The sequence below is a fragment of the Mustelus asterias genome, chromosome 25 (genome assembly GCF_964213995.1).
Source record: "Mustelus asterias chromosome 25, sMusAst1.hap1.1, whole genome shotgun sequence".
Taxonomy (NCBI): Eukaryota; Metazoa; Chordata; class Chondrichthyes; order Carcharhiniformes; family Triakidae; genus Mustelus; species Mustelus asterias.
In genome coordinates, this window is record NC_135825.1 from 49,117,544 (window position 1) to 49,405,901 (window position 288,358).

The following is a 288,358-nucleotide window of genomic DNA, read 5'->3' on the forward strand; positions in this document are numbered from 1 at the left end:
GAGAGTATACAGGGCAGTGTATCTGAGACCAAAGGTAAGGTCCGAGGAGCACTTATTAAAACTGTAAGAATTTAGTCAAATCAGCTTGTAATGGAAAGAGAGAAAGGTTGATATAGAGATGGTTTACCTAATCATGGTTAGCACTACTGCCTCAACACCAGGGACCTGGGTTCGATTCCAGCTTTGAGTGATTGTGTGGAGTTTGCACATTCTCCCAGTGTTTGCGTGGATTTCCTCCGAGTGCTCTGGTTTCCTCCCACAAAGAACAAAGAAAAGTACCGCACAGAAACAGGCTCTTCGACCCTCCAAGCCTGCGCCAATCATGATGTCTGCCTAAACTAAAACCGTATGCACTTACGGAGTCCGTATCCTTCCATTCCCATCCTATTCATGTATTCATCTAGTTTCCCCTTGATGCGCGATAAATCACACGGGAGGCAGGATGTACCCGGGAAATAAAGGCTTTTATTGCCAACAATAACGGAGCTACTATATACAATATACAATCCCAGACTAAAGGGTCACCAGGCAGAGCAGTGACCTAAATACCTCTCTCAGGAGGCGGAGCCAACTGGGGTGTACCATAGGACTATATTAACAGGTAGAACAGCCCAACCCTAACCCCAACAGTAACATATCTACAGACTCATAGTACTGGCCAGACCATGGCTCAGCACTCCTGGTGGTAACCAACAATGGTTCACCACACCCCTTAAATGCCGCTATCGTACCTGCTCCCGCCACCTCCCTGAGCAGTACGTTCCAGACATTCACCACCCTCTGTGTAAAAAAACTTGCCTCACACATCTCCTCTAAACTTTTCCCCACGCACCTTAAACCTATGTCCCCTGGTACTTAACTTTTTTACCCTAGGAAAGAGCATCTGACTATCCACTCTGTCCATGCCATTCATAATCTTGTAAACCTCTATCAGGTCACCCCTCAAACTCCGTCGTTCCAATGAAAACAAACTGAGTTTATCCAACTTCTCCTCATAGCTAATACCCTCCAGACCAGGCAACATCCTGGTAAACCTCTTCTGTACCCTCTCCAAAGCATCTACATCCTTTTGGTAGTGTGGCGACCAGAATTGTACACAATATTCTAAATGAAGCCTAACTTAAGGTTCTGTACAGCTGCAGCATGACCTGCAAATTTTTATACTCAGTGCCCTGATCGATGAAGAAAACCATGCCATATGCCTTCTTGACTACCTTATCCACCTGTGTTGCCACTTTCAGTTATCGGTGGACCTCTATCAGGTCCTCACCCAGATCCAGGTCCTCACCCAGGTCCTCACCCAGACACCCAGATATCTCTGCTTCTCAATACTCCTAAGGGTTACCATTTACTGTACAATTCCTACATGCATTGGACCTTCCAAAATGAATTATCTCACACTTGTCCGGATTAAACTCCATCTGCCATTTCTGCAACCGGTCTATATCTTGCTGTATCTTCTGACAATCCTCTTCACTATTCGCAATTCCACCAATTTTGGTGTCGTTTGCAAACTTACTAATCAGACCAACTACATTTTCCTCCAAATCATTTATATATACTACAAACAACAAAGGTCCCAGAACTGATCCCTGTGGAACACCGCTAGTCACAGCCTTCCATTCAGAAAAGCCCCCTCTCTACTGCTACCCTCTGTCTCCTATGGCCAAGCCAGTTCTGTATCCATCTTGCCAGCTCTCCTCTGATCCTGTGTGACTTCACCTTTCGTACCAGTCTACCATGAGGTACCTTGTCAAAGGCTTTACTGAAGTCCATGTGTACAACATCCACTGCCTTTTCCTCATCTATCTTCGTCACTTCCTTGAAAAACTCAATCAAGTTAGTGAGGCATGACCTCCTGTTCACAAAACCATGCTGTCTATCACTAATAAGTCCAACTGTTTCCAAATATGAGTAAATCTTGTCCCTAAGAATCTTTTCCAATAATTTCCCTACCACTGACGTAAGGCTCACCAACCTATAATTTCCAGGATTATCCCTGCTGTCCTACTTAAACAATGGAACAACATTGGCTATCCTCCAGTCCTCTGGAACTTCACCTGTAGCCAATGAGGATACAAAGATTTTTGTCAAGGCCCCAGCAAATTCTGTCCTTGCCTCCCTCAGTATTCTGAGGTAGATCCCATCAGGCCCTGGGGACTTATCTACTTTAATGCTTTTTAAGAGGCCCAATACTTCCTCCTTTTTGATATCGACATGACCAGAATATCTACACACCCTACCCTATGCTCCTCATCCATCAAGTCCCTCTCTTTGGTGAAAATTGAGGCAAAGTATTCATTTAGTATCTCACCCATTTCCTCTGGTTCCATGCATAGATTCGCTCCACTATCCTTGAGTGAACCAACCCTTTCCCTGGCTACCCTCCTGCTCTTTACATATGTATTAAGTGCCTTAGGATTTTCCTTAATCCTGTTTGCCAAGAACTTTTCATGACCTCTTTTAGCCCCCCTAAGTCCTTCCTTAATTTCCTTCCTACGTTCTTTATAGTCTCAAGGGCTTCATTTGTCCTAAGCCTCTTAGAACTTACGAATGCTTCCTTTTTCTTTTTGACAAGGCTTATAATATCCCTCATATCCAGGGTTCCCGATACTTGCCACATTTATTCTTCATCCTCATAGGTACATTCCAATTAACTGACATTTGAAAGACTCCCACATGTCGGATGTTGATTTACCCTCAAACAGCCTCCCCAATCTACTCTCTTCAGATCCTGCCTAATGTTGTTGTTGTTCGTCTTCCCTCAATTTAACACATTGTCCCGAGGACCACTCTTGTCCTTATCCAGAAGCACCTTTAAACTTACGGAATTACGATCACTGTTCCAAAAATGCTCTCCTACTGAAACTTCGATCATCTCACCGGGCTCATTCCCCAATACCAGATCTAATATGGCTCCTTCCCGAGTTGGGCTATTTACATTCTGTTTCAAGAAAGCCTCCTGGATGCTCCTTACAAATTCTGCCCTATCCAAGCCCCTAGCAGTAAGTAAGCCCCAGTCAATATCAGGAAAGTAAAAATCACCCACCACAACAACCTTGTTGTTTGTGCATCTCTCAAATCTGTCTGCATATCTACTCCCCTACATCCCACTGGCTGTTGAGAGGCCTGTAATAAACCCCCAACATTATGGCTGCACCCTTCCTATTCCTGAGCTCTACCCATATTGCCTCATTGTCTGAACCTTCCCTCAGTACAGCTGTAATATTCTCCTTAACCACCCCTTTTACATCCCCCTCTATCCTGCCTGAAGCATCTAAATTCTGGATTGTTTAGTTGCCAATCCTGTCCCTCTTTCAACCAAGTCTCTGTAATAGCAACAACATCATAGTTCCAAGTACTAATCCAAGCTCTAAGTTCATTCGTCTTACCTGTTATACTCCTTGCGTTGAAACAAATGCACTTCAAATCACCAGTCCCACTGTGTTCACCAGCTGCCTGCTTTTTCTCTTAATCTTACTGGCCTTAGTCTGTAGCTCTCCCTTAGTTATTTCTCCTCTCGACCTATTGCTCTGGTTCCCATCCCCCTGCCATACTCATTTAAACCCTTCCGAGTGACTCTGCCTACCAGGATATTGGTGCCCCTCCAGTTTAGGTGTAACCCACCCTTCTTACAGGTCCCACCTCTCCTGGAAGAGATCCCAATGATCAATATATCTGAACCGCTTCCTCCTATACCAGTTCTTTAGCCATGTGTTTAGTTGCACTATCTTCTTATTTCTAGCCTCACTGGCACATGGCACAGGAAGTAATCCTGAGATTACAACCCTAGAGGTCCTCTTTTTTAATTTGCTGTCTAACTCCCCGAGCTCCCCTTGCGGGACTTTGTCACTCTTCCTGCCTATGTCGTTGGCACCAATGTGTACCACAACCTCTGGCTGTTCGCCCTCCCCTTTCAGAATGTCCCATGCCCATTCAGAGACGTCCTTGGCCCTGGCACCAGGGAGGCAACATGCTATCCTGGAGTCTCTTTCCCAGCCACAGAAATGCCTGTCTGCGCCCTTGACTATTGAGTCCCCTATAACTATTGCTCTTCTGTGCCTTGACCCTCTGTTGCTGAACAACAGAGCCAGTTGTGGTGCCACTGGCTGCTGCTGTTTTCCCGATAGGCCATTCCCCTCCCCAACAGTATCCAAACCGGTGTACCTGTTCAAGAGGGGGATAGCCACAGGGGATTCCTGCACTGACTGCCTGCCATTTCTAGCAGTCACCCATCTATCTGTTTGCACCTTGGGTGTGACCACATCTCTAAAGCTCCTATCAATGATGCTTTCCACCACCTTCATGCTCCTAAGTGCATCCAACTGCTGCTCCAATCTATCCATGCGGTCTGTGAGGAGCTGCAATTGGGTGCACTTTCTGCAGATGTAGTTGTCCGGAATGCTTGAAGCCTTATGGATATCCCACGTCTCACTGATGAAGCACTTTACCCCACTGACTGACATTTGTATCACTAATGAATTTATTTACAAATAAAACACTTAAAAATTTAGGTTATAATAGGTTATAAAAAGATGTGCAGATTAGGTGGATTGGCCATGGTAAATTGCCCCTTAGTGTTCAAAGATTAGTGGAGTTGGGATAGGACGGGGGGTGGGTCTGAGTAAGATGCTTTGTCGGAGAATCAGTGCAGACCTGATGGGCTGAATGGCCTCCTTCTGCCCTGTTGGGATTCTATGAATTGACTACAAGCTTTTGTCTAAAACAAAAAGAGAAAAACCAGGCATGTCTGAACCACAGGCCAATCACCATCTGTGGAGAGAATGGAAAAGTTAGTATGTAAGCACAGATAAAGTTTCACAAGGAAAATAAGAAATGGACATGCACATTCATTCAGTCAGAAGAAAGGAAGAGAAAAATAAACTCAAACTTCCCAGCAAGAATGGTGTTCAAACCTTGCAATGTCTTTGCCTTATAAGAAGTTAACAGTTGAAATAAAAGAATATTCCGCACAAAATAGGGCACCGAGGCCCTTAATAAGAACATAAATAATAGAAGCAGGAGTCAACCAATGAGCCCTGACACGACCACCCAGTACAAGCATGCTGATCATCAGCCTCAACTCCACTTTCCTGCCCATTTCCCCATATCTCTTGATTCCCCGAGAGACCAAAATATTAGCCCATCTCAGTCATTAGCAATGGAGCAGGCACAGCATTCTGGGGTAGACAATTCCAAGGATTCCCCAGTTAGAGTAAACAATCTCTTCGGGTGGAATTTTCCAGCCCCGCTGTAGTGAGTTTTCCCGCGGCGGAGGCGGCTCACATTAGCTGCCAGCAAAATCTTCCATTCCCGCTGAAGCCTAAGGCGTTTTGCATGGCTCACCCGTCCTGCCACCAGAAATCCTGCGCAGGGATGGGGAGGGGAGGGGAGGGGGGGGATGGGGGAGGAGGGGTGGGGGGGAGGGGAGATGGGTGGAGAGGGGAGGGGGGATGGGGGAGGGGCAGGGGGATGGGGGGAGGGGAGGGGGGATGGGGGGGAGGGGAGGGGGGATGGGGGGGAGGGGAGGGGGGATGGGGGGGAGGGGAGGGGGGATGGGGGGAGGGGAGGGGGGGTGGGGGGAGAGGCGGGGGAGAGGCGGGGGAGGGGGGAGGCTGACTTTGGACTCTAGCTTTTCTCACTGTGAGCGTCATTATTTCTTTTATGATTTTTTTCTTGGATTTAGCAACTAATAAACTTACTCTTTCTTTGATTCAAGGAAACCTGGTATGATCGGCACCTCATTAAAAAGCAAGGACATCTGGATTGGAAAACACATTTATGGGGAAAAAACAAATTTAAAAAAACCTTTGCTGTGACCAATCAAGGAGGCTGAATAAAGAGGAGCCAGTTCACTCCTCCTGTCCCATCTGTGTGATACTGAAATGTCTGGACAAATGGAAAGGAAGATGATGCCCTGCTGGTTTGAAGTGGCAACTACAGCTGATATCTGCACAACAGACCCAGCATCCAACAAGTGCAGAGAAGTTAGCTGAATTGACTTGTGCAATGGTTACTTTTTGCAGTGTCGCCACTCACTATTCTTCATCAAAATAGTGTCATGGCATTTTTTCATTCACCTGCAAAGGTAGATGGAGCCTCAATATAACATTTCACCCGAAAGGCATTACATCTGACAGTGCAGCATTCCTTCACTGGGATTGGAACCCATAACTTTCTGAATCAGGTTCAGGAGATGCAGATGCAGAGCCAACAGTGAGACACCGCTGCAATTAGCTTTGTTGTCTCTGGCTTGCGGAAACCATCAGTGAGTGCTCCTGCTCCTACTGACCATTCTGTGACCCGACTGAGTGAATACTGAATTATCAAAGGTATTGTCCTTCGGAGAACGAAGTTTAGCCTTGATTTGGTAGCATATTGGTTCTGTTACTGGACTGGTAATCCAGAGGTGTGGACTAATGAATCAGCCATTAATTAAATATGAAATAAAAGTATCAGTAATGGTGACCATGAAGCTACTGGATTATCATCCATCTGGCTCTCTTAAGGCAGGAAATTTAAGGCAGGAAATCTGCCATCCTTATCTGATCTGGCCTGTGACTGCATACCCACAGCAATGTGCTTGGGCCCTAACTTCTAGGCTTCCCAGTGTTGGATTTGGAAGGTTACCCCAAAGATGCGCTGGAGAATCCCTCTCAGAAATTCCCAGGTAAGAGTTTACATGGTAATTGCCCAGGAATGCTAACCAGATCTGAGCCAACAACCTCCGACCCCCCCACCCATCCTAACCCACTCCCCTATTCCCCTAACCCCTCTCACCCCCAGCCCCCCCCCCCCCCCAAACCTCTCACCTTCCAATGCCATCACTGGGGCCTTTAAGCTTACCTAGTGCTGTATAAAAGGGGGCTTGGCCTTCTTGAATCCACCGGAGCTGGACTGCACAGGTGCCTGCAGCATTCTTTCGATGCTGCAGCATTCCCCTGAAATAGATTAGCAAGCAACTCAGTTGTATTTAGGAAAAAAAAACTGAGACTGAGTCTGGTAGTTTAGTGGGATGTTAAAGATTCCATGGTGATGCTCAGATAAGACTTGGTAAAACAGTCTTTCCAGCTGTTAGCTTTACTGAATCCCAATCAACTACATGAGATCCAGGTGGCAGGGGGCAGCACCCCTATTAGTGAAAGTACCTAGTACTGCCAGCTCCTGGCACATGAGTCTCATACAGCTGCCAAGTAAATCTGCCAGGTTCACCAGGACTGACTGTCAGGGGTTCAAAAAGCAAATTGCAAAACAGAACATGATCAGATTTCATTTACCCAATATTACCCAAACAGCACTGAGACAAATCAGCAGTCTGTCTATTGTTTGACACTGTTGATTGAGTGAATATTATTGGCCATGCATGGCGAAAGGGTGTGGAGGGGTGGGGGGGGGGGGGGGGGGGGTGAAATCAAGGCTTCAGTTCCAATTTTCTGTTTTATTGCTGATTAAATATTTTAAAATCTGCAATAATCTCAATATCTAAAACATCTACGTCACAAGAAAAGAAGTGTATAGAATGGACTTGTGTTTAAAACAGACTTTTCAGCATAATATTTCAAACGGGTCAAAACTGGAGGTGGGACTGAGCAAATAGAGCATCTACTGCTTCATAATACACCATCCCCATTTTCATTTTGATGGTACTTTCATTTACAAGGCCTGTTTTAAATACAAGTCCATTCTTTCCACTCCTTGTCTTCTGATGTGCAGATAACTCAGCATTAACTTGGTATATGTGGCTCATTGCAAACTCTTGCAGGGCAGAGAATTAGGTGCTTCAGGATTTGCGCATTGGACAGCAGCTTCATCCCTTGAGTTTCCCAATTTATTCAGCGCCTCAAAGGTTCTGGAAGGAGTTCATTACAAAAGGTGATGCACAGAATTTGCTACAGGAAATGCAGGAGAGAAGAAGGTTGTTCAGCATAGAGCAGTGTGGGCCCCAGGAGAGCGGTCCAATGAGAAGGCAAGAGATGGCTGCAATGCAAATGCCATGATGGCCATGTTGCACACCGGGTCAGACAAGGTAAGGAAACGTACTATTACCTCCCATTAAGTCAGTGTAAAAACATTCAGCACACTCCCAATTGCTTTTCCATCAGGCCCCTTTGGAGAGCTTTTAATGCTGACCTGACTGGTTATTACGTTGTAGGATTTACTTATTATCACAAGGAGGATAAAGCACTTTTATTTTCCAGCACAAATCTGCCCAGTTCTAATGGATATTCTATATTATATCTCAGACTTTTGTTCCTCCATGGTGCACCTCTCTCTCTCTCCCTCCCTCCACCTCATTTAGACACAAATGTCAGAGGTACAAATAAAAGTAACTCTTCTGCTGCTGAATCATTTCATTTAGCTGATCACACAAAATTCAAACCCCTTCATTGCAAATTGGGTCTTTTTTCTCAGCAAATCAAAGGTTGTAGGTATTAAATAATCTATCTTTAAAATATTTCCTTGTTTCCTAAATGTTTAAAGTTACTTAATACTTAGGACAAAATTAATACAAATGATCATAATGGAATTCCTGAAGACCAGAAAGCAAACAGTAAGGATAAACTGCATTTTCCAGTTGTCAGGCTGTAACTGGTAGAATGTCACAATGACCATTGCTTAGACCTTAGCTACTTACAATCTACAAAGAGACAGAAAGTAATGTATCTAACATTGTAACTGATGTGCGTTATCATACACGAGGCTTGATGCTCAGGAAATAAAGGCTTTTATTTGCTGTAACAAAGCAGCTAACAATTATATACACGATCCCAGACTGAGGGGTCCCAGCCAGAGCAGGGACCTTTGTACCTCTCCCAGGAGGCGGAGCCCGACTGGGATGTACCACAACACTACAATACAAAGGTGTAACAACCTCACCCTAACCCCAACAGCAACAAGTAGCACAACCCATCCCTAACCCAACAGCAACATATGTACATACTTGTAGTACTGGCCAGACCCTGGCTCAGTACTATCCAGTGGGAACCAACGATGGTTCACCACAGTAACTGATACAAAGCTAGGTAGGAATGCAGGCTCTGAGGAGGACACAAGTAGGCTGCAAAGAGAACGGGACTGGTTAAATGACTGAGCAACAAGACGAAGTATACTGTGGGGAAGTGTGAGGTTATTTAATTTGGTCGTAAAAAAAGTCGAATATTTTTTTAAAGGTGTGAAATTTGTAAATGTTGATCTTCACAGGGACTTGGGTGTCCGGAAGACAAAATGTTAGCACGCAGATAGAACAAGCAATTAGGAAGGCAAATGACATGTTGGCCTTTATTGCAAGAGGACTCTAATACAAGAACAAGAACAATTATACAGGCCTTTGTGAGACTACACCCACTGTACAGTTTTCCATAGCTTTGGTCTCCACATTTAACATAGAACATAGAACATTACAGCGCAGTACAGGCCCTTCGGCCCTCGATGTTGCACCGACCAGTGGTACCAATCTAAAGCCCCTCTAATCTACACTATTCCAATATCATCCATATGTTTATCCAATAACCATTTGAATGCTCTTAATGTTGACGAGTCCACCACTGCTGCAGGCAGGGCATTCCACGCCCATACTACTCTCTGAGTAAAGAACCTACCTCTAACATCTGTCCTATATCTCTCACCCCTCAATTTAAAGCTATGTCCCCTCGTGCTAGCCATCACCATCCAAGGAAAAAGGCTCTCACTATCCACCCTATCTAATCCTCTGATCATCTTGTATGCCTCTATTAAGTCACCTCTTAACCTTCTTCTCTCTAACGAAAACAACCTCAAGCCCCTCAGCCTTTCCTCATACGATTTTCCCACCATATCAGGCAACATCCTGGTAAATCTCCTCTGCACCCTTTCCAACACTTCCACATCTTTCCTACAATACGGCGACCAGAACTGTACGCAATACTCCAAATGCGGCCGCACCAGAGTTTTGTACAGTTGCAGCATGACCTCCTGGCTCCGAAACTCAATCCCTCTACCAATAAAAGCTAACACATCGTACGCCTTCTTAACAACCCTATCAACCTGGGTGCCAACTTTCAGGGATCTATGCACGTGGACACCCAGATCCCTCTGTTCATCCACACTACCAAGTATCTTACCATTAGCCCAGTACTCTGTATTCCTGTTACTCCTTCCAAAGTGAATCACCTCACACTTTTCTGCATTAAACTCCATTTGCCACCTCTCAGCCCAGCTCTGCAGCTTATCTATGTCCCTCTGTAACCTGCCACTTCCCTCCGCACTGTCTACAACTCCACCGACTTTAGTGTCATCCGCAAATTCACTAATCCATCCTTCCACGCCCTCATCCAGGTCATTAATAAAAATGACAAACAACAGTGGCCACAAAACAGATCCTTGCGGTACACCACTAGTAACATTTAAGGAAGGATATACTTCCTTGGATGCAGTCCAGTAAAGGTTCTCCAGATCGGTTCGTGGGATAAGAGTAAATTTGGCCTCTGCTCCCTGGAGTTTAGAAGAATTAGAGGTCACCTCACTGAAACACAAGATTCTGAAGGGACTTCACAGTGTAGACACCAAAGGGTTGTTCTCTTGGTTGTGCAGTCTAGAAAAATGTCACAATATCAGGATAAGAGGTCAATCATTTAGGAGCAAGATCAGGAGAGGATTCTTCACTCAGGTAGTTGTGAATCTTTGGAATAGTCTACACTGGCACTGTGGATACTCCATCATTGATTGTATTCAAAGCTGAAATAGACAGATTTTTAATCTCCTTGGAAACAAGGGATATGGGGAATGAGTGGGAAAGGGGAGCTTGAGATAGGAGATGAGCCAGGATTGTATTGTATGGCGGAGCCGGCTTGAGGGCTTGTATGGCATACTGCTGCTCCTATGTCTTATTCACTTTGTTCTTATGATATTAAAGAGCCTTTTGTTTACATACTATACATGGGACATTTTATATAGACGTCCTTTACTTCTATTGAGTCCTTCAAAGAGGTCTTCAATTTAATTTTTTCTATGCAATTCATGTTGTTACTTTCCTTCTCAGATAGATGAAGGAGATCAATAACTCAGAGCACATTATAAAATAAACAAGAGATGTTAGCTTCCCCAACCTTCCCTTGTAACTGCTCTTTCATTCTTATGTTGCGTACATTCAGCTCACAGTAATCATCCCAGGCTATTTTTGCCACAATATATCATATCTAGTGTGTGCTGCATACCAAAAATATATCGTGACAATTATCAGACTCACTTGTTTGAATCTGGTTTTCAACAAAGGTAGCTTACATTCACAGATAGATATCACATGTAGTAACAGGATGGCTACGGTAAGGTAGTGGTTACATTACTGGACTAATAATCTAAAGACAATGAGTTCACTTCCCACCATGGGAGTTTGAGAAGTTGAATTCCATTTATAAAAGAATAGCCGATATAGGTAAGGTGATAGTGGCTGTCTAGATAAGTCTTAAACGTTCCCAGTGTGCCCGCCTCCACCACCTTGCCTGGCAGCGCATTCCAGGCCCCCACCACCCTCTGTGTAAAATATGTCCTTCTGATATCCGTGTTAAGGAAAGAGTCTGCTTCCTCAAAAAACAGCTTTTTTCCATATCAGCCGATGAGTTAGTATTCTGAGATTCAGTGTGCGGCCTATACCAGATTGGCATTACCTTACTGCCGGCACCCTTGGATGTTTGCACAGGCACCTAGCTAGGGAGAAGGAGGTAAAGCCTGCAGATGGTCCATCTGAGAGGGAGATGGAGAGGGAGGTCATGCCTCACTAACCTGGTGGAGTGTTTTGAAGAAGTGACTAGAATGGTTGACGAGGGAAGGGCCGTGGATGTCGCCTATATGGACTTTAGTAAAGCGTTTGACAAAGTACCTCATGGTAGGTTGGTGCAAAAGGTTGGATTTCATGGGATAAAGGGGGAGGTGGCTAGATGGGTGGAGAACTGGCTTGGTCACAGAAGACAGAGGGTGGTAGTGGAAGGGTCTTTTTCCGGCTGGAGGCCTGTGACTAGTGGTGTTCCGCAGGGCTCTGTATTGGGACCTCTGTTGTTTGTGATTTATATAAACGATCTGGAAGAAGGTGTAACTGGTGTGATCAGTAAGTTTGCAGACGATACGAAATTGGCTGGACTTGCAGATAGTGAGGAACATTGTCAGAGACTACAGATGGATATAGATAGGCTGGAAATTTGGGCAAAGAAATGGCAGATGGAGTTCAATCCAGATAAATGCGAAGTGATGCATTTTGGTAGAGCTAATGTAGGGGGGAGCTATACAATAAATGGCAGAACCATAAAGGGTGTAGATATGCAGAGGGACCTGGGTGTGCAAGTCCACAGATCCTTGAAGGTGACGTCACAGGTGGAGAAAGTGGTGAAGAAGGCATATGGCATGCTTGCCTTTATAGGACGGGGCATAGAGTATAAAAGTTGGGGTCTGATGTTGCAGATGTATAGAACGTTGGTTCGGCCCCATTTGGAATACTGCGTCCAGTTCTGGTCGCCACACTACCAGAAGGACGTGGAGGCCTTAGAGAGAGTGCAGTGGAGGTTTACCAGGATGTTGCCTGGTATGGAGGGGCTTAGTTATGAGGAGACATTGGGTAAACTGGGGTTGTTCTCACTGGAAAGACGGAGGATGAGGGGAGACCTAATAGAGGTATATAAAATTATGAAAGGCATAGATAGGGTGAACGGTGGGAAGCTTTTCCCCAGGTCGGTGGTGACGTTCACGAGGGGTCATAGGTTCAAGGTGAAGGGGGGGGGGAGGTTTAACATGGATATCAGAAGGACATATTTTACACAGAGGGTGGTGGGGGCCTGGAATGCGCTGCCAGGCAAGGTGGTGGAGGCGGGCACACTGGGAACTTTTAAGACTTATCTAGATAGCCACATGAACGGAGTGGGAATGGAGGGATACAAAAGAATGGACCAGGGAGCGGCGTGGGCTTGGAGGGCCGAAGGGCCTGTTCCTGTGCTGTATTGTTCTTTGTTCTGAGAAACCACATCCCAGAGATGAAGCTAGCTCAATTTCAAGAGACGCTTCTAGATGTACAGAGAGAGTCAACTCATGAACTTCTGTCCTGACATTGATGAAGTATCCGATTAGGTCTGAGTGCACATAAGGCAGTTAAAACATGCAGGGTTATAATTCAGTTGGTGTCACTGCAGGTGGACGTTGCGCATAATGTTCTATCAAGGAAACTCTGATCTAGAACACTATAATCTGAAGCTACCTATCTTTTGCAAACCATTGGCCATTGTGATGACTGTCATTTCTCAAGGGCTATTTATTCCATGTAGTACAATAATGATCTACTTGGTTGCTTCACAGAAAACAATTTCAGGAAACTGAAATTTGAAATCACAGTTGGAGAAAAATTGTAAATGTGCATTTTTTGTATATCTGCACATTTGGCTATTTGTGTATATCTGCTGAATTATTATTTTAAATTACTCCAGCCATATAAGACTTATTCACATGATAGTCCAGACGAGTGATATCGCACAGCTTATTCAATCCTACCTTTCATTACAGAACATGTCTGAACTGGTGGAGATATAAACAGGAATCGCTGGAATCATTCAGCTGGCCAGTACGAGAATTGATCACATACTGATGGTGTTATTCTATTGCACACTCTAGCCATCTGGCTAACTAACCCCAGAACTTTCATTAGAACTAGAAAATGTTATGGATAGAGCAGATTTTAAGCAAGAGAGGCAAGAGATGGTAACTGAGGAAAGAACAAAGGGGAAGGTGATGCAAAACTCACAAGTGAGCATGAGCAGATATTAATGGCAGGCACAGGTGTGGCAAGTCCCCATCATGAACCAAGGTCCTCAGCAGGTTCTGTTCAGCTACATACAGATGCTGATCATCAAGGGCTATCATTGAACAAAGAACAAAGAACAATACAGCACAGGAACAGGCCCTCCGGCCCTCCAAACCCGTGCCGCTCCCTGGTCCAAACTAGACCATTCTTTTGTATCCCTCCATTCCCACTCCGTTCATGTGGCTATCTAGATAAGTATTAAACGTTCCCAGTGTGTCCACCTCCACCACCTTGCCTGGCAGCACGTTCCAGGCTCCCACCACCCTCTGTGTAAAATATGTCCTTCTGATATCTGTGTTAAACCTCCACCCCCCTTCACCATGAACCTATGACCCCTCGTGAACGTCACCACCGACCTGGAGAAAAGCTTCCCACCGTTCACCCTATCTATGCCTTTCATAATTTTATACACCTCTATTAAGTCTCCCCTCATCCTCCGTCTTTCCAGGGAGAACAACCCCAGTTTACCCAATCTCTCCTCATAACTAAGCCCCTCCATACCAGGCAACATCCTGGTAAACCTCCTCTGTACTCTCTCCAAAGCGTCCACGTCCTTCTGGTAGTGTGGCAACCAGAACTGGACGCAGTATTCCAAATGCGGCCGAACCAACGTTCTGTACATCTGCAACAGCAGACCCCAACTTTTATACTCTATGCCCCGTCCTATAAAGGCAAGCATGCCATATGCCTTCTTCACCACCTTCTCCACCTGTGACGTCACCTTCAAGGATCTGTGGACTTGCACACCCAGGTCCCTCTGCGTATCGACACCCTTTATGGTTCTGCCATTTATCGTATAGCTCCTCCCTACGTTAGTTCTACCAAAATGCATCACTTCGCATTTATCAGGATTGAACTCCATCTGCCATTGAGAAGGAGAGCGATAGAGGTGCATAGTTCAGGTACTGACAGACAGGCCATACACACTCCCCACAATAATGGAGAGATGGGGGATGTCAGATTCAATCACGAGTGGATTGGTGATGCAGGGAATTGTGAGAATACCTGTGTTGGACAGAGTGGCTGCTCCCAGGGCGATTCAAACACAGTTGTCAATGGAGTCCAGGCATGCAGATTTTGGATACCAACATGTCTGTCACATTTAGCAGGCTAACAGATATTGGGGGCGATTTTCCCAGCCTGCTGCGCTGTTTTTGTAGCGCAGCGAGCCAGGAGACTTAAGCGGAGGCCGTTTCGCGGGCTTCCTGCTGGGCGCCTCAGCATCTGCGAGTCTCCTGCAGCCAGATTTCCGGCGCCATAGATCCGTGCCAGAGATCAGTGCAAAGCTGCAAAGTTTATGCAAATTCTCATTTTAATGTATTTTATATCTGATTAGCAGACCCGGGACTAAAGTCTCTGAGCCCGCTAGAATCTCTCCTCCCGGCCAGGAGTGTTTTACTCCAGTGGGGTTTAAAATAGCTCCCCACTTGAGGGAAACTGGTGGCCCAACCCCACTGGAGTGAAGGGGGACCATCGAGGCCCCCCAGAGGGTTGGGGATAAGGGCATACCCCCTGGGAATTGCCAACTTGGCAGTGCCAAAGGGGAAGGGCATGATGGGGGGCAGGGTCTCTGAGTGGGAGATCAGTGGGGGGGGAGGGAGTCCCACTGTGCTCGGGCTGAGTGACAGAGGCATGGAGGCCGGGTGGGGGTGGGGTCAGAATCAGGAGAAAGTGCTGCTGGGGTATGTGGGATGAGTGGGGAGATTGAGGTTGGCTGAACGTGTTCGGGGGTGGGGGGGGCAGGTGTGGGCCAGCGATCAGGCCCTGGGGGAGTCAGAGTGCCAGCGATGAGGGGTCGCGGGGCTGGCCAGCAATCGAGCTGGCCAGTGATCGGGAGGCCGGCAGTGTGGGGCTACTGCGCCTGCACCGATCTCCACTATGACAGATCGACACATGCGCAGTGGCTCGCTCAGCACTGTGCTGCCGGCCTCTCCAGCGGGAATAGGCCCTGCTCGCAGCTTTTTACACGAGTGCACTCTGCAGTGCACAGAGTGTGGGAGATTCATTTTGAAAATCCCGCTGAAAAAAACCAGCGCGATCTTCTCCAGTTTTTATGCGAATTCGACACTTAGAATTCTTTTGGGAGAATCTCCCCCATTATGTTGTTAATTTTCTGTTTTTTATAAAAGCACAGAAAATGTATTGATTCGCACCATTTCCATGTCTTGCTCATTATTGTGTTCCGAGTGTAAACTCACACTTTCATCTGATTGTGAATGCTATGACTTGCGTTGAGGTGAATGTGCTGTGGGTGGGTGAATGCTCTGCCTCCTTTATGTTCTCCTCACACAATGATGAGGGCTGTCATCCTCTTCCACCACTCTGCTGCTCAACATTCTGGTCTCTTGCTCTACAACATACCTGGTGGTAATGTGGCTCTCACTATCGTGCTTCTGTGCCTCATTAGTGAGGTTCCTCATGAGCTAAGTTTGAAGTGGGAATTCCTTATATCTTGAGTCAATGTTTAAGTCTGTTTCTGAAAGGTTTGGGATATTGCACTGCCAAAGTATGATGGCAATATGACAGTCCCCAATGAGACTGTCCCACACCTGCAGGAATCCCTTCCTGGGGGTGCAGATTTGTTGGGCACTAATGGATGAATATCCTTTGCAGTTTGCAAACATTCTGAGATGTTGTGGTAGTGCTTGAATTCCCACCTGCGTTTCGCTAATGACACAGTGTACCCGGGGGAGTCCAGCCAGACAGCTAAATCCAAATATCTGCTCGTTCTGTTAATTGTCATCACTGGGAAAATGTTCATTATTATCAGCTTTGGCTGTGCATGTGCTGACCTCACCACAACAGGTCATCACTGTCCCGACTAGTGAGGATCTTCCTCCTCTGATTCACTGTCAAAACACATCCAAAGTTCCTTCCATCCTGAATGAGTCAATTTGAAAGACTTTAAGATTGGGAAAAGCTGCATCCACACAAGAACTCTCCGCTAAACATTGCTGAGGGGAACTGAGACATCAGCTGTAATAAGTGAGATTTTATTCAGATGGGACAAAGACAAGTTTAAATCTCCACATGAGCAGTTGCTCAAACTCACCTCCCTTTCTCGGTTCAGTTTCCGAGCCCTAGAAAACAAGTGCCGTTCAAGTTAAATTTGGAGTCGGTGGAATGCAATTAAAAGATTAAGACCTCCTCAGGGTGTTTTATGTGTCAATAGGTACCTGCCTGCATGCAATTATGAAATTCCTGACTTTCGTGTTTCTTGTCAGCATCCAAACACACCTCTTCCAAAGCTGGGAATGGCTGCATTCAGAATCGAGTTGCACTCCCACTCAAAATGACAAATCTTAGCTCCTACCAGCTCACATATCTCTCGTTGTTAGGGGGTTAAAATTCTCCAACACACACATTCTTAGCCTGTAAACAGTTGAAGCCCATCAACAATAACCCTTTGAAAATGCTCCAAGCACACGTAAAATTCAGCTTACCTTGAAAATACCAGCTATATATTATCCAACAGATGCAACAATTGGCATAATTATGAAAAAAAGAGACCTTAAACCGCCTCCAATCCAACACCCTGAATGTACAGTCAGCCTTTAATGCTACTGCAAGAACATTGGAGGACATTTCCAACTTGACTTTCTGATCCTACGATCCCCATAACTTGTAAAAAGATATTTGAATATCCAGTGACTAACTGGAAGCATCACACAAAACAAGATTCTCCTCATATCTGGGTTTCCTCCGGGTGCTCCGGTTTCTTCCCACAGTCCAAAGATGTGCAGGTTAGGTGGATTAACCAGGCTAAACTGTCCCTTAGTGTCCAAAGATGTGCAGGGGGATTAGCCATGGTGAATGTGTGGGGTTACAGAGATAGGGTGGGGAGAGGGCTTGGGTAAGACACTCAGTCAGAGAGTCAGTGCAGATCCGATGGGCTGAATGGCCTCCTTCTGCACTATAGGGATTCTATGATGGGGTGCTATATAATTACAAATTGTTTACCTTTCCCAATGACTAATTTTGCAATGTCAGGTGTAGTGACTGTGAAGTAGGGTTACCCATCAAACCTCCCTACCACAGTTGTTGAAAAGTTTGGGGAAACCACAGAAGAGGCTGGAAAATGTAGCAAGATGTGTAGAGAGGCCTGATTACATAATTGGCAAGCTCTGAAAGAAAGGAATAAGAAGAGAAAGAAAAGACAGGAGAAATATCTCTCAATTTCCTCAGAGTCCATAGAAATCATAGAAGAAATCATAGAAACCCTACAGTACAGAAAGAGGCCATTCAGCCCATCGAGTCTGCACCGACCACAATCCCACCCAGGCCCCACCCCCATGTCCCTACACATTTTACCCACTAATCCCTCTAATCTACGCATCCCAGGACACTAAGGGGCAATTTTAGCATGGCCAATCAACCTAACCCACACATCTTTGGACTGTGGGAGGAAACCAGAGCACCCGGAGGAAACCCACGCAGACACGAGGAGAATGTGCAAAACTCCACACAGACAGTGACCCAAGCCGGGAATCGAACCCAGGTCCCTGGAGCTGTGAAGCAGCAGTGCTAACCACTGTGCTACCGTGCCGCCCCAAGTCCAAAGAGCTATAAATCTGTCTGTAATTGGGAGAAGTGGCAAATGCCAGCAGTGATGAGTTTTCTTGGGAGAAAAACTTTCTTACGGGTGGGATTATTTTTTTACAGTGGAATGGTGGGGGAAGGGGGACAGCAGGTGCAGGAGAGAGAGAGTGTGCTAGGGGATGGGGGAGATGGGGACATGAGTGCGGGGGTGGGAAGGGTCTGAGGGTGATAGTGCTGGGGGTGGGGTGCAGTGGGGAATAGGGATAAGGGTGTGTGTTTGCAGGAGTGAGTGATTGTGTGTTTGTGGGCGTGAGAAAGCGAGGGTGTGTGGCAAATGGAAATGTGGCCCACCAAGCAACGTTTACTGTCAAACTCTATCAGAATTTTATACATTTCAGTGAAATTCTTCTGAATGGTGGGGAGTGTAGGCCCATTCTACACAATCTGTCCTTAAAGGACAACCCTCTAATCCCAGGAATCATTCCAATTAACCTTTAAGGCAAGTATATCCTTCCTTAAGTATGGAGACCAATATTATTCCAGGTGTGGTTCCATCAAAGCCCTGTTCAATTGCAGCAAGAGTTCCTTGGCCTTGCATTCCACTCTTGCAATAAAGTGTAACACAATTTGTCTTCCTAATTGCTTGGTGTACCCGTATTTTAGCTTTCTGTATTTTATATATAATGACACTCAGATTCCTCTGAATATCAGCATTTAATAGCTTCTCACCATTTAAAAAACGTTGTTTTTCCATTCTCCTGAGAAAATTGCACAACCTCAAATTTCTTCTGTTTTCTTGCCCACTCACTGAACTGATTTATAGCCCTTTGCAGATTCTGCGTCCTCCTTATAGAGTACTTTTCCACCAAGCTTTTTAGATATGCCAATTCAGTCCCTTCATCTAAGCTACTAATATAGGTTGTAAATAGCTGATGCCCAAATGCTGATCCTTGTGGTATCCCACTCAGCAAAAACCTGCCAACCAGAAAATAACCCATTTATTCCTACTCTGTATTGGGTCCATTAACCAATCCTCTATCCATGATAATATATTCCCCCAAACACACAAGGCCAACATAATAAGGAAGTTGTGCTAAACCCAAGCCGGGCGGCACGGTAACGCAGTGGTTAGCACTGGTGCTTCACAGCGCCAGGGACCCGGGGTTGATTCCCGGCTTGGGTCACTGTGTGGAGTTTGCACGTTCTCCCCGTGTCTGTGTGGGTTTCCTCCGGGTGCTCCAGTTTCCTCCCACATTCTGAAAGACGTGCTGGTTGGGTGCATTGACCCGAATAGGGGCTGGACTGTGGCAACTAGAGGAATTTCACAGTAACTTCATTGCAGTGTTAATGCAAGCCTCATTTGTGACTAATAAATAAACTTTAACTTTAAACTTTTATAAATAACTTGGGGGAGGATATTGAGGTGATTTACTAGATTAATATTAAGGATGAGGGAATTCAGTTGTGTGGAGGGCCAGAGAAGTTGGCATTTTCTCCTTAGAAAAAAAAGGTTAAGGGTATATTTATCACAAGTGTTCAAAAATATGAAGGCTTTGATCGAATAAATAATGAAAAGTGTTTCTACCGATAGAAGGGACATTAACCAGGACACAAAATTAAGATCATTGCAAAATAAGTCACAGGGAGAGATGAAGAAACTTATTTTTATTCAGCAAGTTGTTATGATCTTTAATGCACTGCCTGAAAGTGTGGTAGAAGGAGTTTCAACAGAACCTTTCCCGGGGCATGCTCATAGCTAGGAATAGATTGTGTTTGGGCAGTAAAACCTATTGTAGTTTCATTGTAGTGAGAAGCCTGGTACGTGTCTCGAACGGAAATGACCATAAAGTAGAAAATTTCACTCATCCAAGAAAATAATTATCTATCTGTGTTTGTTGTATTTCTCAACTCATTTTTCTCCTACATAAAAAAATAGGAGCAGGAATAGGCCATTTGGCCTTTTGAGCCTGCTCCGCCATTCATTATGATCATGGCTGATTATCAAATTCAATATCCTGATCCTGCCTTCCCTCCATATCCCTTGATCCCTTTAGCCCCAAGAGTTACATCTAATTCATTCTTGAAATCACACAATTGTTGTGGGAAAATCACCACGTGGAGTCAGACTTAAAGATTCAACATGCAAGTTTTATCAGACAAAGCTTTGGGAGAAGTGCTGGGCTCTCCGCAGTGCGCGCAGCCACCTTCTCAACTTTACAGTGGCAGTTGAGTATCTTTATACACTTTCAAATAATGGTCAAGTACGGGCATCAGCAGTTATTACATCGTTATACATTGAGTAGACAAGTACGGACATCGGCAGTTACACATCGTTATACATAGACAAGGACGGACATTGGCAGTTATCACATCGTTATACATAGAGTAGATACATTTATACATTTATGTCCCCCATCAACGACTGATCTCGTTACTGAAACTCATTGTTTTGGTTCTGCTTTATCTCAAGCAGCTAAGGTGCCTCAAGGTCTGATCTGTTTCCTGCAGCAATTTAAACACTAACAGGTTTTAACTTGCTGTGCAATGTCTGTGCCCAAGTCAGCACATCTTAATGTCTTTTCCCAGAGTCCATTTTGTGCCAGGTAACCATTTTGTATCCTTTGATTTTGATTTTACTCCAACACAATGGTTTGGCTTCAGCTACTTTCTGTGGCAGTGAATTCCACAGACTCACCACTGTCTGGGTGAAGAAATTTCTCCTCACCACAGTTCTGAAAGATTTACCCCTTATCCTCAAACTACAACCCCTAGTTCTGGACACCCCATCATCAGGAACATTCCTTCTGAATCTACCCTGTTTAATCCTGAGTTTTGATGAGATCCCTTCTCACTCTTCTAAACTCCAATGAATATAATCTTAACCGACTTAGTCTCTCCTCATATGACAGTCCTGCAATCATAGAAATCACATTGTGTGTGCTAATATCTTTCCTCAATATCGTATCAATAAATTATTTAATCAAGAATGCAACTCCACACCTTTTCCATTCTGTCTGTCCTGCCCAGACACTGAATAACTTTCAATGTTTAGTTTCCATCCTTGGTCACCTTGGAGCCATGTCTCCATAATCCCAGTTATATCATACCCCTTTACATCTATCTACACAACTCATTTATCCATGTTATTTTAACTGCTATGAGTGTTCAGGTACAAATCCTTAAAGCTAGTCCTCTTAACACTCCTTGACCAGTTTTTCCTATATTTTACTGTGTCCTTATCTGATTCTGGCCTTTGATTTCTCTGCTTATCGTTTTTCTTATTCTCCTTGCTGTCTTTTTCTCTTGTCCTTGATTCGCCCTCTTCTGAATCATTACCTCAGTTCCCATTCCTCTGCCATATTAGTTTAAACCCTCCCTAACCACTGTAGCAAGTACCCCCCTTCCCCCCACCCCTCCCAAAAGGACATCAGGCCTGCCCAAGTGTAACCCATCCAGTTTGTGCAGGTCCCACCTCCCCCAGAACCAGTCCCAATGCCTCAGGAATCTGAAACCCTCCCCTTCGCACCATTTTTTCAGCCATGTATTCATCCTATATATCCTGCTGTTTCTACTCTGACTAGCATATGGCACAGGTCTTAATCCTGAGATAACTATCTTTGAGGTTCTACCTTTCAACTTGCTTTCTAGCTCCCGATATTATGCTTTATGGACCTCATCCTTTTTATTTACCTATGTCGTTTGTACCAATGTGTACCATGACAACTAGCTGTTCACCCTCCCCCTTCAAACTGTCCTACAACCACTCTGAGACATCCTTGACCCTTGCACCAAGGAGGCAACATACCATATTGGAGTCTCTTGTGCGGCCGGGGAAATGTCTATCTCTTCCCCTCACAATTGAAGCTTAAAGCTTCTTGCACATCTTTGGCTATCTTATTCAACTGGCCAATCCTCATTTGCGAACACAGACAGTTAATGTCAGCTGACTGCCTGCTTGTACAAGGCATCAAAGCCAAGTACAATCCTGTAGTTATGCAACGTCTGCTTTCCAGTAGGGGATGGCAAACAGGAGTGCGCTTTTTATTTTTAGTATTCCCAGATGAGGGACACTGAAACCAGTGGAAGTACCCCTCACAGCATTCCAGTTAAGATCAGCTAAATCAGCACAGGCTATTCAACTTTTAAATCTCTTGAATTTCAAAATGCACTAGTTTGGAGGGAAATCAGGAAGAAGTTCTTCTGTCAAAATGTGACTAGAAATATGTAACTCCCTCCATAAAAGGCTGTGGATGCTGCAAGTCAGTTGGAGCTTTTAAGTTTGAAATAAGAACGTTTTTGTTAGTAAGTGTATCAAAAGATATGGCGCTAAGGCAACTGAGATACAGATCAGGCCTAATCTAACTGAATGGCAGAACAGGCTCAAGGGACAGAATGGCCTAATCCAGTTCCCATATTCCTAGGGCACAGCATCTCATTGACACTCAATGAGTCATCAGTGGTCTGAAACTTGTGTTACATGAGCAAATTTTCATGGAACTGCATGAACAATAGAATCTATCACCACTTCAACTTTGATTTAATTCGTTTCCTTTGTTTTCTTATTTATGATTTTCTTTTCATTCATCCTTATGCAGTTTTATTTCTTGTTTTTTCTATCCAGTCCCGTTCTTATTCTTATTCAGCTCCACTATCTGCTTCATGCCCACCATCACCTCATCCATCTTTTTAATTTCCTTTGAACACCTCATTATTCAACCTACTTCAAATGTCTTTTCTGCAGTACAGCCCTTCCTCCCACTCTATCAGTACATTTATGTGCTTTGTATTTCAGCTCCTTTATCTATTTTCCTCCCATAGGTTCTTCCTGAAGGCTTTGCGTTACTGTGAAGCTATTAGATCCTAATTTATTATTTATCCCTGCCTTGCTACTAAATGTTTTAGAAGATGGAGAAATAGACAATTGTAAGTGCACACTTTATTTGCTGATAGTATTAACACAGATAGAAAACCAGACAACCAAATTTATCCCACTGAATTCTAGGCCTCCCAGCTTCCATCCCTGATCCCTGTACTAGCTGACAATGATGTGGAGATGCCGGCGTTGGACTGGGGTAAACACAGTAAGAAGTCTCACAACACCAATAAACCTGTTGGACTTTAACCTGGTGTTGTGAGACTTCTTACTAGCTGACAATACCATGGTAGATATTGCTATCATCTGGGTCCAACCATTTCCAATATTTCAATTCCCACTAATTCTGTACTCCTACAACTGTGATAGATAGGGTTCAATCTAGTGTGATCCTTCCACCTAACCTCTCCTTTCCTCTACACTTTGTTTTCCATCTCTATCACCTGTTCTCCTTTCCCCTACACCTTCCATGCAAACACAGGAGAAGAAACATCTCCTTCACTTCTCTCCACATCATTTTACAGGATCCCAAACACTGCTTCTGGTCAAAAAAAATTTTCTCCACGTACATCGTCTGATCTAGTATATTACCCAAATGTGTTCATTGCTGATTCTAGCATTTCGACATTGGGGAGACCAAATGCTGATTGAGTTACTAGTTTGCCAAACACCTCTACTATAGAGGGCCAGAGAAGGAAAACTGTGTAGCCTGCAAATTATTCTACAATATTACACCCAATTTCTGCCACCCAGATTTCTAGAGCATGCATGGAATAGCGGCAAGGGAAGGTGTAGCAACACAAGAAGAAACTTGTGTCCATAAACACGACCCAAACTCCCTGCCACTCGCATCCTAATTTCCTTTTGTTTCTCATCTTTGGTCTTTTATTTGGTTAGAGTAAAACTCAACACAAGTTCGAGAAACATCTTGTTTCTCTGTTACATGCATGGCATCCTTCCTTAATATTGACTTCAATTACATCAGACTATAGCTATTTTTCAGCTGTCTTAACTCTCACTTGCCACCTCAGATATTCCCATGTTCTCAGCTTTAGTTTTTTTCATTATGCTTTTCCCTGTCATTTGATAGTAATATCCCTTCAGGCGTTTAACCATTTTAAAGTAAAGTTTAAAGTTTATTATTAATCGCAAGTAAGGCTTACATTAATACTGCAATGAAGTTACTGTGAAATTCCCCTAGTTGCCACACTCTGGAGCCTGTTCGGGTCAATGCATCTAACCAGCACGTTTTTCAGACTGTGGGAGGAAACCAGAGCACCTGGAGGAAACCCACGCAGACACGGGGAGAATGTGCAAACTCCACACTGACAGTGACCCACTGTCCATAGGCTGGGAATCGAACCCGGGTCCCTGGCGCTGTGAGGCAGCAGTGCTAACCACTTTGCCACCGTGCCGCCTGTTTCCTGTTGTCCATTGAAGCATTTTACATATCATTCTACTTGTGTGTGTGTTTAGTTTTTATTTTCCCCTCTTCCTTCCTTGCTAAATGCTTTCACCTGTAATTTATTCCAGTTTTGTGCTCTCCATAGATTTTGGCTAATATGTTGTCTCTTTTCTAGCACGTTCTGTTTTTAATTTGTTCTTTTCCAAGTATCAGCTAGCTGCCTAATACCATCACAAGTGATGACAATACCACTTTGCCTTTCATTGGAACAATTTATTCTAGTCACGGGCCTGCAAATATCGTACTGCCCGTACAAAGAGCCATCACCGCCACTTCGTTTTAGTCTCCGCAATCTTCTTCTGTCATTGACAGAGACAAAAAATAATCAAAAAGGCCAATGGAATGCTGTTGTTTATATTGGGAGGACTTGAATACAAGGAGGCAGAAGACATGCTTTGGTTATATAATGTCATTGTTAGACCACAGCTGATACTGCGAGCAGTTCCGGGTACTACTACACCTTGGGAAGGAAATAAAAACATAAAATGCTGGACATGTGCAGCAGGTCAGGAAGCATCAGTGGAAAGAGAAACAGAGTTCGCCTTTCAGGTTGATGACCTTTCATCAATCCGAACATTGCAACAAAATTTGGTTGTGTGTTCAGCACCCACAGATACCATTTCAGCATCAGTACGGTGTCCATGGAGCCTGCACACTTCTGCTGTGTGCTGTGCTGGACATCATTTTAGGTAGGGTGTTAGTCTTATTCATTCTTTGCTTACAAATGACAGAGGAATAAATGGAGATAAAAAGAGGAATAGAGACAGAGGAATAGGAACAAACAGGGTGGCAGAGTGGTTGGCACTGCTCCGTCACAGTGTCAAGGACCCGGGTTCAATTCTGGCCTAGGGATTCTATGATATGGTAAGCCGCACTTATGGTTGGGAAATTTTGTATCTTCAATTTTTTTCATAATGTAGAAGCTGCACTTGGATTATCTTTGTCCTTCAATTGGCCACACTGATGCATGTACAGGTTTTAAACACTGTTTGGACTATCCTGATGCAGGTGAAGTTGGAAATTGGCTATAAATAACAAATTATATGAACATGGGTATCTAGCATTTATTACTGGCAAACTAGTCAAACATGAGGACTGAACCGTATGCTAATTACTAAGAATAAGTGGTTAATATTCTCTAGTTACCATTAATCTCCTGTGATGTTGCTCATGGTCAAAAATGAAATAAAAATTATGGAGTAGAGTATTTGCAAGAAGTCTTCTGATCTTCCCTTACATTAGGCGTAATATTGACAGAAAAGTCTTCAGGGAACAAATTATAAACGCCTCACTTCTCAGGACCTTCCACCAAAGTTATTTGAGATCAGGAGAATCTCCATAGAAACTCCACATATGCGTTTATCTTCCTGTTACTGTGATTCATGCATTCTTTGTTTGTTTCTGTACCTCTCTCAGACTTTTTGTTTATTTCCCACTCTCCTATTTTGCTGTGATACTATCACACCACCTCTCATTGCAGTTTCAATTCACCTGATTATAGGGGATAGGAGAATGGACATTGAACAAGAGTTGGATGAAGAATGATACAAGGTGGCTGAAGAAATAGTCTGGGTAGTAGGTTCTGAGAAAGTCTTTGAAGACAAAAGCAGAAAAGAAGAGGGGGTTTATGAAGCAAATTCAGAATTCAGGGAGGAGATGACAGAAGAGTTTAGCACCAAAGTTGAAACAGAGTTGGGAGGGGGATGGGTGGAACTTTTATAATAAACTAGATTTCAAAAGAATGGCAGGTGCTACCAATAACATACAGTTGGAGGAGACCACAGAGATGGAGTGGGAAAAAAACCATGTGAATAAGGATGAGGATTTTGAAATCAATATACTGGCAAATAGATAGTGGAAAGAGGTGTGTGAGATAGTACAAGATAGGATATTAGCTGCAGGACTCCAGATAATTGGAGTTTGTCTGGAATAGAGATCGAGAGGTCACTGGAGAGGTTAAGCCCTCAAGTAATTACAAGTGATAAGTTTCAGTGATGCTGGAACAGAGGGAGATGATAGTGGAAAGGTGGTATTGTAATCTTCTACAAAAACAGTGCATCTTTCTGAAAATCCCTCCAACTCATCTCCTCCCTTTCAAAAGTCACGTAAGGAATTTTCTCCTTAGTTCTTTCATCCTGCTGCACTACCTCCCCCACCCCACCTGCTCTTCCCTGATGTCCATTTCCTTCTCAGCCCTTATAAATCATTCTTTTTGAACTGAGGAACACCATTAAAATGCAGGCCGTTGTGGAGGCTGTGTCTGCTTTTGATCATAGAGATAAAACAGAAATACAAGCCCAGGAGGTGGTGCACAGAAAAGCAACACGCAGTCCCAAGTGTTGGAGGTTGATTGTGAGGAACTGTTGAAAGATTCTAGGTATTTTAATCTTGAATGGATAATTAGGGATGCCACAGAGGGATGAGACAATAAACAAGTGAATCCAGAACACTACTTCAAGTTAAATAATTGCAGGCAAATTTAAGACTGCTGAGGGCGATACTACCTTTGAGGAGTGCAACTAGAGCCAGGTCCATGGCACCACGGATGGCTCAGGTGAATAAGGAGGGAGGAGGAAGACTGGGAAAGCAAGTGATTGAGGATTCAACAGTGTGGGAAAGTGACAGGCATTTCTGCAGCCACAGACACTCTGAGGGGATGGAGAACAGCCAGATGTCATGGTACATATTGGTACCAACAATGTAAATAGGAAGAGGGTCGAGGTCCTACAGGCAGATTTTAGGGAGCTTGGAAACAGACTAGCAAGCAGGGCTTCAGAAAGTAGTGGATTACTCCCTGTGTCACACAAAATAGAAGGATTCTGCAGATGAATGCTTGACAGGAGAGATGGTGCAAGAGGAAGGCCTTTAGATTCTTGGGACATTGAGACAGGTTCAAAGTGAGGTGGGATCTGTATAGGTATGATGAATTGTACCTCAACTGTGATGATACTGTGCTATTGATATAATCTATGTTTCTGTAGAATGTTTTAAGATTCAATGTTTTCTTTTAACAGTCAGTCAGTATGTCTGGAAAAGCTGCAGCTCAGATGCCGGACAGCAGGATAATTGCTCATGTTAGCCATCTCATGTTAGCTAATGGGCTGCTGTTTATAAATGGAGATTGAAAGGAATGGAAGGTTTTGTTTTGGCAAAATGGGTCATGTGAAGTGATTAATGGGAGAGCTAGGTTGCTAGTAGGAAAACAGCTGCTAGAGAGGACTTTTTAAAGATAGATGCTTGCAAACTGCCCTCTCTCTCTCTCTCTGACAAGTCTCTTTGGGACTTTCACAGCTATTATCACAATTTAAAGCAAGTATGCCTGGGTTTGCTAACTATATTTAAAGTGGGGTTAAGTCTATGGGAAGACTGTTGCTTATTTGGAACTGAAGTAGTAATAAATTAGAAATTAGAATAGTTTTTCCACATTTAAAGATTGTTCAACTGTAAAGAATTACGCTGTTTCATTTTGTTTGAGCTATATGTAAACTGTTCTGAATAAAACTTGCTTTGATAAAGAACCTTAACTTGTCAGTAGAATGACACCTGGAGTGAAGCATCCTATCCTTACATTTATGCCAAAAATAAAAAACATTGTTGGAATCTAATCTGACTTCATAAGATACCTTGGGATTAATGTCAGGATTCTAAAACAGAGCCAGGATGAATGTCCTTGTGGAAATGGAGGGGCTTTAAAGTAGCTTAGCAAAGGAACATGAACTAGGATGTAGCATTAGAAAGGAGAACTAAGGACCCAAGTTCAATTCCAGCCTGTCTGCATGAAATTTGCACATTTTTCCCGTGTCTGCATGGATTTCCTCTTGGTGCTCTGGTTTTCTCCCACAGTCCAAAAATGTGTGGGTTAGGTTGATTGCCGTGCCAAATTGCTCCTTAGTGTAAGGGAGATTAGCAGGTGAATACGTGGGGTTACAGGATAGGGCCTGGATGGGATTGTTGTTGGTGCAGGCTCAATGAGCTGAATGGCCTCCTTCAGCATTGTAGGGATTCTATGTGAAGTGTGGTGCACAAAGGAGAGCCAGTTAGCACTAAAGTAAGAGATAGTACAGTAATAGGTTAGATCAGACTAACAGGTAATGCGATGAGAGATAAATTATCTTCTATACAGCTGTAGTTTAGAGTGCAATCCTTTTTGGTTGTGCCCCCTGGGGCTGGTATCTGAGGAAGGCAGACTCTTCAAAGGTACAGAGATTATTGAACTAGGCAGTAAAGGGATTTGATGAGCAGATCTTTCTCGATGAAATCTGCTCTTGAAGAATTTTGATGAAAGCAAGGTGTGCCATGAACAATAAGAATCACCTCTTATCTCAGTATTACTGTTGGACACGTTCAGGGAAAAAATGCAGGACAAATCAGTTCATGAACTCATTTGTGTCCCTCCCATAAGAACTTTTAACAATAATTTGATGTATGGAGGATATGCATGCAGGATGGGACTTACTGATGAATTATTTTAATGTATTGGAATAGTTTTTAATATTTATTTAATCAAAGTTAGATCTCTTTGATGGGGTAATTTTATTTTTTATTATCATTTACATACTTTTTAATGAATGAACAATGTATCTGAAATGAATTTCCATGTGGATAATAAGTGAAAATGATTTGATTATGTTTAAAGTGCTTGTTTGTAAACACTAAAATGTAGTGAATAAGATTGGGTAAACTTCAGGCACTGTTACAAGTCAGGTCAGATACTTCAAGGTGTTCTATGAAGCTCGCCTGACCTGTAACGTTTTACGTTGAATTTGGCTTGGATGAGCATGGGAGGTTTCACTTCAGGTGTGATTCAAGGAGGAGCTTTTATCAAAAAAACAAAGTTTAATTAAGAATATTGTTGACGTGTATAAGACAATTAGCAAGAACTTTTAACAATTACAAACAAGAAACACAACCACGATAATGTATATCTCTGAAGGAAATATCTCTAATGTGTTCCAACCAAAGCAAACATCCAATACACAAAACCCTCCAAATAAACACAATACAGCATAGGTTAATGCCCACTCATTACAGGTATCCAGTCTCTTGGACTGAATGCTGAAACTGCCTTGTCAAGAAACTCAGAAGAGGTTGTGGTTAAATCTGTTTTGCAAAACACAGCTTTTTAAAGAGAAGAACAGGGAGAGGGAGAGAGACTGCTGCTTAGCTTGCTGCTAAACTGCTTCCCAAAACGAAACTGAAAGCCCAAAGGGAAAAAACCCTATCACCTGACTGCCACAAACAAGACTGAAAGCCCTATCACCTGACTGCCACAGCTTATCTCCACCCCCAATGACATCTCTGAAGCTGTAAGCTGCATGATTTTTACAAAAAAATCTTTCTTAAAGGTACACTCACATGACAGCACAAATAACCACATGGGGAAGTGATACTGCGGTGATAATGGAGATGTGGCTGAAAAAGGTTCAAGACCTGATCCTAAATGTTCCTGTATATCTCTAAGATGTTCAGGAAAGAAAGGGAATGAAAGAAAGGAGCAATGGCTATTTTTATTAAGAAGGATAATATAATGCTGCAGAGAGAGGATGTCCTAAAGGGATCAAGGAAAGAATCTATTTGGTTAGAGTTAAAGTGGTGTAGCGCCAAATTCTGAGGTGCAAGAACTCTAAGAAAATATGTTGGCCATAACATTTTTAAATCGACTATTACTTTGCTTGTCGCATCTCCATTATTCAAACCCCTCTGCGCCAATCATGTTTTGGATTTTCAGCTAATTTTGTTTCAAATACTCATTTGAGTTCCCAAAAATCATAACTATGCTTTTAAAATGAAAAGCATTAGTGCCAGTAGGTGGTAGGCATTTTAATTTGAACCATGTGTTATTTTGAATCATTAGTCTTTAGTGTAGTTAAAATTTCATTTTGCAACATTTTGCAAGTCACATATCCATTATTCAAAATCCTCGGGGCCGATCATGTTTCAGATCATTTTGGTTTTTAGATGCTGTATACAGGACGAGGCCTACTTACATTACAATAGCCTAAGCCTATGCTAGCTATGATTTAAACTGAATATGGTGGCTAGAAAAGTAAGATGTATCACTGAATAATAAATATGAGGTATCCTTAATAAGTTCCCACCCAATCTTTGATTCTGCTTGTAGGAGAGTGCCACATGCCGATGCACGTGATCTGCTGGGGGGGGGCATTCTTCAATAATTCTTCCAACTTAATCAACGTTAGTTTTTGTTTCATAGATTTGTCTTTTATACTATTGATTGACATTATTTCTTGCTCACTTATAAATGCACTTTGCTCGAGTGCATCTATCAATTTGGCACATCTTAATAATTTCGTCAATGGACACTTTCTCTACCGGATATACAACGCCATTCTCTTTATCATTGTTCGTATCATTTGCACTTCAGTGACCAAAGGTTGCCTTGGTCCATTAGCTGAATTAATGACATTATGATTGCGGGGGGCTGGGGGAGGTAAACAGTGAAAACATTGTTCTTCACCAAGAGTTTGGCAAGGGGATGTGGTTAACAATTGTCCAGGATCAGGAGCAACACAATTTTACAATTTTCTTCAAGTTCAGCTACTCGACAATGAGCACATACCTTTGTTACAAAGTCAGAAAACATGTCGCTGGTTCCCTTCTTGTCTTAATAGTGAACAGGTAGTGTCTGAATACCCTTGAAACTGCTGGGATATTTGCTCTTCCCAATTACAGCCAATTTACTTGTATGTGCCAACCGCACTGGCACAGCTAAGGACAGTAGCTATGACTGTAACACTACATTCTATACCCTCTCCTTTCTTTTTCTATGAACGGTATGCTTTGTATGTCTCGTGTGCAAGAAACAATACTTTTTACTGTGACAATAATAAATCAAATCCAATTCACAGCACCTTCATCACAAGTTGGTGCTTCTCCTCAGCCACCGCTAGCATTTTCCTATGGGTGTGCTGCCGCAACAGATCCGTTCCGTCAGTATTGTAAATTTATTCATCTGAAATTAGCATGGCAAACGCATCAGTAGATTCTCCTCAGCTGCTTCATCACCATAAACTTTTAAAAACTTGAGACCATGGTGCTTCTTGAATTTTGGCAACCCAAAGCTTTACAGTAATTTCCACAACAGGTCCAGTTCCACTTTTTGCTAGAGGGGAAGACTAGTCTTGTCCTCGAGTCCTCTGCTGATTGCAGCCAGATTGCGACATATGGTTCAACGCAAATGAATGCGGATGCTGGAATCAGAAACAACAGCAGAAAATGCTGGAAAATCTCAGCAGATCTGACAGTATCTGTGGAGAGAGATTGGATCCAGACTCTCTCCAAAAATGTTGTCAGACCTGCTGAGATTTATTAGCATTTTCTGTTTTGCTTGTGACATATGGTGTTGGATCTCAATGCATCAAGGTGCGCGGGGGTGGCGGGGGGTTGGGGGGGGGGGGGGGGCGGTGTTGGTGGTGGTGGTGGAGGAGGGGGCTCCCGGTAGTCTGATAAACATGAGTGTTGATACCCAGTTTATGAGAATTCATGAGTGTGTTAGCGTTTTCATTAAGTTCATTTGACTGAATCCTTGCTCACATTCTGCAGCGCTGCTTGGAATTTCGTGTGTGCAATTAAGCAATGGTTGTAAATCTTGGGGAATGCATTGTCCAGCTTCCTCCATATAATCCTTGAATGCACTGATTACAGAAATAGATGACAATTTAAAACACTTGCAGAGAGAAGATATTGCCGATTCTCCATAACCTAGTGAAGAAAGGTCATCTAGATTCGAAACGTTGGCTCTATTCTCTCCCCATAGATGCTGTCAGACCTGGGGAGATTTTCCAGCATTTTCTGTTTTTGTCACTGGTGACATTTTAGTTGGCCAATAGTTCCCTAAAGGCTTTTGGGCTTGGAAACTGTTGAGATTGTCCAGACTGAGGCCTTTCCCCCTTCAGACTGGTGGTGAATACTGAGTAGACCAGTGTATTTTAGGCTGTTTTATTCTATAAGCTGTTAACCTGTTACTTCAAGGCATCAAGAGCCTGGGAAAATAGATAAAATACGTAGACACTAAATCGGCATCAACTGGCGTGCAACGTGGCAGTGCAATGGTTTCAATCAGGCCATTGAGATTGGCCTATTGGAGTATGAACTCCCTGATTAAGGATCCAATTGATGGGTCAGTCAGGGATTCTTTTGCCTTGTACATAACCAGGAGTGTCAGTTCCTCTGACACCCCTGTAGATAGACTGCTGTTTGCTAGCACTCTGTGTACTGCTGTTAAGAGTTTGTAAATAAAGGGATTTTGGTGAAGGGACTTCTGCCTCTGAAGACTTATTACAGGCAGAGCCAGAAATGAAAAGTAATTTTGGAGCATTGTTCATCTCCAGGGTTTCACTCTGTGATTCCTCTAGATCACCACGCACTCAAGCTTCACTTTCCCAGCATACTTTCAACACCACTGCTCCACAGACCCACAGTAAGGAGTCACCAACCTTTGGCTGTCTCCTTGGATCTTCATGGCTTCTTTCAAGCCCACTTTGCTACAAGTCTCTTCCCTGCAGTTCTTTCCTTAACCTGGAGCCTTTTCTCTGCTCCTGTCATTTATTTTGACTCAATATCATCTATCTGATCCCTATCTTTGTCCCTTACCTGGGACTTCACTTCTGGGATTTTTCTCCTGTCCTCTTCGTGTCCTGCTCCATGGGACCCTTCTTTGTCTGTAATGGTACTCCAGTTCAAGTTACCTGATCTGTACTTACACTCTGTTTGGGTTCATTAAACCATTTGCTTTTGCACATGACTCCTTTCCCGTCTTTTGTGTGTGTAAGATAAACTAACCCTCTTATTTTACCTTATTTGAAATTTTCTGTGGGGTTATTAACAGAGGATTGGACCACTCCAAAACTTAAGGATTGGAAAATATACGCTTCATTTATAAATGGGGAAATTAAAAATCAAAAGCACCTTTCTGTTTATGGACCTGTGGTGAGAGAAGAAGTCAGGGCTGTTTAAAATTAAAATTTGTTTTATTGGCAGTTCTACAGGCAGATCAAAGGGGCAGCACAGTGGCACAGTGGTTTGCGCTGCTGCCTCACAGCGATAGGGACCACGGTTCGATTCCGGCCTCTGGTGACTGTCTGTGTGAAGTTTGCATGTTCCCCCTGTGTCTGCATGGGTTTCCACCCACAGTTCAAAGATATGCAAGTTAAGTGCATTGGCCATGCTAAATTGCCCCTCAGTGCCAGGGTGACTGGCAAGAGTGAATAGGGATTATGGGCATAGGGCCTGAGGGAGGTTGTGGTTGGTGCAGACAAAAAGGGCCGAATGGTCTCCTTCTGCACTTTGGAAAATTCTATGATTTGCAATTCTCCAGTCCTTTGGCACTATTCCCATATCAATGGAGAATTGGAAAATTATGGCTAGTGCCTTGGCAATGCTTCACAACAAGATTAATTCCACCGACAAATTAGGGATCTTTCATAGTAAAAACATACTTTATTTAAGAATAACTTTAACAAAATGAAGCAGCTTAACTTTTAACAGTTAAACAATGGTTAAAAATGAAAGGAAACAACTTTATTTTCTAACTTGGCACTATTTCAGTTCCAAATATGCAACATTCTCTTACAGATTAAAATTCCCTTTTAAATACACTTAGCAACTATAAATATGCTTGCTATAAGAGGTGTAATCAATCTTGAAGCTTTCAGAAAGATTTTGAGTTTCAGAGCAGCTTGAAGACCTGTCTTTAAACAAACCCCAGCCAGAACTGAAAGCTGTTTTTCTCTGTAAACAGATCTAAAGCTCCTCCCATTACATTATCACATGACCCTGTTAATCAACCTAATCAAAAATCTCAGGGGAAATCATCAATAAACAAAAATCCATCGGCTCTCTCTGAAGTAAACACTACAGCGGCGATCTTATCGGCATGGCGATTGATAAATGTAGCCAGCTGGTAGGATTGTGAAAGAGATGAAAAGCCAGGTTCGCGCCAGGTTTCTCACCTCTTGTGATCTTACTGGCCCTGGATCACCAGTGTGATCAGGCTTGTGCTTGGGAAGGGTGCATTTCAATAATATTAGTGTGCCCAAAACGGAATTGTCCGGCCTCACTTGCTTTAACGGATCCCAGCAATGGGGACCTGATGTGATGGCCTCACCGGTGGGACCGGAAGCCATCGAGGTCCCTGGTGGTTGGGGGCAGGGGGCAATGCCACTGGGGCAGTGCCGTCTAGGCGCTGCCAGCATGGGACCTTGGCATTGCCAGTCTGAAACCCTGGCAGTGCCCCAGGCACTGGGCAGTGCCAAGGGGCCAGGTCTAATGGGAGGGGGTAGGGCCATAGTAAGGGGCAGGGCAATGATGGGGAGGTAGGGGCACTCTGTAACAGGGATCGGCTGGGGCTGAGATTGGCCAGGGGTATCAGGGTGCCAATCAGTTGGGGGGGGGGGATGTATTGGAGCAGCAATCCTCCAGGGAGACCAGCGATTGGGAGCGGGGGGTGCAACGTCTTGGGGGGGGGGGGGGGGGAGTGTGGGGGGAGTGACAGATCTCTCAGAGTACTATGTACACAGAACACTGAGAAATCAAGGTGAATGCTCAATAGCATGCCTCGCAATCAGCAGCTGGTTTCCTGGTGAGAATAGACTCCATCCACTCCCCCTACTGGCATGAATCACACTTTGCCTCTTTTTTTTGTACTAAGTGCTGTAAGATTGCATCTGAGAGCTCGCCCAAAAAGTGGCTGCGATTCTCTCCCGTCATCATGCTCATTCGGCACTTCGAATTTTTTTTTAGTAAGCTCTCCCCCTACATGGCTAAAATGAGTAATTATCCTGCCCTTCCAGCATCTGAGCTGCATTCCCTCCAGATATACCAACTGCCTGTAGAAAAAAACTGAATTTTAAAATATTCCTCTTAAATATAAAATATAGCAACCACTATCATCACATTGATGACATGGCAATGGAGCATTTCAAGCAGCTGGACCATGCCATACCACCTGCCCCTCATGGAAAAGCTAATGCAGAACAACACCTTTGACCACAAGTCCATCAGACAGTGGTTTGTATGTAATGTCCTTGAGGCCCTGTGGGAAAGGGAAATGAATCCTGTTGAATGGGTCCCTGAACAGACTGCCAAAGTAATTTGGCAAAGTGCTTCATCACCAAGCATGAAGATGATAGTAAGATATACTTTCCCCATCAGATCCTTCATGCACATCCAGAATCTCAGCGCCACACCACCCTGCCCTCAAGGCAGCCATGGTGGAGGACAAACCATTGCCCAACTCATTCTGGAATGTGCCTTTTTAAAGCAGATCTGGAAAAAGATGCAGAGATTTTTTCATGGTTCACCCGTAGCATAATGTATGACTGTGCTCTGCAGGCTGTTCCCAGGGGAGCACTAAGATAAACATCAACTGCTGCTGACAGACCGTCAACTTGGTGAATGACGCTCTTTTGATCTGCCAGACACTTGTTGGTCTTACAGTGCAAAGAGCTGTTGATGACCAAGTGTTAAAAACCGGCGCACACCCAACCTCACGATTATGTACTGAGTGACACACTAAAGCTGGGAATAGCCGCCGCAAAGGCCCAATTGAGAAAGGCCTCTGTTTAAGGCCTTCCCACTGAGTAGTTGAAAATTGCATAAAACCCTTAGGGCTCTATACTGGACATGAAATGCATAGTGTAAATATAATTGTCATTGTTGGTGACACCCTCAGCATGTTAAATAATTCATTGAAATAAATTAACCTGTTTTTTGTCACCTTACTGTTAACTTTCAACTGTTATGCAGTGGACTTACAGAAATTTAATAAGATACAATTAAAAAACAGTTGCAGAATGTGGTTCTGGGAAATGAGATTGGAAAGGGTGGATCAAGTGTCGGTGGGGGAACATTTAGGGTAAACACAGTAAGAAGTCTAACAACACCAGGTTAAAGTCCAACCTTTGGTGTTTGGTTGGATTTTAACCTGGTGTTGTTAGACTTCTTATTGTGTTTACCCCAGTCCAACGCCGGCATCTCCACATCATGACTACCATGAACATTTAGGAAACAGTGATCATAATATCATAAGGGTTAAGATAGTTGTGGAAAAGGATAAGGAGCAATCTAGAATCAAAATACTTAGGCCAGAATTTTTCGGGCCAGTCCAGCCGATGAGATCTTCAGTACGGGCAACTGCAAACTCCACTGCAGGAAACCCCGAGACCAGTAGATCGCGCCGCTGGTCAATGGCGAGTCGCCTGCGCTGCCACGATGCACACTGCAGGGGTGCAGAAAATCCCACCCTTAATTGGAGGAGGGAAAATTTTGGTGGGGGGGAGAATAGTTCTGTCACAGGTAAATTGAAATCAGACATTGGCAGGCAAAACTGTGACAGAACAATTGGCTGCCTTTAAAGAGGATGTTACGTGGATACAGTCATGGTATATTCCTATAAGGGGGCAAGGTATAACCCCACCAAAACCAGAACCCCCTTGATGACAAAAGAAATAGTGAGTAAAATGACAGACGTCAGGTTCATAATACAAGTGAGAACCAACCTGAATATGGGAAATTAAAAAGGAAGTAAGATAGGCAAAGAAAGAATATGGAAAGAAATGGACAGCCAACATAAAAGGGAATACAAAAGTATTTGATAGACATATAAACAAAATAAGGTGGGAAAAGGAAGGCTGGGGCTAGTCAGTTACCACAAAGGGGATTTACACAGAGACAGTAGGCATGGCTGAGATACTAAATGAATACTTTACGTCTGTTTTCTTTTGCCTAGGAAGAAGGTGCTACTGAAGTCAGTGAAACAGGATGTTATTGAAACACTGGTTGGGTTAAAAACTGATAAAGAGAAGGTAAGAGAAGCTGATGTAGTGAAAGTGATAAGTTATCAGGTTCAGATGGAATGCATTCGAGAACACTAAGGGAAGGGTGGAAATTGCCGCGTCACTAGCCATAATTTTCCAATTCTCCATTGATATGGGAATCATGCCAAAGGACTGGAGAATTGCAAATCATAGAATTTCCTACAGTGCAGAAGGAGGCCTTTTGGCCCTTCAAGTCTGCACCAACCATAAACTCTCACAGGCCCTATGCCCTAATCCCTATTTACCCTTGCCAGTCCCCCTGGCACTAAGGGGCAATTTAGCAAGACTAATCCATCTAACTTGCATATCTTTGGAGTGTGGGAGGAAACCGGAGCACCCGGAGGAAACCAATGCAGACATGAGGAGAACATGCAAACTCCACATGGACAGTCGCCAGAGGCTGGAATCGAACCCAGGTCCCTGCCGCTGTAAGGCAGCAGTACTAACCACTGTGTCACCCCTTTAATCTGCCTGTAAAACTGCCAGTAGAACTAATTTTAATTTTAAACAACTCTTGATTTCTCCTCTCACCATAGGTCCATAAACAGAAAGGAGTTTTTGAGCTTAGTGACCCCGGTGAAACCCAAACTGGGCATCACTGAGCAGGTTATGGCTGAGCAGATATTGCTTGATAGCACTGTTGATGACCCCTTCCATCACTTTACTGATGATCAAGAGTAGACTGATTGGCGGTAATTGGCCGGGTTGGACTTGTCCTACTTTTTGTGTACAGGACATACCTGGGCAATTTTCCACATTGTTGGGTAGATGCCAGTGTTATAACTGTACTGGAAGAGCTTGGCTAGGGGTGTGGCAAGTTCTGGAGCACAGGCCACCAGCCTTCCTCATTATCTGCTGAACCTGGTGCAAGTTTCGTGCACATGTACCCCTCAAGTCCCTTTGTGTTGCTGCTTTCTGCAGTTTTTCTCCATTTAAGTAATACTGTTCTTTTGTTCTCCCTCCCAAAATGAACAGGTTCACATTTCGCTACATGCCAACTTTTTGCCCACTTTACGTAATCTATCACTATCTCTCTGTAAACCATTTGTATCCCTCTCACAAATTGCCTTTCCACCTATTTTTGTGTCATCTGCAAATTTGGCCACAATACACTTGCTTCCTTCCTCCAAATCATTAACATATATTGTAAACATTTGCAGTCCCAGAACTGATCCTTGTGGAACCCCACTGGTTACAGGTTGCCAACCTGAAAAAGAATCCCCTATCCTCACTCACTGTTTCCTGCCCATTGGCCAGTTCTCCATCTGTGCCAATGTACACCTCCAGCACCATGTGCTCTTATCTTATGATTTAAGCATTTGTGAGGTACCTTGTTGAATGTCTTCCAGAAGTCCAAGTGCAACATATCTACTGGTTCCCCTCTATCCACTCTGGTTGACACTTACTCAAAAAACTCTAATAAATTAGTCAGACATGATTTCCTTTTCATGAAGCCATGCTGACTCCGTTTATTTAGATTTAGATTTTCCAAGTGTGCTGCTTTTATCTCCTTAATAATTGATTCCTATATTTTTCAACAATTAATGTTAGGCTAATCAGCCTGTAGTTACCCAGTTTTTGCCTCCCTTCCTTTTTGCATAGGGTACTTCTCCAGAAGTACCAAATCCTCTGGTACTTCTCCAGAATCCAAGGATTTTCAGAAAATTACAACCAATGCATCCACTATCTCAGTAGCTACTTCTTTTAGGATCCTAGGATGCAAGCCATCAGGGCCAGGGGATGTATCTGTCTTTAGCCCCAGGTTTTTCACTCTCAAACTGAATGTTAATTTTTACCATACTTTGATTATTACTTCCTTGGGGGTCTTCTACTCTGAGGTCATTTATTAAGCCTGCCTCATTACCAGATCTGGGATAGCCTATTACCTTGTTGGCTCCATGACATATTGTTCTAGGAAACTATCCCTAATACACTGTTATGAATTTGTTGTCACGGCTACCCTTTCCAACTTGATTAACCCAATCAACATGAAGGTTAAAATCACTGATAATTATTGCTCTATTCTCTTCACATGTATCTATTATTTGTTGATCTATACCCTTTCCTACAATGTGGCTACTGTTTGGGATCTATTCACTACTCCGACCAATGTCATCTTTCCTTTGCCCTTTTTTTGCCTCCACTCAAATAGACTCTACATCATCCGAGCATAGATCATCTCTCACCACTGACCTAATTTCTTTGCTTATTAACATTGCTAAACCGCCACCATTTCCTTCCCTCCTGTCTTTCCAAAATGTCAAATATCCCTGAATATTAAGTTCTCAGCTTTGATCTGCATTTAACCATGTCTCTGTAATGCCTATGAGATCATATCCATTTATCTTGATTTGCACTATCAGTTCGTCTACCTTATTCTGAGTGCTTCATGCATTAAGATACAAAGCCTTTCGGCTTACCTTTTTGCCATTTTTAATCATCCTAACTTTTCTTTGTACTGTGGTCCTATTTGCTTTTCGCCCTTGATTTACCATCTACCATTTTTACTTCTTACTTTTAGCCCTGTGGACTGGAAATGTTCCTGGCTTCCCACATGGAGCACGAGGAACATACCACAGCTTTGAGCTCAACTGCTATGATTTAGCTCTTTAAATTAAACCTTTGGAAGATGCTCAATATCAAATAATATCAGTATGCTATTTCAATGTCGAGAGATTGAAGAACTTGATAGCACAGAGAGACCTGGGTGTCTCGGTACACAAATCACAAAAATATAGCATGCAGGAACAGCAGGTGATTAGGAAGGCAAATGGCAGGTTGGTGTTTGCTGCAAGAGGAATGTAATATAAAACTAGAGAAGTTTTACTGCAGCTGTACAGGTGTTGGTGAAATCACATCTGGAATACCGTGTACAGTTTTGGTCTCCTTATTTGAAGAAATTGCATTAAAAGCAGTTCAGAGTAGGTTCACAACTCATTCTTGGCATGAGGGCCATATCTTATGAACAAAGGGTTGGGTTAAAGCCAATGGAGTTTATAAAACTTGAGAGGCGGTCTTATTGAAACATATAAGATTCTGAGGGGATTTGATAGGGTAGATACTGGGGGGATGTTTTCACTTGTGGGAGAGACTAGAACTAGGGGACACAGTTTAAGGTGAAGACGAGGAGAAATCTTTTCCTCTCGGAAGGTTGTTAGTATGTAGAATTCTATTCCCCAGAAAGCACTGAAGGCTTGGTCACTGAATTTATTCAGAGCAGAATTTGATAGATTTTTGATAGGCAAGTGAGTCAAGAGTTATGGGGGGGGGGGGGGGGGGGAGGGGGGGGGGCAGACGGCAAAGTGGAGTTGAGACTACAATGATCTTGTTGAATGGTGGAGTAGGCCTGAAGGACTACTCCTAGTCCTATAAGAGGACATAGACTGAAGGAATGGGCAGACATGTGGCAGATGAAATTTAACATAGATAAATGTGCAGTGGTAATTTTTATAGGAAAAATGAGGCGCTGCAATATGAAATAAAGGATACAAATCTAAAGGAGGTACAGGAGCAGAGGGATGTGGAGGTACAAATTGTGCATATGATTGAAGGTCGCAGGACAGGTTAATAAATTGGTTAAAAAGGTAAAGGGGTCCTGGACTTTATGAATAAAGGCAGATTCCAAAAAGCAAGGATGTTATGATGAATCTAAAACACTAACTGGGCCTCTAGTGGAGTATTCTGTCCAATTCTGGGCACGAAGAATATAAAAGCTTTCACTGAGTTACAGTAAAGGTTTACAAGAACAATCTTAATTATGAAGGACTTTAGTTGAATAGATGGATTAGAGAAGCTGGGGTTGTTCTCTTTTGAGAAGATGGAGAGGAGATTTTATCGAGCTATCTAAAATCATGAGGGCTCTAAACAGTAGGTTGAGAGGTTGTTCCCATTGGTGGAAGAATAAACAACCAGAGGACACTGAGTTAAGGCTAACGAATAGATTGCAACATGAGCAAAATCTTTTTCATGCAGGGAGCAATTAGGATCTAAATAGACTGCCTGAGAGTGAAGTGGATGTTGATTCTGTTGTGGATTTCAAAATGGAATTTAATAAGCACCTGAAGTGAAAATGTTGCAGGGCTGGAGGGGAAGGATGGGGGAATGAGGCTAGGTAAATTGTCTTGCACAGATCCAACAGTGACATGAAGGGCCAAAAGGCCTCCTTCTGTGCTTTAAACATTCTATGATCCTCAGATGCCATTTGTTTTTCAAATAGAGTGACTAAGATATTAGGACAGACTTCTAGACTGTACGGGTGAAATTCCTGGAGAAATTGAAAGCGCAGCTGGATATTTATTGTTGGGAAGGGATGTGCAGTCTTCATCTCGTTATCAATGATGGGCTGAATGACCTTCCTCATATGTATCTACCTTGTGATTTGTGATCTTATGAAGCAATGGCAACTCCTGGTGGTGAGTAACTGCAATGTTATAAGTTAGACGCCACTGTTGTATTTAGTTTAGGTTTCCAAGACACAAAAGGAAACTGGAGCAAACATTGGAGGCGTAAAAATCTCAAGTTATATTTACCACCATCCTTCTTTTTCCTTGAGGGAAATATTTGGTGTAGAGTCCAGAATGACATTTCTATTAATAAGAAGGGTAGCTGATAAATATCAGCAGGAGGGATTTTCACAGACCGTTATCCACAAGTCTGCATTGATTTTAATATTAGACTTTTTTCTCACCGAGTGTTCATGTCCCATCTTTTCTTCTTAAACATTAGCTCTGAATAATTCTTCTCACAACAAATACTCAGCAGGGACTTGATCAAAGCAAAAATAAAGTGCATGATTGCAGATCGTAATAGTGGTTTGCAAACATCACTTGGAAGAATAATCCAGCCTGACATTAGTGAAGAATATCTGCCGAATTTCTGGTTCGACAAAAGGTTATCCTGGTGTCTTTACGAGGTCTGCTACAACTTTCTTAAAGAGAGCAAATGTTTGTAACACATATTGCTATGGGACACAATGCAGATGGGGGAGGATGACAAGTGATGAACAATAAATTTTGGATGCCCATATTCCAAGAATAAATTAAAAAATAACAGCCTATATAACATGCCAAACATTGGAATAACACAGGATTGAAAATCATAGAAGGAAAGGTGCAGAAAGTAGAAATGTCACATCGACACAGAGGATGGTGCAGTTCTGAGGGTAGGGTAAAGACTCACTGCTTTGGCATCAAAGAAGGAATTTTATTATATACGTGAGCTGAAGTATGTCTGACTTGGGAGTGCTTTGATGCTCAATGTGTTCAAGACAGAAACATTTCATGCAATACCAAAAATGCACTCACACACACACACACGAGCATAGTAAATTCCAATATCTATTGCATATCTGTCTCACATATTGCGATGAAAAAAATTCACAGCTACTTAAAAATGTTGGTAAAGTGTGTGCAACGATCACATAATTAAGTTGTAACATCTGGTAATTTATCTCAGTGTGTTAAGTAACATTGCATCATATGTACTTAACTCTTGGCCTTGTCTGCAAGCATCAATTTGCTACAATAGATTAGGATTTTGAATGAGTAATTAAAGAATATATTTTTATTTACTGCTTATGGGACACTAAGTAACTCCAATTTATTCTTTCTCAGCAAGTTCAAGATTATAATACTCTTACCTCCTCAATCTCCTCAGCCTCGTGTAATTAACAAGCTTTTGAAAGCCAAGCTGGGTATATGAGTTCCTAATAAACTCCATTTTGTCTCTTACTCAATTCAACCTTGTCATTTCACTTCAGTTTCTCAATACACACACCCTAATATCAGCTTGGCTCAGTTGATGGCATTGTTAGTATTGATACTTTGATTTATAATTGCAGTTGGGTAGAACATCTCTGAGTGGATCTTCTGCCTTCTCAGCTTCCCCAAGGGCAAATACTTAGGAGGAGTTCCCAAGCTACCCTGTATATGCTTCTACCACTACCTCCTAATAGTAGTGATATTTTCCACTGCAAGATGCTGTTGTTAGTGCAAATAACTGAGCAATATAATTTATGAATTTCAGTACTAGTACAACGTCGAGTATGTAAACTGCACGTCCTGGTGATTAGCTGATTGAAACAAACATCATGTTCCTTTCATTGTTTTAATAAGGCAGAGTATAGACTTAACCAGCCAGTGCTTGCAAAATACAAAATAAAATGTCTATCTTTAGATATGATTCCACAATTGGGCAGCACTTGCTGAACAATCCTGAGCGTGACTACATTGACAACCAAGTCAAGCTTATAATATGGCTGAATTGTACTTGCAAAAAATACATACATTCATGCACAGTGACCCATTCTCTATAAAAGGAGTATACTCAAGCCTTGCATATTTTTTGAATTACCCAGGAGCTAGGGGAACCTCTTGCTTAATCCATGGCAATACTTCAACCAATTAGAGTTGACTTGCCAACGAATCAGCATTATTTTCTCCTGTAGGAAAAATTGTGAATATTTGAAATTTGGCATTCTTGCATTTGTCTTGATGAGTGCAAGATGAAAAGATTCAGCAACATGACTGGCTTAAGAAATAATTAAGTTCTGTACTACCAAGCGACTGTTTCTATCTATATCCCTTTGCAGACTCTTTGTATCTTCTTCACAACTTGCTTTCCTACCGGGCTTCATGTCACCAAGCACATTTGGCTACAGTCCCTTCATCCTAGTCATTAAGATTAAAATAGTTGAGGCCCCAGCACTGATCTCTGTGGCATTCCCCTCATTATAATTTGCCAACCTGAACCTTAACTCTCCCTTTTTTTAACTTTCAGTTTTCCAGTGATAAGCCAGCCATCTATCCATAATGATATATTGCCAATACATTGAGCCCGTGTGTGTGTGGCACCTCCTTGAATGCCTTTTGGAAATCCATATGCCTAATTGTTCTTCTTTATTCACCTCCTGTTATCATCCTCAAGTAAATTTGTCAAACACAATTTCTCTTTCATAATAAAACCATGTTACAACTACTTGATTGCATGATTTTCTAAATGTCCTGTCACTATTTCCTTAATAATGGATTCCAGTGTATTCCCAGTGACCGATGTTTGACTAATTGGCTTGCGAATTTCCTGCCTTATGTCTCTCTCTCTACTTTCTTGAAAAGAAAATTACATTTGCCATTTCCAATCTGATGGGATCTTTGCAGAATCTAGGGAATTTTGGAAAATTACAACCAATGTATCTTCCATCTTTTCAGCATTTTTTTCTTATACCAGAGGTTATAGGCCATCAGGTCCCGGGGTCATGGCAGCCTGTAGTCCCATATACTTGCCTCATGTTTATCTTGTTAATGATTGCTTTTAGTTCCACCCTCCCTTTAACCCTCAATATTCTATTATTACTGGCATGCTTTTTGTGTCTTCTACTGTGAAGAAAGAATGGGTTGCCTGGGCCACCTATTGCTGAGAAGGTACAGGCCCTTCAGGGATGTTTTTAACAGGAACTTTTACACACCTGTGGAAATGTTTGGATTACAGATAAAGAAAGAAATTGACTTTTGTCAGCAAATAAATTTATTTGCTCTTGGAATTAAATCCAATCAAACGAGCAATATTTACTCAAAATTTCTGTCATTCTTCATTTGGGTACACAGAAAAGGATTTAGGTGGTACGCATTGAATGCAGCTACTTTCACAAATGAAGATATTTTTCACTGTCGTAATTTAATTAGGAAATGCCAGTTTTGCTATTGAATTTCAATCCTCTGTGACCTATCTTCCCCTAAGGCACTCCTCACCAACTTGCACTTGATAGCCAGTTTCACCTTTGTAAAGTGCTCTGGAGACATTTGTAATGTTAAAACGTTATACATATGCAAGCTGTTGTTACTTTGGATAGTATATCTGAATTTTCCGTGAATCCCAAGTTGGTTTTCAGACTTTTCTTGGAATTACAGGAGTTAGAATAATAAAGCAATTCTTGAGCTTAGTTTTCACACACCTTGGAATTGTTGCATTATCACCTAACTTGTCTAACTTAAACTTTATGATCAAAATACAAGTCTTCTATTTTGAAGTGTGGAGAAGCAAAACATAAGAGCAAAGCCAAACCTCTTGCTATTTGCATCTGTGTAAACCATAAAAAGGCATTAAATGCCTGAGAACACATAAACAATAGTACGAAAGATGAAGATGTTAGCTTGTCAGCCTTTGAAAGCAAATGGGTAGGCAACTTTTCTGAAGTAGCATCTTCGTTAAAACATCATAATTAAATAGTAACATTTGTCTAAAGGCACAACTAACCATTACTGCATGTAGATGTTTCTAGTTACAGAAAAATAGAGCAGATACTGGAGATATGAAATAAAACAGAAATTTCTGGGGGAAAAAACTCAGAAGATTTAGAATCAATGAAGAAAGGCAAAATACTGTGGATGCTGGAATCTGGAACAAAGCAAAAAATGCTGGAAAATCTCAGCAGGTCTGACAGCATCTGTGAAGAAAGAATAGAGTCAACGTTGAGTCTGGATGACCCTTCGTCAGAGCTCTGGGCAGCACTGTGGCACAATGGTTAGCATGGTACCTCACAGTGCTAGGAACCCAGGTTCAATTCTGGCTACGTTTGCACGTTCTCCCTGTGTCTGCATGGGTTTCCTCCCACAGTCCAAAGATGTGTGGGTTCAGTTGATTGTCTCTACTAAATTGCCCCTTAATGTCACAGCGATGAGCAGAGTAAATACATGTGGTTATGGGGATAGGACCTGGGTGGGATTGTTGTTGAACATAAGAAATAGGAGCAGGAGTAGGCCATCCAGTCCCTCAAGCCTGCTCCGCCATTCAATAAGATCATGGCTGAGCTGATAGTGGGCTCAGTTCCACTTACCTGCCCGCTCCCCATAACCCTTAATTCCCTTAATGGTTAAAAATCTATCTAACTGTGACTTAAACACATTTAACGAGGTAGCCTCTACTGCTTCATTGGGCAGGGAATTCCAAAGATTCACTACCCTCTGGGAGAATAAGTTCCTCCTCAACTCTGTTCTAAAGTGACTCCCCTGTATTTTGAGGCTATGCCCCCTAGTTCTTGTTTCCATTGTAAGTGGAAATAACCTCGCTGCTTCTACCCTGTCTAGCCCCTTCATTATCTTATATGTCTCTATAAGATCTCCCCTCAACCTTCTAAACTCCAATGAGTACAGGCCCAGTCTACTCAATCTTTCCTCATAAGCTAACCCCCTCATCTCCGGAATCAACCTGGTGAACCCTCCAAAGCTAATATATCCTTTCTTAAATAAGGGGACCAAAATTGTACACAGTACTCTAGGTGTGGCCTCACCAGTACCCTGTACAGTTGCAGCATGACCTCCCTGCTTTTATACTCCATTCCTCTCACGATAAAGGCCAACATTCCATTTGCCTTCTTGATTACCTGCTGCACCTGCAAACTGAGTTTTTGTGATTCATGCACAAGGACCCCCAGGTCCCTTTGCACAGTGGCATGTTGTAATTTTTCACCATTTAAATAATAGTCCATTTTACTATTATGCCTTTCAAAGTGGATAACCTCACACTTACCAACGTTATACTCCATCTGCCAGATCCTTGCCCACTTACTATCCAAATCTCTCTGCAGACTCTCTGTGTCCTTCACGCAATTTGCTTTTTGCAATTTGGTGCAGACTCGATGGGCCAAATGGCCTCCTTCTGCACTGTAGGGATTCTATGATTCTCTCTCTACAGATGCTGTCAGACATGCCGAGTTTCTCCAGCATTTTCTCATTTTATGTTAGAATCAATGCAGATTGAAGTGAAAAATCAGACTTACTGTTAACTGTTTCTCTCTCCACAGATGCTGCCAGACCTGCTGATTTTTCGAGCATTTGTTCAACATTTGCCTTTGCTCGTATTGAGATATTAAAGAGTTAATGTCCACTGCAGAGGACAAGGTGAACTATTGGGCTTGCAAGAACGGCAGAGAAACAGCTCATAGGAGCAAACTGACAAAACAGGTTAACCACAGTCTCCAGCTTGCTGAGCCCGGCTGGGGTGCGAGTCTAGCTGAGTACGTGATAATGTTCTCTTTTGCGCTAACAAATGGCGTATCCTAAAGACATTATGCTTATGTTCTGATGGGTGAGGGTTGTAAGTAGTAAATGTGTATTTTAATAGGATGTTCTTTCTTATGCAGCAATTCCTGTAACTACTCGTCTTTGATTGAATCGGGTGATGTGTGCTTAAGTCTAGACATTTTTGATTGAATCAGATGATGTGTTTAAGTCTTGTTTGAAATCACATCTACCTGATGGGATTGTAAACTGTATAAAAGGGGTCAGCCTTGTTGCTTCGTGTGCTTTTTACTAACTGACTTCCAGCACTGAGTGGAGGTTAAGTAGTAAAAGTTAGCCAGCCTACATATGTAGGACAAATAAAGAACTTTGATTCTGACAACGGTTCGTGTTTGCCTTTGTATCAAGGATGGAAGAGTCTTGCGAAAAACGAACTTAACAGTATAATTGGATTTTATTCCAGGAACAAATAAATTGCTTTGCCCTCTTTTTAGGTCAAACCAAATAAACAAACTCAGATTAAGTCAGGACAAAGTAAAAGGGGCAGCTCCCCAAAAAGGAGGGGGAACAGCCCGAACAGAAATCAAAGTACAAAGGAAACTTAAAAACATCAAATTAAAATGTGATTATTAGGGTCGATAACGCACCCCAACCCCTGCGGTGCCCAATGGGCGCGGAAGGCGTCAACCGCGCCCGTGGACACTGCATGCTCCCTCTCCAGGGACACCCGGCCGCGAACGTAGCCGCGGTAGAGGGGAAGACAGTCAGGATGGACGGCCCCCTCGATCGCCCGCTGCCTGGACCGGTAAATGGCGCGTTTCGCCAGGCCCAGGAGCAGGTTCACGAGGAGGTCGCCATCCCGACCCTCCCCTCTCCGCACCGGGTGTCCGTAGATCAGGAGCGTGGGGCTGAAGTGCAAACAAAACATCAATAAAAGGTTCTTTAGGAAAACATAAAGGGAGTGCAGCCTAAACAGGAGGCAATTTTTTAAGTTTCTTTATCTGTAATCCAAACATTTCCTCAGGTGTGTAAAAGTTGCTGTTAAAAACATAATTGAAGGGTTTATAACTGTTCAGCAACTGATGGCCCAGGCAGCCAATTTTGTCTTTTAAAAAGCATTTAGACAGTTACATGGGTAAGATGGGTGTAGAGGGATATGGGCCAAATGCAGGCAATTGGGACCAGTTTAGGGGGTTAAAAAAAAGGACAGCATGGACAAGTTGGGCCGAAGGGCCTGTTTCCATGCTGTAAACCTCTATGACTATTGGCAGCCCATTCCATCTTCACAGTGTTGTCTGTTCTTCATTATAGCCCATTTCCAACTACTGCTTGGATTTCATTATGATGTGTAAAATTTAATGTATCATCTGAATGTTAAACAGAGTATGCTGTGAACTACCTTTCACTTCAGAACCCAACTGCCTGATTGTCCTGCCTGAGGGGGAGGTGGGGGGAAGCGGGAGACTCAGCGCTGCAACCACGTGATCCCCATCCCGCACCTGCCCGCCATTTGCAGCCGCGCGTCGGTGACGCGCACGCACTGTCGACGTGCCATGCGTCCTGACTTTCCGGCCCCGCCCACCCAGGCGGGCCAATCGGGAATGGGCGAGGTCGGCCAATTGGGAGTAGGCTTGCATTCCAGCAGCAGGAGCCGGGCGAGAGGCCGGCCAATCAGAAGTAGGCTTGCATCCGGCAACAGGACTCTTGGCAAGCGTCGGCCAATCAGTAATAGGCTTACATCCGGCGGTCAGACGAGGCCGGCCAATCAGTAATAGGCCTACATCCGGCGGTCAGCCGAATTCGGCCAATCCGTAATAGGCTTACATCCGGCGGCCAACCGAGATCGACCAATCAGTAATAAGTTTACATCCGGCGGCAGGCAAGGTTGTCCAATCAGTAATAGACTTACATCCAGAGGCAGGAGGCGGGCCAATAGGAGGCAGGAGGCGGGCCAATAGGAAGCAGGCTTATATCGGGCGGCAGGAGACGGGCGAGGCCGGCCAATAGGCGCCGCTGTTTAACACGGCGCTCAGTGTCGGCGAAGCTCGAGAGGTTTTTGAATGTGAGCATGCGCGGAGCGAGAGAGGGAGAGGGAGAGGGGAGGAGGAAAGATGGCGGAAAACAAAGGTGGAAATAACGTCGAGGCGAACGGCGTTAGCGAGGAGAAGAGCAGTCTACCCGATAAGGATGAGGAGAGTCGGGAGAAACCGGAGGCGGAGGTTAGCGCGACACCGGCAACGATGGCGGTGACAGGATCATCATCAACATCATCATCAACAACACCGCCGGCGGCGCCACCACCGCCGCCGCCACCGCCACTACCAACGGCCGCGGCGACCGAGGGAGCGGGTCCGAATCCAGGCCTGAGTCCGGGAGTGGGCCCCGGCCCGAGTCCAGGGCCGAGTCCAGGCCCAGGGCCGAGTCCGGCGCCGGGACCCAGTCCAGGAGTGGGTCCGGACAAAGTGGCGGCAGCGGCGGTGGTGGTGGTGGCTGCCCCGGCCCCGGCTGCGGCCCCCGCCGAGGTGAACCTGAACCTACTGGACGAGTGTGCCGTCTGCCGCGACACGCTGCAGGGGAAGGAGCCCAAGCTGCTGCCCTGCCTCCACTCCTTCTGCAAACGCTGCCTGCCGGAGCCCGAGCGGCAGCTCAGCATCCCCATCCCCGCTGGAGGCAACAACGCCGCAGGAAATAACGGGGATTCGCCAACCATCCAGCAGGGTAAGTACCGCCTGGCAGTCTGCCTACAGAGCAGGGGGGGATCCACCCGGCCACTGCCGACCTCATTCCCAACTTCTTTAATGTTTTCCCTCCCCTATTGACATGATCAGACCACCCTGATCAGATTGTCTGAAGTTATCGCGCAATGAACTCCTGATCTGACTTGCGTGTGGCAAATACGTGGTCCAATCTCCAACTGTAATGAACTTAAAACTCTGTTCACACAGAGTAAGTGTTGCAAAGGGATGCAGCGGAATCCTAGTTCTATGCTGAGCGTTGTCAGAGCTTGATAGGTTTTCAGGTAAATTCCAAAAATAAAGCCTGCACGGTTTTTGCACCCTACGATTTTTGTTTTTAAGCGATCATGGCGACTCTTGTACAGATCATTTGGCAACGGTCAAGAGTTCACCTTGGAAATAATGTAGGACCGTTTTTCATGGGAAATAATCAGGAGTCCAAATTCGAGAGCACTTTTAGATTTGAGGCGTCTGGGCAGACCTTTTCTAAGTATGCTTTGTATGGCATTCGTAATTCAGGGTATTTTCGTAATCGCTTAAGTAGACACTTACAAATCTGGAAGCTGCGTTTTTAATTGTGCATGATTGTCACTTATCAAGTATGTTATTTGATTATACTGAATTTATGTCTGTCCGTCTTTGAATTGGTGGAATATCAAATAGGCCAGAGTAATATTTGTTTATGACCAAATCAGTTTGCAAATACTTGTTTTCCCTCAATGAGCACCTATTTTAAATTAGTTGAGCCAAGTTATATAAAATTACTAATTGCTTACCTATTTAGGAACTTCACTGGAGGTGTTGAAAGTATCGTTTGAAAATAAGTTTCAAAGTTGCCAAAATATCCTATTGTTGCGATTTGAATCATAGTATGCACTGGCAAGTCTGAATTTAGAAAGCCTATCCTATCTCGGTCTTGCAATTTAAAATAAACTGTTGCAAGATTTAGTTCTGATCCATCAATTCAAGAAGGTTACCCACCGCTACCTTCTTGGGTGTACCCGGGGATGGGCTGTATTTATGGCCATGCCAGCATCCTCTGTACCCCAGCAACAAACTGATCGTATTCAGGATTTTTCAAAGTTGTTAATATTTACTTTATCCCTAATTTTAATTTTCCTTCGTAAATCCCTTGGCCACTCTACTCCACTTTCCTCTTATAAGACACTCTAGACAATACCCCTGATCAGGTTTTTGGTCACCTACTCAAACCCAGCTCCTTCTGTAGCTCAGTGTCCTATTTTGTTTTATAATGACTCAAAGAAGTGGCTTGAGCCATTTTATTGTATTTAAAGCACTATGTATGTAAACATTTTTACAGATGTGCTATTAGTTGAGTTACCACATCAATGCTCATGGGCAGAAACTGGTTTGGAAACCTTTGATAATATCAATTAGATAATTGTGTAATTGGAGACTGAGAGCAGCTGTAAGCTTTGCATGTCAAAATATATATTTTTAATGCTGATTAAATCCCTGTGGTTTTGGTGGTTGAAAAGATAAACAAATTAATTAGTTTATTCACTCCCCCCAAATATGGTGGTGGAGTTGGGTGAAGTTATCTAATAATTGCTCAGTTTTAGTTTGATAGTGATGCCTCTCTTTGCCCCCACCACACTCCAAAGAATTACACAAGTAAGTTAACTTATTATTGGTCTGATTTTCCAATAAATTGGAGATGAGCTTTGAAACGTTCGCCACCTTTGAGCTTTGGGACTCCGAGGAAGTTCTGATGTGCGCAGGTCTGATACTTGGGTGTAAAATTTAAACTTCCAGATGTAAGCTGCTCGCAACCTTGCGTGGATGCTCCTTGACATTGACACATACTTATTAAACAAAAACTTGGATAAATTCAAAAGCAATATCAAATTTAAAAATGGTTAAATGCTTAACGATTTTACAAAAATCTTGCCATAACTGGTGGTTATCGGGCATTTCATCCACTGCTCCTCTCAAAGGGGACGTGGTCTTGCTGTTGCTTGTGCTTCACCACGACATCTGATAGTTCCCTTTGGTGGTCGCGTCCTTCAGCCTGTACAGGAAATCCCTAAAGCTTTCATGCAAAATGGTAAGTGCCAAAGCCAGAAGATCTGAGTCTATTTTTCCAGCAACTGCCCCATTCACCAGATGTTGGGTCTTTGAAATAATGAAGTAAATGTAACAGTGGAAGTAATTTTTGGTGGCAAAACCTTAGGAATGGCGCAATCCCTACAATGAGTCTGACTGCTGCAAAGCAATCTTTGTGAACCTACCTACTTTTAAAATAAGAAATGGCAAATGTAATATTTTAATTTTAAAAAGCACAAATTGATTTATTGTAAATTTTCTGGTAGTGAAAAGGCTTCGTAGAAATTATCATTAATTCACTTCTGACCTGACAGATGACAAAAATGGTCATGTGGTTCGGGATCAGTCATGTGGTAAGCTTGGACCTATTCTAATTCCATTATGATCCACCAGTATGGTAATTTTACTGGTAAGATTTCAATATTTCAGCAAGCAGTTACTTTCTATTGGTTTATACCATTGTCAATTAAATTATTTTCAAGATAATGTAACCTTTTTTAGTGCTGCAATTGGTTGATGAAACAAAACTAGAAGAGACCATTTCCAAGTGTGCAATACTTAATTCTGTTCAAACATGCAACTTCCTGTATCAAAATTCAAACACAGTTTATTTCAAGTCCTGTCAGCATATGTGCTGCCTTTTGTTATTTTCAGTTCCCAAAGAAACTTAAAGATAAAAGCAAAATACTACAGATGCCAGAATCTGAAAGAATGGAAAATGCTGGAAAATCTCAGCAGGTCTGACAGCATCTGTGGAGTGAGAATAGAGCCAACGTTTCAAGTCTAGATGACCCTTCATAAGAGGTTCTGATGAAGGGTCATCCAGACTTGAAACGTTGGTTCTATTCTCTCTCCACAGATGCTGTCAGACCTGATGAGATTTTCCAGCATTTTCTGTTTTTTGTTAACTTAAATCAAGATGTAATTCGCAGGGTGATGATGCTCCCAATCTCTGCTATGCCCATTGGTCGTGGAAGGCCTGAAGTTTACTGGTCGACCGCATGCTCCCTCTCCAAGGTGGCCTGGCTGTGAATGTAGCCACACGAAAGGGCAGACGGTTGGGTCGGATGACCCCCTGCACTTAACGTGTTGGGAAGTGCATATGTAATTGCGTTGATAAAAGCAAATTACTGCGGCTGTTGGATACTGAAACAACAGAAAATTCCGGAAAATCTCAGCCAGCCTGACCAGCATCTGTGAAGAGAGAATAGAGCTAATGTTTCATCAGAGCGAAGGTTCATCCAGACTCGATGTTCTCTCTGCCACGGTATGGCTTGATCTTACTCCCTTGAACCTGTGGCACTAAGGGCAGATATGGTGTCCTAAAAACCCGCAACTAAGATGTACCTGAGGTCGGGTTTGTGATGAGATTGCATATCACCAGTATGAAGCAATGCTTTTCTCACTGGTTATCTCTGAACTTTGGTCTGTCTGTTTTTCTTAGGGGGAGAAGGGAAGATGGAGGCTAAAATTCTAATTCCATTATGGTCCACCAGCATGGCAATTTTACTGATAAGACTTCAATATTTCAGCAAACAGTTGCTTTCTATTGGTTTATACCACTGTCAATTAAATTATTTTCAAGATAATGTAACCTTTTTTTATTCTTTCACAGGACATGGGCTGCACTGGCGAGGCCAGCATTTATTGCCCACCCATAATTGCCCTTGACATGGTAGTGAGCCGCTTTCTTGAACTGCTGCACTCCATGTATTGCTGAGTATCCATATGTTTAAAAAAGCAATTGATGTGTGCAAATCAAATTATTATTGAAAAAACATTTATAATTGTCAGAACTGCGCAGCTTTTTATGCCATTTTTGGTCAGGTTAAACATCAATAATTGTTATTCTTTTCTAACCAATGTTGAAGCAGTGGTTGCCTGGGCTGTCGGGTCAACCTGCTGAGTCAGGGTTGGAGAGAAAGTGTTGGTGAATTATAGCCTTGCCATGATGGCTTCTCCTTTTCCAAAAAGTATTGAAATTGGATTAAAGTAAGGATTGCTTGAAGTATTTCCATTTTTTACATAAATGAGCGCTCAACCATGGTTTATCTGGTAAACTTTGGAATTCTTGAGTTGCAAGTGCTCCCGTAATCTGGGAGAAGAAATCCTGCACGGTGTCCATGAATACCTCTCCTTGCTTTAATAAGACAAATAGGGTTGGTGCTAATGTTTTCCCAAGGGTGAGTGAATTTATTTTTGTAGGAGACGTGTGGAAAAGAATAATTTCATTTCATTGTGTAATTAGAGTATAAACCTGTGACTGTGCTGCCACAGTGAATGATTTGAATTATATATTACTGTAACCATATAGAATAATGATTCTATGGTTACTATATGGTTCATGGACAACTAACACATAGATTTATTGGATTTCAACTTAGATCTATTAGATCTATTTACTAGCCCGTTGATCACTGGTAATTTTGGAAAGGATGTTATGATTCTTTGAACAAATCTCAGGTTGGAATGCCTGTGAAAGTATTCCCGAAGTACCTGTTTGCTAGTTTAAATGTGTGTTTGTAAAGAAATAATATCTGTAATAAAATATATTGCAATCCTGAATTGAGAATGCTCAAACAAGGATTGATAACCAAACAGAAACTGAAGTTTGCTTTCTGGATCATAGAATCCTACAGTGCAGAAGGAGGCCATTCAGGCCATCGAGTTTGCACCGATAATCCCATCCAGGCCTATCCCTGTAACCCCACATATTTACACCGCTACTGCTTCTAACCTATGTGTCCCAGGACACTAAGGGACAATTTAGCATGGCCAATCCCCGCACATCTTTGGACAGTGGGAGGAAACCCACACAGACATGGATGGATCGAGTACGGATCTTTCTGCTGTATTTGTGTTTGCCTTATTTAGAAAGAAATGATGCTTTGAGCTGCACTGGTAGGATTTACTGAAAGGTTGCTGATAGTTTGAAAATGTAACAGATGCTAACATCCGTCACATTTTCAGTGGAGTGTTTTGGTATTTTTTGGGCATGAACTTCCACAAACTGGCAATCTGAGTTGGATTGCCACTCTGCTGCCATTTTCTTATCTGGAAATGCTTTTGATTCTATCTCGCCCAACCTTCCATCTATGGCCAGACAAGATCTGGGCAGTGAAGTGCGTTCCTGAAGCCTAATGTCGAGGGCCGATCAGTTGGATGTAAGGAGGTCATATCACCTCTAGTGTTGGATCTGTATTGGGGGCGGGGATGAGGTGCGAATTCCTTGAGGGTGGGGAAATCCAATGGAGGAGGTGCGGGGGAGACCCCCGCAGGTGTGGGTGTTGGAGGAGTCTTGGGAGGGGCAGTGGGAGTATGCAGTAATGCCACAATCCCTAACTGAGAGTGTCCACCCCACAGTTACATTGCCCTGGAACTTGGAGGTTACAGCCCAATGAATAAGGCCTTCACTATGACTAAGAAAGAGAACTGTAAGTCTTGTAAGTTTTGTTTAAATGCGTATTTAGTTCTGAAATCCAACACCTTTGTAACAATACTGGCCATAATCTCTAAATTTGTAAAATTATTTTGTATTGAGGTGAGTTTGGTTTATAATACAAAGTGTAGTACAGATTGGTGTCAGCTGCAATCTATTGAGGCAATGCAGCTCAGTCTGTAAATAATTCAACAGTATGTAACTAGGATGCAGCAAGTGGGGGTGGTGCTGAATGCCATTGCACTTCATAGGGCATGAAATAAGTGGTGCACTGGAGCACAGCAGAGCTCTGTTCAAGAAGACATTTTGTGAAAATGGTTGTCAAAATTGTGGTCCGCTGTGCTAATTTAATTGAAATTCCTGCTGTGATTACAGACTTTTTGAAAGTGCTTTGGGAGGTGTGTAGCATAAATTTCAGCATAAGCTGTTTTGTCGGCAGTAAATATCTTTTTATACGACAAATTACTTGTATCCTGGTTCTGTAGATCACAATGTAATTTTTGCCAGCAGCAGTATTAAACTTGTATGGCCATGGAGGCCTCAAGACTGATTAAATGGCCTGACAGAAACACCAATGGCACCTATGAGTCATTCAAGCAGTGTGTTGCATGCACTTTGTTGCAGTGATACCATGAAGATGGAATTCCCTTGTGCACTGAACAAACAATGGGTAACCTTGTCACGGAATATCTTCCCATATGTAATGCTAATATATAGAATGACCTTCAGCTTTCAATGTTTTGTAAAACTGAAGCTTTACAACAAACAGAGAATATGACTGGGCACAATGTCAGATACCTGTACATTGTGTCAGATACCTGTACATTGTTTATCAGATCATTGAAATGTTTTCCCATCCAGCACAGGCATGGATGCCTTTCTTCAGTACTGATTATTACTGTCTATTTCACACCAAAGCTCCCTTTAGTCATGCACCGTGGCACAGTTATGTGGATAATCAATTTCTACAAAATGCATATTAAAATGTTGCTGCAATGAGTACTTGATGTGCTAGAGAATGGCTACTTTTTACTGCATTATGCCTCTTTTTTTATCCTTCTGGATACGTTGCTCTATCAAATCTCTACCTGCAATCTGTCAGTATTCTGACTCGCCTGCTGCATTCCCATACTTGACTCTTCCTTGCATAATCTTGTAGCTTTCCTTTGTACCCCTCTTGACAATTTCCATTCTCTCTCTCTCCTCACCCGCCTTTCTCAACCACATGAGATTAGTTTTGCTAATCCTCTTAATTCTTCTCCCCTCTGACCAGTCCTGACTCTGGGTCCTTCAGATCAGCTACAACATCCTCTTTGTGTATTCCCTCAGTATCCCAATTCACTAATGAAGATGGCGCATGCCAACCATGAGTTTATTGTGGACTAATGCATCAACTTCATGACCTTGATGGAAACCTGACTGAACGGTGAGGATGTATTTCTTCTAAATGGAGCCTCCCTGCCGCCTTATACCTTTGACCACTTGCCTTGCCCAGAGCACTGTAGAGGCTGTGGTTCTTCTCTCTGCCTCTGAACAGAGCAACTTCTTATCCTCAGTACTTTCAACCTCTTCCTGGTTTTCCTTACTCTTCCAGATAAGTTCCCAATCTGTTTATTGGGCACCCCCTGACTGTGTCACCTTGCATAGCTTTCCTATTCCAGTTAAGCCCCCGCCCCCCTTTAAATTAATTGTTAGAAAATTCAAAGACCAAGAGCTGAAAGAATGCCACAACAAGATTTCCTGACTTTTACTGTAAGTATCAGGCTGAAAGCACAACTGACTAAATGCTGTTGTAGGTCTCGCGACAACATTTTACTCTAGTCCCAAAATGCAATAATCTTGTAAACCTGAATTGTAACAATTGCTTTTTCACCCTGGCCTTTATCCCTTGAAAGGCCCTCATCTTGAACAGATAGGCAGGCAATTGGCTTATGCCTGCCTGTAGATTTGGTTAGACCTTGCAGAGCACGATTGGGTTCTGCTGTCTTCTGTCAAAATTGTCCAGTATTTTGGGATCATCATGGAATGTAAAGGTAATCCCTGACCTGAAAGTCATCTTGTCTCCTCCAATAAGAATAGTAGTCTCCTTTTGTCAGTAAAATTATTCAATCAGCTGCCTCTGATGCTTTCCTTCCTTCCACTAAGCCTTCAGGTCAAACATCCATTTCCTCTTCTTTGATGTCCTAGTTCTAAACTTGAATGTTGCTTAAATATCTCCTATCGCCCCTCTTTCTCTCCAAGCTTATATTGTCCAAGCTGCTGCTCCCTCTGTTATTCCCACTTAACTGCTAACTACCCAACTTCCCTTCCTGACTTCTGTGTTAACTGATAACCATTTTCTGCTGCTGACATTGTCCCATCTTTCTTCAACTCTGCTGTCTTTATCCCATCTGTCTCCTTTCCCAAATATTTTAATGTGCTGTGCTTTTAATTCCCAAGTTCATGCGCACCTTTCTCAAAACTGCAAGTTTGAAATCCCTAATTCAGGCTTTTGCTCAAGCCGCAGTAGCAAAACTGTTAATGGCAAAACTCCTAAACTTGTGTGTGACAAACACACATTATCTTTCCTTTTCCTCTTGTCTGCCTGCAGCATTTGACACCATTTACCATGCTGCCATCTTCCAGTGCATCTCTACTTTCATCTGGCTGAGTGGTACTGCACTTGCCTGGTTCCAATCAGTTTAATACTCAGAACCACTTGCAGTTGCTTCTCTTCCTGCTCCTGCACTGTTGCCTTCCTCCTCCTGGGAACTATCATTGCCCTCTTTCCCCTTTGCTCACCCAGATTTATAAAAATCTGTATGCTATCTCTTGGCATCATCAGGAAACATGGCATCAGTTTCCCCATTACCCTGACAGCACCCAGCTCTACCTCTCCACCTCTTTTGGCCCCTCCGGTGTGTCTCATTTGTCAGATTGTTTCATGTATGGGATGAGGAACAATCTCCCCCAAACAAATGCCTGGAAGACTGAAACCATTGTTTTCATTCCTGACCATTGACTTGAACCCTTTTGCTGGCAACTATCTGAGGCTGAATCAGACGTTGCAACCTCGATGTCATATTTAACCTCTGAGCTTCAGACCACCTGTTTACACAGTCAGAGACTGGCTGTTTCCACGTCCGTAACATCACCTATTTTAGCCTCTGTATCGGCTTCAGTACTGAAACTTTCTATGCTTTTGGTATATCTAAACTTGACTATTGTAATGCACTCATTTATGACTTTTCATGTTCCATTTGTACAGTTCAAGTCATCAAAAAATCTGCTGCCAACAACTGAACACCCACCAAGTAATGGGAGGGGATAGCATTGTCACTGAACTAGTGGTGTGGTGTTGTCACTGAACTAGTGGTGTGGTGTTGTCACTGAACTAGTGGTGTGGTGTTGTCACTGAACTAGTGGTGTGGTGTTGTCACTGAACTAGTGGTGTGGTGTGGTGTTGTCACTGAACTAGTGGTGTGGTGTGGTGTTGTCACTGAACTAGTGGTGTGGTGTGGTGTTGTCACTGAACTAGAGGTGTAAAGACCCAGAATACTGTTCTGGGGGACCTGTGTTCGAATTTCACCGTGGTGAAATTTTAATTCAATTTTAGAAATGTGGAATTAGGGGTCTCATGATGACCATGATACCATTGTTGATTGTCGTAAAAACCCATCTGGTTCATTAATGCCCTTGTGGGAATTGCCATCCTTACCTGGTCTGCCCTATGTGATTTCAGACTCACAACAATGTGACTGACACTGAACTGCCACTCAGTTCATGGGCAATTAGAGGCAGGCACTGCTAACTTCACCCTTCTGTAATATTAAATAGATCAGTGTACTTGAAACCTGATTGCATTGGGAACAATTGTGTCTACTTCTAATCCATTGGGTAAACAAACATTTAAAAAATCAATGCACTCTCAGAACTAATGCATTTTACTATTTTGTTTGAAGTACTTTTGATTTAATACAAGAACGTTTGCAAAAGGTTATCAAATTCAAAAACAATTAAATGTTGGAAGATTTAAAATAGTTTATAAAAATGCTTCGCGTAAACCTTCACCAAAACACTGCAAAGCTATATCTTATGAAGCGTTTCTTGCACTGCTGATTTCAAAGCGGAAATGCCTCGGTGCTCTTGCAGCTTTCCACCACCCCTTGTCGTTCCCTTACACTGGTACCTGCAATCAGAGACAGGAAATCCCCTGTCTAAAGGTAAAGTCAGTAAGAAGTCTCACAACACCAGGTTAAAGTCCAACAGGTTTATTTGGTAGCAAATACCATAAGCTTTCGGAGCACTGCTCCTTCATCAGATGGAGTGGATATCTGCTCTCAAACAGTGCAAACAGACAAAATCAAGTTGCAGAATACTGATTAGAATGCGAATCCTACAGCCAGCCAGGTCCTAAAGGTACAGACAATGTACAGATTTAGGTAAAGTCACAGTTTTGATACTGTTCTGTGGCAAAGATCCTGGCCTTGCTACTGACCAGAAATCTGGCCCATCGTCTTTTAAATGGAGAGTTTTGGTAAAGTGTAATTGTTGTCATGGAATTAATTAAAGAACTCAAATCATTATTTTGAAATTCTGCATCACTATTCCATTAATTCACATATATAGTTTTATTTCAGACTATTTGGGGTTTGTCTGAAGTGACACAGACTGGAATTGTTGGAATTCCGTCTTCGTTCAGGCTTCCTTGCTTTCTTATTGCTTCTGGTGGGTAGCTGATTTTCATTTTAACAGACTTTCTAATAGTGTGTACGATAGTTTATTTTAAAATTAAAACTGTTGGATCCACCTATAGACCAGGTTTTAACATGATAAGATTCTGATTGTATTCTGATTGTGTCTTGAATGTTAGAAATCTGTACATTGTAAACTTCTTCCATTATCTGTTGGCTGATTCACAATATTTATGCAACGTATCCCAACCTCTAGTTTACGAGTACATTATTGCTCCCTGATTGTTAGAATTACACAGCAGCCTCAGACATAATATCCGATATAAATGATGAAGCCATGACAAGGTGGGCAAAAAAAAAAATGGCCTGTGGGAAAATGGTGTTAAATGGATGGAGTTATATGGATAAGGAGACATGGGTTAATAGCCTACTTTTTCAAAACATATTCTGTTGACTCGGAATAAAACTACAGATTTGCACATCTGAAATCCAAACAGTACTGTATGCAAATAGCAAATGATCCGGGGGGGAAAAAATCATCTAGGGATATAATAGGATGTATAAAATGAACACTTGGCAATAGTCATTCCACCTGATTAAATCTTTCTCCTTCCATCTTTTGCTCCATTCTCCAACATGCTATTCAGCAGCCTGCTCACATTCTCTAAGATAGCCAATGAGAAAGCTCACCTACAAATTTTGACCCATTTGGAAACATCTTGCCCTCAAAGAAAATTCAGGCCTTTGTGTACATTAAGTAGCCGAAGTCTTTATCTGGGGTCCAGTGAAAGATATTTGACTCCCAAACTGACAAGCAACTTTTACCATAAAATGACACAGCGTTGTCTGTAAAAATGTAATAACAGTAAGAAGTCTAACAACACCAGGTTAAAGTCCAACCGGTTTATTTGGTAGAAAAAGCCACTAGCTTTCGGAACAGGCTGTCTCTTCGTCAGGTGGGTGGGAGTTCTGATCACAAACAGTGCACAAAGACACAAACTCAATTTACATGAATAATGATTGGAATGTGAGTCTTTACAGCTAATCAAGTCCTAAAGGTACAGACAATGTAAGTGGAGGGAGCATTAAGCACAGGTTAAAGAGATGTGTATTGTCTTCAGACAGGAGACTGGACAATGTGGATTGCTCCCGGAGCGCTGCTCCTTCGTCAGATGGAGTGGAAATCTGCTCTCAAACAGGGCACAAAGACACAAAATCAAGTTACAGAATACTGATTAGAATGCGAATCTCTACAGCCAACCAGGTCTTAAAGATACAGACAATGTGAGTGGAGGGAGCATTAAGCACAGGTTAAAGAGACTCTTTAACCTGTGCTTAATACTCCCTCCACTCACGTTGCTTAGGTTTCATCCGAAAGCTAATGGCATTTGCTACCAAATAAACCTGTTGGACTTCAACCTGGTGTTGTTAAAACTCTTACTGTGTTTACCCCAGTCCAACACCGGCATCTCCACATCTTGATGCTCCCTCCACTCACATTGTCTGTACCTTTAAGACTTGATTTAGCTGTAAAGACTCACATTCCAATCATTATTCATGTAAATTGAGTTTGTGTCTTTGTGCCCTGTTTGTAATCAAAACTCCCACCCACCTGACGAAGGAACAGCCTGTTCCGAAAGCTAGTGGCTTTTGCTACCAAATAAACCTGTTGGACTTTAACCTGGTGTTGTTGGATTTCTTACTGTGTTTACCCCAGTCCAACGCTGGCATCTCCACATCTTGTAAAAATGTAAAACAAATTCCAGAGTAGCCATTGACACTATACTAATGAGCTGGAGGTAGCGTTGGATTTGAGAGAACTTGTGATATCCATTTTAAAGCAAACCAGGTCTAATTAATCAGCACTGTTTTTAAAACAAGGGGTCACCACAGTAAACAGAACTTGTACTAAAACCACAGTAACATCTCCCAATAAATATAGGGTGACATCCCTAGCCCTTCGTTGCTTAGGTTTCATCGGTAACTTAATGAACAATGAACCTCTCAAGTCACTTGGAATGCACCCTTTAGTATATATTTGATCACAAATTATTTTAAATTCTGTTTCTCCAATCCATGCCTGGAGTTTTTCCTGTACTCATCAATTTCAAATCGTTCTTTACCTTTGATATGATGCTTGATCCTTTATTTGCCTCTATCTTGAGGAATCGCTTGATTTGGATCATTGTACAATTCACTTATATATTGTCCATCTTTTTGCTTCTGCATTCCTTTCAACCAGCTTTGTCTCTTATGCACCCACTTTCAATTGTTATCCTTTTTCCTTCCTATCAAAAGTTTCACCTTCTGGTGTATAACTCTCATTGTGATTTCTTTCCAGCTGTAATGCTTCATCACATGTCTGATACTATTTTTCTTTAGCCTGCCTACACGCATCCCTTTATTTTCATTTAGGTTTAATCATCCTCGTGTATGTTTCCTTTTTTCCTCTATCACCATTGCCAGTATCTCATCAGGCATCCATTTGTTGTCTCCTTTTGTATTTTCTTCTTATTTCCTTTGCAGCATGTTGGATACTCATGTTTTTCCATTGACTTGTTTCTTTCATACTTGTTTTACTTGAGTGAAAGCCTCTTTAATGTTCTCATCCTTGAGTGTGTCTAAGTTTGTGGTCATGCATCTTTTTCTAATTTGGCATTTTCAGTTTCAACTTAATTTTTGCCACAAGGAGACAATATTTTGAATTTTATACCTGCACTGGTATATGTATGAATGTTCTTCGCACTTTTCTTTTTAAACATTTCACCATCACAATTGATTTGACTTCCTTGCATATTGCCTGGACTTATCGGTTGCTTAAAGAATGTGTTTGCTACTATAACATCACTTTCTTGGCAAATTGTATCAGTCTCTCTTTTCCCTCACTTCTCGATCCAAGGCCATATTGGCCAAGATGTGTTCCTGATCCTTCACTGATTTTTAGTGTTTAAGTCACCTATTACAATTATCACATCAGTTAATTTAACTTGATTGTAAGACTTCAGGTTTTCACCATAAAACAACTTTATTTCCTGCTCACTGTGATCTTGTGTCAGGCAAGTACTTGCATAACCAATCAAAAAGCTTTCCTTCGATCTTAATCTTTCTGAGATTGGCTAGTAACCTTGAACTGATCTCTTACATCTTGTGTTTACTACGATGCTTACTTCCTGAGAACTAAAGCGCACAATTCTTTTCTATCTGATTGGATTCTAGCCATCTTACTACTGCAAGTCCTAGTAAGTCTGTACAGTGGACTAACTGCGGATGCTGGATTCTGAAGCCAAAAGAGAAAATGCTGGAAAATCTCAGCAGGTCTGGCAGAATCTGTAAGGAGAGAAAAGAGCTGATGTTGAGTCCAGATGACCCTTTGTCAAGCTGGTCAGTACAGTGTCTAGTTATCAAGATTTCCAGCCCAATTCTTATATTTCATGTTCCTATTTTCAAGAAGTTACCTCGGAGTGTGATGGGTTCAGAAGCTGACCTCTCTTGTGAATTTAGCTCATTGGGCAATGTCACTATTTCCCCTTTCTATTTGCCACAGAATTGGTTGCAGAGAACCCAACCTCCTCTTTATCACCTATTCTTTAACTATGACTTGCCATGGGGCTTGTCCTGTGTGAGGTCGCAGACTCTTCATGGGTGACAGGACATATTGCCTTACTGTACTTTTGGGTGAGTCTCTCAACTTGCTGGTTTCCACCTTTTGAGTCATTGTCCTATTAACTTGTTCGGACCTTCTGCCTCTTTCACCATCCATAGTCTTCATGCACATTAGAAAGGTAACGTCTCACCACACCAGCTGAAGCTTATGAAGGGGTTAAAATCATGAGTGCAGCAAGGTTCCCCTGGAAAGTTTCTGAAGATCCCACAACTGCAGACTTTAAAAAAAAAAATCCAATTCAATCAAATCAAGTCCAATCCAGAGTCTCAACAAGTGAGACATCCAAGCTGACAAGACAGGGCTCTCACCTCCTGTCTTGGGCTTGATCTACATGATCCAAGCTGATTGGAGTAGGCATTGCACCTCCTCCAAGGCTTGATCTCATTTGCATCTTAGCCAAAAGGCCGAGATGCCGCTTTTAAAAATTGCTTCAAATGAAGCTAAAATGTAACCTAATGACTTCAACCAAGTACAGCATGTCGATACTACACTTGATCTTGGCCAAAAGGCCGAGAATTCCACAACTGCAGATTGTTCATCTTGTTTGTACAGCCAATGGACAGAGAGGATGGGAACTTTGATAAACCACAAGGAGGTAACAAGCCAGGCTCAAGTCAAGGTCAGACTTGTGGATAATTGGAAATGTGTAGTCATATCGATGTGCTTGGTTAGTAATTCGGGTTTCCTCCGGGTGCTCCGGTTTCCTCCCACAGTCCAAAGATGTGCGGGTTAGGTTGATTGGCCAGGTTAAAAATTGCCCCTTAGTGTCCTGGGATGTGTAGGTTAGAGGGATTAGCGGGTAAATATGTGGGGGTAGGGCCTGGGTGGGATTGTGGTCGGTGCAGACTCGATGGGCCGAATGGCCTCCTTCTGCACTGTAGGGTTTCTATGATTTCTATGATAATTGGATAAATTAGGCAAGTATGTAGAGGCTGTAATTGGTTAATTAGATTCACCTGACAAATGATGTAACCAGAACTATTAGCTGCAATTGGATATTGATGACTTCAGGACAAATGTACACTTGTGATTGGTATATGCAAATTACTTAAGATAATCAATGGTATAATTACTGATGCAGTACATCGTTCGGTTAATCTGTGTGCAGACAGACTTGCCTGCTATAGCCTAAATAGTGGCCAATTTAAAACAGTTTTGTCTGGTCTCGAGGGAAACGTGGTATCTGGATAGCTGTGAAGTTTCCTAACAGATCCCTCAACTGCTGAGTCGAGTTTGCTGAATAAGACCACCCGTGTGCAGAATCAGCTAATTGGTGCAATGTGGAGTTGGAGAGTTGTGAAACACCAATCTCCCCTAACCACACCCCCTTATAGTAGGTATGAGATTTGGCAGGGATTAAGGGTTTTAGCCCTCATGAATATCTCCGAAAAAACCCAACTAAATGCTGAGTGGCCTACTCCTGTTTATATTCCTCTAGCTTATTTTGTAATTCCTATCTGTACATCTAAGGTAGAATGGAGTGCAGCTTCAGTATTTCATTCCAAGGTTTTCTTTTTAATCAAATATTGCAATTCTTAAAGGTATGGATCTGGAATTGCTGTATAATAGCCAGATTAAGTTATCATTTAACTGAGCACAATCAAACGAAATGTGCAGGAGTCTTCAGGATTTTAAATTTAAATTGATTTTCATCCGTAAACACTTTGTGCTGGATTATTGACCATTTTTTTACATTGTTTGAGTAATCCCATTAATTGATGCAATCTGCATCCACCAAACTGGCAACAACCCCAAGTCTGAATGAGTTCATGCTGATTGTCCCTGTTCAGGTTTGTTATGTTGTGAGAAAATTTGCGGGCATCTGCTGCATGAATCTGATGCTAATCACCTGACTAATTGAAGTCAATTAAAAAGTAAGATCAGGAGCATTAAATCTGACAATTGATCTCCTGTGAAGGTAAGTTTTGCAAACAACTTAATTTCTTGACAATCCCATGTCTCTTTTGGATGCTGGAGGATTCTTTGTTCCAGTTGTGAATAGATTACTCTGATTCACTCGGACTTATTAATTTATGCCTGACTTCAGTATAACTTCATCACAGCAACCGTGAACAGTATTACCAGTGTATTCTGGGTGCATTTTGCCACTTCGGCCACATTTAAACTAGCTTGTCTTACTGAACCAAGACCTTGCACTTTAAATGTTGATCTTTTTTAAGTTGAATTTGTTTTTGCTGAAGATCCTACCTTGGATCAGCCTCAGTTTTGTTAAGATAAGTTGCTAAGCCCAGAGTCACCCCCTTGGTATCTCTTCCCCAACCACTCTGGTTGAGCTAAACTGTTGGCTACCATGATATCCTATTCATAACATAAGAAATAGGATCAGGAGAGACCATACAGCCCCACTGTATGCTCTGCCATTCAATCTGATTTTGGCTGATCTTGGCGCTTCAACTCCACTTTTCTGTCCATTCTCCATATCCCTCAATAACCTGAGACCAAAAATCTGTCAGTCTTAGCCTTAAATATATTCAGTGATGGAATATCCACAACTCACTGTTGCAAAGGATTCCAAAGATTTACAACCCTTTGAGTGAAAATATTTTTCCTAGTTTCAGTCCTAAATGGTTGCCCATTTTTCCTGAGACCATGCCCCTATGTTCTAGATTTCTCAGCCAGGGAAAACAACCTGTCTGTCTGCCCTGTCAGCTGAACCTCATGAAATCCTTTACTTTCCATCACAAATTTTACCCCAGTAAAATTGCATTATTGTCACCTACAATGCTGACCTATGTTGGCTCCTGATCATCCAGATGTTAAGTTCTTATTATTTGTGTTTTGTAGCATAGTAGTTTGCTATCTGTTTGCAAATCTTGGATTAAAAATCTTGGAGCCCCTCTGCACCTTCCACACTAAGACAAAATTAGCCTCCTTTTGAGTCTGTTTTTAAATACTTGGATCTCAGTTGTTTTACGCTGCAAGGTAAACTATGCTTGAGTCCTTAACTTTAAGGATTAATCTACAGCTGTTTTCTTCAGCCTGTAACAGAGCTCTCTGAAGTTACTTGTCCTCTGGCCCCATGTGCATCCTGTAGTGTTTTTTCCAATCTGTTTTTTATTTCCATATTAATACAAAACTAGATGATTCACTTCAATTTCTGGCTTTGTGCTTGGGCCTTCAGTATCGTGACCACTATCACCATCTCAGTAAGGAATGCATGCTTAGTCCTGTGACACGCACACTTGACGTACGTAGATCCACTGTGCTGCCATGTTTCTTGGTCTTTGAGCCAATCTCAGCAGGACTTTGGGGTCTAACAGCCCGAATTCTGTGGCGTCTTCCAGGGCTCTGCTAACCTTTTTGGTGTACAGGAACACGGTGCGGTTATTGGGAGTGCAAGATAATTTTGGTGTTTTAGGACAACTTGTTAGATGCTGAACTGTCTTTTAAAGCTGCACCTGGCCTCTGTACTCAACTACCTAATTGCCACACTAGAATTTCCTCCCTTATGCCCCTCTCCTTTATGATCCTCAAAAAACACTTCAACCAAACCTCTGGCCACACCCACAGATGCCTGCTTTGGCTTCTCTTTCACTATTCCCATGTGTCTCAAGTTCATTGGGACGTTTAGTTCTACAATAAAAACATTCCAGAAATGCAAGTTGTTCTTCCAAGGTTACAGATTAGTGGTAATCAGTTACATTCATACTGTGTCCAAATAACATGTGTGCCGTAACTGTGTGTATTGATCATTAACTCAACTGAGAAGCATTTGCACCAGGCCCTCCGATGTCTGCCAACCGCATGTTTAACCTTGCTCTCATCCAAACACATGAAGCCAGTGTAGCCCCATCAAAGACTCAGCTGAGATCAGCTATACCAGGGCTTTAAAATTTGCTCCATTATAGCCTCCACCAAGATCTGTTAACTGCACACATTAGGGATCAACTTGCTTGCTATCTGGAAACCTGAGTGCACCATTAGCAGTATCCCACCAGTTGCATGAGAGCCTTAACGGTGAGCATTGAAAGACTGCTGCCTATGGCTGCGATTGATTTTGATTATCTCGCTACTTCTGCCTGAAGTGAAGTTACTGATGGGGATGAACTTGTGTTATATTCTCTCCATATCTGGGGATATTAAGGCCAATTCTCTTCCTCTGACTCTTCCCTCTGCATTAACAAATGATAGAATCCAAGGTGGATTTACTATTATAACTCAATTACATTTAGCATATCTTTTTATTCTTTCATAGCAAGACTAGCATTTGTTGCCCATCCCTAATTTCCCTTGAGGGACTTGCTCGGCCATTTCAGAGGGCATTTAAGAGTCAACCACATTGCTATGCGTCCAGGGTAACATGTAGGTCAGACCAGGTAAGGATAGCAGATTCCTTCCCTAAAGTACATTGGTGAACCGGATGGGTTATCACATCACAGACACTTTAGAGACTAGCTTTATACAGATTTATTAATTGACTCGTGTCCCCAGAGCATTGGCCTGAACCTTTGGATTACTAGTTCAATGATATTACCACTACACCACTGCCTTCCCTTAACAAATAAATGCATTAATCTATTTTTAAGTGATATTATTCATTTTGAAGATTCTCTGTCTTTAAAAAATGCCTTGTACCAAATCTATATAGATTATTCTTCGGATTGGAAGAAGTGATTTGTGAAGTTGCCTATTGTAGTGATCACTTGGAAGATGTTTAAGTCAGCATTGACATAAGAAATGCTTTGATATGCATTAACCTTTTAAAACAAAATACTGACTTGTTTTTGATTTTACTTCTTTGGCAGACTTGTTGGATCACCACGTATAGGTGATTTTAAAATTTGTTAAAGACCTCATAATTTTCAGGAGTTTTGAGCATAAAATATAATTTAAGTTCTTCTAATTTCAGACACCTTGGGGTCACCTTTAGCACAACCAAATGCACAAAGTTCACCCTCCCCCTAAAAAAAAGTACCTCAGCAGCAACCAAACAACACCTTAACCACTAGCCTGTGCATCAGCCATCTCCATCATTCATGTATCCTTGCTAAAGTGTACACTATCTTCAAATTGCAAAATTGCAGCTCACCCATAACTCATCAGCAATGCTTCACAACCCTGTGTTCTTCATCACTTACAAGGACAAAGACAACAGAACGCTATCACTTCCAAGTCTCTCTCCATCCTTGGACATTGTTGTTTTGCTGGGCCAAAATCCTGTAATTCCTTAACTAGCAACATTTGAGAGCACCTTCATTACATGGACTTCAGTAATTCACAAAGATCCATCTATTGGCAATGTAGGTTCGGCAAAAAAATGTTGGCCTTGCCAGAATACTAAGAATAAATAAATGAAAACATTCTACTGCTCCAGCTTAGTTTTATTTTTCATTTCCCATATACACCGCCTCCCTCAGGTTGTTGATTGGTGTTGAATTAAGAGACATTTTGTGTTGTAGGCTCAGGCCCAACAGCCTCTGGACTGAGACTTCCAACCTTATTTCCCATCGGTTTCGAAAGGACAAATGTCGGTAGACAGATCAATCTTTTGTATTTTATGTTTCCTTTGGGGGGGGGGGGGGGTTCTCTTTTCCATTGTTGTTGCTCTATTAACTTGCAATTACATTTCCACTGAGTCTATTTTCCACTGCTACTCCGTTTCTATTTGCTAGTATTTCTTTGTGCTCAATTTTCTCCACTCTTCAATACATATCTCTTTAATTTGCTTTCTTTCCATTCAAGTTCCCTTGTTCTTGAATTATCCTATTCTTTTGTTATGCTGAAGTTGATCATGTTGTCACTTTAGCAGATATTTCCTTACTTTTAGGCGTTCTACCTATTCCATATCCAGCTTGCTGCAATCTACTGCCTAAAACAGTCTTGGACACTGCAAAAACATCCACTTGATTTCACTCTGTTTTTGGTCAACTCTCAATGCAACCTTCGCTAATTTATTTTATAAAATTGCCCTCATCCTGTAATTTCATCCCTCTTCCAATGTCCTTGTTGGGCAGTTTATAGTACATCTCCAATATTACAACCAACCGTTTACTATTCCTTACCTCAATCTTTTTGGAATCCTCCATTTTAAGTTCTTGTGTTCTAGTGTTATGATTGTCTCCAGTTAATGTACTATCCTCCTTCACTCACTCATTTCTTCAGGTTTTATTCTTAGAATATAATTGACAATAGTGACCCAGCTAAAATCCAGTTTTAATGCTAAATCTATTTCAATCAATGACATTCGTTCCCCAATTTGTGAGCTACGTTGTACATTAATTTACACCCTATTCCCTATGTTTTCTTATTTCTATTTTCTGATTTGGTTTTTACAATTTTGCCCTTTTTAATCCCTCATAACCTCTATCTGTGCATTTGGCATTTTCTGTCTGCGGTGTTTACTCCACTTGCGTCACTCCCTCTCCCTACTAGTTAGCTTAAACACCATTCTTCAGCTTTAACTAACATTGCTTAAGGGTACTGATTTCAGCTCCAATCAGTTATGGGTGCATTCATGCAGCTGCAGGGTTTAACCTGGCTGTGACAGGAATATGAACCTTTTTCTTTTATGCCATGTTTTCCTGCTCCTTAACCTACCTCCTGTGATTTTTGCCTCTACATTTAAATTCAAATTTTGGATACTGAATTTAAGTTGAGTGAACACATCAAATTTCTTTTTTATTTGGTATGTGGGTCACTCAGACTAGATTTCGACTCCAGATTTTTATTAATTGAACCAGTTGCCAAAGTGGGATCTGAACTCTTGCCCTCAGAACATTAGCCGAGGCTTCTGGATTGCTAGCCCAGTGACATTACCATATGTCCACGTTGTATTTTGGGATTTGTATCTTTTATTTTGGGCAAACTAATTTGCCGATCTTTTGCAGAATCCTAACAATTCCAGTAGGCGATTTTAAATTGTCCTGACAGTGAACTGAGTTTCCAATTGCTTGGAGGATTCCAAACTGGCCTTTGATCATCTATGTAAATGTTTTAGTGATCCTCCAGTTTTAGGTTGCACTGAAAAAGCTAATTGCATTATTAAAAATCCCTTTTCAGTGTTGTTTCTGGAATTGAGTTTATGCTGGTTTCATCCCAGTACACGCTTGATCTAAAGTAGTTATCTGGGTCTGAGATCTATTCTTTGAGGCTTGTGCAGCTTTTGCAATTATAACTATTTTATTTCACCAAATAAATTGGTCTTAAAGTGGACAACATAAATGCTTCTCTTGTATTTTGGATTTACTATGTTTCATTTTTATCAGGTGATTTTGCATGTAATGTGGAGTACAGCAATAACATAGTGAGAACCGGCTAACAGCAGTATGATTGCATTATATAATCAATATTTCTGTAGCACCATTGCAATAATTTTTTAAAAGTTGGTCAGATGTCACTTGATATCTATTCAAGGATGGACACAAGACATTAGAGCCCCCCTAAAAGTGATTAGTCTTGAAAAGCTAATATTGTTCCCTGAGAGCAGAACAGGTGAATGGAAAATTCATTAGACGTTCAAAATTATGAAGCGTTTTGATTAAGTGGATAGGGAGAAAATAATTTCCAGTGGCAAGAGACAGTAACTTGTCATTGGCGTTCTTCCATCTGCATAAGAGATGGACATGCAGCAAATTAAATCTGTTGGAGATTGAGTAGCTTCATATGGTGCACTTTTGCTGATAGCTGAAGAGGTGAAACCATGAGAAGCAAGTTCAGCCTTAAGTATCGCAGGTGAAGTTGTTAAAAGGTGTTGGTGCCTGTTGCCAAGCTACTGTGGCCACTGATTGTCAGGAGTGTTGCACATTGGCTCACGGGTGATGTCGCCATTTTCCTCTGTCATCAGCTAGTGTCTCCCAGCTGAGAGAATTGACGTTTAGGATATCCGTGTCATGCTTACAAGCATCCTTGAAGCAAAACTTTGGGCACTCTGAAGGTCGTCTGGCTATGGCTACATCAGCATACAGAAAATCCCACGCCTGACCAAGACCAACATAATTAGGAGCTGTGTTTTGAGGAGACTGCTGTATTTGTTCTTCCATGAGATGCCCAGAATGCACTACAAATAGCAAAGCTGAAAGTTGTCGAGCTTCCTTTCTTGATGGCTATAAGCCTCGTAGGCTATTGTCTTGGTCCCAAGGTTTAGCTTGATGTTCTTCCTTGCACGTTTTTGAGTCGGACAAAAGTAGTAGCTGCTTTCCCTATGCGTATATAGAATTATGCATCGAGGCAAGTTGTCTGTCACCATCGATAGCAGAATTTTCTAACTACTACCAGCAGGAAGTTTATTGTGATCAAAGACGGAGAAGTGACAACCATTCCCATAACTACTGTTTTCTTGATGATTCTAATAAAAGAGAACAAGTTTTATAGGCAGGGGAGAGGTAATCCATGAGTCTCTGTAGCTGAGTTTCTGTGTGAGTGACTAGTGCGGCATTCAGTGTATAAGAGTTCCCTGATCATGGTGTGGCTGTACTTTTGTCTACCCTTTCAGTTGGGACAAATTGTGGGGTTTGTTGTCTGACCTACTATGCAAGTAAACCCATTCCATATCTACGGGGAAGGCTAAGGTTAGGAATATGGAGGAGAAGAAGGTACCAAACAAAATACAGGACTGTTTTGCTTCATTCTCAACTTGAAACTGTTGGAAGTGGTGGCGGCAGTGAATTTTCTGCAAAATCTTGCAGAGTCTACCCCCCACTGATGGTGTTGAATGCTTTAATGAATCTATAAAAGTGAGGTAAAATCTGTTCCTTGCACCTTGGAGCTGACATAAGACAACATCGTACCCACTATGGATCTGCCAACACAGAAATCACTATGCTTCTGGATACATTTAATCTGCAAACAGATGGAGATCTATTTCAGCAAATATCCAAGTGTCATGTATGATGGGACCTAGCGGTGCTTGATCCTATCAACAAAGTTGTCCCACTGAAGCTGGCAGATGGTGAAGTACTCACTGACCAGAACGGGCACATTTCCCACGGGGTTGAACACTACTCACTTGAGCTGGACCTCTTCCTGTGTGTTTGACATAATCTCCCATAGCTTTTCTGTCATGGTTGAGTGACTATTGCTCGGCAAGGAAAAAGGCCCCTGATATGAGCAGAGTTTCAGTCAAACCATTCCAAGCATGGAAAGTCTTATCATCTGCCACACCTTCACAACTTCCTCTTCTGGAAGGTAGGATCTGTTCCGCAGAACATGCGCAATGCAAAAATCATTGCGTTATACAGAAACAAAGGCAACTGAGGAGAGTCCAACAACTGCAGAGGCATTGTACTCCTTCGTGTCACTGAAAAGGCCTTAGTGAGGGTTATGTTGAAAAGAATGCATTCCTTGAGACAGTAACCATGGGATGTTGATGTAAGTAACTCGAGGCGGGGTGGAAGTGAAATTGTTTTAAGAGTTGTTACGATCTGAACACGGATTCAGTAGTAACTTTCTATGAAAAGAGGAAATTTAAAGGGCTATGGAGTGGAGTACACGACAGTAGAAAGGAACCAATTGGATAAGAGCTGGCACAAGCGTGCTGGCCAGGCATTCACCTTTTTAAGGTTGTGGGCATCACTGACGAGGCTACTATTTATTCCCCAAGCCTAATGTCCTTGAGAAGGTGGTTCAGAAGTACTGTTAGGTAAGGAGTTTCAGAATTTTGATCAATACCCAGGAAGAATTGATATGATTACAAGTCGGAGTGGTGCGTGACTTAAGATAACTTGTAGGTGGTGATCTTCCTGCGTGCTTGCTACCTTTGTTTTTCCAGGTATTAATTCTTGCAAGTTTTGGAGATGATGCTGAAGAAGCAAAGTGAGTTCTACAGTGCATCTTGTAGGTGTTACACACTGTACCAATGGTGGAATGAGTGCAGGCTTAAAGTGGTGGGGTGCTGTGCCCATCAAGCCAGCTGCTTTGTCTGGATGGTGGCGAGTTTCTTGAAAGACATTGGAGCTGTACACATCCAGACAAGTGGACAGTATTGCATCACACCCAGCTTGTACCTTGTAGGTGCTGGGCAGGTTTTGGGGAATTAGAAATTGAGTTACTCCATACCCAGCCTGTTATAGTCACCAAATTTATGTGGCAGTTCCTATTAGGTTTCTGGTCATTGCCAAGTACCCCACTACCAACGTTCTGAGAGTTAACAGTGATAATGTATTTGAATTTGAAGGGACAGTGGTGAAATTCGTTGCCTGGGTGGGATATGTTACTTGCCACTTATCAGCTTAAGCTTGAATGTTGTTGGGGTCTTGTTGCCTGTTGGTATGGACTGCTTCAGTGTCTTTGAGTATCGAATGGAACTGGCAATCGCCATTGTCAATAAACATTTCCTCTTCAACCTATGATGGAGGCAAGAGCATTAATGAAGCAGTTGAAGATGGCTGGGTCTAGGACAGTGTCCTGTGGAACTCCGGATGTGATGTTCTAGGGCTGAGCTGATTGGCTTTCAACAACCCCAACCAATTTCCTTTTGTGTTGGGTATGACTGCAGTGTTCTTCCTGATTCCCACTCACTTCAATTTAAAACATTTCCTTGATGACATCTTTGACTAAAGGCTACCTTGATTTACTCTTGCCTTATTTCTGCAATTCAGCCGATGAACAGTGGGTGTAATGAGGTCCAGGGCTTTGTGGTCTTGGAGATTAGATAGTTGAGAGGTCTGGATTTAATGATCCTGAGACATGAGTTAAAATTGCACCACAGCTGGAGAATTTAAATTGAGTGAATTAATAAATCTGAAATTAAGAAACTGGTATCAATGCTGTGACACTGAAACTGCTGGATTGTTGTAAAAAAGCTACCTGGTTCACTATGGTCTTTAAGGAAGGAAATGTGTCCTTGCCCAGTCAGGTCTTGATAACCAGACCCACTGCGATGTGGTTGCCTCTTAATGCTGTCTGAAATTGCCTAGCCAGCCACTCTGTTGTACTGAAACAATATGAAAAAGTGTAATGAGAATAAAACTAGATTGATCACTCACCTTTGACCTTGACATTAGATAATGTACAATTCTATGAAGAAGCTTTGTCAAGTCTGTGTATGTAATATGGTCACACATTTGATATATGGCAAACTGTAACCAATATAATTGTTCTGCTTGTTGGAGTTCAAACTTGTACAAACTTCTAATCTTATCAGACCGTTTTGGATTATTTCATATTTGCACCATGGTTCCAATTAAAGACAAGTCCCTCCCCACCTCAGATTATCAAGGGACAGCTTGCTTACGTACCTTTTGAGGTAATGAGGCTGTGCTGTTGAATGGTAGGACTCGGCTTTCCATACCCATAGCTTGAACCATATTGGTCGTGCCTACAGAGGCAAATTGTGAAACAGCTTTTAGCTTAAAATAGATTTTCTGTTTAAGGGAGAATCATTAACTGTGCTCTGCTTTTTTTTTTGCAGCAGCTACTGTTTGATATTTAAATACTAGTACTGAATTCAGTTAACTTGCAAACTTGTCTGGTTGGTTTGGCATTGGTAACCTTTGAACGTTTGTGCCAACTCATTAGCCCCACTGGGAGGGCGGTAGGAAAAATTATTGCAATATTCAGGAATTGCACTAGTTTGATTTATTTTGTTAAGAATATAGTAAATGTTCAACTTGGTATAGAAAACCTATAACCTCTCTAACTTTTCTCAGATATGATTAAAGGTCATCAACATGATGTATTAACTCTGTTTCTCTCCACAGATGCCGCCTGACCTGCACATTTCTAGTATTTGTTTTTGTTCAGATTTCCAACATCAGTATTCTGCTTTCTGATGTATATTAATTTGATATAAACTTCCAGCTAATTAGTTAGAAACATAGAATCCCTATGGTGCAGAAGGAAGCCATTTGGCACATGGAGTCTGCACCGATGCTCCAACAGAGCACCCCGCCCAGGCCCTATTACTGTAACCCCACATATTTAATCCTCCTGACCTGTGTTTCTTGAGACACTAAGGGGCAATTTAGTATGGCCAGTGCACCTAACCTGCATGGCACAGTGGTTAGCACTGCTGCCTCACAGCGCCAAGGACCCGGGTTCGATCCCTGACTTGGGTGACTGTGTGGAGTTTGCATATTCTCCTGTGTCTGCGTGGGTTTCTTCCAGTTTCCTCCCACAGTCCAAAGAATTGCGGGTTAGGTGGATTGGCCATGCTAAATTGCCCTTGGTGTCAGGGAAGCTAGGGTAAATGCATGGGGTTATGGGGATGGGGCCTGGGTGGGATTGTGGTTGGTGCAGACTCGATGGGCCAGATGGTCGTCTCCCGCACTGTAGGATTCTATGGTTCGAACTTGCACACTTTGGACTGTGGGAGGAAACCCACAAAGACATGGGGAAAAATGCAAAATCCACACGAGGCTGGAATTGAACCTAGGTCCCTGGTGCTGTGAGGAAGCAATGTTAACCATTGTGCCGTCCCAACAAAAAGCAGGTCCATTTTCTGCTCTCATCCAACCTGAATATATAGCCCTACCATCTGTATTTAACCAGGTACTGTGGCTCCTTTTGTAGATTTGCCATAAATCCAAATAGTTCATCAGTGTCGCGTGTCTTGACAGTGACTGCTTCAAGATTGACACTTGTCGAGTAGGATCTCTGGTTATATGGGAATTTTTGCTTTAAGTTTTGTGACAGAATACTGTCATTGGGTATGCAAAATATTATCCATGGCAGAAGCACAGAGGGTTAAACGACCACCGCCTGTGCTGGTTTTGTCATAGCAGAATGTCATTTCATGTATGGACAGATTTAGGGAGCTTGGTTATGTATGGCATCTTGCAGTCTGTCACAGTATACAGTGCCAGGTCAACTTTGGCATTAGATGCATCACTCTTCCCAGCAATGAGACAGCTAAGGGAAGTAAGCTTGGTTGAACAGGAATATATTATTGTAAATGTTTAAATATTAATTGAGTTTGTGATGTTGAAATTGAAATAAATTTCTTTTTGCAGCTGTCTCCATTCCTTCTGTTGTGTTGTTTTCTCCCCCACCATTCTTTCTGTCTCTTGCTTTTTCTCTATCTCTACAATGTTTGTCTCACTCTTCCCACTCTAGTAAATGTAATTGTACCAGTAATGAGCCTTTTCAGATTACAATGAAATATGTATGAGTATGTACTGTCTTGCAGTTATATCACACTTGTGGATACATCTATTTATGATGTTACATTGATGTATAATTCCTCACATTTGGATGACATTGACCATAGCAGGGCCATCAGCTTGCATAGAGCAGGTGGTGGAATCATATTTACTGAGTTAGGTTTATATATTTTACCACCTTAAAAGCTTGGAAACCAAGATGTCAGCAATTGCATCGAATTTGCAATTAATATTGAAATTTATTGAAGATGGAACTGGATTATTATTTGAAAAGAATGAATGAACCGGATTACAGAGATAAAGTGGTGGAATGGCACAAGGTGAATTGCTCATTTCACTGGCTGAGCCAGTGCGGACACGATGGCCTGAACGCCCTCCTTTATTATGATTCTGTGAACTATTTGAGGTGGGCGGGCTTGGAAGATGCTGCTTGGGAGCTGTTGCAAAAGACAGCAATTTGGTTAATGCATGCACGCTGCTTTACAGAAATTAACAGATTGTTCCCTTTTATCCGAAAGACAATACATCTGATCATTTATCCTGTGTTTGAGCCTAAAACATCAGAAGAACTGGATGTGTAGTTTGAAATAAAAACAGTGGTTAGAAGAAAATGCAGAGATGACTGACGACGCAAGGGTCAACATCTGTGGAGAAACCAGTTGGTTTTAGGCCGAAGGTTTTCATTGGATTTCTAAGTTATTGGTTTTGAGTTAATGTTAGTGACTGCTGCATTTGGATTGTTTACTGGCAGCTATGCATGGCCTTCTGGAAAAATCATCTGTATCCTTAGTTGATGTAATGTCCAGTCGCAATTCTTTAATTGGCTTCATTGTTGTCAGTTAAAATTCTGCTTCGAAGGCATGGTGTTACCACTCGGTTACATTGTTTTATTACTTGGTGCAATTTGCTTGATCGAAGTGTAATTAGCGAGGTGAATTTTCCTGCAGACTTCAGGGTCAAGGGGTTTGGTTTGAAGCTAAATGTTAATCTAAACTATTAGGCATCACAATTAGTCTGTTGCCATCGAGATAAGCTTTGGTTGGATTTCTGGGAGGTTGAGAGATTTCGAGAGTTTTGGGGGTTGGAGCTGGAAACAACCACATTGGTTGAGTTCAGAAGACAGTGAAAAATAATTTGCCCAGAGCTCTGGAACAGCTGTGGCTGGGATTAATAGTTATTAGAAACCAGAGGTGTTACTAATTTTCTGCTCAAGTTACTGTACAGGAGTTGCAAGTGAGGTTTGAGCTGAAAAGTCCCAAATCTTACAAGGCAGTTTGTGCAAAGCTTGGCATTTGGTCCCAAAAAAGTGGATAACCTTCAAGAACAGGATAAGTGCTGATGCGGCCAGAGGAAAAGGGAAGGTTCGGTTGAGGATTTCAGTGCAAAGTACACTTGAATATATTTTGCTGTGCTTTTCGATTTTGAAGTATAAATAATTATCTAATATATTTATTTGCTTGACTCTTGTGCAGTAAAATCTGTTTGTTTTTAAAATGTGGGATCTTGTGGCTTTATTCTTTTCAGTAAATGACTGGGATTTGTTTTTTTAAGTTGCTGGTCTCTACCGGGATTGTAATTGCTCAAACCTGCAAAAGAACCAGCAATGGCAGGTGTGCTGCATGCAGCATGGTTATCTGCACTCCATCTGCAGAAAATGCTGGGAATGGGGCATGGGAATCCTGGAATCTGGTCCCACATACCATTTTTAAAGGGCTCTGCAGTTGAGCCTCTATCGTTCATTACAATTGCAGCAGTTCTTTGGAAAAGATTTTAAAATTAGTCTTTCCTCCAGTCTTTACAATACAAATCTTGCTTCACTCTATCCCAATAAGGTACTATTCAATATAGGTAATGTCTTGGCTCCCGTTGAGCATAATAACATTGGTGATGGTGAACAATTTGGTCAACTTCTTTTTGGCTAGGCCCTTTTTTTTATTCGTGTCGAGGATGAATTTTTGAAACCAGCTTTTGACGCAATAATTTTAGGAGATTGCCTTTTAGGACTTGGGAACAGGTGGAAGACCATTCAGCCCTTTAAGCCTGCTCTGCCATTCAATACAATCATAGCTGATATGGTTGTGGTTTCAATTCCAATATCTTGTTGCATGCCCCCACCCACCAACAACCCTCAACATTCCTGTCTATCAAAAATCTGACCCCCTCAGCCTTGAATAAATTCAATGACTCAGCCTTCACTGCCCTCCGGGAAAGAGAATTCCACATACTGACAATCCTCTGCGAGAGAATTTTTTCTCATCTTTGTGATAAAAAGTTCTCTTATTTTTAAACTATGTACCCTAGTTCCAGTCTCCCCCAGAAACGGAAGCATTCTGCCGACATCTACTCTATCAAGCCCCCTCAGGATCTTGTATGTTTCAATAAGATTGCACCTCATTCTTCTAAACTCCAATGGGTATGGATAGGGTCAACCTTTCTACGTAGGATAAGACCTTCACCCCAGGAATGAGTTAAGTGAAATAAGCAAAATATTGTGGATGCTAGAATCTGAAATAAAAACAGAAGATGCTGGAAAAACTGAGCAGGTCTGGCAGTATCTATTAGGAGAGAAAACAGAGTTAACATTTTGAGTCCTTTGGCTCTTTGTCAGAACTGAAGGAAGGCAAAATGTAAGAGATTGCAACAAAAGATAACTTTAAGAATAAAAGACAGATGCCCGGGTGGGTTGCATTGAGGCAATACATGATGCGATATTTTAAAAAAGGGTTTAAGATAGCAGAGAAAGGTCACAGTTTGAAGCTGCCAAACTCAACGTGAGTCCCGAGGGCAGCAACATGCCCAACCAGAAGATGAGTTTGCTGCTGCTCCAGTTTGCATCGGGACGAGCTGGGTGAACCTTTTCTGAACTGCTAATGCAATTATATATTTTTTCACATAAGGAGTCCAAACTGTATACTATTCCAGATGTGATCTCTCCAAGGTCTGTGCAGCTGCAGTACTAATATATACCATTTCCCTTGCAATGAACACCAACATTCCACTTGCCTTCCTAATCACTTACTGTACCTGCATACTGTTTGTGATTCATGTACCAGAATCCCGATTTCTCTATCATCTTGTTCTGTAACGTCTATTTAAATAATATGCTGCTTTCCTATTCTTCTTGCCAATGTGGGCAAGTTCATGTTTTTCCATATTAACATCAGTGTGCCAAATTTTTGTCCACTCATTTAACCTGTCTATATCCCTTTACAGGCTCTCTGCTTCTTTTTGACAACTTAATTTCCTACCTATCTGTGTCGTCATCAAGGTTAGCAACCATACATTTGGTCTCTTTGTCCAAGGCATTGATATAGTTGGGGCCTTAGCCCCGATCCCTATGGTATTCCACTAACCTAAAAAAGGTCTATTTATCCTGACTTTTTGCTTCCTGCTAGCTAGCTAACCCTCTATCCATACTACACTTACACCATGTTCTTTTCCCTTGTAGTAACCTTTGATGTGGTACCAGATCAAATGCCTTCTGGAAATCCAAATAGACCACATCTACAGGCTCCCTTTTATCCACCTTGCTCCTCAAGAATTCATTGTTCATTACTTGTTCCAAAATGGCTCTAGAACTTGCTGCTCTAAGGAATTATCCTCTGTACACTCTATGAACTCATTTTCCAGCCTACATTTGCCATTCTGATTTTGCCAAATCTGTGTAGATTAAAGTAAATCGAACAAACCTGTTGGACTTTAACCTGGTATTGTGAGACTTCTTACTGTGCTTACCCCAGTCCAACGCCGGCATCTTCACATCATAGACTAAAGTTGCCCATGATTGTTACGATACCTTTATTTCCCAATTAATTCTTCCTGCATATTTTGACCTACAACATAACTTTGTTAGGGTGCCTAGAAAGTACTCCCACTGTGATCTCTTAGCTTTCCTTTTTTTTTATCCCTACCCAAACTGATTCTACATCTTGCTCTCTTGTGCTAAGGTCATCTCTCACTACTTACCAATGACATCTTTAATTAACAGAGCTGCTCCACCTCATTTTCTTATCTTTTGGAAATGTCAAAATACCCATCAATATTCAGGATCCGGCCTTGGTCACCCTCCAATCAAGTCTCCATGATGACTATCAGGTCATGCATGTTTGTTTCAATCTGAGCAAACAGTTCATCCATTTTATTACAAATGCTGGTCGCATTCAGATACCGAGCCTGTCTTTTAAAAAAATTTTTAAAAAATGCCTTTGTGCTCTTAAGTTTGTACTCCCAGCCCCTTTCTACAACATGCCAATTGTCTCTATCCAAGTCACTACCTCACTTTATTTAGTGCTGAATGAAGGAAAAATGTTTGCCAAGGCAGTGGGAGAATGACCAGCTCAATTAGCACCATATTGTATTACCATGGGAAAGTTGTTTACCCTGAAACCACACCAAACGGTGCAAGCGATAGAGTTTGAGAATGATAGAATTATATGGGTGGTATAGGACTGGAAGAGGTTATTGAGACGGGGGAAGGCAAGATGGTGGAGAAATTTGAACATGAGAATTTTTAATTTGACGTTCTTTGAGCAAATTCAGGTCAACAAACACTGGATGAAAAGGAATTGGATTCAGGCAGGAGAATTGAGAAGCTGAAGTTTGGTAAAAGGTTATCAGAGGTGGGCAGGAATGTGAAGCTGAGGTGATGGCCTACTCCTGCTCCTAATCGTATTTTCACATGCGCCTTCAGCCAGCAAACCATAGGGATAAGATGAACCTGTCAGCTCCTTAGGAGTTTGGAAATCTTCAGTGATTCAGCTGAGGTGGCCTGAATTACATGTGTGTGGTATTTGTAACTTGAATATATGTTAGCTCATTATGATCGATTCTGTTAAGCTTTAGTGGACTTTGGATGAAATGTTTAAACTTCAACTATACTGTGCCTGAGATTGGTGCCTACACTATTGGTCAACACTCAACAATCTTTTAATTTAATTATTAAATTATTTGCTCTATTTCTGTGTTCAAGCTTAATAGCACTGAAGAGATAATTAGTTTGTCTCTGTTTAGAAGTCGGAAGATCTGACATTGACCAATTGATGTAGAAAAATGTTATACCTTCAGTGAAATAGTGAACTATGAGATATACAAATTTGAGCCGTAGGAATCTCAATGGTATTTGTTGATCCTTGTTTCAAGCAAATATATTTTTAGCCTGAAAACTTAGTCCCAGTAAATTGGCAGCATTTGTGTTCCAAACCATAATCCCAACACCTGGGTTGTATACCTACCACAACTGTGTAGCAATAACTAGTTCGCGTGCAGTTAAGTCAACCTACTTAGTATCAAAAAAACATTTAACCAGTTTCAAAAACTAATGGGGACATGGATAACTGATGAAACAGTGCAGAAAATATTAATTACATGTGAGTTAGGTTTATAGTTCATTTTGTCTTTGATTCTGCTAAAGCAAAAAGGCTAATGTAAGAAAGCTGGGACTAGGTTCCCAGTTAAACAGATCCTAAAGTAAATACAAATTCAGCAAAAAAAGGAAGATGGAGATGAGTTGAATGACAAAAATCTTACACATATGACCAAAAATAGATGCAAAGAAAGGCTTTCCCCATCCACAGGCAAAATGGTAACTGCAAGGAGTCATGACAGAAGGAGGGAAAAATGTTCTCGAGGATCAGATTCTTATTTGAAGCTATACATATAGTGGCAATTGACTGAGCAAATCTTGCGAAAACTGTTAAAGACCTGTTCAGGATGTATATGCTTTGGAAGAAAGTGTGAAATTGTGAAAGCTTCCATAGAAAATTGAGACTGCGGTTGTGGATTTGGCTACCAGAGAGAGCATGACTGGCGATTTTAGTGGAGGGCTTTTTTGGGAAATGGATGTTATCTTTGCGTAATATATTGCTTTACTGTTTTGTATTTTTAAAGCATCACTGCTAATGGTGGGAAGGAGAAGATGTTGGGGTCCATTCTGCCTTTTTAAACCCTGTGGCAATCCTTGACAGTAGTGGTCCAGGACTAAAGCAGCGAGTCAGAATTGGACTGCAGTGTGTTATGCTGTAGAGCAAAGAAATATGCTTTCTTTTGATTTTCCACTAGCCTGCCTCAAAGATTCAGTTGCTTAATTCAGGAAAAATACCCAATGAGGCTAGATATTTGCTCATGGGGAGAGTGGTACCTTTTAGAGGCCTGTTATATTTGCAGATGTGTGGAAAGAAGTTGCCTGCATGCTTTCTTAGTCTATAGAATCCCTACAGTGCAGAAGGAGGCCATTTGGCCCATAGAGTCTGCACCAACCACAATCCCACTCAGGCCCTATTCCCGCAATACCACATATCCCCAGCTAATCCCCTTGACACTATGGTTCAATTTATGGTCAACCTAACCCGCACATCTTTGGACTGTGGGAGGAAACTGGAGCACCCGGAGGAAACACACGCAGGCATGGGGAGAATGTGCAAACTCCTCACACAGTGACCCAAGGCTGGAGTTGAACCTGAGTCCCTGGTGTTGAGGCAGCAGTGCTAACCACTTTACCACCATGCCGCCCTGGAGTTAAAAGCTCTGATTTAACCTCTGCCTCAACCAACTTTGCATTTGAACATTGCTGCTTTTCTCTCTTGCAATAGTCTCTCTCTCCAGCGCACCCTGTATCAAAGTTCCATATTTCAATAGTGACAATAGTCTAAAAGGGAACAATAAAATGGAGAATGCTGCAAATATGTAACGTGAGCAGAAAATATTGTCAATCTGTCACCTTCTGTAAAGATGAAAGGTTAATAATTTGGGTGTAAACATGCATTTACAGAGTATTGTGCACACCATTGAGAAATATTCCAAAGCACTAAGGTTGCTAATTAGCCAATTAACAACTTTCCAACTTCAGTATCGTTGTAATGTAGGAGATATAAAAGCCAATCTTCTCAGAAAAGCTTCACCAAAAGCAATGAAATCAAAAGAAAATTTGTTTCAATTAAGTTAGCATAAATGTTGGCCAGGACACAGAACTCCCCTACGCTTTCTCAAACAGTTTAAAAAAAAATTCCTTTGTGGGTCATGGGCATTACTGGCTGGCCAGCATTTATTGCTCATCCCTACTTGCTCTTTGGAGGGCAGTTAAAAGTCAGTGTCATTGCCGTGGCTCTGAAGTCACATGTAGGCCAGGTAAGGATGGCAGATTTCCTTCCCTAAAGGACATCAGTGAACTAGATGGGTTTTTCTGACAATCGACAATGGTTTCATGGTCATTGGTAGATCCTTAATTCCAGATATTTTTTATTGAATTCAAATTCCACCATCTGCTGTGGCGGGATTCGAAACGTTAGCTGAGTTTCTGGATTAATAGTCTAGTAATAATACCACTAGGCCATCGCCGCCCCTTATGGGAAAATCCAAACGACAGCACCCCTGAGTGCAGCACTCCCTCAGTACTGCACTGAAGGATCAGTCTGAATCATATCCTCAAGTCTCTGGCTCGAATCCACAACCTCTTGACAACTAAGTAAAGGTTGACAATATTTTGCTATTATGTTAGGTGCCGTTTATCAGAATGTAACAGAGTGCCTGTAAGAAGGATGACCATCACACCCATTCCACCGTAGAGGCTGCTGAGAGCACAAAGATTTAGTGGTATGTTAGGATCACATTGGGTAGCAGAGGCCTAATATCGTGTTAGCAACTGTGGTTCATTAAAAAGTGTCCAACTTCTATGCAGATGGAAGAAAGTTTCAAAGATGCTTTGACACCCTTTGTTTCAAGGACAAAATTGAAGTTATGAGATATATGCAGCACTGTCTGGCACAATGCTGACTTCAAAACCAGAGGACCCGGGGTAGGGAGAATGTTATTGGCAGAGACTATTTTGCTGCCTGCATACTGTTCATTATTAGATTATAAGTACAGCACAGAAACAGGCCATTCAACTGGGCAAGATTGGTGTTAATACCCATATGAGCCTCCACCCACTTTGCCCCTGTATCCTCCAAAAATGCATCATGCCTCCTATGAGATGCATCAACATTATCTGTTTCAACCACTCCAATTGGCAATGAATCCCATATTCTCACCACTCAGCCCTGAATGACTTGATCTATTCTGACCGACCTATTAGCAACTCCATTTTTATTAATACACCCTCCCTTTTTTCTGCATTCAACCACTGATCAAAACAGTTTCTCCACCCAAATAAACCTTTGCATAATTTTCAAGACAACTTTCAAGACTTTCCTTACATCGTCACTAGGCTCACAGCCTCACCACACTGTCACCTCTGACCCGTCTTGACTCATATGGATTTCACAGAGTACTTACTCTCAGTAATGGTGCATGGGTTCACTCCTCAGCAATTTCTCACATGTCCCATTCAAAAGGAGCACAGGCAAGAGGTCTTAGAGCAGATGCTGTCCACCCTCTCACTCGGAGCGGAAACTAGCAAAGGAGGTTCAACTGAATTCTTCCACCACACAAAATACCCTTTTATCTTTGAAGATCATCAATTAGACACAAGTTTTGACAGAGATGGGCATGTTAGAAACATGAATGAGGGAAACTTCACTAAAGTTCCAAATCAATATGCAGAGGTCAGCAGCACGTTTTTCTCCCCTTCGTTCTCAGGCTGTGTGTAGCGTTGACGAGACTGGCATTTAATGCCTATCCCAAAATTGTCCCAAAAAAGGTCGGTCTTGGGCCTGCTTCTTGAATCATGTTATCTTGCCATTCTTCACAGCAGTTTTAATACTGGACTGGAGTCAGTTACCGTTCAGACGGTAGGATAAGGATGGTAGGTTTCATATAGCACAGAAAAGGCCCTTTGGCCTGTTGAGTCTGCAACGACAATAACTATCATTAAAGTAGCACTAATCCCATTTTCCAGCGCTTGTCCTATATCCTTGAATGTTTCAAGTCCTCATCCAAAAACCTTTTCAAAGATTGTAAGATTTCTGGCCTCCATCCACCTTTCCAGGCAGTGCATTCCACATTCCCAGCCGTCTGAGAATTGTTTTCTCAAATCCTCTCAATCTCCTGCCCTATATCCTAAAACTGTGCCCCCTTGTATTTGACCCCTCATCCAAGGGGAACAGCTGCTTCCTATTCACCCTGTCCATACCCTTCAATCTTATAAATCTCAATCATGTCGCGTGGTCTCTCTCCACCCCCTCCCCTCCCCCCGCAACCCCCTGGTGAATCTCCTTTGTACAGTGCAATCACATCCTACCTATAGTGTAGTGACCAGAATTGCACAAACTGCAGCTGTGGTCCTACCAACGTTCTGTACAGCTCTGACATTACCTCCTAGCTCTTATACTCTATGCCATGACAATCCTATTCAGCTGCTGTGTCACTTTCAGAGATCTGTGAATAAGTTCCCCAAGATCCATCTGTTCTCTCAGCTTCCTAATGTCCTGCCATTCATTAAATACTCTCTTGTCTTGTTACGACTTCCAAAATGCATCACCTCGAACTTATTAGGCTTAAATACCTTATGCCACTTTTCTGTCCGTCTGACCAACCCATCTTTATCTCCCTGGAATCTATGACCACCTTCACTGTTGACCATCGAACCAATCTTGGTGTCATCTGCAAACTTGCTCCTCATTCCCCTCACATTACCATCTGTTTAAGTTATGTATATAACAAACAATAAGGGTCCCAGCACTGAACTTTCTGATGCGTCACTGGACATTGGCCTCCAGTCACTAAAACAGCCTCTACCACCACCCTTTGTGTTATTTTATTAAGCCAGTTATTGACAAAGAATAGTGCATGGAGAGGGCTGGGGAGAAAAACACTTGGACTTTGAATTGATTTTTTGGGAAATAGACATTATCTTCGCATAATATATTGCTTTACTGTTTTATATTTTCACTTGAGTGTGTACTGTTTACCTGTTGCGTGGGTTCCCTTCCAGTCAGGGAACACTTCGGCAGTCAAGGGCATTCAGCCTCTGATCTCCAGGTAAGCGTTCTGCAAGGCAGCCTTCAAGACGCACAACAATGCAGAATTGCCGAGCAGAAACTGATAGCCAAGTTCCACATACATGAGAATGGCCTCAACTGGGATCTTGGGTTCATGTCACACTACATGTAACCCCCACCATTTGGCCTGGGCTTGCAAAATCTTACTAACTGTTCTGGCTTGAGACAATTCACACCTCTTTAACCTGTGATTACCCCCCTCTCCCCTCGCACTGTCTGTACCTATAAAGAATTGATTACCTGTAAAGACTCACATTCCAACCATTATCTGGCAGTTGTGCCTTTGTCATATATGCCGTGTGAAACCTACCTCTCCACTCACTTGATGAAGGAGCAGTGCTCCGAAAGCTTGTGATTCCAAATCAACCTGTTGGACTGGTGTTGTGAAACTTCTTACTGTATTCTTATCTTTTTTCTAATTGTATTTTTCTTTTATTTTAATTATTAGATCCTGCTTTTCATATTTTAGTCTATCTCAACAATCTAGAACTTTTAAAGTTGTCTAGAGTTTTCAATCATATTTGTACATTTTGGTATGAGCAGTTTGCAATTTCTTCAAATACAATCTACATACATCCTGCTATTAGCCAATGGTAAAATCTTGGAATTATGTTTCTCAATTGTAACTTGATATGGACAAACAGATTATAATCTATAAGTTTGCTAACTTCTAAATTGTGTTAGAACTATCTGACTGATATGGTTGAGATGATCCTCAGCACATTTGCATAATTTAGCATCTCCACTTTGCCCTTGCCCTGGCATTTAACCTTAATGACCACGTGGAAAATCTGGCTAGCAGCTAAAATTTACAGACGTCCGTTTAAATGCAAATGGTTCTATAAAATGGGCTGAAATATTGTATTCTTCTGATGAGAAGTTTCCTTGTTTTTTTTATACTTTTCCAATTCAATCAAATCAAATCCAATTCAGAGTCTCAAGTTGAGACATTTCAGATCCAGGCTGACAAGACAGGACAGGAGACCAAAACCACCCTGTCCTGGGCCTGATCTACATGAGTCAAGCTGATTGGAGAAGGGGGAGGATCCTCCTCCAAGACTTGAGCTCATTTGCATCTTAGCCAAAAGGCCGAGATGCCGCTTTTAAAAATTGCTTCATATGAAACACATGAAGCCTCAGTGTAACCTAATGACCTCAACCAAGTGCAGGCGATCCATACTACACTTGATCTTAGCCAAAAGGCCGAGAAGCGATAGTTCCTCACATGATTTGACAGTCCTTTAGGAATGACCTTTGAAAAACTATGCTAATTTTACATTTAAACTATTTTTCTTGAAGGGAAGAGGCATGTATACAGTGAACAAGAGCTGGATAGTTGGTGCATTTTTAAAAGAATTAAGTTGATGCAGCAATATTAATGTGCAATCAGTCAGTTAGAATGCAGCTGAATAGGTTTATATAATAATTGTAATGGTGATGGGCAGTTCATGGTATTAATCACATTTAATTGTTTATTAGCTGAATTACCTCACTTGATTCCAGTTTCCTATCACCAGTTATTAACCAGCAATGGGATGAATGATGAGAACCTGTGGTAACCACAAAGAACTAGTTGTTCTTCCCATTCTCTTCCTTAACTAGTTTCACGCAGAAATGTTTTTTTCTGTTCCATAACATTTTGTATGAAACTTCAATATGGAACCATCATTATCTGACAAGCAGTCACGACCAGATTAGTCTTGTGCATTTTGCAGTTATCTGAAAATCATCTTTTTCTAACTGCTCAGATGTGAGGGCTGGTTTCGATAAGTCTTTCCCCACGTTAATCAAGTGATTGTTGTTGTCCAATATGATTGCTATTTCAAAAAGAATGGACACCTTTTTAAACTATCAATGTGTTAGGAGAAAGAAAATAACTAATGAGCACAGCAAATTTGAGTTAGACTTACAATTTTGGAATTGATCAGATAGAAATTAAGCATCATTTTGCTGATCAAAGAAAAGGATGAGGGGAGAAGTGGTGGTTTTTGGTAAGGTGGAGGGAAATGTTGTAAACAGCTATCAAAATACATGGGTGGGAAACCTCAATGTTAAATAAGGAAATAAATGATTTGCACCTGTAAATTGTACTGATATGAATACTCTTGGCAACATCGTCAGGAAGTGCTCTGATTCCAATAGCGTGTTGTAAATGGTGAAATTATATTTTTTCAAAGTAGTAAAATCGCTCCCTCAATAGTTTCAGTATCAAGAAGGAAGAAAAACCACTTGTCATATCCACTAACTAATTGGGAAAGAGTCTCAAACTGTAGGTAGAGTACGCTCAGCCTTCTTTCTTCAGGAACACTTTTTAATCTAATCAACATAATTGAACACAATGAGAACATGAAAACTTGGGTGACAACTGTCATTAAGTATGCCATCATTTGAGTTTCAAATAAAAAGTGCACATTGATTTGGCATGACTATGTTCCTGAACATTGCAATCAGCAATCTTACTGACATGTACACTTCCTGGTGGCCAGTACACTATTTTGCCATTGCACATTAGGAATCATTGGCACATTAGGCTATTTAAAATGTAAAGGAAATCGATTACCCAACCAGGATGCAAAATCAGTTTTCTTGTGCACTGCATGAGATAAGATGCTGGTACCACAAAGATCTCTGCTGATTAGTGCCCGGGTTTGATGAACAACTGAGGGATCAGCCCATGTTGTTATTATCAACAAGCTAGTAGCTGAATTCATTTATTCCTTTGACAACTCAAGTGTAATGTCTGCATATCGAAACCATGGCTGATCTATACCACATGGTATCGGGTTAGAAATATTGTGCACCAACAGCAACAACCTGCAGTTAACTTTAGGATAGTAATGGACAAGGATGAGTGCTGTCCTACGGGCAGGGTGCTAAATTGGGGGAAGGCTAACTATAGCCGGATTAGGCAGGAATTGGTGGATGTTGATTGGGAGAGGATGTTCGAGGGTAAGTCCGTGTCTGGCATGTGGGAGTCTTTTAAGGAACTATTGATAAGGCTGCAGGATAGGCATGTGCCTGTAAAAAGGAAAGATAGGAAAGGTAGGATTCGAGAGCCGTGGATAACCAGGGAAATTGAGGATCTGATTAAAATGAAAAGGGAGGCGTACGTTAAGTCCAGGCAACAGAAAACAGATGGAGCTCTGGAGGAATACAGAGAGAGTAGGAAAGAACTCAAACGGGGAGTTAGAAGGGCAAAAAGAGGTCACGAGATGTTCTTGGCAGGCAGGATTAAGGAGAATCCTAAGGCATTCTATTCATACGTTAGGAACAAAAGAGTTGTCAGGGAGAAAGTCGGACCTCTCGGACAAAGGAGGGGAATTATGCTTAGAACCTAAGGGAATAGGGGAGATCCTAAATTAATACTTTGCATCGGTATTCACGAAGGAGAGGGGCGTGTTAACCGGGAGTGTCTCGGAGGGAGGTGTTGACCCGTTAGAGAAAATCTCCATTACAAGAGAGGAAGTGTTAGGTTTTTTTTTAGGGAACATTAAAACTGACAAAGCCCCAGGGCCTAATGGCATCTATCCTCGACGACGACGACGCTCGGAGACGAGAGATGAAATTGCTGGGCCTCTGACGGAAATTTTGTCGCTTCTTTGGACACGGGTGAGGTCCCTGAGGATTGGAGGATAGCGAATGTGGTCCCGTTGTTTAAGAAGGGTAGCAGGGATAACCCAGGAAATTATAGGCCGGTGAGCTTGACGTCCGTGGTAGGGAAGTTGTTGGAGAGGATTCTTAGAGACAGGATGTATGTGCATTTAGAAAGGAACAATCTCATTAGTGACAGACAGCATGGTTTTGTAAGAGGGAGGTCATGCATTACAAATTTGGTGGAGTTTTTTTGAGGAAGTGACAAAAACGGTTGATGAAGGAAGGGCCGTGGATGTCGTCTATATGGATTTCAGTAAGGCATTTGACAAAGTCCCACATGGCAGGTTGGTTAAGAAGGTTAAGGCTCATGGGATACAAGGAGAAATGGCTAGATGGGTGGAGAACTGGCTTGGCCATAGGAGACAGAGGGTAGTGGTCGAAGGGTCTTTTTCCGGCTGGAGGTCTGTGACCAGTGGTGTTCCGCAGGCCTCTGTACTGGGACCTCTGCTATTTGTGATATATATAAATGATTTGGAAGAAGGTGTAACTGGTTTAATCAGCAAGTTTGCGGATGACACGAAGATGGCTGGACTTGCGGATAGCGAAGAGCATTGTCGGGCAATACAGCAGGATATAGATGGGCTGGAAAATTGGGCGGAGAGGTGGCAGATGGAGTTTAATCCGGATAAATGCGAAGTGATGCATTTTGGAAGAAATAATGTAGGGAGGAGTTGTACAATAAATGGCAGAGTCATCAGGAGTATAGAAACACAGAGGGACCTAGGTGTGCAAGTCCACAAATCCTTGAAGGTGGCAACACAGGTGGAGAAGGTGGTGAAGAAGGCATATGGTATGCTTGCCTTTATAGGACGGGGTATAGAGTATAAATGATGCAGCTGTATAGAACGCTGGTCAGGCCACATTTGGAGTACTGCGTCCAGTTCTGGTCGCCGCACTACCAGAAGGATGTGGAGGCGTTAGAGAGAGTGCAGAGAAGGTTTACCAGGATGTTGCCTGGTATGGAGGGTCTTAGCTATGAGGAGAGATTGGGTAAACTGGGCTTGTTCTCCCTGGAAAGATGGAGAATGAGGGGAGATCTAATAGAGGTGTACAAGATTATGAAGGGGATAGATAGGGTGAATGGTGGGAAGCTTTTTCCCAGATCAGAAGTGACGTTCACGAGGGGTCACGGGCTCAAGGTGAGAGGGGTGAAGTATAACTCAGATATTAGAGGGATGTTTTTTACACAGGGTGGTGGGGGCCTGGTATGTGCTGCCAAGTAGGGTGGTGGAGGCAGCCACGCTGACATCGTTTAAGACTTACCTGGATAGTCACATGAGCAGCGTGGGAATGGAGGGATACAAACGATTGGTCTAGTTGGACCAAGGAGCGGCACAGGCTTGGAGGGCCGAAGGGCCTGTTTCCTGTGCTGTACTGTTCTTTGTTCTTCTAGTTATATGCAATGTCTAAGCTGCTCCACAGAGGCATAAAGGGGAATAGGGATGAATACCAAGATAAAAAATATTAGGAAAGGCAACTAAAATCTTAATCCGCAAGGTGCATTTTAAGGAGAAGAGGTGGATAATTTTAATGAAGAATATTCTAGAATATAGAGTCTAAACAATTGATAGCTGACCATCAGTAGCTAGTTGAAGGTCCAACACTACCATTGAGAAAGGCAGCAATAATAAGGGCCTGCAGTCAATGAAGTGGGCCTTTTGCTGCCTATTGAGCACGTCGTAATCAGAAAATTTGGAAATATTTTTCACTGGTTGTCATTTGCATAATCAGAAATGCAATAGAATGCCACTCTGTAATGCAGACCTGGAAGAAGCAGTAAACAATGTCTAACATGATGAAGAAGGTTACAAAAATGTATTGGGAGTAGTAAGATTGTTGTGTACAGTGTTTGAAGTGTTAAATTATTGTACATTTTTCATAAGTGTTGTCATTAATGCTGTTTGATTATTCCTTGGTTATTTGAAACTCTAAATTTGGTAGTTCAGCACATTTGTAAACCTAATGTTTTGCAGCAATTATTGTCAGGATTAACTAGGATAGACTGGATTTCCATATTCCAATTAATGTGAGGCTCATAGGAATGAAAATTAGATCGTTTACTGCTCATTATCTTGGTTTCCACCACCATTGAGGCTTGCATTACAACAACAGCTTGCATTACTACAACAACTTGCATTTATGTAGTGAAAAAACATCCAAAGACATTTGAGTGCACAGGAGAAAAAAATTATTTGGCACTCTGTGCTATTGCTGCTAATATGAAAGCAGTTACTCCATTATTGAAAGAGAGAATATTTTGAAATGGGTGCGTTTCAAACATATCTATTTTCAAATGGTTTTGGATGGAAAGTGAAGAAAAACCCTGCTAAAACTGGTAAATTGTTTTTGATTTTCTTGAAAATAAAATATGATAAGACTAGGAGAATGGTAGCCATCAAGAATTGATGCAAGTAACTTTACTGAGTATCCATGGTTTTTAGTGAAGGACAATTTCAGTACTCCCTGTTTGAGCACCATAAACATGCAGACTTGCATGGCACAGGCTCGAGTCCTGGCAGCCTAAACTCTTTTTCGAATTCCCTTTTTGCTCAAATCTCTGCACCTGTGATCTAGTCAGTTGGGGGGTGGGAGGATCTGCATCAAAAGATGATAAATGGAGTTCTTCAGATATGTTATCTGTGCGGAAGGATTGGCATACCTAATCACTACCAGAAGAAGACCAAGAGACCGACAGCGGAAAACACGGCTAGACAACATTTAGAACTTGTTTAACCAGAACTCCCCACAACTAAGTCATCCAGTGTTGCTATGTAAAAAAAAAATCCCACAATCAATAACGGAAGAAAACTTGTTTCAATCACCTGAGGGATTTGACCAGTCTGGAAGATCACATGAACCAAGCATCACCTGTAAAGACATGTATCATGTGAACTCTGCCACAGTCAGGCATAGGTCCAGCTCCCTCTAGAACACAGTCAGCTAGCTGGCAGTGCGTTCCAAAAATCAAAACAGAAATGCCAGAAATACTCATTGTGGCAGCATCTGTGAAGGGAAAGTGTTAAAGTTTCAGATTTGTGACCTTTTATTAGAACAAGGAAAAGATAACTGTGTTAGGTTTTGAGTAGGGATGGGTGGGACAAAATGAAAGGAAGGTCTGTAATAGGGTGGAAGACTGGAGAAATTGAAAGACAAGGGTTAGTCGTCCAGGGCCAAAGAGAAACAAAAGAATGTGCCTAAAATAGCATTTTTTTCAGTCAGCTGCACATCTGCCATAACCAGATTTCCAGCATCTGCAGTATCCAGAGCCTGTCAGTTCTCTGGGGAAAGCCTCATATTCGGTCTGTTCCTACTCTTTTGTCCCCGATCTTCCCCAATCTATTAAATTGGAAAAGGGAAAGTTTTAACATATTTGCTGATTGTCCTCCCTGGTGTTATTGGGGGGAGTTGGGTTGGGTCGAAGTCCACATTGTAGCTTGTGTGGAGTAGTGATTGACATACCGCAACTTTGTTGCATTAATCTGCACTTGTGCTAAATTCTGAAGTTGCGGTTAGACTCGGGTAATGAGTGAGCACTGACAACTATCCATCAAAAACCTAACAAATTCCTTTTCTGTGAAAGGTTGCAGACTTGGGAGCAATCCCCTGTGTGGCATGGTGCTCAAGTAACAGGTCTCTAAGCTAAATAACCAATGTTAACTACAACTTCTGGCTGTGATCTGAGCCAGTTCATAATCCTGGGTTTAAAGTTTATTGTAACTTGGTGTGAGGGTTCTTATCAGAGTCTTACTGAAAGCCTAGATTGATGTTTAATGGAAAAAAGCCAAATAAGTTGGTGCAAAGTGCTGCCAAGATTACACTCATCTCAAGGAGATGGAGATACTTTGGAATTTCATTGAACAAACATTTATATTGTAATTGAAAATAGCTGGTCTTTGAGTTATTTGCATGGATATGTGCGCTGTTTTATGCCTAGGTTGTGCATGAGATTCTCTGCCATCTACAATTTTAAAAGTGTAAGCAGACAATGAAAATCACTACATGCTGACTTTTGGAAGATTTGTTTTAATGCAGTATAAATTGCCATTTTCTTTTGTTTCCATTTGGGGTCCCCCTCCCTTGTTTATTATTCTCCCCAGTCTTTTTATGGCTCCTCGGAGCCCCCTGGCTTTCAGATTTTGAACAAATATTATATCCTTGAAAGAAGGATAGGTTTTGATCACTTCTATTACAGGTCGGTAAACTAATTGAAAGTGAGGAGAGCAACAAAGTTTTACTATCGGAGAGGGGACTAATTTGAGAAATATTATTTGATGGGGTTTAATGGAATGACTTCTGAAAGGTGAAGTCATGCATAACCAAACTGTCTCATCAAGAATTCTGTCAATGGAAAGAGTAGTTGAGGATAGCGTAGTACGTATATTGTGGATTTTTGAAAGGCACCATATGGTGCTTTCCTAACAAAGATGGAGCAGGCACAAATAAGGTGGCCAATTGGCCAAAAAATGGAAAGAGGCAAGGGGTTTCTCAAATTGGAGGAAGGAAGAAAGTCGTGTTCGCAAAGATCAATGCTGGGACCACTGATCCAATTTACATTAAAATTTGGAATTGGGAGCAAGTTACCAATAACAGTTTGCAGATGAAAATACAAATATAATACTGCACGATGTAACTAATATGGAGGAAGAATATAACAAAAGGCATTAGGAAATTTGCAGACCAGATTGTTCAATATAGATAAATGTGAGGCAATGTACTTGATAGGAAATGAAACACCACTTGTACTTCTGGGGTAGAAGAGTAAAGGGATATAGGAATACAAGTGAATAAATCATTAAAAGCAGTGCCCATTGTTCAGTTAAGTAAAAGTTGCCAAAAAAACTCAGTGGGATTTATTTCTAGAGGTATAGAATTCAAAAGTAGCGAAGCCGTATTGAACTTGAATGGGGAGCTGATCGGCACTGCTCACAGTTGTGGTCTTCATACTATAAAACGCACGTGAGGGAGAACTAGAGGAAGTGCAAAAAAAATTTACAAGGATTGTATCAGAACGAAGTACAGTTATCAGGTAAGATTGAAATGGTTAGGGCTTTTTAACTTGGTAAAGAAGACTTGGAGAGGTGGCCTGATCTATGTCTTGGAACTTATGAATAGATTCAATGGGGTATCTGGAGAGAATGTAGGAAAATTCCAAACATTCGAGTCATTAATATGGGATAGATAATCCAAGCCTATTGTCTTGTCCAGAAAGAGGGAAGAAAAATGTGTATCTGCATCAATCTGGCTACAAAGGCTTTAGCCTAACTTCCTGGCAGCCATTAAGGACGGTCACCTCAGCACCTCACTGGACCGCAAGCCCACGGATAACCTCAAGATGCTCCACTTCTCCAGCTTCCACCCTAAACACGTTAAAGAAGCCATCCCCTACGGACAAGCCCTCCGTATACACAGGATCCACTTGGATGAGGAGGATCGCAACAGACACCTCCAGACGCTGAAAGATGCCCTCATAAGAACAAGATATAGCGCTCGACTCATTGATCAACAGTTCCAACGCGCCACAGCGAAAAACCGCACCGACCACCTCAGAAGACAAACACAGGACACAGTGGACAGAGTACCCTTCGTCGTCCAGTACTTCCCCGGAGCGGAGAAGCTACGGCATCTCCTCCGGAGCCTTCAACATGTCATTGATGAAGACGAACATCTCACCAAGGCCATCCCCACACCCCCACTTGCCTTCAAACAACCGCACAACCTCAAACAAACCATTGTCCGCAACAAACTACCCAGCCTTCAGGAGAACAGTGACCACGACACCACACAACCCTGCCACAGCAACCTCTGCAAGACGTGCTGGATCATCGACACAGATGCCATCATCTCACGTGAGAACACCATCCACCAGGTACACGGTACATACTCTTGCAACTCGGCCAACGTTGTCTACCTGATACGCTGCAGGAAAGGATGTCCTGAGGCATGGTACATTGGGGAAACTATGCAGACGCTGCAACAACGGATGAATGAACACCGCTCGACAATCACCAGGCAAGAGTGTTCTCTTCCTGTTGGGGAGCACTTCAGCGGTCACGGGCATTCGGCCTCTGATATTCGGGTAAGCGTTCTCCAAGGCGGCCTTCGCGACACACGACGGCGCAGAGTCGCTGAGCAGAAACTGATAGCCAAGTTCCGCACACACGAGGATGGCCTCAACCGGGATATTGGGTTCATGGCACACTATTTGTAACCCCCACAGTTGCCTGGACCTGCAGAGTTTCACTGGCTGTCTTGTCTGGAGACAATACACATCTTTTTAGCCTGCCTTGATGCTCTCTCCACTCACATTGTTTTGTTTCTTAAAGACTTGATTAGTTGTAAGTATTCGCATTCCAACCATTATTCATGTAAATTGAGTTTGTGTCTTTATATGCCCTGTTTGTGAACAGAATTCCCACTCACCTGAAGAAGGGGCTTGGAGCTCCGAAAGCTTGTGTGGCTTTTGCTACCAAATAAACCTGTTGGACTTTAACCTGGTGTTGTTAAACTTCTTACTGTGTTTACCCCAGTCCAACGCCGGCATCTCCACATCAGACAGCCATGACTCCTACCAGAGGGATTTCTAACCTTCAGAAAGCAGTAGCGTCCTCATTACTTTTAAAGACGCGCCAATGCTCCCATAGCTACAAAATATCAAATTTGTAATAAATACACCAGCACCTTTATATTTCTAAGGCAGAGCTGGCCATCGGAGGCAATATGTCTACAAGAAAACAGGGTCCCTCACCTCAATCTTCCAGACCTGGAAAAATACATCCTTTATTCAAACCCCTTTCTGTATGTGTAAAATAAACCAATCCTGTTATTTCACCTCATCTCAAGTTTATATTAGGGTTATTAATAGAGGATTAGGGTTGAAGAAAATACACCACTATTTATAAAAGGGAAAACATCTTTTCTATTTACGGATGGGTAGCAAGAGGAGAAAACGGGACTGTTTAAATTAATCTTCGTCTTGTCTGTAACAGTATATTTTCCTTCAGTGAATTTGTTTGTAACCTGCATGTTACCTTAATTTCATTTTCCTTAATGCCTTTCTGGATGAGCAGCGAGCAATATTTGTCAGCTAGCTTTTTGTGAACAAATTAGTCCTCCCATCTGTTCGTTGCTGTCTTTTTGATATTCTCCAAGTTATCATTGCTTTATTTCTGGTGTTCCTTTTGGTGCCATTCCATTATTACTAAATCTAAAAGTTTGATTCAAAATATTCTTTGGGTTTGATTTTACTGTCTGTTGTATAATCTATTTAGTAGGGCTTGGGAGCTACTGTGGAATAGCTTTTTAACATATGGGCATATTAAGTGGAAATGTTTGTACTGCCATTGCTTCTTGACTTGTTGTTTTGTGAATCTTATTCAAACTATTTGGAACTTTTTGCAAAGCAGTGTATCATCTGCTTTACGACCGTAATATTGGACTGGCTCCACCTATTTGGTAAGGTTCGTAGCATCGGAAACCTTATTCTGCTATGATCGCAGCTGATAATACTGAGCAAGTCCGACCCCAGAGTGAAGCCTGGCTTAATGGATCCTAACTATTTTTAGAAACCATGGAACAAAGTTACTAAACAAATTGATGGAGCCTGCGGCTTAAGTTTTAATGCAAAAATTAAATATTTATTAAAACAAGAGAACAGGGTTGGAAAGGTCTCAAAATGAGCACAAGGTTCAATTTCCCAATATTCCTTTGCCCAACAATATCTTTCCAGACACAACCAATGAAGAGTTTCCATGAGCTTGACATGAAGGCACAGTGCTTGGGATTGGTACACAAACACTTTTTTCTTCCAGTGAATTCTTGAGCATTCCACTGGTGCTTCTCGTCCAACTTGTATCTCTCCCTGAGACACCCAAAAATAACCGCACTTTAAACTCACTTTCAGTAGCAACACTGCTAAACTGATCGTTTTATTGAATCCTATAACTAACTTCTCCATTAACTACTGCCCCACTAGCCTGGTGCTTTTCTCTTCTGAGAGAGCTGAAAAATCTCTGGCTTCATTCTCTGATGCACATTGAAGACAGAAACTAGAAGCAGGAGTAGGCCATTTGGCCCTTTAAAGCCTGCTATGCCAATCATTTTGAACATGGCTGATCATCGAATTCAATATCCTGAATTCCCCTCTTCCCACCATATCCCTTGATCCTTTAGCCTCCAGACCTATATCTAATTTCTTCAGACAACATTTTGGCCTTGACTACATTCTGTGGTAGTGAAAACCGACTTAGTCTCTCCTCATATGAAAGACCTGCTATCCAAAGAATCAGCCTGGTAAACCTTGGCTCTACTCCCTCTATAGCAAGGATGTTCTTCCTCGGAGAAGGACATCAAAACTGCACACACTACTCCAGATATGGCCTCACCAATGCCCTATGCAATTGCAGCATCCCTATCCCATGGTTTGACCACAATTCCCTTACCACTCTTGCGCCATACAAGAATAAACAACTTCTGGAGTTCACGTATTCGTTCTTTAAATGTCTGCTATTGCTTGTCCATTGTCTTTCCTTTCAATAATGTTTCCCAGTCCATCATGGCCAATTCATGCTTCGTACCATCATAGTTACCTTTATTGAGATTCTCTACTGTCTTTCACTCACTTGACCACTTTTGCTAGGCGTCAGCCCAGTTTTCTCTACTTTGTTTTCCCCACAAAAATCACAAAACATCTGACATTTTTAACTCATCTCTTTAACTTCAGGGGTTGTAAAACCTCATTTAAAATGTATGTTTGTGTATATATATTTATAAACACACCCAAAAGACCAACCTTCAGCCACAGGTCCACCCAGATATCTCGGCATCAAGACATGAAAACAACAAAAACGAAACAAACCATTTTACCTTAACACAAATATTTTCAACTTAATTATACATTGTTCCTAACAGTGCCATCTTTCAAATATTCAAGGAGACCTCTGGGTTGTCCTGTATTTTAAGTGTGTTCGTACTTAACCATTTGCATCTATTTCCATAGTATTGAGGTAAATAACATGTAATATGTAAATAACATATGTAAATAACCTGTTTCTCTCTTGTTTCACCTCTGCTCCTCCACTCCACTCGCAATGAAAAAGCAAAATACTGAGGAAGCTGGAAATCTGAAATAGAAACAGCAAGTCAGGCAGCATCTGTGGTTGAGAAATTGAGTAAAAGTTTCATTCTTCATTTGAAAGACCGATTGTAGATTGACCACTGCTGGACGTCTTTTAGTGTCTAAGTGTGACCCTGACCAATTTTAATTTATTTGCTCCCACTTTGAATCTGTTCTGAACCTATACTGTTGCAATGAAACTTAACACAAGCTCAAATAATAGACCCATATCTTCCTGTTAGAAATTTTGCAGCCTTCCATTCTTTAAAAGTTGATTTTAGCAACTTCAATCTCCCCAATTTGATGAACAGCAGGTTCTGCCAATGGAGTAAGTGGCTGCACCAGAACCACTGCTTTGTTTCAAGCCAAACTTCAAACGTCCACTTGGTATATGTGGTTGTTAGTAAGTTGATGGCTGAAAGATCTTATTGTTTTAAGCGTTTTTATATGATTTAGTTGTTTGTTGTCCAATCAGAGCAATATCTGGTTTTATGTTGTGTTTGGATTGCCCTCTGACTTGCAAAGATTCAACTGTTGTACTGGGAACCTGGGGGACTTGACCTTGACCCAATGTGATTTTCATAAATCAAAATGTTGAGTTGACCTAATGATGCCATTGGCTCCACAAACATGGGGCTATTTATATTATAGAGTTCAGCAACTTGTTCAGTCAGTTGAACTGTTATATCAAATCATTCTAGTTCCGTATACCTGTCTGAGTGTGATTGTCCTTCAGGTGGGCAGCACAGTGTTTAGCACTGCTGCCTCACAGGACTCAACCCGGATTCGAGTCCCAACTTGGGTCACTGTCTGTGTGGAGTCTGCACATTCTCCCTGTGTCTGCGTGGGTTTCCTTCGGGTGCTCCGGTTTCCTCCCACAGTCTGAAAGACATGTTGGTTAAGTGGATTGGCCATGCTAAATTCTCCCTCCGTGTACTCAAACAGGCGTCAGTGTGGCAACTCTGATTTTCACAGTAACTTTGTTGCAGTGTTAATGTAAGCCTACTTGTGACACTAATTTTAAAAAAAACTAGGGTGGTGCCATTAGCAGGTCAGAAGTACTAAATTAGGGGGAGAAACACATGGTAACTGTGCCAACTACATGATTTAAATGTCTGCTTGTTTTATGTCTGGAAGTTGATTGCCCTCTGTGGCTAAAACTGAAAATGTTTCATTCAGGATTCGAAACAGCACTAGAACCTTTCTAGTTTTTTTGTGTAGATAACCGGACACAGTGCACATGAATCTACATTATGCCTGGTACAAATAACATATTTGCACTTCTCCTTGTGCTTTTGTCCCATTCTAATGCATTTGTGTGGCAACTATCTAATTTTCTGCCATCCTCCACACAGACAGGATGCCATCGGGCGGCACGGTAGCACAGTGGTTAGCACTGCTGCTTCACAGCTCCAGGGACCTGGGTTCGATTCCTGGCTTGGGTCACTGTCTGTGTGAAGTTTGCATATTCTCCTCGTGTCTGTGTGGGTTTTCTCCGGGTGCTCCGGTTTCCTCCCACAGTCCAAAGATGTGCAGGTTAGGTTGATTGGCCATGCTAAAATTGCCCCTTAGTGTCCTGAGATGCGTAGGTTAGAGGGATTAGTGGGTAAAATATGTAGGGATATGGGGGTAGGGCCTGGGTGGGATTGTGGTCGGTGCAGACTCGATGGGCCGAATGGCCTCTTTCTGTGCTGTAGGGTTTCTTTCTTTCTTTCTTCTATGCTTCCTTGGTGAGCTGTATAAATCACTTCTCATCCTTTCTAGTACCAGCCAGTCTCTCCAGGCATTTAGCCTCAACTGAATTTTCGCTTGAAGCAATTCTGTTCATAAAGCCCTTTCACTTAATGCAGTGTTTATTTTTCAGGTTGAGTAACATACTCCCAAGTAGATATGTTGCAAACCTGGTATAGAGAAATGCAATATTTCTGTTGTCCAGAGAAAGTATGTTCCAAGCTCACAATCCCATATCTTTCCTCTAAATTGAGACACACAAGTCCTGCAAGTGAGGGCCTCCTTTTTTTTGAACAAACTAAGGTTAATTTTGTGATTTCAGACTTGCAGAACAGGTTGCTGCTGTATAAGTGCACCAGTAAGTGGTTGAATTTGAATGCAGAAGTTGACAAATATAAACAGCTTAAAGCTACATTCCAAGAAGGAGCGAGGCAATTTCTTGGAAGCTGTGCCCAGCATACCCTCTAATTCTATCTTTTACTCTTGTTCTATGCTTCTAAAACTTTACCCTTCTCTACACCCTAGCTATGACTGTAACACAAAATTCTGCACTCTCTCCTTTCCTTTCCTTCTCTTTGTACGATATGCTTTGTCTTGTAGCGGGCAAGAAAATACTTTTCACTGTATACTAATCCATGTGACAAGTCAAATCTAATCACAAGTTTTTTTTATAACCTGTTATATTCGAGAATGAAGACAGCAGTAATTTGAATATTATGCAATAAGATGAGAAAGAAATATATATCACAGGCATTTAGATGTTTTGGAGTAACTACATTTGTTTAGAGAAACAAGTCAAAGCAGAAGTGTATTTTCAAGAAAGAACTGAGATAATATGGTGTGTTGCATGCTCCCATCACCTCTGCTGGCAATGTATTCCAGATCATGGTAACTCGCTGTGTAAATGTTTTCCCCTGATGTTGCCCCTGGTTTTTTTTTCTACCAATTACCCAAAATCAGCCCCCTCTGATACTGACCTTCCTGTGGCCATAGCTCTTTTGTCAGATATTCAGCGATTACTTTTTTTTTTCTCTGCTATTACACAAAGTATATGACAAATGGCACCATACAAATTAAAAGTTAAGTGTAGGCCATTCTGCCCCTCGAGCCTTCTCCTCCATTCAATAAGATCATGGCTGATCTGATTGTGGCCTAAACTCCACTTTCCTTCCTACCCCCAGTGCCCTTTGACACTCTTTCTATCAAGAATCAACCCTATACAGCCTTGAAAGTATTCAGTGGCTCTGCCTTCTCCACTTTCTGGTGAAGAGTGTTCCACAGACTTATGGCCTTCGGAGAAAAAAATGTCTCCTCATCTCCACTTAAATGGGAGACCCCTTAATTTAAGACATCCAATGCAGTGGCCATACAGAAGGGGCAAAAGTAATTATGAAAAAGGACAGCTTCTGTTTTGTAATTTATCCTGCTGATCTTTTTAGTAGAATCCCTTCTTGTATTATTGAATTTGACCGGCCTCAAAACAAACATTTGGGAGTAGAAAACAAAGTTTAAAAAAAATGAAAACTTGGAAGAATTTTAATATTTTCAAAATTATATACGATGTTTATGGAAAGTGTAGCCTCCATCCTTGTTCACTGTACTAACATGCCAATCACTTTACACAGTCCTATTACAATCAATAGCTACATAAATTTCTGTTGGGAGAGCATTTATTGTGCTAAATACTTGAGAGTAAATAAACAGATTGCTAGTCCGCTGTTCGCGTTTATTTATCTTTTTAAAATCACCTAGAAATAAGTATTTTGATAACATTTGCCCAAGTAATATAAGGAAACCAGTGAGGTTTGTCATCCATGCTTGTTGGGATACCTTTGACCTTGTGTATCTGAAATGATACTTGACATTTATACATCTGATGCATTAAGTATAATTTTACCAAGATGCTTGGGCTACCTGTTGTCATTTTACATTATGTAAATCACTTGGATGAATTAACGATACTTTTATGCTTCTAAAATTAGTGTACCATATCTTAGACTGATAGAATAGTTACAGCACAGAGGAGGACGACCATTTAATCTGCCTTTTCCATGTAACACTCTGCAAAAGCAACTCGCTCTTCCACTCCCACGTCCTTTACCGTAGTCCTGCAACATTTTTGCTCTTCAGATAATTGTCCAATTCCCTGTTGAAAGCCACTATTAAATCCGCCTCCACACCCCACTCGGGAAATTCATTGCATTCCAGATCCTAACCACATGCTGCGTTAAATAAAAAGAATTTCACTTTTGGTTCTTTTGCCAATCACCTTAAATCAGCATCCTTTGGTACATGACCATTTGGCCAGTTTCTCCCTATTTACTCTAGTCAGTTTTCACTCATGATTTTGAGCACCTCTATCAAATCCTCCAGCCTTTTCTAAGAAGACCAACCCCAACTGCTCCAATCTATCCATGTAACAGAAGTCTTGCATCCCTGGAACCATTCTTTTAATCTTCTCTGCACCAGTTTTCAAGCCTTCTGAAGAGTGGTGCCCACAATCGGACACTATACTCCAATTGAGGCCGAGCCAGTGATTTTATAAAGGTTCACCATAATCCCTCTTGCGTACTCTACCTTTATTTATAAAGCTGATGCCTTTGTTATGCACAACACCAGGTTAAAGTCCAACAGGTTTATTTGGTAGCAAAAGCCACTAGCTTTCGGAGCGCTGTTCCTTCGTCAGGTGAATGGGAGATCTGCTCATACACAGCAAACAGGGCATATAAAGACACAAACTCAATTTACAGAATAATGAATAATGATTGGAATGCGAGTCTTTATAGCTAATCAAGTCTTAAAGTTACAGACAATGTGAGTGGAGGGAGCATTAGCACAGGTTAAAGAGATGTGTATTGTCTCCAGACAGGACAGCCAGTGAGACTTTGCAAGTCCAGGCAAGTTGTGGGAGTTACAGATAGTGTGACATGAACCCAAGATCCCGGTTGAGGCCGTCCTCATGTGTGCGGAACCTGGCTATCAGTCTCTGCTCAGTGACTCTGCGTTGTCGTGTGTTGTGAAGGCCGCCTTGGAGAATGCTTACCCGAATATCAGAGGCCGAATGCCCGTGACCTCTGAAGTGCTCCCCAACAGGAAGAGAACAGTCTTGCCTGGTGATTGTCGAGCGGTGTTCATTCATCCGTTGTCGTAGTGTCTGCATGGTTTCCCCAATGTACCATGCCTCGGGACATCCTTTCCTGCAGCATATCAGGTAGACAACGTTGGCCGAGTTGCAAGAGTATGTACCGTGTACCTGGTGGATGGTGTTCTCACGTGAGATGATGGCATCCGTGTCGATGATCCGGCACGTCTTGCAGAGGTTGCTGTGGCAGGGTTGTGTGGTGTCGTGGTCATTGTTCTCCTGAAGGCTGGGTAGTTTGCTGTGGACAATGGTCTGTTTTGAGGTTGTGCGGTTGTTTGAAGGCAAGAAGTGGGGGTGTGGGGATGGCCTTGGCGAGATGTTCGTCTTCATCAATGACATGTTGAAGGCTCCGGAGGAGATGCCGTAGCTTCTCCGCTCCGGGGAAGTATTGGACGACGAAGGGTACTCTGTCCACCGTGTCCCGTGTTTGTCTTCTGAGGAGGTCAGTGCGGTTTTTCGCGCGTCGGAACTGTCGATCGATGAGTCGAGCGACATATCCTGTTCTTATGAGGGCATCTTTCAGCGTCTGGAGGTGTCTGTTGCGATCCTCCTTATCTGAGCAGATCCTGTGTATACTGAGGGCTTGTCCGTAGGGGATGGCTTCTGTAATGTGTTTAGGGTGGAAGCTGGAGAAGTGGAGCATTGTGAGGTTATCCGTGGGCTTGGGGTACAGTGAGGTGCTGAGGTGACCGTCCTTAATGGAGATGCGTGTGTCCAAGAATGCAACCGCTTCTGGAGAGTAGTCCATGATGAGTCTGATGGTGGGATGGAACTTGTTGATGTCATCATATAGTTGTTTCAGTGATTGTTCGCCATGAGTCCAAAGGAAGAAAATGTCATCGATGTATCCAGTGTATAGTATCGGTTGAAGTTCCTGTATGGTGAAGAAGTCTTGTTCAAACCTGTGCATGAAGATGTTGGCATATTGAGGTGCGAATTTGGTCCCCATGGCTGTTCCGTGTCTGGATGAAGAACTGGTTGTTGATGGTGAAGACATTGTGGTGTGGTCCAGGATGAAGTGGATGAGTTGTAAAATTGCATCTGGAAACTGGCAGTTGTCGGCATTCAGTACTGAGGGAGTTGCAGCAATGCCATCATCGCGGGGGATGCTGGTGTAGAGTGCCGAGACATCCATTGTGACGAGGAGTGCTCCTGGTTCAACTGCTCCATGTGTGCTGAGTTTCTGCAGGAAGTCCGTAGTGTCGCGACAAAAGCTGGGGGTTCTTTGTACAATGGGTTTCAGGCTGCCCTCGACATAGCCGGAGAGGTTCTCACAAAGGGTCCCATTGCCCGATATGATGCGACGGCCGGGTGTGTTTGCCTTGTGTATCTTCGGGAGGCAGTAGAGATCTCCAACGCGGGGAGTACATGGGATGAGAGCACGGAGGGTGTTCTGAAGGTCTGGATCAAAGGTCTTGATCAGAGTGTTGAGTTGACGGGTGTGTGCTTTGGTCGGATCTGCGGGTAACTGTCTGTAGTGTTCCTCGTTATGGACCTCGTTATGCCTTTGTTATGGACAGAGTGAGAAAGAACTACTGCAATCTTCGTCTCTTCTCAATTGTCCATAATCAATAAACTGCGTGTGTCTGAGACCCCTGGTGTGTGGACAATTTGAATAACAAGCAGCAAGCAATTTGTGGGGTTAAATAAAGGGGAGTACTTATTTTCATGTTCATGCCAAAATGTAATGCTAAGGAACTGATTCTTGCACACTCTCTTTCTCGCACTCTTTTTTTTCTCTCTCAAACATTCTTTTTCATACTCTCTCACATACCACATGGAAAGTACAGTTGAAGATAATGTGGCACTTAACAAGTTAGAAGCAAAAAGAGTATTTTGTAATTCACATTGTCTTGTTCTGGAAAACAGGCTAGGTGAAAGTGTCTTCACTGCTGAAGGGAAGTTTAGGTGAACTCAACAGCCGAAGTCCTATGCAAAATGTTTCAGGAATCCCTTGAAGGAATGGATTTTCTGCAGGTCTCAGTTGCTCGTAGTCTTGTTACTGTGGTCAGTTTGCTGTATTGGTAGATCCAAAAAGGAACAGGCTTTGGAGACCTTGTACTGTTATAAGAACATAACATAAGAAATAGGAGCAGGAGTAGGCCATCTAGCCCCTCGAGCCTGCCCCGCCATTCAATAAGATCATGGCTGATCTGAAGTGGATCAGTTCCACTTACCCGCCTGATCCCTATAACCCCTAATTCCCTTACCGATCAGGAATCCATCTATCCGTGATTTAAACATATTCAACGAGGTAGCCTCCACCACTTCAGTGGGCAGAGAATTCCAGAGATTCACCACCCTCTGAGAGAAGAAGTTCCTCCTCAACTCTGCCCTAAACTGACCCCCCTTTATTTTGAGGCTGTGCCCTCTAGTTCTAGTTTCCTTTCTAAGTGGAAAGAATCTCTCCACCTCTACCCTATCCAGCCCCTTCATTATCTTATAGGTCTCCTATAAGATCCCCCCTCAGCCTTCTAAATTCCAACGAATACAAACCCAATCTGCTCAGTCTCTCCTCATAATCAACACCCCTCATCTCTGGTATCAACCTGGTGAACCTTCTCTGCACTCCCTCCAAGGCCAATATATCCTTCCGCAAATAACGGGACCAATACTGCACACAGTATTCCAGCTGCGGCCTCACCAATGCCCTGTACAGGTGCAGCAAGACATCTCTGCTTTTATATTCTATCCCCCTTGCGATATAGGCCAACATCCCATTTGTCTTCTTGATCACCTGTTGCACCTGCAGACTGGGTTTTTGCGTCTCATGCACAAGGACCCCCAGGTCCCTCTGCACAGCAGCATGTTGTAATTTCTTTCCATTTAGATAATCCAATTTGCTGTTATTTCTTCCAAAGTGAATAACCTCGCATTTGTTAACCTGTTGTAGCGTTCAGTTCTTTTAAAGCATAGATGTTACTGCTTTTCTGCTGCTGTATTTTTCTGCAGATGACAAAGGGGCGTGACTGCCTTACTACACAATTTCAGTTCATATTGCAAATATGTCAGTAGCCTTGGGTTGATTAGCCATTATCCTGGTTTATTGTTGAAGCCAATCACCTTTTATTTCAGAAAGACTCAGTCAATTCAGGAATGTTTCCTGATGGTTACAGGAATGGTGCACGTGCAGTCTCTACTTTTGCCCTGTATAAATAATGAAAAATAGACTGCATTTTGCACATCCCTTTCATCACCCTTTCTCAGTTGTAAGTTTGTGAACCTCAATGCAAGATGACATGCTTCATTATTAAGTACTGTATAATTGAATATGTGAAGTTAACTTCATGAGTTGAATTTGCCTTGGGATTGCAAGTTAATATTTGTAGCTTTAGTCTTTCATTTTTGGCTAGACATTGAGGTTTTGGGCACGATTGTCCATCAGGTTAAAATAGTCCTCAAACTTGAGTGCATTAATCTCTAGTTTATTTCTTTCTCTCTTTGTTTTCCTTCCCCACTACCCCAAAAACTGCCCCTAATTCTTAGGATAATGATTTTCAAGCATAGATCAGTTCTTGAAAGCATTCTTTCTTGTCTCTGTACTGTGGAGTTTAAAATTGCAAACCCCATTCTGTGGTTCCACAAGATTTTATATAAATAATTGCACCATTTCTTTGTTCTATACCGCTTGCCCTAAAACCCAACATTCCCCCTTTTTATCCAGCCATTTCTATTTGCGATGTTGCTTTTTAGGCCATATGAACCTGAATTACAAATCCTCATTCTTCCAAATCATCCAGTTTCTCCCATTCAAAGTATATTCATTTGTTTTACCAGAATGTATCATCTTGTATTTATTGACCATCTGCCACCTTATTTGCCTTTTCAATCATCTTTCAGGGTCTATAACTTTCTGCATCTTTCTTTGGTTCTTGGAATTCATTACTATGCCTCTTACTTTAATACTGTCTGCAGATTTGGGTATCATATCGTCTTGTGCCTTGTATTCAAAATATTAATTTACTTAGTGAACAGAACTACATTCTTAGGACAAAGTGCTCCTCACTTTCAACCATACTGAAAAATTGGTTGCATTCTTATTCTATTTCCCCTTTAATCAATTTAAAATCTAATTTTGTAGCCTTTCCAAATTCTATACTGCTTAATTTTCTTTAGTTGTCCCGTGTGCTATCTTATCAAATGTTCTGAATGTTCATAATCACCACATCTGTAACATGTTTACCATTACTTGTGATTTGTGTCCAGAACAGTGTTGTTTTTCTCTCGATGAACCAATTGCAGATCAATAGTGCCCATCTTTTGTCGACTTCTTAGCTTGATACTAAAGCGATGTAGCAGGAATAACCCTGCAATTTTTGGGCATTTGGGTTTATTTCCAGATTTCAACCAGTTTGTGACTTCGGTGTTAGTTTTACCTTGACCGGCATGTTTTTTATTCATTTATTGGATGTGGGCATCACTGCACCAGCATTTATTGCCCATCCCTAGTTGCCCTTAAGTGGGTGGTGGTGAGTTGCCTTAGGTTCTCCTATGGAGGCATTCTTAGTGTGTCTTGGATGAAGAACATGATAATGCATCTTTGAAGTCCAGTATGCTCATGTAGCAATTTGAAACGGCACCCAATGTGCAGAATGATGGGGGAAAAGCACTGCTGTAATGAGGTGAAAATACTCGTATCACCATGCACCAGTGAAAACATGAAGAAAATTTGTTGCCGATTTTACAAATTGACCCAATTGGTATTTTTGAACTTGATAAGTATTTCTTCAGAATTTCTAGTTAATGGTTACCTCTGCCACTGAAGGTGAGCAGAAGTAATGTTTCAGCTCGATTTGTTAGTCTGTTTATCTGTGAACAATATATCTGAATCTATCAGCAGCAAGTTCCACAAATTCACCACCCTCTGCGAGAAGTAGTGTTAAATCTACAGCCCCTCAACCTGTACCTGTGACCTCGTGTTCTAGATTGCCCCATAAGATGAAACATTTGGTCTACATTTACTTTACAATTCCTTTTTAAAATGTTATATACCTTGATCAGATCCCCTCTTCATCCTTCTAAACTCCAGTGATTATAAACCCAAACTGTTTCATCTCTTATACGTCAACCCTTTCATCCCCAGAATCAATCTGGTGAACTTCCTCTGAACTGCCTCCAATGCCACCACATCCTTCGTCAAATAAGGAGACCAAAACTAGACACAATACTCCAGATGAGGTCTTACCAACACCCTATACGATGGCAACAACACTTCACTACTCATATATTCCAGTCCCTTTGCAATAACTGCCAACATCCCATTTGCCTTTCTTATTGCATTCTGCGCCTGCATACTGACTTTCTGCGATTCATGAACACAGACACCCAGATCCCTCTGCCTGGATGTATTTTGAATCTGCTTTCCATTTAGGTAATAATTTGCCTTTCAATTTTTTTCTGCTAAAATGGATAACCTCTCACATTAAACACCATCTGCCAAATTTTCGCCCATTCTCCTAGCCTATTTATATTTGTCTGTAAAATCTTTATAATCCTTCACTGCTAGCTTTCCCATTTATTTTAGTATCATCCACAGATTTTGCTGTTACACTCTGTCCTTGCTTGCAGATCACTTGTATAGATTGTAACACATTTAGCATGGCTAATCCACCTAACCTGCACATTTTTGGACTGTGGGAGGAAACCGGATTACCTAGAGGAAAGCCACGCAGACACGGGAAGAATGTGCAAACTCCACAGTCGCCCAAGGCCAGAATCGAACCTCTGACTCCCTAGTGCTGTGAGGTAGCAGTGCTCGTCACTGTGCCACCATTGCTGCCCATAAATTAAGTGGAACATTAGTGTTAATGGCCAAACACAGGAAGGTGTGATTGAGAGTCAGGCAGGTATGGGGATTCGGCACGTATTGATGGAGGAACCTCAGCCGTTGACTTTTACCAACAGAGATGAGGCACTTTTATATCAGTGGATGAGGACAAGGACTGCAGCATGGATGAACAAACTGACTATGGCACCATAGTGCAGAATCCCATTCAAAAGAGGGGAGTGAGAAGGAATGTAGTGGACAGTTTTGTCAGGACGATCAATTCTGTTCTTTGAAGGTTGCGTTGTGTGTCCTGCACCAGGGTTAAGGGCCTTTCCCTGCAACTGAAGACACACTTGGGGGGAGAGGATCCAGTTGTCATTCTCCAATTAGGAACCAAAAACAGAGGTGGAACTAAAAGCATCTGAGTGACTTTAAGTATAAGGGTCCAAATTATAAAACACTCTCTAAAGGTAGTAGTAATCTCTGAATTATTACCTGAACCAAATGCCAAGTTTGTTCGATCCCACCACTGGCTTTAATCATCAAAATTAAATTTATTTTCCATGTTTTATTTGTTATTATTAACACACCTGTGGATATTCAAGTTAGTTCATGCCCGAAGGATATTTTTTTGACTGAAGGATAGTGTTTTTATTTAAGCAATTGTTGCTTTTATGAGTCATGGAATGGTGCTCTTGGAATTGAAGTGCCCGTGACAGTCCAACTCCACTGCATCCCATTTGGGATTGTATCATGTTCCTGCTTCAAAAGTACATTACTGCTCACTTGTCTTTGTTAAATTTCATTTGCCATGTATCTGCAAACTTCAAAATTTTGCATCCTGCACCCACGTTATGGTCGTTAAGTATCAAAAACAGTGTTTTTCATCAATTGTTAGTTATTATTGTCACAAGTAGGCTTATACTGTGAAAATCCTCTAGTCGCCACAGTCCGGCGTCTGTTCGGGTACACTGAGGGAGAATTTAGCATGGCCAATGCACCTAACCAGCATGTCGTTAGGACTGTGGGAGGAAACTGATGCACCCAGAGGAAACCCACGCAGACACGGGTGAATATGCAGACTCCACACAGACAGTGACCCAAGCCGCAAATCTAACCTGGGTCCCTGGCGCTGGGGCAGCAGTGTTAACCACTGTGCCATCGTGCTGCCCAATGGTGCTCTGTAGCAGTAGAATCTGAGTCCACTGTTACAGAGCATCATTGTATACTTCAGTCTGAAAACAGCCGTTCCCCATGACTCTTGACTATTTGTCTCTTGGCTAATTTTGTTTCTATGCTGCCACTACAGCTTTGATCTCCTGGGTTTCAATTTTGCCAACTAGTCTTTTATGTAGCACTTTATCAAAATGCATGGACTTGATACAATTGTAGCGCTTGCATTGTTTAACTTGTACTTCCAAATTTGGTGAAGCTGTGTAATACCACAATGAGGTGATGAATTGAAGTAATGCAAGAAGGATATTGGCACAATATCAGAAGTGTGGCATTTTTAAACCATGCTAAATACGCTGATAGCTGTATTGCATTATTCTGTCATGCCATTTCACTTTTCCTGTGCCATTTTCTGCTTTTTCCATTCCTTAACTGGGAACAGCTGTGATTTTATGCTATTTACACATTCTTAGAAAAATCACAACTGCTGCTATATCAGGTCTTTGCTCTGTTAGTCTACATTTGAGAAATTCAGTGCGACTTTCACTGGTAGCTTTACATTCTGCATAATTGGACAATCTGGGATCAGAGTGCAGCTGTCTCAATGCAGCTAATTGAAATGGTTTGAGTGTTTCGCCATAAGATTATACCCTCACACTTGCAACTGATTTGTCACAAAGGTTTGGAGGTAGACTGACTTCCAATTTCAATCAGAATTAGATGTCCATCACGAAGGATTATTTTAAGTTGTCCTGGCTTGGCTTCACATACTTGCTACCATTCGTTTTCTGTTTTAAGGCTCTGCAAAAAATAAAAATGTGCTACATTCAAGAATAGGTTCTCAAGGGCAATTAGTGATGGGCAATAAATCCTAGCCTAGCTAGCAACATCCCATAAATGAATTAAAAAAAAGGCAAGTTGGAGAAGATAAGGTGGAATGCTCATAGAACAGCTGTCTAAATCAACAATGTTATTTAATGGTTAATGATGTGACTGACTTTGAACATGCAATATGGATTGTGCATTGAGGAAATCTTAAGATGCTGAAATTTTCTCCCTCTTCAACCAAAGACCTAATCAATTAACTGAACGTGGTCATTTTTAGAAAGTAGATTGCTGGTTTTTACTGCCAGATGATGATTTCCAGTGTTTTCATTTGTGAGAGAACCAGAGTTAGGTTGTTAATACACTGTCTGTGTCTGCCATTAATCACTCTAAGAAGTTTAACAACACCAGGTTAAAGTCCAACAGGTTTATTTGGTAGCAAAAGCCACACAAGCTTTCGGAGCTGCAAGCCCCTTCTTCAGGTGAGTGGGAATTCTGTTCACAAACAGAGCATATAAATATAAATTTTTATATGCTCTGTTTGTGAACAGAATTCCCACTCACCTGAAGAAGGGGCTTGCAGCTCCGAAAGCTTGGGTGGCTTTTGCTACCAAATAAACCTGTTGGACTTTAACCTGGTGTTGTTAAACTTCTTACTGTGTTTACCCCAGTCCAATGCCGGCATCTCCACATCATGATTAATCACTCTGACAGCATTAATGGCCTGATACAAAACTAGCTTCCTTTTTACACGTTTTGAAGTCTCAACAGCTTTTTTGTTTTCATCCCTTCAACTTGGTTCTGTTAAACCTAGCTGCATTCCTAGCTTCCAGAGCTTGGAAGCGAAGTGGCGCTTGTGCCTTTATAGAGTTTAATATGATCGTGTCTTCAAATCATTCTCCCTCAATAGCAAGCCCAAACAGTATTGTGCAGCAGCTTTCACTGCTGAAGCAAACTTTTCCTCCCACTGACAAATAGAGGGCATGGTCTAATAACAGTTTGCATCTAGACCCATCTTTGCAAACACATTTTCTTGAGGACTGAATTTGGAGGTCCTTTTGAGTAGAAGGGTTAAATGTGGCAACTGTTTGTTTGAAAGATTGGTATCATTGTTACACAGACCTCTGCAAACGTGTTTGCTGGACTTGGTCCGTCATTAGTGTGGAAGAGCTTCCAAGTACATAGTTAACCTGGAAACTGGTTTATCTTGTGCTGGCTTTTATCTTTTGTAGAGTTACCAATGTAAATTGCTGTGCTCTGGGGGAAAAAATTATAATGTAGTGAAAGCATTGTGATGACCTCTTGAGACAATTTCTTTAAATGCCAGGTATTTAAAAAAATGTTCTGCTATTAAATCTTTAATTAAAATCTTTCAATGTTGAGGAAAATTCCAATAATGCAAATCAAAACTTGTTTTAAATGTGCACACTTAAGTAACAGCATGCTGATATCTTTGTTCCAGTGAAATGCATTGCCTGGATTTTCATTTTGGTATATTTTAGCCAAAAAGTGTGGCGTTTCTTGAGGTTAAAATTTCAATTCTTTTATCCCCTAGTGGGTGTGATCCGTTGTCCGGTGTGCCGCCAAGAATGCAGACAGATAGACTTGGTCGATAACTACTTTGTAAAGGATTCCACGGAAGGAACAAACAATTCTGATGAAAAGTCATGTCAGGTAGGACTGGTCTATTACGGGTGTTTTTCAAATTAGGTTGAAATCCCAAACGTGTTGTGAATGAACAATGTTAAAGATGGTCAGATCTGAGCATTTCCTGTCCAGCTGCCAAATGAGAAAAAAAATTGAAAATAAAAATGAAGATGACTTTAGTAAGGGGAATTTTAAAAGGGGACTTACTGAAGGTTGACTACAGACACAGAATTTAAAAGTTTTGTAATTACGAAGATAATTCACATCAGAATTAAGGACAGAAGACCAAGTGCCTAAAGTTCTGTTCTCTATGGTCTTGGCTCTGGTACTGACACTATAGAATTGACTTATGTTATTTTTGTCAGTCCATTATCTTGTACCCCATGTGCAATCTGTGACTCACTTGGTAATCCTTTCCTGTGAGGCAGAAGATTGTGGGTTCAAAACCCACTCTAGAAGCATGAATACAAAATCTAGGCTAATATTCAGTGAAGCATTCCATCTGTACTGTACAGTTGTGGGTGCTGTCTTCCAGGATACTTTAAATTGAGGCTGTGCCTGCTCTCTCAGCTGGACATAAAAGATCCCCAGGCACAACTTTGGGAAACGAAACAGACTCATGGTGTCCTGGTCAATATCTGGCCCTCTGCTTTTAGTGATGTTGATTAATTGTCACATTACTGTTTATGGGAGCTTTGCTGTGTCTTTAAGTTTGTCATATTTCCAACTTTGCAACAAGGGTTACATATAAAGTCCTTCATTGGTTATGAAGTGCTTTGTGATGTCATCAAAGGTGCTATATAAGTTCAAGTCTGCCTTTTTTTGACATATTTTAGGGAAATTTCTTGGCTGAGTTTTAAAACCCTAATAGCTGTGGAGAAATTGAAGTTATTGAAGATTGTGCTTTATTCCTCCTCTCACCTCCTGTTTAAATAGTCTCATCCTTCATTGGGAAAATACTGTACCCAGCTACCATAAATAACATCCCACGGTTCTTCACAGAAGCACAAAAAAAGGCACCAAGCTAGAGTAAAGGAGATTGACAGGTGGAGGTGTTTCAAAGAAATTCCAGCAAGTGGGCCTTGCATGTAAAGAAAGAGCTGCCAATGGTGGTTAAGAAAGGAGGTTGGTGGAATGTACAGAAGTCAGTGGAATAGCATGCTTGGGAAGTGTTTGGTAGGTTCCTGTGGCAAAGGAGGTTAGATAGTGGGGAGAAAAAACCATGGAAGGATTCTGAAGTGAAAACAAGAATTTGAGGTGTGAAAGGGATTCAGGGTGAGAATGAGGATGCTAGACATATTGAGGTAGGATGCAAACAGCAGAATTTTGACATGCTGAAGTTTATGGAGGGGTTGCCACTACAAGCTCTGTTCCTTTGCCATTGACTTTATTCTCCCTCTGGCCACTGTCTCGGGTTGGTGATTATATACACCTTCTCTGTCATTTTATTTTTGACCTATGTACTTCATTACAAAGTTTGTCGATTTGCACCACAAAACATCTCCAGTCTCTGCCCCTACCTCACCCCAGGTGCTGCGAAAATCATCACATTGTCCTTGGTCACCTCCAGATTTGACTATCTTTGCAGGCCTCCCTATCTTTCTCTTGAAGGTTAGAATTCAACATTCTGAAATGTTGAGGTGGATTACCTGGGACAATGGAGTTAGTTGTAAAGGATGTTCCACAGCTATCCACTGAATATTCCAAGGAGAGATGTGGGTTATATACATAACTTCACCTAAGAGAGCTCAAGAATTTGCATCTTTCTTCAATCTCTGGAAGGCAAGCTGTATGTCAGTACTGCTTACCTATTTTGATATAACTATGCCCAAGGTGCATGATTTGCCTGGAAGGCAGGTTTGATCAAGTGTCTTATTGGAATTCATCCATAAAGCAGGTTCTGATAGGATTTTATTTGAGAGCCCTTTTCACATTCGAAATTCCAAAATTACCAAGATATTTATTATCCACTTAGAGAAGCAAGCCATGAAAAGCTTTCTTTTCATTACATTACATGTGTCCGAGTAAAGCTCATAGCCTTGAAAGGCAGAGGCGTAGTACCTCAAGGCTCAGACCTTGCAGCCACAATGCCAGGCTTCTGAGTGTTGCCATTTAGCTCAGCATCTTGCATTGTCCTTGATGTTTGTTTCTTGACTGAGAAGAAAGAATTCCACTGCGATTAGCTAGCCCCAATTCTCTATCATGGCTAGTTTGTTACTCCCAAAGGGCAGGTATGCATCATTGTGACAAGCCATTTTGCAGTTTTCTTTATCCAAATGGGAATAATGAAAAGGAGAGAGTACCAAAATGGCCTCAATTATGTATGAAACTCCGAGACATTGTTTTATCTCCATTATTGAACTCTTAGACCATTTGTACCAGAGGTGGAGTTTGAGTATTTAGCTGAGATGAATATTAATCAGTAACTTTGGTATCTGACCATACAGGTCATGTTTATAACCTTTTGGAAGCCTACCAGTTAGAATAAGTAAAATTAAGGGGAAGTATTTTGCCCTCCTGTGTTCGGAAAAAGATTATAACCCTAATGAACATAGTACAAGGTCTTGCTCTTCCTCACTCTCTTACTCATATGCCCCTAAAGCATGAATTATAGTGCTCAAGATGCATTCACTCCACTGCAGAGGGCATGTGCACCAGGTTTATCAGATTTCTATTCCCTATGGAGGGGAATTTGTTTGGATTACCTTGCTCTCTGTATACAAGATGTCCCACTGCATTGTCTTTAATGCTGCTTCTGTAAGAATGATGCATGCTTCTTTTCACCACATAGGTTACTAATGACTTCCATCGAATTTCCTGAAAAATTATCCTCATTTTAGGTTTGGTCTCATCAAGAAGCCAGTCACATTCATAGCTTAGTATATTTAGTCATCTGGCATGAGGGTCTTTTGACCAGGTTACAGACTTCTCTCAAAGTGGTTACGTGTTTATTTCTCTCATTTTCTTCAATGCATAGACGTGAGAGCTAAAAACAAGGAAAATTTTAAAAATCAAATTGTTGTTCAGACAAAATATTACTGGAGCGGGTGAAGAAAGAATTGAACTCGCTGAGCATCATGATGAGGCAGCAACACAAACTGTTAGGCACCTCTGATCAAATCACTATCTCTGCATAAGAGATATCATGAAGCACCTCTGAGAGTTCAGGCTTTTGACACAATAGATTCAAAAACAGTTGAAAAATATTTTTCATAGGGTCCCCAGCTAATCTCTCTTCATTATCGAATAGGACTTATGTTGCGGTGAGGAGCTGAAGGAAATCATTAGCAGAGAAATGGTTTGGGGAAATTGAAGGTGGACAAATCTCCAGATCCTGATAATCTTCATCCCAGAATACTTAAGGAAATGGCCCTGGAAATAGTAGATCCATTGGTGGTTATTTTCCAAAATTCTTTGGACTCTGGGATAGTTCCTACAGATTAGAGGGTAGTTAAAGTAAGCCCGCTATTCAAAAAGGGAGGTTTTTGAGAGAGAAAACAGGGAACTATAGACCAGTGAGCCTAACATCAGTACTGGGGAAGTTGCTAGAGTCTATTATCAAGGATTTCATAACTCGGCATTTGGAAGGCAGTGGTATAATCAGACAAAGTCAGCTTGGACTTATAAAATGGAGATCATGTTTGACGAATCTATTGGAATTTTTTGAGGATGCAACTAGTAGAGCTGACCGAGGAGAACCCCAGTGGATGTGGTTTATTTAGACTTCCCGAAGGCTTTCTCAAATAACAGACTGCTAAGTAAAGTTAAAGCACGTGGGATTGCAGGTAATGTCTTGCGATGGATAGAAAGCTGGTTAGCAGATAGGAAGCAAAGAGTTGGCATAAGTGGGTCCTTTTCTGATTGGCAGTCAGTGACTAGTGGAGTTCCACAGGGATCTGTGCTCAGACCCCAACTGTTATGATATATTAATGATTTGGAAGAGGGAATATATTATCTCCAAATTTGCAAATGATAAAGTTGAGTGGGTGAGCTGTGAGGAGGATGCAGAGGTGTTTCAGCATAATTTGGACAGGTTGTGTGTGGGCATCTGCATGGCAGATGCAGTATAATATGGATAAATGTTGGTAGCAATAATAGGAAGACAGATTATTACTTGAATGGGTGTAAATTGAAAGAGGTGGATACTCAACAAGACCTCAGAGTCCTCATGCATCAGTTGCTGAGAGTAAGCGTGCAGGTACAGCAGGCAGTAAAGAAGCAAATGGTATGTTGGCCTTCATAGCGAGAGGATTTCTGGGACGGCAGGTCTGTCATATGAGGAGAGACTAAGGTTGGTTAGGATTATATTCATTGGAGTTTAGAAGAGAGAGAGAAACTCATAGAACCGTATAAAATTCTAACAGGATTAGACAGGGTAGATTCAGAAAGAATGTTCCCAATGGTGAGGGAGTCCAGAACTAGGGGTGATAGTTTGAGGATAAGGGGTAAACCTTTTAGAACTGAGGTGAGGAGAAATTTCTTCACCCAGAGGGTGGTGATATGCGGAATTCACTACCACAGAACGTAATTGAGGCCAAAACGTTGTTTGAATTCAAGAAGAAATTAGATACTTGGGGCGAAAGGGATATGGGAGGAAGAGGGGGATCAGAATATTGAATTTGATGATCAGCCATGATCAAAATGAATGGCGGAGCAGGTTTGAAGTGCCGAAGGCCTACTCCTGCTTCTAGTTTCTATGTTTCTAAGTATCTGCAAAGGCTTTACTAATGTGCCAACTGGGCAGTTGCATTCCTTTTGTCAGTTGGTCGGTTGCAAGGCTCCTAGTAAGATGAGTCCTTTCAACAGAGAGAGGAGTCATTTGTAGTTTTTACAAATATCACATTGGTCATTCTAATGAGAAAGGCTTGCTGTTTGCAAGAGGTATGTGATTTGCTCTACTCTCAACCAGCACAAGTCAGATTTGTTTTTGTTACTTCAAAGCTTTTGCTATGGTTGGTATCAGTTACATAGTCTTAACACATGAAAAATGTGTACTCCACAAGTGATATTTATCAATTGACATTAGCCCAAAACTGATCAATGAATGGCACCTCCTGTTACTTAAGTGGCCATGGCCATATATCTCCATGATATTTTGTGTGGCAAGGTGATGGAAGTGGGTGATAGAAGTGGTATTGCAGGGCATCTGTGTCCTAAATGAGAGAGGATTAATCACTGTGCATCTCCATAACCAATCAGATTGAAAGATTGTGAAATTAACAAGACAAGGTCTGAACAAAAGTATAAGTTAGAATAATGAATTCCACGCCAAATTAGATGCAGAAAAAAGGGAAAGACAGGAAAAGATAAATGTGTAGTTTTCAAAGTCAGAGACTACCAATAATTAACTTTCCCCCACATCTTTGAAAGAGAACTTAGCAATAAAATAATTTGCTTTAACTTTGTGGTGAGTATGTAATGTATCTGGATGTTCACATTGCTCAACTGCTTGCAAAGCTATCAGTCCTGCTGTACATCAGCACCCTTATGGGGAGCCAGAACATACTGTTTGCATGGTGGATTGCCATTCGATCTATTGTACGTTTCCCTGGATTCCCCAGAGCAGCTTGGAGAGCAAACCAAATGTGGAAACTGTAGTAGAACCATGCATTATCAAGCCTGAAACTACTTTTTGTCTGCCTTGCCTGGAGCCGGATAAGTATGGACCCTGAAGCTTCTTGCTGCCTGCCTTGCCTGTGGCTTGCTCGGAATATGAACATGTTTGCTGCCTGCCTTGCCGGCGCCTTAGAAGAAAGACCTTCAGTTACAGAACATCTTTTGTGACCTCAGGACATCCAAGGGTGCTGCATAACCAATTAAGTACGCTAGAAATGTAGTCACTGTTACAATGTAGGTGATACAGCAGACAATTTTCATGCAGCAAGTTCTCACAAACAGTAATATGATGATCAGATAATCTGATTTTTAGTAACGTTGATTCAGGAATAAATATACACCGGGGCACTGGGGAGAACCCTGGTGCTTTTCCAGAAGTGGGGATCTTTTACCTCCAGCTAAGAGGGCAGACAAAGCCTCGGTTTACATCCCTACAGAAAGATGGCAACACTCCTTCAATACCTCACTGGGAAATTAGCCTTGCCTGAAAACTGAAGCAACTTACTGACTAAATAGCCTCTTCACCCACAAGAATACTGAACCCAACTGTAGTCACCCTAATGCTTGGCTCAGTGGTAGCACACTCATCTCTGGGCTGTCGGGTCATGTCTCATTAACTATAAGCCTTTAATCTAAGCTCTAATGCAATGCTGAATGAGTACTTCACGTCGGTGGTGACATTCTTTTGGATGAGGCAACTGGGGTCTTGTGTCCCCTCAGATGGACAAAATAAATCCCATCGTACTACCTTGAAAAGGGGTGGGAGAGTTAACCTCAGTGTCCTGCTATATGGCGGCACAGTGGTTAACACTGCTGCCTCAAAGCGCCAGGGGTTAGTTTTGATTCCCAGCTTGGATCACTGACTATGTGGAGTTTGAAAGTTCTCCCTGTGTCTGCGTGAGTTTCCTCCAGGTGCTCTGATTTCCTCCCACAGTCCGAAAGGCATCCTGGTTAGGTATATATTGGCCATGCTAAATTCGTGCTCTGTGTACCTGAACAGGTGCCAGAGTGTGACGACTTGGGGATTTTCACAGTGACGTCATTGCAATGTAAGCCTACTTGTGGCACTAATAAATAAACTTAAACTTATCTCTCAAGCAACATCACTTAATACATTGTACGATCATTGCTGATTGTGGGACTGAAAGGACAATTCCATTTATATAGCATTTTCCCTCACTGTCTGTCCCAAAGCACTTCACAAAAACTAGTTCATTCGATGTAATGTAGAAAGCATGGCAGCTAATGTGTGCACAGCAAGCTCCCACAAACAGCAATAAGATGATAATGACCAGATAATCTGCTTCTGTGAGGTTGATTTAAGGATGAATATTAAACTAATTTGACTTGAATTTTTGTGGCAATTTTGCATCATAATTATGCAAGGACAGGATCCTTGCATAACTCAATGTATTTAAATTGACAGCCTGGCATTGAGATTTTCACTAAGCTAATGATTTGAGTTATCTCGGTGTTCTCGATTTCTGGTGTTTAGTTGCACACCTGTCCTGTCTGAAATTGCCGTGATATTTGCAGTTAAATAACAGAACAGCCTTGGATATTTTGTCACCATTGTTTGGACTATTGAGTGTAACATGCCTTTGTGTCGTTCTTGGAATCATATTATCCTTTGAGGGAAAGTGAGTTATTTCGTAGGGGATGATCACAGCTTTGAATGATAGTTAAGTACTTTGTGCGTAAGCACGTATGTATTCCCTTTTAGTTACTGATTAACTTTTGATTTTCCAGAATGTTCTCCAGCTCTTTATTTAATCGGAATGCTTGGGAGAGATGTGGTTCGTAGCTTGATTCCTAAATTAATTTTTGGACTGCTTTGTTACTACCTGTTCCTAATGGAGTTGACTTTAAAAAGTCACAATACTAATTGATGAAGTTGGAAGCTCTTGGGCAATTTTGTATTTTCAAAGTCTTAAATTTTGACCCCATAATTCCTCACCATGCTTCTCTGCTTTTTAAATTCATCCATGGGATATGGGTATTATTGGCTGGGACAGCATTTATTGCCCATCCCTAATTGCCTTTGGACTGACTGGCTTGCTAGCCCATTTCGTAGGGCATTTAAGAGTCAACCACATTGTTATGGATGTGGAATCACATGTAGTCATGATGTGGACATGCCGGCGTTGGACTGGGGTGATTCCAGCAAGAGTTTTAACAACACCAGGTTAAAGTCCAACAGGTTTATTTGGTAGCAAATACCATGGTATTTGCTACCAAATAAACCTGTTGGACTTTAACCTGGTGTTGTTAAAACTCTTGCTGGAATCACATGTAGGCTAGCCCAGGTAAGGATGGCAGATTTCTTTACCTCAAGGACAATCGACAATGGTTTCATGGTCATAATTAGACAATTAATTCCAGATTTGTATTGAATTCAAATTTCACCATCTGCCATAATGGGATTTGAACCCCCAGAGTACTAATCTGGGTCTGTGGGTTACTAGTCCACCGACAATGCCACGACACTATTTCTCTAGTGTGGCTATTCCATGCTTGGTTCTACATTTTTAAATATTTGACAACATTAATTAGGAAATGCTAAGTAAATAAAGGGTACATTTAATGTTTTCATGATGCCCTAAAACAGTCGACAGCCAGTGAATCATTTATGAAGAATACTCGTGGTTATATAGCCAAATGCAGCAGCCACAATGTATAAAGCAATGTGTCTCAAACAGTCAAAATGATTGCAGAACGAGTGTATGTAATGGATAAATACTGAATTTGTATACATACGATAAAATATTGGAAATGTCTTGTAAAGCTGTAGGTTTTGAAATTTGAATTTTGCAAAGAGTGCCTTGAATTCAAATCTTCTATAAAAATCAGGACAGGCATAGTAGTGTTGCTTCCAGTTTTGCAATTAATTTTTGTAGTAGCACACCAGACATTTTATCTTGCAGATCGTTTTCTAACTACAGTGATTTTTTTTTTTTGGCCCGCAGGTATGCACAAGCTGTGAAGATAATGCAGAAGCCAGTGGATTTTGTGTGGAATGTCTTGAATGGCTCTGTAAGACATGTGTAGAAGCCCACCAGAGAGTGAAATTCACAAAGGATCATACAATAAGAAGGAAGGAAGATGTTTCACCAGGTTGGAAATTAATTTGCCGAATGCAGTTCTAATATTGTAGGTTTGATCTGAAGTTTCAAACACAGGTGGTTTGCTAGGAGGAATCTGGCAGCACATGGTGTATAAATACTGTGAAATCTTTATTACAGATTACATTGCTATAATACATCTTATGTCCACATTTTGAGAATAGAAAAATTAAATATGAAGGTGTTAAACATTGGAATGGATAGTGCACGGAGTAGCAGACCAGCTGATCATTGTAACCTTTTACAAACTGAAATTTGGTCATGGTGTTATCTCAAGAGATCATTGACTTTTACAAATTTTATCTCCCAGTTATTAACTGAAATAACTTTAATTCTTGTAAAGTAAAAGTTATATAAAACATGAGATCTTGCAAGTACTACTAACCTAACACTGTCGTAAACTTTTTAAAATTTGTTTGTTACGGGATGTGGAGATTGCTGGCTAGACCAGCATTTATTGCTATCCGCAATTGCCCGTGAGAAGGTGATAGTGAGCTGCTGCCATGAACCACTGTAATCCATGTTTGTACAACCACAATGTCATTATCAAGGATTTCATAGCTCAAGCATTTGGAATGCAGTAGTATAATCAGACAAAGTTAATGCGGATTTATAAAGGGGAAGTCATGCTTGGTGAACCTATTGGAATTCTTTGAGGATGTAACTAGTAGAGTTGACCAAGGAAAACAGGTGGATGTGGTTTATTTAGACTTCCAGAAGGCTTTCGACAAGGTCTTGCGTAGCAGACTACTATGTGAAGTTAAAGTGCATGGGATTATGGGTGGTGTCTTGAGATGGATTGAAATCTGGTTAGCAGATGGGCAGCAAAGCATTGGTATAAATAGGTATTTTTCTGATTGGCAGGCTGTGACTAATGGGGTACCACAGGATCTGTGCCAGGACCCCAACTGTTCACATGTATGAATGATTTGGAAGAGGGAACTAAATGTATTAGGTCCAAGTTTTCAGATGATACAAAGTTGGTGGGAGGGTGAGCTGTGAGGAGGATGCAGAGATGCTTGACGATTTGGACAGGCTGAGTGAATGGCGTATGCATGGCAGATGCAGTAAAATGTGGGGTTATCCACTTTGGTAGCAAAAATAGAAAGGTAGAATGTTATTTGAATGGATGTAAATTGAGAGGGGTGGATACTCAGTGAGGTACAGCAGGCAGTAAAGAAGGCAAATGGTATGTTGGTCTTCACAGCAACAGGATTTGAATATAGGTTGAGGGATTGTTTTCCTGCAATTGTACAGGGTGATGGTGAGGCCACAGCTAGAGTATTGTGTGCAGTTTTGGTGTCTTTGTCTTAGGAAGGATGTCCCTGCAATGGAGGGCGTGCAGCGAAGGCTTACCAGGCTGATTCTTGGAATGGCAGGTCTGTCATATGAGGAGAGAGCAAGTCGATTAGGATTGTATTCATTGGAGTTTAGAAGAGTGAGAGGGGATCTCATAGAACCGTATAAGATTCTAACAGGGTAGATTCAGAAAGAATATTCCAGATGGTGGGGGAGTCCAGAACTAGGGGTCATAGTTTGAGGATAAGGGGCAAATCTTTTAGGACTGAGGTGAGGAGAGATATCTTCACCCAGAGAGGGGTGAATGTGTGGAATCCACTACCACAGAGTAGTTGAGGCCAAAACGTGTGATTTCAAGAAGAAATTAGATAAAGCTCTTGGGGCGATAAGGATCAAAAGATATGGGGGGAAAGTAGGATCAGGATATTAATTTTAATCAGCCATTATCAAAATGAATGGCGGAGCAAGTTCAAAGGGCCTATTGGCCTCCTCCTGTTTCTGTTTTCTATGTTGCTATGAAGGGAGTTCCAGCAATATAGTTCCAAGTCTGGAGCCAATGGTGTAGGGCTTGGAGGGGAACCTGCAAGTGGTGGAGTTCCCATGCATCTGCTGGCCTTGTCCTTCTAGTTGTAGAGGTCAGAAGTTTGGAAGGTGCTGTTTAAGGAGCCTTGATGAGTTTCTGTGGTGCATCTTGTTAGGTTGTGCTGTTAATAGTGGGGGATTCGGTGATATTTCCAGTGAATGTCAATGGGAGATGATTGTATTCTCTTTTTGGGATAGTTATTCTCTGGCAGTTGTGATGCCAGTGTTACTTACCACTTATTGGCCCAAGCCTAAATGTTGACCCTAGTGTCAGGGGGATTAGCAGGGTAAATATGTGGGATTGCAGGACCTGGGTGGGATTGTTCGGTGCGGACTCAATGTGCAGAATAGTCTCCTTCTGCAGTGTAGGGATTCTATGAAAGTGAGTGTCAGTGAGCACAAGTACTGCTTGGATAGCATTGTCAATGATGTTTTCCATCACTTTGCTGATGATCAACAGTAGACCGCTGGGTAAGATGCTCTTTCGGAGGGTTGGCAAAGACTCGATGGGCTGAATAGTCTCCGTCTGCACCGTAGGGATTCTGAGAGCTCTGGCAGGATCTGTGGAGAGAGAACCGGCGTTAACATTTAGAGTCTGTATGACTTCAGAGCTGAAGAGAGGGAGAAATGTGATTGGGGCAGCACGGTGGCACAGTGATTAGCACTGCTGCCTCACAGCGTCAGGGACCCAGGTTCGATTCCAACTTGGGTTACTGTATGGAGTCTGCACATTCTCCCCGTGTCTGAGTGGGTTTCCTCCAGGTGCTCCGGTTTCCTCCCACTGTCTGAAAGATGTGCTGGTTAGGTGCATTGACCCAAACAGGCGCCAAAGTGTGGCGACGAGGGGAATTTCACAGTAACTTCATTGCAGTGTTAATTTAAACCGTACTTATGACTAATAAATGTAACTTTTAAGATTTTTTTACTGTTGAAGAGGGGGTGAAGCAGGTAGAGCAAAATTGGTCAGGGATAGGTGGGCATTAGGGAGAGATCTGACAAGATGTCATGGATATAAGACAAAGGAAGTGATGATGGTAATGTTAAAGACTGCAAATGCTAATAGTGGTTTGAAGATAGTAGACTATGTTGATAGCAGGACAAGGAGTGCTCTGCAAAAGCAAAACATGCCCTGAGGATTTAAAAACAAATCTAAATGGAGGAGAGAATTTATCGTCTGTGTGTAGTTAACTTGATGCAAGTCCATGAGGTTGTACAGTGTCTAATTGGAAGGTGAGGGACTGTTCCTCCGGTTTGCTTTGGGCTTAGGTGGAACATTACAACAGGCCAAGGATGGAAGTTTTGCTCCACCCTTCAGTGTCAAATCCATCACATTTCTACCCCTCTCCAGCTCTGAAGACGAGTCATACAGACTGGAAATACTAACTCTGTTTCGATCTCCGTAGATGTTGCCAAATGTGCTGAGTTTTTCCAGCATTTCTTGTTTTTATTTCAGATTTCCAGTGACATAGACACAGTCATGGAGTCATAGACTCCATGTTTTTCAGCATTTGTTCTGTAGACTTGTATGCTACTTTATTTCAAAATCTTCTTAAATGTTAAGAATTCCCAACTCTACCACCATTTCAGATTCCCACCATCCTCTGGGTGAAAATTGATTCTAAATCTCCTGCCCATTAACTTAAATATATGCCCCCTGGTTATTGATCCCTCTAAGGGGAAAAGTTTATTTCTATCTGCCCTGTCTATGTCTTTAATAATTTTGTATACCTCAATCAGGTCTTCCCTCAACCTTCTCTTAAAGGAAAGCAATCCCAGCCTAACCAGCCTCTCTTCATAGCTGAAACACTCCAACCCAGGCAACATTCTGGTGAATCTCCTCTGCACCCTTTATAGTCCAATCATATCCTTGTCCACAGTATTTTAATTTTAACAGTAAGGCTGGCATTAATGATGCTATGAACCTCAGGAAGAGCCCAAGATGGATCATTGTCTATTTGGCACTGTTGTTGAAGGTGGCTGCAAATGTTCCAGCCTTCTGTTTTTCACTGGGCTCTCCCATCATTGAAATCGAGATTTGTGGAGCTGCCTTCTCTGGTTAGTTGTTTAATTGTCCACCACCACCATTTACAACTGGATGTGGCAGGACTGCAGAGCTACGATTTGATCCATTGGTTGTGGAATTGCTTAGCTCTTGCCTTTCGCATGCTGCTTCGCTGTTTGCCATTCAAGTAATGCTGTGTTGTAACTTCACCTCATTTTCAGGTATACCTGGTGCTGCATCTTCATTGAATCAGGGTTGATCATCTGGCTTAATGGTAATGGTAGACACGCCGGGCCACGAAGTTGCATACAGATTGTGATTGAACACAATTTTGCTGCTGCTCGTGGATGGTCAGATTTGAGTTTCTAGATCTGTTTGAAATCTATCCCATTTAACACTATGGTAATGTCACACAACATAATGAAGAGTATTGTCCATGTGAAGATGGAATTTTGTCTCCACAAGGACTGCAGTGGTTACTCCTACAATTGCTTTCATAGATTCATCTGCGACAGGTAGATTGGTGAGGATAAGGTCAAGTTGTTTGTTATCTTCCTGATTTCCTAACAACCTGTTGCACACCCAGTCTAGCAGCTACGTCCTTTAGGTCTCGGCAGCTCGGTCAGTCATGGCACTTCCAAACCACTCTTAGAAATCATAGAAACCCTACAGTACAGAAAGAGGCCATTCGGCCCATCGAGTCTGCACCGACCACAATCCCACCCAGGCCCTACCCCCATATCCCTACATATTTTACCCACTAATCCCTCTAATCTACACATCCCAGGACACTAAGGGGCACTTTTAGCATGGCCAATCAACCTAACCCGCACATCTTTGGACTGTGGGAGGAAACCGGAGCACCCGGAGGAAACCCACGCAGACACGAGGAGAATGTGCAAACTCTACACAGACAGTGACCCAAGCCGGGAATCGAACCCAGGCCTCTGGAGCTGTGAAGCAGCAGTGCTAACCACTGTGCTACCGTGCCGTCTTGGTGATGGTCATTGAAGTCCCCCATCCAACATGCATTCTGTGCCTTTGCTGTCCAGAGAGTTTCTTCCAAGTGGAGTTCAACATGGAGGAGTACTCATCAGGTGAGGTGGGGGTCAGTCGGTGGTAATCAGCAGGGGGTTTCCATGCCAATGTTTGACTTGGTGCCATGAGAATTCATTCGTCTGGATTCCATGTTGACTCCCAGCGCAACTCCCTTGTGACTGCATGCCACTGTCGCTACCTCTGGTGGCTCTGTCCTGCCAGTGGGACAGAACATTCCCAGTGATAGTGGTGTCTAAGACACTGCAAATTATGATTTGGCGAGTGTGACAATGTCAGGCTGTTGTCTATTTAGTCAGCTCTCCCAATTTTGGCACAAGCCTGCAGATCTTAGTAAGGAAGACTTTGCAGGATACAGGGCTGGATTTGCCATTGTCGTTTCCAGTGCTTAATGCTGGGCGGTCTCCTCTGGTTTCATTCCTTTAAGATGTGGAGATGCCGGCGTTGGACTGGGGTAAACACAGTAAGAGGTTTAACAACACCAGGTTAAAGTCCAACAGGTTTATTTGGTAGCAAAAGCCACACACGCTTTCGGAGCTGTAAGCCCCTTCAGGTGAGTGGGAATTCTGTTCACAAACAGAGCATATAAAGACACAAACTCAATTTACATGAATAATGGTTGGAATGCGAATACTTACAACTAATCAAGTCTTGAGGAAACAAAACAATGTGAGTGGAGAGAGCATCAAGACAGGCTAAAAAGATGTGTATTGTCTCCAGACAAGACAGCCAGTGAAACTCTGCACTATTTGTAACCCCCACAGTTGCCTAGACCTGCAGAGTTTCACTGGCTGTCTTGTCTGGAGACAATACACATCTTTTTAGCCTGTCTTGATGCTCTCTCCACTCACATTGTTTTGTTTCTTAAAGATTTGATTAGTTGTAAGTATTCGCATTCCAACCATTATTCATGTAAATTGAGTTTGTGTCTTTATATGCTCTGTTTGTGAACAGAATTCCCACTCACCTGAAGAAGGGGCTTAGAGCTCCGAAAGCTTGTGTGGCTTTTGCTACCAAATAAACCTGTTGGACTTTAACCTGGTGTTGTTAAACTTCTTGCTGTTCATTCCTTTAGACTTCATAGCAGTGATCTTGAGATCCTTCCAGTATTCAACCAGGTGACCCTTAAACTCTCTTTAAGCACCTTTCAATTGTGGGGAACCCCCCTCCCCCCCGCGCTGGCTGAAGCATCGGCTTCACTGCCTCCTTAAATCTGCTGCTCTTGGTTTCCAAGCTATTCTAGCTCCAGGAAACACTGCCTGTGGCTGTCAGAAAGCACATGGATAAACTGGAGCAAAAAAACTTGTTGTAATATATCCCCATGGCAGCCTGGCACCCCTGGGAGGTCCCAAATAGAGATTTCAACTCATTAACTTCACCTTTTCAAAAAGAAGTCCTTTGATCTGGAAAATATATGGATATTTGTTTGCTAGTTTTTCAACAGTTGGTTGATCTGAGGAAGTGGCATGAATAATTTATAACTCTCATGGAGCTGACTGCAATTTCCCAGACTTACTGGCTCCATTCTGAAGCTAAGAGAAGACCACCTATTGTTTGTTGTTTTTGCATATCTAACTCAAATGCCTTTAAGTAAATTTGGACCATCCTTTGGTAATTATCTTAAGGGTGTTTACCAGTTTCTCAAACCAGGTGCTGCCTTTATCTTTGACAAGCTTCTGATCCCCAAACTAAAAAGTTGTATTCCTAAATACAACTTTAGGAAGTTGAATCATGAAGTTTGCAGTGGTCAGAAGAATCTAGTTGTAGGCACTTACCAAAATGATTAATCAATATTAAGAAATCAAAACAAGCAAGTAGGAATGTGACAAGAATTTGGGTAGCTTCAGGATGTCTTTTAACATCCTGGAACACAAAGAGGAAGAAGTAGAAATTGACCATCAAGCATTCTTAGATATCAAATTTGTCAGGACTTGAAATTCACCAATCTATTCAAAAGGGAGTAAAAACTGGACAGTGGAAAATGTGTCAGCCTAACCTCAGAAGTGGGTAAACATTTTGAACTTGTAATCTGTCATAAAATTACTCCTCCAATTAGAACGGAATTAATTAAGGACAATCAGCCTAGATTTATAACAGGTGATTTGTCGTCCCTGACAAATTCAAGTGTTATTTATATATTCTTTTAAGAAATATTAGCAAAGGAAAAATAGTTAATATGTCAGATTTTCAGTGCTTGATAAGATACTACATAGGTGTGTTGGGTACAATATGTTGTCTATTCAGTCTTGATATTTGTAAAGAAGCTCATTGTTAATTTGCTGACAGCGGAAATAGGCAGTGTGGTTAGTTGAAGAGGACTGCAGGTAATGTCATCCTCATTAATTAGATATACATTCATACGTGAAGTATGAAGAGCCTGTGAGGCTGTACCTTTTGCAAATAAGGATAAGAACATGCATGCTGAATGATAAAACTTTAACCAGCGTAGAAGGCCTAAGGGTTAGGTACAGATTATCCCTATGATATCTGAATAGTTAATTTCAGCAACATGGCATATGGTTCCTGATTGCGTAATTTGCATTTTCTTATTGGTATGCAACAAGTTAATTCTGTATATGTTTGTAGGAAAACTGCATGGAGCTTAGAAACAGGAAGGGCGCAGTCACTATGTTGGGGTGTACTACAGGCCCCCCAACAGCCCAAGGGAAGTGGAAGAATGGATATGTCAGGAGATACTGGATAGGTGCAGGAAAAATAGGGTTGTTGTAGTGGGAGACTTCAATTTCCCTGGTATAGACTGGAAATCGCTGAGAGCAGGGACTCTGAATGGGGAGGAATTTGTAAAATGCGTACAGGAGGGTTCTTTGGAACAATATGTAGATAGCCCGACTAGAGAGGGGGCTATACTGGACCTCGTACTGGGGAATGAGCCCGGTCAGGTCTTCAAAGTTTCGGTAGGGGAACATGTGGCAAATAGTGACCACAATTCTGTTAGCTTTAGGATAGTGATGGAAAAGGATGAGTGGTGTCCCAAGGGTAAGGTGTTGGATTGGGGGAAGGCTAACTTTAGTGGGATTAGGCAGAAATTGGCAGCTCTTGATTGGGAGAGGCTGTTTGAGGGTAAATCCACATCTGGCATGTGGGAGTCTTTTAAGGAACAGTTGTTAGGGCTGCAGGACAGGCATGTGCCTGTAAAAAAGGATAGGAAGGGTAGGATTCGAGAACCGTGGGTAACCAGGGAAATTGAGGGACTGGTCAAAAAGAAAAGAGAGGCGTATGTTAGGTCCAGGCAGCTAAAAACGGAGGGAGCTCTGGAGGAGTACAAAGAAAGTAGGAAAGAACTCAAACGGGGAATTAGAAGAGCAAAAAGGGGTCACGAAATGTTCTTGGCAGACAGGATCAAGGAGAATCCCAAGGCATTTTATTCATACGTTAGGAATAAAAGGGTTGTCAGGGAAAAAATCGGACCTCTCAGGGACAAAAGTGGGGAATTATGCTTGGAGCCCAAAGAAGTAGGGGAGATCCTAAATGAATACTTTGCGTCGGTATTCACAAAGGAGAGGGATGTGTTGACTGGGAGTGTCTCGGAGGGGAGTGTTGAACCGTTGGAGAAAATCTCCATTACAAAGGAGGAAGTGTTAGGTTTGTTAGAGAATATAAAGACTGACAAATCCCCAGGGCCTGATGGAATCTATCCAAGGCTGCTCAGGGAGACGAGAGATGAAATCGCTGGGCCTCTGACGCAAATCTTTGTCTCGTCACTGGACGCAGATGAGGTCCCAGAGGATTGGAGGATAGCTAATGTGGTCCCGTTATTTAAGAAGGGTAGGAAGGATAACCCGGGTAATTATAGGCCGGTGAGCTTGACGTCCGTGGTGGGGAAGTTGTTGGAGAAGATTCTTAGAGATAGGATGTATGCGCATTTAGAAAGGAATAAACTCATTAACGATAATCAGCATGGTTTTGTGAGAGGGAGGTCATGCCTCACTAACCTGGTGGAGTTTTTTGAAGAAGTGACCAGAATGGTTGACGAGGGAAGGGCCGTGGATGTCGTCTATATGGACTTTAGTAAAGCGTTTGACAAAGTCCCTCATGGTAGGCTGGTGAAAAAGGTTGGATCTCATGGGATAAAGGGGGAGGTGGCTAGATGGGTGGAGAACTGGCTTGGTCACAGAATAAGTTTAACAACACCAGGTTAAAGTCCTGGTGTTGTTAAACTTCTTACTGTGTTTACCCCAGTCCAACGCTGGCATCTCCACATCTTGGTCACAGAAGACAGAGGGTGGTAGTGGAAGGGTCTTTTTCCGGCTGGAGGCCTGTGACTAGTGGTGTTCCACAGGGCTCTGTATTGGGACCTCTGCTGTTTGTGATTTATATAAATGATCTGGAAGAAGGTGTAACTGGGGTGATCAGTAAGTTTGCGGACGACACAAAATTGTCAGGACTTGCAGATAGTGAGGAGCATTGTCAGAAGCTACAGAAGGATATAGATAGCCTGGAAATTTGGGCAAAGAAATGGCAGAGGGAGTTCAATCCTGATGAATGCGAAGTGATGCATTTTGGTAGAAATAATGTAGGGAGGAGCTATACGATAAAGGGTGTAGATACGCAGAGGGACCTGGGTGTGCAAGTCCACAGATCCTTGAAAGTGATGTCACAGGTGGAGAAGAAGGCATATGGCATGCTTGCCTTTATAGGACAGGGCATAGAGTATAAAAGTTGGGGTCTGATGTTGCAGATGTATAGAACGTTGGTTCGGCCGCATTTGGAATACTGCATCCAGTTCTGGTCGCCACACTACCAGAAGGACGTGGAGGCTTTGGAGAGAGTACAGAGGAGGTTTACCAGGATGTTGCCTGGTATGGAGGGGCTTAGTTATGAGGAGAGATTGGGTAAACTGGGGTGGTTCTCTCTGGAAAGACGGAGGATGAGGGGAGACTTAATAGAGGTGTATAAAATTATGAAAGGCATAGATAGGGTGAACGGTGGGAAGCTTTTCCCCAGGTCGGTGGTGACGTTCACGCGGGGTCATAGGTTCAAGGTGAAGGGGGGAGGTTTAACACAGCTATCAGAAGGACATATTTTACACAGAGGGTGGTGGGGGCCTGGAATGCGCTGCCAGGCAAGGTGGTGGAGGCGGACACACTGGGAACGTTTAAAACTTATCTAGACAGCCATATGAACGGAGTGGGAATGGAGGGATACAAAAGAATGGTCTAGTTTGGACCAGGGAGTGGCGCAGGCTTGGAGGGCCGAAGGGCCTGTTGCTGTGCTGTATTGTTCTTTGTTCTTTGCATGGCATTTGTGTTTAAAACTGTTTATTTTGTCAAATTAATGTGACAGCTGAGCCATCCCTCATTTAAATAAATAAAAACCTAATGAAACTAATATTCTTAGAATTTACATAATGTCAGTCTCATACAGCCATTAAAGCAGTTATAAAACAACTGGATGAAACTTTCCAAGGTTGTTCACAGGAGCATTATCAAACAGAATTCGACACAGCAATATAAGATATTGGGACAAATAACTCAAAACATTGTCAAAGAAGTATGTTTTTAAGGAGTGTATTCAAGGAAGAAAAGTAGTAATTATTTGGCCCACTTAAACTGCCCTTGCTCACCACAGTCATGTCTCTGTATTGTCTGTTGAATTGAATTTTGATAGATCTGAGATTCAACGCCTCCTTGATTTCTAAGTGGAAACAAGGGAGGAGATATCCAGTATCCATACTGAGTGGAAAGACCAAAATAAAACTATAAATCAATGTTCCATTACTCTGGTACTGTAGTTTGCAAAATTAATGAGTTGTCTTTGTTGCTTGAGGGTGTAGCTCTTAACAAAATTCTAGCAAATAACTCTGCTTCGAACTGTAAAGTTAAACATTCTTTTCACTGCGGTGATGTAAAGAAACAGTACCTGGTTGCTGTCCACCATTGTACTTGTCTACAGAGTTGAGTTCGTACTACCTGCAGTCATACCGTTTCAAAGCATGTTTTATTCCCAACCATAATGGCTTCTGATTACACTGAGTTTGCAGGAAGCCACCACCTTCTTTTACTCAAGTGAGCTGAACTGACTTCTGGATTGTTGTGTCCTAGATACTGTTTGGAGAGATACTGTTAGTGAGCCATAGCTTGTGAGCCAGAGCTTTTCTTTATACTGTGTAATCGTTTGAGATTTAACTTATGAAACTGATCCTTCAGGCTATAAGCAGATTTGTCTTGTTGAGTTTATTTGCCAACATTAACTATTTATTAGTGTTAGAAAAGTTTTTTTTTCAAAAAATGAACATAAAGTGGCTCCACCATTTTATAACTTTTGCCTTTTCTAACGTGTTTTTCTTGTTAGTCACTCAACTATTTCCTGTAAAGCAGATCATGCCTCTCCTGAACTGCCTTGCATTGCCTCCCGAGTTAAAGTAGTTTACTGTTCCAAATTTCTGGTCAGAATTCTATTTCTTTGCATTCAGTATTACCTCGCACTCCTATACAACCACATCTTTCTGATGATCAAGAGTTTACCTACATTGCTATCTCGGCATGGTTGTGCAAATCAGCAACCATAATAGTGAGATTCCTCATTGTGCTAAATGACTAACATAAAGCCTGCATGTCCTCTTGTGTGTATTTATTCCTAACACAAGGTAGACTGATAAACACTCTTAATGACGTATTTTTGAAGTCATCGCTCCTGCCCTCCACCCTGATGTCTATCAGTCAAATTAGTGAAATGGGTTTGCACTTGTTCAAAATTAGTCATTTTAATGATTTTGATCCTTAAAAAGATGCACACCACTTGAGCACTGAAATGGATGAGCGCAGCACACTTAATAGTACAAATATGTATTCTCTTTGGGGATAATTCACCAAAAGCCCCTTTTAAAATCACTGGTGTTGGCCTAAGTACAACTCCAAAATCCATATAAAATATAGAAATATGATTTGAAACAGTTATGTTGGCAGAGCATATGATCTTGCATTTACAAGTTTTAAACAAATACTAGACTTGTAATGAGGTAGCAAGTTGCTAAATGGAATATCTCATTGTGTAAAAACAGAACTCGTTGAGATGAACTGATTGCTGCAGGTGTTGACTTTTCCCAACCGTTCGTTGTTTCACAGTCAAAAGAAGTAAAGGTAATAGTCATGGTTGGGATGAAGGGAAAGGATGCAAAGCAAAAACTTGGAACACTGAACTATTGGATACTAGTGGGTTGTCCAATCTATAGTCCGTGTTATCTACACATGAATATGCGATAACTGGTGGTTTGGATCTTAAAAATAAAGACACAACTGTTTCACTAATTGTTAATGTGATTGAAATTATCTTTGCTCTCTGGGCCGATGGCTATTTTCTGTCAAGTAGGGCAGGTAAAAGTTGCATGCAACTCAACATTCATGTGAACAAATTCAACCTGAGAAAATGCCAAGGATTTGCATACATATGACCTTCACTAATTTTAAGATCTGCACTCATTTTGAAAACTGTTTATTATTTCTAAATTCAATCTCTTGAATTATAGAGGCAGTGGGAGCACCCAGCCAACGGCCTGTGTTTTGTCCTGTCCATAAACAAGAACAGTTGAAACTTTTCTGTGAGACGTGTGATAAACTGACATGTCGGGACTGCCAGTTATTGGAACACAAGGAGCACAGGTAAGCTCAATTTTCTAGTTTAAAAAAATGCTTGTTGCAAGAGTTTTGGTGAACTGATTTGGAAGAATTATATAGGATAGCATTACCTAGGATATAGAGCAGAGAGAGGCCATTCAACCAAGTAGATATTAATACTCCACTCGAGGCCTCTACCATTGTAACCATCTATTCCCTTCCCTCTTGTATGCTTGCTTAGTTTTCCCATAAATGCATCATTCTGTACCCTTAAGTTCAGCCACTTCCACATTCTCACCATTTTTTGGGGGAAAAAGTTTCTTTTGAATTCCAGATTGGATTCCTTATGTCAATGGCCTTTAGTTATGCAATTTTCCACAAGAGAAAACAGTCTCTTGGTATCTACTTTATCAAATCTTTCATAACTTTAAAGACCTCTGGTAGTTCACCCCTCAGTCCTTTAAAAAGAGGAGACCCATATTGTTGATCCTTTCCTGAAATGTATACCGCATTTCTGGTGCTATCCTTGTAAATACAAGAGGGACCGGAGGAAGATTTTTTTTAATGCAGCAAGTGGTAATGACTTGGAACTTGTTGCTTACAAAGATGGTAGAAGCAGAGGTAACGATTTCAAAAGGAAATTAGATGGGCGCTGAGAGAAATTTGTGCGGCTGTAGAGACAGAGGGGCCTGACTGAACTCGTCTACAAAGATGGTCAAATGGCTGCCTTTTGTACAGTTATGACTCTGCTTTTCTTAAATGTTTGGTTATTACCTCAAAGGGCAGAAGCTGTTTATTGCTCTTATCAAATAGTCCGCCATGGAATTCATTCTGTTTCAACATTTGACTGATCCACCTTAATGAGCCTTTGATGGAGCTTAGAATTCTTAGGAAATATAGCACCTCCTCCCTGCAGGGAGTGTTGAGACTGGAGGGAGTAAAAGGTACAATATTTTTGGTATTGACATCGACTAATCATCTGCTTTTGATTCCAATTGCTCCTAGTGAGATGGAACAAGACACTGCAATGTAAATTTAGAACTCAGATGGGCTGTTTCTAAAAAGTGTTCACCCATTTTCCCACATGGGTTTAGAGCAACCTAGCTCCTCAGTAACATCATGGATGGTGTGAGGTGATGGAGTAGCTACTTCAGGAATATTTAATGTTGCTGCCAGTAAGTCCAGTTTGAGGCTTATATTATGCCCATGTGGTAGAAATGCTTGAAATACTGAAAACTCTCTCAAAGCAGCCAGTGCTATAGAATCTGCTCTGTTCGTATTGCATGATAATTCATAATACCAGAGAACAAGCAGTTTAATGAATTTAATTCCTGGCTGCAAAATCAGCAGAATAGTTGGGAAGGTTTGAACAAACTCGTGATTAGAAGGGCATGTTGTTGACCCGTACAGTCGGGCTGAGGTTCTCGACATCTGGTGACAGCAACAATTTGTACTTTGGAGTGGCAGTTTCATATTTGACTAAAGCAATTTGAATGCTTCTCAGCGTTGCCAATAAATTTGCACCTCTGCACAGTTAACTCAGCACATGTCCTTTTCTTTTACATTATATGGACAGTAGCAGTGGTGAACAAAATTGAATGAATGTCAAATAATGAAGCAAAGTATCATTTAAAATTCAGTGGTAGGGCATTAAATATTTGTAAAAGTACAGAAATACCTACAAAGTTGAAAATAGGAGGAGAGGATAGTTGCAGGCATTGAACATTGGTGAAAATTGGCAGAATAACTATCTCCTAGGATTTGGACTTCTATTTATTGAAATTGGATTAAAAATTTAAAGCGTGGTAGAATTGTGCAATGTGTTCATCCTGAGTTTTAATTTGGCTGGTTTTTAGAGCCAATTCTAAGAGGGGCAAGTCATGACATTTAAGGATGAGTAAGGGAAGGGGGTGAGGTATAGATTGAAAGCAAAATGCTTCCGTAAATCACAATGCTTTCCTGTGCATATCCCCTCAATTGTATGCATTTCTAAATAAACGGAGGAAGCTGCAAGACATAGAATTATCATTTAATGCATAACCCTAAAGCACTTTTACTTAACTTGCAGTTATAATTTTATTGTAATTTCATGCCATGCTAGAGCCAGGTCCTAATTTTAACCTCGGCATTACATTGGACAGGAGAAAATTGTTTGCTTTCAAGACATTCCATATATATGTCCTTTGTTGAATTAGCATTTTATAGTGTTGTTTTCTGACTGGAACCTAAAATTTGATGCTAATGCAATGCATTTAAATAATTTTATCAACCCCATAAAATAAGTGAAATAAATGAATTGCAGTTTATTGATGTAAGCTTGCGATATATGAGCAATTTTTGGACAGAACCAATGAGCTTTTGAGAGCATAGTTTCCATCTGTTTAAAAATGTAAGTGTTGCTGGGAAATTGAGCTTTTCCAATTTGCATGAAGCGCTTAGTTTTTTTAAAAAAAAAACGTTTTTTTATTAGTGTCACAAGTAGGCTTACATTAACACTGCAATGAAGTTACTGTGAAAATCCCCTAGTTGCCACACTGCGGCATCTGTTTGGGTACACTGAGGGAGAATTTAGCATGGCCAACGCACCTAACCAGCATGTCTATCCGACTGTGGGAGGAAACTGGAGCACCTGGAGGAAACCGACGCAGACACTGGGAGAATGTGCAGACTCTGCACAAATAGTGACCCGAGCCGGAGATCGAACCAGGGTCCCTGGCGCTGTGAGGCAGAAGTTGTAACCACTACCATCATGCAGTACAGGTCAAGTATAGATAGAACCAGACACATTGCAAGTACTGAATTGCATTGCATAATCTTGAACTTTAAATGGTCCATTCTAAATTTGTAGGAAACCTAATCTACTTGATTTTAAATTATTTAAAATTAATATCTGCTCAGGCACAAAGCTGTCAAGTTCTGTAAGATCTAATGGTTATGTGCCAAATTATGTGCATGTTGTGTCTCCTGCAGGGTATTAAAATATTGTGCGTCGATTCTCTCTTGTGATAGTTGCCAGTTGAAACAACAGAATAGTCATGACCAAACTAAGTAGTAAGCTTGAAAGATCCCTCAATTGGCAAAGGATAGAGTGGTGCTGACTCTCAATCATAAAATATAAATTTATACTGTGTGAATTATATATCTTAATCTTTGACTACTAACTGAGTTTTATCTATTGCTTACAATTTAAGTGCTATTCAGTGCATTTTTAAAAAAGAGTACAGATTTTTTTGGATAGTTTACCACACAAAAATAGAGTTTTGAGTTTTCTTTATCAAATCTCCCTCCCTGACAAAAACTCACTCGATACTACATGTATGTTGTTGGGGCCTTAAGTATGTCCAAACAATCCAGCTGAAAGTAGCTATATTTCAAACGATTTATAAATGCTGTGCTCTCGGAAGTGCCCATCGTATTAAATATGTGTAAGACAATAGTTTTCGATGAGTATCCTCTAACTCATTGCTAAGTAGATGAAATTTATTATGTATTCCTGGTGCCTCAGCCATGATGTATATTCATCTGGATATATATTTAGTCAGGATTGTTTCTGAACTTCTGCCATTTTTTGGCTGTTGTAACTTGGCAGAGATGCATAGTGAAAGAACCTTTCAGCTCCAGGCTTTTGTCTTGTGGAACAAGACATCCGCATAAAGGCTAAGATAATTCTATCGCAAGCACTTGGAACAAATATAGGCTTATACAAGACTGAATGTTAGATGAGCAGCCTAACAACATCACATCAATGGAAATTTGGGTTTTGAATAAGCTACTCTGCAGAAAGTACACAATCATCAAAGATCAGCATGTTTCTCTAGTTCACCATTCCAAAGTATTTTGACGTGCTCAGATTTCATTACATCCTAAAATCCTATTAAGAGACTGAGAAAAAGGCTGCCTTCTGATCCAAGGGAATTATAACTAAAGTTGAATTGAATGTAATTTGAACAGTGCTTAATCTAGAAATAAAAGCAGGAGATATTGGAACCACTCAACAAGTCTGATCTAAGTATGTCCAGGATTTCTGTTTTTATTTCAGGTTTCTAATGCCCAGTGTTTTGTTTCTGCCTATTGTGCTGAGAATTTTAATTATGCATTCATAAAAAGTCTCAATTTAAATAGTCTATGCTTTCTGGAGTATTTTGCTTTATCTTAACCAGTTTTGGAGCCTTTTACTCAATAAGATTTGATACTTATAATTCTTCTTACAAAACACTGAACTGATGTTGCTTACTTCGACAATTACTGCCCTACTAACCGCTGAATATTGTGTTCACTAAAATATATAGGATACTAATTTGCCTTCCAGTTCCCATTGGCAGCTTTGTCTTTTTGTCCTACGATTGCTTAACAACCCTCAGCCTATGGCAATTTTAGGTTGATTTAAATTTTTTTGGAACTTGATGCTTTGGTTGCCTCCATTCTTCACTGATGGCATCCTGGTGTTCTACACTCAGTATTTTTCTGGTATCCATTGATCATCGGGCATAGATCCCAGTTAATGTCTGTGTTACAAGTTATAATTTCACCTTATTTTCATTTTATATTGGCATTATACTTCAATTTTCTGAACTCCATTTTGAAGCCATTCAGTAATTTTTTTTGTACCCTGGTAATCTCTCTGTTTAATGGAGGGAAATTATGGATCTGCAGTACATTGAAAATTGTATTTCTATTTGAGGCTGTTGCAGAAATTCTTTTTCATTCATGTGATAGAAATGAATTAACAGTAGTACTGAATGACCTTGTATGTTTGGCAGAACCTGGCTATTTATGGTGTGTCTTAGGCCATTATTCTTGCAAATGAAAATGCTCCGTCCCAGACTACTCTTGTGACAATTTGCTTTTAATTTGTTTGTGAATTCTAAATAGTGCCACAAATTACCATATTTGAGACCAAACTCTTGACTGCATTGGCATTTATTATAAGCCAATTGAAGGACTAGTTAAAATGGTCTGAGAAAACATCTCTGGTTTAAGTTCAGGGTAAGAAGTTTAACAACACCAGGTTAAAGTCCAACAGGTTTATTTGGTAGCAAAAGCCACACAAGCTTTCGGAGCACCAAGCCCCTTCTTCAGGTGAGTGGGAATTCTGTTCACAAACAGGGCATATAAAGACACAGACTCAATTTACATGAATAATGGTTGGAATGCGAAGTATTCGCATTCCAACCATTATTCACATAAGTATTGGCATTCCAACCATTATTCATGTAAATTGAGTCTGTGTCTTTATATGCCCTGTTTGTGGACAGAATTCCCACTCACCTGAAGAAGGGGCTTGGAGCTCCGAAAGCTTGTGTGGCTTTTGCTACCAAATAAACCTGTTGGACTTTAACCTGGTGTTGTTAAACTTCTTACTGTGTTTACCCCAGTCCAAAGCCGGCATCTCCACATCTTAAGTTCAGGGTCCCAGAGGTGAGGTCTGTGTCTGTATTACAAATCTCGCATTGTAATCCAGTGTGTTAATTTTGTATGTAGAATGGCTATTGAACAATATGCTGATTTGTAAATTGTACTTTGTTGCTTGGGAAGATTATTTGGAGTGTTAACCATATAATTGCATTTGGCACACTCTAAAACGATAGTTCGTTCATATGTTTGAATAAAGTATATCTCTAAAACACTTGAATCAATTTAATGTCTGCTTTTCATGGACTTTTTTCCCAGTGAAGAATGTGTCCCTGGAATGACATTTACAAACTTAGTGGAATGTTTTTAACTGGAAAAAAAGTTGCATTTCTCACCAGAAAACAAGGGAGAAAGAGAAGAAAAATAACTTGGATATATATAGCACATTTCGTAATCCTAGGATGTCCAAAAATGTTTTACAGCCAATGAAGAAGCACTTTGAAATGTGGTCACTGTTGTAACGTAGGAAATGTGGCAGATTACAGATATACAGGAAAAAGACAAAGGATTGGGATGAGCTAATTTGCTCTTGCAGAGAAGCGACACAGACTTGAAGTGGCTTTCCTCTGTGGTGTAACCATTCTATGATTCTATACTAGAATACCAGTTTGTGTTAGTCACCACATTTGTTGGGAATATTGAGAGCTTTGCAAGACTTGTGCAATGTCATGTTAGATTGAGTAGTATATTATGAACTATAGGATAACAGCTTTTGTTTGTATTGTTGTGGTATCGCACCCCTCTGTTTAAGTCTTAAAGCAAATCATAGTTTTAACTCTGTCAACTTACCTGAAACTATAAAGACTCAACAGATTCAGACAAGAAATTAATGTCCCTCAATTTTTCTGAATTTCTTGTTACTGATGGCATGAAGGCATAAAAAAATTAACAATCTGATAAAATTTAAATTAACAAAATAGCTTGCTTTATATTGAATCATAGAATGTTTATGGCACAGAAAGAGACCACTTGGCCCATGTCTGCATCAGTCAAAAAAACAAGGCAACTTTCCTGCTCTTGGTTCTACAGGTTATGGCACTTGAGGTGCATATCCAGACATTTTAAATGAGTTGAGGGTTTTGTTTCCTCGGCTCCTCCCTTTCAGACAGTGACTTCCAGTCTCCTGTCACACTCCTGGTGAAAACTAGATTCCTCCTCCTCCTCCTCCTCATCACTTTAAACCTAAGCCCCTGGTCAATGACCTCTCCACTGATAAATAGGCTTTTCTCATCCACTCCATCCAGGCCCTTCAATTTTATATATCTCAATCAAATCTCCCCCACACTTTTGTATATCTCAATCAAATATCCCCTCTGCCTCCTCTGTCTTGAGGAGAACAATCCCAGCCTATCCAATCCTGTAGCTGCAATTTTTTAAAGCCTGGCAACATCCTAGTTCATCTTCTCTGCACCCTCTCTAGTGCAATTACATTCTTAATCCTTATGGCGTATTTAATGTTGAATGAGTCCAAGTATAGAGACAAAATTAGACAGGATGACTAAAAACTTGATCAAAGAGCTGGGTTTAATGCAGGCCTCCATAAACAAGAGGACATAGGTGGTGGAATATTTAGGAAAGGAATTCTGGATCTATGGTAGTCCTGTGTGCAGCTATTTAGGTCCAGTGATGAGACAGGGATCATAATCACACAAGATATAACTTGTCACTTTATTTTATACCCTTGCAATCCTGTGCTCAATCAAAACCTAATTGAAGAGGTTCATATATGCTGCTGGGAAAGATGTATATGGCTTTGGGAGGTCTGGAAATGGCAACCAGTGGCCCATTTGCAAGCTTTGGCGATGCTCAGAAAACCGTGATCTGATCAGGAGAGCTATTGTCCTGCAGGATAGCAGTGCACTTTCTATGTTAAGCTTGCAGGGTGATCAAATGGTAAGGGCCCAAAATGAATCCAACAGGCTTGCAATGGATAGTAATGGAGAACCCATTCATGGATTTCCAACTCGTGGGTTAGACTACTGTCTCAAAAGTGTATTTGAGCATGTGATGGAGTGTATTAAGGTGTGTAAAGAAAACCTTGCAGGCGGCTGCGCATGCAAAGATTGCGAATGTATCACATATGAATCGGGAATATGCACGGGGTAAAGGTTACACTCATATCAAAATAGAAGAATAAATTTGATATGAACTTTATTACTTCATCTCAGCAAATCTAACCAAGGAACACAAGTTGTATTTTTGTCAACTTCAACCACCTGTTTGTTCTCTTCAGTCACCTTGACGTAGGTTATACAGCAAGTGACTAACTGCAAAACACATTTCATATGTCTTTCACTGTGCATTTGAAAAAAGAGAATTTGTTTATAAATTGCCAACTATAATGTAGAATTAATAAATTGGGCCAAAAAATTCAGGGTTATGCTTTATATTGTGCAATGGCAACTACTTTATCAAAGACTAATTTTTATAGTAGCTTTCACTCTGTTCGTTCTAAAGAATGAACATTTAGGAAACATAGTAAAGGGATCAAGGGATATGATGGGAAGGTGAGATCAGACAATTGAATTTGATGATCGGCCAAGATCATAACGAATGACGGAGCAAGCTTGACGCCTTCTCTAGTTTCTATTTTCTGTGCATGTCCTGTGTAAACTTTAGCTCAGCAAGGTCCCACAAATAGTAATGTGATAATGGCTGTGTTCAGTCAGTTTTTACTTTTGTATATAAAGCTGAGTACTCAGAATGTGCTTGTCAGAAAGATGCTTCCTCCTACTTAAGTAAATACAATTGTCTAAATGCAGTAGGAATAAATATTCTTTCATTCTCTTCCCAATTAGATGAGCATCTTTATCCTTGGAAAGAGGTAAAGCAGCTTGATTATGTTATACAGTTGCCGTAGCAAGGTAATACAGAAAATCTTGTGTAAATCTAGCTAAATCTTCATCTGTCATCATCCATGGCAAAATGTAAGGATTCCACGTTTTGCACCTAATTAAGGATTCCATGCTATGACTCTTCTGAGAAAACCTAAGCACAAGCGTAAACAAAATATATTCAACAGATTCAAAATATTAGGAAAATAGAATTTGCCTTTAATTGCTGAATGAGTTCAGGAATATTCTGCTTTGCAGCAGGGTTTATACCAATAAAAGTGCTGAAAATCTTTAGAAATTTTGGTTTATTTCAAGATTTCTGAGGTTTAAGAGCATTAGATAGGGTTGATTCTAGGGTTGGCAGCACAGAAATTCCTTTACTAAAATTATGGGAGGTCAGTGTTTGATATCCTGGATGAGCCTATGACAGCACTGGTGTGGGCATTTTAAGAGTGTTTACAGCATGGGGAATGTTGGGGTTAAAAACTGCAAATTGGTAGCACTGAGAAGTTCTGAAGACAGTTGCAGTGTGAAAGTTCTGGAGTTCAGCAATACTGGAGGAGGAGTTTTAGACCACTGGCAGACAGGGCTCAAGATTTGGCAACACTGAGAATGGAACTTTTGTATCCTAACTTGAACCATATCCCATTCATCGTTCATCCTTCTGTTGTTCATTTACCTACAGTGGTCCTATACTTCCTTTAGCGTATTTTGTCACAATTTCTAGATAAAATCAAAATCCTGATCCTTAGTACCTCAAATTTCTACATGCAGTTTTTGATTTGTGTGGAAAACATGGTTTCAAGAAAGGTTAGATCCATTACTCCGGTCAGTTTTGGAATTCTACCTTTATCTTGAGGCCAGTTGTACAGTGCAGCTTTTATATGTTTGACAACTTGATTATTTATCCTAGATTATTGTGTTGTCATTACAAAGCTATGTTAACTTTCATAAATTCTTTAACAAATTCTCCAAAGATGTGAGGATTAGGTGGATTGGCCATCCTAAATTGCCCCTTGGTGTCAGGGGGAGCAGCAGGATTAATATGCAGGGTTATAGGGATAGATGGGATAGTTGTCGCTGCAGGCTCGATGGGCTGAATGGCCTCCTTTTGCACTGTAGGGATTCTATTCTATTTTAAGTTGAGCCTTTGAGTCCCTGCCCTGGAAATCTATCCTGTGAACTAACCAGTACAGTGCTTGGTTGGTTTGTCAGTAGTTGAGGACTTAAATTAAATTTTTGATCTAAAATTCTTATGTTGCAATTTTTAAATTTTGATTTTTTTTGTCAATCTACATAATTTTGATATGTACTGAACTTAGCAACTCCAGTTTGTGTTCAGATTCCACCATGGTAAGTTAAATTTATTAATAATGCCAAATCTGGGAAAAAAATGATAATGGAGGCTGTTTGGTTGTTGTTACAAGCTCCATCTGTCTTCACATGGTTAACTTTTAATGCTAGTAAGTCTATCATGAAGATCTATAACCACCTTGAGGCAACTGGGGGTTGGATAATTTTTCATGCCTATATTACCTACATCCTGGGGGAGAAATCAAAAACCACTTGTACTCAAACCTACCCATTTATATTGCGAAGCCGATTTAGGCAGATTTGGAATAATTGTAAACATAACTGCAGTTTTTACATTTGCTTAAAAACTGTGATGATTGTTATCTTGTGGCAGACCTTGCACAAGACACCAATTTAAATAAAGCAGTACAAACCTGGAGCCAGTGACAAACCTTATGCGGCATAAGTGCCAATTCCTGAGGCAATTTTCTAATATTGCCTCATTTGTGTTGTGGCTGTGTCACTGAATTCAGGGTTTCTATAGTTGTAGCACTGTATAGAGGGCATTTGGTTGCAATGCAATCCGAATTCTTGTCTTGGGTAAAGAGGGACCCTTCTCCCCTTAGCTGAACAGCTTTGTGGATTTACTGTGATGCAAACATTTGTAAATTCTATTTAAGAGGAAAATATACTTGTAACTGAGTTAATCTCAGTAACTGGCCAATTGAGCAGGAGAGTGCCACTGTTGATGTATGTGTTTTTAAAAAAGTCATGGTGAATATTATTTATTCAAGTAGCAAAAGTTAACTGCCTACATCAATTGTACACTAAATATGTTAAGATGAATGTCGGTTGCTGTTATCCGATTAGTTACTGGTAAGTTTACAAGAAGTTAATATTGACAAAAGAAGCTGCATTTTATTTTGACTAAGTGTGTGTTCTTGTATAATTCTTTGGTGCTTCTTGGAGAGTTGGTGCACAGCAGAAAAGTGAAATTGTTTTGGCTTTCTCCAATAAGATCCCAATCTGATAGTTTGCACTAGTAAGAACCTGAGACAGCAAGCTCCAAATGGTTTGAAACAGGAATGCCAGTGGCATACTGTAGATTTTAATAAGCAAAACAAACATCTGAGAACAACTAGTTACTGCCGGACAATCCAGTTCTTGCGTACAGCCTGAAAATTGTCTTTGATCTGTATCTGTCCATTTTAACGTCTACAAGCATTTGAAGGGTTTGGTTTTGTGGTTCTTTCGGTGTCTCAAATTTTGAAAAGGTGTATCATTCTGAATGATAAAGCTATTGATGATTGGTATTTGACCATGATTCCTGACAATTATTTGAGGGTGGGAGATCAATGAAAGAGTCAAATGTCAGAATTATTGCATTCCGAGATTAGCACCATTCCCTGTGCCCAAGAGGCTTTTTGGATTTTGATTTGGATGTCATAGCTCTGGGACCTCGACAAAGTGAGCATTCCTTTTCTTCAAGCTAGACAATTGCAGTGGGCTATGTCCCACCTCATGCCCCACCTCTTCCCCCTCCTTGCAGGAAAAATGACTGATAACAAAGATTTTTTACAAAAATGGTAAGGGTAATGAACAAAAAATCCTTTCCCCTTATGCCATTCTTCACTAGTCTATATTGGGTTATTTTGTGCTATTAATTATGAATGGCACTGTGTGCAGCAGTAAGATTCACCTGAACATCATCCATTTCTCTCCATTAACCTTGCTAATTGGAGTTCTATCTGGTTTCAAGATTAAATATTCTAAGTAGCAACCGGCATTTCAGCAGTTGTATTGCCTTTTGTTTAATAGGTCAAAGATAAAGGTTGTTTAAGACATTAGTATTAACGGAAAATGTTTACATAAACTTGATCAGCACAGCCACCTCACCTTCAAGAAATATTTGAAGATGGCATTTTGGCTGAATTATTTTTAGATGTTTGTACCAATTTAATGAACCCCTCCTTCCTGTGAGCCCCTATTTCTGTATATTGTCAGATTTTTATGTATCCTAATTTTTATAACCAAGCCTATGTAATTTGAGCTTTCCCTTGTCCACTTGCATTTGCACTGGCTCTCCAAATGCTTCTATTACCATTTTTCCCCCTTTTTAAAAAAAAACTTACTTTATCTTTACCTCTTCTACATCCCTTGCCTCTATCATGTCTTTAAATTCTTCTCTGAGGTGTAATCTTCTCTTAATTCCTCACCCCAATCCTTCAATCTTCTTCCACTGTTTTGGTCTTTTGCCCAAGCTGGGTGGTTCCCCTTTAAATAGGCCTACCTCTTCCCTCTTGTAGCATCTTCCAAAGGGCTTGTTGAGGCAAATGGCATTAGGTCATTATGAATAGCAATCTCACTTGAAATCTACTGTTTGAGAGGATAGGAGTTTAAGAACTTGCAAACCAGACAAGTGGAGAGTATTCTATCATACTCCTGACTTTTGCCATGTGGAAGGTGGAGAGTCTGGAGGTGAGTTATTCGCTGCAGGATTCCTAGCCTTTGACCTGCTCTGGTAGCACAGTATTATATGGCTAGTGTTTAATGCTTATTCATATATTAGTAGAGCTATCAGCTTCAAGTGATTAAAAACAAAATAAGTATTTGCGCTAGATTGGGCACTGCTGTCACTGTAAATGTTAACTGCAATCAGCATGCATCTCACTTCGTGTGTGCTTGCTCTATGTGCGTATCAGTTCAATCATACTGGTAAGAAAAGAGCTACAGGGGTGGAAACCAGAGGAATCTGGCAACTGTGTGGGCTGCACTTGATCCCTGATGGGTCACATTAATCATCCTGGTCCTGGTTGCCCACCAACACTCTGGAGTGTGGCTGTATTCTGGATTAAACTGTACAGAAATTTCTCTCCTCTCCCCTATGTGTCCCTTATCTCACATGAGAGGTAGAGAGACCGAATGGGAACTGACACTTGGAGCTTGAGAAGCACCTGCGGAAGCTGGAAGTTGAGAGGGAGGAGAGGAGCAATGTCAGTACCACCCCAACTAGAATATTGTTGCAAGTTGCAAGTTTTCCTTAATGCTGGGATTTTGCATTGTGGCTCACCCTTCACCATATTAAAATTGGCACACTAAAACATCAGTTAGGCTACAAAGTAATTTGGCTTCTTTCAGTTAAGTTTAACTGTTAAAATGTGTGTGCTGGTCATCTGAACAGGTTGGACGATTTCCAATGCCACCAGATGGTTAATGTACTGCAATAGTTTCACAGTGACAGCAATTATAGACAAAGTTGAGATGCTGCAATATTTTCTGTGGCAGTGATTACTGCAGTATGCACCCATGTTTCACTATCTTTATGATGGAATTGTACAACAAAGGAGGAGGCAAAAAATAATATTTTTAAGGGTTTTGATAGATTTTCCCATACATAGTTCCACTGGAGGGTTGGTAACCAGGGAATAGAAATTTAAGGTAGTTTACACAGCAAATGATGATCTGGTTTACATTGCCTGAAAAGACTAAATCATAGCTTTCAAAGGAGAAATGGATATGTGTTTAAAAAGGAGAAAAATGCAGGGCTATGGGGGAAGAGCAACGAGCCTGTACCAGCTCTTTGAAAGAGCTATCCAATGAGTCCCACTCCCCTGCTCTTCCCCCATAGCCCTGCATTTTTCTGCTTTTTAAATACATATCCATTTACTATGCATGGGAAAATCTATCAAGACCCTTCAAAATATTCTTTTTTTTGTCACATGGGATGTGGGTGTCATTGGTAAAGCCAGTGTTTGTTGCTCATCCCCAACTATCCTTGAACTGAGTGGCTTGCGAAGCCGATGCAGAGGGCAGTTAAGAATCAAACACTACTGTGGATCTAGAGTCATGTTGGCCAGATCAGATAAGGATGACTGATTTCCTTCATTAAAAGGTGTTAGTGAACCTTTTGGATTTTTACAACAATGAATGATAGTTTCCTGGTCACCATTACTGAGACCAGCTTGCAATTCCAGATTTTTATTAACCCGAATTTAAACTCCACCATGGTGACATCTGAACCCATCTGCGCAGAGCATTAGCCTGGGCCTCTGGATTATAAGTGCAGTGATACTACCACTGTGCCACCATTTCCCCATGCCTCGATATTAAATGCCTCAATTAAATTTTTCCACACAACTGAAGTCCCTCATTCTTGATGTAATTCTTGTAAATCTTCCCTCCAATACATCCTTTGATTTAGTGTGGTGCTACGAATTGAGCGCAGGCCTTCCAACTGAGGCCTAATCATTGATTTATGGAGGTTTCACGTAACTTCCTTGCTTTTGTGCTCTATAATCTTTTTATAATGTCATGGACCCCATATGCTTAGCAGCCTTATCAAGTTGCCTTACCACTTTCATTGTTGCCTAATGCGTATTTGTATACATCACCCCAGGTTTTTCTGTTCCTGTAAGTTATTTTATTGCACATCCTCAGTTTTCCTTCACAGCTCTTGCACCTGCCTTGTTTGTCCACTTCACCAACCTGTCTTGTGTGTTCCTGAAGTTTTACCTATTTTCAATTCTCGTCACCTGAAAACTTTGATATGGTTTGTTCTGTATTGGTTTTGCAGCTGAGTGAATGAGTTGAATGTGACTCAGTTATTTCTGCTTGGAAATAACCCAAACAGATAAGTACTTTTCACAGAAAACATGTCCAAATAGTTATCCCCCTTAGCCAGTGGTAACTATCAGCGTCAACTTTTAAAAAAACCATTCAGCTTCAGTATTGGACATTCAGTCTGTCCCTACACGAGTGATGTGATTTTTCTGGTGCTGCCTTCTACCGAGGCTCCCACGCCGTTATGAAAGGTCCAGTATCTGGACAGAGAAATTACATTCAAGTAATTGCACACATGCAATTATTGCCGTTGTCATGTGTAATTTGTGCAGATTCCCCACTCCCGGTAATAGAGTAATTATGTAAGTCACTGTTTGAAGAGAGTCCAGCATGCCAAGTGTAAAGGAAGAACAAGGATGTTTTTGTACAGCAGCCATCTAGAATAGATTATTCTATTGTGCATGGAAGGCTAAGGAAGGACACTTCAGTATCATGATTCTTGGACAAGAAACCTACACTGTTCCACATGACTTTCATTGAGTGCCAGATTAGTTTTATGGAATTTGGAGTATTGCAAGTTTAGGCTTGTGTATGCTTATTTTCACGGTTATGGGATGGATGGGGTGGCACAGTGGTTGGCATTGCTGCCTCACAGCGCCAGGGACCCGGGTTCAATTCCGGCTCGGGTGACTGTGGAGTTTGCACATTCTCCCCGTGCCTGTGTGGGTTTCCTCTTGGTGCTCCGGTTTCCTCCCACAGTCCAAAGATGTGCAGGTTAGGTGGACTGGCCATGCTAAATTGCCCCTCAGTGTCAGGGAGATTAGGAGGGTAAATATATAGGGTTACAGGAATAGGACTCTGGTGGGATTGTTGTCAGTGCAGGCTCCATAGGCTAAATGGCCTCCTTATGCACTGTGAATTCGATGTCAATGTTTGGGTGGGAAAATCTACAATAGTGTTGCTATTGCATGCTGACTGTTGTGCACGTGAAACTATCATGCCGTGCATGCTGTTTGGCTCCTTCATCTAAGTATGCTTCCATCAGCACCTTGTTGATATAAAAGAGTTTGATGTATTATGTTTTTTAAGTTCTGATGCACTAGACATACTAAAGTTTATTTTATATGGAAGGATTGAATCATGTAATTGCATTCTTGTAAGAAAGCTCAACACTTGGGTTGTGACAAGTTCACATTCAGGCAGATGAGAGATTCCAGTCCTGTTGCTGAGTTTGAGTTGTGTTTTCTCAGTTGTCAAGCAGCTTCACCTGTTCTTCAGTATTTCATACTATCAAATCATGTTTTTTTTTGAATGTTGCAACAACATGTTGTGATATTAATAAATTTAATGAACACATAATTGGATGATTATAGTACTGTGAAGAATTTTCAGAGATTAACTTGTAAATGAATAGCCTCCTTGGGAGTCATCAGTAGATTAATTGTGTTTTATTTGTGTTGAACTCCCGTCTCCTTGTTCATTGTGATATCATAACATATTGTAGAGACATCTGTTTTCCCACAGGTTGTGAAAGACAAGATGTTTAACTTGCTTACAAAAAGCTTGATGGAGCTAAAACTTTTAGCCACAAGCTTGTGTAGTGTATATATGCCAGTCATTGTTGGCAAAGTTTTTATTAGGGATGGAATCTTATTCAAGAAAAGTGGAAATCAAGGAAAAGTGACTGAATCCCTTGAAAATTTTCAGTTGATCAGAGAGAACCAGCGTGGATTTGTGAGGGGTAGGTTATGCCTGATGACCTTGATTGGATTTTCTGAGAAGGTGAATAAAATAGTAGACCGAAATGTCTGGATGATTTTTATATGGACTTACTGAAGACATTTGAACAAGTTCCTCATAAAAGGCTGTTAGATCAAATGGAAGTTCATTATTGAAGGTGAATTATTAACCTAGTTAGGGAATTGACAGGATGTACCTAGTGGGGCTCTCAAAGATCTGCGTTGGAGCCTCAAACATTCACTTGTTAATGAGTTGGCTGATGCAATAGAGAACCGCACATCCACATTTGCCAATGACACAGTGGGTGGCATTGTAGGCAATACAGATGGAAACTTAAAATCACAAAGTGATATTGATAGATTATGTGGTCAAAACTGTGGCAAGTGGATTTAGGAAATATCAGGTCATCCACTTTGGACCCAAGAATAATAGTCCTTTCTAAATGGTGACGAGCTCGAAATAGTGGAGTTCCAAAGAGACTTTGAGATGCAGGAATGTGGATCAGTAAAACATCATTTACAAGTCAAGAAAATAATCAAAACTGTTGAAATGCTAAACTTAAAATTGCTAAAATTAGAAGACTAGAATATATATGGAGATGGAAGTTATGTTTCAGTTATACAAAAACCTGATTAGACCACACCTTGAACACTTTTAGCAGTTTTGGGCACCACACCTTAATGGGACATATTGGCATTGGAGTCAATGCAGTGTAGATTTACCAGAACTTACTGGATCCAAGGATACAATTATGAGGAGAGATCTCAATTTAGGAATGTATTCCTGGAATTTAGAAAGTTTCTTGGTGAACAGAGTAGATGGAGAGAAAATATTTCCTGTGGTTGGGGTGTTGAGAGAATTTAAAAATTAGAGTCAGACCTTTCAAGAGTGAAATTAGGAAACATTTCTATGCACAAAGAGTAGAAGTTTGGAACTCTCTTCCAGAAATGGCAATCGATATTAGATAAATTGTAAACTTTAAAACTCATGTTGATAGACTTTAATGAAAGGTATTAATAGATACACAAAGATGGGTATATGGAGTTGGGTCGCAGATTAGCTGTGAAATGGGGGGATCAGACTTGAGATTCTCGGCTAAATATTAAGGAATTAATTTCATTTTTTTCCTTGTCCCATTAAAAATACTTCCTTGTATTTTTGTTCCATATAAACATGAACAATTTTTCTAGGTTCCTTTTCCTGAATCTGCTTAGCAGATCTGCCCCACCAGTTCTTCACCCAAGTGTCTATTTTCATGTGAATCTGGGTAGTGTCTGTCAGCAGCTTTGCAGGCTGCCACAGTCAAGCCTAATATTAGCCACAACCAATGTCCACAGTATATATACACGCCTTGAAGCAAGAATGCTCCAGCTTCTTTTATTTTCATTCACATAACACAGGAGTGATGAAACTTGATTACGTTACTCCTCGGTCGAAATCAGCTGACATAAGACCAGAGTGGCTAAGGCTCTTCGTTTAATTTTTGAAAAATTCTGAGTTTGCAAGGTTATTCAACTGAGTTCCATTGGCATTCATTTCAGAAAGCTGTTGTGAAGTGGTGACAGGTTCTCTGGTAATCCTCAAGTTAGAAGGGGAATCCCATGGGATTGTGGCAGAATGTTGCATGAGTAATTTCCAAGAATGCCAAAAAAATCCTTGTTCTGCGCTGAAGGGATTTCCCCAGGCTATTCCCCACTTCATATCAACTGCTTGAAATACAGCTTCATAGAATTGCACGCAGTCTTGTAAATGCATAAATCATTATCCAAGTTTTGGAAGAGAGCCTGGTAAACACGTGCCAGACCAATATAAGCTTTACTGTAAATGGAAGAAGTGCTTTTTCTCAAGCCAACAGGTTAAACTTTACAAACTGAGCTGGCACATATAAAACTGCCTTTCAATTCTTTGACATTTTGTTACAGTTCCCAGTTCAGATAAAAATATGAATGCTATGATAATTAATAAGGATGCACAAAGTGACTTAATTGCAAGTTGTTCATGCAATTAATGGAGGAAAAACTGTTAATAATTGAATGGAAACATTAATAACCCATCCTAATGAAGGAAATTCCTAAGTATTAGAAATTGCCTGATCATGTGGGGTCTACTGGAAGGAATGTTCTGCACAGTGGAGAGGTTGTGCATGTATGGCTTCCCTTACAATGTTTTCCATATTGCAAGCTTTTGAAGAGAGCTTGATACTGTATATGGGTCTTGTTTGATTATGTGGAATTATAGTTCAGTGCATTCTTCTTGTAACAAGAGGCAGATTAACAGTAGAGGCCCACACTCACCTTCATTTATGCTCCCCCCCCCCTCCCCCCCGATCCTCATGCTTCCCCCCCCGACCCCACTCACCCTCGCCTTCAGAAGGCAAAGGCAGAAGCCGCAAAAATACGCAGATCGATCACTACTTTTTAACTTGTATGAATAAATGCTGAATTGAAATCCAAGCTTACCTCTTGTCAGAATGATGGTAAAGATGATCAGTATTGCAATGTGAGTCTTGAGGCGAGCAAACGTGGAACTTGCTAATCAGCCAGTGACGACATTGCCGTGCAGGACAGGATGAGCCAGTCCAGTGCAGGAGCAACTACTCCACAATCAACAAAATGCATATGCTGCCATTCAGTATGTTTGAGTCTCAGTTTCAAAAATAAAAATTAATTTCCTTCCACTTTTAAAATCAAAGAAGTTATTGCTGTAAATTCACGTCAGTGGAGTGTCCAATGAGTCCAAGTCAATATCAATGGCTTGGTCTGGCAGGATTCTGTTCTTTGTCCCAGAGACTTTCTGAAGGCCAGCCTTGAGTGGTGGTTAGAACTATCAACATGTGACCAGCTGCAGCCATTATATCCAGCCAGCAATGGTCCATTTTTAAAACAGAATTTAGACAAGAGAATATTGAAAAGGGACAGATTTTAAGATTTTCTTGCTTCATCTCTTGTTGGCATGGCTGTTTAGATGTTCCCAGTTTTTGGTGAGTCTGAAAGAGTACAATCAGAGTCTCATTTTGGTCTGCATTTGCTGCTGAAAGTAATCAACCTCCAATTGGGTGACCGGTGCATTGACCCGGTCTTGTTGTCTTTGGGAGTAAGGACATTGTGGTTGAGAGCTACCATTCAAAGCAGCGAAAACAGTTTTTCAGTAACTGAAGAACCTATCACAAAAATAATGTACAATAAATGTATTGGTGAAGTTGTATACATATTCATTTTGTAGGCATTCCCTTTTCCTGCCTCAATAACCCTTTGGGGTTGAACTTGTATTTTAGTTATAATATTGCTACATTTCTTGTTAGAAGTGTCACAGGTGGCAGTATAATAGTTGGGAGTTACAAATTTCACATTGCTTGAATTTGAATTCACCTGCAGTATAGCCATGTGATAGCATAGTTAGGGATTCCCTTGGGCTTCCCAACCATTTCCCAAATGTTACTTAGATCTTCAATATTATGAGAAGGTGGATTTTCCAGCTGGTAGCCTTTGCATTTAAAAATTAAACACTTGATGTCATGGAAGTTTGCATATGCAATGACCAGAAGATATTGCTGACATTATCCGACTGGCACCAATGCTATAGCTCCACTGGAATTAACATTAAAAGAAAATTACGGTTTCTATTCAAAGAAATGCACAACACATGTAAATAGATAACCTGCAGGCATCTTGAATTCAGTGCTGTTGTGAATATTTATCAGTGGTGTTTTGAAGAACAGACTTTGGCTCCTGCTGTTCATAGTTACACTGAATTTAAGCAAACTTTTGAGCATTTACTCAATCATATGTCTGAGCGAAGGTTAAAAGTTTATATTATTGTGTGTGTGTAATATATTCAAGCTAGATTGAGTTCTCAAATAGGTAGTCTCAAGGTTAGAATAAATAATAGATTTAAGTAAAACATAAGTGGAAGTACGTAAAACTTTAAACCAGCTGTACTGAGCATTTTAAGACTCAATAGCACAAAAAAGATTTCTCCTACAGCTTTATTTCTGTTTAGTTTTTTGAGCTGTGTAACACTAACATAAGGTACTGTTGAGTACAAATCTGTTGCTTTGGGAGTAATTTAAAGCAATGAATCCAAGAATTATATTGCAATTCAATCTATCAATTTTCATTTTTCTAATTCCCTTCCGTTGTCAACTCTGAACCAAATTATGCACGTGCTCTTAGTTTGCCAAGGTAATCACTATTCATCTGTGAACTTCTACTGGAAGTGTTGCCAAGCTGTTTGGCCATGTGAAGGAACACTATCTTTTTTCTGCTCCCTCCCTTGTTTCTCCTCCAATCCCTTAGAATGGATATTTGGATATATTGCAGCATTTTTACTAGTCTTGTCAGCAAATTTAGCAGACACCAGTGGTTAAATCTAGACCTAGTTGCTCTTAGTGATTCAGCTGCTTACTGGTATGTTGCTGAACTTCTCGGGTGTTTCATTATACGACAGTAAATCTTTTGGCTTTATTGGTTTTATTCAAGTCATATAATACCAACAAACAAATTTGGCCTATTCAGCAATATCCAAAAAAACACTGTCCTAGATCCTAAAATGGGTTGCAATTTTCGAGCTCTGGGGCAGTGTACCTGGGAACTACCCCAAAATTATGCTGGGGACCACCTCCACCAACCTCAGAAGTTCCCAGGTAAAGTTTGCACAGCAGTTGCCCGGGAAATACAAACTTCCTTTGGGTAATTGCTCTGCACCACCCAAAAATGTCATTTTAAATTGCAAATTTCAGATGGTTCTGACTGTGTTACATCCAAGTTGGAAGGATTAAAGCCACTTCTAACTTTGGATAACTATTGTACAGACTAGCACCGACCCTCCTCTGGACTTCCCACACCCCTGGACCGCCAGGAGATAATCCTTTCCCTTCCTCCCTTCCCTGGAAAAGAGAGTTTATTTTCCTCACATTTTTCAGGAACATAATTGAATCTTGATTAGCAGAAAGGATTCTGTATGACCAACCTGAAAGAAGTCAAAAGATGTGCAGGTTAGGTTGATTGACTATGCTAAATTGACCCTTAGTGTCAGGGGATCACCAGGATAAATATGTGGGGTTACAGGAATAAGGCCTGGCTGGGATTGTGGTAGATGCAGACTCGATTTACCGAATGGCCTCCTTCTGCACTGTAGAGACTCTGAATTCTTAAGGAGATGATGGAAAGAGTAGATGAGGATAATGTAATAAATATCTCATATGGGCTTTTCAGAAGGCCTTTAATAAGGTATCACAGAGTAGGCTCTTGATAAAGATGGAGTGGGGACAAAGTCTGCAGAGAGATTTGGATAGGCTAAGTGAGTGGGCGAGGATCTGGCAGATGGAGTATAATGTTGACAAGTGTGAGGTTATCCACTTTGGAAGGAATAATAGTAAAATGGACTATTATTTAAATGGTGAAAAATTGCAACATGCTACTGTGCAGAGGGACCTGGGGGTCCTTGTGCATGAATCGCAAAAACTCAGTTCGCAGGTGCAGCAGGTGATCAAGAAGGCAAATGGAATGTTGGCCTTTATCGCGAAGGGGATGGAGTATAAAAGCAGGGAGGTCTTGCTGCAATTGTACAAGGTACTGGTGAGGCCGCAACTAGAGTAGTGTGTGCAATTTTGGTCCCCTTATTTGCGGAAGGATATATTGGCCTTGGAGGGAGTACAGAGAAGGTTCACCAGGTTGATACCGGAGATGAGGGGTGTAGCTTATGAGGAGAGATTGAGTAGATTGGGCCTGTACTCGTTGGAGTTTAGAAGGCTGAGGGGAGATCCTATAGAGACATATAAGATAATGAAGGGGCTAGACAGGGTAGAGGCAGAGAGATTCTTTCCACTTAGAAAGGAAACAAGAACTCGAGGACACAGCCTCAAAATAAGGGGGAGTCAGTTTAGAACAGTTGAGGAGGAACTGCTTCTCTGAGGGTAGTGAATCTCTGAAATTCTCTGCCCATTGAAGCAGTGGAGGCTACCTCGTTAAATATGTTTAAGTCACAGGTAGATTTCTGATCAATAAGGGAATTAAGGGTTATGGGGAGCGGGCGGGTAAGTGGAACTAAACCACCATCAGATCAGCCATGATCTTATTGAATGGCGGGGCAGGCTCGAGGGCCTATTCCTGCTCCTAGTTCTTATGTTCTTAACTGGGTGGTTAACTGGCCAGAAAATTAGAAAGCAGAGAGGAGGGATAAGTGTAGTTCCTCCTTTGGGGAGCCGGCGCAAATATGACAGGCTAAATCTCCTCCTGTGCTAAACAGTTTTGTGATTCTGTTTAATTAACGTTTAACATTAACTGCTTTACTGGCAGAAAATGAGCAATTTGATCGTTGATGCCTTAGAGAAAAATAGATTCATTCTGATTTTGCTTTTTAAAATTTAATATTGAGAACATCTCTGAAACGTAGCTGTTTTGTTTTAAAAAAAAAGGTGACTCTCAGGCAGTGGTAGACAGATGACCAGAATTTGCTGAAAAAATAAAAAATAATGCTGTTGCAATTCTCTTGGCATTAAAAATTACAAACGGCACCTTGCCCTTGACCTCTTTCTGATTATCCTGAAGTTGCTGCATTTTCATGTTAATTGCCCATTAAATTTGCTGCTGGAAGTCAAGTTTAATAATCAACAGCTGAAGTACCCTTTTAATGAGATGATAATTGTTAATGACTGGCAATTAATCTCTCAGAAAATGAAAATATCTGCATGGTCTTATTCCTTCATGCTGAATTATTGGAGATATAATGTCATTTTATTTTTAATTTAGTCTTAATTTTTCTTTGTCTTTTCTTTCTGTAATGGTTTGTCATTGAAATCATCAGTGCTAATTTACCATCTTTGTCAGACCTTCCTGTTTGTTTCTCATCCACTAGTGACCATGGGTAAGGGGATTCGCTGTTACATTTCCTGCCAAAGTCCCAGATGCCTGTTGCCGTTGCTTTTTCATTATCAGATTGCCCTTCCAGTAACTCTGCGGGCAACTTGTTCATGCAAGTTTTGGTTCTAATAGTGCATATCATGAGATGCCCTCATCCAGCAGAATCTGGGTTACAATTTTAAGCTTTAATACTTGGGCTGTATCTGGCTGCGTTCATCGGTATTTTCTGCCCCTTCTTCTGCTCTGTAACTGGCCCTCTTCCCCTGCTCTGTCACAAACCTCTGCTCCTGTGCGCCATAGCTAATCACCTTCCCCCTCGCCCATCCCAATCTGTCTTTAACCCCACCACCCCCCCGCTCTGTAGCTAATGTTCTCTTCCCCTACTCTGTAACAAAGCCTCTTCCGCCACCTGATAACAAACTACCCCTCCCCAGCTTTGTAGCTCACCTACCCTCGCTAATGACCCTCCCACCCCTTGCTCTGTGTCTGAATCCCCCTCTCCCACTTCCCTGATTTCCTCCGACACTGTAACTGACCCCCCACCCCGGATCAGTCTCACTTCACCCCTCTCCTCCCTGTTCACATTCAGACTCTGGCACTCTCCTGTCCATTCCAACTTGTCAAAATGTGATATCTGGACATGGGCAACTTTTTTGCACCCTTCCCCATTGTCTTACTACTAATCATTTTTGATCTGCTCAGCAGATCATAACCCTACTGTACTTGAATCAGAACATGGGTAGGTATAACCTTCAATACTGGTGCATAATTAAATGGAGAAGTTTACCAAGTTTAGAAATTGATTTCCGTATTCCAGCATAATTCAGAATATATAGATATTTGAAGGAGACGTGATGTATTGCGAGTAGTTAGCAAAGCATGTGGAATCAGGCTTTGTAAATAAAGCGATCCAGATCTTACAATTAGAGTAGTGTCAGTAGTTGAGCTGAGGTAGGGACTGGTGTTATTATCAATGGTTGGGAGCAAGCGGAGGGATTGCTGGGAGCTGTTATCAAAAGTAAATCAAATTTTACGAATTGCAAAGAATCGAGAAAAATTCAACTATAATTGAACTGAAGGTAGACCTAGGGGGCTGCGCCTTCAACTTGTCACATTAGGCGGGGTGGTGGCATAGTGGTATTGTCGCTGGACTAGTAACCCAAAGACCCAGGGTCATTCTCTGAAGACCCAAGTTCAATAAAAAATCCGGAATTAAAAATCAAATGAAACCATTGTTGTTTGTCATAAAAACCCATCTGGTTCACTAATGCCCTCTAGGAGTTGAGGGAAATAAACTTGCATGGCGACTGGATTGCTCAATGGATTCCCAGCATCATCTTGATGGGCTGAATGGCCTGTGTGCTGTTATGACAATAACTCAATATATTGAGGTTGTAGAATCAGTTAGTGACGAGTCCAGTTCTCTTGAATTTTGTCATAAGGTGAACAAAAAGTACTTGTGTATGCAAAGGTCTCTCTAGTTCAGGCCAAGCCCCTCCATGCAGCCCCAGTTTTCAAAATCCTGGTCAAGAGGTGAGTTTCCGTGGAAGATTCGTTTTGGAGCTTGCTGCTTCAATCACAGGCCATTCCTGTCTCTCTTTTGCTGCTGATAGGCTCACTAATCCACCTATCAGCAGCAGTTGAGGAACAGAAACGGTCTGATTGGAGGAGCAGCAAACAGTGGCATTGATGAGTGTGCTGAGGGCTTCTGGGCCGAAGGAAGCAAAGTGGGGGTAGGATGGAGTGAGGGGGGTGCTTGTTGAGTCTGCCTTACGCCCGGTCCCCGACTTCTTACTTACTCTTACCACCATACACCAACACATGCACACACAGCCACTCACTGATCCACATATGCTGACCCTCTAACACTCTGGTTATTTTTATTACTATTTTATATCCTTGCTTATTGTTTATTAATGACATTGCTGGACTTTTGTTTAGCAATTGTTTATTTTGCTAGATCCTCAACTTTTTTTGAAATGCAGTTTATTGTTGTGCTAGGCCTTTCTGAAATTTGCTCATCAGCCCCTGTCTGAGATATGCAAATTTCTCTTCACCACCCCTCCCCCCTTCTCCTGAACGAAAATGTTAAATGTTGGACAGACCTGTTGTAGGTAGATCACAGTAGAAAACAGTACCACTGCACCCAGTCCAACGCCGGCATCTCCATATCGTAGGTAGATCTCTCAGCAATTATTGATCTTAGTCCAGTGAATTACTGATCAGTTCAGTCTTTCAACAACCTCGTAAACAGCTTCTTTCAGTCAAGATTATTTAGCTTTCTTAGCAAAAAATCCATTAGCCCATTCTGAACAAGCATGATACATTTGGATATTTTCAATCCAATCTTAGTGGATCCTGGAAATAACTTAAAGTCGTGAATATAAATAAGTTTACTCCTTTCTGGTAGAAATGCAAATCAATATATGGGAGGAAATATGGGGATTTTCACAGTAACTTCATTGCAATGTTAATGTAAGCTACTTGTGACTAATAAGTAAACTTTAAATTGCTTTCTTGCAACAGACTATAAGCTTTCAGTTTTTTTCAGAAGCTTAGGAACTTCTGATTTAGAGTTCTTCACTGATTTCTTTGAACCCATGCCTTGGACATCCTAGCAACATGATACCAAAAGAGAAAATGCTGGAAAATCTCAGCAGGTCTGGCAGCATCTGTAAGGAGAGAAAAGAGCTGACGTTTTGAGTCCAGACAGCCCTTTGTCAAAGCTCCTAGCAACATGATAGTTTGGTTAGAGCCTAAATGTTGTTGAAATAAAACGAATTGTATTATGGCACTTGTCCTTTCAGAAATTACCTGATAGAACTAGCTTCATGCCTTTGTTTTGTAAGGAGTCGCTGTTGCAGCGCTGCTGTGATCAAAGCTGTCTCTTGCCACTCTGAACATGAAGCATTGAAATTGAGAGAGTAACATTTTTATAATTTTGACATTAAGATGGAGAACAAAGTTGATAAAAGTATAAATGGTGCTAATGTAATAAACTAGAGGACACCAGAACAGCTGACCATGAAAGCTTACAGATTGTTGTAGAACCCCTCCAGGTTCACTGTCCTTTAGGGAAGAGACCTACCACTATTTGCTTTGGCTTGTATGACTGCAGTCCTACTGCATTTTATGGTCGGCTGTTAATGCGTCAGGCATCAAAGGAGGCACAGCAAATACTGTCTTGCCAGTGACACTAACCTAAACAAGTTAAATTAAACAAAATTTGAGGCTTTTGTCTGTACACCAGTTAGTACTGTTTGTGTAATTTTTAACCATGTAAACATCCTGTTTAATCCCAGATATACTGTTGTAATGTATACTCAGGAGGATTTTCATGGGAGTTACTGTTGATACAGTTAACAAACTAGATACAATTTCACCCACAGCATTGATCTTTTAAGATTGACTACAAGTAGCTTAATAACTAGGTGACCTCTGAGGACAAATATCTACCACTTGTTTATTGGGGTTGGTATTTGATTGTAGGTAGTTAAGCTTGTTTTGAACTATGTACTTTTACGCTACATTACACTACTGTGTCTAGTGTCAAAGGTGCCATCTTTCAAGTGAACACGAAGCCAAATTCCCATCTGTTCTTTTGGGCAGATGTAAAAAAAATCCTGTTGCACTACTTGAAGAAGGGAGGGGGTTGGGTGAACAGGTATGATGTTCTCATGATATCCTTATCAACATTATTCCTATCTCGAAGCCACTAAAACTGATCTGATAATTCATCTCACTGTTTGCAGGACCTTGCTGTATGCAGATTGGCACCAGGTTTGCTCGCTTTTTAACAGTCACTGTATGTCATTAGCTATGAAACACTTTGGGGTGCCCTGAGTTTGAAAGGTGCTATATAAATGCAAACATATCCTTTATATGGACAAGATCACAGAGTATTTAAGTTCCTCCTTGCAAGTCTAAAAGTTGATATTTTCCCCACAATAACAAAAATTAAGCATTGAAACCAAATGTTTTAAGTATCACTTGAGGTATCATACAAGAGCATAATAAAGGAGTTTAAATTTTCACTGATTCAACTTCCTGACTGAGAACATAAACTTGATCATTTTCACTGAGATTTACTTTTGTTAAATTCACCCAGGTTTTGTTTTGCTTTGCAGATATCAATTTTTAGAAGAAGCATTTCAAAACCAAAAAGTTATTATTGAAACTTTGATGGCCAAGCTTCAAGAAAAGAAGAATTACGTGCAGTATGCAGCCAGTCAAGTACAGAACAGGTATGTTTACCTTACTAAATGGAGCATAGCCGTGTGGTGGTACCCTCATTTTTATTTCAATTATCACATCGGGGTTTGATGTTTTATCAATTTGAAATGACACACGAATTACTGTTCTCGATAACTTGTTGTTATCCACACTTGGAAATTGATTTGTTTCTTAAAACTGTTCTTATTGCAAATGAAAGGTTTGCTACTAGGTTGCAAGTGCTGAAATTTACTGGATAAATCTCCCAAGAATGCAACATAGGAACAGGGGTAGACCACATGGCCATCGAGGCTGCTCTGTCATTCAGTATGGTCATGGCTGATCTTGGGTTTCAACTGCCTGCCTGCTCCCCATTATCCTTGACTCAGAACAAAAATCAAACCATTCCAGTTTTAAATGTATTCAATAATGAAGTATCTACAACACTCAGGTAGATAATTCCAAAGATTTGCAACCCTTTCAGTGAAGTAATTTCTCCTCCTCCTTGATCCTAAATGATCGGTTTCTTATCCTGAGATTGTGCTCCTCTTTTAGATTTCCTGACCATCAGAAACAGCCACTCATTCACCCTATCAAGACCCTTCAGAATTTTGTATGTTTCGATTAAATCACCTCTTGCTTATAACCTCCATAGGCCCAATTTATGAAATCTGTCACAATAGGATAACCCCCTAATCCCAAGGACCAGTTCAGTAAACTTTCACAGCACTGTCTCCAATGTAATCATATCGTTTCTTGTATGTGGACCCCAAAACGGCTCCAAATATGGTTTCGTCAAAACCCTGTGCAATTATAGCAGTAGTTTTTTATTCCTGTCCTCCAATCCCCCTTGCAATACAAACTAATTGCCAATTGTCTTCCTAATTGGTTGCTCTCCTAAAACTTGAATAATTGGCACGCAATTTGGCATAATGCTCAGATTATTTTTGTTTGTAACTACTGTTGTTAAAAATTAACTTTCTCGTTCAAAGAATATACAATCAGTTTATGCTCCACTTAAGCCTCCTCCCAAGTCTACTTGCTGCTCTAACTCTATCAGCATAGTCCTCAATCCTCTTCTCTCATGTGTTTTTCTAGCTCCTATTTCAGTGCATCTATGCTATTCATCTCGACCATTTCCTATAGTTTCCCTTTCCCAGCTACCACAGTTAAACAGGTATGAGGCATACCATTCTTTTGTCCTTCTCCACTCACACTCTAAAAGGGGAAAAAATGCTCTTTTTTGCATCTCCGGTTTGGCTGCAGTCTATTGCTTCGATATTTTAATCAATTTCCACATCATTTTTTGGACATGTGACTATCAGTTTCTTTTGGAAGACTTGTACAAAGCAACAGCATGTCCCCAAGTTATGCACGTTAGAATTGATCAATGGTAAAATGTTTTGCATCTTTTAACTCATATTTTCTACTGCAGATGTTATGGAGGTACACAGACCTTCTGATCATGAAAGCTATGCTTGGTTATTACAAATTACTAAATCACAGTACAGAAAACCAATGCTGAGTGTTTTCATATTTGCCGTGAATCTAGGTATGGTACAATTAAAAAATCTTTCCAATGTTCACTGACCAGAAGCCATCAAAAATGTGGATAGATATTGAGCAGGAGAGGGCAAAGATGAAAACAAAATGGAGAAAATGATGATGGATTAAGCATGTCAGGAAAATTCCAAATTTATGTAGATGGAATCTTCAAGATAAAGCCCAAACAGACTAAAAGCAGTTGGTATAGAACTGCAGATGCTGAAGTAAAAAGACTCGGGTCGTTTGGTTTATCAAAATGAAGATTATTGCCAAAAAAATAATAGAAGTCCTGTACTCTGCAGAGTGGTAAGATGGAGAGAAAAATTCCAACTTGTCAATTTGCACCTGAGAGAAATCTAGTTTTCCTATGTTTGAGTTTTGCTCTCCTTTTTTAATGTGGATCTTTATGGATTTAAAACAGTGAAAAGGGTGTTGTCAGATTCACTAGGATGTTATCAGGGTTGAGGGATTCATTTTCAAGTTATTTGAGTCATTACAGCTTTGGATGAAACCCAAAGGTCATGACTTTATATTCCGCCATAGCAAATAATGCAATTGAATTAAATCTGGAAATTACAAGTTGCAGTCAGAAACATTCATCTGGAAAGTTGGAGTGTCTTGGAAAATTTAATTTATTCACTTAATATCCTTCAGGAAAGGAAACTTGCCACCTCTAACCAGTCTGATACTATATATGGCTCCAGTCCCACACTGCATACTTGATTTTTAATGCCTTGCTGTTGTCACCCACATCCTAAGAAGAATTTTTTTCAATTGTATGTTCACCAGCAAACTCCGTATTCTCTAGTGTATAGATAATAAAGGGATGTGGGAGGTGTTATTGGATGCTGGTATTCAGCTTTCAATGTATAATTTTATCCAGCGAGCAGTACTCGAGTTGGAGGCAGGCAATGCAGCCTTCAAACTTTGCTTAACAACACAGTTGTCAGTGTACAGTGGACTGCCAGGAAAACACCTCCGAATATGCACAGTAAATTTCAGACAACAGTCTTAACATTTCCTGCAGTTTAGATGTTGTACAGTGTTAACACACTCAACTAACTGTATTATTGGATAGCCAGGGGACTAAACCTGTTGAAAGGGCATCTCTGGAGCAGATGTACCATTGGCCTATGCAACAAGGGAGGTAACCACACTTAGCACCAAGAGGCAGCAGGCTCAAAGCACAGCTTAAGCTGTTTGGCAATGGACATGAACTTCTATACTTAAAACAGAGCAGGGCCCTGGCGTACCAAAAACCACAGTTAAAATGTAAGCAAGTGCCTTGACCTACAGGAACCAAGCTCAGTCCTGATTCATTCTCTAACATTACCACTTGTCCTGTTTAGTTATCTCCCAGTCATCAGTAGGATTAAAGATCAGCAATGGTGCAAGTAGATCAGCACGTTTTCCTCCAAAATGAATCGGGTTAAAGAAAAATCTTTGCACAAGATGATTGGAATTTTCTATTCGAGCGACTGGCGCAGTCAAATCTTTTTAGCCTTGAGTTAAGATGCTTAAAGGTAGAATATTAAAGGAGATAGAGTGCACAAGAGGGTTGGATTAAAGTGTTGTGGAGAAAAACATCAACAGGTGGTTGGGTCAAATTGGTGCTTTAACCTTCTACAATAACTGTTGAATCCTTCAGATGTAACTGTGAAGAAACATTTATGGTGAAGCAGGATAACACTATGATACTGAACTGTGATTTTCATATGGTTATTGCCCATTGAGGTAAAATTTACTAGTTTGAACGTTATCCAAGGAATGAGGGGCCATGTAGGTATTCAGATAGCTCACAAACTGAAGTTTTACTCGATCGAATGTAAGCTTTCAACTTTGAAATCTGGCATGTTTCATTTGTGAAAGCCTTAGAAAATGTGCTTCAGGCCATACATCTGGACCATTACTAAGGCATTATCATCTTATAGAACAAAGGAAAGTACAGTACAGGAACAGGTCCTTTGGCCCTCCGAGCTTGTGCTGACCATGATGCCCTAACTAAACTAACAAAAAACCTTTTGCCCTTGGTCCGTATCCTCTATTCCCCCCCTATTCATGTACCCATCCAGATGCCTCTTAAATATTGCTAATATGCCTGCATCCACCACCTCTGGCAGCGCATTCCAGGCACCCACCATTCTGTGTGGAAAACTTGCCCTGCACATCTCCCTTAAACTCTCTCTCTTTTTCTCTCTCTCCTCTCTCTCTCCAAAATATCAAGCTCCTTCATTTCTGGCCCCTTGAGCTCCTCCATTTTAATTTTCCACCATTGGTGTCCATGCTAGAAATTACATAGAAACATAGAAACCCTACAGTACAGAAAGAGGCCATTCGGCCCATCGAGTCTGCACCGACCACAATCCCACCCAGGCCCTACCCCCACATCCCTACAGATTTACCCACTAATCCCTCTAACCTACGCATCTCAGGACACTAAGGGCAATTTTTAGCATGGCCAATCAACCTAACCCACACATCTTTGGACCGTGGGAGGAAACCGGAGCACCCAGAGGAAACCCACGCAGACACGAGAATGTGCAAACTCCACACAGACAGTGACCCAAGCCAGGAATCGAACCCAGGTCCCTGGAGCTGTGAAGCAGCAGTGCTAACCACTGTGCTACCGTGCCGCCCATGCTTTTGGCTGCCAAAGCAAAAGCTCTCAAATTCCTTCCCCAAAGAGCTCCCCCTCCTCTTTTTTAAGATGCTCCTTACAATCTCTTTTTTTGCATGGCTTGATGTCAAATTTTGATGTCAAGTTTTATATCAGTGCCTTTGAGCAACTTCAGACACTTCACACTATATTGAAGATGAGTGTGGGGAAATATTACTTTTCAAAGATCTCAAGGTATTGGTGAAGTAAAGGAACATTTAAAATTCTTTTGTGAATCAGATTTTAGAAGATGGTTTCTGCTGGATTACATTTGTTTACTTATTTCCATGTTATTAGATTAAACGAAGTAACCGATACGAACAAGAAAGTTGAGCACGACATTAAAGTTGCCATCTTCACTCTCATTAATGAGATCAACAAAAAGGGCAAGAATCTATTGCAGCAGCTAGAGGTATGATGCAGTCAATGTTTGCACAGTGATTAATTATATCCCAATGCTGCTGAACATTGCCTCACATTGACTGGCCTTCACTGCTTTTTCTACAGAATGTGACAAAAGAGAGGCAGATAAAATTACTGCAGCAGCAACAGGATGTTACCAGTCTTGCAAGGCAGGTGGAGCATGTGATGAACTTTGCCAAGTGGGCCATTTCCAGTGGAAGCAGCACAGCACTACTTTACAGCAAGCGATTGGTAAGGCAGTCACATCTTTAAGTTGTGTCCTTGATGCAGAAAGTGTAGCTTCCTGTAATGGAAACATTAAGCTGCTAACCCATGATATGTTGATGAAGGAAGAGATGAAATGAGGTGGCAGGAGGTTTGTGTGGAGCATCAACACCTGCTGGGCTGAATTGTGATTCGACCCTGTTAATTGATAGATAACCGATAGTCAAAATTAAGACTGCAAAACCAGTTGCTGGCAGAAAATATTTTTTCTAAAGCTTAATAGAAACTTAATGCTATGCATATGCATGTTTATAATTATTATAATCTGAATATGGGAAGGCAGGTCAGAAACTTTGTGTTTGTGATCACCGTGAAAGAATATAAATATTGGAGCAAAGTGACTTCCTAACTGCTATACACTATTGTATGGATGTGCCCAACCAATAGATTTAGAAGAAAATGCAGTCAGGTTAATGTGGAAGCCATCAAGCAAGATAACTTAAGCAGTCAAGAAAATAATTTTGATTATTTGAAGTAAATTTACGCTTCTGTTCAAAAGACGAAATACAGACTGCCATACTATGCAGGATATACTGAATAAAGTCCTACACTCCCAAGTGAGAATCACTTTTAAGTATCATGGGCTAGCACTGGTTTCTTTTAGCAGCAGTCTATGCAAGGCATCAATTATAGCCACTCTTGGTGGGAAAGGTACATTTGACAGACTGCATTTGGTCTCCAAACTACAAAAAGGATATAAAGATATTGAAGTTGGTGCGAAAGAGGTTTACAAAGATGATGTCAGATGTAAGAGTGTCCTGCTATCATTAAAGGCCAAACTTGCCAAGGCATCTTTTCTCCAGAATATAAAGGCAGAGGGATGATTGAATCGTTGAAATTAAATGGTTTGATATGGTAGATGTAGAGGAAATTTTTCCGCTAGAGGTGGTGTTCGGACCTATAGGTCATAGTTACAGGATAATGACTACTCAATCCAATAGGAAATTCAGGAGAAACCTCTATGGTGATTAGAATATGGAACTTGCTGCCAAATGGAGTAGACAAGGTGAATAACCGATGTCTTTTGAGGGGAATTTAGGTAACAACATGACAAAGGAATAGAAGGTTAACCAGATATAGAGGAGGTTTCTGTGAAATACCAATTGGTGTTCACTGTTGAATCTTCCCCATGACACATCTATACAACTGTAGTACGCACCTACAATAATAGCAGTCCATCTGCACGTTAAATATTGTCAGGCTCGTTCTGCAATGCTTCGAGATAGAGCAAGTTGGTGTGTGTGGGATCAATCAACCACATTGGCCTATTAAGTTAAGAAAGGAGGAGGTAACTTGCTTTACAATCGATTGTTTCATTTTCATGACTGTTTAGTTGGGGTATTACAGCATGCTATACTTACACTGTCATTGCACAGTTTGCCTTCACTAAAGAAATACTTGCATTTACCCTAGTGCCTTTCGTGGTTTTGGGACACCCAAGAGAATGCTTCACAACCAATGAAGTACTTTGAAGTAGCCACTGTCACGATATGTATAGTGGGAGATGTATTCACTGGGAATATTTCAGAACATTTTTAAGAGAAGGGTTGCCAGAGATGGTCCTGTCTTGAACCCCCTGGATAGCCAACAGATTTTGTATTTTGGATTGAGGTCATGTCAGAATATTGATAGTGGCACTTTTACAGAACAAAAGTTACTCTGGCAACCTCCTTATTGGCCCTCTATGCAACGGTACTCGGGACGTTTTGACCAAATGGAGAGACAGAGTTCTCCATCTCTTAGTAAGGATCATTGAAAAGGTGAGCTAGGTTAAATGCTGCATAAGAAGCTTGAAATAATCTGGTTGGTTGGTTTGCAATTTAACCAGTTGCCATCCTGACTTGCAAATATGTTGCCATTCCTTCACTGTCGCTGAGTCAAAATCTGGGAACTCGCTAACAGCGCTATGGGTGTACCTACACCATATGGACTGTAGCAGTTCAAGAAAGCAGCTCGCCACCATTTCGAGGGTAATTGGGGATGGGCAATAAACGCTGGCCTAACCATGGAAGTCCACATCTTTTGGATGAATAAAGAAAACATTTTAGATGGGAATATTGTTGAATCAGATGCCCTACCTTAAGATTAGTTCAAGCAGCATTCACTGTTGTAAGTGATAACATTTATAAACCCCAAATAGGGGATTTGCTCTTCTCCAGAATCTGCTTGATGTCAGTTTGAAACCTAGTTGTGTTTAGGTTCATATAGTTATTTTGGTCTTTCATGACCAGTTGGCATTTAGATCACTGGATGAACTTTATGCATGTATTTGGCAAAGCATTAATTGATCATATTTTGGATCTTAATTCTTCTTAAATTCTTGCACTCCAGTTAATCGTCTTTAAATGCAAGTTTCTTTCTTGCATGGAAAACTACTTTTGTTTTAGTTTTGACTTGTAACAACATTGAATTGCAAGGCCACATTAAGATTAGATGTAATTGGTAATCTTGGCAGGCTTTGCGATGCCTATAGAGTTATAAAAAGGCAATGTCCAGTTTTATTTGAATTAACACATTACCTTATTGTATTATCCAGTGCCATATAATTCAGAACTGGACCTCATTATATGAATGCTCTCAGAACCTTGAGATCCATATTTTGCACAGCAATTTGTGCTAATTTCCAATGGTGCAAGAAGCTAAAACAAACTGTTGAATTCATACTAAGTGAATAATTGAATACTTAGAACGCAACACAGAAAGAAGCTCCCAAGGAGCAGGTTAAAAGTCATTCTAACTGTTCAACAGCTGGTGCTTGGATATTTCTCAAACAGGTTCCAATTCATAATGCAGGTTAAAAAAGCTATTTCAAGCAATCCTTAGACATTTCCAGTGTACACTTAACTGGAGCAGGTAACACCATTGGCAGATTTACAAAGAGTGAACTCATAAGTCTGTACAATAGTTTTTGCTTGTATGTGGATGATGTGAAAAGAAGATGCTAGATTATTTACCTGTACAGTGATCATTTTCAATTGATGTGACTCATCTATGCCATCAGAGGTGTAATAGGAGTTAGAGAGGGTTGGGAGAGGCCGTTTTGCGATTAGCTAATTTGACTTTGCCTTGAGGCTAACACTAACTTTTCTTTCACATTAATGGTGATTCAGTATAGATTACAATTATCAAATTATTTCTCAGCATTCTAAGCATTAGTCACTGGTGTTGTGGGCAAAATGTGGCACAGTTGTCAGATTAGCTGAAGAAAATTAGTTGCCATCTTGATGCAGACTCGATGGGCCAAATGGCCTCTTTCTGCACTGTAGGATTCTATGAATCTCCTCTTCCCCTTTCACCACTGCCCCCCCTCCCCCATCTCTTCAATATGATTTTATTATATAGTTCTCTTATTATTTTGTATTTTGCTGTGCAGCAACATGTGATTCGATCTAAAATTGTTTTTGCAGCTGTTGTGAAATTAAAATTTAAGGATGCTTTATTCTCTAGTAGTCGGATGTAGTTTTTGGAGACTGCTGCAACAGGTTATCTTAATGAGTTTCTAACCAGTATTTTGGAACATGTCTGTGTGATTTAACTGGCCTGAATTGGTTTTATAGTGTTGGAAAGTGCAAGTGCACAATTCAATTAAGCTTGTAAGATTCTCCATTTGTCTGACAGTCCATCCATTCTTTTCTTAAATTTCACAAATGGCGGCACGGTAGCACAGTGGTTAGCACTGCTGCTTCACAGCTCCAGGGTCCTGGGTTCGATTCCCGGCTCGGGTCACTGTCTGTGTGGAGTTTGCACATTCTCCTCGTGTCTGCGTGGGTTTCCTCCGGGTGCTCCGGTTTCCTCCCACAGTCTAAAGATGTGCGGGTTAGGTTGATTGGCCAGGTTAAAAATTGCCCCTTAGAGTCCTGAGATGCGTAGGTTAGAGGGATTAGTGGGTAAATATGTGGGGTAGGGCCTGGGTGGGATTGTGGTCGGTGCAGACTCGACGGGCCGAATGGCCTCCTTCTGCACTGTAGGGTTTCTATGATTTCTATGATTTATAATTACAAGTCGACACCATTGATCTAAATCTGATGCAATGCTGCTATCAGCCAATTTAAAATGATTGTGGTTATAGGTTAATGGGTTGTTAACCAAGTGAGACAATTCTGCTTAATGTCCATATTGGAGAACTTCCCTTGCTGTGATGAAAGCAGCAATAGATGAGGTTTTTTATCTGCCTCTGAATTTATTTGAACAAGGACAAGTTGTTTATTTTTCATTCAGAGGCTTCTTTATTAAATGCTCCATTTGATGTATCCCACATATTTTCAAAAGTGATACTGGATAGAATAATTCTTTGGCAGTGTCCAATGATAAAGATAGATGACATATTTTCATCAGATCATAATTCTTCGAAAGGAAGCATTCTCCATGTGTCTCATGGGTCTTTCCTCTTCCTCATTAGTCCTAGATCAACATGTTTGACCCGTAGACTGTGATGACTCCCCTCTACAAAAGGCAATTAGCTTATTTGACTTTGTGGTTTCCACCTAAAAAGCATTAATTTCCTTTCTGATTCTGTAATTCTGCTGGCCAGTCATGGTTAGGAGTGTTGGATGCTCGTCAGAGTTTTGCATTAGCTTCCTTTGTTCATATACCTAATGATCAATGTCTGTTTTCAGTTTCTTTGGGGACTTATGTGCATTAAAAAATGTTTTATAAATAAGTATCAGTAGTAGCACTGGTAGATTGAGTCCAGTGTGATTGGTTGCAAGGCAAATCTTGTTGAACTTTAAGAACAAAATTGCTGGAAAAGCACAGCAAATTAACATCTGTGGCAAGAGAACCTATTACCATTTTGGGTCTATGACCTTGCATTATATTTTTCGGTTCTGATGAGAGTTTTTAAGCCAGTGGAAGATGGGAGGGGGCAGGAAGAACTAAAGTTTTTTTTATAGAATCCCTACGGAAGGAGGCCATTTGGCCCATCGAGCCTTCACCACCAAATCCCACCCAGGCCTTATTCTTGTAACCCCAAATATTTATCCTGCTAATCCCCCTGACATGAAAGGGCAATTTAGCATGGCCAATCCACTTAACCTCCACATCTTTGAACTGTGGGGGGAACCGGAGCACCCGGGGGAAACCCATGCAGACATGGGGAAAATGTGTAAACGCCGTAAGATTAATCTGAGGCAGGAATTGAACCTGGGTCTCTGGCGCTGAGAGGCAGCAGTGCTAATCACTGTGCCACCATGCCACCCACTATGCCATTCTGTGATAGGGTGGGGGAGATTAAGTAACAGAAGACTTCATGATACAATAACCAATGAGAGTAGTAATAGCTATGGTAAAGAAACTGAAAGTTGTGTCTATATGCAGCATGAGTGACTATGTAAATTCTGAATGCAACATGAAGGGATAAAAAAAGAAACCAGACAAGTCCAATCCAGTAAAACAAATAGAGAAGAGCAAAACAGAACAATATGGAGGTAAAGATTATGATCTACAGTTGTTGAATTCAGTGTTGAGTCCAGAAGGCTCACACCCAGATGTGCTTTAATCTCAACCTCGGCAAGCTTTCCTCACAGCATTGTGGATCAGAACAGTAGTTGTGTTTTTTAAAATATGGAAATCTAAAATGGCAACCTTTGTCCTATTATTTACATTTCAATTATTATCAAACAATAATCCTTTTAAGCAGCTGGAAATCCTAAGTTGTAGATCTAAAAATGAAATCCGAGCTGTTATAAATGCTCTTGTTCAGCATTCCCATAAGCAGACTTTGCATGTCCTATGAATTGGAGTAAGCCTCTGCTCCACAATATCTGGTTAAATAATAAGGGCGATTCGAACTCCCAACAATATGATGCTTCCTGTATACTGGGTACTGTAATCTCTCCTGCTGCCATGTTGTTCTCCAGTCTTTTTGGAAGGTGAACTGAAAAACGATTTGGAGAGATTAAGTGCAATAATAAACTACAAATTGGTTCTTATACATGAAATACTTAAATAATCAGACTATAAATTTTGCAGCAAGATTTGCATATTACCTGTTGCCTTTTGTATTACACCATAAGACACAAGAGCAGAAGTTGGCCACTTAACCCATTCTTGCCACAGCCTGCTCTGATGTGATAATCCTCAACTCCACTTTCCTGCCTTATCCCCATAACCCTTGATTCCCTTATTGATTAGAAATTAGTCTTTCTTGGCCTTGAACATAATCACCCAACCTCTACAACCCTCTGTGGTAAAGAATTTCACAGATTTACTACCCTCAGAATAAATTTCTCCCAGTCTACATCTTAAATGGGTGCCTCCTTACTCTGAGATTATGCCCTCTGGTCCTAGACCCTCCCCAATTTGTCAAGCTCCCGATAATCCTATATGTCACAATAGAGTCACCTCTCATTCTTCTAAACTCAAATGTGTGCAAGCCTAACCTACTCAAGTACTTCTCATAAAATCTGTCCATACTCCGGATCAACCTAGTGAACCTTATCCGGACTGCCTCCAAGGTCAGTACATTGCCCTCTTAGATAAGGGGACCAAAACTGTTCACAGGATTCCAGGTGTGATCCAGCTAATGCTTTGAATCATTTTAGTAAGACTTCCATATTTTTATACTCCATTCCTTTTGACATGAAGGCCAACTTTCCATTTGCCTTCCTTATAACCTGCTAAGCTTGCATGCTGGCTTTTTTGTGATTTTATGCATGAGGAACCCACCAAATCATCCCGTGCTGCAGCTTTCTGCAGTCTTTCTCCATTTAAATAATATTCAGCTCCTTTATTCTTCCTACCAGAGTGCATAACTTTTCTACATTTTTATTCCACCTGCCAAATTTTTGCCCACTCACCTGACCTGCCTATATCCCTCTGTAAACTCTGTCACCTTACCACTTGTCTTCCCACCTATTTTTGTCATCTGCGAACTTGGCAATGCATTTATTTCTCTCATTCAAGTCATTGATTATATGTTGTAAATAATTGCAACACTGAGCCCTGTGGCACTCCACTGATTGCAGGTTCCCATCCTGAAAATGCCCCTCTTATCCCAACTCTGTCTTCCGTTTGTTAGCAAATCCTCTGTCCATGCTAATATACTACCCCCAACACCCTGGGCTCTTAAGTAGCCTTTTATATGGTAGCCCATTGAACACTTCTTGGAAATTCAAATACATTGCATCTACTTGTTCCCCTATACCTGCTCGTTACTACCTCAGAACTCTAAGAAATTTGTCAAACATGATTTTCCCTTCGTGAAGCCACACTGACTCTGCTTGTTTAAATGTTTTGCTATTACATTCTTTATAATGGACTCTAGCCTTTTCCCCAATGTCTGATGTTAAACTAACTGGCTTATAGTACCTGTTTTTTTTCCCCTTTAACCGCAATTGCTGCTTTTTTTAATGTTTGTGCACATTGTCCCCATTCCTATCTCATTCTGGGTATCATTACCTAAATAGCTGACTTGTAAAGCTTCCACATTCTTTTGCTTCCCTTTTTTTTTTAAAATGGAAAGATATGCAATACTTTTTTTTTTGGTTAAATTCACTTGGAAACAGTCATTGAACTGACTGGCACTAATTTATCTTCCATTCAAGGTTATGGGCTACATGTGAATTAACAAGCCATCTGTGGTTGAAAACACCACATTACACAATAATTGTAATAAGAGTCCATGGATTTCACAACACTCACCTAAATGTCAGTAACACTAGGAGTCAACTAATCTCTCAGAAACACACTCATGAGGGATTCCTGTCATTACTTTCAGAAATCTAACCTGACATTCTCTCCAAAAGTTGCTCTAACCCGGCCAAGATTTCAGTCCCATCTCCTGAGATTCTGTCCCTTGAATTCACGAGCATACACTTGAGCACTAAATCACGAGCACGATTTCAACTCTTTGGCTGTGCCAAGCAGAACACTACTATTCTTAAAACGGTACCTTTCCTGCCCAATGGCTCACAGCAGAGCGTTTCCAACCTTTGTTGCTTTATTTAGGGCTTCTACTGAGTTATTTTCATTTAAGGTCTGCTACCCACGGCTCTTTTCCTGTTGTAGCCTATTTCTCTGCTCCACCTTTTTGCCAAACTGGCACCTTTTTCTTGTCTCTGACCCTCCTCTGGGACCTTTGGACCTTCCCTTGTCCCCTCTCCTTTTGGGACATCTTCCTGTCCCCTGCCTGAGACATTAGTCTTGCATGGCTCTCCACTTCCAGTCATAGGTTTACACAGTTTTTCTTGCACAGGCACACTGGGCCCAAAGATCATAGAAATTGCAGAACTGCACATGTGCAGCCTACTCCAGGGCTACACATTTGCTAAAGCTCCAAGATCTGTCGGATATTGAAGTTCCTGACCTCCACACTCGAGGTAAGTATAGTTTTCATAACAGAAAAGGATAGAGCAACAAAGCAAAATGAAGCTGAAGTAACCCCTTAGAGCATTCCTTTTATATACAAATGTATCTCCACTCCTAAGAGTGCTTCAGCTACAAAGATAGAATCTGGAGTGCCTGTAGCCCTGATACTCAATGTATGTACAGGTGAGACTCCCTGATTGAACAGGCAATCATTACCTCAATCAGGGAGCTCATACTCCGAGGCCAACCTCCTGGGCCTTGTTGAGGTCATTACGTGAGCATAGAGAGACAGAGGTTGATTCTTGACTGTTTTCTCAGCTCTGTATACATCGACTCCTAGAATAAGAAACTTGTATAATTTTGAATTGGGAATAATGGCAAACTACACATTGTCTCTGGAATGTGCTGGGTGATTACTGTTCTTAAAACGGACCTGAATGAGAACAGTGTTATTGGTTTCACCTGGTATGCCAGTTAATGGTCTTAATCCAGAAAGCTTGCTTCTATGGAACTTGGTTCTGTGACTCTCATGTCATCGTAACAATATAACAAATTAAACCATAATCCTCTCCAAGTCAAATGGGTAAAAATCTCCATGTTACAGTTATTCATTTTTTACCCCATTTAATATTGGGCATCCATCACAGGGCGACACTATTAAATACTGAAACCAAAGACGCTAAATGAGTGCAAAAAAGACCTGGTACAATATCAAGAAGGGGCAAGATGATTGAGTAAACCGAATTGATTGCCTTCCTCCATCACCCCAAAAAAAAACTTCAACCCCAATTCAAATGTTCGAAACTACCAAATAGCATTTTTAAAAAGTAGATAAGCTTTGATTTGCACAAGTTGATGGCGAACATTTATATGGAAGATTTGTTAAACTGAGCATCGCAAATACTGAATTGCAAAATTGTTCAATGATTTATGTTTTTCAGATTACCTTTCAGTTGCGACATATTCTCAGGGCACGCTGTGACCCTGTCCCTGCTGCTAATGGTGGGATGCGCTTTCACTGTGATCCCACTTTCTGGGCAAAAAATGTTGTGAATTTAGGTAAGGTATCAACAAAATAAAATATTTGCTAAATGTAATGTTAGCCCTGAATCACTAATGATTGTTCTCTGTCCTTTTCTCAATTCCCTTTCACCTGCAGATTTTCATCTCCCCCACTCCCCCTCAATGCCCACATGCACAGATTTTGTTTATTTTAGTCTTTGTCAACATATGCAATAATTAAACCTCCAATGATCAAAACTATAAACTTTCTAATGACACCTATTCATTCCAAATTAATTCATTACAATATCTTGTGGTTTGTAATAAGCCAATCACTCTTCACTTTGTTTCCGTGTAGCACTCGATTTAAACTGGCCACTCCACAGTTTTAAATCAATATTGTTTACCATTAAAGTCTTGTATTATAACTGTCTTGCATGTCGCTAAAGCCACAGTTCCTTCTGGAACCAACAGCAATAACAGTTACATTGACACTTTTAATGATTTACATTGCCAGCTACAAATAAAAATTAACTCGGAGACTTGATTTTTATTTTCTAAAATAGGTAACCTTGTGATTGAAAACAAGCCGAACCCTCCAGGTTACACTCCCAATGTAGTTATTGGGCATGGTTCCCAAGGCCAGGGACCATCTGGGGGAAAACCTCAGGGTCAGATTAATCTTGCACAGCTGCGCCTGCAGCACATGCAACAGCAGTTTGCACAGAAGCAGCAGCAGATGCAACAGATGCGGATGAGTCACCCAGTAGGACAGCACCCCAGGACTACAGGGCCACAGATGGTCCAGCAGCAGGTACACTGTATGTCATATTACTGAAATGCAGTCCATTCTTGATAGAAGAGGGATAAGCTGCTTATGAATGTGCGAAGGGTGTAGGGAGGGTTTTAAACTAAATAGTTGGGAGAGGGTGTGAGGGAAGATGGGATAAATTAGAGGAAAGGGACAAGGCAAGAGAGAAAGGTAGCAATAAGGATAATGACAATGAGACATGGCAAGAAGAGACAGAGCATACAAACTTAAGAATGTGGCAGTAACTAAGGCCAGAGTTGGCAAAAGTAGAGCTATGACAGAACTAAAGGCTCTGTACATGACTGCATATAGCATTCATAACACATAGCTGAATTGTCAGCTCAAATAGAAATAATGGGCGGGGTTTTCTAGCCGCCCGCTCGCCAGAACTGGAAAATGTCGCCTGAGGTCAACGGGCTTTTGTATGGTCCCCCCCCCCCCCCCCCCCCCCGTGGTGGGCAGGACAGAAAAATTCCCGCCAATATGTTTGACCGGGTGGCCATTACAGAAGCGTGACTACTAGGTGGCCAATGCTGATAGCTGAATATTAAATATTTGAGAAAATGTGACATTTCGGAAGGACAGGAGCCTAAGAAAGGGTGATGGTATTGCTCTGTTAATTAAGGATAACATTAGCACGATAGTGACGGATGATCTTATTTCTGAGGATCAATTGTAGAGATAAGAAATGGCAAAGGGGTGAAAGTCAATTTTGGGATAATTTATAGACGTCCTACAATGTGGTAGGGCAGAATATACAGAAATAAATAATGGGTGTTTATGAGAAAGATGCATCGATAATCATGGGTGATTTTAACTTGCATATAGATTGGATGACTCAGATCAGCAAGGGTAGCCTGGAAAAAGAGTTTGTAGAGAATTTTCAGGACAATTTTTTTAGAACTGCCCATTCTAGAGCCAGCCAGAGGACAGACTATTTTAGACATGGCAGATTGCAATTAGGCAGCATTGATTAATAACCTCATGGTAGTGGAACCTCTAGGTAGCAGAGATCATAACATGACTGCATTTTGTATTCCGTTTGAGGAAGAGCAGAGTGCGTCTAAGACTAGTTTTGTCAACTTATATAAAGGCAGTCAGAAGCGTATGAAGACAGAGAGTTGACTAAATGAACTGGGAGAATAGGTTAAGGGGTGTGTCAGTAGAAATGCAGTGGCAGACATTTAGGGAGCTATTCATAATGTTCAGCAAAGATGCATTCTAGTGAGAAAGCAAGACTCTCTGAAATGGATGCACCATCTGTGGCTAACTAAGGAAGTTAAAGATGGTATCAAATTGAAAGACAAAGTGTACAATTCTGTGAAGATTAGTGGTCAGTCAGAAGATTGGTCAGAATTTAAGAACCAGCAAAGAATGACCAAAAAAAAGGAGAAATTAGAATATGAAAGAAAGATAGCTGGAAATATTAAATAGATGGGTAAGTGTTTTGACAATTTAAAAAAAGAATAAATAGTGACCGTGAGTCCCAGCAAGAGAGCATCTGGAATGAAGAATGGAAAGGAAGAAAATGGCAGATAGGCAGGAAAGTGGAATTGATGTCACATTTGGGCCAGCTCTGATCTTATCAAATTGCAAAGCCGGCTCAAGGGGCCGAGTGGTCTACTTCTGCTTGGTTCACATGCATAACAAACAATAATGATTGTGTCCTTAGCTTTTTAACTGTATAAGATGGTATTTTCCCGAGCTCAAATCTGGTTGCTGCACCCTTTGAATAAGTAAAATAATTTTGGGATTGAGTGAGAAAAGACTATCTGAGCATTCCAACTTTTGAAAGTCTAGATGATTGGCCAAAATTGCATAAAATAATTTTTAAACACAATGGATTTAGTATTTTTGAAATCACATTGCCTCCCATTGAAAGAATTTACTGTGTGGTTATGGCACACAGCCAAATTTAGAGACCTTGGATTCCATATAGCTGGAAAGCAGATCATTGTATTTTAAGTATGGCATAGTTTCTCTGCTTTTTCACCTCCATGCCATTTAATCAGCATCATTCATGCTGGCGTTTACTTCTCACCCAAGTCAAAGAAGTTTATACCTATACTAAACCTAAATGAGAAATTTCTGAAGCTGACTGCACTGCTGTTTTAAACCCTGCACAAGTTGATTCATGTTATCTTTTTAGCCTCCACGTTTGATTAGCATGCAAGCCATGCCTAGAGGAAATTTGAATGGGGCTGCACTTCAGGCCCATCAGGCTCATCAAGCCCATCAGATGAGAATGGCACAAAATGCTGCTCGCATGGCTGGAATGTCTCGACACAATGGACATCAGTACCCAATGATGCCTCAGATACCACGACAGGTAACATGGCCTACCTCAAAGATTCACAATTTCCTGGTAGGTTTAATAAAGATCACCTTGGGCATATTCCTTTTATTTTTTTCTCCCCCAAATGAATGGTCGTAAAATAGATTAAAATTACTAATGTAACCATTCTGTTGGTGAACAGGAGTTGTATTTTAAAATCAACACTTGAAGTTTGTTTGATTTTTTTTTTTGTTGACTTTTAGATCATTTCCAGGTTGACCACCATGCAAGGATTGAAACTAAAAATCTGTTTATCCCATTTGTTAAGTGTTTAGGTGGCAATCTTTGCTCAGTGCTAGCACTATTGCTGTAATCAAATTTATGGGTTCTGAATCCACCACTGAGATTTGAGCACATACCCTAGGGCTGATATTTCTGTATGGTGTAGAGGGTAATGTTGCAAGGTTGAAGGTGGCACCTTTAGGCTCCTCTTGCCCACTTGGGTGCAAATGTGAAGATCCCAAGGCAATATTTGAAAGAGAGTTCCCCTAGTGTCCTGACCAACATTTATCCTTAAAACCCAAAACAGATAAACTTGATTAGTTGCATCATAGCTGTTTGTGGGATCTTGCAACGTGCGTATTGAGTGCAGTGTTTCCTACATTACAGCAGTGACTACTTAATTGCCAGCAAAGCCATTTGTGTAATTTCAAGAATCAGGGAGGGAAGCGCTGAGTGAAGCAGAGGCACTGAGCAAGAGGGTCAGAGAAGGAGGTGCCAAGAGAGAGGGTCAAAGTGGCCACTGAAATCTTGCAAGTTTTATTCTAATTTTTCTTTTGTGGCGTAGACTTAAATCTACTGGAATTTTGCAGATTTACTTTCGATCCTTTTTCTACCCACTGGCTGGAATTTTACTGCCTCCGATTCCAAGGCGGGTGAGACTCTCAGAACGGAAATCTCCGTTGGCCTTGAATGGGATTTAATGATCTCACCCGCGCAAGGTTGTAAAACCCCACCCACTCTTTGTAGTATTGTATTTTGAGGCCAATTTGTTTTGGTCCATGTCCACTGAATTTTAAAAAAAAAATTGAATTGAAATTTGCAATTTATAGAACGGCAGATTGGTTCCAATTTTGTTTCAGATGTTCCTGTTGAAAAACATCTTGTCAATTCAAGTGAATGGGTGGAGGGAATTTTTACTGTTTCATCTAATATCAAACTAAAATGTGTCACCTGTTTTGTTTCTTGACAGCATGCAAATCCTGGGCACACAGGACCATTTTCTGCAGCCTCGGTGCACAATAGCATTCCAAATCCAACCAGTCCCACCACAGCTAGTTTGGCTGGTGCAAACCGTGGACCCACCAGTCCCACAGTTGCCACAATAGAACTGATTCCTTCAGTTACTAACCCAGAGAACCTTCCTCCGCTTCCAGATATCCCACCCATTCAGGTGAGTATCATGAGGTTTCTGTTGAATAGATTGTTCCTTCTGCCTTGTCAGTTAGTAAAATGCTATGGATGATGAGTAACTACTGTCATTTGTCAACTACTAATTCTGAAGCTGAATAAAATAAATTTCCAGCAATGTATGCCGTTAAGTAGACAACAGATGGTAACCGAGTGTCAGCCTTTAATTGTAAACCTGTTAGACTGAGATGTGACATGATTTCAAGACAGTCTATTGAGGGGCAATATTCCCATGTTAACAACCCCTCAACCCAGTATTTTGTGATGTCACATATGAGCAATCAAAATTCAAAATATCTGCCTCCTGGTTACCTCTAACAGTCATGATGTGGAGATGCCGGCGTTGGACTGGGGTAAACACAGTAAGAAGTCTAACAATACCAGTTTAAAGTCCAACAGGTTTCTTTGGTAACAAACGCCACAAGCTTTCGGACTGTGCTGCGTTCTCCAAGGTGGCCTTCACAACACACGACAATGCAGAAACTGATAGCCAAGTTCCGCACACACGAGGACAGCCTAAACTGGGATCTTGGGTTCATGTCACACTATCTGTAACCCCCATAACTTGCCTGGACTTGCAAAATCCCACGAGCTGTCCTGTCTGGAGACAATACACATCTCTTTAACCTGTGCTTAATGCTCTTTCCACTCACATTGTCTGTACGTTTAAGACTTGATTAGCTGTAAAGAATCGCATTCCAATCATTATTCTGTAAATTGAGTTTGTGTCTCTGTATGCCCTGCTTGTGAGCAGATCTCCCACTCCGCCTGACGAAGGCTAGTGGCGTTTGCTACCAGATAAACCTGTTGGACTTTAACCTGGTGTTGTTTGACTTCTTACTACCTCTAACAGTTCCAGCCAGATAATCTGCATGTCTGTAGCAATCTTGCTGCAATAATTTGAGGATCTATTCACGTGCAGTAAATGTTTCCTTGAGTCCACTGAAAGGATTTATATTTTTGGCCAAGAATAATTGCATCTATGATATAAACAGTAATTGTGCATAGTTTCAAAACTGTACACCACAAAAACAGATAATCTGTCTCAATTTTTCTGACGCGTTTATGCTCCACATGAGCTTCTTCTGACCTGACTTCATGTAACCCTATCAACATGAACTTCTATTCTTTTTGCCCCTCATGTATTGTCTCTTTCTCCAACACCAAACCAATCTGTTATTTGCCTCAACTACTCTGGTTCCACATTCTTGTCGATAAAGAGGTTACTCCTGAATTTCCTGTTGGATTTATTAGTAGCTTTCTTATATTTATGCCCTCTAGTTTTGGACTTCCTTGCAAATGGAACCTTTCTCCATGTGCCTAATCAAACTATTTCAATGTCTTAAATGCCTCTATTGAGTCACCTGTCCAACTTCTCTTTGGAGAAAAGAGCCTCAGCCTGCTCAGCCTTTCCTGATGAGTACAGACTTTCACTCTACTATCATTCATATTCTTTATTGTACCTACTCAAATTCCTCCTATATCCGTTTCATAATGGGGAGACCAGAAATATGGGCACTCGAGTATATATATTTTTTAACTGGATCTGATAACCGCTGCATCTTATTTTCACTTGAGTTCTGATCTAGCTCTTAACAAATTTATATTTGTATACTAAATATTGGAATCCAACTATAGAATATCCACTACCCTTAGTGGATATCAGTGTCATCTGTCTAGTTTCATTCAATCTCAATAGGAAGAGGGATTACACAAGTCCATTGTGTAAAAACAAAAAAAAAACATTTTAGCCTAGTCAGCCCTCCATTCCGTAAGGCTTGATTTTAACTGTTCTCCAAAAAAACCGTTCCTTTGCTTATTACCTTTGATTCTGTCTGCAGTTGGATGATGCTGGATCAAGTACATTAGATCATTTGTTGAGCAGATTTATCTCGGACAGTCACCACCACCCGCCACCACTGCCACCACCCTCCTCTGGTTCAAACCCATCCCCTGGACCCTCAGCACCATCCCCTGGACCAGCAAGTAAGCAAACGCATTATGCTTTGAATAACCATACAAATATATTGATATAATAGAAAGCTAGATTCTTATAAATTTGGCCAATAAGTGCAATCTATAATCTAATAAATATTTTTATGGCACTAATTTTGTACAATTTTATTAACTACTTCTCATGGAACTCCTACCTGCAATGAAATGTACTGCCTGAAAAGATTGTTGGGGCAAGTTGGATATATACTTGAATGGAAAAAAGGGCTATGAGGAAAGAGTTGGGAAATAGGACGTTTTAGATATTTCTACTCTGGGCATGATGGGCCAAATAGCTTCTGGTATTCTGTGATTCTGTCAGCTCCAGAATGCCTGTTATGATCCCAGGAGTAATATCTATTTTTGGAAGGGACCACTGAATCTGTTGGGTGCACGTTGTTTAAAAGCTGAAAGGTTGCAATAGTTTGAATGAAGTTGTGCTGAGAGATAAAATCAGGCACACTGTTAATGTGTTTGTTGGAGGAGATTCACCTCATTGTGGCTTTGGCCCCTTTATGGAAAAGGGTTTTTAAGATGGAATTTCATGTTTCTGATATGCTGAAACTCCAGTGTAATTACAAAGGGATTGAGTTTTTAAGAAATTGGTAATTTTGAGAGTAATGTTTCATTTTTGTTTAAGTTCTCAATGACATTGTAATAATTGTAATTTATTTCTTTGTTGAAAATTTTACTGTAATTAAAGCAGATTGTGGTATATATTTCTCAATTTGTCAGAAACATTAATAGAAGAAATTCATGCAAAATTCAATTGGTGGTGGTTTTTCATTATCTATTAGTAACATTTGGATGTCTATCTTCAAGAGCTGTCCACCAGAATTGGTTCTGCTGACAGTCTTGTGTTTTTCTTGTGCTACAGGGATCAGTTGCACTGTTAACTGGCCCAGCATGCGCTAGCTTCCTAATTGCTGAATTAATCCCATTCCTTCCCTTCAAAGTCCCACAACAATTAACTTTTGCAGAAAATGTTGAAAAATCTCAGCAGGTCTGACAGCATCTGTGGAGAGAGTGTGGAGCTAACGTTTCGAGTCTGGACGACCCTTCGTCAGAGTTCTGTCAAAGGGCCATCCAGACTCTAGGTTGGTTCGATTCTCCCTCTACAGATGCTGTCAGACCCGCTGAGATTTTCCAGCATTTTCTGGTTTTGTTCCAGATTCCAGCATCCAGTATTATGTCTTTAACAAGTAACTCTTGTTGTCCAAGTAAAAGAAGCATCATGAAAATTGAGTCTCTAGGTTGGGGACAGTTTAGAACATTCAGTAGGTAACTGCCATCCTCCATGACAGCACAACTGCGCAAGGTCTCAGCACTGTCTCCTGTGACTGGATTGTAGTTGAGTGACCCAAAAAAAAGGACCCCTCCCCCCGTACAACATTTTGAGTGTCTAAAAGCAGAGTTTACCATTGTGGATGTTGAAAGGGTTAACTGTTATGGGCTGTATATAGTGGGCCAAAGAAAAATTGCATCAGCCTTTTATCCTTTAGGGCAACTACTTTTTACTCTTATGTGAGGAATAAAAGAATGACCAGGGTGAGGTTAGGGCCGGTGGAGTATTCTAGTGGAGTAGTGGATGAGGTGGAGGGCTGTTGTAGGCTGCAAAGAGACATAGATAGGATGCAAAGCTGGGCTGAAAAATGGCAAATGGAGTTTAACCCTGATAAATGTGAGGTGATTCATTTTGGTAGGACTAATTTGAATGTGGATTACAGGGTCAAAGGTAGGGTTCTGAAGACTGTGGAGGAACAGAGAGATCTTGGGGTCCATATCCACAGATCTCTAAAGGTTGCCACTCAAGTGGATAGAGCTGTGAAGAAGGCCTATAGTGTGTTAGCTTTTATTAACAGGGGGTTGGAGTTTAAGAGCTGTGGGGTTATGCTGCAACTGTACAGGACCTTGGTGAGACCACATTTGGAGTATTGTGTGCAGTTCTGGTCACCTCACTATAGGAAGGATGTGGAAGCGCTGGAAGGAGTGCAGAGGAGATTTACCAGGATGCTGCCTGGTTTGGAGGGTAGGTCTTATGAGGAAAGGTTGAGGGAGCTAGGGCTGTTCTCTCTGGAGCGGAGGAGGCTGAGGGGAGACTTAATAGAGGTTTATAAAATGATGAAGGGGATAGATAGAGTGAACGTTCAAAGACTATTTCCTCGGGTGGATGGAGCTATTAAAGGGGGCATAACTATAGGGTTCGTGGTGGGAGATACAGGAAGGATATCAGAGGTAGGTTCTTTACGCAGAGAGTGGTTGGGGTGTGGAATGGACTGCCTGCAGTGATAGTGGAGTCAGACACTTTAGGAACATTTAAGCGGTTATTGGATAGGCACATGGAGCACTCCAGGATGATAGGGAGTGGGATAGCTTGATCTTGGTTTCAGATAAAGCTCGGCACAACGTCGTGGGCCGAAGGGCCTGTTCTGTGCTGTACTGTTCTATGTTCTATGTTCTTGTTTGGAAAGTGATGTAGACTGCACCCAGATTATGGGTATTGAAATTAAATCTTGTTCAAGGACAACATATGATATTTGGCTGAATTTCAAATTAATGGCACTGATGCTTGTAACATTTCTACTCATCTACTGTAACACGTGCCTTCAGTAAAATTATTTTTAAACACACTTTTTTATTGAATTTTTGGTATTCTAGAGAATGTTTGTCATTTCTTGAGCCTGCACGGAAGACATGCCCCTTATAGTTTACGGTCGAAATCTAAAAGCTTGTACACAATAGCAGAACTAAGGTGTAAGGATTCACAGAGTTGAAGTTTATATTTGGCTAACTCGATACACCAAAGCGATCTTGGGAGTCCTTGATGGGCTTGGGATTTAGGGTGCTGGAGGCATAACTCCTGATTTTCCCACAGGCTGTGCATACAGCACATTGTAATTTCAATAAGTTAATATATACAGACAAACCTAGGCAACAATATCTAATATTTTTTTCAGTTGCAGCCTTCGCGATGGCTAACTCCCACACTCCAGTCAGGCCCTCAAGTACCTCCAGTACCGGTAGCAGAGGCAGGTAAGTGTTTTAAAGGTGTAAAACTTTAATAGCTTACTGAGGCAGGAATTATGCTGACTTTACTGTGAAGTAGTTTTGATTGTGTGTTGCCAAAGAAACTTCAGTGTGATTTTTGGAGTCTCATCATTTCATCACATTTTCTTGCATTGCTTGGGATTAACACACTGTACACTGTACACATCTCTGCAAGCAACATGTGAAAAGTTTCCAGAGTGCATGGGGTGTCCTAGGAAACTTTGCTTAAATTTATTTTGGGATTTTTTTTGTTATAAGGAAGTAAATGATCATAGAATCGTAGAAACCCTACAGTGCAGAAAGAGGCAATCTGGCCCATCGAATCTGCACCAACCACAATCTCACCCAGGCCCTACCCCCATATCCCTACACATTTACCCGCTAATCCCTCTAACCTACGCATCTCAGGACACTAAGGAGCAATTTTAGCATGGCCAATCAACCTAACCCACACATCTTTGGACTGTGGGAGGAAACCGGAGCACCCGGAGGAAACCCACGCAGACACGAGGAGAATGTGCAAACTCACACAGACGGTGACCCAAGCCGGGAATCGAACCCAATTCCCTGGAGTTGTGAAGCAGTAGTGCTAACCACTCTGCTACCGTGCCGCCCATATGCTGTCTTTATGCTCAAATTAACAACCCAGGAGCAGAACTCAGCAAGCCTGGTGTTCTTGTATTGTTGACCTATGTATGATGAGTATAAGATGCAACCACTTGTGCTTAGTATCTGTAGTATAACAGCAAGCTACAAAATAGTTCAAATCCAGTCTTGTATAATACAATTTTTCTGGTTCTATAGAAACTAGAAGCAGGAGTAGGCCATTTAGCCCTTCAAGCCTTCGGATTTAATATCCTGATCTCTCTCTTCCTCCCTCCCCCATCCCAAATCTTGAGTTCCTTTTTCCTCTTTCAGGAATCCAAATTGAGATTTTCTCAAAGGTTACATTTTGATTTTCAGAGCTCCTTTTTCATTCTCTCTAACTCTATTATGTAATGCAGTCTCATAGTAACATTACCTTTCGTATTTGTGTATTTGAAGGTTTCACTCTTTAGATAGATAAGGTAGCACAGCTACTAGAGAGTATGTGAATGAAATTAAATTGTTTAAATTGGGATAAGATATTTCAGTTTGGTATAAATGAATGTTTTACCCTTTTACAATTGCACAAGCTTGTCTATGCATAAAATACTTGGACAATTTTGTCTTCATACTCTGTATTGGCATTGCCCTGTCAGGTATCAGCCCACAATTGTTGGACTTTATAATGTGACAATACTGTGCCTTTAAGAAATGTATTTATATCACGTTTTTTGTAAGGGGCATATTTAAGTTTCAACTCTGTTTACATGGTGCCGATTTGTCTGCACCGGACAGCTCATATCTGGGAATGCAGACTAATGATTGATTTTTAGCTAGGGGTGTGTTTTTAATCTGAGTAATGCATCCTTGTTTATTTTGGTTTTTTCCTTGGGGGTTTCAGAGTAGTGTTTTGATTAGGTTGATTGACGAGGCAGTCATGTGCTAGCGGGAGGAGCTAAGCTTACAGAGAAAAGTCAGTAGTTTTGTCTTCGTCCTGAAAGAAGCAAGGGGTGCCTCTGACTCTCTCTGGAGGCTGCTAAGTGTCAGAAGACAAATGTCTGTCTCCACAGGTGTTCAAAGGCTCCAGGACTGTTAACAAGTAAAAACATGCAAACCTGCGCTGTTTGCTAACTGATTTTGAAGAGGAGTTTAATCTATAAGAGGAATATTGCTTGAATTGGAACTAATAGAGATAGATTAGCAGTTGTTATGTTTAAGTATTTCAATTGGTAAACATTAAGCTAATTCATTTGTTATACTTAAACTGTGTTATTAAAATAAAGTTTGTTTTGATAAAAACATCCTAATGTGTCAATAGAATCACACCTAGAGTGAAACACCTTATCCTCACACTAATGTCAGAAAAAACAAATAGTTGGGGTCTGCTCTAACTTCGTAACATACCTTGGGGTTTCTGACTTGGTCCCTAACAAAATCAATACCGGGAAACAATAAGCAAAACCTTTTAATGTATATTTTTGTTGAGAGAATGTGATGGTTAAATTAGATAGAAATGAAGAAAAACCAAGCCAGTTACAATAAGTAAAGGAGTTTGGAGGATGTCGTGGGCAGTGAGCATCAAAGAAGGGTAAACTTCCTGGAACATCATCCCCACAGATAAACTTTTCAGTTGATTATGGGCATTCACATTTTGCAAAGAAAAAACTCATTCTGGAAACTTGATGGGGTGGTGGGGTGGGGTGGGAGTTGGGCGGGGGGAGGGGGGGAGCGGGGGGAATATCAGATCAACTTTAAGCTAAGGTTCAAGTAAAGTTGGCAGTAATCTTTAATGTATCTAATATAAAATGAAAGTGGATGAGGAAAAAAGGGAGGGTGGGGCATTTGGTAGAGGGGAACGGAAAGTATTGAGGTTTAGGTTGTTAGTGTGGCAGCAACAGTCAGGAGAGATGTGGAAGGACTGCTATCTGATGCGCAACTGCAACAGTGACACTCCTCTCGCAATGAATGACAGTTCGGCGGACCACACTAACCAGCAAGTCGGAGGGGTGCAGCTTAACTCGCACCTGACTGATGGTGTAGGATGTAACATTGGCATGGACAGAAGATTGGTTAGCTAACGAGAAACAATTGGCATAAATGGGGTCTTTTTCAGCTTGGCAGGATGTGACGAGTAGCGTGCCACAGGGATCTGTGCTGGGGCCTCAACCTTTTGCAATATATACAAATTACTTGGATGAATGAACCGAAGGTGTGGTTGCTAAATTGGATGATGACAAAGATATGTAAGAAAGTAAATTGTGAAGTGGACATAAGGAGGCTACAAAGGGATATAAGATGCATTAAGTGAATGGGCAAAGATCTGGCAAATGGGAGTATAATGTAGGCAAATGTGAAATTTTCCATTTGGCAGGAAGGATAAATAAGCTTATCTAAATGGTGCGAGATTGCAGAGGACTGAAATACAGAGGGATCTTGGTGTCCTGGTGCATGAATCGCAAAAGGTATATAGCAAGTAATTAGGAAAGTGAATGTTATCATTTATTGTGAAGGGAATTGATTGCAAAAGTAGCGAGGTTTATGCTTCAGCAGTGCAGAGCATTGCTGCAACTACGTCTGGAGGACTGTACAGTATTGGTTTCTTTATTTAAGGAAAGATGTAAAGATGCTTTAGAAGCAGTTCAGAAAAGGTTTATTAAACTAATACCAGGAATGGGCAGGTTGTCCTATGAAGAAAAGTTGGACAGGTTAGGTGTGTATCCACTGGAGTTTAAAAGAGTGAGAGGTGATTTGATTGAAACATATAAGATCCTGAGGGGACTTAACAGGGTGAATGTGGAAAAGATGTTTCCTCTTGTGAGAGATCTAGAAATAGGACACACAGGTCGGTGGTGACGTTCACGAGGGGTCATAGGTTCAAGGTGAAGGGGGGGAGGTTTAACACAGATATCAGAAGGACATATTTTACACAGAGGGTGGTGGGGGCCTGGAATGCGCTGCCAGGCAAGGTGGTGGAGGCGGACACACTGGGAACATTTAAGACTTATCTAGATAGCCATATGAACGGAGTGGGAATGGAGGGATACAAAAGAATGGTCTAGTTTACACCAGGGAGCAGCACAGGCTTGGAGGGCCGAAGGGCCTGTTCCTGTGCTGTATTGTTCTTTGTTCTTTGTTTAAAAATAAGAGATTCTCTTTTAAAATGGAGATGGGAATTTTTTTGAGGGTTGAGTCTCTGGAACTCTCTTCCTCAAAAGGCAATGGAAACAGAGTCTTTAAATATTCTTAAGACCGAGCTAGATAAATTCTTGATTAGCAAGGGATGGAAGGTTATCGTAGGCAGGCAAACATGGGGTTGCAATCAGATCAACCATGATCTAATTGAATGGCATAGCGGGCTTCAGGGGCTGAGTGGTCTACTCATAATTCGTATGACCCCACATCCTCTAACTCTAACCACCGCAGTAGGTAACCTGGATCTATCGGATTTACTGCTTGTGTTTCAGCAGAGCTTTAGTGTTTGATGCTGATGTGGTGCTTCACCCCCTCTTCTTGTGCTACACGGGAACTTGGTGCACCCTGATGGTTGGGATATTATCCAACTCTGATGCTTGGCACATGTGCTGCCACACACTTTCCCATTGCTCTTTCAATCACAGTTTCTCTCCCACATTTGCTGCTGTTAGATGTATTTCAGTCTCTCGGCAAGTGTGGTGAAGAAGTAGCCTGTGATTGCAGGAACCACTCCTTACAGATGATCACTTTCATGTACAGGGCTGACTTTTCTCTCTCTGGTTTCCCCCGCGATTAAATTTTCCCAGGCTTTTTGGGGGCTTTTGAGGGAGAATTTGTCTGCTGCCCCCGTGTAGCTTGAACTCTGCCTCTTCCTCTTTCAATCTGAACTGGAAATAAAAAATGGGGATATTCTGGGGACTTCTTCAAAAATCAGTCTTTTTGAAAAAATTGGGAGAGTTATTAAAACACCAATTAGTCTGCCAATTAGATATTTTCTCGATTTCCACCAAGATTAATCCTTTCCATTGAAATGCATGTTTTCATAGAGCTATCTGTAAATGCCTTTTCTGCTAGCTCATTTCTGCTATTTCAAATAAAAATGTACTTATATCTGTTGAGATTGGTGTCACCAGGCTGTCCCAAAGCACTTTCCATGTAAAGAAGTACTTTTTGAAGTTTAGTTACTGTTATATGACAAACACATCAACCATTTTATGAATTTATTTGATCTGTGGATGTGGACAACATTTAAGATCCATCCTGAGTTGGGGACAATGGGCAGGTGGCAATGAGTTGTTTTTATTACTGCAGTCTTTCTGATAGTGCTCCCACAATGGTATTGGGTAGGGAATTGCAGGATATTGAATCAGCTTTGAAGGAATGGTGATTGTTCAAGTGAGGATGGTTTTTGCTTTCGAAGAGAATTTACGTATGTTGTGGTGGATGATGGAATCTGATTTTTGCAAACCAAGTGCCATGTTTCTCTACACAATAGTCACTGCACGTTTGAAGTGCTTAATGTTTGTTAATGCGCAATATATATTTTTTCTTGCTCACAACTGGGAAGGTTAGAAGAGAGCTAACATATCAAAGAATGCTATTTCCTTCTGTAGCCAGCCAACCTGAACTGAGCAGCTGAAAAAAGTGCTATTGGGTTTCGTGGACTCTGTGTCAAGTTAATATGAAAGCATCTGGTCCTGATGGATCAAAGAGCTCATCTCTCTAAGGGTGCTAACCACATAAGTAAGGGGTGCCTACTCTTAATCGGTGCTTGATAACGTTGTACAATAGATTTCTGTTGAAATAGCAGTCAGCTAAATCATGACTAATTTGACCAATAAGAACACACTCGGTTAATTAAGTTAGAGCAACCTAGAAAGGATAATATATAAATAATGGGAACTTCGATTAGATTTTTAAATTTGCTCGAGCAACTCTCAGCTATCAGAGCAAAGTGGGCTTGATTTCTTTCTCTTTTTCTCTCTCTCTCCTTCTCCCCCCCCCCAAATTGTAGTAACGTTTAGACGTAAAGTTTAGTCTCAGTACTAGAAATGAGATTTTTAAAAATCCTTTTGAACTGGTAATGTTGTGATTAATGGTCTCACCAGCATGTTTGTTTCTTTAACAAATCTCGATTATAGTTTAGAATTTGTATTGTTTCTCATCTTCTGTATTATGAGCTCATAAACCACATCTCCTGTACTTGCTTGGGGTGGGAATTTCCAGTCACGCCACTTGCCATCGAGGTCAATGGTCCGATGATTCCCACGGTGGGTTGGATCGGAAAGTTTACCCCTTGGTGAAGAGATACATTACTAAAAAGAGGAACCCAACAATATCCAAGACGTTATAGACTGCTGGAACTTGCTAAAATGTTCTAGAGAATGACAAACAAAAGTTTGTCCCTTTTATTTTCGGGTTAATTAGACCAGGCCGTCAGAATTTATTACATTGATCTTAAGTTGCGAGTGAACTTGTGAGAAGTAAGTCTGGTCCGGGATAGCCCCAGAAGAAGCTAGCGTTATAATTCACCACTTTACGCTACTGCTAACAAACGTGCATTTTGCAAAGGTAGAATTGGTCATGTTTTGAACATTTAAGTGCAGAATAAAGTTGCCCCATGTGCTGTCTCAATTTTGCATCTCCGCCTAATCTTCCAAAGTTTTCCTTGTTGTCTATTTCCCACACCAGTCAACTATTGACTTCTCTAAGATTGCTGGTTTCACATGATGCTGATATTTTTTGAGGGTGAGGCATATAAAATTACATTTTGTTGTAATTCTATGTAGTTTGATGGAGGGCGGCCAAGCTTATTGCGTGTAGAGCCATCACAGACAGACAGATGACATTCATGGGTTCACTTGAGGCAGGGTAATTTATTACTTCCTCTAATTTGGATCTGATCAAAGCAGGGAAATTTGGTTTGAATCATCCTGATTTGCGTTTAATGCAAGTCAGTTTAAATATAGTTCAAGAGCTGTGTAGCAGCCGTATACTATTGCTCTGCATTTTGTGTGAAAGCTCATAAACCTGTGAATTTACATTTGTGTGATTGAAATGAACTGGAGCATACTGATTGTAAGTCTTCCTTTACAGTTGTAGCTCCTCTGGTAAAGCTCATGGTACAGAGAGAGGGATCTCAGTCTTCCGACCAGATCAAATCAAAGTGAAGCAAGAGCCAGGCACAGAGGATGACGTGTGCAGTTTCTCCGGTGCTTCTATAAAACATGAGCATTTGGAAGATGGCCGGAGAAGTGCTTGCATGGTAAACTTGAAATACTTCTGGCTTAATCAAAAAAAAATGTGCTGCATTTTTCAGTGGCAGTCCATTGCTTGAATGAGAAGTTAATTTGAGCCACAGCATAAAATATACATTTTTAAAAAATTGCAGCTTAATGCATTCAAGTCATGTGTCAGCGATGTTTGTAACCATTATTTTAGTGTAGAAGCCAATTTTCAGTTGAAGAATTTCTCTAATTTTATACAGAATCTTATAACAGGGACATTGACCTGTAAAACAGCTGTTCGCAGAACTGGATGCTGCTGCACCTTTTGATAAAGACTGTACATCCTTGGTAGTTTCAGATAGGTGGTGGTATATATTTCATTGCCTTCCTAGCTGGCAACTAATAGAGGATTATGTTACTCAGAAGTAATCTGAATAAAGTATAGGGTTGATGAGCTCTGTGATCGTGTCACTGTAAATTGGTGCTGTTCACTCCTATTCATTTGAATATACCTCAATTGTCTGGCTACCTTCAGACTTGGTTCCCCTCTTAATGCCTCATTTACACTGCACAAGGGTATATATAAAATATATAAGAACAGAAGAAATAGGAGCAGGAGTAGGCCATCTAGCCCCTCGAGCCTGCCCCGCCATTCAATAAGATCATGGCTGATCTGAAGTGAATCAGTTCCACTTACCCGCCTGCTCCCCATAACCCTTAATTCCCCTACCGATCAGAAATCTATCTATCCGTGACTTAAACATATTCAACGAGGTAGCCTCCACCACTTCAGTGGGCAGAGAATTCCAGAGATTCACCACCCTCTGAGAGAAGAAGTTCCTCCTCAACTCTGTCCTAAACTGACCCCCCTTTATTTTGAGGCTGTGCCCTCTATTTCTAGTTTACTTTCTAAGTGGAAAGAATCTCCCCACTTCTACCCTATCCAGCCCCTTCATTATCTTATATGCCTCTATAAGATCACTCCTCAGCCTTCTAAACTCCAACAAGTACAAACCTAATCTGCTCAATCTCTCCTCCTAATCTACACCCCTCATCTCTGGTATCAACCTGGTGAACCTTCTCTGCACTCCCTCCAAGGCCAATATATCCTTTCGTAAGTAAGGGGACCAAAACTGCACACAGTATTCCAGATGTGACCTCACCAATGCCCTTGTACAGATGCAGCCAGACTTCTCTGCTTTTATATTCTATCCCCCTCGCGATAAATGCCAGCATCCCATTTGCCTTCTTGATCACCTGTTGTACTTGCAGACTGAGTTTTTGCGACTCATGCACAAGGACCCCCAGGTCCCTTTGCACAGTAGCATGTTGTAATTTTTTTCCATTTAAATAATCCAATTTGCCATTACTTCTTCCAAAGTGAATAACCTCGCATTTGCCAATGTTATACTCCATCTGCCAGATCCTCGCCCACTCACTCAGCCTATTCAAATCTCTCTGCAGACCTTCTGCTTCCTCCACGCAATTCACTTTCCCACTTATCTTCGTGTCGTCAGCAAACTTTGTTACCCCACGCTCAGTCCCCTCCTCCAGATCATCTATGTAAATAGTAAACAGTTGAGGCCCCAGTACCGATCCCTGCGGCACGCCACTAGTCACCATCTGCCAACCAGAAAAGCAGCCATTTATTCCAACTCTGCTTCCTGTTGGATAGCCAATCCCCAATCCATGCTAACACCATACCCCCAACTCCGTGTGCCCCAATCTTCTGCAGCAACCTTTTGTGAGGCACCTTATCGAATGCCTTTTGGAATCCAAAAACACCACATCTACCGGTTCCCCTCCGTCAACCGCACTAGTCACATCTTCATAAAAATCCAGTCAGTTTGTCAAACACGACTTTCCTCTCATGAATCCATGCTGTGTCTGCTTGATCGAACCATTCTTATCCAGATGGCCCGCTATTTCTTCTTTAATGATGGATTCCAGCATTTTCCCAACTACAGACGTTAAGCTAACCGGCCTGTAGTTGCCCGCCTTTTGTCTACTTCCTTTTTTAAACAGCGGCGCAACAGTAGCCATTTTCCAATCAGTTGGCCCCCAGAGTCCAGTGAATTTTGATAAATAACCACTTACGCATCCGCTATTACCTCTGACATTTCTTTCAGTACCCTGAAAGAAATGTTTATTTATGTTACACAATTGGGACTCCTTTTGTTATAAACATTGCGTTATTCTCCTTCCTGCTGTGATTTAGTTGCAAATTGGCAACACACATATACACACACACACAATCTAATCTGTAAGTTCTCTGTTCCTGATAAAACAGCTGAATGGTAACAGTGAGAAGCAATCTAAGGGAGAAGTATATTATAAAAATGATAACAATTAGAGGTTCAAATGATAGATACTATCATTGTCATTCAAACTATCATCATCATTCAAATGATGATTATTTCTCGAGGAATTAAGGGCTATGGGGAGAGAGCGGGTAAATGGAGTTGAAATCAACCATGATTGAATGGTGGAGTGGACTCGATGGGCCGAATGGCCTTACTTCCGCTCCTATGTCTTATGGTCTTATACAAACTGCTCAGGTGTTCTTCCATCATTTGAAATTTAATCTCAACTCCACTGAGTGCGTTACATCTCTAACTTATTCCTTGGCCCATGTTCTGTATAGTACAGGACTACGTTCAGATTGCTTTTCACATTGAGAACCTTCTACAAAGAGAATTCGGTTTCCCAAGGACAAAAATGAATATTTTATCAGATTCCTTTTTGTTTACATGAAAGTTGTGCACAAAAGATAGAAATTCCCAAAGAAACAGAGATGGGTTCAAAGTGGAGCTAACTTTTGAGCATTTGGTGTTGACGACTAGCTGCTTTTTCAGTGCTAGTTCTGGCACAATCATCGTTTTTCTGTAACAATAAAGGTAAGTTAAAGGAGGTTATTGGAATTTAGATCATCAGGGTAGAATTGGGTCATTCACATGTATATTTCAGTTTCTGAAGAGAAAGCATTTTAATCTGAAGAACTGTATAAGGTAGAACAACAAAGCCTCCAGCTTTGAAAGCGACAAAGATATTTAAGCATTTGCCATGATACCAAGACAACCTTACGAGACTCTTTAAAATCTAAAGTACAATTTTTGCACCTGAGTATTTTCCATATGGGGACTTGGCATTAAGGGAAAATAGACCAGGTGCTTCCCTGCAAGGAGAAAGGGGAATCACTAGACTCATCTGGGACAGGCTTGGTCTCTCTGGCCATCTTAATGATTGGGAGCAGCTTCACTCCCTACACCCTTGGACAAGGGATAGTGTGTGGGCTGCTCTTGAGGTTCAAGAGAAATTAAATTTCATAAAGTTTGCTTAAAAGATTGATTCCTGAATAATCCACATGCTAACCTCCTCCAAATTTAGATGAGCAGTCCTGAAAGCAGCTTGACACCACCTCTTTCCAACAACTTGCACTCTGAGAGCGAGACTGATATAGAGGGTCTTCGGCACGTTGAAAACCACGTGAAGATGGAAGCTTCTGATAAGACAGGGAGTTGCAGGCAGTTGAGCAACACCATTAATGGAAAGTCACCAATCCGTAATTTTGCGCATCGCTCACCACGAGTAGGAGGGGACAACAGCAATAACAAAGATGAAGACCCTAATGAGGATTGGTGCGCTGTGTGTCAAAATGGAGGAGATCTACTGTGTTGCGATAAGTGTCCAAAGGTTTTCCACCTAGCGTGTCATGTACCTACACTTCTCAACTTTCCTAGGTAAGTCTGCTCTATCCTTATCATTAGATAGCAGCAGCAGTGAGTTTCGAATTTATTTCTCCTGAAATGCGCAGTCAGTAGCAATGAGTTATCATATGGGAGTACAGTAATTTGTTGTTTTGCTTGCCTTTAATAATACCTTTTTAATATTTGAACTTGTTCCAAATTAAACAATAGCTTGTACAATGGATTTTACTCCATGGATTATGTATACTGTTCTAAATTTAGCTGCATGATGCATGGGTCTGTAATACATTTCATACTTAATGCTGGATATAAACCTCCCAAACAAATTTGGTTTTGGGCGCAAACAACTGGATGCCTGAATGTCATTTCAGTGGCCTGTGTCATAAAATGCATTAGCAGGTTTATTGAGTGATTTCCTTTTCTCCTTAAAAAGGAGCACTAATTAAATAACAGTACCCCGAGCAAGCAAACTTCAGCTTGTATTCGCTCACTTATTCTAATTAGAGCCTCCTCAACCAAGAGAAAGCCCTCTTAGCCCTCAGTGCATTGACATAGGAGTTCAGTGCCTGAATCTGGAAATACCATGTAAAGTATCATAATACAGGACAGCAAGCGCTTCTCAAATTCTGTAAAACTTGTCTCGGGGTACATTTTTTTAAACAAGATTTAAGGCAACCTTGGGTCCTAATCAGTGATGTATGTTTTATGTCAACTCTGCAAATGTATAAAACCAGTACAGAAACAGGCCACTATGCACTTGACATAGGCACAGCGGCATTGTCACAAGGAATTTAAACCATTCTGTGGATGCAGGTGTGATATGCACATACATTACACATTCGCAATGTTCAAAAGACAGTTGGAGAAGTAGTAGCAAAATCAAAGGAAGGATAAAGTGAAGCAAAATAAGAAATCTGAAGAAAAAAAACGAGGAGGAAGATAAAAATATACAAATGAAAAACGTGTAGAGAACTGTCAGGAAAAAACAAAACCAGAACTATATATAGTGCTAAAAATTGGATATGGATAAAATGAATTACTCAGTCCTGCACTGTAAAGTACTCATAACTTTTAAACCTATGGTTAATTGGATTGCTTAGTGACGGTGATGGCTATTAAAACTATTGATGTGCAAGTTTCTAATTTGCCCAGAGTATTTGATGATTAAAGTCTATTTTGACCCTCTCTTTTTGTTCCTACTTAAGTGGAGAGTGGATCTGCACATTTTGTCGGGACCTGTCGAAGCCAGAAGTAGAGTATGACTGTGACAATCTGCATCATATAAAGAAGGGAAAAACTGGGCCAAGCCTGGCTCCAGTTGACCAAAGGGTGAGCGCCATTTATTCAAGAAGAAAGGTTTACTCTGTAAATGTAGGACTGGATAAGAATTGAAAGGAAGCAAAAAGATACTTGGGGCGTATTGTCAGTGTTGGTGGGAGAGAGGGCAGCTGTTTTGGAGAGTGCATTGGGAATTGGTACTTAGACCCTGTTCTGTGTCAGACTCTCAATTAAAAACCAAATCAATGCTTCAATATTCTAGCTCTAAATTAGAGTGGGTAATGGAGATGGATGACATTCCTGATGCTTTGCAAACGAATTTGCAGCGCTTGCAAAATTAGGTGAGAGATAAAAATTATCAATGAGAACTGTAGGCGGTGCACATTGGTTGAAAAAATAAGTAGGCAATGAATTGAATCAAAGCCATGAGGGCAAGCAGAGGAGAGTGGACTTGAAATTGACAATGTCCATATAAATATGTTTGGGGAATTGGAAGATTGGTCAGTGCAGTATAGGCTAAATCTAGAAATTATACTGAGACTTTGCAAGCACTGCTTATAACACGCTTGAAGTGCTGTGTTCAGTACTGGTTTTCCATGTCACAGAAGGTTTACAGGTATTGATAAGGATAAAGAGAAATGCAACAAGGCCAAGTATAATATGCTGTGAGGAAAGATTAGAACAGTTGAAATTCCTCCTGTCCTCAAAGATTAATGGAGAACGTCAAGGAGTATATCAGACTTTAAATAGTACCAGGTAAATTTGATGGAATATTATTTCAAAGCATGCCAGGAAAATAATTTCACCTCATAGAAAACAAGTTTAAAAATGGATATTATAAGAATTTGTTTGGAATAATCTGCCTATTAGTTTTTAATAAGGATGTCTAACACTGCTAAAAGATACTAACATTTCAAGTTGGGGTTCAAGCCCGGATCAAGTGACTGTGCTTCTCATTCTGAGCTGCTGCCCCATGCAAATCTCCATACCCTATATAACATGTTAGCTTGTTATGTAGGATTTGAAGTGAATCAAGTGATGTGAGAATAGGGCGGGAAAGTGGAGTTGAGTAGAAGATCATTCATGATCTTATTGAACAACAGGGAAGGCTCAAGGGACCAAATGACTGTTGTCAGCTCTTGCGTATGTTTGTTTTCACACTTGAAATTTTGTCAGTAATATACAGTTAAATTTCTTGAATATTTCGAGTTAACCGAACATCTTACAATTGTATCTCAACCAGTTGCATGATATGTAGTCCAGTTTCAAACTCAGTTCTGCAGCTTTACTAACTGGTGTTTTGTTTGCTTTTTTTAATAGAAGTGTGAGCGTCTCCTATTATATCTGTATTGTCATGAAATGAGTATCGCATTCCAAGAACCTGTTCCTTCCTCTGTAAGTGTCTCGAGTTTGGAGTCCGGTTTCTGAAACACTTCTGTATTTTAATACCTTTAATATTTATGATATTAAAAGAGGTACTGCAACGTGTGCATGATCTGAAAGCCGTTAGTGTGGGCCTCTTGTCAGTTCTGCTTTGTACTTGGGTTATAGCCCATATAGCTATTTGGTGAAAGATATAAATAGAGGCAGACATTATCGCGGGCAGGGCCAGAAAATTTGGAGAGCTGTTGACTTTAATGGCTCTCCAAATTTTCCCACCCCACCCATGACGACACTCTCCAGTGTCGGGGCCAGAAAATCCCACCAAATCTTTAACATACTTTTATAAGCATTTGTTTACACAGTTACAGATTATTTATAAGCAAACACTTCCAAACTCAACAACCATAGTTTGTAAGGATCTATTTATAGGGTCACAAGTGAAATCAAATTAAATGCCTACAATTAAACACAATTAATGATTTGCACCATGTCGTGGATTAATAGCAACGTGGTTTATTTTCATCCTTTAACTCCAGGTGGGTGCAGTGGTGTATTAAAGCAATGCTTTTGCATTGTCTACCACACTGTCTAGTTCTGGCACCTGCTTATACATGCACTCTTACAAGCCTGGATTCTGACTTAATCCACCCTCGTGCATAGATTTGTTTATGCTTACAAGTCCTTGTTCATAAGTCTAGGTTCTGGCACCTGCTTGCATATCCATTTTGTGTCTCAATTCTGAGAGGTATTTCCGAGGGAGCGACACATGGAAATATGACGATGATTTAATTAAGAGTTTTCGGTATAATTGGCTACATTTTGAGTCATAATTTTACCCCTTCACTTCTAAAGGTGGCACCTTGTGCTGTGATTCTAAAAGGTACTGGCACCCAATGCTTCACCCTCTTGAGTGGTCTGTCTTCATCTGTGAAGCTACATGAGGAGATTTGACAGGCTGATTTATTGGGATTGGGATATTATGATTGATTCTAACTCTACTGAGCTATATGTACTTCCCAGCATGGGTCATTAGAAGGGAATCAGGAAAAAACCTTCTCAACTGGAGAGCATGTGATGTAGTCATTTTGCTCATTGCGTATTTAGATTCCTTCGCACCAAGTTATTGCATCTGTTGGTTCTTACCATATTTGTCATGTGATCTCTTCGGATAGTTGTAGACTGAGGACAGTTGGAACCTGGTTGTGGTAAACTCCTCTATCAGTACATATACCTTTGAAATGTGAATTAATTTCTCTTCCCTTCTCACCACCCCCCCCCCCCCCCCCCACCACAAAAATTGTCTTCCTTTAGTGCATCATTTTCCTTGAAATACCTATTGCTTTATGAAATCTGCAAATGATGAGTTATTTGTGTGTTGCATTAGGAGAACTATTCAAGTCATCGGGGCAACGTTATTGGCAGGAATTACTTTTTAAATGTGTTTATCAAGAAGGCCAAGACTGAATAAATTTAGTATTTCTGTATAGCCACAAATCCGTAATAAATTAGTGCATAAGTTTGAACATTAATGGATGATTAGTTAAAATGTAATCTTTATTACAAATCTATACAGCCTAAACTCAAAATTGTACGTCTCTGAACTGTACCTTTCTTGAAGTCATTTTATGTTGATTGACAACATATTTGTACTACTGCCAAAACCCACTCATACAAGCTTTCTATCAGCAACAATATTAGGAATGATTTTATTAGCGTTCTACGTTTGACACTTGGCCTTTTGGTAGTGACTCTCTGACAAAGGGTCATCTAGACTCAAAATGTTGGCTCTCTTCTCTTCTCTCCTCTACCGCCCCAACAAATGCTGTAAGACCTGCTGAACTTTTCCAGCATTTTCTGTTTTTGTTACTGTATATTTATGGTCACTTTCAACAACCATTAATTGCCTCAGTGGTCTGAGTTATTGGGGCTATCTTAGAATCACTGAATCATCACAATGAGGGTGGAGGCAATTTGGCCCATGTCCCTGTTAACTCTCTGCAAGAACATCTCAGCTAGAACAACTACATTTTCCTGTTGCCGTGCAAATTATTTCCTTTCAGAAAATTATCCAGTTTCCTCTTCAAAGCCATGATTGAATCTGTCTTCATCACAATCTCAAGCTGTGCATTCCAGATCCACTGCCTAAACAGGTTTTTTTCTTCATATGACCTCTGTTTCTTTTGCTACTCGCCTTAAATCGGTGTTCTCCGGTTCTCAACCCTTCTACCAGCAGAAATTTTCCCAATCTACTCTGTACAGAGCCCTCGTGATTTTGAGTACCTTTTTAAAATATCCCCTCTCCTTCCCTTTTCTTGGGAGTACAACCCCAGCCTTTCCAATCTATCCACTTAACGGATGTTCTCCATTCCTAGAACCATTCTCGTAAATCTCTCTGCACTCTTTCTGAACAGTTCAAATATCAACCTCAGTCGTAGATGAGGGAAGTACTTGTAACACAATAGTTTTGCTTTCTTTTTCATTGTCCAGGTCATTCTGGTCTGGAACCCTATAATCACCATCTGACCTTCTTCTCTCCTGATATCCACCAACTTCAGAACTCTAATGCCTGTATGGTCTTGCCCCATCCTATATCTGTAACCTGACCTAGATCTACACCCACACCGCTCCCCATGAAATGGTGCTACTCTGAATTTGACCTTGCTTGTATATTCCTTCCCTTTTCTGCACCATTGCCAGCCTTGCCTTGACCTACCTAAGCTCTGTACTCAAGAATTTTCTTCTTAAACCTTTGTGCTTCCATCACCACCTTCTTTAGGACTCTTCCTTAATCTCCACCTCTTTCACCAATCATTTGGTCACTGCTCATCCTTTAAGTCTGAACTGCCTTGGGATGGTTTTCTAAGTTTAAAGCCAAGAGCATGGTATTTTCTTTTCCTTGCATCACTCATTAAAAATTAAGACAACATTTTTATACCAGCCAGTAATAAAGTGGAACAATTTTCTTAACTGTTTTACCTTCTTCCATATATAATAAGTGTTGCTTTGATTGGATTTGATTTATTATTGTCACATGTATTGTTTCTTGCACGTTATACAAAGCATACCATTGATAGAGTACATAGGGAAGAAGGAAAGGAGAGGGTGCGGAATATAATGTCACAGTCCTAGCTAGGGTGTAGAGAAAGTTTAGCTTAATATAAGGTAGGTCTGTTCAAAAAGTCTAATGACAGCAGGGAAGAAACTGTTCTTGAGTTGGTTGGTATGTGATCTCAGACTTTTGTATATTTTTCCGACGGAAGAAGGTGGGATAGAGTATGTCCGGGTGTGTTGGGTCCTTGATTATGCTGAATGCTTTTGATGCAGTGGGAAGTATAGATAATCAGTGGATGGGAGACTGGTTTGCGTGATGGACTGGGCTACATTCACAACCCTTTGTAGTTCCTTGTGGTGTTGGGCAGAGCAGGAGCCATATCAAGGTGTTGTTAACATTAGTTGGTATTTGGACTACGGATATAACTGAAATCTCCATAAAAGTGGAATCACGCTGCCTTTTTTTCCTAGGTTCCGGATTACTACAGAATTATTAAGAATCCAATGGATTTATCCAGAGTGAAAATGAAATTGCAGAAAAAACACTCTCAACATTACCAAACGCCAGAGAGCTTTGTGACTGATATTAGGCTCATTTTTAAGAACTGTGAAAAGTTCAATGAAGTAAGTATAATTTGTATGTTTCAAATGTGCCAAAAATTCATGTTCTGCTCCCTGTTCCTATTGGTAGGATTAAGTTTTGCAATCCAAATTAAGAGCTTATTTCCCCACAATTCTTTAAACAAGCCCAGATTCGAACCGAGTTTAATTTGATTTTCATCCAGAAACTGGAAGTGAAGTATAGTCAGCACGCGCACCCAACCTTTATTGAATTAAGTAACGAAGTATAGATAAGAGTGATGTAGCAAATGTAGTAATACATGGACTTTTCTGAAGGCTTTTAGTAAGTAGATTCAGGACTAAGGAGCGAAGTCAGGACAAGTAGCAGAATGAATATCAACTGGCTGTAGAACAGGGGTTAAGGGTACAAGGTGGGAACTGGTGTGACGGATCAACAAATGGTTTAGAATCAGCAGTATAATATCCAAATTTGCAGGTGTCACCAAATTGAGAATACAGTTAATACTGAAGAAAATACAAGAAGACATTAATAAACTTGCAAAATGGATGTGTAGATGTCAAATGAATTTCAGTATAGATAGACATGAGGTGATGCATTTTGCCAAGAAGAATAAGGGGACCAGTTATACCTAGAGTTTTAAATTTGAGTTTAAAAATATCATTACAAGTAACCAGATAAAGAGCAGGGGGCTGCAGTTTATTTCTCAGGAATAGAATTCGAAAGCCCAGAAGGATGGCACAGTAGTCAGCACTGCTGCCCCTCAGCACCATGGACCCGGGTTCAATTCCAGCCTTGGGTGACTGTCTGTGTGGGCTTTGCACGTTCTCCCTGTGTCTGTGTGGGTTTCCTCCGGTTGCTCCAGTTTCCCCCCTCCCCTCCACATTCTAAAGATGTGCAAGTTGGGACCATGCTAAATTGCCTAGATGTGCAGGTTCGGTGGGTTAGCCATGAAAAATGTGTGGGGTTACAGGGACAGGACAGAGGAGAGGGCCTGGGTGACACACTCTTGTGGAGAGTCTGTACAGACTCACAGGGTGACTCAGTGGGCCAATTGGCCTCTTTCTGCACTGTAGGGATTCTGTAGTTTTATGTTCAGCTTATACAGAACCTTGCTTTGACCATGCTTGGCGCACTGTGCTCAGATCTGGTCTCCATATCACAAAAGGTATACAGAATCAATGGGGAAAAAATGGGTCCAAGAATGACTTCTATGTAATAATATAAATTCTTTATTCACTGCAGTAGTAAATAGGAAAATTAAGTAGGTATTAATTGATTATTAAAATGGCCATTTCTTTTATAAAGTTGTAGTATCTTAGAATGATAACACAGGTGCTATTCAGCCAGATGTCTGTGCCAGCTCCCAGCTACTCCCAATCCCCCTCCCTTTGCTAGTAGCCATGCAAATCTTTCCTGTTCAGGTGCTAATCTAAATCCCTTTGAAATCCACAATTGAATCTGCCTCCACTAAATGCTTAAGCTTTGCAATCCAGAACCTAACCACTCATTTCAGAGGTTTTTCCTTGTGTTATCATTTGTTCTTTTGTTATTCATCGTAAATCAGTGTCCTCTAGTTCTCAGTAGTTTCTACTCTGTTCAGGCCCTTTATGATTTTGAATGCCCCAATCAAACCTCCCCTTAACCTTCTTTTCCATAAGGACAACAAACACAACTTCTCCAATCTGCCCATATAACTGAAGTCTCCCCTCTCTAGAACCACTATTGTGAATCTTTTCTGCACCCTTTCTAAAGCCTTCAGTTCCTTCCTAAAGCATGGTGCCCAGAATTGGACACAATTCTCCAGTTAAGGTGGAGCATCATAATAAGATGGATCATCATAACCACCTCGCTTTTATTCTGTTATGCCTCTGTTTGTGAAGCCCAGGGTCCTGTAATTCGTTTTAACCACTCTCTTAACCTGCCCTGCCAACTTTAAAGCTTTCTCCCTGATGTTTTACCACCTTTGAAATCGTATCATTCATTTTATACTGCCTATCCTTGTTCTTTCTGTCAATATGTATCATTTCATATCTCTGCATTAAATTGTATCAGCCATGTGTTTTGTCCATTCCACCGAGCTATCTGTCCCCTTGAAATCTATCACTATCCTTTCATAGTTCAGTTGAGTCGCTTAGCATAGATGTATTCAAGGGGGAGCAAAAAAAGTGCATGAAGTTGAAAGGAATAGAAAGAGATGACAGGGTTCAATGAAGAGAGGTGGGTGGAGAATCATATAGAACATAACTGCCAACATCTTAGAAATCTTAGAAACCCAACAGCACAGAGGCCATTCGGCCCATCGGGTCCGCACCGACCACAATCCCACCCAGGCCCTACCCCCATATCCCTACATATTTACCCACTAATCCCTCTAACCTACGCATCCCAGGACACTAAGGGCAATTTTAGCATGGCCAATCAACCTAACCCGCACATCTTTGGACTGTGGGAGGAAACCGGAGCACCCGGAGGAAACCCACGCAGACACGAGGAGAATGTGCAAACTCCACAGACAGTGACCCAAGTCAGGAATCGAACCCAGGTTCCTGGAGCTGTGAAGCAGCAGTGCTAACCACTGTGTTACCGTGCCGCCCTGGAACATGGAACAACTGGATTAAATGCGATTATTGAATTGAAACGTACAGGATCCTGAATGGGCTTGATAGGGTAAATGTTGAGACATAGGTTCCCCGACCAGCGGAAACAAAAACACGGGAGCACAGTGACAGGCTAAGAGGCCAATCATTCATGACTCAGATGAGGGAAATAACTTCATTCCAACGGTTGTGAATCTTTGGAATTCTCTGCCCCAGAGGGTTGTGGATACTCCATTATTGTCTACTTCGGCCTTAAATCTATTCTGATTTTTAGTATCTCAGGAAATAGTGGGATATGGGAACGGGCAGGGAAGTGGAGTTAAAGCCCATGATCGTATCGAATGGCTTGAAAGACCATGTGGTTGTCTCCTCCTGTTTCTTGTGTGTTCTGTGCACGCTATAGTAACTTTCAGTCTTAAAACTGATGCATAACATTTCGAGAATTTTTTTTTTTCCTCATTTATGTACCACTGGTGCTTCATTTCTTGGCTTTTTTTTTATATGGCTCTGGTTCCCCTTGGGCAACACAATGCCAGTGCATTGTCACTTTAACCTTTGCAAACCGGAGTTCATCACCATGCTTTCCAAAATAGTTGACAAAATTGCCCAAAATAAATAAGTGTAAACAAAGTGCTAAAATGGCATCCTAGCATAAATCAAGGGCACCTCAAAATAACAATCTATTTGGCCAGCTACATTGAGATTCCTCCCCATATTGCAGAATCCCTCAAAACTGCTTAACCTCTGTACTCAACTGAAGGAAATTAAAAGGTAGTTCACTTGTTCATTGTGAATTTCGAATCACATGAAGATCTTTGTAATCCCACAAAACTTATGGATCCTGCAGGCATTATATAGACCTGCAGCTATAAGTCCACTTGATTAATTACTGTTTAGATAAACCTGTTTTGTTTACTTTGAAACTTAATCTGACCATTGACACAGATTGGAGTTCAAGGTTCTCTTAGTGATCACACCACATGTATACCTCTCTAATAATATATAGCTTATGGAGCTCAGTGCCATAAATGAAAAATGAGTGGATTCAGAGGGCTATTTTCCACGTACAAGGACCACATGGCTACCGATTATTTAAACTAAGTTGGTTATTTTCAGCAGTATCTATCTTTGGGGACTTGAATGGCAATTCTCAGGGCACGTTGCTTATTTTGCTGTTCCTTTTGATTTAACTAATACTTTCTGTGAAGTTTTAATGGCCTTTTAGGTATGTCATTTACCCTGGCTGACTGAAAACTTTTCCATCTTTGCTTTAATGCAATGCTATGTGTAAAATAGCTTTCTAAAACAATGACATTTATTTTTTGCGTAAAATTCAGTGTCAGAATTTTTTTTTTAACTTCAGTTGTTGAAAATATTCCCAAGACACTAGAATCTTCAAACAGCTTGGCAGTTTTTATGGTATTCTGTGCTACTTTAATAGTGGTACAATTCTGAGTGCATGTTTAAATGTCTCCCCATTTAATTCAAATTAAGGTGCTACTTTATAGAGGAGGCTTATGACTTCAAACTTCTTCCCATTTTCTCTTTAAGAAAACTATTCAAGGAAAATTGTTCGAAAGGCTACCTGGTATATCTGCTGAAGTTGGAGGATGAATTCATGAAGTGCTTTGTGGATTTGAATACTCTGCCTTTAATTTGTATAACAGTTTGTTAGGATAGGGAAACCTTATTTGTGCGAGGTACCATATGTTCAGGCAATATGCAAATATCTGTTGTCCTTTAACCGCACCAGACTCCGAAGATGTCAGAGTTAGGAAGTTGCAGTGAAAATTCACAATTATTTATTTGCAAAGCATAGTTATTGCTCGAGGACTCGTAAGTGTATGCCACTTGACAAGTAATAAACACTAACTAATCAGTTCTCTTCCCTACCACATCCCCCAACCATTCACAACACCACCCCCAACTTTCTCTTGTTACTCTTCTGTGACAGTATCTTCTCTGTATGCTTTTCCACCAATGATGTGTGCCACACTGTTGCTGTCTGGGCCAATGCAGGCGTGCTGGTCTTGTTCCCCAATGCCAGTCCCATTGTTGGTGAGGAATGTAAATATCGATCACTAAGACCTGGATACTGAGAATACCGGTATTTCCTTTGCTAAGCCTAATTCACTGAGCACAGACCAAGAGTTGGATCCAGATTCTGTAGGTTTCACTACAGAACCATATGTGTTTACTCAGTGGAAACCTTCAATATTTTTCAGTGTTGCAGGCTTAAGAGCCCACACAAAATATGGTATAAATTCTCAAGTAATGTTTTGTTTACTTTTCTAACAGTGAGACTGTATGATAAACTCAAACTTCCCTACACTCACCATATTCACAATAAATAGAGACAGGATATACACAAACATTGCTGCTGTTAGTGATGTAAATTGCCATCTCGTTTTTACATTGAGCAGTGATCTCGTGTTGCACAATCTGTTCACATTGTAATGTTTCACTTAGATTGCACAAGATGTTGATCACACAGAACGGTAAACATTTTATAATTCAAGAAAGGATATGGAAGATGAGCTAACAGCTTGGCAGTTGCCAGTAATATTGATAACTATTAATTGATATATTATGCCACCTCATTTTTGTTTTTTTTAATAGACCAGCCTTTTAAGCAAAAGGAGCATGGATTTTTTTGTAGTGCACATACTTAAATGAGTATGCACATAAAGGATAAACTGTACAGATATTAAGGAAACTTTGATGTTTGTATCTATCTGTGCAACATAAAACAAATTTATGTTATGAATTTTATTGTCTCATAAAGGTTACCCTATTACCTGGGGTTCAAAATGGTCCTCAAGCCCTCATGAGGACCAAAGAAAGGGAAATGAGAACCAAGGTAAAACATCACCCCTGCTTATGACAGACCTGTTTCTTTCTCTGCAGTGTTTATCAGTTGAATTCGGTTGTTTATGTAAAATTTCCACAGGATGCTTGTGGATTAAAAACAGATAGTTTCACCAAGGATATATCAGAATATTTTAGCAATTGTCCATTGTACCAGATTTATTGTGTAAGGAAGTGACACCGAGGCCTTTCATTTTTGACCCTTTGTTCAAATTCGGGCAGCTGGGTGAGACGCAAGTTGTCTTTACTGGCCTTTAAATGTCCGACATGACATGTGGTTAACAGCTTCAATCCATTGCCTAATGGATAAGGAGTCAAAACAGACTGTTGCTCCTCAGTTGGCACTAAATTAGTAATCTTATTGAAGACCAGAAAATGGCAGGTGTGAAAATGAAAAAATGCCAGTGATGTAGTAGGGAGTAATCTTCTATTAGTCAGAAGACTATAATGAGCATAACCTGGAAATGTTTAATGCTGGGTACCCGAGAAAAGAAAATGTTCAGTTTATCAGCAGAAATGACTGTCATTTTGAGAAAACACCAGTACTGGAGCAGCTGGAGTATTCTATTGTCGACATCTAAAATGCTTTTGTCATTGTCATATTCTTTGCATAGTGAGAAAACAGGACTGAGATGGAAATTAGTAAATCCAATTCCAATTTTCTTTCCTCTTTCACTGGCCCCTTTGGAGCCCATTCGTATCTATTACAAATAAGTTAATGTTCTGTTCTACCTTCAGTGTTAGCCTTTATAATGCATGAAAATTTAATTCCCAGATGCGTCAGAGGTGTGAAATTAGAAAATTCTAATGTCAGTGCTTTGAGTGAGGGGTCTGTAAAGGTATTGCTAAACGCACATTAAAACCAATGCGTTCCTCTGTATACCTCCATTGTCTTGAGATTTAGCCACTTGATAGATGATGTAGAGGAATACAACAACTGAAGCCCATTTTGCTTTGCTGTAAGTCCAATTTATGATGCAAGTTGTCAGGAGCATAGTTTCTCCAAATTAAAGGAGCGTGTGGTAGTTGAGAAAGTGAATGCTGAGTGAGAAATAGACATCAAGTTGACATGGCATGTTTATGCATAACCATTAACCTGGCAATTCTGGTGTCAACCTTGGCTCAGTGGTAGCACCTTTCTCAAGTCAGAAGGTGGTGGGTTGACGCCTACGCTAAAGACGTGAGCACATAATCTAGGCTGACACTTCAGTGTAATAGTGAGGAACAGTTGCACAGTTTTGGCTCAGATGTTAAACTGAAGCTCCATCTGTTGCCTCAGGTAGATGTAAATGATTCTGTTGCATTAATTTACAAGAACAGAATAGCATCATGTTGAATATTTGTCCCTCAACCAATCCTAACAGATTATTTGGTCATTTATCTCATTGTTATTTGTGAAACCTTGTGTGCATATTGGCTGCATTTATCTACCATCCCACACTTAAATTACTCAATTACCTAAGGTTATGAAAGGCCCTATATAAATGCAATTTATGGTTTTCATTCAAGAATGAAGCCTACACAAGTTAATGTCTTTCAGGTTTGAGATATGGTTTGTATGTGGGCACTGTAGTTTGTCAGTAGCCAATGCAGTATGTAGTATGAGCATGTACATGCATGGAAAGGCTTATCATAGAAATCATAGAAACCCTACAGTACGGAAAGAGGCCATTCGGCCCATCGAGTCTGCGCCGACCACAATCCCACCCAGGCCCTACCCCCATATCCCTACATATTTTACCCGCTAATCCCTCTAATCTACGCATCCCAGGACACTAAGGGGCAATTTTAGCATGGCCAATCAACCTAACCCGCACATCTTTGGACTGTGGGAGGAAACCGGAGCACCCGGAGGAAACCCACGCAGACACGAGGAGAATGTGCAAACTCCACACAGACAGTGACCCAAGCCGGGAATCGAACCCAGGTCCCTGGAGCTGTGAAGCAGCAGTGCTAACCACTGTGCTACCGTGCCGCTTATAGTGTGGGAAAGCAGTGATTTTTTTTTTGTGGCATACTGATATTTTGGTGGGGGCCAGTTGGTTGTAAGGCTCGCATATAGATTATTTTAGAGCTAGATTTGGGATCTGCCTACTTGTCCTGCCCCTGAGAGCAAAACTACCACTGACAAAAATTGGCAAATGAAATGACTAAAAATGAAGCATCAGTTGACAGTGAGCCAAGGACCTGTCTTCAGGCAAAGCATACTGTGTACTAACATTGAAAACTAAACGGATTTACCACTATAAGACTTTACAAATATGATGGTGAATATTGTGCAATTATAAAATAATTACTGAGAAAAGGTTGTTTTCCTTATTCTACTGTTGTCGTCTATGTCTACATAGAGACATGAAACAACATGTAGGGAGGTCAGAAATAGTAGGGAGGTCATGGAACCGTTACAGATTAAAGGGGAGGAGGTGCTTGCTGTCTTGAGGCAAATCAGACTGGATAAATCCCCAGGATCGGACAGGGTGTTCCCACAGACCTTAAGGGAAGCTAGTGTTGAACTTGCAGGGGCCCTGGCAGACATATTTAAAATGTCAGTATTCACGGGGGAGGTGCCGGATGATTGGAGGGTGGCTCATGTTGTTCCGTTGTTTAATAAAGGTTCCAAAAGAAATCCGGGAAATTATAGGCCAGTAAGTTTGACGTCGGTGGTGGGCAAGTTATTGGAAGGTGTGATAAGGGATAGGATCTACAAATATTTGGATAGACAGGGACTTATTAGGGAGAGTCAATATGGCTTTGTGCGTGGTAGGTCATGTTTGACCAATCTATTAGAGTTTTTCGAGGAGATTACCAGGAAAGTGGATGAAGGGAAGGCGGTGGATGTTGTCTACCTGGATTTCAGCAAGGCCTTTGACAAGGTCCCTCATGGGAGGTTAGTTAGGAAGGTTCAGTCGCTAGGTATACATGGGGAGGTAGTAAATTGGATAAGACAGTGGCTCAATGGAAGAAGCCAGAGAGTGGTTGTGGAGGATTGCTTCTCTGAGTGGAGGCCTATGACCAGTGGTGTGCTGCAGGGATCGGTGTTGGGTCCATTGTTGTTTGTCATCTATATAAATGATCTGGATGATGATGTGGTAAATTGGATCAGCAGATTTGCTGATGATACAAAGATTGGAGGTGTAGTGGACAGTGAGGAAGGTTTTCAAAGCTTGCAGAGGGATTTGGTCCAACTAGAAAAATGGGCTGAAAAATGGCAAATGGAATTTAACGCAGACAAGTGTGAGATATTGCACTTTGGAAGGACAAACCAAAGAAGAACGTACAGGGTAAATGGTAGGACTCTGAAGAGTGCAGTTGAACAGAGGGATCTGGAAATACTGATGCAGAATTCCCGAAAAGTGACGTCACCGGTGGATAGGGTCGTAAAGAGTGCCTTTGGTACATTGGCCTTTATAAATTGGAGTATCGAGTATAAAAGTTGGAGTGTTATGGTAAGGTTATATAAGGCATTGGTGAGGCCAAATTTAGAGTATTGTGTACAGTTTTGGTCACCTAGTTACAGGAAGGATGTAAATAAGGTTGAAAGAGTGCAGAGAAGGTTCACAAGGATGTTGCCAGGATTTGAGAAGCTGAGTTACAGAGAGAGATTGAATAGGTTGGGACTTTATTCCCTGGAGCGTAGAAGAATGAGGGGAGATTTGATAGAGGTGTATAAGATTTTGATGGGTATAGATAGAGTGAATGCAAGCAGGCTTTTTTCACTGAGGCTAGGGGAGAAAACAACCTGAGGGCATGGGTTAAGGGTGAAAGGAGAAAAGTTTAAAGGGAATATTAGGGGGGGGCTTCTTCATGCAAAGAGTGGTGGGAGTGTGGAATGAGCTGCCGGATAAAGTGGTAAATACGGGGTCACTTTTAACATTTAAGAAAAACTTGGACGGGTTCATGGATGAGGGGTGTGGAGGGATTTGGTCCAAGTGCAGGTCAGTGGGACTAGGCAAAAATGGTTCGGCACAGACAAGAAGGGCCAAAAGGCCTGTTTCTGAGCTGTAATTTTCTATGGTTCTATGGTTCTAACATGCCTCTGGGCTCCATCTTGTGAAGACAGAAGATTTTAAAATCTGATCTGTTATTTTGAGGATCTTGTATACACTAAACACATTTTCAAAGATAATTCCTCTTTTGCAAGTAGATTTGGCATGCAGACTGTAACAAATCAAATAATTTATCCCAATGTTCTGAAGATGCTCACTTGCAAGAATTTGGTTTAACAGGGTCTAGTCGCCCTCTGTTTTTTCACCTAGTTGATGTTGAGAGTTTAGACAGAGAGTGTTAGTGGGCTGTTGGTGATTCACAGCTGACGTCTATACAAGCAAAATTTGTTGCAGTGACCATTTGACTGCCAAGCAGGACTCATGTCCCACATTCGCTCCCAAAGCCTAAGAGCGTTAAGCTCAAGAATTCAGCTCCTCTCTTGGCTGAGATCAACTAACATAGAATAAATTGGGGAATTGAAGGTCTGTATGGGTTTGTCACAGCAGAGATTACTTACTAATATTTAAGGGCTTTAAGAAATGTTTTGTTTAAATGGGGATGCTGGTATGTTAGTAGCAAGATTAAATACTTTTGTACTGCTTTCACTTTTAGGCAGATTCCGAGGTGGCCCAAGCTGGAAAGGCTCTAGAAAGCTACTTTGAAACAAAACTACAGGTGGTTTATTCGGACAGAATCTTCACACCTTTGGTGGAATCAGATTCCGACCACGAAGATGAAGCTCATATTAGTGAGGATTCGGACGATGACTTCGTTCAACCTAGGCGAAAGCGGCTAAAGTCGGATGACAGACCAGTGCACATTAAATGATTTTCTCCTCTCTTGGGGTGGAAAGATGAACTTCTTAGACTTTTCCCCTCATTTTGTGTTCACAGGATGTGAGCAATACTCCCGTGGCTATCTGCTTGTTGGTTGTAAAAGCTGATATCCACCACACAGTATTTATTAGAGTTTTAAAATGTTTTTGTACAAATAAACAAGACTTTGTTGCATTTGTTCATTACCTGAATACTGAGAGTCTTTCCAGATTCTGTTCCTTTTTTAAAAAAAAATCCTTGCCTTTACTGATGTAATTATCTGATTGATTCTGTGTGCTAAACGTTGTAGATGGCATATATTTTATTGGCATGCACAAGTAACTATTTATTAACTACACACCTTTAATTTACATATTTAGAAATGAAAATTCTCTGTGTAAGATGGTAACCTACCACACAATTATCAGGTTAGATAAACACAGTAGCTCTTGCCTTCCAGGTGCCTGTTCTCATTCAGTTACCTTTTTTTAAGCTACCAAGTGTTCAATTAAAATCAGATGCAAAATCTTCAACCGCTACCTGTTGCGTGCCAGGGTTTGTTTCTTTAATTCCGGTGCAGTAAATATGTGCAGTGCAATAATAACTGCCATTAACCACGTTTTGAACTGTTGGAGAACCACTGTAGCATTTCTTCACATCTTGAAAGTACAAGATTTGTTTATTTTTGCAAGACAGTTGTAAATAGAATCTTGCGTGTAGCTTTGTACATTTTTATCCTGGACTTCTTTCTGACTATGAAGTCAAACATGACCTGCAAGCCTACCAATTAATGCCATGATCTGTGGAATGGCTGCAGCACTTTTATCTGTTGCTGCTGTCATGCTGCATCAATAAGATTAATTTTCAATTGATTAATTTGCTGTAGACCTATTTTCATAAATTTAAAGGTATGGGGATTTCAAGGTAATGGAGGAGTGTATATTTTTCCTGACCTGTTAGTATGTTAGTCTGGTTCTTTCTGCACTGTTAGTTTTATCAGTGGGTGCCTACCAAGTCAAGTACACATTACAGCAGAATCTTGGGCTTTTTTTAAGAAAGGACTGATTGGATCTTGCCATTCCTCAACAGGAGTGAAAAGGTCATGCAATTTATCACCAAATAGCTGAAACAAACATCTTCAAGCTCAACTGTGAATATTAAGTGAAAGTGATTAGCCATTTGGTGCAATGGGTTTTTTGTATCCTCCTTTGGGATCTAGGCTTGAATTCAACAAGGACTGCTGACACTTTTTTCCCTGCAGGCTGAAGCATTGTGACATGAAATTGGCCAGTCACAACTCTGTTCTTAATGGGTATAGGCTCAGAACAAAATTGTTGATACTAACTGTTATCTTATGCATGCAATAAGGATGCTTGGTATCAGAAATAGAGCAAGTAATGTCAATAGCACAACAGGATGTAACATTCACTGGTTACATTGTGCCTTTTTTTGTTAGGTGATTTAACAGGATGTGATTGTAACATAGATCCGTCATGAATTTGATTCTGGCATTTGCTAACTGGACAGGAGATTTGAAAGTTTATATTAAAATACCAACAGCAAGTCAGAACTTTCTTGGGGCTCGCGTTATGCTTCAGTCCTGGTTCAGAAAGCGATGCATCAACTGTGTGCTTAAACTTTTATTTAAAAGGAACAGATTGTTGCCCGAAGTGCGAATAATGGGCCGTTGCAGGGAGCTGTGCTCTGCATCTAATCTGCTCTACCTGACTTTGGGAATGTATGCCGCTAATGCCAAGAACCAAAGATGGAAGTGTGCACAGCCAGCAATTAAACCGCCATCTCTCACCTTGATCAATTTGTTCATACAACTTCAAAATAAAAGATGAAAGTGGTGCATTTGGAAGTGGTGTTCTCTAGTTTTGTAAAATTGAAGTCAGAAGTAGATGGAAATAAAACTATTCCATACTGATCATTCTCCTTTTAAGTGTACAAGCATGGAATGCTTAAATGCTTCATTAATTGATTTGTTGCCATCTATGTATGATTTTTGTCAGCTTTTTATATTGTTACTTGAAGCTTTGATACAGGGTAGACACAGATACCTAGCTAATTAAAACGTACAGGTTAGTAGAGGGTTGTATAATGGGAGTACTTGGATTCCCATACTGTTTATGTAAAACCTCAGCCTCTAAATAATATAGATTTGGACTTATCGCACCCTCCTTGTGTCTTTATACCATGATTTCAGCATAAACAAATTGATGATTTGAATGATTCATGAGAATTTGTGAAAGAAATCCTGCAGAAGCAGCAGTTATATTGACATAATCAAATGTTTGAATTCCATACTAATGTAAAGCAGTATGAGACTGCTCTTGTACAGTGCAATCTTTTGCGCAGCTGGTGTGGATATGGACTTTTTCCCTTTACAATGTTTGCTGACTAACTTCTATCTACATCAAAAATGATGACACTGAATAGTGGGGGGAAAAAATGAATGGCTAGAATATGTATTCCTGATTGATCATCCTCAAATTTCCTTTGTATATATGATATCTTACAGTAAATGTTAACTTCTAACAAGATGTGTATCCACATTTTAAGCATCTAGCTGGGCACCGTTGCCTTTCTGGTCAATTAAGCTCCGTGTGATTACCGGCTGCTTCTGTTATCCCCACATAGCACAAACTTGAAAATCTAATTGAATTTCTAATTCGCCAATTTCTGGAAAGCACCCCATCTAAGTTGATTAATCATCCTGTTTGCTTTTACAATTTTCTCTCATCCAGTTTTCTGTACTATTTGGATCACATTTTAAAAGAAATACATAATCCATAATAAGCTTTCAGTCAGAGGTAGATAGTTGTTCAAGGTAACCATATGCAAATATGGTTCCTAACTAAGTATTATGCATTAAAATGTAAAATACAAATAAGTTCATGTGAGATCTGTTGAATCTAGGATTTACAGTTTCCATGTTCTTCAATGGTACCAGCTTTAACTTGATAACTCATTCAGTAATCAAATTTAGGTCATACTGTTGATGCCTCGACTCGCATCTAATATGTACTGCAATTCCTTTAACTCTGGCTTGAAAGGGCTGATGCTGTTACTGTATATAGTTTGAAAGAGGGAGAGAACAATTGATATAATATTCTATTTAGAGGTGAACTGCTGTTTGACGTTATGAAGTTACACTAACAGCCCATTTTTAAGTTGTACATTTTTTCTGAATCTTTTACTTCATAATGAATTTATGCTGTACCTTGATTTAACCGGTTTTAGACTGAAAGCTAAAATGGTAATATGAAGTCCCATTATGGTTATTACTGATGCAGGATTGAAATTGAAAAGTCCTAGACTTGATTGTGCAGCAGCTATTACTTCTGGTTTTGAAAAGCTGCTTGTGTATGCCATAAAAATATACAGCCTCATTAGCTACTGATCATACTCTTTAAAGTCGACCGTCCTATGGATGAATTTTAATCGACTCCCTGTCTTTTTTTATGATTGCCAGTTATAACTGTTGCATCCGCTGTGTTTTTGCTATTTTGTAACTTAAAAGTTTACAGTATTTTTGTCAATGAGTTATTTAAAAGCCTGTCAACAGTTTGTAAATATTACCTGTTTTAAAATATCGGAATGTTGTGTTGTAGACTATGAAAGTTGTTGCATTAGAAACAGACAAAATGCTTTAATTGGAAACTTTCTCCTTAGTCATTTCTATTAAATTGTACAGCTGGCAAGGGGCATATAGTGATGGAGTGTTTTTCTTGTGCCAAAAACGCAGGTGTGACTTACAGTGCAGCCACAAAGCACAGTCCCAGCTCTCAAATAAAAGTCAAGGTACCATTTCTGCTGAAATAGATGATTTTCCTGTTTGTTTTGTTAATAAGAAACATGCCAGTTTTGTTTTTTGTTTAGCCTAGCTGACAGGCTTCAGCTAAGCCGTTGTAAACAGATCAATTAGATGTATGAAATTTAGGTTCTGTATTTTAATGCCATCAAAATACCCAAATTTCGCAATGTAGCTGGAGTCTGTTAATCCAAGACTTTCTCTTGGCCACGCAAGTATAATGTTTGGTTATGGCTGCTTTTTTTTGACTTGTGGTTATCAAAAAAAATTACAGGAAAAGTTGTTTAATTGAAATGGAAAAGGGAGAAGATTTATGGGTTTTGCAGCATCAGAACACGACTGTTTCAACTCTTTTCGGCAAAGGAGAGAGGTACAGTTCATATCAATATTTCATTGTGCTGTAGACTATTGTAAAGCAGTGGCGTGTATATGGATTAGCAACGGTTGTTGGTGTGTTTTTTTTCGCTCTGGGTTAAATTCCTTTTTATTCTCCTTTGCATTAACTTTGTGTGCGGAAGGAATCAGTCCACTGGGAGAGTGGTCTGGTAGTATGTATTGATTTTATGATGTGCCAGGCAGAAGCATCATGAGTTACTCTGAAATGTATTATTTCCCAAACAGATATCAGTGGATCTGAGCACTTAACAGTAGTAGGTCAGGAGACATCTTATTTTCCCACATTCTTCTCAAGTTTGTTCTGAGGCAGCTCCTTCAGCTTCATTTTTCTCTTCATAACGGGCTTGCCTCTGTTGTACCGTGTCAAAATGTTCAGTCATTTTCCTTGTTAAATTTTAAAATTTCCTCATTTAGGATGTTTACAACACAGAAGGCGGTCATTGGCCCATCGTGTCCTTGACGACTCTGAGAGCAGCTCAGCCTGTCCTGATCTCCTGCCTTTTCCCCATAACCGTGCAACTGACTCAAGAACAGCTTCTTCCCTGATGCCATCAGACTTTTGAAGGAACCTACCTCGCATTATCTTTCTCTACATCATAGCTATGACTGTAACACTACATTCTGCACCCTTTTCCTTCTCTATGTACAGTAGGCTATGTATAGCGCACAAGAAACAATACTTTTCACTGTATACTAACACATCAATAATAAATCAAATCTTCTCCAGATAATTTCCTAATTCTCATTTTGAATGCCAAGATTGAATCTCTAAGCTCCCTCCACGACACTTTCAGACACTGCATTCTAAATCCTAACCGCTCACTGTTTTAAATGAAAGGTTTTTCCTTGTGTCGCCCGTTGTTCTTTTGCCAATCACTAAGTTGGTGTCATCTGATTCTTGACACGTGCAGTGTGAACAGTTTCACCCTGTCTACAACCTTCTCTGTGCTCTTCAATGCTTTTGCATCCTTCCTGAGGTGTGGGACCCAGAAATGGGCGCTACTCCAGTATAATCCAAACCAATGTTTCACTAAGGTTCACCATAACTTTCTTGTTTTTGTATTCTCTGCTTGTCAGTAACACTTGGGATTCTGTGTACCTTCCATGTTCTCAACCTGTTATGTCACCTCCAATGATTTGTCCACATACCCCATCTGCTCTTCCATCCCCTTTAGAATTATATCTTTTATTTTATATTGTCTTCCATCATTCTTCCGACTAAAATATATCACTTCAAACTTCTCAATGAAAATTGCATTTGTCATGTGACCATCATTTCACCAGGGTGTCTCTGTCCCTGAAGTTTATCACTCTGCTCCTCTCAGTTCACTATATATCTACATTTTAAGAAGTCTCACAACACCAGGTTAAAGTCCAACAGATTTATTTGGAATCACGAGCTTTCAGAGCGCTGCTCCTTCATCAGACTCACCTGATGAAAGAGCAGCACTCTGAAAATTCATGTTTGCAAATAAACCTGTTGGACTTTAACCTGGTGTTGTGAGACTATTTACCGTACCACCCCAGTCCAAGGCCGGCATCTCCACATCATATCTACATTTTGTCACTGAAAGTTTTGCAGTTATGGCTTGTACACCCAAGTTTAGGCCATTAATATAGACAAGATTAACACTGGTTCTAATACTGATTCCTGAGTAATCCCACTATATACTTTCCTCCAGTTTGAAAAACAATCATTCACCACTACTCTTATTTACTCCATGTAGGCACTGTCCCTTTTCCATGGGCTTTAACTTGGCTGACAACCATACTACCCTCATCAATCCTCTGTTACCTTGTTGAAAAATGCCAATCAAATTGGGTAAATATGAATTAGCCTCACGAAATCTGTGCATGCTGTCCTCGACTCATTCACACTTAACTAATGACTTAATTTTGTCCTGAATTATTATTTCTAAAAGCTTTTTCGCCACCAATTACCAGCTGACTGGCTGGTGATTTCTGAGCTTATTCTTGCACCTCTTTTGAACAAGGGTGTAAAATTTGCAATTCTCCAGTCCTCCCCCATTACAGGAGGATTGCAAGATTATGGCCATTTTTCACAATTTCTATCCTTTCCTCAGTGTCATCTGATGCAAACCTGGTGACTTATCAACTTACCAGCCTTTTTATATTTAATTTTGTAGTATGTCAACTTATTCCTTTTTTAATTATGAATTTGGCCACATCTTCACAACTTTTGGTGTCTTATTCAAACTAGTTTTCAACCCATTAGCCACTGTCACAAAGACTGCCGATTTAAGGTGCGAGTGTTAGTAGTAGTTCTGTTAACTCTGAGCCAAATTATTGTGGGTTCAAGTCCCAACCCAAGACTTGAGCACATAATTTAGACTGATATTTCAATGTAGCATGGAAGGACTATTGGCCATGCCAACTTTCTGATGATGAACCAGAGCTTTGCCCTCTCATTAGGTGGATATGAAAGATTTATGGTACTATTTAAAGAGCAAAGTTGTCCCAGTAACGCCTGGTCTACAATTCTTTTGGCCAACACCATAGATTTTCTCTAACTCTGGTTTCTTGTACGTTTCTCCCACCATTGTGCTTTCTTTCATATCCTCCCTTATCACATTGACCATCAACCTGCCCTTAATGTTCCTCCTCTAGCTTGGAGTTTACTTTCGCTTTATGACTCTACCATAGAGCAGTTTTCTAATTTAAAGATGCTGCATAAAATCAGTTGTTTAAAATAAAGTGCTTTTTACTGAATCAGATTTCTTTGATACTCTGCCTAATTTACCCCACACCAATTTTTGCCCCCAAAATCCTACAAATTGGCCCTCTGAAAAGAAGCGTTTAATTGCCTTTTGAAAGTCCCCATGAACCTTTGCATCATACTTTTGAGTAATGCATTTAAGGTTTTAATCTTATCTGAAAAGGTTTTCCTAATTTCCCCTTGGGCTTTTCTGTCAATTATTTTACATCTACAACCTAATTATTGAACTACTTCCCAATTTTGTCAACAACTCTCTTTTTAAATACCTCTATTAGGTTTCCCATTACCTTTTACTACTCTAGCACAAACATTTCCACCTTCTCCAATAACTGAAAACTCTCAACACTGGCCTTTCTGATAAACCTCTGGACCATCTCCAAGGCTTTGTCATCCTTCCTAAAGTAGGGTGCCGGAATGTGCGCACAATACTCCAGCTGAGGCCTAATCGGAGAATTGTAAATATTAAGCAAGATATTTTTTCATTCATTCAGTGCATCTATTTGCAAAGACATGTATCCCATGCACTTAACTGCCTTATGAACTTGCCCTGCCACCTTCAAAGATTTGTGCATATGCAGCCCATGTCCCTCTGCTCTTGCATCCCCCCCCCCAACCCCCATGAAATAAACCCACAATTTAAGGGTTTTGCTACAACTCCCATATTATTATAAGATGCATCACTTCACACACCCATATATTTCTTGACCATTTCCCCAATCCCCCTGAAGTCTGCTACTAGCTTCCTCGCTATTTATCACGTTTCTAACTTGCATATCATCTGTAAATTTCCAAATTGTATTCCTAACCCAAAGTCTGGGCCATATTAATTAAGAAAAGCAATTGCCCTACTACAAATGCCCTTCAATGATATGTGGCCCTGGGCAGGGCCATTCCTGACCAAACCTCCCCTTCAATGGTGTGTGAATATGAGCCACTTGCTATTAGTTAAACCCAAAATCTTAGCTTGGCCCGATTTCCTCCCCTTCCCTTGTGACCAGGAATTGGGGTCAAGTCTGTCTTTCTCTAGCTCTGTTTAAAGGCCAAAAAGGTTTAATTAGTTAGCTCTGTTGCTTGGCACTTTTTAATGCTAATTAATTTATAAATTAGTCTTTTAAAAGATCAATTATGACTTATTTTTGCTTAGCAAGTTTTGTTTCTTTTTTTAAAAAAGGAACGTTTAATATAGTGCCAAGCTGGATCTCAGACAGCTGGGTTCCTTGCTGAAGGCGAGTGAGACGCACAAGAAGTCTGATTGTTTTTTGGCGGACGGGGTTACTTTTGCTCCAAGAGAAATAGGAAGTGTTGGAAATGTTCAGCGCGTCTATTGGGATGTGTGCAAAGAGAAACTGAGGACAGTAAAGATAGTGGAGCTGAAATTCTGACTTTCTCTCTCTCTGGATGCTACCTGGCGTGCTGAGTATTTCCAGAAATTTCTGTTCGTATATCAACTTCCAGTATCTGCAGTACTTTGTTCTCCTATTACACGCTCCATGCTGAGCATTTGTAAGTGTGATTGGTTCAAAATGTGAAAATATTTATCACCTCCGTTCAATGTGATTTTGTTTCTGATAAATCCACTTGTGTGGATTGAAATGGTACGTTGTTACGGGGAATTGGTTGGTGTTAATTTACTGGAAGGTTTTGCTATTTTTAAATTAAGAATGAAGCCAGGAGTTATGCAACAATAGGATATGTCACTGTTGGGTCCAGATATTCTCATGTGTACATAGGATTATTGTTTGCAGTGCTTGTGCGGTCCAGGTCTTTGTGTGTTGCTATCCAGATATTGCCAGCTTTCAAAAAAGCGATGCTGGTTGCATGATATGAACGACCAAGTTGTGTGTAATTGTCTTGACAACTGGGCTTCTGACGGGTTTTATAAATAGAGGTATAGAGTACAAAAAGCAATACGTTTTGCTAAACCTATATAACACCACTGTGACTATGGTTCCCAACTCTGAGTACCTTGATGCATGTGTCCAGATCCAAGTTACTACTTTCACTTTTGTACCATATGCTTCAATTATCCCATTAAGCCTATTTTCTCTCCGTTTGATGATTTGGTTGAGTTTAGTCTGCCAAGTTCCAATGACATTTAATAGTAAGGATTATTGCAAGTTAACCAACCCTGAAAGTTCACAGCAAGCAATTCTATAAATGCCAGCCCAACCATTGTTGGGGATTTTCAATAGGAGCATAATCAGAACGCAAGATTCAACTCTGAAATTAGGGAATTTTCTATTCTTGTCAAGTGGGAGTTAAACTTAAAGACTGTGTGGTAGAGGTCCCAAAAATATTCTATTTCAGACAGGAGTAGGAGCCCACATATTGAGTGGTAAGGTTATTAGCATTGTTGTTTGAACAAACATGCTTTACTACTAGCTTCTCAAAACACTGGATCCTTTGAGGTATCAATGCTAAAATTAAGAATTGGCATGTATGCAATATGTCAGCAATCTTATTGCGTCTTATATTTGAATCGTAGAATCCCTGCAGTACAGGAGGCAATTCGGCCCATCGAGTCTGTACCAACCACATCCCACCCAGGCCCTATTCCCGTAGCCCTACACATTTACCCTGCTAATCCCCCTGACAGTCAATTTAGCGTGGCCAATCAACCTAACCCGCACATCTTTGGACTATGGGAGGAAACGAGCACCCAGAACAAACCCATGCAGACACGGAGAATGTGCAAACTCCACACAGGCAGTGACCTGAGGCTGGAATTGAACCTGCATCCCTTGCGCTGTGAGGCAGCAGTGCTAACCACTGTGCCACCCTTGCCACCATCAAGTATCCCCACATTTGTAAGCCAAATATCCCATATTAAGAATCCACATTACTGCCTTTGTTTGCTATTTCTGTCAAAAGAAGCACAAATGCCAAATGTGTGCAAAAGGTGCTTGAAGAGTTGCAGCCCTTCCTCTGAGCTGTTCCCACATTGTTGTGACATGCTATTCAGAGTCCTCCTTGGAATGTCAACATTGCCTGCAAGATCAGCATTTATTCTCCATCTCTAATTGTCCTGGGGAAGGTGGTGGAGTGCTGCCGTCTTGAACCACTACAACTCAATGTAGGTACACCCATAGTGCTGTTGGGTAGAATATTCCAGGATTTCGATCCAATGACAGTGAAAGAATGATGATATGGCTCCAAGTTAGGATGGTAGTGACTTGGAGAAAAATTTGCAGGTGGTGTTTTTCCCATGCTCCCATGAGGTTGCATGTTTGGAAAGTGCTGTTAAAGGTGCCATGGCAAGTTGCTGCAGTGCATCATGTAGATGGTGTACACTGCTGTCGCTCTGTGTGGTTATGTACCAGTTGGGATAGCTTTTGTATCTTGGAGCATGTATGTTGTGTTGCTGAAGCTGCACTCATCCAGGCAATTGAGGAGTATTCCATCGCACTCCTGACTTGCGTCTTATGGATGGTGGACAAGCTTTGCAGAGGGGTTGAGTTAGTCGCCATGGAATTCCTAGCCTCTGACCTGTTTTTGTAGCCACAGTATTTATATGGCTAGTCCAGTTCAGCTTCTGGTCAGTGATAACTTTTAAGATGCTGGTGGATGATTTAGCAATGGTAATGCTATTGAATACCAAAGGCAGATTGTTATAGAATCATACAGTGCAGAAGATGCCCATTGAGTCTGCACTGATACACGAGAAACACTGACTTCCCACCTAATCCCATTTACCAGAATTTGGCCCTTGGCCTTGAATGTTATGGCGTGTTAGATTATCTCTCTTTGGAGATGATCATTGTCTAGTAGTTCATGGTGCAAATATCATTTGACACTTGTCAGCCCAAACCTTAATGATATCCAGGTCTTGCAGCTTATGGACATGGATTATTTCTGTATCTGAGAAGTGAACGTTGCAATCAACAGCAAGCATCCCCATTTCTGATCTTGTGATGCAGGGCAGATCATTGAAGCAACTGAAAATAGATATTCAATTATATACATTTGTCTTAACCCCAATTGAGCCACACATGATTAGTGAATGATGCTATTCTGTGATAGTCCCCTTTAACATTTTTAGAGTATAGAGATGGCACTTAACATTTTTACAATTGAGGTTCAACTTCACCGCCACCAGCACTTTTTAAAATTCCTTTTGACTTTTTAAAAGTTTTTACTACTTTGTGACTCGTGTGATTTAAAGGTTTTCTAGTTCCTCATGCCAACCTAAATGCATCATGTCCTCGTGATGCTATGATGTGGAGATGCTAGTGTTGGACTCACCTGATGAAGGAGCAGCTCCGAAAGCTCATGCTACCAAATAAACCTGTTGGACTTTAACCTGGTGTTGTGAGACTTCTTACTCAGGATGCTAGCCCACTATTGGGTGTTGATTCATTTGGAAGCTTCACAGAACAGTTGTAAAGACAATCCAGGATCATGTGAGGAATTTACACAATTGTACATTTTCTGTGACGACTGTCAGTGAAAGATACAGCAACAATTGTAATAAAATGAGATGTCTTGAGGTTTGTTGTGAATAAACAGCTGAAGCCAGAAAAATAAATGCTTCCAATGTAAGTTGGGGGGGAAGTGATGGATACTTCCAAACAACTTTTGGCAGAGGGAGGTTTAGGGGGAAGGCAGTGTATGATTTCACATATGGGAACGAATGTACCGGCAGGTTTCATTGTTCATGGTGTAAATCCGCCGCCCCCCCCCCCCACCACCACCTTCCTGCTCACAGGAAGTGTTTCCTGGTTTCATCACCGAATGTTGTACTGAGTTGTCTTTCTGAAGCTAATGAGTGGCAGGAAATGCAAGCTGCAGGTATTATCAACTGAAACATTGACACAAAGAATCAGACTTGAGATAACTCCCTCTAATCCACACGCATGGAATTTACTTGGACCATGTTTCTTTGAGGGATAGCTTAATTAATCTCTTCTGTTCCCAAAAGAATATTTGAGATGAAGGGTAATTCCTCAGTGTTGGTGGTGAGCTCTAAAAGGCATGCTGTGGGGAAAGATGTGTTCTTGGTTACATACACGAGGCAGCTTCATGCTTAGTGGAGGTTGACATCTTTCTCGGTCATGCCTCAGACTCTGATTAAATACTTAACTTCCTAATTAAACCAGAATCCAGGCCAGGAAAGGGTGATGCTCTGAGGCGCAGCAAGCATCATTTGTGCTATAAACGCATGGGCACTTCCCCAGCTCCGTGATGGAATATGGTGGGAATACTCCTGCAAGCTGCTGCTTCCCATGAATGAGGAATTTCTGTGACTAAGAAGGAATAACATTTTGCAATGGTTCTGGGATTGATGTGTACTGTTTATAGGTAGGGCGGCATGGTGACACAATGATTAGCACTGCTGCCTCACAGTGCCGGGACCCCGGTTAAATTCTGGGCTTGGGTAACTGGAGTCTGCACGTTCTCCCTGTGTCTGCGTGGGTTTCCTGTTTCTTCTCTCAGTCCTAAGATGTGCGTGTTAGGTTGATTGGCCATGATAAATTGCCCTTAATGTCGGGGGGATTAGGGGATAGGACAAGACCTGGGTGGGATTGTTGGTGCAGGCTTGATGGGCCAAATGGCTGTAGATTCTATGATTCTGTTTCCCCCAAACAGTGTCCCTTAATTGCAATAAATATCTGATTCTGCTCCATTGGAATATTATCAAATCAGGGTGGAATTTAATTAAAAGAGCGGTGTCGATGGAGTGGGCTGTCAAATAACACAAGAAGCTGAGTGTCAAAAGTGGCAGGAAAAACTCTGGCTAGTGCGAGGACAGCAGGCTATTAGCTGGCTGATAGTCACTGGTTTTCAGGTTGGGTTGCAATCCTTTACTAGGAGGTCAACCATTTTACAGCTGCAATCTCTAATCTGCTGACAAAGAAGTTGCGAGGAGCACTGCAGGGCAGGTCTGTTCCCAGAAGCTGAGGGACAGAGGTCTGTAGGGGAAGGGCTGATCATGGCAAGGGCAGGGGAGCAATGAGCAATCTTCCAAGAATGGGAATCATAAACTCAACGTCATTGGACCCACAAACAGTGAAAAGATGCTAAGGAAGTGGATGTAGGCACCAGATACTCTACGACCAGGGCAGCAGGAACACTAAAGTGTGGCCCAGGGTTCCACAGAGAGCCAGGAAAACAGCTCTCATTCAAGAGTATATGTTGGGAAATCTAATCAGCCACCTACACTTGTCTGAGCAAAAGTACCAGAGAAGATTGTGTCTCTCCAGGGTGTCATTTCCAATGGGGCTGCTTGGGTATCAATGACAAGGAGCAGGCTGAGGAGGCAGGATGTCAACGCAGTGCCTGCACGTAGGTCAGAGCACTGGAACAGCCTGCTGGGGAGGATTTTGAGAATCAGCATTCCTGTACTGCGGGAGACTTTGCTCCGTGTATTCCACCAATACGTAACAGAGCCTTTCCCTGCCCGCTGCCCCAGTAAGAGAGATGGCCAAGCCGCAAAATCACCACTACCCTACAACATTTCCAATTAATGAACAGAAACAAAATCAGAATTTAATAACACAATAAACAGTATCCCAGGCGGTTATATGGCTTAAGGCACTGACACCTCAGATTTATGTTGCTCACACTAAAGGAACACCAACTTACATTTCCAGACCTTATAATGTCGAGCTGAAAGCTGGTGCTTTGTCTGAACTAAAGCCAGCTGCCAAATGCAAGCCAGAAACAAATCAATCACTGCAGAAAGGTCTGGCTGGTGTTGGAGTGGCTCTGTATGATGCTAGCAGCTATGTCCGGATTTTCTGCTCTCCAGTTCACAACCGGTTCATGATTCGGTAGACCCCCACACGTGGCTCATTAATTGGGCAATCACCACATGATCGCAGTCGTCCAGCTACTGGTCCACTAAAATTGCGCACTCGGTCAAGGTGGTAGGCATACCGTTGATAAAGAATAGATTTTTCTTCTGGTGGAACAGAGTGGTTTAATATTTCTAAAGAAGAGTTGTACGGACTCAACATTAACCCGATTTCTGACTCCATTGAGGCTATGATGTGGAGATGCCGGAGTTGGACCTATACTCACCTGATGATGGAGCAGCGCTCCGAAAGCTAGTGGCTTGTGCTACCAAATAAACCTGTTGGTCTTTAACCTGGTGTTGTGAGACTTCTTACTCCATTGAGGCTACCAGGCTTGCTGAGTTTTTCCAGCATTTTCTGTTGTTTCATATTTCCAGCATTGTATTTGAATGTTTCTTTCCCATTTTTCCTCCTCCCATTCTCACTGCAGTGCAACTCCAATTAACTGGTAAATTCTAGAGCACCTATTTGAGTCTGCACGTGGTCACAGGTCAAGGGTTTCCTGGGGAATAAGGCACAGGGCCATAAAAATCCCAAACCCTCAAAAAAAAGTATAAAAGAAAAACCTGGCAAATAAGTGAAAGCTCTATTCTGTAATTTAACATGCGCTGATCGGGTTGAGGAAGTTGGTGAGATGTCTGTCAATTGGAATGACATAACACTCCATGACATTGGGCAAATCTATTTTCTCATTCCAACACTAATTTTCATCGTCTACTGAGACATGCCCTGTCTACATCAAAGGTGAAGAAGTGGAAATGGTCGAGAGCTTCAAGTTTCTAGGTGTCCCTCCACATGGATGCTATAGTTAAGAGAGCTCACCAATGCCTCTACTTTCTCAGAAGGAAATTCAGTATATCCACTATGATTCTCACCAATTTCTACAGCTGCACCATAAAAACCATTCTTTCTGGTTCTATCACAGCTTGATATGGCTCCTGCTCCAACCAAGATGCAAAAACTACAAAGGGTTTGAATGCAACCCAGTGCATCTCACAAACCAGCCTCCCATCCATTACTCCATCTACACTTCTCACTGCCTCAGGAAAGCAGCCAGCATAATCAAGGACCCCATGCGCCCCATACTTACTTCCACCACCTTCCGTTAGGAAAAAAATACAAAAGTCTGAGATCACATACCAACTGACTCAAAAACAGCTTCTTCCCTGCTGCCATCAGACTTCTGAATGGTCCTAACATGTATTATGAGGCTGATCTTTCTCTACACCCTATTGGTAACTGCAACACTGTTCTGCGCCCTCTCCTTTCCTTCTCCCCGATGTACTCTATGAATGGTATCACAAGAAACAATACTTTTCACTGTATCCCAATACATGTGACAATAAATGAATTCATAATCATATTTAGCTAGTACTGCAGGAGTCAATCATTATTGAGTCACTTCTGCATAAAAGTTGCTGCAACATTTTTTTTTACAGAAGAGCTATTTGTGTTTGTGCCGGAGGGCTGAGGGGAAGGAGGCAAGCGCAGATGGCACAGCTGAGAGATGGTGCAGCTGGCACGAACATCACAGAAACACAGATGGCAATATTGTCACGGGGTGGGAGTTTTTTTTGGAGAGTAAACCTGGTGTACTTGGCTTTCAGAGTTTGTAACCCCTTCCAAATATCAGTGTCTGTACAGCTGTGATACGGTACAACCAACTTTCTGTACGCTGCATACAGTGTTTCTTTGTTTTGTTCACACAGTTTGAATGAGAACAGTTAGATAAGCCTTCACTCGGGGGGAAATGCCTTTCAATGTATTTCATCACCTAGAAATTTCTTTCAAAACTAGGATTTTAAAGAAAAAAAGCAAAAGTACAACAAACAGTTCAATGACTACAATAACGTTTCATTGAAAGGTAGAGACTGAAGAAAGAAACATCTTTCAGTTGGTTCCTTCCTCTTTCATCATTTGAATTCAGCACAAATATCCGCCGTGCTTTACTTCTGTGTGTTTTCTTCTCCCACCTTCCAGGTCACATATTCTGACCCCCCCCCCCCCCCCCACCCCCTTTCATTCTGTTTCCCCTCATTCTGTTCCTCATGATGCCCAAGTTGAAAGAGTAGGGTCGGCTGAGCTGCAAATGACACAAGGAACACAATTGAAACTGTGCCAGTATCTACTGACAGTGTACATTTGGCTGCTACAATATAGCGAACCTCAGGCTTGACTGGTTGTGAAAGGGCTAAACCATCCACGTCCCAATTTGAGTTGGCAGACTGAGCTTCAGGTTTTGGCCAGGTTGGAAGATTGAACTTGAACCCAATATTAGAGGTCACCCACAAAGAGGGCAAGTCGAAGTTTATTTGATTGAAACAATTTGGCCAAACTCAAGGATGTTTCTCATCTATCTTACTTAGGCACTGAAACAGACAACGATACACCTAGCCCCGTTGACACTGTAAATTTCTCCTTATTTATCCCTGCAAAATTAACTGATCATTATCACATATGCTACATTCTCCACCCTCTCCTTCTCAATGAATGGTATGCTTTGTATAGCGCTTTTAAAAAAAACAATACTTTTTAACTGCATCCCAATACATGTGAGAATAATAAATCAAATCAGGTTGCTGTTTGTGGGAGCTTACTGTGTGCAGATTGTCTACCACGTTTCCTACACTACAACAGTAGCTACACTTCACTTCAAAGTCAGCTTTAGAGCACTTTAAGACATCCAGCGCTTGTGAAAAACACTATATAAATGCAAGTTTTTCTTTTTTGAACAACTTGCTGACAAAAATAAAGGAAGTTTGACAAATAAGACAATTATCTAAGACCAGTGAGACAGGTTTGCAGTATTTGCAGATGGTGGCAAGTGTAATTTAGTGGGAATAAGTGGGGAATTTTTTTGTGGGGAAAGAAACAAGGAATAGAACTTTGCACTTGATGGAAAACACACTAAAGGGTGTGGATGAATGGAGATTAAAATTAATTCAATTAAGTAAGAAAATTAATTCAAATAGTGTCAGCTGGTATGAAACAATATAAAATTATAATCAAGTTAGTAATATAAAATAGAAAAAGGCTCTTCAAATTCAACTCAATGTTAACTCTGACTCTCCACAGATCTGATGGGTCTTTACAGCATTTTCTGCTTTTATTTGGGATTTCCAGCATCTGCAGTATTTTACTTTTTATTTATTTGTAAAGTTTATTTATTAGTCACAAGTAAGGCTTAGATTAACACTGCAATGGAAATTACTGTGAAATTCCCCTAGTCGCCACACTCCGGCGCCTGTTCGGGTCAATGCACCTAACCAGCACATCTTTCAGACTGTGGGAGGAAACCAGAGCACCCGGAGGAAACCCACGCGGACATGGGGAGAACGTGCAGACTCCGCACAGACAGTGACCCAAGCCGGGAATCGATCCCGGGTCCCTGGTGCTGTGAGGTAGCAGTGCTAACCACTGAGCCGCCCCCTTTTTTTTTTCTTGAGCAAGTTCCACTTCATAGCACAGCCAACGACACCTTCCATCATTTGCTGATGTTTAAGTAGACTGATGGGGATGATAATTACCAGATTAGATTTGTTCTGTTTTCTTTTTGTGGACAGGTCACACCTGGGCAAGTCATCACTTTGTTGAGTGAAGCCAGTGTTGTAACTCTATTGAGCAGTTTGGCTAAGGGCATTGCTAATTTTGGAGCACGCGTCTTCACCACAGCTGGGATGTTGATGGGGACCCTAGCCATTGCCATATAGACAGCACATTTCTTGATGTCACATGGTGTGAATCAAATTGGTGGAAGACTAGCATCTGTGACATGGTGATCTTAGGAGGAAGTTGCTCCAGATTCTTTTGGCTGACTGCTGTTGGTAATTTTGTTCTTGCCATTAACACAAATCTTTTCATTTCTTTATTTGTCCTTTTACCATTCTGTTTGCCTTGCACTATCACTTTTATTACTTAATCTCTCCAGTCTCCCACCCCGTTGCAGCATTTCCCTGTTAATTGCTGTCCTATTTTTCTCATTATCTCTCTTTCCAGTTTTGATGCATGGTTATCAGTCTGAAATGTTATATTTTTCTTGTCTCCGCAGATGCTGCCGGATTGAAGAGCAAAGGAAATAGGAGCAGGATTGGGCAGAAATGGCAGATGGATTGAACAGGTATTTTGCACCTGTCTCCACGATAGAGGATACGCAGTGGCACCGTGGTTAACACTGCTGCTTCACAATACCAGGGACCGGCATTCGATTCCCAGCTTGGGTCACTGTCTGTTCGGAGTCTGCACGTTCTCCCCATGTCTGCATGGCTTTCGAATAGGTGCCGGACTGTGGCGACCAGGGGATTTTCACAGTAACTTCATTGCAGTGTGAATCTAAGCCTACTTGTGATACTAATAAATAAACTTAAACAAATGACATCCCAGAAGCAGCTATAAACCTGGAAGTGGAAAGGAAGGAGGAACTCAGGAAAATTATTATTACCAGAGAAGTGGTATCCAACAAATTGTTGGAGCTGTAACCTGGACGTAGGGAAGTTGTTTCCATTAACAGGGGAGACTAGGACGCGGGGGCACAGCCTTAGAATAAAAGGGAGTCACTTTAGAACAGAGATGAGGAGAAATTTCTTCAGCCAGAGAGTGGTGGGTCTGTGGAATTCATTGCCACAGAGGGCTGTGGAGGCCGAGACGTTGAGCGTCTTCAAGACAGAAATTGATAAATTCTTGATTTCTCGAGGAATTAAGGGCTATGGGGAGAGAGCGGGTAAATGGAGTTGAAATCAACCATGATTGAATGGTGGAGTGGACTCGATGGGCCGAATGGCCTTACTTCCGCTCCTATGTCTTATGGTCTTATGGTCTTAACTAGGAGCAGGATTAGGCCATCTGGCCCCTCGAGCCTGTTTCGCCATTCAATAAGATCATGGCTGATCTTTTCGTGGACTCAGCTCCACTTACCCGCCCACTCACCACAACCCTTAATCCCTTTACTGTTCAAAAATTTATCCTTGCCTTAAAAACATTCAATGAGGTAGCCTCAACTGCTTCACTGGGCAGGGAATTCCACAGATTCACAACCCTATGTGTGAAAAAGTTCCGCCTCAACTCAGTCCTAAATCTGCTTCCCCTTATTTTGAGGCCACGCCCCTAGTTCTAGTTTCACCTGCCAGTGGAAACAACTTCCCTTTTCTATCTTATTTATTCCCTTCATAATCTTATATGTTTCTATAAGATTTCCCCTCATTCTTCTGAATTCCAATGAGTATAGCCCCAGTCTACTCAGTCTCTCCTCATAAGCCAACCCTCTCAACTCCGGAATCAACCTAGTGAATCTCCTCTGCACCCCCTCCAGTGCCAGTATATCCTTTCTCAGGTAAGGAGAAATCATGTTTAAAGTGCCACATCAAAGGTTATTGTGGAACACACAAGCTCATGGTGTAGTGGGCAACACATTGGCGTGAATAGGAGATTGGCTGGATAATGGGAAGCAGAAAGTAGGAATAGATGGGTCCTTTTCAGGTTGTGACACACCACTCATCACCTTGTACCAGAGATCAATGTTGGGGCCTCGACTGTTAATTTATAACAATGACTTGGATGAAGGGATGGGTGCCAAATTTGCTGATGACACAAAGATAAGTTGTGAAGAGAACATAAGAATATAAAAAGATATAGATAGGGTCAGTGAGTGGACAAAGATCTGGAAAATGGAGTATTGTGTGGGAAAATATGAAATTATCCATTTTGGCAGGAAGAATAAAAGAGAAACACACTATCTAAATAGTGAGAGATTGCAGAGGTGGAAAGGGATCTGGGTATCTTCATGCATGAACCACAAAAGGCTAGTATGCAGGTACAGCAGGGAAGCTCATAGAATGTTATCATTTATTTGCAAGGGAAATTGATTATAAAAGTAGTGAGGTTATGTTTTAGTTATACAGAGCACTAGTGAGCCCATACCTGGAGCACTTGTACAGTATTGGTCTCCTTATTTAAGGATATAAATGTGTTAGAAGCAGTTCAGAGAAGATTTACCAGAATAACAACTGGAATGGGCAGATTGCCTTGTGAGGAAAGTCATGATCTCATCGAATGGTGGAGCAGCCTCGATGGGCCGAATGGCCTACTTCTGCTCTTGTGTCTTATGGAAAAGTTAGACAGGATAGGCTTGTCAGACGTGACTTGATTCAAACACGCAAGATCCTGAGCGGTTGGACAGGGTGGATGTGGAGAGGAAGTTTCCTCTTGTGGGAGAATCTCGAGCTAGTGGCCACTGTTTAAAAGTAAGCGGTTGCCCATTTGAGGTGAAATTCTTTCTCTGGCCGTGAGTCTTTGGAATTCTCTTCCTGAAGCAGAGCTTTTGAATATTTTTAAGGCAGAGGTGGATAGATTGTTGGTAAGCAAGGGGGTGATGGGTTACTGGGGGTAGGCAGGATGCAGATTTGGGGTTACTATCAGATCAGCCATGATCTTATTAACTGGCAGCAGGTTCGAGGGGCCAAATGGCCTACTCCTTGTTTGTATGTAGGCCATTTGGCCCTTAGTCTGCCCTGCATTCAATAAGATTATGGTTGATCTTCATGCAACATTGCCATAATCCATTGATTCCTTTAGTATCCAAAAATCTATTGATTTCTGGCTTGAATATGCTGAACATCTGATCTTTCATGGAGGGTGGAGAACTCAACGATTTGTATCCCTTTTGAGTGAAGAAATTTCTCCACTTAGTCCTAAATGGCCATCCCCTTATTCTGAGACAGAGTGAACCCTCCCAGTTCCAGCTTCCTCAGCCAGGTGCAAACGTCCACCCAGCATCCACACTGGCATGTCTCTTAACATCTTATATGTTTCAATCCGATCACCTCTTATTCTTTGAAATTCTATGGAATATAGGTCTAGTCTTCATCCCAAGAAGCAGTCAAGTGAACCTTCACTTTACTCCCTCTCAGGCAACTGTATCCTTCCTTCGGCAAGGAGATCAAAACTGTACGCAATACTCTTACCATGGCCTTCTGTAAAAGCAAAATATGGCAGAGGTTGGAGATCTGAAAGAAAAACAAAGTGCGAGAAAGCTTCAAGAGATCTGTGGAGAGCGAAACAGAGTGAACTTTTCGAGCTTGATATGTTAGACTTCCTTCTCTTCCTTGCTCTTCTATTTCAATCCCTTTGTAATAAGGCTAACATACCATTTTCTTTCTGTAGTTTTCTGCTGGACCCTGCATATGCTTTGTGCACAAGGCCACGTAATTCCCTCTGAATCTCAACATTTTCTGGCGTCTTAATGTTTAGAAGTTTACTGATTTTCTACTCTTCTGACCCAAATGAAAAATACAGTAAGAAGTCTCACAACACCGGGTTAAAGTCCAACAGGTTTATTTGGTAGCAAATACCATAAGCTTTCGGAGCACAGCTCCTTCGTCAGATGGAGTGGATATCTGTTCTCAAACAGTGCAAACAGACACAGAAATCAAATTACAGAATACTGATTAGAATGCAAATCTCTACAGCCAGCCAGGTCTTAAATGTACAGACAATGTGGGTGGAGGGAGCATTCAACACAGGTTAAAGAGATGTGTATTGTCTCCAGACAGAACAGCGAGTGAAATTCTGCAAGTCCAGGAGGCAAGCTGTGGGGGTTACTGATAATGTGACATAAATCCAACATCCCGGTTTAGGCCGTCCTCATGTGTGCGGAACTTGGCTATCAGTTTCTGCTCAGCGACTCTGCGCTGTCGTGTGTCGTGAAGGCCGCCTTGGAGAACGCTTACCTGAAGATCCAAGGCTGAATGCCCGTGACTGCTGAAGTGCTCCCCCACAGGAAGAGAACAGTCTTGCCTGGTGATTGTCTTCAGCAGAAACTGATAGCCAAGTTCCGCACACATGAGGACGGCCTAAACCGGGATGTTGGATTTATGTCACATTATCAGTAACCCCCACAGCTTGCCTCCTGGACTTGCAGAATTTCACTCGCTGTTCTGTCTGGAGACAATACACATCTCTTTAACCTGTGTTGAATGCTCCCTCCACCCACATTGTCTGTACATTTAAGACCTGGCTGGCTGTAGAGATTTGCATTCTAATCAGTATTCTGTAATTTGATTTCTGTGTCTGTTTGCACTGTTTGAGAACAGATATCCACTCCATCTGACGAAGGAGCTGTGCTCCGAAAGCTTATGGTATTTGCTACCAAATAAACCTGTTGGACTTTAACCTGGTGTTGTGAGACTTCTTACTGTGTTTACCCCAGTCCAACGCCGGCATCTCCCCACCAAATGAAAAATGTCAGACCTCCCTACATTATATTTCACCCCGAGTCCAATCAGCGCTGATTCTGCTGCCGTTGCTGTTTTGGGGCCAGCTTGACTGGAAATAGTAACCTGGATTAGGTGATGGTCAGTCCAGCAGTGGTCAGCTCCTGTCATGGCATGAGTCCCTGGCATGGGTGATGATGTAGTCAAGCAAGTGACAATGTTTGGAGAAAGGGTGTTGTCGTGAGGTCTTGTATTTGTCAATGAAACTCAACAATGTGCCAGCACAGCATTCAGTCATCTAAGGAAAAGTGTTTGAAGACAAAGACCTCAAACTCAGCACCAAGTTCATGGTCTGCAGAGCTGCCGTGCTGCCTGCGCACCCCCCCCCCCCCCCCCGCTAGACATCTGAGACGTGGACAACATACTGCAGACACCTTAAATTCCTGGCAAAATGTCACCAGTGCTGCCTCTGCAAATTCAATGGCAGGATAGGCACTCCAATATCAATGCCCTCTCCCAGGCCAAGATCCCTAGTATTGGGGCACTGGTCATGGTTAATCAGCTATGTTGGGTGGGTCACATTGTCCATAGCCTGACACAAGACTCCCAAAATGACCCCTCCACTCTCAACGTTGTCATGGTAAGCGGTTACCAGGGAGGGAAAAATCTCCCTGAAAATAATGCACCGTGCCCACTTATTGGTGGGAATCTCTTACTCAGGACTGTCCAAGCTGGAGAAGAAACATTTTGAATGTCTCTGACTGGTTTTCATAGAAATCATAGAAACCCTACAGTGCAGAAGGAGGCCATTCGGCCCATCGAGTCTGCACTGACCACAATCCCACCCAGGCCCTACCCCCACATATTTACCCGCTAATCCCTCTAACCTACACATCTCAGGATTCTAAGGGGCAATTTTTAACCTGACCAATCAACCTAACCCGCACATCTTTGGACTGTGGGAGGAAACCAGAGCACCCGGAGGAAACCCACGCAGACACGAGGAGAATGTGCAAACTCCACACAGACAGTGACCCGAGCCGGGAATCGAACCCGGGACCCTGGAGCTGTGAAGCAGCAGTGCTAACCACTGTGCTACCGTGCCGCCCTGGACCTATCAGTGGAAGGTGCGTATCAAACCCACCCATCCCACCCACCCACTTCATACCTGCCCCATATGGGGCAGAGTGTGCATATCCAGCACTGGAATTTTTAGTCACCTCAGGACCCACCACCCTGGAGTGGAAAAACTTCATCCTTGGTCACGAGGAAGTAAGAGAAAGATCCTTCCCAGTCTAGTCCTGTTAGAATTTTATAAGTTTCTATAGGATCCCCCCTCATTCTTCTAAACTCCAGTGAATATAATCTAACTGACATAATCGAGCGTCAGTCCCACCATCCCAGGAATCAGTCTGGTAAACTTCTCTCAACTCCCTCCATAGCAAGAAAATCCTTCCTCAGATAAGGAGACCAGAACAGTACACAATATTCCAGGTGTGGTCTCACCAAGGCCCTGTATAATTGCAGCAACAGTAAGAAGTCTCACAACACCAGGTTAAAGTCCAACAGGTTTATTTGGTAGCAAAAGCCACTAGCTTTCGGAGCGCTGCTCCTTCGTTAGGTGAGTGGGAGTTCTGTTCACAAACAGGGCATATAAAGACACAAACTCAATTTACAAAACAATGGTTGGAATGCGAGTCTATACAGGTAATCAAGTCTTAAAGGTACAGACAATGTGAGTGGAGAGAGGGTTAAGCACAGGTTAACGAGATGTGTATTGTCTCCAGACAGGACAGTTCGTGAGATTTTGCAAGTCCAGGCAAGCCGTGGGGGTTACAGATAGTGTGACATGAACCCAAGATCCCGGTTGAGGCCGTCCTCTGTGTGCGGAACTTGGCTATCAGTCTCTGCTCAGCGACTCTGCACTGTCGTGTGTCGTGAAGGCTGCCTTGGAGAACGCTTACCTGAAGATCAGAGGCCGAATGTCTGTGACCGCTGAAGTGTTCCCCAACAAGAAGAGAACACTCCTGCCTGGTGATTGTCGAGCGGTGTTCATTCATCCGTTGTCATAGCGTCTGCATAGTTTCCCCAATGTACCATGCCTCGGGACATCCTTTCCTGCAGCGTATCAGGTAGACAGCGTTGGCCGAGTTGCAAGAGTATGTACTGTGTACCTGGTGGATGGTGTTCTCACATGAGATGATGGCATCTGTGTCGATGATCCGGCACATCTTGCAGAGGTTGCTGTGGCAGGGTTGTGTGGTGTCGTGGTCACTGTTCTCCTGAAGGCTGGGTAGTTTGCTACGGACAATGGTCTGTTTGAGGTTGTGCGGTTGTTTGAAGGCAAGAAGTAGGGGTGTGGGGATGGCCTTGGCGAGATGTTCGTCTTCATCGATGACATGTTGAAGCCTCTGGAGGAGATGTCGTAGCTTCTCCGCTCTGGGGAAGTACTGGACGACGAAGGGTACTCTGTCCACCGTGTCCCATGTTTGTCTTCTGAGGATGCCATCATCTCACGTGAGAACACCATCCACCAGGTACACGGTACATACTCTTGCAACTCGGCCAACATTGTCTACCTGATACGCTGCAGGAAAGGATGTCCCAGGGCATGGTACATTGGGGAGACCATGCAGACACTACGACAACGGATGAATGAACACCGCTCGACAATCACCAGGCAAGACTGTTCTCTTCCGTTGGGGAGCACTTCAGCAGTCACGGGCATTCAGCCTCTGATCTTCGGGTAAGCGTTCTCCAAGGCAGCCTTCACGACACACGACTGTGCAGAGTCGCTGAGCAGAGACCGATAGCCAAGTTCCGCACACATGAGGACGGCCTCAACCAGGATTTTGGGTTCATGTCACACTATCTGTAGCCCCCACGACTTGCCTAGGCTTGCAAAATCTCCCTGACTGTCCTGGCTGGAGACAATACACATCTCTTTAACCTGTGCTTAACCCTCTCTCCACTCACATTGTCTGTACCTTTAAGACTTGATTACCTGTAAAGACTCGCATTCCAATCATTATTTTGTAAATTGAGTTTGTGTCTTTATATGCCCTGTTTGTGAACAGAACTCCCGCTTACCTGACGAAGGAGCAGCGCTCCGAAAGCTTGTGGTTTTTGCTACCAAATAAACCTGTTGGACTTTAACCTGGTGTTGTGAGACTTCTTACTGTGTTCACCCCAGTCCAATGCCGGCATCTCCACATCATAATTGCAGCAATACATCCCTGCTCCTGTACTCGAATCCTCTCGCTATGAAGGCCAACATACCATTTGCTGCCTTTACCTGTTTGCCTACTTTGTGACTGGTGTACAAGGACACACAGGTCTCTTTGCACATTCTATGTTCTATTTACTATGGCTAATCCATCTAACCCACACAGCTTTCAACTGTGGGAGGAAACTGGAGCACCCGGAGGAAACCCAAGCGGACACGGGAGAATGTGCAAATTCCAATTTAACCCAAGGTCCTTGTGAGGCAGCGGTGCTAACCAGTCACCATGCTGCCATTGAATTCAATATAACAGGGCAAAGAGTGATGTGTAGAAAATATCAGTCATCTTTTGTGATGCAGATGTAAACCCTGCAGAGCAGTGAAGGAAATGAGAAGCCTGAGTTATCACAGCTGTCTGTGTTGAGACCATCTTGAAGATCTGGTTTCAGCTTTATTGCTCAGTTTTGGGGAATGTATTAGAGTATTTCCCCTTTTTAGGTTACTCACCACTGGGAATTTCTTTACAGGCAAGTGCATTTTTCCTTCATGCGTGTTTTGTGGGGGGGTGGTGGTTTGGGGGAGTTGTTTAGTACTGTTTTGAGTCACTGATTTCTACTGTTGAAAAGCAGAGTTGGGGAAGATAGCATATCAGCTTTAGGTGTTGATCGGATGATTCAAATAGATTCTGGGTGTCCAGATTTTCTTCCAGCTCCACAAGGTTGGCTTTTCAGTCCATTCAGCCCAAATTAGCTTAGCCTTTACCAATTGAAATACTTAAACATGATAGGTTAGCAGTTAAGAACTGTATCTTATCTGAGTTCCAATTCAAGAAATATTCCTCCTATAGACTTAAACTCCTGTTCAAAATCAGTTAGCAACACACAGGCTTATAAGTACTTGTACTTGGGCTGCCAGAATGGTTGTGGGTACCATAGGGGATTTGAATACATAATCTCGGGCATCGCTCCAGTGCAGTACTGAGGGAATGCTGCCCTGTTGTAGGTGCAGGTTTTAAACTGAGATCCCGTCAGGTGAATGTACAAGATGCCATGGCAGGATTTGAAGACGAGAAGGGAGTTTCCCTGTTGTCCTGATCAACACGTATCCCTCAACCAATCTCAAATGAAACACAAAAGCAAAATGCTGTGATACTGAAAATCTGAAATTATAAAAGGAAACAAAAAGACTTTCACGACCCCTGAACTTCATAGAAACATAGAAACCCTACAGTGTAGAAAGAGGCCATTCGGCCCATCGAGTCTACACCAACCACAATCCCACCCAGGCCCTAACCCCATATCCCTACATATTTACCCGCTAATCCCTCTAACCTACCCATCTCAAGACACTAAGGGGCAATTTTAGCACGGCCAATCAACCTAACCCGCACATCTTTGGACTGTGGGAGGAAACCGGAGCACCCGGAGGAAACCCACGCAGACATGAGGAGAATGTGCAAACTCCAGACAGACAGTGACCCGAGCCGGGAATCGAGCCCAGGTCCCTGGAGCTGTGAAGCAGCAGCGCTAACCACTGTGCTACCGTGCCGCCCCAACTTCCCAAAGTGTTTCCCAACCAATGAAGTGTATGACCTCCTTGCTCTTCCTCGAGATACTGTCATGAGATATTTTTTACAGCCACCCAAAAGGCCCAAAGGGACCTCAGCCCAACGTCTCCTTTGAAAGATGAAGGACAGAAATTGCTTTTCTCCCACGGGTCAGGTGGCGTCTGTCTGAATGAAAGTCGTCAACCTGAAACTCTGTTTCTCTTTGTTCCCGGACAGACTGATCTGCCCCATTTTCTGTTTCTATCGCTAGAAACACAGATAATGAAAGACTTGCATTTATACAACATACTTCATGATCATTGGGCGTCTCAAAGTGCTTTATGGCCCATGGAGAACTTTATGATGAGTAGTCCTGTAATGTTGTAGAGAACGTAAGATCTCTCCAACAGCAATGTGGTAATGACCAGATAATCTATTTCTGTGTTAATTGAAGGATAAATATTGGGCAGGACACCGAGATAACTCCCCTGGTAATTAGGAGAGGGCGGATCTGAAGGTCTTTGCTACACACAAATTGGCAGTGACTATATTTCAAAAAGCACTTAATCTTCTGTGAACTGCTGTGGGGACATCCTGAGGTTGTGAAGGACATGATGGACATGCGGCACGGTGGCACAGTGGTTAGCACTGCTGCCTCACAGCGCCAGGGACCCGGGTTCGATTCCCAGCTTGGGTCACTGTGTGGAGTTTGCACATTCTCCCCGTGTCTGCGTGGGTTTCCTCCGGGTGCTCCGGTTTCCTCCCACAGTCTGAAAGACGTGCTGGTTAGGTGTGTTGGCCATGCTAAGTTCTCCCTCAGTGTACCTGAATAGACGCTGGAGTGTGGCGACTAGGGGATTTCACAGTAACTTCGTTGCAGTGTTAATGTAAGCCTACTTGTGACAATAATAAATGAACTTTTTTTCAAAACGTGCCGGTCCTTTCTCTTTTAAAGAACCCATGGTACCATTTACAGAAAAGCCGGTGTGCTTCTAGTCTTCCAGCCAACATTTCTTCACTCGAGTGAAGACAGTTGAGCTGACATCCATCTGTAGTTTGTGTCACCTTCGCTGTGCAGAGAATAAATGTTCTATCTGGCTGCTTGACAAGTATTGCTGTTCGCAGTAATTCCTTATTCGTATCTGAGCCGTTTTTGGCAGACGCAGTGAAGTACAAAATAAATATAAGTCTGCTTGGGCTTTATTGAGTATCTGGTCTTTGCTTAAACTCTTTTATATGACAGGATGGGAGATCACTGTGTCCACATTGTTGCAGCTTTGTGTCACTGCATTCTAGGGTCAATATGTATTAGCCTGGGACAACAACAGGAAAGAAGAGAAGTTCAATAGTTGTTGAGTGAATCAATCCCCGCTTGACCTTAACAAGTGTTCTGTTTTCTTCCTGGGAAGAAATTGCATATAATGCCCGTGAGTGGCACTCTGCAGACAGAGATGTAACAGAGGAGGTAAGTATTCCATACACCTGAGGTAATAAAAGGAGAGGGTGGAGGCACGGGGAGATGGATGGTTGATTTGTACAGAGCAAGTGCTAGTGTTCAAAGATTGGAGTGAAATGTTAGTCTCCTGTGAAGTGGGGAATTCAGTTTCGGTGGCCGGATTACTTTAGAAAGACTAAAAAGTAATTCTGTTTCATATTTTTCGCAGGGGTAAATGAAACTCTGATTTAAAGCGTAATAAAATTTATTTCCAAAACCAGTTTTGTTATAAAACATGCAAACAATACAAAGAACAAAAGACATACATTAGACAAGTACAATACTTCGGCCGAAGGGGGATCTGGTGATGCAACAGCACCTCGAGTTTCCTCCGCAGATCTCCAACTTTCGTCCTAAAATCTTGGACAATTATACAATTTGGTTATCTTAGACACAGCCCAGCAATTAACTTAATATGATCTCATTTAATATTTAACTTGTCAATCTATTCATGACACATTCTCAAATCGAATTATAATCCGACACCTTAAATAATGGTTTGTCATTTGTCTGTTCAACTATCGGAAGTATACTCCTAAATCAAAATGGCTTCCTTGTTGCTTAGCAATACAAAATTATACTTTTAACTTGTTCAGCTTTTTGCAAGGACGTTAGAACCAGTTCCGAGTGGATGCTGGCCCACACATCTGGCAGAAGTTCCAGATTAAACTCCTTGTATAGAAATGTATATAATTTGTCCTTTTAAATAAAGGATAGTTTCATACTGTACCATGTTCAACTTACATTGTAATTGAGTTTTCATGTTTTTCAGTCAATTCTCTGATACAAGCAAACCTTGGGCTAACAATCAGTTACTGGCAAATTTAACAACTAACATTAAATGACTTTTAATGCCCTTATTAGTTATTCATTTATTTTCAAAACCTTATATTAGCTGCTTAGTTCCGTATGTTGAGTAATATGATTAAATTCCCTTCACCTGACACACCTACTCTCAAGTGGCCCTTACATCAGCAGATTGGTAAGCAATGGTGAACAAGAAATTGGATTCCCTTTTTGTAGCCTTCCCAGTTATTTTGGGGAAACTCCCCACAGCAAAAAGCGTCTCAAGATTTACTTACGAGTCTAAAGAGTAACAACAAAAATCCTAAACGAATTCCAAAATAAGGTGTTGAGTCTCTAATCGATCAAGCCCAAGATGGGGTGCAGTGATTTTTCTTGTCAGCTTGGGTCTTGAATTGGTTCTTGAAGCAAGCAAGGAGATGGATTAAGGGCGTGCCTGGTCCATTCTGCACATTGACTTTGTAACTTTAAGATTGGGGTAAAATTGTAAGAAAGCATTTTGCGATGATGTACGTAATCTAGCAAAGGCCACCTTCAGCCGTTGTTCAAAGATTCCTGAGTTTTCTGATGGCAGTTCCCAGGGTTGATGGAGTTTAGAATGGATGTGTCAGCCAGCCCTCAACCAATTATTTGTGCAATTGCGTTGTCAAGCTAGTCCTTCATCCTGACTTTTGGCAAAATCCATTATGGAATTTGAGCAGGGTGGAAATCCAGTGGGTGCAGTCTAAATCATTAGAGACAGAGTATTTAAAACAGCTTCATTTGGAACAGAGGAGAGCAGAAACCTAGGTGCAAGTGACTGCAAAATCATGTCTCTCAAATTTGATTGAGTTTTTTGAAGGGGTAACCAAGAAGATAGATGAGGGCAGTGCAGTTGATGTTGTCTACATGGACTTTAGCAAGGCCTTTGACAAGATACAACATGGTAGGTTGTTGCATGAGATTAAATCTCACGGGATCCAGGGTGAGGTATCTAAATGGATACAAAATTGGCTTCTTGACAGAAGCCAGAGGGTGGTTGTAGAAGGTTGTTTTTCAAACTGGAGGCCTGCAACCAGCGGTGTGCCTCAGGGATCAGTGCTAGGTCCACTGTTATTTGTCATTTATATTAATGATTTGGATGAGAATATAGGAAGCATGGTTAGTAAGTTAGCAGATGACACCAAGATTGGTGTCATAGTGGACAGTGAAGAGAGTTATCTCCAATTGCAAATCTTGACCAATTGGGCCAGTGGGCTGACGAATGGCAGATGGAGTTTAATTTGGACAAATGCGAGGTTAGTGGTAGGGCATTTGGGGAGAGTTAGAGAACAAAGAGATCTAGGGGTACATGTTCATAGCTCCTTGAAAGTGGAGTCACAGGTGGACAGAGTGGTGAAGAAGGCATTCGGCATGCTTGGTTTCATCGGTCAGAACATTGAATACAGGAGTTGGGACGTCTTGTAGAAGTTGTACAAGACATTGGTAAGGCCACACTTGGAATACTGTGTGCAGTTCTGGTCACCCTATTATAGAAAGGATATTATTAAACTAAAAAGAGTGCAGAAAAGATTTACTAGGATGCTACCGGGACTTGATAGTTTGGGTTATAAGGAGAGGCTGGATAGACTGGAACTTTTTTCTCTGGAGAGTAGGAGGCTGAGGGATGACCTTATTGAGGTCTATAAAATAATGAGGGGCACAGATCGGCTAGATAGTCAATATCTTTTCCCAAAAGTAGGGGAGTCTAAAACTAGAGGGCATAGGTTTAAGGTGAGGGGAGAGGTACAAAAGTGTGCAGAGGGGCAATTTTTTCGCAGAGGGTGATGAGTGTCTGGAACAAGCTGCCAGAGGTAGTTGCAGAGGCGGGTACAATGTTTTCTTTAAAAAGCATTTAGATAGTTACATGTATAAGATGGGTATAGAGGGATATGGGCCAAATGCGGGCAATTGGAATTAGCTTAGGGGTGTAAAAAGAAAAGGGTGGCATGGACAAGTTGGGCTGAAAGGCCTGTTTCTATGACTCTGTCAAAATGCACAAAGAGATCTCCTTGAAATGAGTAGCTTAACTCCCTGACACTGACATTGAAATGTAGTGTCGTCTCATAGAATCTTACAGTGCAGAAGGAGGCCATTTGGCCCATTTAGTCAGCACCGACCACAATCCCGCCCAATCCCCGTAACCCCATGCGCTTACCCCAGCTAGTCCCCCTGACACTAAGGGGCAATTTGTCATTGCTGCATGCTGGACAGTAGCCAGTTATGTTGCTGGGTGTGAATATTGTTTGGAAGGCAGTACACCACAGTGAAGGTGTGAAGACAGCTGAATGTTTTGAAGGTTTTGTTGTTAACCATTGGAGATTGAGGAGTAGGTTTACAGAACGATCCCCTCGGTGATTGGGCTGTGGGAGAATTGAACTCAGATTTCGATGTGCCTTTTGCTTCAATGCTTCCCTATGTTCTCATGATCCGGGAAATCTGTGTTCCTCCGTTTTGGGACATTAGCTTGTTGAAAGCTCCAGTGTTGCAACAAGAAGCTGTCCCACACTCAGGATTCCAGAGATATTCTGGAGTCCAGTAACAGAGAGAAGGAGATGGCCTGATTTTGGAAAGAAGAACCTCCTCTCATTCACTCTCCTCCTCCTCAGGATTAGAATTTAAACGGGATGTGACCTGCTATTAGTTAAACATGCTTTTTGATCTTGAAGTTCAATTTATACACCTATAGCCATTTAGAAGTGCAGAATTTGAATATTGCTGGAAAAAGAGACGTTGTTTCAGCTTTGCATCTTGTACTCATCAGGACACAGAGCAAGATTAGCAATAACCATTTATACTGCATGAAAGAGAATGCTGATTGGCTTGCAAATGGACTCAGGTAGAGGTGTTGCCATGGAGAATGCAGCAAGGGACAGTTAACTGCAAAGCTTTTGTTCAGATTCAAACCAGACAGGTTGACTCTGATTTATGAGGAATGAACCAGGGAATGGCTGTCCCAAAACTTCTGTTTAGTTGAAAAAGGTGCAATGTGTGGATATGTTCCTTCTGCCTGCAAAAGGCAGGGCCTTGTGTGTGAATATATGTAGCTTCTAGTATGTGTAAATGAGCCACACTGTGAACCCAACTGATAATCTTAAACTGGGTTTCTGTGTAATTCATAGTACAATCAGGAATGTTTAGCAAGTGTTATCCAATCGTGGAATCTCATCTAATGTTGGATGCTATTGTTATTATGCTACTAATTTAAAACTCTTTCCTAGGTACTTAGTTTAATGTGACAAACTTAGGACAGGAGTCGGCTCAAACTCTCTTAACAATCTTCCCTTTATTTAACACTCGGTACCAAACTCAAACTTACAACAGTTGCAACACTTTAATTCTCTTATTGAATTTTAATTCTTAACTGAACTTGACTCGTAACTAAGCATTACCTCTAACCGGAAACAGATACCACCCGGTTCAGAACAAAATGTCCAGGTCCATTCCCAATGTAGAATCTGTCCTTGTGGTCTTTCTCTGAAGATGTTCTTCAGAGCACTCTTACAATTGAGCGTCTCGAGTTGTTGCTGGAGACAAAATGCTTGAACATGTGTCTTTATCCTCAAATTGTTCTAACGTTCCAGAAAGTTCTGGGGCACTCAGCTGATGATGTAACCAGAAATCGATCATATTGTTTGACCAGCCAATGGAATTACCTGTAAATGACTCCACACCACTCATCCAAGCCTGCATGTAGGACACATAGCTTTATCCCCTCTCGGTGCCATCAGGCCTAACTCAAAGTAAACAACTTCCCATATTTGGTCAACACTTGGAGTTCCAGGTCACAGTTCTCAGGCCAGGTCATGGCTCACAGCAACCTTATGACCTGCATCAATTTTTAATTGTAAGTTGACCAAAAAATCCCAGCATGCTTAACTCTCAGTTCCAATTGCTCTTTAAAGCAAATATTGCCATTATTGTTGTTAAATCATTGTTGTAATCATTCTTTCTCCGTCCACACTTTTGAATTTTGCAAGCACACGCTGGTTGGGTACTTTTAATTTGTCAATCCTTTAACCAGGCAAACCTGAGCGAGAACAACAGCAGATTTGAGATGGAGCTCTGGTCCTTGCAGGCTCTTTGGCCGCGTTAGCTCTAAGCTGACAGTTGGAATTTTACTGGCCCGCCTGCCCCATGATTCAGCGGGGGGCGGACAATGGAAAAGTCTGTTGACCTCGGGGTGTGATGTCACGGTTTCAGGACGAGTGAGGCTGTGAAATCCTGTCCGACGTGTTTAAACCCCAGTAATAGCTCTTTAAGTCACCAGGTCTTGACCCTTGCCAATCGGTGCCTGTATTAATTATCTGGCTTTGGGAAGTAGATCTCTTAAGGGACAAAATGCAACCCACTTATACAGAGAGCTCAATAGATTGGTTTGAAGGCTCGTACATTTGGTAATGGTTGTGTGTTCATGTGAGGCTGACAAAACACAAAAGTGAGAGTTATTGGCCTGTCCAATAAATTCAGTGGAGGTGCCATTTCCTGGTTTTCCACCAGATGGCAGCAAAGTCTCAAGAAACTCCAACAGCAGCGGAGAGGTTGTCCTTTTATTGGTGGACGGACAAATTTGTGTCAAATAAAATTTAACAACAGCCCTGCATTTTTAATATCCCCTCCTGCTTTTCACCCTGTCAACATCTTCGTGCTCTTGTTTGAAGAAACCGGCATTTAGTTATGACGCAGTGGAATAATTCTGGCAACTTAAATCATATTTGTGAAAATTAAATAGCAAAATGTGTGAGAATGGACTTTATTCTCAGAATGTCCCTATAGATATCTTCCTTTGTTCTGTAGCATTTAATCTTTCACTTGTGTTGATTTTTTTTCTGAATTTATTTTGTACTGCTGCTGACTGAGGGAGAGATGAGAAGCTGAAACGAAAATGGAAAATGCTGGAAAAACTCAGCAGGTCTGGCAGCATCTGTGGAGTGATATAAACAGCATTGAGATATTTTGTGCTCATACTAGCATTGTGGAGTGGTTCACAGCTCACAAATGGTGAAGGAGCAATTTAATTGAGGTAGCAGAGACTTTTGATAGATTAAGTAAGGAGAAATTGTTTCCCCTTACAGATTACATGTAATTGGCAAAAGAACCCCATATGGGATAATGGAGGCAGTGGCTTAGTGGTAATGTCAGTGGACTAGTAATCCAGAGGCCCAGGAAAACCCAGGTTCAATTCCCGCCACAGCAGCTGGTGAAATTTAAATTTAATAAAGAAATGTGGAATTAGAAGGTCTACTGATGACCATGAAACCATTGTTGGAAAAACCCATCTGGTTCATTAATGTCCTTTACGGAAGGAAATCTGCTGTCTTTGCCTGGCCTGGCCTACATGTGACTCCAGAGCCACAGCAATGAGGTTAACTCTCAACTGCCCTCTGAAATGGCCTAAGAAGCCACTCAGTTCAAGGGGCAATTAGAGATGGGCAGTAATTGCTGGCCATCCAGTGACACCCACATCCCAGAAGAAAGAAACTAAAAATGAGATTTTTGTTACTTTGCTTACCGAGTTGTGATGGTTTGGAATTCGCTGCTTGAAAGGGAGGCGGAAGCAGTTTCAAGTAAAACTTTCAAAAGAGAATTGGGTAAACGCTTCAAAAGAAAATAAAAGTTGCAGGGCTCTTCCTAAAGAGCGACAGTGTGTTTTTAATTGGATAGCTCTTTCAGAAAGTCGACACAGGCTTGATGGGCTGAATGGTCTCCTTCTGTGCTGTAAGATCCTGGTTTGAAAATTTCAGCAGCGCAACCGACTACTCCCGGCCACAGAGTTACTGGAGGAGAATCCTTCCCTTCAAAGCTAAGCAGGGAGTAAAGGAGATTAGGTATAGCTCTTGGGGTTATAAGGAAATGTGGCCAAGGTGGGGTCAGGATGTATTGAATTCGATGATCAGCCATGATCATGAATGGCGGAGCAGGCTCGAAGGGCCGGATAGCCTACTCCTGCTTCTAGTTTCTATGATTGTCAAATATCAACTCGATTCAAAACTCGAGATGTTTGATGTCTGTATATACGTTTCCACACATCTAATGGAAATGTGTCTATTAATTTCAGTGGAAGATTTTCCTGAATCTCACTCAGATAGAAGGCAGCTACACGTTTGCGTGTGGCATTAACCACGTGATATTTAATGTGATAGGTTTCAGGACACAACCTATAAGAGGGAAGTGATTTCTGCTCACTTTACAACAAAAAAACCCACAGGACTATCAATTTGCTGGGTGAGGGGATGAGGATGTTTGAGAACAGGCAATTATTACAATGGGTGACTTTAACCGACTGAATATAAATTGGGAAATGCTACTGATTGAGAGCGAGTTGGTAAATGTACCGCGTGAATATCTCATGACTTTGTAAATCAGGAGTTCCTGTGCCGCTCTTGACATGATGTTCTGTGAGTGACCTTTTAAAAGGATTAACTCTCAAGAAATGAGAAACATCTTAAGGAAAGTGATGGGAGCAGTTTGCTCATATTTCAGGAGAGGGGAAGTGGGTCACATTTTAAAGAAATAATGCCAGCGAACTCAGAATTCGCAATCGCAGATTCAAGAAACAGGGCCCAAAATAGTTGATCACGATACAAGGAAGAGACGAGATGGAGGGAGAAAGAGGAAGCAATTCACCCGAGCTAAAAATAAGGACATGTAGAAATATGTTACAAAGGTGCCTTGTGGGGCAAAGGGAGTGCGGAGAAAAGCACAACTAGAAAGACCAAATAAAGCATATTGAGCAGGAGTAGGGCCTTCGACCCTGTTCCGCCAATCAATAAGATCTTGGCTGATTTGATCCCTTGCCTTCCCCCAATATCCTTTCACCCCTTGCTTATCAATGATCTATCTCTCAAAAAATATGCAAGGCCTCTGCCTCCAGCGTCTTTTGAGGAAGGGAGTTCCAAACACTCGCAACCCTCGATGGAAAGATTTCTCCCGGTCTCTGACCTGAATGGGTGACCCTTATTTTTCAGTCATTGACTTTCAGAAGAAATACAACAACTCTAAACCCAGGAAAACTAAAGAGATTTCTTTGCAGTAAGGTTGAGATTGAAGACGAGGAACAAACTGCGAGTCGTTTATGCAGTGGCTACAAAGAAGGAAAGACATCCTGTCCATCTCTCTAAGATAACAGACTGACATTTAACATATTGCACTCCATGACACAGCCAGTAGAGGGCACTGTCCAGCGTGTTTGATTTCCAAGACCTAAACATCATTCTGTAGGAGTTAATTAATCATAGAATCCCTACAGTGCAGAATGAGGCCATTCAGCCCATCATGCCTGCACCAACAATAATCCCACTATCCCTGTAACCCCATGTATTTACTCTACAAATCCCCCTGACACTAAGGGGCAATTTTAGCATGGCCAATCCACCTAACCTGCACATCTTTGGATTGTGAGAGGAAACTGGAGCACCCAGAGGAAACCCATGCGGACACGGGGAGAACGTGCAAACTCCACACGGACAGTGACCCGAGGCTGGAATTGAACCCGGGTCCCTGGCGCTGTGAGGCAGCAATGCTAACCACTGTGCCATCACACCGCCCCTCCCAAGGTGACCTGAGGCAGACTACAATTAGCCTGTAAGTACCTGGAGTGGAAGGAGGAAATAGATCAGCCACATTCCCAATAAGCCCCCCACTCTTACTCTCCATCCAGCAATCAGTCCTATGAGCTTCAGATGTATACCCGATTAGCCTTAGCAGTGATGCCTCCACAGTCAAATAGGCTGCCTGCACTGATTGTGCAGGCTGCCGCAGGAATGATGATCACTTGGGTGACCTTCAGCCTTGAGGACAGGACGGGCGAGGGTTGGAGTAAGTGCGCAGAGTAAGGTTGAAGTATTAGCATATACAATTCTGTTCAAATCCATGAGATAACTCTCTCTATCAGCTACTACAGGTAGTTCTGGAACGGTCCCAAGGTTTGACAGATTGTTTGTTTAGCCTGGTTGGAAAGGACAATGTTTTAATCGAGTCTGTTAATTAGTTGACCCCGGGGGTGGGGTGGGTATTTAATTACCCATGTCATGGTAATGGATGAGTTGTCCAAAAGCTGAATATTTAAATCCTTCGCATGATCACTGGAATATGGGACAGATAATGAGGGGAATGTAATTAGATAAATTTTTAAAAAAGAGCAGGTGATCTGGTTGCTTCCAAGTAACTTAATAATACGGCTGGAATTTGTTACTGGCTAATAGACATACCGTGAATGTTGTGATTCTAAATAGCTACCAGGAGTTGTCAGCAATGAATAAGAAATATTTATATCCAAGGCTTAATCATAAATGCAGCAGAGATATATCCATCGCAATGGACTCACTAAGATTTGAATAAATTGTAATAATGTGTGATGATAAATTTCACGCTAAATTTAAAGTTTTATTTATTGTCACAAGTAAGGCTTGCATTAACACTGCAACGAAGTTACTGTGAAATTCCCCTAGTCGCCACACTACGGCACCTGTTTGGGTCAATGCACCTAACCAGCACATCTTTCGGACTGTGGGAGGAAACCGGCGCACCCGGAGGAAACCCACGCAGACACGGGGAGAACGTGCAGACTCCATAGTGACCCAAGCTGGGAATCGAACCCGGGTCCCTGGTACTGTGAGGCAGCAGTGCTAACCACTGTGCCGCCCCGTGCTATCTCCACTCTGTGAAAAATACTCGTTGGTGGCCATGATGCTGGTGTTGGACTGGGGTGGACAAGGTCAGAGGTCACACGACACCAGCTTGTAGTCCAACAGGTTTATTTGAAATCACAAGCTTCCGGCGCACTGCTCCTTCCTCAGGTGCAGTGGAACCAGGTGCGCAGGCGCAGAATATTTAGGTGGTGTGACAGTAGCCCAACACTAACAGGTAACATTCTTGATCAGGGAGCTATCAGCGGTGGTGTGTGGGGAGCAGGAACTGGCCTCCCAGCGCTCTGCAGCCGGCTTCACTGGCCAGAGTGGGGTTTGAACTCCATTTACCCAGTATCCTTATTCTGGGCCAATGGATTATGAGTCTGGTAACATAACCACTGGATTACTGCACCCTTCAAATCCATTTGTGGGGGTCAGGGCTGGGATCTCATTTCAGCTGATTGTAGTCTCCTATTCCTTACCCAACAAATAATAAACCAACGGTGTGTGAACTTGTTCCCACTTCCCCGTTTCCTTCCACTTTCCTGTCCCATGCTCGGCAAAGGTCTGACACTCGTTTTGAGCCTCCAGGCCACTAGTCTCAACCTGTTGTGAAGTGTTTGGACCCCCCGTGTCCTGAGCTGAGTCTGGCCCCGTCCTCACAGGGAACCTTGCAGCAGGAGTCACTGAATCGGGAACAGGAACCATTGGCCAGGCTTTCATTTCTGCTCCTGGTAAATCCAGCTTGTGGGAGTAAAAGATCAACTGGCCCCGGTTGAACCCAGTGAGCTGAACATAGGCTGATGGGGAGGCGATGGCCTCGTGGTATTATCACTCGACTATTAATCCAGAAACTCAGCTAATGTTCTGGGGGACCCGGGTTCGAATCCCGCCACGGCAGATGGTGGAATTTGAATTCAATAAAAAAAATCTGGAATTAAGAATCTACTGATGACCATGAAATCATTGTCGATTGTTGGAAAAACCCATCTGGTTCATTAATGTCCTTTAGGGAAGGAAATCTGCCGCCCTTACCTGGTCTGGCCTACATGCGACTCCAGAGCCACAGCAAAGTGGTTGACTCTCAACTGCCCTCCAAGGGCAACTAGGGATGGGCAATAAACGCTGGCCAGCCAGTGACACCCATATCCCACAAATGAATTAAAAAAGAGGCTGATCCTTAGCCTTGCCGCTCCGTGTACCTCAGCTATTTACCAACACCAATGTGGGAGCTTCCAATCCATGAGAAACTGAAATGTGCAGTTTCTATATATAAGAAGTTTCTATTCTATAAGAACACTTCAGCAGTCATGGGCATTCGGCCTCTGATCTTCAGGTAAGCATTCTCCAAGACGGCCTTCACGACACACAACAACGCAGAATCGCTGAGCAGAAACTGATAGCCAAGTCCCGCACATGAGGACGGCCTCAACCGGGATCTTGGGTTCATGTCACACTATCTGTAACCCCCACGACTCGCCTGGGCTTGCAAAATCTCACTAACTGTCCTGGCTGGAGACAATACACATCTCTTTAACCTGAGCTTAACGCTCTCTCCACTCACATTGTCTGTACCTTTAAGACTTGATTACCTGTAAAGACTCGCATTCCAACCATTATCTTGTAAATTGAGTTTGTGTCTCTATATGCCCTGTTTGTGAACACAACTCCTCACTCACCTGATGAAGGAGCAGTGCTCCGAAAGCTTGTGCTACCAAATAATCCTGTTGGACTTTAACCTGGTGTTGTGAGACTTCTTACTGTGCTTACCCCAGTCCAAAGCCGGCATCTCCACATCACAGTTTCTATATCACAAAGAAGACCATTAAAGAAAGATGTGAACACCACAGCTTCTAGACACAAGAATATTCACTTTGATTTTCACAAAGTAATTTAGAAAAAGAATTAAATCTGGATTTAAATCTCTGTTCATTCTTCTGATCAAGGATTTTGCTCAGATTATCTACTTTCCAGTTCCAATGCCTCAGTGGCTTTGCTCAGAATAAAATTTTCTTTTATTACCCAGCCCAAAACAGTCCTGAATTGTTCCGGCTTATTGGTTCAAGGTAGTTATCTCACTCCCCAACCACAAAGAGAGCTTGCTCAATGTGGGGAATGTAGTCGAGTTCAGAAAGCTTTCATGGATTGTAACTCCAGGGCAGTGTGACTGGGGAACGTTACCCCACCCACCAACTCCCTCCACCCCATCCACTGCCTCCCTCCACCCCCACGGAGGTTCCTAGGTAAGGATTATGCAGAAATAACCTGGGAAGTTCAAATTGTTCTTTGGCAATTGGCCTGGAAAACATCCAACGATGCAACTGAAATCAGACTTCCGATGTTTCCAACTGTTCCATCAAGAGATACTCCAAAAAAGTTAGGACTAAAACCACTTCTAGCATCTGGGTCACTATTGTCGAGACACACGCTGAACCTCCATGGGACTTCCCCCATACCCTCAGAAATCCCCCACCTCTGGGAATCCCTCCCATGTGATTTTCCCCATCACCACATATGGGATTCCTCTGCTCCAGAGATTCTCCCCCCACACTGGATTTCTCCCCCAAATATCAACTTTTCCCCTGATTCCCATTGACCTGTTTTCACTCCACAAAGCGTAGAAAAACTATTTGCTGGTTGGAGTCGTACCTGGCACAAAGGAGGATGGTTGCAATGGTTGGAGGTCAATTATCTCAGATTCAGGACATCTCTGCAGGAGTCCCTCAGGGTAACGTCCTAAACCCAACCATCTTCAGCTGCTTCATCGACAACCTTCCTTCCATCAGAAGTGATTCACCTCTACTTGTCACAGATGCTAATTATCTGAATGACAAGTGTGACCATGCAGCTCATTAAGCCAATGACTTGAACTGAAATATGAAGCTTTACAATCTCATACAAAAGTTTTGTGGCCGAAGGCACAGCAATTGGAAACTTCCAGCTGTAAAACCATGACGATGGTTGTCCTTTGAGTTTGAAGGTGATGGATGTGCAGACTCATCATCGATGAACACTGAGATGGGGCGGCACAGTGGTTAGCACTGCTGCCTCACAGCGCCAGGGACCCGAGTTCGATTCCCGGCTTGGGTCACAGACTGTATGGAGTCTGAATGGGTTTACTCCGGGTGATCCGGTTTCCTCCAACACTCGAAAGATGTGCAGGTTAGGCTGACTGGCCATTATAAATTGCCCCTTAGTGTCAGGGGATTAACAGGATAAATACATGGGGTTACGGGCATAGGATTTGGGTGGGATTATTGTTGGGATTATTGGCAATGGGCTGAATGGCCTCTTTCTGCACTGTAGGGATTCTGTGCTTCTAGTCCCAGTCTGGGTGTAGAGAGTCAGAAACAGTTCAGGCATTGGAACACGTATGTTATGACATGGATAGATGCTGGTGTGTGACACGGATAGATGCTGGTGTGTGACATTCACAGGCGGCTATAAGACATTGACATTGATCTTTTCCAAAAGTGAGAGAAGCTGTACAGGTCAGGGCTCTCTGGTGAGTTTGTCCTCATGCTGATTCTTCCAGTTCATTAGGCTTGGTGCCGCACCACCCCAATTTCCCCTGAAGCACATCTTTGTAACACTTGCATAGCTGAATTTGTCTGGCTGTATCTCTCCTTACAGTAGCTGTCTCAATGCAATGGCCCACAATTCTAGTTCGTGCCCTGACCAGCACAGTTCAGCATTGCCTCAATTCTTATTGCCTGGACTCAGTTTAGGATTTTGAGGTTTGAGAACCACCCTTGCCCATGGATGCCGAGGATGGAGCGAAGACTGCTCATTGTGAAATTGTCCCAAAGGTGTTGGGGTATCAGAACAAAACCCCAAAATACATTATAAAGCCTGACAGTTTTTCTATTTTGTTATTAGTGGGAGGATAAAATGTTTCACTCCAGGTGTGATTCTATTGACACATTGGAAGCTTTTATCAAAACAAACTTTATTTAATAACACAGTTTAACTATAACAAATGAATTAGCTTAACTTTCACCAATTGAAATACTTAAACATGACAAAACACAGTTCTTAACTGCTAACTTATTTCTCTTAGTTCCAATTCAAGTAATATTCCTCTTATAGACTTAAACTCCTCTTCAAAATCATTAATAAATATCTTGGCTTACATTCTTGTAGTTGTTAACAGTTCTGGAGCTTTTTGAACACCTCTGGAGACAGAGAGAGAGAGAGATACCTGTCTTTTGACAGACCCAAACAGCAGCCTCCAGAGAGAGAGAGAGTCAGAGGCATTTCTTCTTTCAGAACCCAGCAGAAACTGCTTGCTTTTCCTTGTAAGTTTAGCTCCACCAATTAGCATATGACTGTCTCTATCAATCAACCTAATTAAAACCCTGCTCTGAAACTCTAGGGAAAAACCAAATTAACAAAAATGCATGAACTCCGATTAAAACAAACACATCCCCAGCTAAAATCAATCATTAGTCTGCATTCTCAGCATGCGAGCTGCCTGTTTCGCAGACAAATCAGCACCATGTAAAACAGAGCTGAATTTTAAACTTGCCCCTTACAAGAAACATGATATAAATACATTTCAAAGGTCACAGCAACTGGAAGTAGATTTGTCCTTCCTGTATCACTGAAAATGAAGACTTGAACTAACTCATGCCATACACGACGGCATTGCCAAAACAAAGACTCTCTTGAGAGAAGAATTATTGTTTCCAGATATAGACAAAATGACTGAGGGAACAGTCTTGCCCATCTTGCTAAACTGCCATTAGTCGATGGTGCTGAGAAGCCAGGAGCACTCAGAATGGCACTTTACCGGGAGGCCCGTGTCAGGGGTATTTGCAGATTTTCCAAGTGTATTTCTTACAGGAGGAAAGTACTGGTCTTAACAGATGACTACAGCCGATAGATGCCCTGATGTCAACGTGGTGTGATCAACCTCAGCAAGATTGAACTTACCCAAGATGGATGTTATCTTTCCCTGCCAAGGTGTACCAGCTTCCTGAGGACAGACAACAGTTCACCTTTCAACAGCTGAGTTTGTAGCGTTTTCCACTCACTTTACCCAACAATGTCTCGGCGATTTTCAGAATTCCCATTGTGCACAATCTCACTTTAAATATTTGATAAATAGAATCCCGTATTCTTTGTCTCCACAGGAACTAGTTTCGGCAGAGAACACTCTTAAATACTCTCTTTTGTGTTCTTAGTCTCCCAAGCTAAAGGGACAACATTTCCAATTTACACACACAAAATGGAAGCAGTTGCACTGGCTTCGGGGCATGTGAAGAATTGCTAACAACGAGTAGTTTCATGTTTTTTGGGGTCATCTCGGGTGATGTAACTCCAATACATCAAACCCAATCTCATTACAACCAGTCTGGTCTAATTGCCTAACCAGTTTAACCAGCAATCAAACCATTACAATTTCTCTGCATTTTCCCAACTGCCTTAGTTTAAGTCGGTGTCTATTGGTAGGTGCACAAGTTGATGCCCAAAATCTGCCCACTAGTAAACGCAATTAATTTACAATTAGCACCCTCCTCTCTTGGCTAAGATCAAGTGTCAGATTAAGCCCAAGACCGGCTTAATGTCATATCTTGTCAGCTTGGATCTTGTTGGCCTCTCTTGTGGGGACCACGAATTAGATTCAACTGGATTTTGAATTTGATGTTTGGAGCAAGCCAGGAATGGATTCGGGTTTGCCTCATCCACTCCGAGCATTGGCTTTGTGACTTTAAGGATGGGGTAAAAATGTTCAAAAGCAAAGTAGTCACGACTGAATCTCCAAATATAAGCTCCATTTCCAATGCTGGGAGAATTGAAGAGTTGAACAGCCCTTTGTCAGGCCTTATTGTTGGGTGTCCTTTTCCAGCTTGCCTGCACAAACCAAATCAGAACACAATTATATCTGTGAAGTTTGTTATTTAGTTTAATTAATCATAATAAAGTTTTGCAATGGGCACACAGTGTATCTATTAAATTAGAAAACTAATCCATGTTTTGTCACCAAGTCAGTCAAGTGTCAAAGACAGGGCAGAAGACAAACTGGGTGTGAGCTATGAATGGTGAGGGGAACTGTGTAATGACGGCAGTTACAATCTGTGTGTCCAAACGAGGTGTATGCATTATCAAATGCTTGTAGCACATAGTTAATAAAAGAAAGAAGTACTCAATTGCCCACGTGAACTTTTAAACTGTATTTGGAGAGAAAGAAATCCTCTTGGGCTGAGGATATTTATTAAATCCCATAAGGATTCCCAGGAGAAACCTCTTTACCCAGAGAGTGCTGAGAATGTGGTGATTAGCATGGATTCCTTTCAGGGAGAGCTGGATAAGTACATGAGGGAGAAAGGAATTGAAGGTTAGGACACTCGTGAAAAGCATTAACACATAAAGCATGGGTGGGTTGTGCCGGGTGGCCAGTTTCTGTGCTGCAAAATACATTATACGTCGATGATTCACTTTTTAAAAGCTTACTGCGGAAAATATGAAATGTGGATGTTTCACCTCTCTGGGTTAGAAGCACTTTAGTAAATGCAATGCATGTGACTGCACACCGACTCTACAGACCAATTGTGATCAACTGAAAGTGGTTGAAAATATACTGCTGGCAATATCGGTGTGCAAGATTATCACAGGGGATGTGTAACACATTGCTGCAATTCTGTGCCTACATTCGCCGTGAGCACAAAATGCAACGTGGGCGCAAAATATCACGATAATCAAAACGAGGATCCTACCAGTGTGTTCATTATCTGATTTCGCCCCTCCCCCTCCCCCCCCCCCCCCCCTCTCCCGGTGATGTAATGGAGTTTCCACCCAGGAAGGTCAGGAATCTCATTTTAATAAATTAGCATCTCTTTAAAGGACTTCCTTGCTGTATTCTCCCCCCACATTTAGAACAACCACCCCTGCCCTCCCCCTCCCCCTGCCCTCCCCCTCCCCCTCCCCCCCCCCTCCCCCCACCCCCACCTTTGCCAGTGCAAAATCGCATCGGCGAGGTTTACCGCTGCTTTTGCAAAACATGAACCAGGCGAAGGGAGCTCACTGGGGGCGCGTAGGTCAGCATAGTCCACAATGCCAGGCAGCAGTGCTGGGGGCCCCCCTGGGTTCTCCATTGAGGTCCGTACTGGGAGAGGTTCCTCTTATCCGTGGGGGAGGCCATGGCCCACGTGTGTTGGGAAGGGTTCCCATTATCAGTGAGAGCGATGGCGGGATACCCTTCTCCGTGGTGGGGGCGGCGGGTGTGTATTTTTTAAAGTGCAGAGTGGGGTGCCCTTTAAAAACGGTGCCCTGACCTCTGTACAGACGGCACTGTTAGCTCCATTAGGCCCTGCCTTACGGTCATGAGTCTTTGGAATTCTCTTCTCAAAAGGTGGTGGAAGCCTTTGAATATTTTTAAGGCAGCGGGACATAGATTCTTGATAAACAGGGAGGGGTGAAAGGTTATCTGGGGAGGATGGATGGTCACAGTCAGATCAGCCATGATCTTATTGAATGGCAGAGCGTATCAGAGGGGCCGAATGGCCTACTCCTCTTAATTTGTATTTGTGTATGGATTGACACTCTGTTTGAACTTCCCTCGCCTTGAGGCTGATCCTCATTTCTTGCCCGCTTTAGCAGAAATGCAGAGCGTAGAGTCTCTTGGAGAACTCCACCAGATGGCGGTAGAGTCACGGCGGGGCAGAGGGAGGGGTGGTGGGGTGGGGGGGTGGAGACAGGACACATCCCCTTCTTGCTATCTGCTGCTTAGTAAGTTTAAAGGTTTAGTCTGAATGTTGGTGAAGGAGTAGGGGAGCGGGGGAGTGCATTAGATTGGGGGGTAGTCAGCTCTGAGGCTGGTCGGGTTGGGTGGGTAGTCAGTTGGTAGTCAGGTTTGATCGGGGAGTAGTTGGGTGTTGCGGAGGTGTAGCATGGTTGGGACAGTAGTCAGCTCAGGTCAGAGAGCTAGTTGGCTGGTTGGAGGTTAGTTGGGGCATCAGTGGGTAGTTGGGCCACAGAGGGATAATTGGAGGGTCAAGTATGAGTGATGGGGGGGACAGGGGTCAGCTCTGAAGATACTCAGGAGTTAGGCTCAGTTTCAATCTGTCTAACATTTCTTGTGTAACTATCCAGGCAAGTAAATCAGAACTGTCCTGATTTAGAGTCTGAGTCATTTGGGGGAGGTCCCAGGGAGCAGAGGAAATTGCCCATTGGAAGTTGCAACTTTCTGGGCACTCCCTACTTAGGTCAGTGCATCAGGACCTCTGTGGGGTGCAGATGTGCATCTTGGGTCATACATCTGGCCTCCAATGATATGCAGACTGGGAGATCTGGGCTAATATGTAACATGTGGCGCAAGTTTAAACAGAAGGCAGGAACAGGGAGACCTGGGAGATGAATGCAGATGAATCTTTGAAGGACACAGGACCAGTTGGGAATGCTGCTAAAATGCATTGCTTTGAATATTTTAAAGTTTTAGAGGTTTTTAAAGTTTATTTATTAGTGTCACATGTAGACTTACATTAACACTGCGATAAAGTTGTGGTCACACTCCGGCCCCTGTTCGGGTACACTGAGGGGGAATGTAGCATGGCCAATGCCAGCACGTCTTTTGCACTGTGTGAGGAAACCGGAGCACCCGGAGGAAACCCACGCAGATACGAGGAGAATGTGCAGACTCCACACAGACAGTGACCCAAGGCTGGAATTGAACCCGGGTCCCTGGCGCTGTGAGACAGCAGTGCTAACCACTGTGCCACCGTGCCGCCCCTATAGAGTTAAGAAGCAATGAAATTATGCTGACTCATTATAAAACGTTGGTTAAGCCTCAGCTGGAGGATTGTTTCCAATTCTGGGCACTGCACTATAGGAAGGACACCAGATCTCCAAAAGGGTGCAGAAGAAATTTGCTAGAATACAGTCCAAAAATGTACAGGTTAGGTGGATTGGCCATGCTAGAATTGTCCCATAGTGTTGGGGCATTAGTTAGGCTAAATCTATATGGTTATGGGGATAGGGCCTGGTAGGATTGAGGTCGGTGCAGACTCGATGGGCCAAATGGCCTCTGTCTGCACTGCAGGGATTCTATAGGAACAGGAGCAAGCCAATAAGCCTCTCGAGCCTGCTCTGTCAGCTCATGACTGATCTTCTATCTCAATGCCATCTTCCTGCACGATCACCATACCCTTCGATGTCACGAGTATCTAGAAATCTATAGATCGCTGCTCTGAATGTGTGCAGAATGGAACCAGGGATGAGAGAGTTCAGTTACGTGAAGAGAGGGGGAAACCTGGAGTAGAGAAGGTTAAGATGAGATTTGGTAGAGGTGTTCAAAATCATAACTGGTTTTGACAAGGGTAAATAAGGAGAAACGGTTCTCGAAGACACATCAGATTTAAGGTGATTGGCAAAAGCACCAGAGACAAGATGAGAAAACATTTTTTACACAGCAAGTTGCTGTGATCTGGGATTAATTGCCTAAAAGGGTAGAGGAAGCAGATTCAAGAATAACACTCAAAAAAGAATACAATAAATGCCTTTGATCTTCTCTGGCTCAGTATTTGCAAGACGATTATGAAAGTAAGGTAAATCTCAGGAAAACCCTGGATTTTGATCCCCTGAGTATGAGGTAAGTGGTATAGTGGACACAGAACAAGGAAACTGTGTGTAAAGATACGCTTTCACACAGAGTTTATTAGTGAAAATTAATAAGAATTGTTCAGCAGCCTCTTGGCTGCATCTAGGTCTTTATCTGTCTCCTGCCTAAGAGAGGACTCCATCCCCTGGGGTGACTACCCACTCTGAGTCCCAATTGGCCCCCCCAAGCCAGATGACCCTTACTCTGCTGTGTTGCCCTTGAGGGGACAATCACCACACAATGCAACACGCCCTTATATAAACTGTGTGCAATTGGGAGGAAATGAAACTACGACTTCCCATCTCACCCCCTGGTCCCCGCTCCCTCCCTCCCACTCCGTTTACTGGTCTCTCAGTTAAGAGGAATGGTCTCTGTTTGCTTTGTAAATTCAATGTAACTCTATATAGTCTTTCTGATTGCTCGGAAAATAAACCAAATATTTGAACACAACCTAGAAAGCAGTGAAAATCCTGCCTCACAGCACCAGGGACCTGGGTTCAATTCCGGCCTCAGGTGATTGTCTGTGTGGCGTTTGCACGTTTATCCCCATGTCTGCACGTTATCCCCGTAACTGCGTGGGTTTCCTTTGGGTGCTCCGGTTTCCAAAGATGCACAGGTTAGGTGGATTGACCATGCTAAGTTGCCCCTTAGTGTCCCAAGATGTGCAGGTTAGGTAGATTGGCTATGTAAATTGCCCCTTAGTGTCCAAAGATATCCCTTAATGTCCAAAGATGCGCAGGTTAGGTGGATTGGCCATGGTAAATTGCCCCTTAGTGTCCCGTGATGCACTGGTTAGGTGAATTGGCCATGCTAAATTGCTCTTTAGTATCCCAAGCTGTACAGGTAAGGTGGATTGGCCATGGTAAATTGCCCCTTAGTGTCCAAAAATGCACAGGATAGGTAGATTGGCCATGGTAAGTTGCCCCTTAGTGTCCCAAGATGCACAGGATAGGTGGATTGGCCATGGTAAATTGCCCCTTAGTTCCTAAGATACACAGGATAGGTGGATTGACCATGGTAAATGGCCCCTTAGTGTCCCAAGATGCACAGGCTAGGTGGATTGACCATGGTAAATTGCCCCTTAGTTCCCAAGATACACAGGCTAGGTGGATTGGCCATGCTAAATTGCCCCTTAGTGTCCAAAGATGTGCAGGTTAGGTGGATTGGCTATGCTAAATTGCTCCTTAGTGTACAAACAGGTGAAGATTGGGTAGATTGGTCATGCTAACTTGCCCTCTTAGTGTCCCAAGATGTGCAGGTTAGGTGGATTGGCCACGGTAAATGCATGGGGTTACAGGGATCAGGCGGGTGGACGTGGGTATATTGTTCTTTCGGAGAGCCGGTGCAGACCTGACGGGCTGAATGACCTCCTTCTGCACTGTAGAGATTCTATGATTCTCTGAAATGATCAAATCTGAGGAGAAGGGATTGGAGATTTGAGTAGAAAGAAAAACATCAATTTGTGAAAAAGTGTTTTTGAGGAAAGCAAAATGACTCTGTTAAATAATGCTTTGTTTAGTGTAAGGAACTCTCATGTTCGACTCTCACTGGTTAGGTCCAGCAGCTGAGTTGGATTCAGTGTGTTTTTTTTTCAATTGCCATTTAATAATGACTGTAGTTTATCACAATTACAAAGTAAGATGTGTGCATCTAAATGGCACCAAAAGCTACGGCTGTCATCTCTGATTGATTTTCACAAAGGGTAGCATTCATGAAATGTAAAAGCAATTTTTTGCTGCTTCAATGCTGACACCTGTGATAAATAATGCAGTGTTTATCAAAAGGAATATTGGCACATGACATTATGTTCACCAATTATCAGAATGCCAAACAACTCTTTAGCAAACATTAAACCACAGGCTTTTTTCCCCTCAATAAATCATTGAGTTTAGTGTTTGCATATGAGAAGCATCACTCATTACAGTCACCTTAAACATCAGTGGAAGGATTATGCAAGACACTGGAATAATCATCGGAACCCATCATTCACGTTCCTTCTTCCTAAAATGATTGTACCTGACTATTGTTAATTCTTGATAGGTTCCTGAAAGGACTGGTGTGTACAATTTGGTTGTGCAGTCACTGTGTTCCTGGATTCAGAAGACTGAGTATAATAAGTGTTATAATTCAGGTCAGAAACTCCAAAGTGTTTTATGAAGTCTGCCTGGATCATAAGTTTTGCAATTTGATTTTGGCTATGGTGAGTATGGGATGAGACACGGTGGCACAGTGGTTGGCACTGCTGCATCACAGCGCCAGGGACCCGGGTTCAATTCCAGCCTTGGGTCACTGTCTGTGACCCACGTTGGAAACACACATACAAGTTTGAAGTCAGAACAGCTTCTCAAAACACCAGGGAGAGAGAGGTAGGTTCTAGGTACAAGCTCCCCGTGTCTGCGTGAGTTTCCTTTGGGCGCTCCAGTCTCCTCCCACAGTCCAAAGATGTGTGGATTAGGTTCATTGGCCATTATAAATTGACCCTAGTGTCAGGGGAATTAGCAGGGTAAATATGTGGGGTTATGAGAATAGGGCCTGGGTAGGATTGTGATTGGTACAAACTCGATGGGCCTCCTGCACTGTCTGGATTCTATGGGTGTTTCACTTCAGGTATATGTCAACTGACTTACTGGGAGATATATCAAAATTTATTTAAGAATACAGTTAACATATAACAGTAACTTTTACCAATTACAAACAAGAAAAAAACCCAACTACGATATTGTATAACCCTTAATAAATATATGAAATGTTCCAATCAAACAAACTTCCCGATACAAAACCCTTGCCACAGATTTAGAACAGAAAATACGAATGCTCACGTGATGTTGAAACTTAGTCCTTTGGTTGAATGCTGCGGATCTCTTGATATACACACACAAGTTTGAAGTTAGAACAGCTTCCCAAAACACCAGGGAGAGAGAGAGAGGTTCTAGGTACGAGCTAGCAATCCACCAACAGCAGAATTTTCACTCCAGCAAAGCCAGGAGGCCTTCTTCCAGCCAGCCGGCAGAATCTATAATACTAGGGGGGGAGGGGGAGAGAGAGAGAGAAAAAGCTGCCTGCCACTTGACAACCAAGGCCTCTTCTGACTCTAAACCAAAACTGAAAGTTTTCTGGGGAGGAATCACCTGACTTTGACTTGTCAGTCAATCTTCCCCCTCACAATGCAAAAGGTCATAAAATCCCAGAAAGTACCTGAGGCCCCGAGTAAAAAATAAACAATTCCCCATTTAAACCATTGAAACAGCAGCAAATGGACTTCTAACCAGACAGCCCGACAACAATGAAAAATACCCAATGCTTCTTAAAGGTACACTAACGTCACATAAGCCTAGAAGAGAATATGGCCGGAATTGTCCGCGAGGGGAGGACCATGGCAAGGTCCTTTGACCTCCGGTGGGATTTTACAGTTTTGGCACGAGCGAGGCTGTAAATTCCCACCCAATGGGTATGAAATTTGAGCTGCAAAGCAGTGCTGTTGAGGCCTATCTCAGGCTCCCACGTGTGAGGTGCGTTGCTGGCCACCTCCTCTGTGACCAGGTGGCATGCGGCTGCCTACATTCGAAGATCTTCAACAGGAGCGATCATGGTTTCAGTAAATAAACTGATGCAACACTAAGATAACAAACTTGTTTGTGACTACGTCGGTAGCACATTGGAGTCAAGCCCCATTCAAGTGCTTGAGCAACAAAAGAAATCCAAGCTGATGCTCCAGTGTAGCACTGAGGGAGTGTGACATTGTTGGTGGTGCTGTCATTTGTTTGCCCATTTGTCCTCTGCAGTGGAATCTTTTACATCCACCTGACTGTTTAGAAGAACAGTAGGTTCATTTATTTTTTAGGTTCATCCCTGGTTTTTTGACCAATAATTATCCATCGATCAATAAAAGTAGATTATCTGCTGCTAAGAACACTGCTGTTTGTGGGATCTTGCTATGTGCAAATTGGCTGCTATATTTTCCTATATTGCAACAGTATTTCTAAGGTAGTTCATTGCTGTAGGGTGCCTTGGGCCATCCTGACATTGTGAATGACACTGTATAAAGGCAAGTGCTCTATTTTCCCAACATGCAGTGTCTTCATCAACCTCTCGTGAAACAGCAAGTCTTAAGGTGCAAAGTGGGCCTTATCATGGGGAACTTTCAAAGGGCTATTAAATAGCTACCTAGGCCCCAAATTTTTGAATTAGACTTCCAGTGTGTCTCGATTGATGTGTCTCTGATCCCACCTTGAGAGGCTGTTGTGGGATCAGTCAAACCCTTTGATTTATACTTCTGCCTTTTGTTGCAGTTTGTGTGTTGGCTGGAAAGAGAGGGAGTTTCCCCACACATCTCACCCAGCCACATTCAGGGGCAAATCAGCCCTGTTATCAAGGTAATGGATGGGTAGCTTTGTAACTGCAGGTGTTTCAGAGAGAGTGGGACCGTGGTCTCTATCTCAATCTGGAAGCTCTGTGCTAGAAATGCAGGTTGGCACAAATGAATGAGTAAGAAGTTTAACAACACCAGGTTAAAGTCCAACAGGTTTATTGTCGAGCGGTGTTCATTCATCCGTTGTCGCAGCGTCTGCATAGTTTCCCCAATGTACCATGCCCCGGTACTAGATACATCGATGACATTTTCTCCCTTTGGACTCATGGTGAACAATCACTGAAACAACTCTATGATGACATCAACAAGTTCCATCCCACCATCAGACTCACCATAGACTACTCTCCGGAATCGGTTGCATTCTTGGACACACGCATCTCCATTAAGGACGGTCACCTCAGCACCTCACTGTACCGCAAGCCCACGGATAACCTCACGATGCTCCACTTCTCCAGCTTCCACCCTAAACACGTTAAAGAAGCCATCCCCTACGGACAAGCCCTCCGTATACACAGGATCTGCTCGGATGAGGAGGATCGCAACAGACACCTCCAGACGCTGAAAGATGCCCTCATAAGAACAGGATATGGCGCTCGACTCATTGATCAACAGTTCCAACGCGCCACAGCGAAAAACCACACCGACCTCCTCAGAAGACAAACACGGGACACAGTGGACAGAGTACCCTTCGTTGTCCAGTACTTCCCCGGAGCGGAGAAGCTACGGCATCTCCTCCGGAGCCTTCAACATGTCATTGATGAAGACGAACATCTCGCCAAGGCCATCCCCACACCCCCACTTCTTGCCTTCAAACAACCGCACAACCTCAAACAGACCATTGTCCGCAGCAAACTACCCAGCCTTCAGGAGAACAGTGACCATGACACCACACAACCCTGCCACAGCAACCTCTGCAAGACGTGCCGGATCATCGACACAGATGCCATCATCTCACGTGAGAACACCATCCACCAGGTACACGGTACATACTCTTGCAATTCGGCCAACGTTGTCTACCTGATACGCTGCAAGAAAGGATGTCCCGAGGCATGGTACATTGGGGAAACTATGCAGACGCTGCGATAACGGATGAATGAACACCGCTTGACAATCACCAGACAAGACTGTTCTCTTCCTGTTGGGGAGCACTTCAGCGGTCACGGGCATTCGGCCTCTGATATTCGGGTAAGCGTTCTCCAAGGCGGCCTTCGCGACACACGACAGCGCAGAGTCGCTGAGCAGAAACTGATAGCCAAGTTCCGCACACATGAGGACGGCCTCAACCGGGATATTGGGTTCATGTCACACTATTTGTAACCCCCACAGTTGCGTGGACCTGCAGAGTTTCACTGGCTGTCTTGTCCGGAGACAATACACATCTTTTTAGCCTGTCTTGATGCTCTCTCCACTCACATTGTTTTGTTTCTTAAAGACTTGATTAGTTGTAAGTATTCGCATTCCAACCATTATTCATGTAAATTGAGTTTGTGTCTTAATATGCTCTGTTTGTGAACAGAATTCCCACTCACCTGAAGAAGGGGCTTAGAGCTCCGAAAGCTTGTGTGGCTTTTGCTACCAAATAAACCTGTTGGACTTTAACCTGGTGTTGTTAAACTTCTTACTGTGCTTACCCCAGTCCAACGCCGGCATCTCCACATCATGACAAATGAATGATGCAGCTTCTAGTAGCCTAGGGTGCCAAAGACCATCTTTCCATTTATTGGATTGGGTTGGATTTTGCACCATCAGAATGGTTCTGTCTGGTATGATCTCAAATAATGTGCAAACGTCATTTCTCCTTTTTGGAGAGCATTGCTTCTCAATACATTGTTTTACTTGGAGGTTGTGTCCTTGGCTCACTCTCGGACACAGCCTAGAGTCTGGATCTCCCGGGAACTGAAAATCCGGGCCTGTGTTATATTGGACTGCCCTCCATGCATTCACAAATGGCCTTCACCAAATGGGAACACCAGATAGACCGCAGCGGCTTAAGGCGGTGGCTCATTGCCTCTTTCTTGAGGGCAATAAGTACAGGCCTAGCCAGTGATGTTCACATCCTGTGAGCAAATAAATAAATTAAAAATAATACTCATGGCCTTGGAGAAGGTGATTTATCATTTTATAGATACTGATTGAGTAACTTCCTTCCTTAATCTTCTCCACCTTTAGCTGCCCATTGCTGTTCCCTTACTCATGGTGCCCTTCATGGGTGTTCGTCACTGCTGCTCATATCGTTCAGACACAGATGGCACCCTTCTATTTCTGGGTAAATATGTCCGTAGCCCTTATATTGAATATTTGTTGTGTGGTCAGTAAAACAGCTCTTAAAAACAGGATTTATTCTTGATTGCAACTTTGGTTGGTTTTGTTGCAGTGCATTCCATCTGCTTTTGATGTCTAATAAGCCTCTGCAGTCCTCAATCACTGCCCATCCATGTTAACTGCCAAGAGGGTAACCCCTCTATTAGAAATATCACTGAGAATGGTTAGTCTTGCCCCCAGTGCAGCCTACATTGGTAATCACATTCTAACGAGGATAGCTGGTGTTAAAACTGTAAGTGAGGATTTCTTCCGGACCTGATTTAATGGTATCCATTCCATTGTTGTTTGCTCTGCAGCTTCCTCTACATTGGGGAGGTTAAACACAGATTGGGTAACTGCTTTGTGGAGCATTTTCACTCTGTCTGTAGACGTGACCCCTACCTTCTGGTCACTTGCCATTTCAACTCAGCATCTTGTGCTCATGTCCATATGTCCAGCTTTGGCCTGCTGCAACGTTCCAGTGATGCCCAAGGCAAACAACACTTTATCTTCCAATTAGGCACGTTGCAGCCTTCTGGGCACAACAATGCATGTAATAACTTTAGACAGTAAACTTACCCTCTCCTTTTCTATGTAGTTTGTCGTCCATTGTTTTTCAGCACCCTGGCCTGCCCTCCACATAACCCCAAACCTCTTCTGCTTGGTCACTTATCCCTGGCTGTCCACTCGCTCCCATTAACACATTCTGCTACCTCACCTTTTGCCGCCATTAGCACTCTTCATCCTTCCTGAAACCATTAACACTGTCCTATGTCTTATGTCCAAGACACATTTGCCAAATCTCCTCCGTCTCAACCTATCCCTGGTCTTCTCTTCTGCCCCACATGCTCCACCCCCCCCCCCCCCCCCTTTCCTACTGTATAATTCTTTACATTTCTACCTTGCTTCAGTTCTGTAGAAGGGTCATTTAGATCTGAAATGTTAACTCTGTTTTTTTCCACAGATGCTGCCAGACCTGTTGGGTTTATCTGTTTTTGTTTCAGATTTCCAGCATCTGCAGTATTTTGCTTTTATATTAGCTAAGGTACCTTGTTTCCTTAGAGACACAAGTCATGTACAGCTATGTTTTAACAGCAGAATAACACATTGCACATCATACATTGATTTCAGAATTCTGTCCTGAGAAATAGATCTTTGGGGTCTGAATTGTCACTCAAAAATTAAAAATGGAAATTTACAACAAGTGGGTTAACTTTTTCAGCCATAGATATCGAGCGAGTGTTATGTATTTTTGTGTGGCGGGCTTCTGGAATTGTTAAGAGAGTCTTCAGACTTTATTAGGAACAAGGAATGTATCTATTGTTAAGAGAACCTTGGTACAAGAGTTTGCAGCCCTTGGCAGCCCGAGAACATGAGCTCCAGTCCTTGCATGTCTACATGACTGCTCAATGATTCTGCCTGAGAGAGGACTCCACCCTCTGGGGTGATCACTCACTCTATGTTTCCATTGGTCCCACAAGTCAGGTGACTAATTTCTGCTGTACTGTCTTAAAGAAACAGACACCATATACACAACATCCACCTCCTTTACCTTTCTCATACAACCTTCAAAACCGATTTCCTCAACCCACATTCTAAATAAACGTTATACACACGTTAGGTATTTGTAAATCGATGTAATGATTATTCAATGGAAGGATCTTGAGGCTTCCATTTAACGTAACACTTCTACTATTAAGCTTCAACTATGCACAGTTCCAAATTGTATGGGATTCTTCCAGACAGGCTTGCTGCTTTCCGAGTTCTGTCCGAGACTGTGCGCTGATCAATGACTACACATTTTTCTCTGCGGATGGTGTCACTTTCCAATCCACTGTTGATCCTTCTCTCCTTAGGGCAGCACGGTGGCATGGTGGTTAGCACTGCTGTCTCACAGCACCAGGGACCCGGGTTCAATTTCAGCCTCGGGTGACTGCCTGTGTGGAGTTTGCACTTTCTCCCTGTATCTGTGTGGGTTTCCTCCGGGTGCTCCGGTTTCTTCCCACATTCCAAAGATGTGCAGGTTAGGTAGATTAGCCAAGCTATATTGCTCCTTAGTGTCAGGGATATTAGCAGGGTAAATACGTGGGGTTACAGGGATAGGGCCTAGGTGGGATTGTTGTTGGCTCAGGCTTGATGGGCCGAATGGCCTCCTTCTGCACTGTAGGGATTCTATGATTCTCTGCCAAGCCTCTTACTCTACAATGAATGCAGGTATCGCCATCACAATACAGCACAGTCTTGTGTCTTGACAGTGAAAAGCTGAGTCGCTTCATTTACCAATCTCTTCCTTCCATCTTCTGTACTGTCAAAATCTTGACTTCCAAACTTGACTTTAACACAAACACACATTAAGATACTTAACTGACAGATTGTCTTTATTTACTTGCTAGCAAGGGGGGTAGTCTCTTGACACAATGGATCAGAGATACCACTCCATCGGACAAAGAAAATCATCCTGGTTTATACAATTCTGCAGCTCACAGTCAGTTGGACACAATCCAATCAAAAGTGTTACAAATGACATACTTTACATATTGATCCAATAGAAAAAATACTGAATCACCCTGATCTATGAGATCACGATACCTCATGGGATACCCCAATATATCATCCCTAAGCCCGTCCTCTAGTCTCTTAGTCAGACATCATGTCTCTATTTTTGATAGCAGCCTCACAAAGCATCTTCACTGAAACAGTCTCACATGGGCATCCTTTAATTGATAAAGGGGGGCCTGCAAAAGCCATTAGTATTTTATGGCCTGGTCAGTGAAGTTAACTGAATTTCTAAGGGATGTGGTCAACTCATCTTGCCTTCAGGATATTCCCCGATTATAGCCCTGATAAGTTTTATTTATTGCCAACATATTGAAACACATGTATACATTGCTCATCAATCCAATGACTGAGCTTTTTATCACTACCTACAGTTTCCAGGGGTATCATTATATTACCATTAATTCTTGTCAGTTTCCACTAAGTCCCCTACCATAACTCTTTCGTTCGCTAAGACAGTAATATCTTTCTGACTCTGTGTTGATTAGAAACTGTGAAGGCACCTTCATTAAAACGCACTCTTGTTTCAGTTGTTTCTGATTAGGTGTCTGGTGAGGCAATGAAGTCTCTATTATGGCCTTGTGGTTCCAATAGGTGGGTGCTTTAAAGGAATGTGTCTAACATCTGTTTGGTGTCAAAGGGGCACTCTATAACTGTGCATCAAAGTTTCTTTGTTTAATTTCTAAAATGTATAGAAGATATATTTATATGTATGGACTAATTAAATGTATTACATGTACCTTTAAAACTACAAAATATTTAAAACACCTCATTACAATTACTAGCACACTTGCTGCCCATTGATAAAGTGAATTCTGCATCTAAGTTGATTAAACGAAAACCCTAGCAGAGTATGCCAATCTTATCATAGCCATTTTCTTTCCTATCTTTCTACAGTATCAACCTATCTTCCGCTTAGACCTGAGTTATTCTTTATTCCGTGCATCTGATTTCACAATCCGTCCCGTTGATCCATTTTCCATCATTCCTTTCTAACAGCATTTGATAATAATCTCTCTCTCCACATGTTTTGCAGAGAACTGACACATTCCTTTTCTTGTAGTTGCATCAAACTTTACTTCTACATTCAACAATGAGAAACTAGGCCGAGGCTGCTGGAAGCTTGAGGGAATAAAGACCAGAATCCCAATCGTCGGCAGGTGGCCTTTGAAGAGTTTGAGGGATTAGATAATGAACAAAAAGGAAATGAATCAAATTCCGTGACTGAAAGCAGCCAAAGGAAATTCAGTGAGTCAAACAACTAAAATCAGGTTGAATGATTGATTGATTGATTGAAAAACATGGAAAGGCCATCAATTGGGATTGATCAATTGATGCGTTGGCCACATAGATTCCCAAGTGTGTTACCAGTGCTCTCCATCTCAATGTTTTCCTGCATGCATCAATGTCACATTACTTCCTTTTCTTTTTGGCTATTGCTTGCACTTGCCATGGTTGAGGGAAGTTACAACTTGGAAATGGAATCTTTCACCCTATTTCAGGTTCCCAAGAGCAGCAAAAACAGCGTAGAATTCCCTTCCTTCCAACAAAATAGTCGATACGTTTCTAAGAAATGTATGATTTCATTTCACTGAGTGTATCAAAGAACACTTTTGCTGAAATGCCCTTGTGATCGTTCTGGAGATCACACTTAACACAACACACTTTCACACTTCCACCATTGAGGGGCAAATGAAATTGGAAATGAGTACCACATTGCTTTTGTACTATGGGCGCACAGTCTTACAAGTAGTTTGAAGTTGCACTGTATCTAACTAAGGATGGAAATGAGCAAACTGTTTATAATTTGCCACATAGCAAAATGCCACAACAGTCTTAAGCAGGCATATCTTGGGGAGCTCATTAATTAATACTCAGCGTTCCCACAGTAGACACTATCCACTGGCAATTTTTACTCACTGTTACTTGGTTACACTTGCGGTCAAATCCACAGAAACGTCTTCTGATTCACATACCTTGGGAGATGTTCACGTGTGTGCGTGTGTGCGTGTATGCGTGTGTGTGTGTCAAAATCATAAATGTGCTTATCGTGTCACTCGCAGCTGTACAAAGGGAATATCCCACATTCCGCCCCCCGACCTTACCCCCCATGTCTGAATTATTCTAAGTGTGGAAATCGTGCTCAGAGTATCTCAACTGTTGGTCTGAGCCTTTCTGGAACAACACAGGATCGTCTGATAAAACCACTTGTCCTAATCTCGCTCTTTACTGACAGACAAACTCAAAGATTGCACATTTCTGTGAGCTTCAATTACTGGGCCTGTTACTCTGTCATTTCAGTAAAATGAGAAGCTGATCTGAGAACGTGCACAACTAATTAATCTTAAATTCTAAGTAATTTGGATTTAATTTTGAAAAGCTTGAATGTATCCCTTCATTTGATTTCGGTGATTATATTTGAGGTTGAAAGTGCACTGAACCAGGCTAAACTGTCATACTGGGTTGATAGTGTCTCGCAGTTAGACCATGCAGATGCTGGTCTTACAGTGCTTTAGTTCTGTCCAAAATGTGCATTTTACAATCCAGGTTTTAAACAGCTTGAATTCTGAGCTTTACACAAGGACACAAGGAATAGGAACAGGAGTAGACCATATAGCCTGTTGAGACTGCTCCGCCATTCTGGATAGGTACCAGCTAGTTTGGATCCCTAGTCTCTGCACAGTTAGCACAGATATGCAAGAATGAATACTGGGTGAGGATCAGTAATGGTCGGTTTTCCTCCCAATGGTTGAAGAGTTTGTCTCGCTGATACTCAATGGCAAGAATGTCCTTCTGACAAGCTAGCTGAGATCTTGGGAGTACGGCTGATCTATATCGTGATCCCATTTACACGCTTAGCTCCAGAAACCTTAAACTGCTCCTGCAGGCCCTGTAAAAGCAGCCATCCTTCCAGATCTCCAGCCTCCAAAATCCACTATTTGGAATGGTTTTGCACTGGCAGTTCTCTGACTTGATGTAAGTGGGGCTCAGCAATGGAAATGGCATGAGATGTTTAATAACTCCAGGAGTCGGCTGTAAAGGAACAGTGCTTTTATTGCACAGAATGAAGTAAAGCAAAACCACAAGCCTGTAGTGAACACAAACATGTCCCAACCAGGATGAGACATCAATGGACCCACTCAGGGGCCTGCTTTACAAAGGGCTCGGTATACGAGCTCCACCTGGTAAGGTAATTACCAATCACTAGGGAGCTCATATTCAATAAGTCCTACGGAGAGGCCAATCAGTGATTCCCCATGCAAGTCCTGGGGTTTATCATAGGATAGGTGACTCCTTTGGGTGGCCATCGTGTCCATCACCCACCCGATCGATACCTGCTCCACCCCAATATAGTCCACACAGTGTCTTGAGCTGAATGAAGTTTGCGTAAGTGGTGGAGGAGGGACTGAACTCAGAGTGAAAGTAAGCGAGGATTTGGAGGTAGAAATAAAAAGCCTTTGTAATTGATAAAATGTGGGGTTTGGCTCAAGTCAGTTCTGTAATTTCTGTTAAGTTCTGTTGAGATCAGTTGGCTTTCCCCATGACAGGACTCCCATGTTGGCTTGGCGCCTCACACCCACCCTGCCTGCCCTCCCTAAAAACCGGGCCCATTCCGTCAATCATTTTCTCCTCACCAGCGACTGACCTGCTGAAACATTTCTAGTATTTCTTGTTAATGTTTAAATCCTTTGCAACCTCATAGAGTCTTAGATGTTCACACATGGAAACAGGCCCTTTGGCCCAACTTGTCCATGCCGCCCTTTTTTTAAACCCTGAATCTAGTCCCAATTGCCCACATTTGGCCCATATCCCTCTATACCCATCTTACCCATGTAACTGTCTAAATGCTTTTTAAAAGACAAAATTGTACCCGCCTCTACTACTACCCCTGGCAGCTTGTTCCAGACACTCACCACCCTCTGTGGGAAAAAAGTGCCCCCCTGGACACTTTTGTATCTCTCCCCTCTCACCGTAAACCTATGCCCTCTAGGCTCCCCTACCTTTGGGAAAACCTCTACAATTTCATTCCCAATTTTTTTTTAAATACTTTTCCAATTCAATCAAATCAAATCCAATTCAGAGTCTCAACAAGTTGAGACATTTCAGATCCAGGCTGACAAGACAGGGCGAGCGACCAAATCACCCTGTCCTGGGCCTGATCTGCATGAGCCAAGTTGATTGGAGGAGCAAAGCAACACCTCCTCCAAGACTTGAGCTCATTTGCATCTTAGCCAAAAGGCCGGGATGCAGCTTTTAAAAATTGCTTCATATGAAACATATGAAGCTTCAATGCAACCCAATTCCCAATTGTCCTTCTCAGAGATGTCAGTTGGACTCCTTCTCCAAGGTAATTGAGTCCCAGCCCAGCTACCTTCCTCTGAGAACCTGCCCTACAGACACACTGTCCCTGTGAGAACATTCCAGGAGAAATGTCTTCCCCCACAGGCCAAGCCTGATCCTGACGTGGAGATTATGGATAAACCGGCCTTTTTTTGGAATGAGGGCAGAGTGCAGTCGGGGAAAGAGACGGTGCAGGAAATCAGCGCTGCCAAACTGAACATCATCAATGCAGTAGAGAGAGAGAATGCTGGACCGCACTAAGCCAGTAACAGGTTGTTCTCTGTCTTTATTCAATGGAGAGGCTGTCAGACATTTTATTATGGCAGCAGAAGCATTTTCCCATGGTATACTCTGATCAGAGCGGTATGAATACCCTTTCTGATGCAAATTCCTTCCCATTATCTGCATTTTCTGCTTTTTGGCTGGACAATTACTTGGCATAAAAGCACAAGACACTGGAGTCTCTGTGTACTGAGGGACCGACTGAAAAATGCATTCAAAGTTTTCCTTTTGAATATATATTGTCTCAGAATTGAATTCTAAAACTTCTTATTATCTCAGTGTCTGGAACCACGAAAACCACAAAGAAGCAAAGTGTCACCCAGAGTTATTTTTAAGTGCTGGGTATTGTAGTGTTTACAAGGAGCCCTGCTCTCCACACATTGTACACTTTGATGGCTCTTTTTAGGGGCGGATTGTGTTGGAAAGTTCAAAGGCCAGGAATTTCCATATGATTTTTGCCTGGAGTCTCAGCGGAATGAAATGAAAAGACACCAAAGATCGTGGAACTGGAACTAAATAAGTTGTGCCCACTGGCGTTTCCGCCATCTTTTATACTGCTCCATCTGAAGTAGTCCCCGCCCACAAACCTGCCCACACCCTCCAGGCACAATGTCCAGTTTGGGTGTGTTTATCATTGGCCAGAGTTAAGGGCATCCTGGCACATGGGGCTACAGGAATCCACCATTAATAACCTTCCACTGCCATGACCGGCAGTCAGTTGAGGCCTTGCTTGTGTTAGACTGTGATCCTGGACAATCACCTTCCATTTGTTTAATATAAGTTCAAATTCAATCCATTGATCCGTCCTTTGTAGAATAAGGTTTGTGACTGGCAGCCAATTGAAGCCACTGCTTGGTCTGTTCCTTCAGTTGCAGCAATCACCTCAACATATATATGTTTAAGGTAATTTAAACACATTAATCAGCACAAGAGCAGGTCTGTCTCCTTTTGGGGTGGCACGGTGGCACAGTGGTTATCACTGCTGCCTCACAGTGCCAGGGACCCGGGTTCAATTCCGGCCTCGGGTCACTATCAATGTATACAGAGACTTAAGACAGGTTTGTCTGCGTGGGTTTCCTCTGGGTGCTCTGGTTTCCTCCCACAGTCCAAAGGTGTGCAGGTTAGGTTGATTGGCCATGCTAAATTGCCTCTTAGCGTCAGGGGGTTAGCAGGGTAAATAAGTGGGGTTATGGGGATAGGGCCTGGATGGGATTGTGGTCAATGCGATGGGCCAAATGGCTTCCTTCTGCATTGTAGGGATTCTATGATTCTATAATCTTGAGGTCCTACTGGCTGTGCCCGGTTAATCGCTGACCACAGTAACACTGCGCTAATTCATGGAAATGTCATATCCCTAATACACTGAAGGAATCATAGACTCTTTAAACTAAACCTTCTTTGCTGATTTTGAAAAGTGGACTTTACTGAACTAAAAGATGGCTGCTACAGGTCACATGATTCACAACTTGGTACACTTTCCGAAATTTACAACAGCAGTTATAGGACAAAAGCTCAATCCTCATCCTTGTGGAATCTCACACCTCTCATTGTGAGGACACATTACAACCAATGAAACCAGGGACTAGCAGATGATCTGTCTCCCCAGTCTGGTCCTATAACAAAGAGAGAGCCAACAAAACTCATCATACATGTCCAGGCACCAGCAGCAACCAGCTATCTCCTAAGGTGAACAATGGATTTTGACCAGAGGCATAGAAATTTCTCATTAACCTGCAACTGACTCATTAATGGGTGACATCGCATGACCTAAGCTTCTTGTCTTTGGAAAGTTTTAATATTACATTTCTAGACGCATAACTCAGCCTGCTGTTCAACCTGCAGTCTGGAAACACCACAGCAGGATTCCAGGCTTTCCAACAGCCTGCATCAAGTCTTGAAGCCTGTTTCTCTGAGAGATTCCCGTTATCACTTGTTGAACAGACTAAGGGCGGGATGTTTTGGCCGCACTCGCCCCGAGACCAGAAAATCCCGCCTGAGGCCAATGGACCTTTGCATGGTCCTGCTCGCCTGCTACGATTCCCGTAGCGGGCGGGACGGGAAAATTCTGCCCCAAGTCTCTGTATACCAATCTCACCTCACTGTGTCACAATAAACTTGAAAGAAATCCTGCAACTCCTGCTGAACCACCTGAAGTGTAACTCCTCCATGAAGGAACCCTCACTGGAGTCTTGACGTTTAGGACTCTGGCAGTCCATGTGAGCTGATATCCATATCTGTGGCTCTTTTTCTTTTAAGTTATCATCATTGCAAAATCCTCTATTTCCTTTCTGTGCGTGCGTGTGTTTGAATACATGAATGAACTCTAATTCTGATTTAACCTTAAGGAGAGTTTTCTGTGAGCCACTTTAAAATTGACATCACAATCCGGGGATACGCACCACAGCCTATTTCGAGGCTTGTAAAATGCTACCCAAGGCCAACTTTCTGTTCCGGTAAAATTCCAGCCACAATCTCCTGTGCTTATGGACAGATGGTGAGAAAATGAAGGCGTTCAGTCTCTCCTGCTCATAACAGGAGAATTTACATTCGGGATCATGAGTTTAAGTGGAAATGTGGGCATTGCTCCACCTGAGTAAAACCAGAGCAGTGTCCAAAAATTCTTGATGCATTTTAACCAGTTGCGCCCCTAGCAATAACTACGGACTTTTGGATAAAATGATAGCATCTCAATGAAGCAGCTCCCATAGTTTTTAAATGAGATAATTTCTTGGTCCTGTAAAGAATGTGGACATCTTCAAACAATGTCAAGACCTGATTCTCCAGGTGGTATATGTGTTGTCTTCAGGTGTAGTGGAACCAAATCACTTTGCTTCTACATATTGGCCCAAGAGAGTTGCTTCAGCTGTGGGCATCCATTGCTCAGGTTCATACACACTTACAGCATTGACTGAGTGGCTGGGATCAGCCACTCCAAAGTCTCAGTGAAAAGCAGATCTTCCCAGCTATCAAAGGCGGCTCAGTGGCACAATGGCTCGCACTGCTGCCTCACAGTGTCAGGGACCCGGGTTCGATTCTGGCCTCGGGTGACCGTCTGAGTGGAGTTTCCTCCGGGTGCTCTGGTTTCCTCCCACAGTCCAGAGATGTGCGGGTTAGGTTGATTGGCCACGTTAAATTGACCCCCCTGTCAGGGGGATTAGCAGGGTAATTATGTGGGGTTATGGGGATAGGGTTTGGGTGGGATTGTGGTCGGTGCTGACTCGATGGGCCAAATGGCCTCCTTCTGCACTGTTGGGATTCTATGATTCTTTACCAATTTGGCAGATTTTTATTGGGATTTTATTGGATCTTTGAGACCAATAGCATAACCATCCTTCGAAAGATCAGTGTGAAAACAGCTAGAGGAGTGAAGCCTATTTTACTTACCCCCTCACTGCTTGGGGGCGGGATTTTCCAGGCGCACTCACCCCAAAACCAGAAAATCCCACCCAACATCAACGGATCTTTGCATGGTCCACTCCCCGCCCGCTAGGATTCCCATGGCGGACGGGATGGGAAAATCCCCACCTTGGTGTTTTATTTTGAGTATGAAGTAATTAGTTCTGGTAGATTTGTAACGTGAGATTTATTCCAATTTTATGGTGTTCGCCATAACTCCTAAGTATCGGGATACACTTTGCATCCAATCACTTGTCTAGGTGTTGCAATTCTATTGTATAACAGGAGCACCAATGAACAGATTGCCACTTGCTGATGCAGAGCTTGAGTATTACTAAAAAAAGAGACATGCTATCAAAGCTTTTGGCTTGAACCCATCAGGCCAAATTCGCAAGGATATCAATTCTAAAAGGAACAGCAATGCATGTTGCATGAGGAGGGAGTGTTGATTGATTGGCAAGTGGATTCTGACATGGAGATTACACCAAGGAATAGCCAAGATTTTGTTTAAATTCAAGCCAGGCAGATTGACTCTGATTGGTCCAATTGAATTTTGGTCTAGTTTGAATTTAAAATGAAGCTTGGGGATTAATTACTCCCCCTCGGTACCCCACCCCAGCATCCCTCATTGGCGGTATGTTTCCACACCACTTCCCCAACATGGATTGTTGGCGTCATGGAATTGGGGCCCTCCAAATGAGTCCCTCGACATGCCCCACCCTCACTCGGGCTCCACCCTCACTCAAGCTCTGCTAGTGTGCTACGTGGGCACTGCCAGATGGGTACTGCCCAGCCATGTCCCATGTCTCCACCTGGTCTCCAGTGGAGCTGGGGCGAAGATATGTAGAGACCAGCAGCGATTCTCGCTGGGTTTGTGCTGCACTCTGGGGTTCACTAGCCAGCGTATCAACATTCAGGAATCCAACAGGCTTGTTCTGATTGGCCTATTTGATTTATTCATCTCGCTATTGCTGGGCATAAAAGCTGCAGCTAACAGCAAGGATTGACCCTGAGGTGGGAGCCGGATGCTCCAAGAAGTGGCAGCAGTGTGGCCTACAGGCGGTGGTGAGGCCTTAGAAAAAGGAACAGAGTTCGGGGGGAGTTTGAGACTCGCGGAGAGGTGCGTGTGTGTGAGAGAAAGAGAGGTGAGTGCAAGAGGGAAAGAGGGGTGAGTGTGTGTGTGAGGGAGAGGGGTGAGTGTGCCTGTGAGGGAGAGAGGGGTGAGTGTGTGTGTGAGGGAGAGAGGGGTGAGTGTGTGTGTGTGAGGGAGAGAGGGGTGAGTGTGTGTGTGAGGGAGAGAGGGGTGAGTGCGTGTGAGGGAGAGAGGGGTGAGTGTGTGTGTGAGGGAGAGAGGGGTGAGTGTGTGTGTGAGGGAGAGGGGGGTGAGTGTGTGTGTGAGGGATAGGGAGGTGAGTGTGTGTGTGTGAGGGATAGGGAGGTGAGTGTGTGTGTGTGAGGGATAGGGAGGTGAGTGTGTGTGTGTGAGGGAGAGAGGGGTGAGTGTGTGTGTGAGGGATAGGGAGGTGAGTGTGCGTGTGTGAGGGATAGGGAGGTGAGTGTGTGTGTGTGAGGGATAGGGAGGTGAGTGTGTGTGTGTGAGGGAGAGGGGGGTGAGTGTGTGTGTGTGAGGGATAGGGAGGTGAGTGTGTGTGTGTGAGGGATAGGGAGGTGAGTGTGTGTGTGTGAGGGAGAGAGGGGTGAGTGTGTGTGTGAGGGATAGGGAGGTGAGTGTGTGTGTGTGAGGGATAGGGAGGTGAGTGTGTGTGTGTGAGGGATAGGGAGGTGAGTGTGTGTGTGTGAGGGAGAGGGGGGTGAGTGTGTGTGTGTGAGGGATAGGGAGGTGAGTGTGTGTGTGAGGGATAGGGAGGTGAGTGTGTGTGTGTGAGGGATAGGGAGGTGAGTGTGTGTGTGTGAGGGATAGGGAGGTGAGTGTGTGTGTGTGAGGGAGAGGGGGGTGAGTGTGTGTGTGAGGGAGAGGGGGGTGAGTGTGTGTGTGAGGGAGAGAGGGGTGAGTGTGTGTGTGAGGGAGAGGGGGGTGAGTGTGTGTGTGAGGGAGAGGGGGGTGAGTGTGTGTGTGAGGGAGAGAGGGGTGAGTGTGTGTGTGAGGGAGGGGTGTGTGTGTGTGTGTGTGAGGGAGAGAGGGGTGAGTGTGTGTGTGAGGGAGGGGGGGGGGGGGTGAGTGTCTGTGTGAGGGAGAGGGGTGAGTGTGTGTGTGAGGGAGAGAGGGGTGAGTGTGTGTGTGAGGGAGGGGGGTGAGTGTGAGGGAGAGGGGGATGAGTGTGTGTGTGAGGGAGAGAGGGGTGAGTGTGTGTGTGAGGGATAGGGAGGTGAGTGTGTGTGTGAGGGAGAGAGGGGTGAGTGTGTGTGTGTGAGGGAGAGGGGGTGAGTGTGTGTGAGGGAGAGGGGGTGAGTGTGTGTGTGTGAGGGAGAGGGGGTGAGTGTGTGTGTGAGGGAGGGGGGTGAGTGTGTGTGTGTGAGGGAGAGAGGGGTGAGTGTGTGTGTGAGGGAGGGGTGTGTGTGTGTGTGAGGGAGAGAGGGGTGAGTGTGTGTGTGTGAGGGAGAGGGGGTGAGTGTGTGTGTGTGAGGGAGAGGGGGTGAGTGTGTGTGTGAGGGAGGGGGGTGAGTGTGTGTGTGTGAGGGAGAGAGGGGTGAGTGTGTGTGTGAGGGAGGGGTGTGTGTGTGTGAGGGAGGGGGGTGAGTGTGTGTGTGAGGGAGAGAGGGGTGAGTGTGTGTGTGAGGGATAGGGAGGTGAGTGTGTGTGTGTGAGGGAGAGAGGGGTGAGTGTGTGTGTGTGAGGGAGAGGGGGTGAGTGTGTGTGTGTGAGGGAGAGGGGGTGAGTGTGTGTGTGAGGGAGGGGGGTGAGTGTGTGTGTGAGGGAGAGAGGGGTGAGTGTGTGTGTGAGGGAGGGGTGTGTGTGTGTGAGGGAGGGAGGGGTGAGTGTGTGTGTGAGGGAGAGGGGGTGAGTGTGTGTGTGAGGGAGAGAGAGTTGAGTGGCTGTGTGAGGGATAGGGAGTTGCACATTTCTGATATCAGAATAACGTTCTAACTTTATCCCTCTCATTAAAAATGACTAAAGGTAAGACTTCAGTTTTTTTTAATAAGAGAACTTTTTAATTACTGTCAGTTTACCCACTTTAAAGTGGGTTCTGCTTCCAGGGGTTACTGTTAAGGGGCCATGGCTTGGCCGGGGTTTAAATTCAGGGGGCCATGTTGCTGGTGATTGAAATAGTGGCTGTGTGCCTCTCTCTAATTCCGAATATATATATAGATATAGCTGGAAAAAACTTGTTGATGTTTGATTTCTGTGTTTGCACCTATTTTACAGCAAGAAAGGAGGTCAGTATTAACCTTTACTCTTCTTTGCAGTAGTGCTACTGGATCTTAAACATCCACTTGCGATGACGGAAAGGGCCTCAGTTTAGTTTCACCCTAAAGGTGACCTCTCATGATGCAGCACTCCCTCAGCACTACACTGGAATGTCAGCCTTGAATTGGGGGGGAACTGGAACTCAGAACCTATGATTCTGATATAAGAGTGCCACCAACTGAGCCCCAGCTCAAACCCAACGCAAGATGGGAGAGCATTCTGAGTTTGGCATGTATGTGCGCCTGAACGAAGGAATGAGCGTGAGAAAGAGAGAGCAGGTGGAGTGTTAACTGTGGTACATGTAAGCAGAGAGAGTTTAATCTTGATACTTGTCCTAACTGGGAAATGCCGAATTCTCCAGCACTAATTGTCCCTGCTAATCGCCTGACACTAGCGGCAATTTAGCATGGCCAGTCAACCTAACACACACATCTTTGGAGTGTGGAAGGAAACTGCAGCATATTCTTCACTCAAAGTGCTTTACAGGTGCATCAAATTGGTAACTTACATCTTGGTGACTCGGGCTGTTAAGAATTCTGTAGCAATATAGTTCACTGAACAGGTAAGGGAAGCAACTTCTGGGCAAACAGTGAATTCAAGAATATGTCAATTAGCATTTTATTGCGTAGAGCAGAGTTTGTCTGCTTTTATGAATCCAGCTACACGCTACTGCAACTGCCTGACCCATTTGGACATTTCACCTTGAGCTGAGAGGAAGACTTGAAATGATCAAATCCAAAGTGACTAGCTGCAGACTTGGAGGACCTATCCTATCTTCAGTTTAATTGGGATCCTTCAGGAGAGGCAACGAGGGGTGACAAACTCTTCTGAAACCATGATTAATATGGAGGAAGTAACAAAAAAGCTGTCACTCAACCATGTTAAAAATATCCCGCTGACAGAATCATTTTAATTCTGCACCGCGACTCACTCAGCTGTCAGTGAAGACAAGAGGTCAGACGAAAGCCAATTAGCTAGTAAAATAACTGCTAAAAGCCCTGATTGAAACTGTTCGGGAACCAAATCCTTATTTTAGTTTTGAGCTTTTAGCAGAGGCTGATTATCACAGTAGTTGCAGCACAATCTTTCTGTTGTATGTACTATTTTACATTATTCAGTGCTGATTTTGTATTCCTATCTGGCAATGATGTATTGCAGGACAGGGATACCAAGGATCTCGGGTCCCATTCGCTAAGAATTTTTTTTAGTGAAGGATTGACTTCATATTAAATCTTTCCCACAAAATGAACACTTATGAATTTTGTCGTTTTGTGGCACACTGTAAACTCTCCAGTCCAGAAGGCTTGCGTGGCACAGATTATGAAAGAAAGACTTGCATTTATACAACATACTTCATGATCATTGGGCATCTCAAAGTGCTTTATGGCCAATGGAGAACTTTATGATGAGTAGTCACTGTAAAGTTGTAGGGAACACAAGATCTCACAAACAGCAATGTGGTAATGACCAGATAATCTATTTCTGTGTTAATTGAAGGATAAATATTGGGCAGGACACCGAGATAACTCCCCTGGTAATTAGAAGAGGGCGGATCTGAAGGTCTTTGCTACACACAAATTGGCAGTGACTATATTTCAAAAAGCACTTAACCTTCTGTGAACTGCTGTGGGGACATCCTGAGGTTGTGAAGGACATGATGGACATGCGGCACGGTGGCACAGTGGTTAGCACTGCTGCCTCACAGCGCCAGGGACCCGGGTTCGATTCCCAGCTTGGGTCACTGTCTGTGCGGAGTCTGCACGTTCTCCCCGTGTCTGCGTGGGTTTCCTCCGGGTGTTCCGGTTTCCTCCCACAGTCCGAAAGATGAGCTGGCTAGGTGGATTGGCCATGGTAAATTCTCCCTCAGTGTACCCGAATAGGCGCCAGAGTGTGACAACTAGGGGATTTTCACAGTAACTTCATTGCAGTGTTCATGTAAGTCTACTTGTGACACTAATAAATAAACTTAAATTTGTTCTGAATTTTGGAACTTTCTGGATTCTGGAATGACATTGGAATGTCTCGCTGAATTATGTGAACCGGAAAACATCACAGATATAAACATTTACCTGAATTTACAGAAAACAGCAATAAAGCATTATTGCCGGAATTCTACCATGGGTTCAATGGCGGGCAGCGGTGGAGGGGACAATTTGGCAGGAGTCTAAAAATCGATGTATGCTGGTGTGAATTTCCTGCGGAGGAGGTTACGGGAATATCCTGGGTAGGATTGTGGTGGATGCTGACTCGATGGGCTGAATGGCCTCCTTCTGCACTGTAGGGATTCTATGATTCTCCACCATGGAAGATGAGCAAATCTGCTGTATAGCGGTGAGAAACAGATTCGCATCTTGCTAATGGATGCAGATAAAGGCCTGACCGGAACTTTCCATCCACGCCTGAATCTCTGCGGCGCCAGCGGGCAAACACATTGATCCAGAATGCATCTGGAGCAACATGGCGGGCAAAAGTCGGGACTAACCTGAACAATGCGTCGGGGCTGCCTCTGGAGTTCGGGGTGGAGGCTGCCAGCAACCCTGGATTCCGGAACACCACTGCATATATCAGCTTCAGTGTTATTGAAGAGGTCCATCTTCCAGCCTGGAAGTGTTCCTGGAGATCTATCTACTCTTTCTGCAGAAGGTCCATCTTCTTTCTTCAACGGTGGGTCAGCCTTTTCAATATGGCGCCCAGATGATAGTGCACTATCATACCCACCCTGCCAGTGTATAAGGTGCTGAACACCCAGACACATAATTAATGAGGTTAATGATTTCCTGCTGATCTCTGCAGTGGGAAACACTTCCTGTTCCGACCCCCAGGTGGGACAGTACCGCCCTATAAAGCAGCAATAAAGATGCTTAGAGTCATAGAGGTTAACAGCATGGAAATAGGCCCTTTGGCCCAACTTGTCCATGCTGCCCCTTTTATTTAACCACTAAGCTACTCCCAATTGACTGCATTTGGCCCATATCCCTCTATAGCCATTCTTACCCATGTAACTGACTAAATGCTTTTTAAAAGACAAAATTGTACCCGCCTCTACTACTACCTCTGGCAGCTCATTCCAGACACACACCACCCTCTGTGTGAAAAGATTGCCCCTCTGGACTCTTTTGTATCTCTCCCCTCTCACCTTAAACCTATGCCCTCTAGTTTTAGACTCCTCTACCTTTGGGAAAAGGTGTTGACTATCTAGCTGATCTGTGCCCCTCATTATTTTACAGACCTCTATAAGATCACCCCTCAGCCTCCCACGCTCCAGAGAAAAAAGTCCCAGTCTATCCAGCCTCTCCTTATAACTCAATCCATCAAGTCCCGGTAGCATCCTAGTAAATCGCTTCTGCACTCTTTCTAGTTTAATAATACCCTTTCTATAATAGAGTGACCAGAACTGTACTCAGTATTCCAAGTGTGGCCTTACCAATGTCTTGTACAACTTGTCGAAATACTGGATCTCCTGTGTTTCCAATCACAAAGTACTGAATTGCTGCTGTTGATATCCAGAGTCATTATCACATCACTCAACATTTTTGTCAACTGGGCGGCGATTCTCCCAAAAGAATTCTAAGTGTCGAATTCACATAAAAACCGGAGTAAATCCTGCCGAGATTTTCAAAGTGAATCTCTCCCACACTGTGCATCACAGTGAGCCCTAACGTGAATATCATTACAAAATTAGTGGACGGGGCCTATTCTCACTGGAGAGGCCGGCAGCATAGCGCTGAGCGGGCCATTGCGCATACGCTGATCTGTCAACGCCGAGATCGGCACGTGCGGAGTAGCCCCCAGTGCAGACCTCCCAATCTCTGGCCAGCCCTACGACCCCGCATCGCTGCCCCTCTGACCACCCCCCCTCCCCCCATCGTTGCCCCTCCGACCCTCCCCGATCGCTGGCCTCCCTCCCTCCCTCCCTCTGTCACCGCCGAGTGTAGCAGACCCCCGCACCCCCACGGATCTCACCCCGCCCCATTAGGCCCCACCGCTTGGCACTGCCTGATGCCTGGTGGGCACTGCCAAGGTGCCCCTGGGCATTTCCAGTTTGCCCCTTGGGCAAGTGCCAGAGGGAAAAGTTGGCAATGCTCAGGGGCCACCCTACCTTACCCCCCGACCTCCACGACCTCCCTTCACTCCAGCGGGGCCAGGCCTGCTGCCAGAGCTATTGTAAACCTGCTGGAGTGAAACACTCCTGGCCGGGGTAGGGGAGACTCAAGCGAGCCCAGATACATCATTTAAATAATTTATCCAGCTCCACGCTGATTTCTGGCGAGGAGCTCATGATGCTGGAAATCCGGTGGCTGGAGACTCACGGAGACCATGGCACCCAGCGGGAAGCCCCGCTACACGGCCCCCACTCGAGTCTCAGCGCAGCGGGCTGGGAGAATCATCCCCTACCTCCCTCCTGGTATGTCTGAAAAATGGATTTCTAGATTGGAGAGGTTACAATGTGGATATAGAAAAGTGATTAACAATGTACGAGCTAATCTTTAAGGATATTCAGTGAAGACAATTCATTGAAGACAACCAACCCTTTTTTAATGTAGGTTCCTCACTCTGTTGACCACATTACAGCTGGAGCTAATTTTGACTCAAAATTCATTTTTGGTTGCCTCTGAGATCCCACAAGAGAATCGATGGATGGGTCACTTACAACCATCAAATTCATTTATTTTGGATACTCCACTTTTCAAGTTTCCCCCACCTTTTACTCTCCTAATGTGCATTACCTGTGACCGTGAGAGTACAGAGTGCCCAGACCCGGGGCAATTCTGAATCTGCTGTTAACAGTAGCTTGCGAGTTATTCTTACCTCATTCTGTCTTTCACAGACAGAGAACAAGACCTGATATTTTTAAGTAATTTGATCTGTCTCAGTTCAAATTGCAAAATTTTCTATCAGTAGCAAGTTGGAAAATCATATTTTCAAAAATAAAGAGACACTGAGCATTATTGGGAGCTAATCTGATCGACCAAAACTGCTCACTATTAATCCTGAAATGCAAAGATGACACCCAGTTTTATTCTCTACAGCAAACCATCTCCCTCCATGTCCCCACACTGGCCTCCAGCTTGTCACTGAGATTGAGACTATCAGTTCAGCTGCCTCTGTAACCAACAGGGCCAGACCTTCTCTCGGGACAGCGAGCCCTCTCCTTGAATTTCATAGAATCATAGAATCCCTACAGTACAGAAGGAGGCCATTCGGCCCATCGAGTCTGCACCGATAACAATCCCACCCAGGCCCTATCCCCATAACCCCACATATTTATCCTGCTAGTCCCCATGACACTGAGGGGCAACTTAGCATGGCCAATCCACCTAACCTGCACATCTTTGGACTGTGGGAGGAAACCGGAGCACCTGGAGGAAACTCACGCAGACACGGGGAGAATGTGTAAACCCCATACAGACAGTGACCCGAGGCTGGAATTGAACCCAGGTCCCTGGCGCTGTGAGGCAGCAGTGCTAACCACTTAGATCCTTCTCTTGTTTCTCGCCGAACTCATATATTCTCTCCCAGCACATCCTGTCCATGGTCCATGACCTACAGCTCACCGGAACAATAGTCTTTCCCACTCAAGCAGCATCTAGTTTTTAAATTCCTTATTAATCCCCATCTCTGTAATCTGCTCCAGCTCCACAACCCTCCTGGATCTACCTGCGCTCCTCTAATTCTGCCCTCTTGTGCATCCTCAATTTTAATTGCTCCACCGCTGGCATCTTCAGTGGCCACGGCCATTAGCTCTGGAATAACCTCCCTAACACCTCTGCAACGCTCTTCGGCTTAGCTTTTAGTCATCTGGAGAAAACTTCCAATCTCCAGTGGTTACAACTCCTGGGTAACTATACTACTGACACACCTGGCCACCACCTGACTGCACAACTGACCGTCCCCAGACTACCCTCCCTAAACCTGACTAACCTTTGACCCACCCCGACAACCTTCCCAAATATCTAACTATCCCTCCAACAAACCCCTCCCGCTGAACCCCTGACCACTACCTGACTGCACTTCCACCTGGCCCACCATCTGACTACCCGCCTGCCCTAACCCTGCTGACTACCAGCTGGGTATTCTCTTGACCAGCCCATCCCTGACCACCTGACAACCCCCCCCCCCCCCCCCCCCCCGTTGTCTTAACTCCCTCTTCAACCTCCCCAACTACCCCGGCCCAAACTTACCTTGTTCTTGACTACTCAAAGTGAAATTTAAACACTGGGACATTTGAACTTATCCGGTTTACAGCAGCTAGTACCGTCTTCACATTCTCTGATGCTGCTGCGCTGCACTGGAGGGAGTCCAGAGCTGCTGCACTGCACTGGAGGGAGTCCGGAGCTGCTGCGCTACACTGGAGGGGGTTGGGAACTGCTACGCTGCACAGGAGGGGGTCTGGAGCTGCTGTGCTGCACTGGAGGGGGTCTGGAGCTACTGCGCTGCACTGGGAGTGGGTCGGGAACTGCTACGCTGCACTGGAGGGTGTCTGGAGCTGCTGTGCGGGACTGGAGGAGTCAGGAGCTGATGCGTTGCACTGTAGGGGACCGGGAGCTGCTGTGCTGCACTGGAGGTGGTCTGGAGCTACTGCGCTGCACTGGAGGGGGACAGGAACGGCTATGCTGCACTGGAGGGTGTCTGGAGCTGCTGTGCCACACTGGAGGGGGTCTGGAGCTGCTGTGCAGCATTGGAGAAGTTGGGAGCTGCTGCATTGCACTGTAGGGGGCCGGGAGCTGCTGTGCTGCACTGGAGGAGTTCAGGAGCTCCTGCACTGCCCTGGAGGGAGTCTGGAGCTGCTGCGCTGCACTGGAGGAGGTCTGGAGCTGCTGCGCTGCACTGGAGGAGGTCTGGAGCTGCTGCGCTACACTGGAGGGAATCTGGAGGTGCTGCGCTGCACTGCTGGGCATCTGGAGCTGCTGCACTGCACTGGAGGGAATCTGGAGGTGCTGCGCTGCACTGGAGGGAGCCTGGAGCTGCTGTGCTGCACTGGAGGTGTTCTGGAGCTGCTGTGCTGCACTGGAAGGGGTCTGGAGCTGCTGCACTACACTGGAGGGGATTGGAAATTGCTATGCTGCACTGGATTGAGTCTGGAGCTGCTGTGCTGCACTGGAGGGGGTCAGGAGCTACTGCGCTGCTCTGGAAGACGTCTGGACCTGCTGTGCTGCACTGGAAGGGGTTAGAAATTGCTATGCTGCACTGGAGGGAGTCTGGAGCTGCTGTGCTGCACTGGAGGGGGTCGGGAGCTGCCGTGTTGCATTGGAGGGAGCCTGAAGTTGCTGCGCTGCACTGGAGGGGGTCAGGAGCTGCTGCGCTCCACTGGAC

General features: G+C 42.1%; 1 protein-coding gene and 1 pseudogene across 5 annotated transcripts; one reads left to right on the forward strand and one right to left on the reverse strand.

The window, feature by feature from the left end:
- The first annotated feature begins 49,612 nt into the window (after positions 1–49,612).
- Positions 49,613–216,992, forward strand: trim33 (tripartite motif containing 33). Of its 5 annotated transcripts, none has more exons than XM_078197760.1 (20): positions 49,613–50,260; positions 114,070–114,188; positions 122,744–122,891; positions 135,325–135,457; positions 162,239–162,355; positions 166,822–166,936; positions 167,032–167,178; positions 176,460–176,577; positions 177,087–177,334; positions 179,481–179,696; positions 180,859–181,059; positions 182,918–183,062; positions 186,026–186,101; positions 192,771–192,939; positions 196,289–196,641; positions 197,814–197,937; positions 199,207–199,281; positions 202,792–202,944; positions 208,286–208,360; positions 212,968–216,992. In XM_078197760.1, exons 1-20 carry the CDS (start codon positions 49,654–49,656, stop codon positions 213,181–213,183), a joined length of 3,555 nt encoding a protein of 1,184 aa, XP_078053886.1. In that variant the 5' UTR covers positions 49,613–49,653; the 3' UTR covers positions 213,184–216,992. The 5 variants fall into 5 exon arrangements, with proteins under 5 accessions (XP_078053886.1, XP_078053887.1, XP_078053888.1 ...); XM_078197761.1 differs by having other exon boundaries at positions 179,481–179,660; positions 212,968–216,991; XM_078197762.1 differs by lacking the exon at positions 208,286–208,360.
- LOC144479339 (U2 spliceosomal RNA) lies at positions 88,146–88,325 on the reverse strand (annotated as a pseudogene).
- Positions 216,993–288,358: the final 71,366 nt, after the last annotated feature.

Excerpts from the sequence above, each read along its gene's own strand:
- trim33 (XM_078197760.1), top strand. The coding sequence starts at position 49,654 with ATGGCGGAAAACAAAGGTGGAAATAACGTCGAGGCGAACGGCGTTAGC. Across the intron at positions 162,356-166,821 it reads GCCAGTCAAGTACAGAACAG|ATTAAACGAAGTAACCGATA; the intron begins GTATGTTTACCT and ends CCATGTTATTAG. Across the intron at positions 167,179-176,459 it reads TACTTTACAGCAAGCGATTG|ATTACCTTTCAGTTGCGACA; the intron begins GTAAGGCAGTCA and ends TATGTTTTTCAG.